The 231,844-nt window shown below is 50.4% G+C and overlaps 9 protein-coding genes across 12 annotated transcripts; 4 read left to right on the forward strand and 5 right to left on the reverse strand.

Annotated features, from left to right (window-relative positions):
* Nucleotides 1-3,640: 3,640 nt before the first annotated feature.
* NOS1 (nitric oxide synthase 1) lies at nt 3,641-52,864 on the forward strand. Its single transcript, XM_058816425.1, has 27 exons — nt 3,641-4,350; nt 16,233-16,350; nt 23,327-23,461; nt 24,566-24,711; nt 26,147-26,309; nt 27,382-27,473; nt 28,296-28,437; nt 30,797-30,936; nt 31,720-31,894; nt 33,097-33,198; nt 34,003-34,197; nt 36,241-36,326; nt 39,178-39,322; nt 39,602-39,706; nt 40,752-40,810; nt 43,394-43,510; nt 44,081-44,255; nt 44,607-44,745; nt 45,445-45,523; nt 46,657-46,850; nt 47,672-47,841; nt 48,042-48,252; nt 49,582-49,669; nt 49,938-50,059; nt 50,567-50,715; nt 51,832-52,026; nt 52,742-52,864. Exons 1-27 carry the CDS (start codon nt 3,641-3,643, stop codon nt 52,862-52,864), a joined length of 4,275 nt encoding a protein of 1,424 aa, XP_058672408.1.
* Nucleotides 52,865-64,400: 11,536 nt separating this feature from the next.
* FBXO21 (F-box protein 21) lies at nt 64,401-85,954 on the forward strand. Its single transcript, XM_058816648.1, has 12 exons — nt 64,401-64,618; nt 66,969-67,104; nt 69,754-69,848; nt 71,532-71,653; nt 73,253-73,399; nt 73,897-74,030; nt 74,256-74,392; nt 75,549-75,725; nt 76,387-76,519; nt 79,462-79,652; nt 80,535-80,692; nt 84,325-85,954. Exons 1-12 carry the CDS (start codon nt 64,401-64,403, stop codon nt 84,501-84,503), a joined length of 1,827 nt encoding a protein of 608 aa, XP_058672631.1. The 3' UTR covers nt 84,504-85,954.
* A 3,075-nt stretch (nt 85,955-89,029) lies between these two features.
* On the forward strand, nt 89,030-96,955 carry TESC (tescalcin). Of its 2 annotated transcripts, none has more exons than XM_058816833.1 (8): nt 89,030-89,197; nt 92,927-92,996; nt 94,222-94,302; nt 95,681-95,820; nt 95,915-95,976; nt 96,043-96,150; nt 96,539-96,586; nt 96,718-96,955. In XM_058816833.1, the coding sequence occupies exons 1-8, from the start codon at nt 89,068-89,070 to the stop codon at nt 96,793-96,795; spliced, it is 717 nt and encodes a 238-aa protein (XP_058672816.1). In that variant the 5' UTR covers nt 89,030-89,067; the 3' UTR covers nt 96,796-96,955. The 2 variants fall into 2 exon arrangements, with proteins under 2 accessions (XP_058672816.1, XP_058672817.1); XM_058816834.1 differs by lacking the exon at nt 89,030-89,197 and adding an exon at nt 89,575-89,679.
* Nucleotides 96,956-97,664: 709 nt separating this feature from the next.
* Nucleotides 97,665-98,677, reverse strand: LOC131565865 (uncharacterized; the record flags this gene model as incomplete). The annotated part of the gene is made up of 3 exons (XM_058816947.1): nt 97,665-97,713; nt 98,262-98,380; nt 98,606-98,677. Coding segments are annotated over 3 exons (240 nt in total), but the record flags the coding sequence as incomplete, so codon positions are not given.
* A 2,601-nt stretch (nt 98,678-101,278) lies between these two features.
* Nucleotides 101,279-162,746, reverse strand: FBXW8 (F-box and WD repeat domain containing 8). Its single transcript, XM_058816948.1, has 11 exons — nt 162,459-162,746; nt 158,706-158,810; nt 152,335-152,499; nt 152,022-152,110; nt 135,619-135,776; nt 127,997-128,193; nt 126,940-127,149; nt 115,001-115,128; nt 106,354-106,527; nt 103,807-103,923; nt 101,279-102,795 (listed from the first exon to the last, which is right to left on the reverse strand). The coding sequence occupies exons 1-11, from the start codon at nt 162,744-162,746 to the stop codon at nt 102,651-102,653; spliced, it is 1,776 nt and encodes a 591-aa protein (XP_058672931.1). The 3' UTR covers nt 101,279-102,650.
* Nucleotides 162,747-178,936: 16,190 nt separating this feature from the next.
* RNFT2 (ring finger protein, transmembrane 2) lies at nt 178,937-205,727 on the reverse strand. Its single transcript, XM_058816844.1, has 9 exons — nt 205,645-205,727; nt 201,102-201,580; nt 200,059-200,135; nt 197,936-198,036; nt 195,825-195,978; nt 185,326-185,475; nt 183,043-183,108; nt 181,667-181,768; nt 178,937-179,988 (listed from the first exon to the last, which is right to left on the reverse strand). The coding sequence occupies exons 1-9, from the start codon at nt 205,725-205,727 to the stop codon at nt 179,854-179,856; spliced, it is 1,347 nt and encodes a 448-aa protein (XP_058672827.1). The 3' UTR covers nt 178,937-179,853.
* A 2,453-nt stretch (nt 205,728-208,180) lies between these two features.
* SPRING1 (SREBF pathway regulator in golgi 1) lies at nt 208,181-214,251 on the forward strand. Of its 3 annotated transcripts, XM_058816754.1 has the most exons (6): nt 208,294-208,386; nt 208,907-209,017; nt 209,163-209,319; nt 211,085-211,236; nt 211,755-211,868; nt 212,821-214,251. In XM_058816754.1, exons 3-6 carry the CDS (start codon nt 209,172-209,174, stop codon nt 212,902-212,904), a joined length of 498 nt encoding a protein of 165 aa, XP_058672737.1. In that variant the 5' UTR covers nt 208,294-208,386; nt 208,907-209,017; nt 209,163-209,171; the 3' UTR covers nt 212,905-214,251. The 3 variants fall into 3 exon arrangements, with proteins under 3 accessions (XP_058672736.1, XP_058672739.1, XP_058672737.1); XM_058816753.1 differs by lacking the exon at nt 208,907-209,017 and having other exon boundaries at nt 208,181-208,386; XM_058816756.1 differs by lacking the exons at nt 208,907-209,017; nt 211,085-211,236 and having other exon boundaries at nt 208,181-208,386; nt 209,163-209,231.
* An 860-nt stretch (nt 214,252-215,111) lies between these two features.
* Nucleotides 215,112-216,592, reverse strand: VPREB3 (V-set pre-B cell surrogate light chain 3). Its single transcript, XM_058816905.1, has 2 exons — nt 216,479-216,592; nt 215,112-216,008 (listed from the first exon to the last, which is right to left on the reverse strand). The coding sequence occupies exons 1-2, from the start codon at nt 216,525-216,527 to the stop codon at nt 215,680-215,682; spliced, it is 378 nt and encodes a 125-aa protein (XP_058672888.1). The 5' UTR covers nt 216,528-216,592; the 3' UTR covers nt 215,112-215,679.
* Nucleotides 216,593-222,890: 6,298 nt separating this feature from the next.
* CHCHD10 (coiled-coil-helix-coiled-coil-helix domain containing 10) lies at nt 222,891-224,206 on the reverse strand. The gene is made up of 4 exons (XM_058816842.1): nt 224,125-224,206; nt 223,858-224,041; nt 223,534-223,678; nt 222,891-223,152 (listed from the first exon to the last, which is right to left on the reverse strand). The coding sequence occupies exons 1-4, from the start codon at nt 224,187-224,189 to the stop codon at nt 223,133-223,135; spliced, it is 414 nt and encodes a 137-aa protein (XP_058672825.1). The 5' UTR covers nt 224,190-224,206; the 3' UTR covers nt 222,891-223,132.
* Nucleotides 224,207-231,844: the final 7,638 nt, after the last annotated feature.

The raw sequence follows: 231,844 nt of genomic DNA on the forward strand, positions 1-231,844 counted from the left end.
GGAATCTGTGGGCTCACAGAGCACAGCACAGCTCAGCCATCCACAGGGCTGAGCTCTTTGGGTTCCATCCGAAGCGTGTCCCCTCTGGAATCAGAGCTATCCCACCCCAGAGTGGGACCTGACCCTCCTGGGGGAGTTTTCCAAGCCCTCCTGGTGTCTCCTGCCCCCCTGAACCTCTCCCTTCTCTCTGCACTCTGAGTTTGTGCAAGGTTTTTCAGCTGGAAAATAATCGAACTTGATGATCTTTAAGATTATTTTCCAACATCAATGATGCCATGATTCTGTGAAAATCCTTATCCAGCTATTCCCTAAAGGAGCAGGAGGATGAGGGGCTTAGGGCCTCTCTGTCCTCCCTCTCCTTGCCTGTTCCTCTCCTTTCTGGCTCTTTTCTGACCTTCCTGACTCTGAGGAGCAGCAGAAAAAAAGGATAAATCTCTGGATGGGTGTTGAGGTACCACTTAAAATCTATTTTTTTCTTTTCATCCCTTTTGTGAGGAATGCTGAGGTGTCAGTGGGTTTGGGGGCAGGCAGCAATGAGCACCTAGAAACGCCAGCATTCCACGGGATTGCTGAGCACACACAAGAAATGACAACCCTTTTCCATGGAAATAGCTGGAAATTATCCTGCTGGGAGAAGAGAGAGGGATTAAACACCGGGGGCTCCTCAGCTCTTTTCCAGCGAGCTCAGCAAGTCCCGCTGTGAGGTCAGTGGGGCTGAAGGACATCCACGGTCCCCTCCAGCTGTGCAACATCTGCCCATGTGAGCGGCTGGCAGCCCTGGCAGTGACTGTCCCATATTCCACCCAAATATTCCCATACTGTATTCCACCCAAATAAACCCCATATTCCCCCAAAATATACCCCATATTCCCCCCAAATATATCACATATTCCTCCCAAATATGTCCCATATTTCCTCCCAAATATACCCCATATTCCACCCAAATATGTTCCCATATTCCACCCAAATATATCCCATATTCCATCCAAATATATGGGGTATATGTCCCATATGTCCCATGTGTCTCCACTCAAGTATGTCCTATATTCCACCCAAATATATCCCATATTCCCCCCAAATATACACCATATTCCACCCAAATATATCCCATATTCCCCCCAAATATATCCCATATTCCCCCCAAGTATATCCCATATTCTCCCCAAATATACCCCATATTCCACCCAAATATGTCCCATATCCCACCCAAATATACCCCATATTCCATTCAAATAGACCCCATATTCCACCCAAATATATCCCATATTTCCCCAAATATACCCCATATTCCCTCCAAATATACCCCATATTCCGCTCAAATATACCCCATATTCCCTCCAAATATACCCCATATTCCTCTCAAATGTGCCCCATATTCCACCCAAATATATCCCATATTCCCAGGAGGTGCCCAGGGAGGTTGTGCCCACCGAGATGCACAAACACAGAGCTGGCCCGGGATGAGAGCCCCGAGGGCACGGCAGGGCTGGCCCCTCTCAGGACGGTCTTTTCCGTGCTCCCGGGACTCTGTGGCTGTTTCCGAAGCCACCTTTGTCCCCACGAGGCCCATGGGGATGAGTTTGGTGTGACCTAACCCTGCCTGGATAGTGATGGTCACCTTGTGGAGCAGAGGGGTCGGGAAATCAGAGCCCGGCAGGGAGAAGGAAGCGGCTCTTGTGAATCCCAAAGAGCTTGGGAAAATTAGGAAAACTCGTCTGGGAAAGTGAGGTGGGGATGGGGAAGGGATGGAGGGGTGGGAGGGAAGGAAAGGGACAGGACCTGTCGGGTAGAAGCGAATTCCTGCTTTCCTCCATCCTCCCCGAAACTGGAACCTTCCCTGCCCTGCTCTCCTGCCCGAGTCCCGCGAGGCAGCACAGCCCATCCCGGGGTCCCGATCCAGTGTCATTTGTAATTAGGGCATTAATTAGCCCTTGAGGATGTGACCCAGTGGTGTTTAACCCTTTGCAAGCTGCTGCTGCTGCTCTGCAGGGCCGAGTCACAGCAGGGGAAGGACCACAGGGGTTAAACCCATGGGTTTGGGTTATGGATCTTGAATTGTTTTATTCCTAATTCGCTGCTAAAAAGCCCAGCGTTCCTCACATGAGGATTAACGTTACCAAGTGGTGCTGGTGTCCCTGCCCTGCCCCTCAGATCCCTTTTGTCCCATCTGGGGCTGGAGGGAGCTCCTGGCAGAGAGCGGCAGGAGGTGCCAAAGCTGCCCTGAGCATGGGGAGAGAGAAGATTGCTCTCCTTGCCATGGCAGTGCCTCCAGCAGAACATGTGCCCTCTGTTCTGTGCCGAAAACTCCGATTTTAAAAAAGAAAAGAAGGCGCTGGCTCCATGTGAAGCATCGGGGCACAGTCCTGGAGAGAAACGTTCTCCAGAGCATCTGAGAAAAACGCGAGGGGAGCGCGGGGAGGCTTCGGGAGCAGAAGCGACAGAAGCCAAGCGTGCCTTGTAAGAACAAGGGTCCCATCAGGAGGCAATGGGCTGTGACTCCCCGAGCCCTGCGAGGGCTGTTCCAGCTCATCCTAAGGGTGGGATGAGCTCCGCGCTGCCCTCCCGGCAATGCTTCCCCAAAGGCGGGATGAGCTCCGAGGTTCCCTCCCGGCGATGTTTCCCCTCCGCCGGAGCGGGGCTGGGCTCGGGGGAGGGCGAGCGTCGCCTCCTTCTCCCCGTGCCAGGCTGGGAATCTGGGCAGAGGAGGAGCTGAGCGCTGATCCCTGCAGCCAGCCTTAAAAGCAGCAGTTGCCTTTGGAAGTGTTTTCCCAACTCGGGGGAAGGAAGGGGAGCCGAGCGGCCTCTTCTGTTCCCCGGCTGCCGCACCTGGAGTGACACCTCGGAGCCACAGCACCTCCGGAACAGGTTTCCTCCCGGGCAGGGCTGCCCGTTCCCTGTCGGGTTCTCACCCGGCAGGTTGTGGGATGCTCTGGAGAACACGCGGAGAGGGGATCCCGAGCTGGCAGAGCCTCCTGGGTGTGCCAGCCTTGCAGGGTGGGCAGAGCGGGCAGTGCCCGAGCCGGGCTGCCCTGCCCTGCCCTGCCCAGCGGCCCCTGCCAGGGCTGCCCGCTCCCCCCGCGCCCCCGCCGAACAGATGGTGCCGATTTTCGCAGGGGGAGGTGGAGGGAGCAAAGCCCGGAGCGCTGCGAGGCTGCAGCCTTGGGGGGGTGACATCTGTGGGGACGGGGCGCCCGTGGCGTGCCCAGCCCCGTGCTCAGCTCAGCGGGCACTTGCGCCTGCCCTGCCTCACTTATCTCCCTCCTTTGTTGGTTTTCCCCCTGCTTTGCAGATAGAGAAGCCCGCGCACCGTCGGCGGGGATGCCGGTGAAGCCAGCGCGCTGCCTCCCGCTCTGTGCCAGCGGCTGACTGGAAGCTGGAATGTTTCCCACCCCGGGCGATGCCCAGCCCTGCTCCTAGCCTGCCTTCCCAGGGGTGACATTCCCGCTTTCCTGCCGTTCGCAGAGCGGTGCCACCGAGCATGCCGCAGGGAGCCCCTCGGCAGCCCAAGCCCAGGGGAGTTTTCCAGTGAGTCCAGCTCCTCAAAAACCAGAGTTGCTCCTTCCCACCCTCGGACAGCGAATTCCCCTGCTCCCAGCAGGGTGTTGAGGTCCTGCAGAGCGGGCTGGAGGAGGGGGCTGCCATGGAAGAGAATGTGTTCAGCGTGCAGCAGATCCAGCCCAACGTCATCTCGGTGAGGCTCTTCAAGCGCAAGGTGGGCGGCCTCGGCTTCCTGGTGAAGGAGCGCGTCAGCAAACCGCCCGTCATCATCTCGGACCTGATCCGGGGCGGGGCTGCCGAGCAGAGTGGCCTCATCCAGGCTGGGGACATCATCCTGGCCGTCAATGGCAGGCCCCTGGTGGACATGAGCTATGAGACGGCGCTGGAGATCCTGAGAAGCATCGCCTCCGAGACCTACGTAGTGCTCATCCTGCGTGGCCCCGAGGGCTTCACCACTCACCTGGAGACCACCTTCACGGGCGACGGGACGCCCAAAACCGTCCGTGTCACCAGACCCCTGTGCCCAGCTCCCAAGGCGGTTGACTTGTCCAAACCAAGCAAAGAGCAGCCAGCAGCCATGGGATCACGGTGGAGCAGGGAAACGGGCAAGGAGGTGGAGCCCCATGTCCACGTTAACGGGCTCGTTCCCGGCAGCAAAGGGGCAAAGGACGGCGGCAGGGACAAGGACGGGGCTTGTGCTCACTCCTGCCTCAACGGCGGCGTGGAGGACAACGAGCTGCTCAAAGAGATCGAGCCCGTCCTGGACCTGCTGAAGAGCAGCAGCAGTAAGGACAGCGGTGGAGATGCGCCCTCCAAGGTAGAGACACGGGATATAGAAGTCCAGGTGGACTGGTAGGTCTCCCTAAATACGTTTTTTTACCTTTGGTGGAACGCGCTGGTTTTGGCTCGCCGAGGTGTCGGTGAGCGCCTCTCCACAGCTGGCTGCTGCCTGGCACAGGGGGGTGGAGATGGAGGGGAAGGGGTGGGGAAAAGAGGGAAGTGGTGGATGAAAAATTGGGAGAAGATTGTGGAAGGAAGATCTAAGCATGGGAAATTGGGGAGATCGGGAATAATGTCTCATGGAAAGCTGAGCTGTGTGATGTGGTGGATCGCGGGTTGGGCTGGGTTAAATCTCTGCTCCATGTTCTCAATTCCATTTAAGTTGAAGCAAAATCCTGTTTTGCCTCAGTTTCCTCACGTGGCAAATAAGGTCCAGGGTATTCCTGTCTTTGTGGTCCTGCTTTAGAGCTCTCCAGTTGAAATCTGCTTTAACTTTAATGGGAGAGGAAGGTCGGACCAGCAGGGCACGGTGCTTCCCAGGAGCTTCCAAACCTTTTGGGAGAGGGAAGGAGAGCCCCAGTCCAGCTCCATCTGAAGCCAAGACAGGGTGAGGGCAGTGGGACCAGCCTGGTGGGCAGGAGGGAGATGTTCCCTATCGAGAGCTCGGGATGGCCAATCCTTGTGGAAACGCCAGGATGGATCTGCCCCTGCTCCTCCTAGAGCCAGATCGCTTTTCAGGACTTGTGTGCGTGGGTGGGGAAGTGAACAACGCTTGTCCCACGTCCCGTTGAGGAGGGGGAAGTGGCACAGCTCCCGATTTTCCTCAGCGTTTCCCTGAGCCAGGGCAGCTCCCCGGGGCCCCTCCTGCCTTCCAGAGCTGTTGTTTGCAGCCGGGTTTGCTCGGTGCCAACTCCCTCTCTTCCTGACCGTTCATTAACACTGTTAGCTTGCCTTTTCCTGCTGCTTTTCCCCAAGTCCCCAAACACGTTTTAGCAGTGTCAAGTGCTGCAGCAGGGTTGTGGCTGCCCTCGCTTATTGACTGGCTGGAAAAGCCCCGAGGGTTTGCTGGAGCTGCAGATCCGTGCCTCGGCCACGGAAAGATCTGAAATGCCAAGTTCTCTGTAATTTCAGGTTCTCTTGCTGTAGACACTTCTTAGGAGCAGGAAAACACTGTGTTCATTTTTCTTTATCAGAAACAAGGGGGGAGAGCCACAGCGGGGTCCCCACCACGGGCTCCCAGCCAAGGCTGAGCTCCCGCTCGCTCCCATCCCAATCCCACCCACACCCTCTGTGTTTTCCACCTTCCTTGTTTTATTTTCAGTTGTTTTCATGTCGTTCCTGCTCTCCCAATTTATTCCTGCTTCCCGTGGAGGACACGGTACTCAAAGCTTGTTAGGGTGCTCACACTGAGTCAGAGGGAAAAAATATCTGCTGGGCTTGGTGCTGGTGTCTGGATGTCCTTCCTGCCACCCCCTTCCCACCACAGCTGCTCTCCAGGTTCACTTTTTGAACAAGAATTGTTCAATTGAATTGTTGAGATTTGGAAAATTCAGAAATCTGCTGTGCAATGGGAAGTGAGTTAACACTCCCCCCCCACTGCCCTGAGCTCAGGATGCTCTCCAAAAACCTGTCTGGATTTAATCCCATCCTGGGAGAGCCTGGTTTAAGGATTGAGACTTTGAAAGGGTCAGGACTGGGTACAAAATGTGCAGGGAGGCTCTAAAATCCCCTCTGGTTTGGCTCAGGGACCTGGGGTGGCAGCCCAGAGGACACAATCCCAAATATTGGGGTTGAACAGGGGCAGCCTCACCCATCAAACCATATCCCCCATCCCAGCAGTTGCAGGATCTCCAGGGAAATTCTGCTCCAGCCATGGGGAGGGATGAAAAACGTGATTCTACTCTGAGGAATCTCTTTTATTCAGCAATTAAACAGAAATGCTTTGATTTCACTTTGACTTCACTTAAACTGAAGGATCTTGAAGCAGCAAAGGGGGGACTTCACCAAAATCTCTTTTTTTGTTGTTTTCAATATCCTAATAATTTTTTTTTAAAGTCTTTATTATCTCTATACCTTGAGGATGAAAATCCACTTTTCAGTCAAATTCTCCTGCTTGATGAAAAGCTGCAGCCTGGCTCTTGTGGTGCGAGGGAGAGGACGCAGGCAGGAGCAGGGATGTGGGAAAGATTGACTGCAGGGAGAAGCTGTCAGGAGCTGCTGTGCAGGGCAAAGGGCATTTCTGTGGGATTGGGCTGGGGATTATTCATCTCCTCAGCTCGGCTCACACAGAGCCAGGGCATCCTCAAGGTCTCCTGCACTCTGAGTTTTTTAGGATGGCAGGAGGAGTGCAGAAAGGTCAGGGAACAATGGGGAGCGGGTAGCTGGGGAGAGTGTTGGTCAGTGCCAAGGAAATGCCAAAAAACCTTTGGTGAGGAATGTCAGATGGATGCAGCTCAGCCCTGACTCCTCCAGGCAGGAACAGTGCAGGAATTGAGCTCTGCCTACACCCAGGAGGGAGCAAAACCTCGCTCAAGGTTGAGCTGGACGCCTCCAGCCTGGCCTGGAAATGGTGGGATTGGGATGGATCCTGATCCAGTTCTGTCTCCTCTCTGCTGTTGATCCAGCTGGAGATGGTGGGATTGGGATGGATCCTGTTCTGTCTCCTCTCTGCCTGTTGATCCAGATGGAGATGGTGGGATTGGGATGGATCCTGTTCTGTCTCCTCTCTGCCTGTTGGTGCAGCTGGAGATGGTGGGATTGGGATGGATCCTGATCCTGTTCTGTCTCCTCTCTGCCATTGATCCAGCTGGAGCTGGTGGGGTTGGGATGGATCCTGATCCCGTTCTCTCTCCTCTCTGCTGTTGATCCAGCTGGAGCTGGTGGGGTTGGGATGGATCCTGATCCTGTTCTGTCTCCTCTCTGCTGTTGATCCAGATGGAGATGGTGGGATTGGGATGGATCCTGATCCTGTTCTGTCTCCTCTCTGCCTGGTGCTGACCACCCCAGCCCAGGGCACTTTGTTGGATCCAGTCTGGCTCAGGGAGCTGGGACAGCGTTCCCAGGGCAGGAAGGGATGGCACAAGGCTGAGCTTGTCCACAGGGAGACAAAAACTCCGTGCTCAAGATGGGCTGTGGTAAAACCAATTCAAACTACACCTGATGGTTTGGGCTTCCAACCCCTCTCTCCAGTGTTATTACTTACTGGAAGGGAGCCTACAAGAGAGATGGAGAGGGATTTCTTATGGGAGCATGGAGGGACAGGTTAAGGGGAATGGATTCAAAATGGGCAGGGTTAAGTGAGATTTGGGATGGAATTGTTCTCTGGCAGGGTGGGCAGGCCGTGGCACAGGGTGCCCAGAGCAGCTGTGGCTGCTCCTGGATCCCTGGCAGTGCCCAAGGCCAGGCTGGACACTGGGGCTGGACATTGGGGCTGGGAGCAGCCTGACTGGATGTTCTTTAAGATCCCTTCCAATCCATCATGTGACTGACTGAATGATTGATTGATTGATTGATTGATCCATAATTTGCTGTGGGGACACAATCAGTTCCTCTCCATCCCCTGCCCCCACGGCCTGCATTCCCCAGGGGAATTCTCCTTGCTGCCTTCTCCTCCCACCCCGTGCCCTCGGGGTGTGTCCATGGAGTGACCACAGCTGCTCCTCAGCTCAGGCCATCTGCCATCAGCAAAGGGAGCGCAGATGTGGGGCTCAAGGTATGATGAGAGCTGGCATTTGCGCCATGAGGCTCACCGTGGGCTAGGAGGCAAAAATAGAGTTTGATTCACTCGCTGCCAGCAAGCCCAGGTCTGTTTTTCCCTCAGAGCTCTGGGGAGATTGTCAGGTCCCATCTTCCCTCCTTCTCCCCCCCCTCCCCACTGAGTTGCCAGGGTTGATTTTCCTTCTACCAGGTCTCTTCCATGACATGAGCAGCATGATGGAAACATGGCAGTTTCAGTCCAAGCAGCAGCCCCGAGAGGGAGAAGTGTGCTCAGAGCAGGAATTCAGCTCACAAAAGGTTTCAAGGTTTCAGGCTCCAGCCTGCCTTGGAACAAAACCCATAATTTTGCAGTTCCCAAAGACAACTGCGAATTCCCAAATTCTCTTCCTCCCATCTTCCTCAGGACCACCAAAATCTCTTTGGGTTGCTCAAAGCATTTTGTTTGCATTTCTGGTCTGTCTTCATTCTTCTGCACTTGGACACAAAACTTTAAAACCTCAGAAAGGAGAAGGTTCCCTGGAATTTCCATGTTTGTGCCGTTCTGGAAATAGGTGCAGGGAGCTCTGGCAGGGAATAGCCTTCCCCTGCTCCCCTGGCCAAGGCTTCTTACTCATCACTCCACTCCATCACTGATGCAGAGAGGCATTTTGTGCCTGGAGACCACATATTCCCCCCAAATACACCCCATATTCCCCACAAATATATCCCATATTCTACCAAAATATATCTCATATTCCCCCCAAATATTTTCCATATTCCACCCAAATATACCCCATATTCTGCCCAAATACGCTCCATATTCCCCCCAACAGATCCCTTATTCCACCCAAATATATCCCACATTCCCCCAATATATCCTATATTTCTCCCAAATATATACCATATTCCACCCAAATATATCCCATATTTCCCCCCAATATATCCCACATTCCCCCCTAATATATCCCATATCTCCTCAATATATTCCATATTCCCCCCAAATATATCTCATATTTCACCCAAATAAACCCCATATTTTCTCCAAATATATTCCCATATTTCCCCCAAATATATCCGAAATTCCCCCAAATGAACCCCATATTCTCCCCAAATATACCCCATATTCCCTCCAAATATACCCCATATTTTCCCCAATATGTCCCATATTCCATCCAATATATCCCACATTTCCCCAAAATATACGCCATATTCCCCCCAGATATATCCCATATTCCTCCCAAATATTTTCCATATTCCACCCAAATATTTTCCATATTCCCCCCAAATATACCCCATATTCCTCCAAAATATTCCTCCCACATATATCCCATTTTCCACCCCAATATATCCCATATTCCCACCACATATACCCCATATTTCCCCCAAATATATCGCATATTCTCCCCAAATATATCCCATAGTCCCTCAAATACGTCCCCGTATTCCCACCCCAATATATCCCATATTCCACCCCAATACACCCCATATTTCCCCAAACCCATCAGCCCAGTTCCCAACCCACCCCTCACAGCTCAGCCTCCGTGCTGCTCCTTCATCCCCTGGATTCCCCTGCCCTTCTCTCCATGTGTGACCCCAGCAGCCAAAGCCCTGGGCCAGGTGTGACCCCACAGGAGACCCAGGTGTGGCCCACTGGAGATCCAGGTGTGACCCCCCCAGAGATCCAGGTGTGACCCCCCCCGAGATCCAGGTGTGACCCCACAGGAGATCCAGATGTGACCCACTGGAGATCCAGGTGTTATCCCACAGGACATCCAGGTGTTATCCCACAGGAGCCCCAGGTGTGACCCCCCAGGAGATCCAGGTGTGACCCCCCCAGAGATCCAGGTGTGACCCCTCAGGAGATCCAGGTGTGACCCACTGGAGATCCAGGTGTGACCCCTCAGGAGATCCAGGTGTGACCCCACAGGAGATCCAGGTGTGACCCCCCCAGAGATCCAGGTGTGACCCCCCCCGAGATCCAGGTGTGACCCCTCAGGAGACCCAGGTGTTATCCCACAGGAGATCCAGGTGTGACCCCCTCAGGAGATCCAGGTGTGACCCCTCAGGAGATCCAGGTGTTATCCCACAGGAGATCCAGGTGTGACCCCACAGGATGTTCAGGTGTGACCCCACAGGAGATCCAGGTGTGACCCCCACAGGAGGTCCAGGTGTGACCCCACAGGACATCCAGGTGTGACCCACCCCAGGGATCCAGGTGTGACCCCTCAGGAGACCCAGGTGTGACCCCACAGGACATCCAGGTGTGACCCACTGAAGATCTAGGTGTTATCCCACAGGAGCCCCAGGTGTGACCCCCACAGGAGATCCAGGTGTGACCCCACAGGAGATCCAGGTGTGACCCCACAGGATGTTCAGGTGTGACCCCACAGGAGATCCAGGTGTGGTTCCCATCACCCCTGAGCTGTTTTGCTCCCCTGGCCGGGCTGGGACCCTGCAGGAGCTCACTGTGGAGGGACAGGAGCCGTTGCAGCTCGGTGCTGGCTGAATTCTGAGCTGTTCTGGTGGGACTCTGGGACTGCCTGGATCTGTTCCCAGGTCTTTCCGTGTCAGCGCCTCCTCCAAGGCATTTGCCAGCCTCGTATTTCACAGCTCCCCGATGCTGCAGCTTGCTCAGCTCATTAGTCCCTGATCCCAGTGCTGGGCACATTCCTGATGTTCTGAGGCTGCGGGATCTTCTCCAGATCATTCCACAGGTTCTTCCTGAGGCTTTTCCTCCTCCTTCCATGCTGTCCCAGGTCTCCTCTCCCATTTGTTCCTTGCTTGGATCACCCTGCACTGTCCCTGCTGCCTCTCCAGGGAGTGCATCCCAGATTTTGGAGTTATTCCTTCCTCCAAATCCCCACCCTCCTTCCTGAGCTCTGCTCCATCCTCTGCACCCTGCAAATCCCTTCTGCTGCCCCATCCCTCTCCCTCTGCTCTTGTCCAGACCTTGCTGAACCCTCCAGGCTGCAGCCAGCACCTTTTCCAGAGAAGGAAGCATTTTAATTTTAATTTAATTAATTTAATTTAATTAGGGAATTTAAATCTCTGCCCCTCTGGAACGTGGTTTTCCATGGGGCAAAGGAAAGGCGAGGCAAGAGCTGCTTGTCCCACCTGAAGGTGGAGCCCTGCAAGCGCAGCCATGCCCGAGGAACAATCAGGGAATGAGGTAAAAGGAAGGAATTTCTCTCCTGAGCGTCCCACACAGCCCCAGGCTCAGGTTTGCCAGGAGAAGGAGAAGCTGATCCCCGGTCACAGCACAGGGTGATGTTATCAGTGTCACCAGAGCTGTCACCGCAGCGTGGGCACTGCCACCCTCATCATCCATCCCAAGGCTGGCTCTGCTCCCTGCCTGGGAAGCAGAGTGATCCTTCTGCCAAGGAAATTCAAAGGAGCCGAGTGACAAACTGACAAACTTCCCTTTCCATCTTTTTTTTTTTATTATTTTTTTCCCCCTTTAATTTCTTTTTTGGAAAAGCTTTGGAGAAATTTCTGAAAGGGCTGTCTCAGCAACTTCCCTTCTGCTTCATCACTTGGAGCACTGCAACATCATCAAATTAGTCAAAAGAAAACAGTGGTGCCTCTCATTTCTCCAAACAGCCAGATGCTCTTTCCAAGGGGAGGCAGCATCCCAGGCTCTGCCTGGCACCAGTGGGGGAGGGCAGGATTCCTCTTTCCTTTTTAAAGCATCAGATTTGGCTTTCAGATCACAAAACCCCCTCAAAGAGGAGTTTGGGTCTCTCTGGATCCAAGAGATCTGGCCAAGAGTGTGTGATGAGAGGGATCCTGGATCCTGGATCTGGCTTTTGGGAGTTAATCAAACCAATGGCTTCCACCTTCAGCATTGCCTCCAAAGACATCAAAATGGGGATTAAAAACATCTCATGGAATGGTTTGGGTTGGGAAAGACCTGAAAGCTCATCCAGTCCCAAGACACCTTCCAGTATCCCAGGCTGCTCCAAGCCCCAATGTCCAACCTGGCCTGGGGTTCTCCAAAAAGAGGAGCCAGCTCCTCTGTCCCTGTGGCTCTCCCAGGGCAGATCCCTGGGGATGTCCAGCCTGGCTCCCTCGAGGGAGCTGTGCCCCCCCAGTGCCCACCAGGATGGCTTTGGGGGCTCTCCTGTTGACAAAATCCCAGATTCCCAAAAGCGAACATTGCCCAGGGGCTGAGCTGTGGCTGCCCCTCAGCCTGCAGGAGCTGTGAGTGACATCCTCAGGTCACCCCGTGCCTCTGGGGGCTGCAGCAGCCACAACGAGAGAGGAAAACAACTCATCCCAAAAATCCTGTTCAGCCACGGCAAGAGAGGAAAACAACTCATCCCAAAAATCCTGTTCCCATCCCAGCTCGCAAACAAGGCCCTCAAAAGCGAGGGCCAGGAAATATTTGTAAAATGAAGCAATTGATGGTTTTTATTTTTATTCCCCCATCTGTGCTCGGGCTGGGCTGAGGCTCTGGCTGCTCTCAATGGGCTTTTCTCTGCCTGCCTGTCTCCAAAGGGACAGAGCCGGATCCTTGCGGGCAGCCCCATCCGGGGGAGGCTCAGGGCAGGCACAGCACCAGGGACAGCCCCAGGTCACTCTGGGGGCTCTGTCACAGCCACCCTCGGCTGTGCTTTCCCAGCAGGGCCAGGCCCTCTGTGCTGTGCTCGTGCAGCCATAAATCCATGGGGAAAAGCAGCAGGAATCTGCTCCTGCCACACCTGCAGGCACACAAACAAGGGATGTGGAGCACCCAGGTTGTCGGGATCTCCAGCTGGTCAGAGTGACCACGAGAAAAGTTCCAAAGTCTCTTTTCCCAGCCCGGCGCTTGAAGAAGGGGTCAGGGCTCTTCATTTCTCACTCTCAAGGTTGTTCATTGTTTCTTATCTATAGAAAATTTTCTCCTGCCCTGCTGAGGTCCATCCAGCAGGACAGTTCCAGGCACTCTGCCTGCCCCCAGGCTGTGTTATGTCTTTATACTAAAAACTACATGTACAATGTTTACAATTACTTCCCAATACCCATCACCTATGTTAGACAGTGAGCTTCTACTCTAAACCAATCTGTGAGTGCCACCATCACAGCAGGAGATGGAGGCCAAGAAGAAGAAGAAGGAGAAAGGCTGGACACACCCAGTTCCCTCCATCTTGCCTCCTGAACCCCCATACCAGAAACCCTAAAATCTACTTTTCCACCCCGTGATAACTTCACTATTATTCTACTCAAACTGTTGTGGCTTACTGATCTTCATCTAAGGTTGGTAATTTGTTCCATGGGTCATAATCAAACCCACAGGTGTTTTGGGCTCTGTGCCAGGGCTTCTGAGCCCCCTGGCAAGGGGTCCTGCCCATCCTGGACAGCCAGAGGATGCTGTAAATGCTTTTTAGCCAATCATCTAAAATTACCCCTCATAAGTCTTAATTCAATGCATCTTTCATAGTTCTATTTCTCTAAATTATCCAGTCTTATTTGCAAGGCCATCTTTTGAAACTTGTTTTTAGTTCCATTTTTCTCCCAGCAATGTCTGTCCCATTCCATGGCATTTCCAAGTCAGCATTTCTCATTTCCAGGTTTGCACACAGATGCACACACTGTGTGGCCCTTCTGTCAGGTTTGGAGAATTCTCCAATCCATTTCCCACACAGTCCCCTGGCAGGCTGGGATCAGGGCAGGAGGGCAGGGATGTGGGAATGAGAGGAGCTCTCCAGGAGATTGAACAGCTGGGCTGGCTCCGAGGGGACAGCCAGGCTGGCCGGGCTCTCATCCTGCTAATTCCCTGCTGCCTGCCTGCTGGGGATTACTGGGATGGAGGCAGCCTGGGCAGGAAACCCTGAGCTTGGCACAGGGGGATGCGTGGCTGTCCCTGTCCCTGTCCCCAGGATCTCTGTGCATCCCTGTGGATGCTGGGATTTGTGGATCACCAACCCCTGCAGCAGGGATTGAGATCTTGTCGCAGAAATCTTTGAATGAAAAATCCTTTCCTTAGGATTTTTCCTCCTGAGAAGCTGAGAAGCCTCAGGAACAAAATGTAAACAATGGTTATCTGCTTCTGTGGAATGCAACAGGTGCATCTGTGATTGGTCTCATGTGGTTGTTTGTAATTAATGGCCAATCACAGTCAGCTTGCTCAGACAGAGAGTCCAAGCCACAAGCCTTTGCTATCACTCCTTCTTTTTCTATTCTTAGCTACCCTTCTGATGAAATCCTTTCTTCTATTCTTTTAGTATAGTTTTAATATAATATATATCATAAAACAATAAATCAGCTTTCTGAACCATGGAGTCAGATCCTCACCTCTTCCCTCATCCAAGAACCCCTGTGAACACTGTCACAGGATCTCTGTTGCCTTTGGCTGAGGTGCTTGGGTGGGGTTTCTTAAAAGCTGTGTTTTATCTGATTGAAACCCTCTCACATCCTCCCAGGAGCCAGCTCACCAGGGAGCAGCTTCCATGGCCTGGAGGGGCACAGAAATCCCAGGGAAAACGGCCCTTGGGCCCCTGTGCCTCCTCACTCGCACCAAGGTGGCCACTTTCCAACGTTTGGAAGGTGGCCAGAGCCCAGGGAAATATTTTGGCAGCTGAGCATGGCTCTGTAAAAGCAGAAAAATGGCAGGAAAAGCACAGGATATGCTCTTTAAATGAAGTCTTTTCCTTAAGCTAAAGGAGTTCAAGGACTGTGAAACGGAATTTATTTGTATTTATTTGTCTTCCTGAAATTGAATCAGGAGCATGCTGTTGGTGTGATTTATGCCTTGGGTGCAAATGTCCTACTTTGGTCAGTGCCCAAACCCTGCCGCCGTTAATGAGAATTCTCATTATTGATTCAGCGGCACCTGGAAGGCTTTTAAGGACTGACAGCAGGAGCAGAACAATTCCAGAGGGCATTTCCTCAGTGCCTGTGCCCATCCTGACCCGTGGCCCTGCTCTGCCCAGCCCAGGAGCCCCTTTCCTGATGGCCTTGGTGACACAGGTGCCACCCCTTGCCTGTGTGAATGTTACCTCTCTAAGCACTGTTTGTTTTCTCCTTGATGAGGGCTCACCTGGCAGAGGCTTTGCACCAGCTCAGGTGGCATTTCAGAGCCTCTTCCACACCCCAAAAGGTGTGTGGTGCAGTGAGCTACACCTGAGCTACACCTGAGTTACATCTGAGTTTCACCTGAGCCACACCTGAGTTAATCCAGGGCAGCCAGCACTGAGATGTCCCCAGTGTCCAGCCCTCCCCACATCCCCAGCAACTCCCCCTAAATATATCCTATATTCCCATCAAATACGTCCCATATTGTCCCCAAATGCATCCCATATTCCCCCCAAATATACCCCATATTCCACTCAAATATACCCCATATTCCACCCAAATATATCCCATATTCCCACCAAATATGTCCCATTTTCAACCCAAATATGCCCCATACTCCTCCCAAATATACCCCATATTCTCCCCCAAAAATATCCCATATTCCACCCAAATATATCCCATATTCAACCCAAATATGCCCCATATTCCTCTCCAATATATCCCGTATTCAACCCAAATATGTCCCATATTCCATCCCAAATATATCCCATATTCAACCCAAATATATCCCATATTCCATCCCAAATATATCCCATATTCCCCCCAAATATATCCCACATATGTCCCATATTCTCCCCAAATACATCCCATATTTCACCCAATATACCCCATATTCCTCTCAAATATATCCCATATTCCACCCAAATATACCCCATATTCCCCCTAAATACACTACATATTCCCCCAAATATATCCCGTATTTATCTCAAATGTACCCCATATTCCACCCAAATACATCCCACCTATTCCTCAGTTTGCCAGGCTGAAATCCCTTCCATTCCAGCCTCTGGAAAGGTCAGGAAGAGCAGGGAGAGTCCCTGGGAGCTCAGCTGCCGTTTGTTCTGGGCTGGTTTTTCCTCTTCCCTGCTCACCATCACTGAGCTGCTCTGCAAGCTCCTTCTGCCACCAGCTCCTCCAGCCTCCCTTCCCCATCTCCCAGGGCTGTTTTCCCAGGTTCCAGCGGGATTTTGGGGTGCTGTAGGGGCTCTGCTGCAGGGCAGGTGTGGGCACTGCTGTGGCTCTGAGGTGGAGCTCCCGTGGTTGCTTGGGTTGTCCTCACCTCGGTGATTCACCGCCCTGGCTGAGGCTCTGCCTTTCCTCCCTTCCCGAGGAGCACTGGCCAAGTTTTGGCTCCTGTGGGAAGCAGCTGGAGCAGGACCCGTGGTGCCAGCACCCCAAAAAGGTTTTTAACCCTTCAGTTTCAGGGAAGGGGAGAACAATCCCCAGAAAGCTCGGATGGAGAACGATCGTGTGCCGGGGGACCTGTGGGGGAAGAGCAACGTCCCCGTGGTCCTGAACAACCCCTGCTCTGAAGGACAGCAGGTAAGAGGCCGAGGCTGGGGCTCCTTTGGTGGGAAAACCAGAATTCCCAGGGTTTGTGGGAATGTGACCCATCCTGGTGGGTTCTCACAGCACAGAGAACCTGCAGGGACAACGTGTGACCCCAAAAGCTGCAGGTGGTGGATCCCTGAGTCCCTTGGGGCCAGGAGCTGGAGTGGCCGTGGGTCAGGCAGGGAATGGAGGTCACTGGAGAATGCTGCTCCTCATCTGACGTGGGATGGGAGCCCAGCCAGGAGCAGGACGCCGAGGCCTCCCTGGGGAGTGTGATCCCTTCTGGTGGCACCAGGCCAAGCTGCATCATTAAAGTCCTTTGGATTCATCTGATGGTAATTCAATAGAGCACTTCAGATAATGCCTTCCACGGTGCCTTTTCATCTCTCACACTCCATGGCCATAAATTCTCAGGCTTCCCTGCCAAGAGGAGATTAACTCCACGTTTGTAGTGGAGCCAGAGACGTCAGGCAGCCCCTGCCAGGCCACCAAGAGCACCTCGGGGAAAACACGACGTGCGTGAGTTCTGCCAGGGCTGCTTGGGCAAAAGGATCTCCCTGATGGGATTATCCAGGCAGGACCTGGGGGACCAGACTGGAGATCACCTCCCTGCCATGGCCAGGGACACCTCCCACTGTCCCAGGCTGCTCCAAGCCCTGTCCAACCTGGCCTTGGACATTCCAGGGATCCAGGGGCAGCCACAGCTCCAGAGCAGAGGGGCTCCAGCCCTTGGAGGATCTCCATGGCCTCCTCTGGGCTCTCCCCAGCAGCTCCAGGTCCCTCCTGAGCTGGCCTCAGGGCTGGATGCATTTCTCCTGCATGCAGTGATGTTCCCATGCACTTTTGCAGCCTGGCAGTGCCAGGAACCCATGGGGGACGCACCAGACCCTCTGAGCTGGTGCTGATGCTCACACGGGGCACTGGGACAGCCCTGGCCAGGCTGCAGGGCTGTACCCAGCCTGGCTGGGATCCATTTCCACCCTCCCTCACCTCAGCACCATGGCCAGGTGTCCCAGCAGCACAGCCACCCTTGGGCTGGGTGTCACCCCACACTGGTGGCAGCCACTGGGGGATGGCCCTGGGCAGCCCCACGTCCCAGCACATGGGATTCTGAGCCCAGGGACAGGTCAGGGCTGCTCCCTTTGCCCCAGCTCTGCAGAGTCTTCCTGCTCCTTTGCTAAGCCCCGTGCGTGTCCGTGTCTGTTACTATAAGCACTTTATAACCTTCTGTGTGCAGAGCTTAATTTCTCTCTGTGCTGGGGCTGCCAAAACCGCCAGTCTTAAGCTGCTATTAAACTCTTTATTATTTTTTTTTTCACTGGATGCACAGCTTTCTTTTTATCCTTCTTATCCCCGAATCCTTACGCCTGCTTTTCTGGAAGCAGTCTGGTTTTTCCCCCAGCTATTCCCCAGGGCTGTGTGCAGTCAAGGCAGCTGAACTTCTTTCAAGCAGCAATAAATACTATTAACACTGGGGAAAGTCAAGCCAAGTGGGAACTTTCCTTGGGTTTTTTTGAAGCAGGATTGGGTGGATTCACTTGGCCAGGTGGCGAATGCTCACTGAGGCTCGTAATAAGGTGCTGAAAGCCCCGCTGGGCATCGATCCCCATCCCTCTGTTATTTTTTACAAAACCACAGCGCATTTTTCACTGGTTTTCCAGCAGCCTGATCCCACTGGCCCTAAACCTGAGGATGCTGAGGTTGTGCCAGGTCCTGTTCCAGCCTGCAGGGACTGATTCAGGAGCAGCCCGAGGGCAACCAGGAGCTCTGTGCCCGTGTGGCTCTCTGGGGAAGCGACTCAGAGCAGCTTGTGGGGGTGATTTACAGCTGAGCAGAGGCGCAGGACATGCTCTGAGCCGAGCGGGGCTGATGCAGTCTGGACGGAAATGTCAGCACGGAGATAAATCCACAGCCCGGCTGCTGCTGCTCTCACCCCGCTGGGACTCAGCCGAGCAGGGTGAGCACCTGCAGAGCCCAGGACAGAGCTGTCCACTGTCACTGTGTCCCCAAGGAGCCCCCAGGGCTCCTCCTGTGGGAGCATATTGGAATTAAATCCCAATATAGCCAGATGGAACGTGCCTGGGCTGGTCTGGCCCTTGCTGCTTGACCAAGGGCGGCCGCTGTGGTGGTTTCACCCCACAGACACCTTTGGCTGGCTGGATGCTGCTGCTGGGCACTTGGGACAAGTGCAGGCTTGCAGGAGCTCAGGTTTCCCTCTGGCAGAGAAGCTTTAAGGCGATGGTGAAAGAAAGGAGTCGGTTCTGCTGGAGGGTTTGGATGCAGAGCTTTATTCTGGCCCTCAGGCCTCTGAATGCAGCAGCAGCTCCAACATAACAGGGAAAACTGCGTGGTTGCTGTGACTTGTAACCCCAGGGAGAGGGGCAGGGAAGGGGTAGGGAGCCACCAACCAGGCACAGGACGGGAAAGTCTCAGGGGACAAAGGACACCTGGATGGCCCAATGTCCCCCCAGGGGTAGAGGGCATCTTTTGAACTCTGCCAATCACACAATGCCCTTGCTGGAATGCCAAGATTGATGGACAGCACTTAGCAGGCGCAAGGGAGGGGAAAGGAAGGGTTATTTGCACACCTGGGTGAAGAAGCGGGATACTGAGACAGGCTATTCCATCACACTGCAACAGGAGCAGACAGCCTGGGAGCCGCGGGTGCCGGCACGCTCCGGGTGGGAGCTGTTTGCATAGCGCGTGTGCCGCAGTTGTCTCTCGGCTTGTCCCTCTCCTGAGTCACCCAGATCCCAGCTGCCTCATTAAAACATGAAAAGATCTCACGCTGCCTCCCTGGCACAGCGGCGGGGAGTGTTTGGCTCCTGTTTCAGCACACACACACACACACACACACACACACACACACACACAGCAGCTCACACACAGCTCCTTCCCAGGCTCCCCTGGGTTCTCTCTCTCTCCTCCACAGCTGCTCCAGGATGGGGTGTCGGAGCTGACACCTCTGCTCCAGCCTGGCTGCTGTCCCAGGATTCAGCATCTCCGTGGGCCTCTCCCAGTGAGGGTTGTCAGGCACTGGAGGTCTTGGTTTAAAAGACAGGTGTCTGCTAAGGAAGGCAGGAGCCTCCCCTGAAATGGAAAATGGAAACCCCCTCCCTCTGAATTGTTATAAATTTTATATTAAGGAGCTCTCAGGCAAAAAATATGGGAGCAGGAATAACAGTTCTTTACTAGGGAAGAAAATAAAAATAAAATAAGCAATGCAGTAAACTAAACACTGACAGAGTCAGAACCCAACCTGACACCCTGTGGGTCAGGGTGTTGGTGGCAGTCCCATTGGAATTGTGGCTCAGCCCTCCTGCAGTGTCAGGGCTGGTTCTGCTGGAGCAGGGATCCTGTAGAGAAGGATGGATTCTTCCTCTGAAGATCCAGTGGGAGAAGAGGCAGCTGCTGTTCCTCTGGGAAATCCAGTGCAGAAGCTGTGCTGGTGTTCCAGAATCTCCAGATTATATCCAGGTAGCAATGCTTGGCTCCTCCCTCTGGGCTCACATCTCCCAGTGGGATGCTGTAGTTCTTATCAGCCATGCAGTGACACTCAATAGCCTCTTATCAGCAATGTCCCCTCCCGAGGGAGGAGTGAGTGTGGAAGAGATAATGAAAACTGCCCAATGAACAGAAGACAACTGCCATAGAGATGGCGAATAGAATACACAAATAGAATACACACCTCACCTTGCAATCTGGGACACTGGAACAGATTAATGGAGTCCCATTAACCCCTGGAAGTGTCCAAGGAATGACACTCAGTGCTCTGCTCCAGCTGGCAGCTTGGTGCTCACCCAGAGGTAGGGATCAACCACCTCAGAGACCTTTCCCAACCTGAACGACTCTGTGATTCCAGAATTCCAGCTTGCCCAGCTCCTGCAGGGAAAAGACAAATGGGGAAGGGGAGAAGCTTTGGGGGAGTTTGAGGCAGAGCAGAGAAGCCCCAACCCACAGTGAAATTCTGTCCCTTTGCCCTCCAGTGGTGGCAGTGTCCCCTGTCCCAGGAGCTGTGTCACCCCATGGTGGCAGCGTCCCCCTGGCCCCAGGGTAGGGAAGGGGCAGGAACTGAAGTTCTGAAGGCTCAGATTTGGCCAAATTTTTGAGTCCTGCATCCCCCCACTTGCTCCGAGGATGGGGACATTGCTACATCTGCATTCCCAGCACGTTTTGGGGCCCTACCTTCTCCAGCAAGAAGTATTTTAGCAGCACACCTTGTCAGGAGATCAAAACTCCCATTAAAAAGTGCAGGGTGCAATCAACACTCCCTGCCTGGTGCTCCCGGTTTCTGTCTGGCAGGTGAGGATTGGTTTTGGTTGCATTTCTGAGCTGTTTTCAGCACATTTTGCCCATCTCAGGGAGCTGCTCTGAGCAATCAGGCTCAGAGGGAAAGTGGCAGATTGTCCCCTTTGGTCTTTGGGGTGGGTCAGGGAGCACAGGAAGCTGTTGGTGACTAAAGAATGATTCAATTCTCTTGGAACAGTAAAACAAGCAGGGGGGAAAAAATGACCAGGAGCTGCCACTACCATGATTCAGGCTGGACTCCTCAAAATTGAAAAAAATGAGTTTAAAAATAGTGGTTTTGCAGGACTGCATCGAGGAGGTTCTTATTTACTGCTGGGTTTGAGCTCTGCATGAGGTTTTCTTATTTAGTTTCTGCAGCGTGCAAAGGGGAGGCTGAGATGTGGTCTGTGGACATTTGGCTTCAAGGGGCAGACTTTGACACACTCCTTGGAAAAATCATGGGATTTGTGACATGGGGAATGTCAGAGATCCGCAGCAGCACAGCCTGAGGGGTGCAGGGAGCAGCTTTTGGAAACTGCAGGGCTAAAGAAGGTCCTGCTGAGGATTCAGGCTGTAAATCTCTGCCTTCCCCTCCAGCCCCTGTCCCTTGCTCCCAGAATATGTTTTCAGAGTGTGGCATTATACCACGAGCCTCAGGCTGCTTGAAATCCCTGTTTTCCTGGGGGAAAAAGTCTGGACTTATTGTAAAAATGAGAACTGAGCAAAAAGTCTGGCCAGCAGTGCCAGCAAATGCAAAGGTGTCTGCTCAGCCTTGGAGTCAGCCAGGATTGATGTCTCAGAGCTTTGGAGCAGCAGAGCAATCCCCTGGTGAAGTGGGAACCAGTCAGAGCTGGAGCCTCAGCTGCTCTATCATCCCTGCTGCCTTCCCTCCTGAGCCAGCAGCTTCTCCCACCCTGTGCTGCTTCTTTGCTTCTTCAAATTTGTGCTGCCTGCTGCTGCTGGGGTGACAGGAGCCCAGGACCCCCAGAAAGGAGGTGACACTGCTGAAGGCAGCATCAGCTTCAAGAAAACCAGGTTAATCCAAAAGGGACACCAGCCCCAGGATTGCTGTAGGAAGGGACAGACCCAGTCCCAGCCCAGAGCTGCTGTGCAGAGCCTTGAAGTGGTGCCAAACAGCAGCAGCTTTGGCCAGGACACTCTCAGATGTCCCCTGGAGAGCTGCAGCAGCAGCAGCAGCATGGTTCCAGTGATGGAATTACATCCCTGTGTAAGATCTGGCTCTTGGGAGACAGAGCTCTGCTGCCCAGAGCCACTGCAGGCTCCCCTGTCCCCACTGGCACACACTGATGGCTCTTGAAGCCGCAAGTGCTTGGGGTGAGTAAGGGCCACAGCAGAAAATTGGTTTTATCTGTGAAAACGTGCAAAAAGGAGCACCTGTAACCAGTTCTGCTCCTCACCAGCTCTGTGCTGGCTGAGGCTCTCCCTGCGCTGGCACAGAACTCAAGGAGAGCTGGAAGAGCCCCTGCCAAGGCAGTGTCAGGGAGCTGAGGCTGGAAAAATCCAACTACTCATGATTCAGCAGCCCCCCCACTTGGATAATTCATCCATCCTCATTTCTACAAGCTTTCCAGCACTGGTATCAGAGGAGCTGTGCCTTTGGCTTGCTCAGATTGATGCTCAGCTCTTCATTCTTCCAGGCAGATTTGGCACCTGCAGAACCTGAACAGGTGATGCTCCTTGGGAACCTGAGCTTGCAGAACCTTGAGAAGAAACACCCCACAGATTTTGGAGGAGAGTCTTCCTCTGGGGAACTTGAACACAACATTCTCCGAGTCACTTCCACCTCTGTTTTTAACTCATTTCCCACAAATTTGGCTGTCCCATAACCAGATACCACCTCTTAATTCCATTGTGAGTCGGCAGCTCCGTTGTAGGATCCCAAATAACGCCAAATATTGGGATAATGCACCTTGTCTGGCCGTGTCACCCCCAGATTTTACTCACAGCCATCCAGCCATACACAATGCTGTGTTGTTGGGACCTCTTGGGGTTTCTGTGGTCGAGATGACCCCGAGGTGTTAGAAAGTCTCTTTTCCCCAGCTCTGAGAAGAAGGAGTCAGGATTCTTCAGCTGTAGTTTTTAATGTTGTTTATTCTCTCTTATCTATAACATTCTTTCCCTGACCTGCTGAGATCTGTCTAGCAAGTCAGTCCAAGTCACGCTGACCGCCTCAGAGGCAGTGTTATCTTTTATACTAAAAACTATGTGTATATTATTTACAATAATTTCCCAATACCTATCACCTATGTTAGACAGTGTGTTTTACTCTAAACCAATCCAAAAGTGCCACCATCACCCAGAAGATGGAGGCTAAAAAGAAGAAAGAAGAAGGACAAGGCACACCCAAATCCCTCCATCTTGGCTTCTGAACCCCCATTCTAAAAACCCAAAATTCTGCTTTTCTATCTTGCAACAATCTCACTATCATTCTACATAAAGTTTTGTGGCTTGTAATCTTCATATAAAGTTGGTAATTTTTTCTGTGGGTTAAAATCAAAGGCACAGGGGGCTTGGGCTCTGTGCCAAGGTCTCTGAGTCCCCTGGCAGGGGCTCGAGCCATCCAGGGCAGCCAGAGGGATTTCCTGGGTTCCAACAGGGACCTTTTCCTGCATTTTGCTGATGAGTTCTGACCTTGTGCTGGGTGTTTCCCCTTTTTCAGCCGCCGCCATCCGGGCGCCAGTCTCCAACCAAGAATGCCAACGGGAGCCCTTCCAAATGCCCCCGCTTTGTGAAAATCAAGAACTGGGAGACAGGATCCGTGCTCCACGACACCCTGCACCTCAAAACTGCCATGGTGAGTAGAGTTGCCCCAAATTCCCAGAGCATAGATGAGTGGATGGCACCATTTCCAAGATGGATTTACCCAGGAATGCAGAAGTGGAGGAATTCATGTCTTGGTTTGAACAGACAGGTGTCTGCTAAGGAAGGCAGGAACCTCCCTTGAAATGGAAAATGCATTTTCCCCTCCCTCTGAATTATTATAGTTTTGGAATTAGTGGCTCTCAGGTAAAGATAGGGGAGTAGGAATAACAGTTCTTTACTAGGAAAGAGTAAAACTAAAAATAAGAAAATGCAGTGATACAAAACAACACTGCCAGAGTCAGACGATGCCCTGCCCCCTGTGTGTCAGGGCGGTGTCCCAGCCCCATCCCATGGGGGCTCAGCCCTCCTGCAGTGCCAGCTGTGGCTCTGCTGCAGCAGGGATCCTGCACAAGGGGGGAGTTTTCCTCTGCAGCTCCAGGGCTGATGCAGATGGGCCTGGGCTCCCTCTGGCCATGCAGGGCAGCAGAAAGCTGCTCCTCTGGCAATGCAGGGGGCAAAGGCTGCTGTGCTGTGCCAGGCTCAGATTGGATCCAGGCAGGAATGCTTGGCTCCTCCCCTGGGCACAGCATCTCCCCATGGGATGCTGGGATTGGATCAGCCCTGCAGGGACACTCAGTGGCCATGGACAGCAGAGATCTCCTGGAGGGAGGGTTGGCTGTGGGAGAGAGAAAGAAAAAACTGCCCCATGAACAGCAGAGAACTGCCCCAGCTCTGACAGATGGGAACAGAACACACAGCCCCAGCTAAATGTTTCAGCCTGAGACACTCCAGTAGGGTTTGAATTTCACCTCTGGTGCAATAAGCAGAGAGAGGGAAATCCATCTGGGCTAAATAAGGAAAAGCATTTGACTTCATGCCAAGTTGGGGTGTGAACCCCATCTCTCCACTGTCTGATCAAGAGGGACAAGAGGTGACTGCACATGGCCTGGCTGTCGCCACTCAGTGTCCCCAACCAGCTGGGAATGTCCCTGTTTGTCAGCCACCCCCACCCTCTGTGTGCTCACTGATTGCCCCAGCCCAGGCCAGCAGTGCCCTGGTGGCTCCAGGACATCCCTGTTCCCTCCTGTCCCCTCAGTCCACGGCGTGCACCGAGCAGATCTGCATGGGCTCCGTGATGACCCCCAGCCCCCACATCCGCAAGGCAGAGGACACCAGGAGCAAGGAGGAGGTGCTGCTCCTGGCCAAGGACTTCATTGACCAGTACTACTCCTCCATAAAGAGGTGGGTGCTGCTGCTGCTGCCTGGCTAGCTCCGTGGTAGAACATAGGACTCAATCCCAGGGTCGTGGGTTCATGCCCCGCATTGGGCACCATTTGTTGCTGTTCATTTGTTTGTTGTGATTTGTTTGGGGATCCTTGGGGGGCCCCCAGGGTCCTGGGTTCATGCCCCACGTTGGGCGCCATTTGTTGCTGTTCATTTGTTTGTTGTGATTTGTTTGGGGGTCTCCGGGGGCCCCCTGAGCTGTACATTCACTGGTAGCAGCAGGCAAGCAAGGAGACACCACATGGATTCTGAGGGTGCTCATTGGATGAGGGTTTATGGGGGTCCCACCCCTGGGAGCAGCATGGTTTCTGAGGGGAAAGGGGGGAAGGAGGAGGGAGGGGGAGAGAGGGAGAGCCAAGCAAAGAAGGGCCAAGAGAGAGCTCTGGTCTGCATCCCACAGCCTAACAGGGAGATTCAAAATGGGTGTGGAATAAGCCTTGTTCAATGGGATTACTGATCCATGATACTTCAGGGGAGGATCACAGGCTTGGAATAAACCATACATTTTCGAGGGGTGGGACAGAGCATAGCATTTAACTAAAATGTAACACCACATGCTGCCTCAGCCCAAGGCTGCTGCTGGTGCCGAGATGTCACACGTGTCATCCAGAGCTGCCTCCACCCTGGGGCCAACACAGGAAGGAGCTGGAGCTGCTGGAGCCAGTCCAGAGGAGGCACCAGGATGATCAGAGGGATGGAGCAGCTCTGTTGGGAGGAAAGGCTGAGAGAGTTGGGGTTGTTCAGTCTGGAAAAGAGAAGCTTTGGGGTAACATCCTTGCTGCCTTCCAGTGCCTGAAGGAGGAAAAAAGAAACATGGGGAGAGACTTGAGGCAAGGGATGGAGGGACAGGGCACAGGGAATGGCTCCCAGTGCCAGAGGGCAGGGCTGGATGGGATATTGGGAATTGGGAATTGTTCCCTGGCAGGATGGGCAGGCCCTGGCACAGGGTGCCCAGAGCAGCTGTGGCTGCCCCTGGATCCCCGGCAGTGCCCAAGGCCAGGCTGGACAGGGATTGGAACAGCCTGGGACAGTGGAAGGTGTCCCTGTTCATGGCAGGGGATGGAATGGGATGAGTTTTGAGGTCCCTTCCAGCCCAGGCCATTCCATGATTCCATGATGTGATCCCCCACCCGTGCAAGTCACAGCAGAGGGAGGCTCTGGTGCTCCTTCAGCAGCTCCTTCTTGGGTAGAGTTTCTTTCCTGGTGTTTGTTGCATCTCTGCACAAGCCACTGCCCTCTCCCCCTGGTCCTTGTCCCCCTGTTATCCCAAATCTGGGATAGCCACCCCCACAATCCCTGTGGATGTGTAGGAACAAGGTGTTCCAAGTGGAGAGCAGCAGCATTCCCTGCCCTCCGCCTGACCCTCCACCTCCTCTGCTCCCAACCTTCCCAGATCCGGCTCCAAGGCCCACATGGAGAGGCTGGAGGAGGTGACCAAGGAGATTGAGGCCACTGACACGTACCAGCTGCGGGACACGGAGCTGATCTACGGAGCCAAGCACGCCTGGAGGAACGCGGCGCGCTGTGTGGGCAGGATCCAGTGGTCCAAGCTGCAGGTGAGCACCAATCCCACCACAAACACCCAGGAGATTCCTGCCAAAGGGTGTGCTGGGGTTCTGGAGAGGGAAATTCAAGCTCTCCAGCACCTGGGAAGCACAGCACAGGTCCAAGGGCAGGTGTTCAGCACACACAGCTCCTCTCATCAGCTGTGGGATGCTGGCAGGAGCTAGAAAAGCATCTGTGGGATGGAAGATGAGGTGGCTGTGTCTGAAAAGGAAGCTGGTGCTCCAGGGGATGTTTTCCAATATCAGATCCTGCTCCAACATCTTTCCTGCTGCTTCCAAACCTGTTGCTCCACCTGGAGAGAGGCAGCAGGACACATTTGTCCTCAGTACTGAGATCCAGCAGGGGAGGGTTTGGCTCAGTGCCCTTTTGGCAAGGGAATCACAGAACAGGATTGGAAATCAGTGATCCCTAGGGAATCCCCTGGTACAGAGCTGTCCTCTCCTCTTGTAACCTGGAACAAATCCAGTGCTGCTGAGCAGCTCCTGTGGCTGCTTCACACAGGGAATGGGCACAGTCACTCCTGTTAATCCCCCTTCCTGATTTCCCTGTGCTTTCATGGATGCCCCTGGATCCCTGGCAGTGTCCAAGGCCAGGCTGGATGGGGATTGGAGCTCCCTGGGGTAGTAGAAGGTGTCCCTGCCATGGGCAGGGGGTGGAATGAGATGCTCTTTAAAAGTCCCAATCCAAACCATTCCATGATTCCGTGATTCCCTGTCCCTCAGCCCTGGCTGGCACCTGTCCTGCTCCAGCTTTGAGTGCTGATCTACAAGAGAAGCAGAGCAGACTCTGTAATTGTTGGGGGATGAAGCAGGAACAGCAGCAGGTTGGGAGCATGGGAATGAGGAGGTTTTTTGCCTGAGCAGCAGATGAGTCACCTCTCCAAAGCAAAAGGGGCAGCTGGATTAGACATCCACGTGTTCCAAAGGCAGGGAACACATAATTACGGAGCTTTTGATCCCTGAGAAGCCACAGTGGTGCCTGGAGTTCTCCATGTGCTGTGTTTCCTCTGGCTGGCTCTGCCCTAGGAGCTGGAACGTCCCCACAACTGCTTCCCTGTTCCAGGTGTTCGATGCCCGGGACTGCACCACGGCCCATGGGATGTTCAATTACATCTGCAACCACATCAAGTACGCCACCAACAAGGGGAACCTCAGGTGAGCCACCAGGGAGTCACCAGGCTTTGAATCCGAGGGCGTCTGGATGAGTGGAGACCCAGCTGGAGCTGGGTCTGGGCACTGCACAGCCAGCAGCAGTTGGGAAGGGTTTGAGGGATCTGATCTGGGGGGAAGGAGTCCTGCTGGTCCAAGTGTCTCTCTTCTTGCTGCCTGTGGAACCTCAGAGGGAAGTTTTTCCTGTTATTTCCCCTTTCCTATCCAGCACAGAGCTCAGAGTGCTCTCCAGATCTGAAACCCCCTGTGAGCAGCCAGGAGAATTGTGACCGTGTTCACAGGGGTTTTCATGTGAGGGAAGAGACGAGAAGGTTGACTCCATGTTCAGAAGGCTTGATTTATTATTTTATGATATACATTACATTAAAACTATACTAAAAAGCATAGAAGGAGAAGCTTCATCTCAGAAGGCTAGCTAAGCTAAGAATAGAAAGAAAAAGAATGATAACAAAGGCAGCTGCCTCAGACTCTCTGTCCGAGTCAACTCTGCTGTGATTGGCCATTAATTAAAAAAAACACACAAGACCAATCACAGATGGACCTGTTGCATTCACAGCAGCAGATAACCATTGTTTACATTTTGTTCCTGAAGCCTCTCAGCTTCTTAGGAAGAAAAAAATCCCAAGAGAAGGATTTTCACAAAAAGATGTCTGCGACAGGGAACACCCCAAATTCCAGATCCACCAGAGCCACCAACACTCAGGGACTCACTCAGGGCACACCCAGAGGTGGTGGCAGCGCTTTTCCTCCATCATTTCACCCCTCCTGCAGCTCCTGGCATTAACCAGCACTGCCTTTTTCCCCCAGGTCTGCCATCACCATCTTCCCGCAGCGCACGGACAGCAAGCACGACTTCCGCATCTGGAACGCGCAGCTGATCCGCTACGCCGGCTACAAACAGCCCGACGGCTCTGTGCTGGGCGACCCCGCCAACGTGGAGCTCACCGAGGTACCAGCCTGTAGCAAGCCCCGTGGAGCTTGGGAAAGCTCCATGGAGGATTGAGGCGTAACCGTAGGAGCTGCTGAGTCATGATGAGACAGCAGAATAAGATCCTGTCCCTGACCCCCTGCCCCATAGCTTATCTCTGTAACCTTATAGGCCACTATACCCAACCCTTACTATTGGACAAGTTTGGATGCCCCTACACCCTATAAAAAGGGGCTGTTTTAGCCCATCTGACAGAAGAAGAGCTGTCACTGGACCCTTCACAGACTCCCCAAGAAACCATCACTGTGGAACCGCCAGGACCTCTCCTTCTCGTCTCTCACATCTGCTGCAGCCTCAGCCAAGGGCTCCCTACCTAGCAAGCAAAGAACTGATATCCTAAGAGATCTTGCAATCACTACAGAGCTGACAATCACCAAGCTTGCTAAAGGGTAGCCTGTGGAAATGGCCACCAGCTAACTGGGCTTTCGGGCACTCTGTCTCTCTGAGGGACTGGGCTCCCAGGTCATCCTGCGCCACTCAATAATAAGGCCAAGATCGAGGTTTTATTATACCAGCCTGTCTGACTCTGCCCTTCCTGAGCCTTCTCCACCTGTCCTGCTTTAGGGCAAATTTGGGAGAAAACCTCCAAAGGGGGCCCCTCCAGAAAGCAAACCTACACAGCCCCTCTTCCCTTACCATTTTGGGAAGAATTCCTCGGAAAGTAAGAACCTGTTTATTTAACAGGCACAGCACCCCCAGCACACAGAACCTGTTTATTTAACAGGCACAGCACCCCCAGCACACAGAACCTGTTTATTTAACAGGCACAGCACCCCCAGCACACAAAAGGAACAATACCAGCTGACACCACTCTGTCACTGCTCTGACAAAGATGACAAATTCAGAAAGTCTCTCTTGGGAGTAGTTGCTCTGTTATCAGTCCCTCCTGTGCTGGGGCAGCTGCTGCAGCCACAAGGTGCAAACTCTCAGTGTTCCCAGGGCCCAGTCCAGAGCAGGTTGAGTGGTTCCAAAAAAGGGAAAGGAGAAACAGTCCAGGGAAAATTTGGACTGCTTAGCTAAACTAACTAATGAGCAGGAGCAAGAGCAAAGCAAAAAGCAAAAGCAGCACCATGCACTGCCCTGTCTGTGTGTCCTGCCAGCCATGGGGGAGCGGCTGAGAGCAAAACCAAAACAAAACATCCACTCTTCAGAGCCAGTCTTGAAGGCACAGAACATGATATCCAGCATAAACAGAGCACACAAATGGGGATACAAGCATCATAACGTCACCCTAGGACAGGGCTTCACCCAAAACCCTCTCCCAGGTCTTCCCTCCAGTGAAGCTGGCAGAGCTGGCAGGGAGGTTGTGTCCATGTCTCAGGGCTTTCCCATGTTTCCAGATGGATTTTCTTGGAAAGTTTCCTTTTCCTTGAAGTCTCCCAGGGCTTACACCACTCCATAATCACCTTGTCGCCATAAATGAGAGATGTGGCAAATGAGAGGTGTTTAAAAAACTTTTATTCCATTTTCACTCTCATGAAGAGGGTGAGGCAATACAAATGTTATAATTCACACCATCACAATCAGAAACTAATTATTTCCTAATTACAATACACTATAAGCATTTCTTGGCTTATCAGCTTTTTGCCACACCGTGCTGTAAATGCCTTAAAGCCAATCATCTAAAACTACCTCTCGTGGGTCCCACCACAATGCATCTTTCATAGTTTTATTTCTCTAAACTATCCAGTCTTATTTGTGAGGCCATCCTTTGAAACTTGTTTATAGCTCCATTTCTCTCCCAACAATGTCTGTCCTATTCCATGGTGCTTCTAAGTCAGCATTTCTTATCTCCAGGTTTGCATACAGATGCACACTGTGTGGGCCTTCTGTCAGGCTTTGAGAATTCTCTACAAATTCATTTCCCACATTAAACCCACCCTTCCCACGCCTGCTGGGAACACATGGGAATTCTGAGCACTCCCAGAGGGAGGAGAGGCTGGGTCAAGCAAGTTGGGATTGTCCAGCGCAGCCCCACCAGAGGAGGCTGGGTTTGTGCCACCCTCAGGTTTTTTTCCCAGGAGTAAAGGCTGGGTTTTGTCACTTTTCTGCTTTTCTCACCTATTTTCTCCTTCACCACTACAGGCACAAGCCATGATCCTACTGGGGATCGATTCCAGGCTCAGTTGCAGCCCAAATTCCCCTGACTTGGCCATGGGTGGGCTGGGACAGTCCATCCTCTGTTGTAGCTCCCTTTGCTCAACCACAAGGACACAAATCCTGCCAGAAGCTGTTCCCAGGACCACACAATTCCCTGCCCACAGTGTCTGAAGAGCAGTGACCTGCTATGACACCAACCCTGCCTTTATTTTCCCCACAGATCTGCATCCAGCAAGGCTGGAAGGCTCCGTACGGGCGCTTCGATATCCTGCCCTTGCTCCTCCAAGCCAACGGCAACGACCCCGAGCTCTTCGAAATCCCACCAGAGCTTGTGCTGGAAGTGCCCATCCGGCACCCCAAGTGAGTCAGGGGCAGCCCCAAAACTGCTCCAGCGTATCATCAGCTCCTCTGGTTCCACCCTTGCCATGGCCTGGGGCCTTCACTGAAGGCCCTCTCCCAGATCTTCCCTCCAGTGAAGTTGGCAGGGAGGTTGTGCCCAGGTCTTAGTGCTTTCCCTCATATCCAGATTGTTTTCCTTGGAAAATTCCCTTTTCCTTGAAGCTTCCCAAGGCTTACACCCCTCCATAATCACCTTGTCCCCATGAACAGCCCCAAAGGGAGGTACTGATGGAAATGTTCTGCTCAAGTGTGTGACGGTGTTCACAGGGATCTCAGGTTGAGGGAAGAGATGAGGATCTGACTCCATGTTTCAGAAAGCTTGATTTATTATTTTATAATATATATGACATTAAAACTGTACTAAAAGAATAGAAGAAAAGGTTTCATCAGAAGGCTAGCTAAGAATAGAATAGAAAGGAAAGAATGATAACAAAGGTTTGTGGCTCGGACTCTCTGTCTGAGCCAGCTGACTGTGATTGGCCATTAATTACAAACAACCACATGAGACCAATCACAGATGCACTTGTTGCATTCCACAGCAGCAGATAATCAATGTTTACATTTTGTTCCTGAGGCCTCTCAGCTTCTCAGGAAGAAAAAATCCCAAGGAAAGGACTTCTCATTAAAAGATGTCTGCGACACAAGTCCTTCACCCTGGTGGCAAAGTGACCTGCCCCATACCCCTGCATGGATTGGGAAGGGAATTCCTGGCTGGTTGCCTAATCCTGACCTTTTCCCTGGCAGGTTTGAGTGGTTTAAGGACCTGGGCCTGAAGTGGTATGGGCTGCCAGCTGTTTCCAACATGCTCCTGGAGATCGGGGGCTTGGAGTTCTCGGCCTGCCCCTTCAGCGGCTGGTACATGGGCACGGAGATCGGCGTCCGTGACTACTGCGACAACTCTCGCTACAACATCCTGGAGGTACCTCCTGCTGCTGCTCCTGCTGGGCCTCTGGGAGCACTGGGGAGCAGGCAGGACACTGGGAGAGCACAGGATGTCCCTTCTGGGTCCAGCTCTGGGTCCCTCAGTTTGGGAAGGACGTTGAGATGTTCGAGCGCGTCCAGAGGCAACAAGGCTGGAGAGGGGCTGGGAACACAAATCCTGCAAGGAAACCTGAGGGACCTGGGGGTGCTCAGCCTGGAGAAAAGGAGACTCGGGGGTGACCTTATCACTTACTACAGCTCCTGAAAGGTGGCTGTGCTCAGGTGGGGTTGGGCTTTTCTCTGACAGAACCAGAGGACACAACCTCAGGCTGCATCAGGGGAGATACAGGCTGAATATTTGGAAAAATTTTTTCATGGAAAGAGTGATAAAGTTCTGGAATAGTCTGGCTGGGGAGGTGGCAGAGTCACCATCCCTGGATGTGTTTAACAAAGCCAGGGTTTAGCTGAGGTGTTGGGGCAGGGTAGGACTCAGTGATCTCAAAGGTCTCTTCCAGCCTGGTCACTCTGTGAATCTGTGAATTCTCCTGGAGCCACATGGCTGAGGTTGGCAAGGTCTCTGTGTCCTGTGGGGCCAGCAGGTGTCTGACACAGCCAGTGTGATCCCTGTGGAGCTTCCCACAGGCTTCCCAAAGAATCTTAGGGTCAGCAGGCACCTGGTTGTGTGCTCAGATGAGGCCAAGTGCTGAAACATTAAAGGGTGCAGAGACCCTTGGTGGCTCCTCAGGGATGCGTGTGTCCTTGGGGATCCTCCAGCTGGTTCCATGGCTCAGGGAATGCCCACACTGGGAGAGACAAAGCCAAGCCATGGGAAGGTGCCCGTGCAGGGGTCTGGATCCATCAAAACCTCCCAGGGGATGTTGTGTTATTAGAGGGGCTCCATCCCTCCCCAGTCTCCTGAAAACCAGAGCAGTGTGAGTGTCCAGCTGCTCCTGGTGGCCTCCTCAGCAGCATTTGGCCACCTGATTCTGTTCAGGGAGGAGGAAAAGCCGTGGTCCTGCCATGGAGAGGAAAAGGCAGGATTTCTTCCCAGAGGAAGGCACAACATCAGCCCTTCCCTCCCCTGTGGGTGCCTTGTGCCAGCCTGGGCCTCTCCTCTGGGTTCCACTCCCCAAGCAGAGCTCTCCAATCTTTGTTTCTTGGCCATTTAAATCCTTCCCCTCCTGCCATGTGTTGTTACAGCAAGTGGCCAAGAAAATGAACCTGGATATGAGGAAAACATCCTCGCTGTGGAAGGACCAGGCCCTGGTGGAGATCAACATCGCTGTGCTCTACAGCTTCCAGGTACCCCACTCAGACCCTGCTGTGCCTGGGCCAGCTGGAGGAACACAGGGACAGGTGGGACAAGAGTGGAGACATCCACCCAAGCACAACGGCTGGAACTGGGCTGTGCTCCAAATTTGGGCTGCTGCGGTGAGATTTAATAATCTCCACACTCTGGATGTTGTAAAACAACACCGCCAGCACCTGAGTCCTGCTGGTCCAGAAGGAATATCCCAACAGGGGGAAAATCCAGCCCTTCTGACCCATCCATGAGGCAAGAACTGGCCCAGGCTCTCTCCCAGCCACAAAACCAGTCCTTGGCAAGCCAGCTTCAAAGGGGGAGAGTACTTCCCAGAGCTGGGCTGGAGCTGCCCTGCTGGAAGAGCCTCCCAAGGTTCTGAGCAGAGGATGCTCCATCCCATCCATCCATCATCCATCCATCCATCCATCCATCCATCCATCCATCCATCCATCCATCCCATCCATCCCATCCATCCATCCATCCATCCATCCATCCATCCATCCATCATCCATCCATCCATCCATCCATCCATCCATCCATCCATCCATCCCATCCATCCCATTCATCCCATCTTTGCTTGGCCCAGGACAATTAGCAGGGGGAACAGGGCTCCCATAGCACATCTATTTTCAAAGCACTTTAGAGCCCTTGGAAGACCAAGATCAGCAGCCACCTTGGATCATCCCCAAACACCATGGGGAGTAAGGAGTATTTGTGACAAACAGCTCCAAATCTAGAATTTTGGCTTTTTCCCTCTGGGTTATGTTGACAGCTGCTGTCTCTGCTCTCTTGTCCCCCTGCAGAGTGACAAGGTGACCATCGTGGATCACCACTCGGCCACCGAGTCCTTCATCAAGCACATGGAGAACGAGTACCGCTGCCGGGGGGGCTGTCCCGCCGACTGGGTGTGGATCGTGCCGCCCATGTCGGGCAGCATCACCCCCGTCTTCCACCAGGAGATGCTCAACTACCGCCTGACGCCCTCCTTTGAGTACCAGGTGCGGTCCCCACCCTCCACCGTGCCTCTGGCCAAGGGCGGGGTGGGAGAGGGAGCTCAGGAGGTGCAGGAAGGGCAGGGACACCATCCAATTCCTGCACAATGGATATTTCACCCCAGCATAGTGTAATGATGGGGGTTTGCCCCTCCGTGGGGATGTGGGACACCTGAGCTCCCAGTTTTTAATAACACTTTGGAAGTGCCTACTGAGTGGGTGAGGAAATGGCTGGAAGGCTCCTGCATCCCATTCCAGCCTGCAGGTTTGAGAGGATGGCTTCTGGATCCCACATCCCAAATCCCATATCCCATATCCCATATCCCATATCCCATATCCCATATCCCATATCCCATATCCCATTCCAGCCTGCAGGTTTGAGAGGATGGCTTCTGGATCCCAAATCCCATATCCCATATCCCATATCCCATATCCCATATCCCATATCCCAAATCCTCTCCAGCCTGCAGATTTGAGTGGATGGCTCCTGTATTCTACATCCCATTCCAGCCTGCAGGTTTGAGAGGCTGGCTCCTGTATCCCATATCCCATATCTCATATCCCATATCCCATATCCCATATCCCATGTCCCATTCCAGACTGCAGGTTTGAGTGGATATAGCTCTTGGATCCCATATCCCATATCCCAAATTCCATATCTCATATCCCATATCCCAAATCCCATATCCCATCCCAGCCTGCAGGTTTGAGGGGATATAGCTCTTGGATCCCATATCCCACATCCCAAATCTCAAACCCCAAATCCCATATCTCATAAACGATATCCCAAATCCCAAATCTCAAATCCCATATCCCATTCCAGCCTGCAGGTTTGAGAGGCTGGCTCCTGTATCCCATATCCCATATCCCATATCCCATATCCCATATCCCATATCCCATATCCCATATCCCATATCCCATATCCCATATCCCATTCTAGCCTGCAGGTTTGAGAGGCTGGCTCCTGGATCCATACCCCAAATCCCATATCTCATTTCCTGTTCCACTCTGCAGGTTTGAGAGGATGGCTCCTGTATCCCATATCCCATATCTCATGTTCCATATCCCATATCCCATTCCAGACTGCAGGTTTGAGTGGATATAGCTCTTGGATCCCATATCCCATATCCCAAATCCCATATCCCATCCCAGCCTGCAGGTTTGAGAGGCTGGCTCCTGTATCCCAAATTCTGTATCCCATATTGCATATCCCATTCCAGCCTGAAGGTTTGACTGGATATAGCTCCTGTATCCCAAATCCCATATCCCAAATCCCGGATCCCAAATCCCATATCCCATTTCAGCCTGCAGGTATGAGAGGATGCTCCTGCACCCAGGGGCTCCAGCAGTGGGACAGGGGCTGCAGCCCAGCAGCCCCAGCAGGGGCTCAAACGCTGCTGCTGGGCTGTTTAACCCTGTAACCCAGGAGGAGAATCCCCTCAGCAAACACTCCCTCATTATCCAGCCTTCCCTGCTCCGGTGCTTTCCACACAAAGTGACCTTTAGTCAAGAGCCCTTAAGGAATAACCACAGAGCAGGAGCAGTCTGTTCACTCCTTCCCAGCCCACCAGGCCCCCCGATGCTTCCTGGCTCTGCCTGCAGCCTGCAAGGGCACGGAATGAGCTTCTGTGTGCCTGCTCTGCCTTCAGCTGCCTCCCCTTCCCAAAGGGCCTCTTAGGGAAAAAAACCTGTGGCCAGAGCAGGGGAAAGGATCTGTTTCCATCACCTCTCCCCTTCTGGCGCCGTCTCCTTTTTGGCTGTGGCCTATTAACGCTGCTCTCGAGAGGTGACAGAGCAATTGGCCAGATGCTGCTACAAGCCAGGAGGGTTTATTAGATTGCAATTTTCCTGGGCATGTTCCATAGCCTAAACAAACCCCCACAAGGCTCCAAGGATCAGAGACACAGAGAGGAGAGGCAGAGCTGTGCTGTAGCAGCTATTCCTCCCCTTCCTCACTGGAAGAATTTAACTCTCAGTGCTGTGGGTGCTGCATTTCTCCAAGCTCTGAGCACTCCCCACCCTCTCTGATCCTGCTTTTCCCTCTCCTAGCCGGACCCCTGGAACACCCACGTCTGGAAAGGGGTCAATGGGACACCCACCAAGAAGAGGGCCATTGGCTTTAAGAAGCTGGCAAAGTGAGTACCAGCAGGCTCTGGAAAGGCCTGGAATGTTTGGGGCTGGATTTAAGCACCCTGTGGGTGTGTATATCACCCTACAGATGATGGGCTCTGATCTGGGCTTTGGGCCACTGAAGGCTTTACCTGCCCTGAGGGACATTTGGGGACACAGGCAGTTCTTTGAGCACCCCTCAGACCACCAAAAGGGGTGTGACCAGGTAAATCCCAGATCCTGGGTATTGTTTATTCTCCCAAGCTGTTCATTCTCTGGTTAGGAGGTTTTGATGCTCAGATATGGCTTTCCCACTTTTGGAGGGTGTTTTGCCCGTTTTTTCCTTTCCTTGGGGCAGAAAGATCCCCCCTCCCTCTTCAGGGCTGTGCTGGCACTGAGGACATCAAACTCCTGTCCATATTCCTCCTTTTTCCTACATGAGGAGAACCTGCCCCCAGTGTGTGCCCAACCCTCCAAACACCTGCTTTGGAAGGAAGGGGGGAGATGAGAATGAGGAATCCCCCTGCAGGCAGCAGATGGATCAGGGCTGAGCTGAGATTTGCACTTCATGGTCAGTTGACCCCTGGCAAGGGGCCACCCCAGCCCCCTCCTCCCTGCCAAGGCTCCTCAGCAGCAGCAGGGATGCAGGAATGAAGCACAATTTGGCTGATTCTGGCCCAAATTCCTCCCCTGGGGGCCATTGGCAGGCAGGAGCAGGGCTGGGTGTGCCCTGGGGACGGTGGCCAGGCTGCCAGGTGGCCCTGGCTCGTCACAGCATCTCCCCACGCTTCAGTTTCCCCAAATCCCTGCCATCAATTTGCTCCCACTCTTCAGCTGTCACCTCCTGCGAGCTGCTCTCCGTGGTGCATCCATAAACAGGAGCAGCAGCTGAGGAATGTGACACTGGGGCCGGGGGAAGAGCAGGAGGATTCATGGAGCTTGGAGGAAAAAATGCTTTTATTGCTCCCCTCTGCCCCATTGAGGGATGGTTTTATAAAAATGTGAGCGTGGCAGGTCATTTAAAACAAAATCTCCATTGTTCCTGGTGTAGGGAAAGGAATTGTTTTTGTAATTCACCATTAATCCTGTCTGGATCTGAGCTTATCAGCTGAAGAAGAGGCAGAGCCTTGAGCATGATTTGGTGCCTGCTCAGACTCAAAAATCTGACTAAATCTGTCCAAATCTGAGGCTTCAGACCTGCAGTCCCTGCCCTGGGGACAGGGGATACTGCCACCATGGGCAGAACTGCAGCAGCAAACAGAAATATTCCTGAGGCTGACCCTGCTAGGGGCAGGCAGGATAAACCAGCCTGCAGGAGTTTCTACCTCTCCTTTCCTCTTTTTGTCCTCCCTAAATGATTCCCCAGAGTGGGCAGGAGGAGCAGGGGCAAGCTGGGCTCCTCCTGCCCAGTGTGACCACTCCAGTATCACAGACATCTTTTTATGAAAAATCTTTTCTTTAGGATTTTTCCTCCTGAGAAGCTGAGAAGCCTCAGGAACAAAATGTAAACATTGATTATCTGCTGCTGTGGAATGCAGCAGGTGCATCTGTGATTGGTCTCATGTGGTTGTTTCTAATTAATGGCCAATCACAGCCCAGCTGGCTCAGGCTCTTTGTCTGAGCCACAAACTTTTGTTATTCTTTTCTCTTCTTAGCTTAGCTAGCTTTCTGATGAAACTTTTTTTTCTATTCTTTTAGTATAGTTTTAATGTAATATATCATAAAATAATAAATCAAGCTTTCTGAAACATGGAGTCAGATCTTAGTCTCTTCCCTCAACATAAACCCCTGTGAACACCATCACACTCCAGCTGCAGTCTCAGCTCCCCACAGCTCTTCTGAAGGGGTTGCAGGAGCCCTGCTGAACTCAAAAACCTGGGGCAAGGGCTGTCAGAGTGAATCAGGCAGCCCTTCCTCTTGCAGAGGCCACAGAGAGGCTTTGTGCTCCCTCAGCCTCCCAAAAATCACCTTTCCCTGTTGCAACAGCAGCCTAAATCCAGACCTGATGGATTTCTGCCCTTCTGGTGGCCCCATGTAAAAGCTTGGTGGTCCACTTAGAAAATAAATGTTTGGAATGTAGGAAGAACAGTGTTGATGTGATATGAATGTCCCTAAAATGACAAACCCACAACCCCTGTTCTGGTGCTCCCAGTGGTGCCACAGATAAGGAATCAGCATTCCTGGTGCTGCATCACCTGGGCCAGGGTTGGAGAGAAACTGGGGGCCCCCAGGGCCCCTCTGTGCACCCTGAGCCAGGGGGAAAACTGGAGGAAAAGCCCCCAGGCATGGCTGAGGCACAGGAAAGAGCCAGCTGGGCACCAGGCTGGGATAAATGTGCCACCCTCCCCAGCCTGCTCCTCCCAGGGGAGGGCTGGGTGTCACCAGAGTGCAAATCACAGGCACTGGGACAGCTGGGTGTGACCTGGGTGTCCCCAGGCTCTGTGTGGAGCAGGGCTGGGTTGGATTTAAGGGATGGAGGAGCTGCTGTTCCTCCTGTAGCTCCAGCTCTGGTTGGTTCTAGATCTTCTCTTATTTTTCTTTTCTCTTTTCTTTTCTTTTTCCTTTTTCCTTTTTCCTTTTCCTTTTTCCTTTTCCTTTTTCCTTTCCCCTGATTCTTCTGTTTCTGCATCCCCCATGCCTGGTTTAGCATTTTCCTCCTTCATGCCATCCAGGTTTTTGAGCTCTGTCCAAGCTTCCCCATCTCCTTTTCCTCTCTGACAACTCAAGCTCTTCCAGACTTCCCTGTTTGCCATGTGAGAACCAAAAAATTGATGCTGCAGCTTTGTAAGGCTTTTCATTTAATAGGAAATTAAAAGGTCTGGGCTAGAAGGACAGGTCAGGTCCAAGCTCTGACTGGGATTTATTCCTGCTTCCCAGGGCTGTGAAGTTCTCAGCCAAGCTGATGGGCCAAGCCATGGCCAAGAGGGTCAAGGCCACCATCCTGTATGCCACGGAGACGGGGAAGTCCCAGGTCTATGCAAAAACCCTCTGTGAGATCTTCAAACACGCCTTTGACGCCAAGGTATTGCTCCTGACACGTGCTGGGTGTGAGATCATGGTGTGGAAACAGCTGCCAACAGCCTTCAGGGTGTGCCCTTGTGGGTCTGGGGTGGAGAAAATCCCTGATTTCCTGCACTGATTGCAGCTGTGGCCCCTCTGGAGGCAGCCCCACGGCTGGCCCTGTCCCTCCAGGCTCCTGTTCCCACCCTGCCCATGCAGAGATCCCAGCAGGGACGTGCTGTCCCCCTCCCCAGCCTGCCCAGGAGGCTCCCAGCTCTCTGTGCCCTCTCTGTGCCCCCAGGTGATGGCCATGGATGAGTATGATGTGGTGCACCTGGAGCACGAGACAATGGTCCTGGTGGTCACCAGCACCTTTGGCAACGGGGACCCGCCTGAGAACGGAGAGGTAGGACAGCAGGGACAGCAGGGGATAGCAGGGGTGTCTTGGTTTGGAAAGACAGGAGTCTGTTAAGGAAGGCAGGAGCCTCCCATGAAATGGAGAATTTAAACCCTCCCCACCCCTCTGAATTGCTATAAATTTTAAATTAAGGGGCTCTTAGGCAAAAATATGGGAGCAGAAAATAACAGTTCTTTAATAGGGAAAAGAAAAAAAACCAAAAGGACAAAATAAACAATGCAGTACACTAGAACAACAGTGACAGAGTCAGAACCCAGCCTGGCACCCTGTGGGTCAGGGTGTTGGTGGCAGTGCCATTGGAATTGTGGCTCAGCCCTCCTGCAGTGTCAGGGGTGGCTCTGCTGGAGCAGGGATCCTGTAGAGAAGGATGGATTCTTCCTCTGAAGATCCAGTGGAAGGAGAGGCAGCTGCTGTTCCTCTGGGGAATCCAGTGCAGAAGCCGTGCTGGTGTCTCAGAACCTCTGGATTATATCTGGGTAGGAATGCTTGGCTCCTCCCTCTGGGCTCACATCTCCCAATGGGATGCTGTAGTTCTTATCAGTCATGCAGTGACACTCAATAGCTGTTATCAGCAATGTCCCCTCCCAGGGAGGTGTGAATGTGGTCACTCAAAGAGAGAGATAAGGCAAACTGCCCACTTGACAAAGATAATCTGCCATACAGATGGTAATGGAAAACATCTTGTATTGCAATCTTCAACAAGGGGACAGCAGGGACAGGGCCAGGAATGTCCTTGCTTGGCTCAGACTGAGCTGGAAGGACCCCAAACAGGTCCAGGTGCTGCAGCTGCCTCCAGGCTGCTCTGGAGCAGGGACATCTCCTGGTTCCCTCCATGACACAGCCACTGATCCGATGTTAAATTCATCCTTTGTGACCCCTAGCAGTGTCACACAGAAGGTGACAGTGCCCTGGCTGGGGGGCTGTGACCTGGGCAGTGAGCAGGGAGCAGAGCCACAGCCCAGGCTGTGCTCAGGGCTGGGTTTCCTGCAAAACCTGGCAAAACTGATGGCCTTTTTTCGTTCTTTTTCTGTAGAAATTTGGCTGTGCATTAATGGAGATGAAGAATCCCAACTCCAACCTGGAGGAGAGGAAGTAAGAGCACTCCAACCCCTTCCCTTCCCGGTCCAAGCCCCAGCATGCAGGACAGGTTCACTGCCTCCATCCTCTCACAGGAGAGTGGGAAACCCTCGGGCAGATCTCACATTTGCAAATATCCAGGAATGGGACCAGCCTGGACATCCAGGAAATGGACAGACTGGAGGTCCCAGGGAGGATAAAAACACAGATTCAGGGGTGCCTGTGGGTCCCAGCTTGTAATTCCCTGGGGTGACACTTCAAAGCTTCTCTCTTCATTTTGAAGAGGCAGAAATCTGTGAAAAAAACAGATAAAAATAGGAATTTCCCCAAAATCATCGATTCTGAGAGCCGGAGCCTGTCCAGGAGGCACTGAAATAGTAAGAGTTGGAGGTAGAAGGGAGTTCCCAGGCTTGCAGATGTAGGTGGGGGAGGGCTGGAGAACCAGATTTAGCTCCATGCATGGTGTGAAAAGATTTCTAGGGAAAATAAGAGCTGTGATAATCCTGTGATGTTTTAACGGGTACCTAGGAGACAGAACGTGGGATTGTAGAAAATCCCCCTTCAGGGGAGGATGAGCTTTGTGCAGATCCCAGGGGGGGAAAGGAAGGGAGGGCTCTGACAATGATCATTTGGGGTCTCCTCTAATTTTAGCTGCGAAGAATAAAATATTTCCCTGAACTGGGTCACTGCTGTGCCCTGGAATATCTCCTGAGCTGACAACTGGCACAGGGCTGCTCCTTAATTCAGGAGGGATCCAGGGCAATTCCAGCACCCTGGCTCAGGGCAGTGTCCCCAGGGTGGTGACAAACACACAGGGACCAGTTTGTCTGTGATGGCCCTGACTCCAGGGTGGTGACAGGGACCAGTTTGTGGCTCTCCAGAGCTGGTCCTGCTGATGGATCCCTGCTGAAAACCCAGCAGGCTCCTCATGGCCTGGTGCCTCAATGGGGACAGTGACAGAGCAGGCTGCCCTGGAGGGCTGAGGATGGAGAAGGGATGTTCCACACATGGTTCTCGCCCCAAGGATCTTCTCCTTGGGGGCAGATGCGCTGCCCATGGCTGGTCGGGCAGATTTGAGGAGGTTAAAAGCCCCTCAGCTCGGTGCTTGCTGTCCCAGACACCTCCAAGTGTGATTTAAGGACTGGTATGAGCTTCTCAGAACCAGGCAGAGACACCCTGCACTGTCCCAGCTGTTCCAAGGCCTGTCCAGCCTGGCTGTGGACACTTCCAGGGATCCACAGTTTCTCTTTTTGGCATTGCCCCAGCCAATATCCAGGACCTTGCTAACATCAAGCACTCAAAAAAACCTTTTGCAATGAGAAAAGGAGAACTGGAGGAGGCAGTGGGGGGAAGAGGGACAGTGTCAGCCTGGTTAAAGACACCTGGAGAGAGCAGCCCATGGAGTCCCAGCTCCCCCAGGGAATGCTGAGACCCTCAGGGCAGGGTGGCCTTAGCGTGATAGTGTCACAGAAGCCTGTCAGGGCTCTCTGCCCACAGCCCTGAGGCTGTGCTGGGCTTGGTATTTGGCTCCTCATGTCTTACAGCAAGGGTTTCCCAAGGGTTTTCCAAGGGTTTTCTAAAGCATTCCTATTCCAAGCCTGCTGTTGAAGTGCAGCCCATCCATCCCACACCACAGGGACCTCCTCAGTCCAGCTGCTGTCCCAACCTTGGGCCAGCACCCACCTGGGCAATTTGGGCTTTGTGTCCCTCGAATCCAGAGGATTCTGCTGCCCTGAACAGAGCCTGGATTGCAGAAAATCCCCCACACTGCAAGATGAGCTTGGAGCACCTCAGAGGTTGGGGAGGGAGGCCAGCTAACATGGGATAACCCAGGGGAGGCCATGGCCAGGGCCAGCTGAGTGGAGGAGCAGGAAGGCGTGGAGGTCTGGGGAGAGGGGGGAGGCTGAGGGGCAGAGGTGTCCCTGGAGCTCTGTGACCCAGCTGTCACTGGCAGAGGTGGCCCTGGGGCTCTGTGACCCGGCTGTCCCTGGATCAGGCCATGCTCTCCTGTGCTGTGCCAGGCCATGCCATGCTCTCCCGTGCCGTGCCGGCTGCAGGAGCTGTGCCATGACTCATGCACACAGCGCTGCTCACTGCTCACTGCTCTGCCTGTAAATTTAGAAACTCTTGTGCGGAGCAATTTTGGGAGATGGCTCAATTCAGAAATACTTCTGCTGTTGTCAGATTTTATTTTTTTTTCCTCGGTTCCCCTTCCCCCTCCTCACCCCTTCTTCTCTCACTCTGTTTTTTGGGGTTTTTTTAATTTCCCACTTCCTATGAATGAAAGAACCCTCAGAATATCTCTTCAGACACACACCTGACCTTGTGTGCTGCCAGGGAAGGGCAGGTAGAGACCAAGGTCCTGGCAGCTCTGTGTCACTGTAGGAGGTGACCAGGACTTCATGGAGCATCCCTGCTCCAGCTGAGGATGCACAGGGGTTGCTATGGCCTTACCCCCGGAGGGAGCACATTCCTCTCCTCTTCCACACTGCCTGCTGGTGGAGTTGTGAGCCCTCAGCTGTGCTTTGGAGCCCCACCGTGAGCTCCAAAGCCAGGGGGTGCCCCCAGTGTGAGCCTGGCTGCTGTTGTTGCCCACAGGAGCTACAAGGTCCGGTTCAACAGCGTCTCCTCTTACTCGGATGCACGGAAATCCTCCAGTGATGGCCCTGACCCCAGGGACAACTTCGAGAGCACGGGGCCCCTGGCAAACGTCAGGTAAAGGGTCAGGGCAGGAGCTGGTGCTGCACAGACCCCACCTCACCCCGAGGTGTTTGGGTGATGTGCAGACCCCTCCAGGCTGCTGTGCGTGGTGGTGGAACAGGAGGGGCCAGCTGTGCTCTGGCCTATCTAAAAGATCCCTTTTCCTGTCATGTTTCTATGAGACCTGGCTCTGAACTGAAATAATCCAGATCAATAGCTGCGATTTTTAAAGCTTAATAGCTATATCTGGATGAAGCTTTTGAACTTGACCTGTCATTTGCTGACTTGCTACCCAGACATGTGGTCTCCAGTGCAGCACAAACTGCAAATTTTCACCAAAGCCACACATCAAATGAATTCTCAGAATAAATTGTTCATATAGCAAGTGAAAACAGCTGCATTGTGGTGAGTCACCCAGCTGCACACTGGGGTTAAAAACAGCTCATCACCTCATGTGTGTGAGAGAGTTGTGAGCCCTACAATTTAGGGACCACATTAATAAACTCTGGTGTCTTCTGGTGGGATTACCTTCCCCCTCAGGGTCCCTCCCAGCTGAGCAGCCACAGCTGAGCCATCTTTGCACAGGTTCTCCGTGTTTGGGCTGGGCTCCAGGGCTTACCCCCACTTCTGCGCCTTCGCCCGCGCCGTGGACACGCTGCTGGAGGAGCTGGGGGGAGAGAGGATCCTCCGCATGGGAGAGGGGGATGAGCTCTGTGGCCAGGAGGAATCCTTCAGGACCTGGGCCAAGAAGGTCTTCAAGGTAACCTTGAGGGGCTGCAGGGTGGAGCAGGGGGGAGAAGGACAGAGCTTGGAGCTGGATCTGAACCCAGCCTCCCCTTCCTGGCACCGGGAGGCTCCAGCACCGCCCCAGCCCACAGCAAAGAGGGTGGAGCTGATGCTCTGCTTTGTGCTGACTACCCAAAGGTCACCGATGTGTTGAATCCCTGCATCATCCCAGATATGTGGGAAGGAGAGCAGCACGAGCAATGTCCATGGCCACTAGTCCAGCCCCACACTGCTAGGGGCTCCTTGTCCATGTGGGCTGGGATGAGGGGGTCATTTGGGCTGGGCTGGGCTGAGGGGGTGCCTGAGGGCCTGGTGGGTGCTGCAGGCAGCGTGTGACGTGTTCTGCGTGGGGGACGACGTGAACATCGAGAAAGCCAACAACTCCCTGATCAGCAACGACCGCAGCTGGAAGAGGAGCAAGTTCCGCCTGACCTACGTGGCTGAGGCCCCGGAGCTCACACAAGGTACAGGCCTGGAGGGCTCTGCCTGTGGGGAACATGGGCAACACACAGGGGTAGAGGGGTCAAACCCCTTTTTTTGTCTCTGTTAAATTCCCAGTGTTTCAGCCCTGCCTTTCCCTTCATCTCATCCCCAAGGAGCAGCCCCAGGCCCCTCAGGCCATTTCAGCCCTGCCTTTGCCCCCATCCCAGGCCCAAAGAGCAGCCCCATGCCCCTCAGGCCGGTCCTGTCTGTGCCTGTAACAGAGATGTTTGGACCTGATCTGCTCTCCCTCCTTCTGACCCCCTTTTTTGAAGCAAGGAACTGGAAAATTGGGATCTTTCCAGGCTTATTTTTTCCAAGGCTGCTCCATGGAGTGTTGTGGAGCAAAGGCAGGTCAGCCCATGGACACCTGGCCCCTGCAGCTCCTGCAGCACCAGCTCAGCTCTGCCCAAACCCAGGTGCTCTCCTGCCAGCCAGGCAGCAAGAGGAGCTGTGGGCATTGTGAGGGCACTGCCCTGAGTGTCACAGGGGTGGTTTTGGAATCCTCTGTCACTAAAAAAACATGCTTGGGTCACCCCTGGGGCTCCTGATCCCTTGGGCTCACAGGAGGGACGTCAAACCCCTGTGGTCAGCTCTGGTCTGAGGGGATGAACCCACAGTGGTCCTACAGAAGCCTTGGCCATGCTCTGCTGAATCCCTTCCCTGGCTCTTATCCTCCTCAGGACTGTACAGCATCCACAAAAAACGTGTCTATGCAGCCCGGCTCCTCACACGGCAGAACCTGCAGAGCCCCAAGTCCAGGTAGGAGATGCAGCTATCCTAAACACACACCTGGGGCACCCAGAACAGTGCTACAAACAGCCCTTGAGCCCTGGAGGTCTGTGGAATCCACCTTTGTGCAGGCCATGAGTCAGCCTGGAAGGCAGAGGGAGTGTTCCTGGCCTCCATGCACGGTGGAATTCCTGCTGGTCCCTCCCTCAGCCCATGGGATGGGGAGCTGGCTGGAGGGGTGTGGGAAACCAAGACATCCCTCTGGCTGTCCAGGATGGGCAGGACCCCTTGCCAGGGGGCTCAGAAGCCCTGGCACAGACCCCAAAACACCTGTGGGTTTGATTATGACCCATGGAAAAAATTACCAACCTTGTATGAAGATCAGCAAGCCACAACAGTTTAGGTAGAATAATAGTGAAGTTATCACTGTGTGGAAAAGTAGATTTTAGGGTTTTGGTATGGGGGTTCAGGAGGCAAGATGGAGGGAACTGGGTGTGTCCAGCCTTTCTCCTCCTTCTTCTTGGCCTCCATCTTCTGCTGTGATGTTGGCACTTACAGATTGGTTTAGAGAAGAAGCTCACTGTCTAACAGAGGTGATAGGTACTGGAAAGTAATTGTAAACATTGTACATGTAGTTTTTAGTATAAAGACATAACACTGCCCTGGGGCAGGCAGAGTGCCTGGAACTGTCCTGCTGGATGGACCTCAGCAAGGCAGGAGAAAATTTTTTATAGATAAGAAACAATGAACAACCTTGAGAGTGAGAAATTAAGAGCTCTGACTCCTTCTTCAAGCGCCGGGCTGGGAAAAGAGACTTTTGAACTTTTCTCGTGGTCACTCTGACCAGCTAGAGATCCTGACAAAGAAGCAGGATAAAATTGCTGAGCAAGAGGTTCAATTGGTTTTCCCCTTTTAAAAAGTCCCTGAGGGTGAGTCAGGGCGTGTTGCAGTGTCCCTTCTCCCTGCTGTAACCTTGTTGACATGGCCACCACAGCTTGGATATGTCACCACCCCTGCCCAGCTCACCAGCAGCTCCTGAGGCCAGGGCTCAGCCTCTCCCTGAAGGATCTTTGTGGGCGTCCCCAAAGACCATCCCAAAGTCAGTGATTTTGGGGAAGGAACCCCCAAACCACTTTTTCCTGCTCTTCCTCCTTCCCCTGCAGCCGCCTGACGATTTTCCTGCGCCTGCACACCAACGGGCACCAGGAGCTGCAGTACCAGCCTGGGGACCACCTGGGCGTCTTCCCGGGCAACCACGAGGACTTGGTCAATGCCCTCATCGACAGGCTTGAGGATGCCCCTCCAACCAACCAGCTGGTGAAGGTGGAGCTGCTGGAGGAGAGAAGCACAGCTCTAGGTAACCAGGGAGTACAGGTGGCCTCTCTCCTCCTTTCCCTGAAGTTCTTGTAGCTCCTCAGGGAGGTGGGTGGCCCCAGGAGAATTATTTTCATCTGTCTGCTGTGTTTGTGTGGATTGGGAGCTCCTCCTTCGTCCCTGCCCTGCCCAGAGCCATTGCTTGTCTGCACTTGAGATGTGGAGCAAGGGGTTGAAGGGTGTGACTGTTCTCAGGGGTCCAAGGATGAGGGAAGAGATGAGGATCTGACTCCATGTTTCAGAAGGCTTGATTTATTATTTTATCATATATATTATATTAAAACTATGCTAAAAGAATAGAAGAAAGGATTTCATCAGAAGGCTAGCTAAGAATAGTAAGGAAGGAATGAAAAACAAAGGCTTGACTGTGATTGGCCATTAATTAGAAACGACCACATGAGACCAATCACAGATGCCCCTGTTGCATTCCACAGCAGCAGATAATCATTGTTTACATTTTGTTCCTGAGGCCTCTCAGCTTCTCAGCAGGAAAAATCCTAAGGAAAGGATTTTTCATAAAAGATGTCTGTGACAGAAGGATGGGCGTGGCCTTGGGGAAGATTTTCCATGGAAAAGCTAAAGGTATTTATGTTCCCTTAGAAAGAGTAAGGTCTAGGACTGGGAAGAAGAGTTACAGGATGTGGAGGGGGCATCCCAACACCAGATTTCAGGGATTTCCTGAATCCCTGCTGGAGATAGAAAACCCTAATCCAGTGTCTCAGAGGGGGATGAAAACCAGGATTTGCCCACCTGGTCTCTGCTGCTCAGCTGATCCCAGGCTCGTGCTGGATTCCCTCCTGGCAGGTGTCATCAGTAACTGGACAGATGAGAACCGTGTCCCACCCTGCACCATCTTCCAGGCCTTCAAGTACTACCTGGACATCACCACCCCTCCCACCCCGCTGCTGCTGCAGCAGTTCGCTCTGCTGGCCACCAGTGACAAGGAGAAGAAACGTCTGCAGGTCCTCAGCAAGGTAAAGAGCCCAAGCCTCAGGTTCTGCAAGCCCTGGGGGCAATCACAGCCCAGCCAGGGCATTTCCATCCCACACTGTGCTTAGGCTGAGTCTCCTGAGCTCTGCTCAGGGTGCCTTCACTGCCCCTCACTCCAGCTTTGCCATGGACCTCCTGGGAAAAGGTGGATCCTGCAGCTCTCTCCTCCTTCCCTCTTTCCCAGGGCTTGCAGGAGTACGAGGAGTGGAAGTGGTCCAAGAACCCCACGATCGTGGAGGTGCTGGAGGAGTTCCCCTCGGTGCAGATGCCCTCCACGCTGCTGCTGACCCAGCTGCCCCTCCTGCAGCCTCGCTACTACTCCATCAGCTCGTCCCCAGAGATGTACCCAGGGGAGGTGCACCTCACCGTGGCTGTGGTGTCCTACCGCACCCGAGGTACAGCCCCAGGGCTGGGCTCTGGGGGAAACAGCGCAGGGGCAGCCACACCAAACCTCTGGCAGGGAGATGTGCCTTTAAAGAAAAGGATTGCTGCAAGATTCCCCCAAACCATGGCATTGCTGTCCCATGTCATGGAGAGTGGCAGTGACACAGAGGTGACACTTCTCAGCCAGTATCTTGGTTTAAAAGCCAGGTGTCTGCTAAGGAAGGCAACAGCCTCCCCTGAAATGGAAAATGCAAACCCCCTCTGCCTGAATTATTATAAATTTGAAATTAAGGGGCTCTCAGGCAAAGATATGGGAGTAGGAATAACAGTTCTTTACTAGGAAAATTAAAAATACAAATGCAATACAAAAAACAAAAAAAAACCACTGCCAGAGTCAGAATAGGAGCTGACTCCTGTGTGTCAGGGTGGTGTCCCAGCCCCATCCCATGGGGGCTCAGCCCTCCTGCAGTGCCAGCTGTGGCTCTGCTGCAGCAGGGATCCTGCACAAGGGGGGAGTTTTCCTCTGCAGCTCCAGGGCTGCTGCAGATGGGCCTGGGCTCCCTCTGGCCATGCAGGGCAGCAGAAAGCTGCTCCTCTGGCAATGCAGGGGGCAAAGGCTGCTGTGCTGTGCCAGGCTCAGATTGGATCCAGGTAGGAATGCTTGGCTCCTCCCCTGGGCACAGCATCTCCCCATGGGATGCTGGGACTGGATCAGCCCTGCAGGGACACTCAGTGGCCATGGACAGCAGAGATCTCCTGGAGGGAGGGTTGGCTGTGGAAGAGATAAAGAAAAAACTGCCCCATGAACAGCAGAGAACTGCCCCAGCTCTGACAGATGGGGATAGAACACACAGCCCCAGCTACACCTTTTAGCTTGAAACAGACAGGTCCATAACCCAAGCTCCATGTAGGATTGTGTTTGCCCACCACAAATCCACATTCCCAGTAGCCAAACTTGTGTAGCAGTGACACTGATGTGTCCAAGCATGGTCATGGTGTGGATGGACACAGCCCTGGTGCTCTGCAGGACACAAAGAGGACACAGTAGAGCTGCCATTGAGGGTTTCTGTTTGGGAGCATCAGAATGCTGCCAAAAAGGTCAAAAGGAGAGCTGGGTACTCCCTAAGGATTGTGGAGGTCCAGCTCTGCCAGGTCAGGGTCCTGGGTAGCTCCACAGAGGGATCCAAGTGCCAAACTCTGCCAAGTTCATGGAGAAATGGAGAATGGATGCTGAGGTATGAAATGTTTCAGGGAAGTGTTCATGCAGGATGTAGCAGGGAGGGTTTGAGGAAAGAAAACAGTGATGTGCCAGGTACAGACCTCCTCTTCTCCCTTCCCAGATGGAGAGGGACCCATCCACCATGGAGTGTGCTCCTCGTGGCTCAGTCGGATCCAGACGGATGAAGTGGTTCCCTGCTTTGTACGAGGGTGAGTGACCCACAGAGGCCAGGCCTGAGGAGGAGGGGGTGAGACCCCTCACAGGATGAGCTCTCTGCCCTCAGTTGCTGTCACAGTGGGAAAAAACAGGACTGGGTTTGTGAGCAAATGGTTCCCCTTTGAGGGAAATTCTGCACAAAATGTCACATCCTGGGGTTTCACCTCATTTCCTACCCCTCATTCTCTGGGAGGTGTCTCAGCTGGCTGTGGGCAGAGGGAACACCCTGCTGGTGTTTAACTGGAGCTTTGCTGTGTGCAGTGCCCCCGGGTTCCACCTGCCCCAGGACCCCCAGGTGCCCTGCATCCTCATCGGCCCCGGCACCGGCATCGCCCCCTTCCGCAGCTTCTGGCAGCAGCGGCTCTTCGACATCCAGCACAAAGGTGGGGCCGTCCTCTTCCTCACCTCACAGAGCTTGGGTGGGGCCATCCTCTTCCTCACCTGACGCAGATTTTGGACAGGGCTGTCCCCTGCTTCTTCCTCACACAGATTTTGGGTGGGGCCATCCTGTTCCTCACCTCACACAGATTTTGGACTGAGCTGTCCCCTGTTTCACCTCACACAGAGTTTGGGTTGGGCTGTCCTTCCTCACCTCACAGATTTTGGGTGGGGCCATCCTTCCTCACCTCACACAGATTTTGGGCAAGGCCGTTTTGGGTAGGGTTGTCCTTCCTCACCTCACACAGGTTTTTGGAACCCTTGGTTGGGGTGTTGGGATGGGGATCCCACCCTGCTGGGGGTGTCCCGGCAGATGTGGTGGCAGTCTGGAGGGAGGTGGCTGGTGGGAACTGGAGGTGGCTGGTGGGAATTGGAGATGGCTCATGGGAACTGGTGGCCCCTCAGGGGAATTGGTGTCCCCAGGCTGTGAGCTGTCCCCACACTGTCCCCAGGGCTGAAGCCGTGCCCCATGGTGCTGGTGTTTGGCTGCCGGCAGTCCAGGATCGACCACATCTACAAGGAGGAGACGCTGTTTGCCAAGAGCCAGGGTGTCTTCAGAGAGCTGTACACGGCCTATTCCCGGGAACCCGACAGACCAAAGGTGGGCACAGCCCTGGGAATGCTGCCCAGCCTGGGCTGGGTCCCTGGGCAGTGGTGGCTCATCCCTGGGGCACAGAAATGGGCAGGGTTGTCCCTTCTCTGTGGGCACCATTCCCAGGGTGTGTCACCATCCCAGTGCCAGCTGGAATGTGTGCCCAGGCTGCTCCTGCTGCCATCCACATGGGAGAGGAGGAGGGGAAAGGGGGAATGGGAAAGGGGAAAGGAGAGGAGAAGGGGGAAGGAAAAAGGGGGAAAGGAAAGGAAAGGAAAGGAAAGGAAAGGAAAGGAAAGGAAAGGAAAGGAAAGGAAAGGAAAGGAAAGGAAAGGAAAGGAAAGGAAAGGAAAGGAAAGGAAAGGAAAGGAAAGGAAAGGAAAGGAAAGGAAAGGAAAGGAAAGGAGAAAGGAAAGGAGAAAGGAAAGGAGAAAGGAAAGGAGAAAGGAAAGGAGAAAGGAAAGGAGAAAGGAAAGGAGAAAGGAAAGGAGAAAGGAAAGGAGAAAGGAAAGGAGAAAGGAAAGGAGAAAGGAAAGGAGAAAGGAAAGGAGAAAGGAAAGGAGAAAGGAAAGGAGAAAGGAAAGGAGAAAGGAAAGGAGAAAGGAAAGGAGAAAGGAAAGGAGAAAGGAAAGGAGAAAGGAAAGGAGAAAGGAAAGGAGAAAGGAAAGGAGAAAGGAAAGGAGAAAGGAAAGGAGAAAGGAAAGGAGAAAGGAAAGGAGAAAGGAAAGGAGAAAGGAAAGGAGAAAGGAAAGGAGAAAGGAAAGGAGAAAGGAAAGGAGAAAGGAAAGGAGAAAGGAAAGGAGAAAGGAAAGGAGAAAGGAAAGGAGAAAGGAAAGGAGAAAGGAAAGGAGAAAGGAAAGGAGAAAGGAAAGGAGAAAGGAAAGGAAAAGGAAAAAGGATGTCACCCAGTGAAGTGACCCACAGCCACTGCAAATACCTGCTCCAAATTCTCACTGGGCCTGGCAATGGCAGAGATGGTGCAGGTGTGCCCATGCAAGAGCAGAAGGATGCTTTGCTGCTTTTTTGTCACTGTGGGTGCTGCAAGGCACATCTGTAGCCCCCAAAGAGGGGTGACCCCTCAGTGCTCTCCCCAGGGTTAATCCCAGCTCCCTCCTCATCCCTCAGAAATACGTGCAGGACGTGTTACAGGAGCAGCTGGCCCAGACCGTGTTCAAAGCTCTGAAGGAGCAGGGAGGCCACATCTATGTCTGTGGGGATGTCACCATGGCCGGGGACGTCCTCAAGGCCGTGCAGCTCATCATGAGGCAGCAGGGCCAGCTGTCAGCAGAGGAGGCAGGAGCCTTCCTCAGCAAGCTGCGGGTGAGTGCTGTGTGCCACCACCGCCACCCCTGCGTGCCACCACTGCCACTCCTGCCGGGGGCACTGCACCTGCTGCCTGCCCCCTGTGCCCAGGGAGGGTCAGCAGAGGGACATGCCAAAGGTGTCTGTGTGCAGGGAGGTCACCTGGCTCCTCTGGGCAGCGGGTTGAGCACTGGTGCCAGCGCTTTTGGGTGCTTCTGGCAGGGCTTGTTGGCCATCCATCACAAAATGGATTTATCAGGGCGTTTTGTGGGTCCCTGCTGCAAATCTCCCTGTCTGTGTGCCCTGTGCCAGACATAAATGATGAAGCTGAAGCTTAAGTGAGCTCAGTTTGGGACGCAGACCCATGGATGGATGCTGGAACAGCTCTGCTTCTCCCCAGGAGGATAACTCAGCATGATTCCTGTGGGATTTCCCCTTCTGAACCATCTCCCCTCCTCCATCCAGGCCCCATCCAAGGGAACACAGAGCCTCTGCCTGTGCACAGACTGTGCCCCTGCCAGCCAGGAATTTCCAGCTGCTGAGGGGGTCTAAAGCACAGAACAGCCCCACTGTGCCCAGGGTGGGGTGTGACCTTGGAAGGTCACTCTGTCCCTCATGACGAAGCCCAAACCCTCTCCTGCACTTCTGCTGCCTCCCCACCACGCAGGGTTTTGCTGGGGCTGACCCTGAGTGCTCAACAATGCCCTTTTTCCCTCTGCCACCTCCCTCCCAGGATGACAGCCGGTACCACGAGGATATTTTTGGAGTCACCCTGCGCACGTATGAGGTGACAAACCGCCTTAGATCTGAGTCCATCGCCTTCATCGAGGAGAGCAAAAAAGACACGGATGAGTGAGTCCACACCTTTGTTTTAACCCCTGCAGCCACCTCAGGGGCTGGGAAAGGATGGGAAAGGAAGCTTTGGCTTTTGTGCACGCCTTGAAGCAGAGGCTGAGGAAGGCACACTGATTTTTGCTCTGGAATAGCTGTCACTTCTCTAGGATAAATCCCAATTTATTGCACTGGTGTGCTCAGATCTGACAATCCCATCCAAAGGAAAATGGTCCTGCCTGCTGCCTGCTTCCAGGCTGGCAAAACCCACAGGCAGGGGTGGCTCTCTCCAGCTGCTGGGTCCAGATGTTCAGCTCTCCATGCCCCTTCAGGAAAGATCCAGAGATTTTCTCCCTGCTGTTGCAAAAACAGCCAGAAGTTAAAAAAAAAAAAAAAAAAAAAAAAAAAGAAATTTTGACATTTGCCGTGTTTGTTTCTGCTCTACCAAGTCTTGCCATTTGCTCAGCTTGGTCGTGGTGGGATTTTCCCTGGCTGAGCAGAAGGATTATTTAGGATAAAGGCTGGGCAGCTGCATGGATCACGCTCCTTGCGCTGGCCCTTGGCAGCTTGGGGTGAAACCCCTTCCCTGTGTAGTGCCTGGAGTAGGTTTCCCCACATCTCTGAGGTTTGGCAGGATTTTTTCTCCAAGGAATCACATCCTCTGGGGTCTGGACTCTACCAGAGTGCCTCAGTTTCCCACCTGTGGATAGGGCTAAAGGTCACCTTGCTGCCCAGCCCACCCAGCTCTGTAAACTCCTGCCCACAGCACAGAAAGGCCAGGTCGGGGTGATCCCTCTGCTCCTCACTGCTCCCTCTAAGGCCAGCCTTTCTTCCCTTTCCCTTGCAGGGTTTTCTGCTCCTAACTGGACCCTTCGCCCCCAGGGGATGCCAAACCAGTCCCAGCACCTGCTGCCCCCTCCAGCTGGAGGGCACTGGGTTTTGTATTTCACGGACACGGTGGCTCCTTTCCCAGGGGAACTGCCCATGGAAAGCGCTCTGTCTCTCGTCCTGTTCTTGTGTCCTGATGATGATGATGATGATAATGATGATGACTTTTATTTCCTTTCCTTCCTCCTTCTCTCGCTCTTGTCCTGTGGCCATTTCTTTTCACCTCCTTCCCCTTTCCCTGGATTTCCCCACTGGAGTTGGATGGCTTTATAACCTGCAGTGGCTCTTCTCAGAATTCCACACTTCCCCTCCTTCCCGTGAGGGCATTTTGCAGCTGCATGAAATCACCACCTTTGTGATCATTTGTGGGAGTTCCTGGGGGTGAGCAGAGCTGGCAGGGGCTGGGCAATGTTGCTTGTCCAGAGCTGGGGGTGGTTCCTGCCAGGCTCCCTCTTTCCCCATCTTGGGGCTTGGCTGAATCCTTGTGTTTTCATGGCTTTTCTCTGGATTTGGGCAAATCTGGGCATATGCCTGAGGCTGGGGGCAGTTGATGTGCAATTCCCTTGAATTTTATTTATCCCCAAGCAGCCTGGGTACAGCTGTGTGGTTTTTGATCTGATTTATGTGTCACAATTGCTCTTAAACGGGCCCTGCTCTGTCTCTCTTCTCCTGCTCTCTTTTCCTGCTCCCTGTGAGCCTCTCCTTTTGCTCACTCCCAACTTTTGCTGCCGTGGAAGTTCTCCCACAAGCTCTGAACACACAGGCTGAGGAAAAGCTCCTGGCAGTGACTTCTCCAGGGGGTTTTCCACTGAATATTTGATCTGCACCCAGAGCTCTGCATGCCCTGATCCCTCTCCCAGGTGAGCCTGGAAAGCCACGAGGATGGGACAGAAGCAGCTCCCAGAGGGAACAAAGGCAGCTCTTGGAGGGAGATAGAGGCTCCAGGTCTTTGCTGAGGACGTGCCACCAGAGGAATCATGAAATGCCAGAGCCAGCAGCTCTTAGCACATCTCATGACCACTTCTGGGACAGCAAACCTCAGCCCTTTCCACATTTCAGGGAGCAGAAAGTGCCACTGTGGAGCCACCTGCTTGCCAAGAGAGATGTGTGTGGCATTTTGGGGTGAGGCCCCTCTGTGCCACCTGCCAGTGGCACGAGCTGTCCTGGGAGAAGGGAGGTGAGATCAGCTGCAAAGGTGCCGGGCTCTGACACGCTCACACCTCAGCCCTGCTGCAAGAGCCTGGCCCCAAAAGCAATTTAACACAACCACAGAAAGGCTGGAGGAAGCAGAAAGGCTTTAACAGAGAAAAGCTGTCTGCAAGGGAAAGCAAATGTGACCTTGTGTGTCCTTCCTGCTGCTGCAGCCTGGAGAATCACAGAGCATTCTGAACTTGAAGGGACCCACAGGGATCCAGCCCAGCTCCTGATGAATGGCCCATCCAGGGATTGAACCTCAGCGTTTTTTGGCTCTGCCCATCCCAGGTTTGTCCTCCCTCAGTGTCACCACAAGGACAGCAGGACGTGGCTGCAGCTCTTGCTGGAGGCAGGGATGCAGGCTTGGCATCTTGAGGTGGCAGCTGCTGCTCCTCCCCTCTGCCCTGCTGTGCCCAGCTGTGCATGGATATCCTGGATGGAGCTGAGCTCTTGAGCTGCTGACAGCACAGGGATTGCCCAGGAGCTTTCACAGGGCTCAGATCACCTGCCCTGAGCTAAAGGCAGCACAGAAAGGGCTGCAGGAGCTCTGCTGCTCTCCCAGCCCATGGAACAAGCCCCACCATCCCAGGCTGTGCTGTCATTCCCACCCTCAGCCAGGATCTCCTGCCACATCTCCGTGGGCTGTGACACCTTCTGCAACTGCGACTCCCTGAAGCATCTCCAGCCCAAAATCCAGGGGCAAAAGGCCTCCAGGCACCGGGAGAATTTGAGAATCCAGATCTGCTGGTGCCAGCTGAGCATCCAACACGGGATAAAACGAATAAATGCTGCCACGGTGTGGCCAGAGCTCGGCAGGGCTGGGGCACACGGCCGGCTCTGTGGCACTGCCTCGGCTCTTGGTGACCTGCAGGGGAAAGCCGGAGAGCACGGAGGAAAGGACAGCCCACCCCAATCCCAGGGCAGGCAGAGGGACGGGGCCCTTGGCTTGGGATGTGTGAGTTTGGGAGAGATCCTGAATGGGAGAAAACTCCCTGGGCTCCAGAGCTGGGGACTTGCTGCAAGCTTGGCCTTGATTCCCATCCTGGGGCTGCAGAAACAAAGCTAAAATCAGAAAGAAAATCAGAAAGAAAATCAGACTCATCCTCTTCTTCTGGGAAATTTTGGCTCCTGCTTTATGTTTTGGTTCTCCTTTAGAAGAAGAAGGGAAGATGCAACCTGATGATGAGGAGGAGGAGGAGGAGGCAATGCCCAAAGAAACATCTCTTTGTCCTCTTCCCAGCTCCCACCGTGGTGCTGGCAAGGTTTCCCTCCTGCCCTGCCTCCTGCCTGCCCTGCTGTACCACCTCCCACTGGATTATTTTGCTTTTTGTGCATCCCAAAGCTCATCAGCTCCATCTCCCTCCCAGGGGAGCCAGCAGGGCAGAACAACCTTCCTGCCATGGGTCTGCAGAGGGTCTGGGCCAGGCAGAGAGCTCAGCAAACACCTGGAGAGGAAATGCTGGTTTAAGGCTCCTTACCTGGACCTGGAGCAGAAACCCCTCCCTGCCATGAAGGTCCATGAGGTTAAACCCCCCCAGGGCCCTGAGCTGCCTCTGCTCCTGCTGGCTCCTCACCAGCTGCACCACTGGGAATTTTGATTCACTCTTTGCTGTTGAGTCAGTCTCAGACGTCTGAACTGCTCCCCTTCATCCCCTCCACCTGCAGGGGCTTCACACTCCCCTCGAGCTCCATTTTCTCCCTTAGCAACAGGGGAAAGAAACTTGTGGATGTGCTTCATTATTCCCGAGATGTGGCTCTTCCAGCCTGGCCTCTGCTCACCTCCCTGTGGCCTTTCTGACGTGCAGGTGAAACCACAAAATCTCTGCTATGAACACAGAGGGAGGTGGGTCTGCCCCAGGCTGGGCCCTGAGCTGTTCCAGGGGTCACACACATAGGGGTGTGACAAATCTGGGGCACTCAGGTGACAAATCTGTCCCTTCTGGGTGCCTGCTGCCCACCCCTTCTGTGCTGGACCTGAGGGACCCAGCCTGGCTCTCCTGAGGATCTCCACCACCACCACCACCCCAATTTGGAGCAGCTCTGCTCCTTTTCACTCTCCAGGTGTTAAAGAGTCTCTTCTCTGAGCAGGAGGTTTGATTTTCAAGACACTACAAAGTGGGGTTTTCTTCAAAGATTTCACTTCCTAATTCTTTCAAGTGTCCACAGAGAGTCATTATATGGATTTGAGATCCCAGGGGGAAAGGTTCTGTGTTTTCCCACCCTGCTGTGCCCACCAGCAGGGAAAAACCACTCAGTGCATGGGTACCCAGTGCTGTGCTCTTGGTGATTTCTGAGGTTTCATCTCCTGGGAAGGGCTGCCTGGGAGTTTGTTGCTCTTCTGTTTATGAGAGACAAGGGTAAAACAATGAGAAAAGGGTAAAACAATGAGACAGGGGTAAAACAGTGAGACAGGGGCAAAACAATGAGACAGGGGCAAAACAATGAGACAGGGGCAAAACAATGAGGCAAGGGTAAAACAATGAGACAAGGGTAAAACAGTGAGACAGGGGTAAAACAGTGAGACAGGGGTAAAACAATGAGACAAGGGTAAAACAATGAGACAAGGGGAAAACAATGAGACAAGGGGAAAACAATGAGACAGGGGGAAAACAATGAGACAAGGGGAAAACAATGAGACAAGGGGAAAACAATGAGACATAGGCCACCAGGAGTGGCCTCACAGAGCTGTCACCTCCACATCGTGGCCTGAGCTTGTTGCTCAAGAGGAGCTGAGCCAAACTGGCCAGAGGATGGGATGTGTCTCTGTGCTGTCCCTGTCCCCTGTGTGTCCCCAGGGGGAGCAGGGACTGTGTGCACCCCCTGGGCACGGGGATCTGAGGGATCTGAGGGATCTGAGAGATCTGAGGTGTCTGTGCACAGCCAGCAGTCCTGCAGCTGTGTCCTGGCCAGGAGCCACACCCTGCAGGGAGGCTGTGGGGACAGAGGGGACAGTGCCCGGTGTCCAGCCTGTGGCTGTTTCCCTGGGATCCCTCCCTTGGCAGCCCTGCTGGGGGCACAGGGATCCCAGTGCCTTGTGCTGGGCAGGGAGCACAGCACTGCTGCTGCCTCGGGCTCCCTGTTCCCCTGGGATAACTGGGAGCAGACCCAGCCCCATCTCCCTGGGGGATGGAGCTGGGGGAGGTCACAGTGTGGGTGCAGACTGGGCTGGGAGATCTCCCACACCCTGGAGACCCCCTTCTGGTCAAACTGAGGGGAGAGGTTGTGGTTGTGCTCACAACCTCATGGACCAAGCCCAAGATAAAGCTGCTGCCTCCTGACTTCTGACCACTGAAGCCATTCCACTGCCCCCCTAAGGGTTCCCACCATTTTTTGGAAGGATGATTTTATGCTCAGAACTCGATTCTGTTCCTGGTTTCACCAGGGACTCGTTCTCAGCTTCAGAACTGCTCTGATAACTCTGCAATTGCATTGACAGTTCCAGAGGGGAGCACAGTCCCTTCACACAACAGATGGAGACACATTTGCAGGACCATTCAACTTTGCTGTAACTCCTTGTTTGTTAGAACAATTCCTTCTGCTGTAACGGGGAGAGCAAAATTTGGCCAGTGCTCTTGAAAAACCTGCAATCCTAAACTTGGATAAAATCAGCCTGGAATCCAAGTCCTCCCAGATCCAAAATGCCTTCCACACCTGCTGGCTTCAGTGGCACTGGGGATTTTGGCAGCTTGCACAGCAGCAGCAGCAGCAGCAGCAGCAGCAGCAATTTCAGAATATTTTTGCGTGTGTCAATCTGCGCTTGCACGTGCCTGCAATGCATGGCTCCAGCAATCCCTGGGAAATCTCCCCCTTCCCAGGAAAATCCCAGCTCCAGCTTCTCCCATGTGGCCATGTGTGCTCAGCAGGGAGTCGGGGGAGAGGGAGAAAGCTGCTGCTTTAAAGCACTTGGTTCCAGAGGTGAAACAGAATTTAAGAGAGGTGAAAATCACCTTGGGAAACTCGTGGCACATCCAAGCATTCCCATGCAGATCCACCTTTTTTATTTTTTCCTGCTGGGAAAATGAAGCAGACTGGCAATTCCTGGCCTCCACCCCTGCAGATGTTTGGCTGTGATGGAACTTTGAGCCCTGGAATCACAGGAATGAAACCCCAAGAGGTTGTGAGCTCAGAGCTGAGCAGTGGCAGCACCTCACTGCCAGGGCTGCTGCTCTCCTGCCTCACTCATCCACGCCCTACCTGGCCAGATTTTGGGGAGGAAGAGCCTCAAAGTGAGCAAATCAAACCTGTGATGCTGGCCCTGAGAATTCCTGGTTTATCAGGAGCCTGAAGTTTTGCAGCTATTCCTCATTGCAGTAGAGAGGAATTGGGCGAGACTCCTGTATCCAAAGCTTTCAGAGCTGTTCTGGAGCTGTGGAAAAGCAAGAACTGGGATGCAGGGCAGCTCTCTGCAGAAATCTGGGAGGGAAAAACACCAGGCAAGATATTTTCCTTCCAGGGGCATCCTTAATACCTGGAAAATTGAAAGGCTAAATACTGGAAAAGATGGTTTAAGAGAGAAGCTAATTCAGGGCTCCTTTTTGCTGCTTTGTTTTCATGTGTTGGTTTTGGGGTGAGGAAAGCAAACAGAGAGCAAACAGCCAGTGTGTCAAATTTGGATTAAATCAAACTTTTTGTTCCTACAATAACTGCTGGCGGAGATTTTTCAAATGTATCAAGGGCAACAAAACCAGCCTTAATTAACTGAGACATTAATGCTCCTTGCTTCTGAGCCTGCTTTTGTGTTCTCCTCTCTGTGTGATCGTGGCATGGAATCCTGTCTTAACAAAAGCCACTTCCCAGCAGCCCAGAGGATGCTCAGGAACAGGGATGGGGTAGGAGAATCTCCCTGTGAGTGAGATTCAGTGCTAAACCCCTGCTTTGCTAAAACCCTGCAAGATAGGCAAATCCTCACAATTCCCAAGGTTGAATTCCCATGCTCTACTGCCTCGAAATGCCTTTAAAAACCCCAGGCTGTGTGTGCTTTGTGAGCAGTGTGCAGCTTTTCCAGAGTGCACACACAATTCCCCAGGCAGAGGATGAGCAGAGCACGGTGACTTTCAGCCGGGACTCGTCGCTTTTTTCCATTGCACAGAGTTAAAAACACCACTTCTGCCAGCTGCCCGGGGAATTTGATGTTCAGTGCCAATTAATTTTTGTAATAGGAGCAGGGATTTATCCCCTTGGCTCCCCCAGGCACCTTCAGTCTCAGACTCAAAGGCTGGGTTGGAGTCTTTCATTTTCCAGTGGCCTTTTCCTGAAGAGCAGCGGTGCCACGGTGAGGACGGGGACTGGGCTGGGGAAGGTGGCAGCTTTGGGGCAGGCAACTCCCAAATTTTCCATTGTAAACCCTTCAGAAGTGGGTTCTGCAAGCCCTGGCTGCTCCCTGCTCCCCTCACACCCTCAGGTCACTGTGCCTTCATCCGCTCGAGGAAACCATGCCAAGATCTGAGCCTGGCACTCTCACTTTGCATCCCATCCCCAGATGTGTGGGGCAGGGGGAGCTCCCTGTGTAGCTGCTTTTTGTGTGATCCCAGGGTAGGTTTGTGCAGGGGTGGGGTGACCTGAGCTGTGTGTGATCCTACCAGTGCTTTAAGCAGCCAGAAACGTGGTTCTTCCCCTACCTCCAAGCTCTCAATGCTGCTAAAAATCTCTGCCATTCGTCCCCCGTGCTCCAGCCCCTCTCTCAGACTGACTCTGGCTCTGTTTGCAAGATATCCACGTTGTTCTGAAGCATGCACCTCTCTCTGTATAGTCCCAATCTTCTGATTTTATGGAATACTTATGCCTGTTTGCATTACGGTCCAAATAAAAAAGTGAACTAAAAGCTGGCAGCTCTTCTCTCCTCTCTGGGTTTTTAACACCAGAAGGTGCTCGAGGTCTCTGCCGGTGCCTTGGCCTCGCTCTGCTCTGCCACCTGCAATGCCAGGGTGCCACAAATAGCAGTGACAATCGGCAGCACCCCTTCACCTGCCAGACACACACAGAGCCTCGTGAGGTGGCCTGAGTCACAGCACTCGTGTGTGAAAAACACCTTCACGCTCCTGGGAACAGCCAAAAAGTTTAATAAAGGACAGTAGGGGACAATGAACACAGAGCAAAGGTTATCTTGGCACTAAACCAAGAGCACCCTGTTATCGTCAGGGTACCCCTTAAATACCTTTTAATTACATCAGACTGTTGCATATTCATAAACAATTATGCCTAGTAAACTTTTCCCATATCAATTCATATGTTCCAAGAATTGTTTAGCCTGGCTCCTCCTTGGATCTGCCTTTTTAGAGCATACACATTCCTTGATTGTGGTTTTAGCCCTTTTTTATCACCACCACTTTGTGGCACCTCCTCAGTTCCACCTTTTCAGAGCGTGGGTATTCTTTGGGTGTGGTTTTAGTCCTTTTTTATCACCACCAGTTTTTGGGCTTTGCTCCACACTGCCTTCAGACAGTGAGAGCTGATAACTGGAATATCAATAGCAGGGTCCTCATCCTGTGCTCAGTGGATGTTATCCCATCCCAGCAGGCATTTCAACACAAGCACACTGATATCAGCTATTTCACTGAGCTTAACTAACAACAGAAATAAAAACTATATCTTTATTAAAAAGTTACTTTAGCACCACATATATAAAATCCATTTTATTATTTGCAAAAAGCCAATATAATGTGTATATATAACACACAGATCCTGTCATTTATCCTCTGTCCTTGGGGGAAATGTCACAGGGTGCAATCCAGAGTGAATTTTGGAGCCTTGGGAACACAGAAAAAGCAGTCCAGGCAGGATTTGAGAGGCCTGGAAATGAGAAAGAAATAAGAAAGAAAAGAGACAGTGGCCAGGGTAATGAGGCAGAAACATGGACATGGCTTTTTCCATGGGAAAATTATTTTCCCACATAAAGGAAAAGGGGACTTATTAGAAAAGAGATTTTTACATGGGCAGGAGTGGCTTCCCACTGGCAGAGAGCAGGGTTAGGTGGGACAGGGGGAAGGAATTGCTCCCTGGGAGGGTGGGGCAGGCCCTGGCACAGGATATTGATACTCATTGATCCACTTCAGGTACTCCTACCTATTGATGAGGTCCCCTCTGTGCACCCCTTTAGGTACTGATACACATTGATAAATCCCCTTTTGGTACCTCTTCTGAGATATTTTTACACATTGATATATTCCCTCTGTGCACCCCTTTAGGTACTGGTATGTTAGAGCCTTAGCTACTGAGAATTTTAGATTTTCTGTGCTGACAGGCACTGACCCTCAAGAGAACACTTCATTTACCTGAGGCCATGGAGAAGGCTTCCAAAATGAAATAATAAAACTAAGATTATGAGTGTGGAGTTTGAATAGAAGTGTGAAATATTACATAGTAGAAAACTTAGAGTTTAAGGTTTTAGAATATAGTAATATATAAAAATTACATATATATATATATATATATATATATATATATATATATATATATATAAAATTACATTATAATATACAATGTATATAATATTTATAATAATATCCATTTTATTTATATATATATACATATATATATATATATATAAACAAGATAAAGGTTTTAAGGTGGAAGCTAGTCCTTCTTGTTTACCTTCTTCACAAATTTAAGTAGTATTGTGCAATTAGATAAAAAAGTCCACATTACAGAACACAGGTAATTAGTTATTCAGTTAAAAATAATTTAAGTGTCATTTCTTAATTAGACAGTTTATCCTTAAGAGACCTTATACACATTGATAAGTCTCCTTTTGGTATATTTTGAGATATTTTTACACATTGATATGTTTCCTGTGTGCACTCCCTTTTAGGTATTGATACACATTGATAAGGTCTCCTTTGTGCTCCCCCTTTCAGATATTGATACCCACTGATAAGATCCTCCTTTTGGCACCCCCTTTTCCATATTGATACATTTTGTAAGTCCCCTTTGGGCACCACCTCCGAAGTATTGATACACATTGGGTATTGATTAGATAAGGTCCCCTTTGGGCACCCCCTTTTCATCATTGATACACACTGATGAGGCCCCTTTTTGGCATCCTTTTTTTGCTATTGATACACATTGATAGGTGTCCTTTTTGGAATCTCCTTTCTGATATTGATACACCTTGATAGGTCCCCCCTGTGCGCCCTATTTTCACTATTGGTACGCATCGATGAGGTCCCCTTTCCAATATTGATCACATTGATGAGGCCCCTTTTGGGCAACCCCTTTCTGATATTGATCACACTGATTGGTTCCCTTTTTGGCCCCCATTTCCAATATTGATCATACTGATACAGTCCCTTTTTGGCACTCTGTTCCCAATACTGATACACATTTATGAGATCCCTTTTTGGCACCCTGTTTCTGATATTGATCACACTGATTCGGTCCCTTTTTGGCACTCCGTGTCCAATATTGATCACATTGATGCGGTCCCTTTCTGGCCACTGTTTCCAATATTGATCACATCGATGTATTGGCTCTTTCTGGCCGCCTTTCCCAATACTGATTGCACTCATGTGGTCCCTTTTTGGCACCCCCTTTCCAGTATTGATCACTTTGATGAGGTCCCTTTTTAGCACTCCATTTCCAATATTGATCACATTTATCCCTTTCTGGGTGCTGTTTCCAATACTGATCACACCAATGTGGTCCCTTTTTGGCACTCTCTTTCCAATACTGATCACATCGATGAGGTCCCTTTTTGGCACTCTCTTTCCAATATTGATTACACTGGTCCCTTTCTGGCAGCCATTTCCAATATAAATCACACTGACCCCCTTCTGGCCCCTGTTTCTGATATTGATCCACATTGATGTATCAGCCGTTTCTGGCCGCCATGTCAAATATTGATCACACCGATGTGGTCCCTTTTTGGCACTCTATGTCTAATATTGATACGCATTGATGAGGTCCCTTTTTGGCACTCCTTTCCCAATACTGATCACACTGATGCGGTCCCTTTCTGGCTGCCGTATCCAGTATTGATCACACCCATACGATCCCTTTTTGGCACTCCGTGTCCAATATTGATACACATTGATCCCTCTTTGACACTCCGTGTCTAATATTGATACACATTGATCCCTTTTTGGCACTCCGTGTCCAATACTGATCACACTGATGCGGTACCTTTTTGGCACCCCCTTTCCAGTACTGATCACACTGATTCGGTCCCTCTTTGGCGCTCCGTTTCCAATATTGATCACATTGATCCGTTTTTGGCACTCCGTGTCCAATACTGATCACACCAATGCGATCCTTTTTTGGCACTCCGTGTCCAATATAGATCACGGCGATGCGGTCCCTCTGTGCCCGCCGTTCCCGGTCCCTCTGTGCCCCCCGTGCCCTTTCCGTCCCCGCCGTTCCCGTCACTTGTCAGACGCTCCCTTGCCCGCTCTGCGCTCGCCGCCGCGGCCGCACTTGGCGGACGCTCCCCGGGCCGCCCCTCCCCGGAAGCGCCGGCGGCCCCGGAGCGCAGGTAAACAGCCAAGATGGCGGCGGAGGCCGCGGGCCCGGCGGGGCCCGGCACCGGTAGCGGCAGTGGCGGCGGGACGGGCCTGACGGATCTGCCGGGCGAGCTGCTGGAGCTCATCCTCTGCTGCGACGTGCTGGGCGCCGCCGACATCGGCCGCGTGTCCTGCACCTGCCGCCGGCTGCGCGAGGCGTGCCAGCCCCGCGGCAAAGTGTGGCGGGAGCGCTTCCGCCTCAGGTGGGCAGCGCCGCTCGGCCCGGCCCGCCCGGGCTCGGACGGGAGGGACCGGGAGGGAACGGGCAACGCCGATGGCCGGGCCGGCCTGGGAGGGTCGCGTGGGGCGGTGGAAGCGGCGCCGTCAGGGCTCGATCCCTTCGCGGTGAGCTCCGGCCGGGCCGGCGGTGGCACCGTGCGGGCACCGGGCGGTGCGGTGGGAGCTGTAAAGCCAACATTCCACCCCGTGCCACGGGCAGGGACACCGAGCACTGTGCCAGGCTGCTCCAGGTTTATCCAGCCTGGCCTGGAGCACCTGCGGGGATGGAGAGGCCACGGCTGGGCTGCTCCGAGGGTCCTGCAGGGCTCCCTGCCCTTCCAAATCCCCTGGGAGGGACCAGACTGAGCCTGCTGCTCTCAGGGGATCCTGCTTGGCCCGAGATCAGGTTTGTGGCCCTTTCCACACCAGAGCCCGTGGATCCCCCGCACTGCCAGGGCCAGCACGGATTGGCCTCCCTGAGCCCTCCAAAACTCCCAAAGCAGCAACCAAAACCCATCTCAGGCCTGATGCTGGACAGCAGAGAGGGGTTTCTGCCTGAGGGTTTGGGGAGAGCTGTTCTCACAGATCCCCAGTCCTTGGGATGGGGTTTTGCTGCTGTTCTGTTCCCCCAGGGGCTGTGCTCAGTGGAGCTGTGAATATTTTGGGATCAAGGGTGAGTGTGACACTGTGGTGCTGTGCTGGTCTCAGCAGTCCTGGGGGCAGCTCCCCTCATTCCTGAGGCTGTCCAGGCTCATGTCTTACCTGCTTTTGTCTGTGCTGGCACAGGAAAAGCAGCAGAATTGCTTTCCCTTGCTGCCAGTTGGCTCCTGAAATTCAGCTCAGCCCAAATGTGGGGATTGTTCTCTTTTCCCCCCCTTTTCACAGGGGTGAAAAAGCTGCTGAGGAATCACAGCTTCCCCCCTGCACCAAGCCATGGCTCTGGGGCTGACTTTCAGCAGTTGAGTGGCTGCAGTTCCTGCAAGTGTCAGCCTGGTTGGGATCCAGCAGCTGGAATGGGATGTGGTGGGTGATTGGCACACATTTCTCCCCTCCTCTCTCCTTGATAATGGAATTTTTGGCAGGAGGCTTCACCCTGACCTTGCCATCCTGGCTGGATTCCGTTGTGAGCAGTGGCAATTTCGTCTTTCCAGAATTCCCACCGTCCTTCCAAGCCATGAAATTCTCCTTTCTCACCCCAAAATAAAGGACTGTGATGGTTATTGTGAGGTGGCTGCATTTCAGCAGTAGCTGAAAGGCCAGGAATTCATCAGGAGAGAGGTTGTTATGTAATGTGAGGTTATTTGACTTTATTTTGTGGAGACAACTGCAGGGGAGTTTTATTATTAACCAGCAGTGAATACCTTCCAGGTGTGGTTTGGACACTGGTAATGATTATTATACAGGAGGAGTGATTTCTATATTTGGCAAATTAAATATATAAATATATATATATAACCTGAAAAGAGCCTAAGACAAAGGAAAATGTTTTGTATAAACCAGTAATAATGAACAGCATTTCAAAATGTGGAATAAATCCCCCAGCAAATGAAAAGAAACCCCTTTCTCTCAGCTTCATTTCCAAAATATTTCCATCTGTGCTGATTCTTGTTCATGTTTCTCACACAAGTGATCCTGGTGTCTTCACAGCAGCAGGAATTGCAGTGCTGGCACCTATTTTATGGCACAAAGCTGTGTTGTGCCAGCACACACCCACTTTATTCAGAAAGGTGCTGCTAACAGCCCCCAAAGCATGCCCTGAAGTTGGATTTTCAGCTGAACCTTGAAATTTTGAATAAGCTGTGAAATGTGTGGTCTTTGAGGCTCAGTAAAGGAGGTGTGAGGTGTTGTTTTTTTCAAACAATTATTTCTTGTCTCTTTTCAAACTGCAGAAGCATTTAGCTGTCACAATTTGACTCCAGGTTGTGTTTTCCTCCCCTAGATGTTGCCACCAGCAAGGGCAGTGGAGGGAGCTGTGTTTTTAATGAGCTCCCCGAGGTGGTAGGAAGAACACAGGACAGAGAATTCCCCTTCTGTTCAGTGCCAGGTTGGCTTCCTTCTTTGTGGTAAACTCTTTTAATTATAAAACTGAAGCATTTAGGATGTTTAGGCATTGAAATCCTGCAGTGGGAGCCTCCGAAGGCTTCAGGAGAGCTTGCTTTTAAATAATCATTAATGCACAGCTGCAGATGGGGAGTTGTGCTTTGATGTCTGAGGTAATTTAATCCAGTTGGAAGCTGGGCAGTGTCTGGGCTCTGTCTCAGCTCCTCAAATCGTTCTGGAGGTTCTCAGGGAGGTGAAATATTAATGCTGCTGTTGTTTTGTGTGTGTGTGCAGGTGGCCATCCCTGCTGAAGTACTACAGCCACAGTGACAGTGTCAGCTGGCTGGAGGAGTACAAGGCACGGCACAACGCGGGCCTGGAGGCACAGAGGATTGTGGCCTCCTTCTCCAAAAGGTTCTTCTCAGAACATGTAAGTCTTCCTCTCTTTGTGTGTGTGTGCAGCAGCACTGCCACCTGTCCAATAGAATCATTAATAAAATCATTAATTGGATCATTAAGTTGGAAAAGACCTCCAGGATCAAGTCCTGAACTGCGTTCCTCAGCACCACATCTTTGCATTTTCTGAACCCTTCAATGAACCTTTGAAAAGCCAGAGCTGACATTCCTAAATCCCCTCAGGAAAACAATTCCTGCCCCTCTGCAAGGAGAAGCTGAGAGCAGCACAGTGCAGGTGTCTGTAGGGCTGCTTGTGTTGGTCCCACAGCTTTATATGGACAGAAACCAGAGCTCAGAGAGGCTGAGGTTTCTCACAGCACCCTGGGATGCCATCTCAAGGACACAAAGAACATTACTACTATTATTGTTATTGTTATTATTCTTTCTGAAATGTTGGGGCTTGCAAATGATGCAGCCACAAGAGCCCATGTTCTACTTGTGTTGCTCTCACAGCTTTATCTGCTGGACAGAAACCAGAGCTCAGAGGGGCTGAGATTTCTCACAGCACCCTGGGATGCCATCTCAAGGACAGAGAGAACATCATCATCATCATTATTATTATTATTTCAGAAATGTTGGGGCTTGCAAATGATGCAGCCACAAGAGCCCATGTTCTACCCTTGATCTGCTGCCAGAAGGATTTGGGCTAAGCCCAGCACTGGTCCTTGCCCCAACCCAACAGCAGCTGCTGCCAGGAGATTTTCCTTCCAAGGGTCCAGAAAACTGAACTCCTTCAAAGGACAGCAATGGCACCACTTCCCTAAGCAGCTTGACACCCCTTTCAATTAATCAATTTTTCCTAATAACCCACCTAAACCTCCCCAGGAGCACCTTGAGGCTGTTTCCTCAGCACTGCCTGAGCATTCACATCACCAGGGTGTATTCTTCTCTAAAAATCCTTAAACCATTCAAAAGTTGTTTATTTCCCTTTTAAAAAATGTTTTTATCTAGTATTTATTATTATTTTTATTAGGAAAAGGTTCTTCTTCCCCCAGAGAGTGCTGAGCACTGCAAAGGCTCCCCAGGGCAGTGGGGACAGTCAGAGGCTGCCAGAGCTCCAGGAGTGTTTGTACAGCACTGCCAAGGATGTGATGGGATTTTGGGATGTCTGTACAGGGTCAGGAGATGAATTGAATGATTCTTGATAGCTTGGAACATTCCATGATTCCATAATAATTCAAATATTCACCATCATTGATTGTGATCAGTTCTTTTCATTAGTTTATCCTGCCCCTCTCTCCACATCACCTCAACTGTGCACTCAGAGATTTTTATATTTCCTGACTTTGTGTAAAAAGCTGAAACACAGCCAGAAGGGGAGAGAGTTCCAAATCCAGAGGTGTGTGGAGTGCACACACCCTGGGGTTGCATTCAGCCCTGAAAGCTCTTTGCTTTGTGCTGGGAGCTCAGCCCTGGCTCTGGGAATTGTGAAGGCCACAGGGTTTTGTTGACACAAAGCACAGCTGCTGTTCTCACTGCAGACCTTGTGCAAGGACAAGTTCTGAGAGCTGTCACAAGCCCTTTGAGCTCAGGAGCAAAGCACAACAGGGCCTCTCAGTTGCAAAGTGTGTTTTTGAAGTTCTCCAGCCAGCCATGACCCTGAAATGCTTCTGTGTTCAGTGGGGAGAAGGTGAAAATGTGGTGTCTCACTCTGATGTGCACATGAGGCAGGAGTTACTTGGCTCTTTGTGGGTTTTGGCAAGCTGTACAGCTGGGTCAGCCTGGAACTGTGTGAAATCAATATAAATACTGCCTGTGACTTTGGCTGAATTCAAAATCCCACACAGGAGCCACTAAACAGCCTCCCTTTTATGGCTGCTATGCAGAAGGAAGGCAGCAGGGCCAGGTGGGTGTTTGGTGTCTCCTGGCTGCTCTGTTCTGCAGCTGCCAGACATTTATCCATGGAGAATTGTCACAGCATGAACTGGGAGAAGTAGCTCCTGGATTCCTCCTGTTTTGATCACATATGCAAAGACCATGGAGAGACCATTAAGAAATACCCAAAGGCCTCATGATGAGAACCATCTCCTGTGGGGCCAGAAACTGCAGCTTGATTCCCTGCTCAGAGCTGAGAGGAGAAGGCTTTCAACCCATGCATGAGCCCATATCCTGTAGTGAAAAACTTGAAAGCCTATTTTTTTTTACAGTTCAGCCAAAGTTTAAAAAGTAATTCTGAATTCTGGAAGAAAATAGCAATTCTGAATATAGATGCAGAAGTGGTTGTTGCAAAAAATAAAGGCTCCTGTTCTTCATTCCTCCACCCAGGATGAATCTCCTGCACAGGGGGGTGTATGGAGGGGTTCAGTCAACCACAAGCAGTTGATTCTACCTTAAAATCACTTGCAGCTTGTGCCCATCCTGCATAAATGTGATTTTGCTGGTGCTGAACTCAGAATCACAGACTTAAATGCTGTAGAATTGGCCTGAAATTGCTAAGAATGTTCCTGGGGTTCTCAGTGGATTCATAAATCCATGAGTACAGACTGGGAGTATTTGGGGAGCATGAGGTTTTTAAGATCTTTAATAAATTGGGAGAAAAATGGATTAATTTGGTTTTGAGACTTTTTCTGAAGTTATGGGAGAATCTGTTGTGCTGTGCATGACTCCTTATCTGCTTTGGCAGGTGCCCTGTGATGGATTCAGTGACATTGAGACCCTGGGCTGCCCCAGCCATTTCTTTGAGGATGAGCTGATGTGTATCCTCAACATGGAAGGAAGGTAAGAGAGGGCTGAGAAATTGCAGAGATTTCCCTCTTTCCCCAGTTCCAGGAGAAAAATATCCTGGTTAGTGCCTGACCTCAGCTTCTGCCCTTGGTCACTCATTTAACAACACCCCAGCTTGCTGAGGCCTGATTTCACAGCAGATTGAGTATTTCCAGAGAAAACCATGGAAACTTTGTCCCACAAGAGGAGATCCTCTGGCTTTGTGGTGCTTTTTGTTGTTTGACAGCTCGAGGCATCTCTTGGGACATATCCCATGCACCCTCAGCTCTGCCTAAGCTGTTCCCATCCTCTTGTTCCTTTTTGATTTAAGCCTGGATCAGTTTGCTGAACTGATTTGCAGGATTAGGTCAGAGCACCAGAAGAAAGTAGAAATCCCTCAGGAATGCCACCATGAATCCCTGTACCCTGAAATTCCAGCTTTTTCTTTCCTTTTCTGAGCTGGGGTAGGTTGGTCCAATTTTTTGTCCCCAGAGAAGCAACTGAGTTGAATTCAGCCACTGCAAAATTTGCAGTTCTGTAAATTATTCAGCCAGGTGGTAAATAAAACTCGTGGGTTTTATCTGCCTGGGTAATGTCATCACCTTGATTAATACTGGGCAAGATGAGTATGTTTATTTGGAGGTTTTATTTGCTTTATTTGAAGGTTTTTCTGCTGGTACCTCCTACCCAGGCTGGTAGGTGTGGATTGATGTGATACAAAGCTGGATAAATGTCCTTAATGGGGCCTAATGGCCTTGATTAGAGGGACTGTTAATAGGGCTTGAAAAAACCCAACTGGAATGGCAATCATCTCATTTTTGCCTTTTCCCATCCATTTTATTGCCTTTTCTATTTGAGCTGGGCCTGAGCATCTCTCATTTGACAACTGGTTAAAAAGCTTTTGAGGCTTTGCACTGGCCAAATGCCTCCCCATAAAGCAGAATTGATGCTAATTACACCCTGATTAAGCTGTAGCCAGTGCCATTCAGGACCATTAGGCTAAATCATCTCCCTGGAAGATATCCCAATAAAGCAGTTGTCCCTATTGAGGATCCCAATTTATTGGAAGAAGATAAAATATGATGAGTTTTGATTGCCCTGCTGTCCAGGAGGATGGAGAGGCTTTAGAAAGTGATGGGGTTTTGCTGTAAAAAGTTTTGGAATTGTGTCATCTACAGAGCAACTGTTGATCTCCTCCTGCCTTTTCAGAGCTACAGAGTTGCTTTTCCTCTGGGGAATTTTGGTTTTCTTCTGAATACTATTGGACTGACATTCATGTCCCTCATCAATCCATTTTTAATGCTGAGAGGTTGCTTTAGGAGTGGCTCTGGAGAGATGCAGTCAGACAGAGGGTAATGTTTTATGAATAAAGTACAGGATTTTAATCAGATATTCCTGAGCTCCTTTAATTAGGATCTGTGTTGTTTCCCATGATAATGTATCTCCTCAAAAGGATGTATTGGTGATGGGAGATGATAGGAGCAATGTTTTGCAAGTTGTGTGTGGCTTTTTTGTGATAAATTCCTCTCAGCATTCCCCTTCTGGTTTGACTTTCAGTGACAGTGCTTGTTGAGAAAAACAATAACCCAAACTGTAATCTTGTATTAAAACTTAAACCACGTTTTCCAACTTAAACCAACTGTTCACCCTTCAAATACCTATTTAGAGCAATGCTTCCTCTTGTGTTTAACTGTGCAGGAAAGGTCTCACCTGGAAGTACTATGCAAAGAAAATTCTCTATTTCCTACGGCAGCAGAACATACTGAAGAACCTGAAGGAGTATCTGCAGCGCCCCACAGAGCGACAGTCCTTCCTGGAGGGTGAGTGCTTGGCACAGAGCCCCTAATGCCAGCTCTCCTTCCTGCTTTGACTTGTAAGGAGCCTGCCTTGCTCAGATCCAGCAAGCCCTTGCTTAATGACTCAGAGTTCAGGCTGGATTTTGGATGTGTCTGGAATCCTTCCCATCCCCGTTGCATCAAAATGTCAGGATGGCATCAGGTGCTGTCAGTGCTGTGTGCTTGAAAAATCACCCCTGGACAGCTGGGCTGAAGGCATAAAATGGTAAAACACTGGAATCTTGAACAAGGTGCTGAGAAAATGAGCTGGAGCTCGGCATCCTCATTACTGACATTGCTGCTGTGGCCCCTGGGCTGATTCCCAGTCAGTTCCCTGCTCTCCCCCTTCCCAGGAGCTCCTCAGATAAGGGCAGGGAGCAAGCAGAGGGAATTGTTGTAGCCTGAGCACTGGGAGTGTCTCAAGAATTGAGTGCTGGACTTTGGTGGGAAACAAATCCAAGTCACATGGTGGGAAGGCACTTACACCTGCTAAGAAAGAAAAAGCTCTTTCTTCTGCTTCTTCTGCTCTTCATGTCATCAGTCTGGTGGATTATTCTTTTTCTGTTTTCTGAATGGCTCAGAAGTTGCCTGGGGCTGTAGAAGAGTCCCTTCCTCTTGGTCCACACTCCAAAATATCCCTGAAAAAGGATAAAAGAGGCTGTAACACCAAAGCTGGTTCTTGTTAATGCAATAGGCATTGAAGAAGGGGCTGTTAGGGAAAGAAGGGAAAGCAAATTTGGCATTTTCTACAAAAAAACAAATTAATTATGAGACTTAGTCATGTGGGTCACAAATATGTGTGGTTTGTCTGCCATGAACGTGCCTTTGAAGCACCAGCAGGAAGTGTTTTGGGAATTTCAGCACAGGGAACACTTTGGGGGGACAAGAAGGAGACACAGGGCCCTGCTGAATTCCTTGATTTACAGACCAGTCATGGACATGCTGACAAAGCCATGTAGGAGGCTGGAAGAGGTATGGTCCATGCAAAATCCTTGCAGCTGATTCAAAAGATTGAAAAGAGGAGACTTTGGAAAGAGCAGTGATGCCAAGGAGAAGGTTCTGTGAAAAGGAAATATTTTCCTGGAGGGGCTTGGGCAGGAGGAATACAAAAGCTTCTCCTGTTCTGTGTTGTGTTAGGAAGATGGAGAGCAGGTGTGAAAGAGAAAAATGAATGTAGCTGATAAGGAAATGATGAACAAGGATGATATGGAGGATGTGACAGGGAGCAATCAGAAGTGAGGCAGGTTGAGTGAAGCTGGGATTGTTTCAGGCTCTGAATAAAAATCTCTGTACGTTGGGGCTGTGGTGTGAGCACAAAGCTGGTCAAGCCTGACCCAGCTGCACTCCTGCTCAAGGTACAGAAGCTTTTCAGCATGGTGGAGAGGGCAGTACTGAGTTCAGCTGGTAATTTCTCATGTCAGCTCACTCTGTGCATTTTGTGTATCCAGGAGATGACTGCAGGTTCACACACAGAGCTCTGCTGTTCTGCTGCAACCGCTCGCTGCATGCCTGGAATGCAGAGCAGGCTAAACCAAGCCAAGAAAAAACTCAAGTCCTGTTTCTTATGCAGTTTGTTTTTTCCAGGTGCTGTTTTGATTGATCAATACTGTAACCCCCTGTCAGACATCTGCCTGAAGAGTGTCCAGGCTCAGGTGGACGATATCACGGACAAAGTGCGCAAAGTGCTGCGGACCAAGAACCCCAGGCACCCCAGCTTGGCTTCCAAGGCAGGTACTGTACAGAAATGTGCCTTCCTGCAGAGCCTTCCTGCCCCTCTGCACAGCTGGAACAGCTGGGGAGTTGTGGCAGCTTAAAGAGCTGTTGTTTTTATCCCCTGGCAAACAAACTTGTGACATTTACTGAAGCCATCATTCAAGAAACAGCTGTTCAATAGCCCAGGGTTCAGTCCATCTGATGCTGAAAGAATTGGGAGGGGAATTCTATTTTTTTCCCATTTGTCTCTGGGAATCTTATTAGTCCTGTTATCTACAGCTGAGCTGTGGGACTGGGAAACAACCTCTTTACTGCCAATCTCAGAAAATAATCAGTAGAAAGGTGCATGTTTATCATCTCCAAAGGTCAGGCAGCATCTTGCTCCATGGTTTTACAAACACTGAGTAATTTCTGGCTTCCAAGGAGAGACTGAGCCTGCCCATGTGAAGATTTCATTGCATAAAGGTTGAGTGCTCTTGTTTTCTCAGTCTTTGTTTCACTGCATGTGTTTGCAGGAGAGGTTCTCATTCCAGAAGTGGAGCTTCAGAGGCAGGTGCTTGATGCCATGAACTGTGTCCTGTATGAGCAGCTGAAATACAAAGGAAATGAGCTGGATTACTACAATTCCCTGAATTCCTACATTCACCAGGTATGTGTGTGTCAGGCAAAAACTGGGAGGCTGCAAGGCTTGAAACACTTTATTTGTCTGAATGTAGCCAGACAAGTCATTCTCTGTGAAGAACAACTCTTAAATAAATATGTTACCCTTCAGTGCATATTCTGTCAAGTTGCATTTTCAGTTGTGAGATCAACCCTTGAAATTCGTGTTTTTCTTAAATCCTGCCTGTGTTTTTGTCACATTTTTCTCCCCCAGGTTTTGATCCGCAGGACAGGAATTCCCATCAGTTTGTCTGTGCTTTATTTAACAATTGCCAGGCAGCTGGGAGTCAAACTGGAGCCTGTCAACTTTCCCAGCCATTTCCTACTGCGGTGGTGTCAGGGGAAAGAAGGGTGAGTGACCTGCTGAACTCTGAAATTGTGCCCACAGTGACAAAAACCAGAACTTATTTACAGCTCCAGACCTGTGTGAGAGTGTTTAATTGTGTTCCATCTGCCTGTACAGAGGGAAAAATCAGATGTTTAGGAAAGTTTTCCTAGAACTCAGCTGCTGTGGCTGAATAATAACAGATTTCCTGCTCTAGACCTAGAGGAGAGTGTTAAATTATTTTGCACATGGAATTGTAACCTATACAGAGGGAAAAACCAGATCTTTAGGAAGGTTTTTCTAGAACTCAGCTGCTGCTGAATGGTAGCAGATTTCCTGCTCTAGATCTAGAGGAGAATGTTTCATCATTTTCCACATGGAATTATAACCTACACAGAGGGAAAAAACATGTTTAGGAAAGTTGTCCTAGAACTCAGTTCTTCTGCTGCTGAATGGTAACAGATTTCCTGAAATAATAGTACCCATGAGGTGATGGAAAAAAGGAAAGGTACCAGGTAGTCTCTGTTTAGGAGGGAGCTGAGAAATGAAGATTTTCCTAGAATTCAGTTCTGCTGCTGCTGAATAATAACAGATTTCTTGCTCTAGACCTAGAGGAGAATGTTTAATTATTTTCCACATGGAATTATAACCTATACAGAGGGAAAAAAAACATGTTTAGGAAAGTTTTCCTAGGACTCTGTTCTGCTGCTGCTGGATAATAACAGATTTCCTGAAATAACAATACCCTTGAGGTGATGTGAGAATTATGGAAAAGAGAGAAGGTACCAGATAGTCTCTGTTTAGGAAGGAGCTGAGAAATGAAGATTTTCCTAGAACTCAATTATGTTGCTGCTGAATGTTAACAAATTTCTTGCTCTAGACCTAGAGGAGAACATTTAATTATTTCCCACGTGGAATTATAACCTATACAGAGGGAAAAAACAGATCTTTAGGAAAGTTTTCCTAGAACTGCTGGATAATAACAGATCTCCTGAAATAATAATACCCCTGAGGTGATGTGGGAATTATGGAAAAGAGGAAAGGTACCAGGTAGTTTCAGTTCAGGAGGGAGCTGAGGAATGAAGGACACAGGTTGGAAGTGTTGAGGGAAGAACAGAAACGGCAAACCCTGCTTTACCACGAGACCCTGCTCACAGTTTGTGCTCTGTGTTACCTCCTCAGGAGCACAGATATTTTTGACTACACCTACATTGATGCCTTTGGGAAGGGGAAGCAGCTGACAGTGAAGGAGTGCGAGTACCTGATCGGGCACCACGTGACAGAGGAGTTCTATGGGGTGGTGACCTCCAAGGAGGTCCTGCAGCGCATGGTGGGGAACCTGCTGAACCTTGGCAAGAGGTGAGCTGAGGATCCAAACCCTGGGGAAAAGGAGCTGGGGTGCATTATCTGCATGTCCTTCCAAAAGGAGTCACTCATCTCATGAGGTCCTGAAAATTCCACGTGTCACAGGGCATTTTAATCACCTGCATCTGGGTGGAAACAAAAATATTTAGTGAAACAAGCTCCTCTCAAGAAAATAGACAAGATGTTTTATTTTCTCTGTGAAAAGCTGATAGGGACTGTCCACCTTGAAAACAGAACCTTTTTCTGTCATGTGGTAAGCACAACCCCCATATTCAAATGAGCATTTTCAGAGATCCTGTTGGTGTGTAGAACATCAAGTTTTGATTCCAAATCCTCCTGATAATCCCTTTCCTGAATATCCACAAACAGACTCCCAGGAGTGAAAGGATTGTTGTAGGTGTCAGGGGAACAAAAGGCTTGGAGAGTGAATTCTCTGACCCGGGAGAAGAGCAGTGGGTGGGAGGGCAGAGTTCAGTGATCAGGTGTGGAGTGCTTTTCCTTGCAGCAGGCTGATGTGGTGGGTGACAATCCCTGCTGGAATCACTGCTGTGAGCATGCTGGACCTGCAGCACCATTGTGGGAACTCCCCCTGTCCCTGGGAGTTCTGGGGACAGGGTTGCAGAGCCTCACAGGTGAATTTCCTTTCTGCTGGCAGAGAGAGCACTGACCAGTCCTACCAGCTCCTGAGGGACTCCTTGGACCTGTACCTGGCCATGTATCCAGACAATGTGCAGCACCTCATGCTCCAGGCCAGGTTGTACTTCCACCTGGGAATCTGGCCAGAAAAGGTACCTGGGCACTCAGGGGAATGCTCTGGGGAAGGCTGAGCACTATCAACACTGGGTTATTGATTTCTGGGCTATGTCAGCCTGCATTACAGTCTGCCACGATTTGTTTCTGTAATAAATGCAGTTGGAGGAGTTCTCACATTGCAGGGAATCAATTTGAAGCAGGGAGAGTGGATGATTCTTGGCTGTTTGTCCTGGGGGAGGCTTTGGAGCAGCTTTGAGTCATAATTTATGATTTACAGCTTGTCTTGTAACCAACACCGTGGACTGTGAGTTCTTAGAGCATCCTGTGCCTAAATTGTGGTAAAACTCCTGCTGGGCTGCTAGAAAAAGAACAATTACCTTCTCAGAAAACTTTAGAAAGTTATCTTTTATAAATAAAACCAAAGCTGTGCTCCCAACTTTGGCCACACAGTCTGTGGAAAAGCAGCTTGATATTCCTGTCCTTGGAATTCCTTTTACTTCAGGATAACAATTCCTGTTATCTTGGTAATGTGGGAAGGAAGGTGCTGAGATTTACAGGTTGTCTGGATCGTCCAAGGCTTTCACTGAATCAGGGAAGAGCCTGTAACTCAAAAAAATCTGATTTTTTTAGTGTGTCACTGCAACACAGAGGTTTTTCCTACTCAGAATTCCCTGTGCTGGTTCAGTGGAGCCTGTACCGATTCCATCTGTGAGGTTTGGGAAGGGGACAGGAATATTGGCTGGACAGCTGAGCAGAAGCAAAGCTCTTCCCACCAAATCAACTGGAACAGGATGCTGGAGAAGCTCCCTCCTTCCCTTTGAAGAGCAAACTTTGCTAAGCTTGGCCTTCCTTTCTTAAGGCAGCAAATTTTAGGACCAGCACCAAAAAATTGTGTATGAGAGGGACTCAGTGAGCTGGACATAAATAGGGAACACTGAAAGATCTTCCTGGCACTCAGGGCAGTTTGGAGAGCACCAGATTTGGATTTGCAGCCCCCCAGAACACAGAACCAACACCAGGGCTGAGTTTTACTGAGTTTTCCTGAGCTCTCTGCACCAGCTGCAATGGAAATGAGCAAATTTGGATTTTTCAGGACTGTATCCAGTTGTTCCAGGCTGTCAGGCAGGATTGCAGCTAAGCAGAGAGAATGCTGTGTCTGACAGGACACAATGTACCAGCTTTGACAGGAGCTGCCAGATTTATGGATGGCTTGGAAATCTAAAAAGTCCTGCAGAGCTACACTTCATGTTGCCCCAAATATTTGTAAATAACAGTAAATAAAACTCCCAAAAATCTCTGGCAGCTGGGGTTACTTCTTCCTATAGGATTTTTCAGGATTTTCACATCCTTCTTAATTCTTAATAGAATTAAAGTGGCCAAGAAGCCTGAGCTGTGTTTCTTCTCATGAATTACTCACTTGTCCTTTATTTAAATTGATTTTCCTCGATTTTTGGCTGCTGTTCATGCTGAACAGCCTGAGATTTCCATTCCTCTTCTGCTGCTGCTCTGAACTTAATGACCAAACCTATCATCAAGGAGACAATCCTTTTGCCATGTGCCAAAGTGTGACAGATTTTGGGACTTGAAGTATTTGATGTTGAGACAGATATCTGTCTTTTCTCATCATGTTTACATAACAGATTGGGGTTTTTTCCTTGCTTTTACCAAAAAATTTAAATTTGCTTTGCCTGCATCTCACAAACTCAGCAGCAGGTGCTCTGATGTTGTGCCAGAGGGTGTTGGGAGGCTGGAATTGTGGATGTGCAGACCTTGCTTTGTGTTTTTAGTCATCCTGAGACAAGCAGCTTTTCTGTCTTGTTCCATGGGGAAGCATCATGGAGGTTATTTCCATTTCTTCCTGTGCTGCCCTATTTTTGCTCCTCACAGACATGCTGAGAAGCTCTTTTAAGTTAAAATATTAGTTCTCAGGAGCACCAGAAGTCACATGGAATCACTTCCCAGCAGCATTTTTGGGACATTGGGAACTCATGACCAGAAACTTTGAGAGGTGCTCTGTGGGCACTAAAGAGGATATGATGAACTTGTGGGGCTGAGTTTTAAGGAGCTGCTGAGCTCTCCAGTGCCTTTCCTGAAGCTGGGAGCTTTACAAAGAGAAAAGGAGTAAGAACAGGCTGTGTGCAGGCTGAGCATGAAGCTGTGGCAGAGAACAGTGTGGAAGAGGTTGTGGCAGCTCTCAGGGCACTCACATGCAGCAGTACATCTGTATGTGTTTATGTCTGGGTCTGAAAAGAGAGCTGTCTGCTGAGGAAGGCAGGAGCCTCCCCTGAAATGGAAAATGCAAACCTGCTGCCTCCAAACTGTTGTAATTTTGAAATTAAGGGGCTCTCAAGCAAAGGTATGGGAATAGGTTCTTTACTAGGAAAATTAAAAATACAAATGCAATAGTACAAACAAAAAAACAACAGTGACAGAGTCAGAATAGGAGCTGACCCCCTGTGTGTCAGGGAGGTGTCCCAGCCCCATCCCATGGGGGCTCAGCCCTCCTGCAGTGCCAGCTGTGGCTCTGCTGCAGCAGGGATCCTGCACAAGGGGGGAGTTTTCCTCTGCAGCTCCAGGGCTGCTGCAGATGGGCCTGGGCTCCCTCTGGCCATGCAGGGCAGCAGAAAGCTGCTCCTCTGGCAATGCAGGGGGCAAAGGCTGCTGTGCTGTGCCAGGCTCAGATTGGATCCAGGCAGGAATGCTTGGCTCCTCCCCTGGGCACAGCATCTCCCCATGGGATGCTGGGATTGGATCAGCCCTGCAGGGACACTCAGTGGCCATGGACAGCAGAGATCTCCTGGAGGGAGGGTTGGCTGTGGGAGAGATAAAGAAAAAACTGCCCATGAACAGCAGAGACCTGCCCCAGCTCTGACAGATGGCAGTGGAATACACAGTTACATCTTCTAACCTAACACAGTTTATAAGTTGTGCTGCTGCAGGGAGATGTCCTGACCCTGTTTTTGCTGTGGTTTGGAAGGTCCTGGACATCCTGCAGCACATCCAGGCCCTGGACCCATCCCAGCATGGAGCTGTGGGGTACCTGGTGCAGCACACCCTGGAACACATCGAGCGGCGCAAGGAGGAGCTGGGCCCCGAGGTCAAGCACCGCTCGGATGAGAAGCACAAGGAGGTTTGCTTCTCCATTGGGCTCATCATGAAACACAAGAGGTGAGCTGGGAGCATTCCCCAGAGTCAGCTCTGTAGCAGCAGAGCAGAAGGGTTTGAGCTGACAGCACTGGGATGTGGTTAATGCCAAGGAGGAGTGGGAAATGCCAGGCACGTGCGTCTGTCCCATGCAGGAAAATGGGGGAGGCTCTGGGAGTGCCTGGGGAGAGCAAATGTTTGCACTGCAGAGAGCCTGACTTGTCTGAGTCATCCTCTGTCACACGGGTAACATCCCACAGCACAGAGCTCTCCAGGAAACAGCAGCTTAATGAGGGACTGTGCCACGGAGTCAACTTCAGAATCTATTCTGATATTCCCAGGACAGTTTGTGGATGTTTCCCTGCACTCTCATTCCCTGTTCTGCCTGCACTGTGTTGCTTTGGCCACGCCTCTGACTCCTCAAGACATCCAGAGCATATTTGAGGGGTATCAGCAGTGATAGTTACAGCACCTCACACTTAACCCCATGAATATTCTGTAAATAGTGATGGCTTTGTTCTCAGTGTTGAGGTTGCCATGTCTGTGTGATGAGCACAGAAGTAGTTGCACAGCCCAGCAGGGTGGTTGATCCTTCCTTATTTCTTCCTTCCTCTTCTGGCTGCTGACTTCCAGGCTCTTTGCCATTCTCTTTTCTTGCTCACATTTGGTTTTCCTTTGTCTTCAGCTGTTTATTCCTGTCTGTTTATCCAGCCATTCAAAGTCACTTCCCTCCACCTCAGAACACAAACACAAAGTCTTTCTGAATTGTTTTTTTCTCCCTCTTGCTCCTCTCCTCCTTGTGCCAGCTCTCAGGAGGTTCCTATCCTGTTTGTGCTCTGTTAATCTCGAGGAAAAAGAGCTGGCTCTGGAGTCCCCACAGCCTTTGTGTGCAATTTCTTGACTCAGGTATGGCTACAACTGTGTGATTTATGGCTGGGACCCTGCCTGCATGATGGGCCACGAGTGGATCCGGAACATGAACGTGCACAGCCTCCCCCACGGCCCCCACCAGCCCTTCTACAACGTCCTGGTGGAGGATGGCTCCTGCAGATATGCTGCCCAAGGTGAGCAGGGGCTCCTGTGGGCACTCTCTGCCCACATCAGGACAAAAGGATGCTTCAGTGATTAATTAAGTGTGGTTAATGAAGCTTGTAAAGGTGGAGGTAGGAAGGAAATGATCCTGAGTCATGGCCTGCTCTGTTTGCTCTCCATGAAGTCAGCACTGCTGGGCTGGCCATGAAAACTCACTCTGGTGTGGTCTCCTCTTGCCCCACGAGGGTTTTGGACACTCTAATGGTGTGAACCTTGATTACTGCTTTGGGAGAAATAATTCAGCTTCTGCTGGAGGCTGAAGGTCAGTCAGCAGCTCCTGACAGCTGTGCCTTGCACAGGACCTGGAAATGGATTTAGTGAGGGGTTGTGGCCAGGACATGGTTCTGGCCACTGTCACATGCCAGGATCCCAGGGGACACAGGTAACCTGGCTGTGAGTGCCAGCTTTAACCAGAACAAAAATGAATGTCTCTTCACAAGTGCAGGGAGGTGTAGAAATCTCAATGTCACATGTGTTTTATGCAACAAACCATAAGAGGAAGCTCTTGTCTGGTGGTCAGAGTGTGTGGTTGGGACACAGGAAGAACTGTTGAACTGAGCTTCTGAAGAAAATTACAAAAGAGAAGCACATATGTGACTCTGTACATTGGAAAAATGTTCATTTGCCTCATGTTTGTGTTCCCCCTGTGACAGGGAGGTCCCATCCAGGCAGGGCAGCTGCACAGCCAGAGTGTGTTTGGCTAAGGGAAGATGTGGAAGCTGCTGGAGGGACAATGCTGACCAAAATGCCCTTTCCCTGGGTGCTCCTCATGTTCTGTCCCCTGAGTGTGACAGGAGGTGTGACAAGAGGTGCTTTTACAGGCAGGGACACTCCTCCCTCTGTAGATCTAAAGTGCAGGTGTTTCCCACTGTCCTGAAATTGGCTTTTTTATATTCAGAAGTCCAGAAAGATGAAGTGGCAAATTCTGATGGCTCAGATCAGGCAGGGCTTGGCCTCAGAGAGTCTTAAACTCATGTGCCATGAGTTGATATTAAAATGTGCATCTTGGTAATTACCTAATCAGGTAATTGTCCCCAGTGCTGCTGGGGCTGAGTCATCACTTATCTTGTGTCTAATGATGTTTAAACAAACAGAACCCTGTCTGGTCCCACAGTTCTTGCAGGGTAGGCTGTCACTGTTATCTCTGTGTAGGAGACACTGCTATCACTGCATCTCTGTGGCCTGCAAGAGTTCTGATACTGCTGGGGAGAAGTGAAGGGTTTGTTCTTGCTGCTATTGATATCCCTTCTAAAACATCCTCAGATCATTTGGGAAGGATTATTTCATATCCTCCTGACCTGACTCTGGGGAGGGAGGAGAGATTTTGCTGAAAGAATCCTAAACAAATCCTCATGTGGAGTTTAATTTAACCAGCTCAGAAATAACCCCAAGCTTATTATAGATAAATGTACCTCAGTTTGAGGCCTTCCTGTAAATCTGTGGGTTGAGTGCAGTTAATTCCAAACTGCTGTGTTCTTCAGGGAGTTTGGTACCTGTCCACTCTTGTCTATGTTTTGTTTGCTTTGTGACAGCACAAGAGGGAGATCTGTGGCTCAAAACTGCTTGTCAGCACCTTTGGGAGGCTCCCACCTTGTGCTGAACTCGCCTGTGTCAGCCTGTTCCCCTGCCAGCTGCTGTTTTACCCCTGCAGCCTCATCCCTGCAGCCCCCATCCCTGCAGCTCCTGAGCACAGCTCCATCCCTGCAGCTCCCCATCCCTGCAGCAGCTCCATCCTTCCAGCTCCCCATCCCTGCAGCTCCATCCCTGCAGTTCCTGAGCACAACTCCATCCCTGCAGCCCCATCCCTGCAGCCTCATCCCTGCAGCTCCATCCCTGCAGCAGCTCCATCCCTGCAGCTCCTGAGCACAGCTCCATCCCTGCAGCCCCATCCCTGCAGCTCTCCATCCCTGCAGCCTCATCCCTGCAGCTCCATCCCTGCAGCTCCATCCCTGCAGCTCTCCATCCCTGCAGCTCCATCCCTGCAGCTCTCCATCCCTGCAGCTCTCCATCCCTGCAGCTCTCCATCCCTGCAGCTCTCCATCCCTGCAGCTCCATCCCTGCAGCTCTCCATCCCTGCAGCTCCATCCCTGCAGCCTCATCCCTGCAGCTCCATCCCTGCAGCTCCATCCCTGCAGCTCCCAGCTCAGCTCCCAGCTCAGCCATGCTGCTGCAGAGCACTCAGCAGTGCAAATTGTTTTTCCGCAGTGGTGCAGTATCCAGAAAGGTCCTTTGCAAGCCTCTAGGACTGCACCAAGCTGCTGAGGCATGGAAAGCTCTGGTGCTGCTGGCTGCACACCCTGGTGTGCAGCAGCTTCAAAGAGCCTGCATGGATTAATAGGAATTTTCTGTTCCCACTAATGAACTGGATTTCAGAGACAGATTATTCCTGAATGACGTTCCCTGCACCCCAGCTCGTTCTGCCCTGCCCAAAGTCAGTCTTTGATCCTGATGCAGCTTTTTTTTTCCCTAGCTAATACTACCTGTTTTATCTGGCACTGTGCTGGAAAAAAATGACATCATTTGGGGAGTGCTGCAGGCCTCCAGCCTGTGGGATTTACTCCCAGTCCCTGCTCTGCACTGACACTGCAGAGCAGAGCAGCCCTTGGGGTTCAGTGTTCAGGGGACACCTTTGGGGTTCAGGGAGCACCTTTTGGGGTTCAGCATTCATGGGTCACCTTTGGGGTTCAGGGGGCACCTTTGGGGTTCAGCGTTCAGGGGACACCTTTGGGGTTCAGGGGGCACCTTTGGGGTTCAGTGTTCAGGGGACACCTTTGGGGTTCAGTGTTCACAGATCACCTTTGGGGTTCATGTTCAGGGTTAACCTTTGGGGTTCAGGGGGCACCTTTGGGGTTCAGCATTCAGGGGTCACCTTTGGGGTTCAGGGGCACCTTTGGGGTTCAGTGTTCAGGGGACACCTTTGGGGTTCAGTGTTCACAGATCACCTTTGGGGTTCATGTTCAGGGTTAACCTTTGGGGTTCAGGGGTCACCTTTGGGGTTCATGTTCAGGGGTCACCTTTGGGGTTCAGTGTTGTTTAACTCTTGTGCCTAATCAGGTTTTCTGGAGGAAAGAAGCTACTGTGGGAAATATTAAATGTGTCCTTCTTAGGGTTTATCACTGGGGAACTTTGGATTTAGGGAAGTTTGTTTTGCTGGAGGCACAGGCTGGGCTTTGGCATGGTGGAAACACGAGCTGAGGGAGGAAGGTGGGCTCACCTTGGAGCATTTGAGGGGGATCTCTCCTCAAACAGATCCCCCCAGGGCTGTGAGGGATTGAGGGTGCAGAGCTCACTGCAGCAGCTTCTCCCCATGCTTACAGCTGAGTCCTGTGACCAGCAGAGTGGGAGCAGCACCCTGCTCCTCCAGCCCAATGCCAGGCAATCCAGGCACAAACCAGTTGCCATGTCCCTGGTGAGTGGGGCCATCAGGAGTGAGGCTCTGTGAGCGCTCACACTGACCTGCTCTGCCCATTTTCCTGCATTAGGGTATTTTTTCCTTTCACGCACCAGATTTGGTGTTTCTAGAGACACAAACAAAGCCTGAGAGATGCCCAGGGTTGTGCCCTGCTGTTCTGTGGGGGTAACTGCTGCTTCCCTTCCCTGGCAGAGAACCTGGAGCACAACTCTGAGCCTCGGGAGATCCCTCACCCCGACATCGGCCGCTACTTCTCCGAGTTCACCGGCCTGCACTACCTGGCCAACACCGAGCTGGAGATCCGCTACCCCGAGGATCTGGAGCTCACCCGAGCCACGGTGCAGAAGATTTACAGCTCAGGGAAGGAGTGAGTGCCAAAGGCAGCCTGGGGACAGAAGCAGCTGGAGTGTAGCTTTACCCTCTCTGCAGAACTTGCGTGGGAAGCAAGTTTGGTGACAATCCTTTGGCTTAATGCATTGAAAACTGCACTGAACTTGGAAACTGGTGCTACAGCATCTTCCCGTTGTCTGCCTGGCCCAGGGGCACGGGGACACTTTGGGACTTGAGGCCCAGCAGGAGGATCTTGCAGGGACAGCTGTGCCAGGAGCGTTGTCCTTGGGAAGGATCTGCACATTCTGCTCCTTCTGTGGTGGCCTTAGGGTCAGCACAGCATGATCCTGGTGTGGAATATGGAGGAATCTCCTCTTCCAGAGAAGGAAGTGGCTTGTCCTGGCAGTATTTTTGTTTGGCTGTGTCTGTCTGGTTTGGTTTGAGTGTGTATCCCATGCAGGCAATAGTTTTTAAAGTCTCTCACGTTTTGTCGTTGTCTTCTCCGGTCTGAATTTCTGGGTCGGGTATTGCTTCACCTCTGTAGTCTGATTGTTTCTAGAGCTACTGTTCCAATCCTGAATATCCTCCTGGGCCTGGCAATATCCTCATGGGCCTGGGAAGGAGCTCCAGCCACAAAACCAGCAGCAGTGAGGCTGGTGAGCAGTGCTGACCCCGGGGCCAGGTGGCCACCTCACCAACAGCAGAGACTCCAACAGCAGAGGAGGAGCTCCTGGCCCTTTCCATGCCTGCTGAACACACCCAGCCCATGTCCTGACCTTGTTCTTCACTCTGTCCATCCTGTGTGTCCAAGGTGGGATCTGTGGCACAGCCATGAGTGCTCCCAGAGGAGTTGGAGCCTCTGCTGGGACCTTGAGTGACTTGGATGGATGCGGAGCTGCCGCTCGCTGCCATCCCCAATTTTTTTTTTCCAATAGGTATTTATGCAATACATGGAATGATGACTGGAACCTGGCCATCCCTGGAGTCAGCCAAAGCACTATGGAAGCAAGATGTTAATTGCTGCAGCTTGAGGCCTTCTACCTTCTTGCCAAAAGAAAACTGATTCTAGGGGGGTGCAGGCTTGGCTGCCTACAAGGGAAGAGCTTTAGCAGCTCGAGGCACATGACTTTTAACCTTGACTGAAAGGCCCAGACAGAACCACTGCAGAAGAGGTTTTCCTCTGGGCTCAGGGGCTGTGGGGTGCAGAGTGACACAGTGTTTGTGCATATCTTTGTGGTTTCTGAAGCAATGTGTGTAGAGTAGCTGCAGCTCGTGTCTCCTGTCACTGTCCACTTGCAACACAGTAATTCTTCTCTCTGAGCTGACAATTAGGGCCCTGTAGAGGTAGGTGGATGCTCTTTAGTCTCTTATGCACTACAGGTATCTCCATGTGGAATCACAGCCCTCCTCTCCAGCAATGCCTGCCCTGCATGTCACCTCCTGCAACTCTGAGCACTGGTTTGCTGTGGAAATAAATGCTGAGAGCCCAGCACTTTGGTGGTGGTGGTCTGCAGGGATCTGGGGCTCCAGGAGGAGCAGCCTGTGGGGAGAGAGTGAGGAATGCTGAGGGGGCTCTGCTCCAAGCAGAACTCTGTCTTCAGAGAGTCAGAATCCAGAATGGTTTGGGCTGGAAAGGACCTTAAAGCTCCTCTTGTTCCATGGGCAGGGACACCTTCACTATCCCAGGAACCTGGAGGGGGAGGAGTTCCCATGGTGAAGCAGGGTAGGGAATCCTCAGGCAAAAAACCTGAAATTCCATCTCTTGTTCTTGAGGGTTGGAGCAGGCCCCAAACCTCCAACCCACTGTGAAAGCAGATCCCAAAAGATTCCTGGCAGGGATGCAGGGTTGGGAGTGGGGCTGGTGAGTCCCAAGGTGGCTGAGAAGGGGCAGAGCAGGGCTTGGGCTCCCCATTCCCATTCCCAGCAATATCCTGGGGGTTTGTGCTCCTTTCTGTTGCCACCTGGGCCTCTCTGCAGTGCTCCCAGGGAATTGCAGAGCTCACAGGAGCCAGACAGTTTCCCTGGGAGCTGGCCAGTGCCTGCCAACCCGCCTGGGGAGCTGCTGGGTGCTTCAGGGTCCCAGAGCAGCCAGCAGAGCCCTTTCTGTCCCTCTTTTGGGTCACTCTGTGCTCATACCCTGGCCCAGGAGGAAGTGTGGGAGCTGTTGCTCACCACAGACTGGGCTGCAGAGGGGTTGGGTACTCAGGGACAAACCCTGGAACTAAATCCTCATCCTCTGGCAGGAGTTTTTGGAGGGGCTGTGACCTCAGGCAGCTCTGCCTGCTCTGGGTGCTGCCCACATCCACACCTGGGCTGTGGGTGTTGTGTCACCCAGAGCACCAACCCGGCCTTGGAGGTGCCAAATTTGGAAAGATTGGGCTGAAAATTTGGAAATACTGATTCAATGTGTTTTCCACACAGCCAAGTCAGATTTTGGGGTTTGACACAAACCCAAAGGGAATGCTGAGTTCCCTTGGTCTCCCATTTGGTACAGGTGCACCCACTGCCTCCAGTGCTGCTTGCCCTGGGTGGAATCTGGTCCTGGGGAGGAGAAACTCCCCTGTGAGCTCCTGCTGCTGCGGGAGGCCTCAGCCCAGCATCCAGGGTGGCCAGGAGAGCTGGAATCCTCCAGGATACATCCAGGGAAAGCTGGAAACCCCCAGGATACATCCAGGGAAACCTGGAAACCCTCAGGATACATCCAGAGTGACCAGGGAGAGCTGGAATCCACCAGGACACATCCAGGGTGGCCAGGGAGAGCTGGAATCTCCCAGGACACATCCAGGGTGACCAGGGAAACTTGAAAAACCCCAGGATACATCCAGGGTGACCAGGGAAAGATGGAAACCCCCAGGATAGCTCTGTGTCCATGCTGGAACAGCCTGGGTTCCCACAGGCTGCACATCCAGGGCCCAGCACTGTGGGAACACCTCTGTGGGATGCTGGGGTGGCATTTGGGGTTTGCCTGTGCCCCTCCCCTCCTGGCAGGGCAGGCACTGTCACCTTTTCCCCAGGGGGACAGCAGTGGATCCCAACAGCTCCTTGTGTCTGTGGTGATGTCTGGCTCCGTGGTGTCCATGTTAAAGGTGGTGCTGATGCTGTCCGTGGGGATCTGTCTGTCCTGTCTGTGTGGAGCTCTCCTGTGTGGCTTTCTGGAGAAGGTGGAATTGCCTCTCCTCTGTCCCACAAGGTGCAAAGCCAGGCCACGTCTCTCCTGTCCTTGGGAGCAGGGGCTGAATTCCCTGCAGTTCATGCCCTTCCCTTCTTCCCTTCATGTCACAGCCACCCATCCTGGGGACAGAGCAGCCCCGGTGCTGGCATGTGACAATCCAGGGGGTGAAGGGAAAAATCCAGACTGGGGCAAGAGGAGGCTGGGAAGGGGCAGAAGCCAGGAGTGCTCCCTGTCTGGGTGGTGAGGGAAAGCCAGGGCTGGGTCCGGGCTTTGCCACTGGGTGCTGGCACTCAGGGGTGTGCCCAGGCAGTGCCAATCCCAGGTAATGGCATTCCTGAGCAGTGCCAACCCAGGACAGTGGAATTACCAGGTAATGGCATTCCAGGGCAGTTCCATTCCCATCCAGTGCCATTCCCAGGTAATGGCATTCCCAGGGATCAGTGCCATTCCTGGGCAGTGCCATTCCCAGGGGCAGTGCCATTCCCAGGGGCAGTGCCATTCCCGGGCACTCTCCTGGGCGCAGCAGCATCCCCGGGAGGTTTCTCCACCCTTGGAGGCCAAGCTCTGGCTGTGCTGCTTCTCCATGCCAGGCTGAGGAGCTGCCGGTGCCCTCCAGCAGCCAAGGGACAGGGAGGGGACAGCTCCTGGATCCTCTGGGGAAACTTTTCCAACGCCTTTGGAGCCATCCTGGCATGCAGGGACACTGAGAGCAGCCTGGCACAGCCGAGGGCAGGCACTGAGGCCTCTGACAAACCATGGCAGTTTGTCTCCAGTCTTTGCAGGAAAACCCAGCCCCAGGAGTGTCCAGACCAGCCGGCCCTGCCTGGGCCAGGGAGAGCTGTGGGGGCAGGAGGATGAGAAGGAAAGGGCTGTTCTGGGCTGGAGAAGGATCTCTGGGATCTCCTGGTCCCTTCCAGGCCACCTCCACCTGCACCCCAGCTGGCTGCAGGTGCTGTCCTGGCCCGTTCTGGGCATCTCAGGGATATCCCAGGGATATCCCAGCTCTGAGGGCCCTGCCTGGCTCTTCCCCCACGGGGGACACGGGGACTGTTGGCAGGGACAGAGTGCTGCATTTATTTCCCACCTCCTGCCTGGAAGTGCCTGGGCTGGGCAAAATTCCACATTGGATGGAAAAGTGCTGGCCCAGGAATGGAGGGTGAGGAGCCCTGAGCCCCAGGGCCCCTGACACTGACAGCTGAGGTTGCAAGATGGGGGCATCTCTCCTTTCTCCCATTTTTATTTATAAACAGGTATTTTCCTGGACAGCTGGAGGCTGGAAATGATTTCATTCCTTTCCTGTTTATATTTGGCTTTCAACAAAATAAACAACACTGACTTGCTACCTACTGCCGGTGTGCTGTGCTCTTTGAGCTGCTCCCCAACCTCTGCCTGCCCAGAGGCTCTGGTGGCTGTCCCCAAGTGCTGCTCCTGGCATGGCCCTGTGCCCGGGGCAGGGTGACACGTCCCTGCCAGGGCCGGGCGGGCACCGGGGACATGCCGGGAACCCCCAGGATACAGCCAGGGTGAGCGGGGAAAGCTGGAAACCCCCAGGATACAGCCAGGGTGAGCGGGGAAAGCTGGAAACCCCCAGGATACAGCCAGGGTGTATCCCAGGGTGCCTCCTGGGGAAGCCCCCCGTCATGGGGGGTCACCTCTGGGTGTCCCCGGGCAGTGCCAAGGCTGGGGCAGCCGGGGGTCTCCATGGGGAGCTCCCGGCCCGGTTCCCGCACAGGGACACCGGGGCATCCCCGCGCCCTTCTCGGGGGCGCAGCCGGTGTTCCCGGTGCCCGCAGCCGCTGCCGGGGCTGTCCCCGCTCCCCAGGCTCCCTCCCCCGGGCCCGGCGCTGCTCTGGGCGGGGGCGCGCAGGGACCCGGGGCCGCCGCGCCGCCGCCGCCGCCGCCGCCTCCCCCGCCGCGCCCGCCCGCCCTTAAAAGCGGCGGCGGCTCCGGTGCAGCGCCCGCGGCGGCGCTCCCGGCACGGCCCGGGATGGGCTCCGCGCACTCCGTGCCCGCCGAGATGCGGGAGCTGGCGGACCGGACGGGCTGTGAGTACCGGGGAGCCGCGGGCACCGCCCCGGATCATCCCACCCGCACCGAGCCCCCGGGGCCGCCGCCCGAGGGGACACCGGGGTCCGGCAGGGGACGCATCACCCGGGGAGGGGGGGCTGAGCGGGACGTGTCACCCTGCCCCGGGCACCCTCGATGGGGGCTGCAGGAGGTGCCAGCCGGGAAGGGACGGAGGGGGGGGCGCACGGGAAATGTCGGGAATGTCACCTGTGTGGCCGGGGGGCTGCGGGAGGTGACGCTGGAGCAGCGCAGGGAATGTCACTGGGGAGGTGCAGAGGTGTCACCTGGGCTGGGGGAGAGCAGGATGTGACAGCGGCGATGGAGCGGGGGAGAGGATGGGAGGGGAGGAAGTAGCACTGTCACCAGAGGGTGCCAGCGGGTCACCCTGGTCCCTGCTGCCACCAGCCCGCGAGCCGCGGCGTCGAGCGGCCACACGTGCGAGCCCCAGCCGGGCTCTGCCACCGCGCCACCGGGCATTGTCCCCGCAGCGCTGCTGATCGAGGGACCGGCAGGGAACGGGACGGGGTGGCCGTGTCCGTCCTGGAAGTGTCACCAGTGTCACCGCGGCAGGATCCAGCGGGAGCTCCCGGTCCCCGTGCTGCGGTGGAGGGAGGGCTCAGGGGGGGCTCTGCCCACGGCCAGAGGGTCTGTGGGGACCGAGAGGGTCTGGGGACTGTCCCCAGTGCTGCTGCTGCCCCTGGGGTCACAGCTCCCTTCATCTCCCTTCTCCTCTCCTCTCCTCGGGCTGAGCCCCCCACACTGAGCCCCTCAGGGCAGACTCAGGACCTCGGGGCGCCCGCGGGGTGCCAGCCTGGCAGCCCAGGGTGCGAGGAGGATTTTGGGGAGCCCCCTGGTCCGGGGACCCTGCAGCAGCATCTCGGGCACAGGTGGCACCTGCCATGGGAGGCTCCTCCCCGGTGCCCCGGGGATCAACGCCAGGGCAGGGTTTGTGAGGGCAACACCCAAAAATCTCATGGAAAGCAGAGGAGGGAGGGCAGGGGGAGCCCACAACTCCAGGCCATGTCTGGGGTGCCCATCCTGTGCCCCCCGTGGGTATTCACAGAGCTCCCCCCGTGCTGTGGCTGCTGCCAAAAAGGGGATTTAGGGATTCACAGCCTCGCTGCTGGGCTCCGAGCTCACACAGGGCACTGCGGCCACCCTCGGTCCCCTGGGAGGGGCAGGGACAGGGCAGAGCCACCCGGAGTGCCCCAGGCTCGTTCCTTTGCCTTCTCCTGCATGGAGGGACACCCTGAGGGGCTGCTCGGGGCTGCTTCCCCTCCATCCCTCCGTGTGCTCCATCCCAAAGCTGCTGCAGCATCTCCTTAGGATGAAGCAGCTCTTCCCGGGATGCTGTGACCACCCCTGCAGCCAGGCTGGGCCCCCCCAGTGCCCCTGAGCCCCCCCTGAGCCCCCCCAGTGCCCCTTTCCCTCTGCTCAAGCAGCAGAACCCACGCAAGGCCGGGAAGAGCAAGCCCGGCTCCCTTTGGTTGAAATCCCATTTTTTCCCCTGTTAGCAGAGCCTGCCATGCTTGGACACGGGCCTGCAGCATCAGGATGCTTCTCAGGGACACCAGCAGCCTGTGCCGCCCTTGAGCCAGCCCTCCTTCCAGCAAAGCTTTTGCCTTTCCTGCAGATTTTCCTTTTTTTTTTTTTTTCTGGAGAGCAGCCGAGCTCTGCCACCTTTACAGGGACGGTGATGCTGGGAGAGTTGCCCTGAGAGAAGCACCTGGGATGGGGAAAGAGGCAGGAAAGGCTCCCCCAGCCCTCCAGGGCCAGCCCCACCATGAGCACCCAGCCACGGAGCCCAGCTCTTTGTGCTCTGGGTGCCTGGGACGTTTTTCTGAGAGTTCAAAGCTTTTTGGTGATGCTCAGGGCTTGGTGGCCCAGCTGCTCCCATGGTGACAGCGGTGGCGTCACGGCACGGAGTTAAAGGTCAATTCTGCAGGGCCAAAATTGGAAAGCAAAGTCCAGGGAAAGTTTCCATGGGACAGCAGCAGAGCAGCAGCCAGGAGGGACTGGGGGGAAACATCCAGTGGGGTCTGGGCATCACCACCTGGGAGCTGGGGGCTCAGGGGGGATAAAGGGGGGATAAAGGGGATCCTGCAGGGATCCAGGCAGGCTCAGGGCTCCCCTGGCCCATCCCAGATGGGATTTCCAGGCTCTTACAGAGAGCTCTGAAGGCCCAGCCCCGCTGATCAATGCAGCTGCTATTTCCAGGCTGTGAAGCAGCAGTGGGCAAAGCAAAGGACATTATTTAAACATCATAAAAGGCAGCGAGGGAGGCAGCTCAGCCCAGCTCTGACCCTGCTGGCTTGCTGCAATTAACCCTTTGCAACCCCTTAAGGTGGTTTTATGTGTCTCCCTGGTGCCAGGAGTGGCTGATTTGCAGCTGCTGGGGCTGCAGGAGCCTGGGGGTGCCCAGACAGACCCCCAGCCCACAGAGACACAGCTCCAGAGCTTCCCTGGCTCCTGGGAATGGCTCTGTCAATGTTGGCACAGGAGTCATGTTCTAGGGGGTCAGAGCTTGGTTACAGCCCCAGGAGAGCAGCAGGAGGAGATAAACTCACCTGTGCTGGGGGTCAGGGCAGTGGGGAGGTGCTGCTGAGCCCCAGCACTCAGGGGGCTCGCAGGGAGCTGCAGGTCCCCCCTTCCAGCCCTGCCCTGGGATGGGGTTGGTGCCCCCATGGGTTGTGGCTCACCCTGAGCAGTGGCAGCGATCCCAAAGCCAGGAGTTGATTTTGGGGGCTGCTGTGCCTCCTCTGTGTCCTTTCCCCCTTCCCTGGCTGCTGTCAGGGTTTCTGATCCCAGAGTTACCTCCTGCAGCAGCCGTGGCTGTGCAGGACGTGGAGGAACCTCCTGGCTCCAGGCAGAGCTGGGGCAGGGGGAGAGGAGGAGCTGCCTGGGCACAGCTCTGCCCACGGTGCCAACAAGCCCAAAAATGCCAATCCTGCTCCAGAGGGCTGGCACCAGGATCCTGAGCTGGGGAGGGATCCCACTGTGCCATTCCCTGCCGTGCTGGGCCAGGGAATTCCCTGCAGACGGGACAGGGAACAGCCCAGCCCTTGGCACGGGGCACAGGGACACAGAGGGACCTGCAGGGTGGCACCACAGGGAATGGGGGTGGCACAGCTGTGCCCAGGACCCTGCCCTGCTGCTGGGGGGTGGGACAGGCACAGAGGGGTCCCCCAGGGTCCCCCCCTGTCACCTCTCTCCTCTCCCTGGCAGTCACCTCGGAGCAGATCGAGCACCTGCACCGGCGCTTCAAGCAGCTGAGCCAGGACCAGCTGACCATCCGGTAGGGAAGGGGCAATGCCAGCCCCAATTAAATCCCAGTCCCACTTCAATCCCAGCCCCAGGACAATGCCAGCCCCACCACTGAAATCCCAGCCCCAGGGCAATTCCCATCCCATTTAAATCCCAGCCCCAGGACAATCTCAGCCCCACTGCAATCACAGCCCCACAGCAATCCCAGCCCCATTACAATTCCCATCCTGTGGCAATTCCAGTCTCACTGCAATTCCCATCCTGTGGCAAATCCAGCCCCGGGGCAATTCCAGTCTCGCTGCAATCCTCGCCCCATTACAATTCCCATCCCGTTGCAGTTCCAGCCCCACAGCAATTCCAGCCCAATTACAATTCCAACCCTGCTGCAATCCCAGCCCCAGGGTGATCCCGGCCCTTCTGCAATTCCAGCCCCACCGAAATTCCCATCCTATGGCAATCCCAGCCCTGCTGCAATTCCAGTCCCATTACAATTCCATTCCCACTTCAATCCCAGCCCCAGGGCAATTCCAGCCCCACTGAATTCCAGCCCCAGGGCAATTCCAGCCCCACTGCCAGGGCCACCCCCAGTATCTCCCCCTTCCCTGAGCTGCCCAAGGTGCTGGTCCAGGGCTGGAATTCTGTGTCCTTCCCTGAGCCATCCCTGAGCCAGCTCCTGCAGCACAGCCTTGCAAATATTCCAAGGAAACCACACAATAACCCATTGGCCTGGGAGCAGGGGCATTCTGACAAACATCTCATCACCCCCCAGCTTTAAAACCAGTTCTGGGCAGGGAAGAGGGGTTCGCAGGTGCTCCTGTCCCTCTCCTTGGTGGCTGCACAGGGAATTGGGAGAGCTCTGAGCTCCTCCTGCTCCCCAGGGTTATTTCTTGGCTCTTGGTTTGCTTTATAAATCCCAGAGATCAAAGCCCAGCACGAAGCTGAGGGGAGGGTGGACAGCAGGATCTCCTGGGTGAGCCCTGCTTGAGGCCTTTTCCTGGGAAAACTCCAAAACCCACAGCAGGTGGAGCCATGCAAAGAGCCCTGGGGTCATCCCAAGAGCTTCCCCAAGACCCATCCTGGCGGGACAAAATCCCTGAGCGCAGACTTGCTGTCAGTCTGAACGGAAGAAAGAAGGGTTTTATCCAAAATCCCTTTATTTTTCCTGCTTTGGAAGGGAGGGTTGGGTCTCTCGGGGCTTCCCTTCTCCCTCCTCCCCATCTCCCTCACACCCTGGGCTCTCTCTGTGCCCTTTGCAGCAAGGAGAACTTTGACAGCATCCCCGACCTGGAGTTCAACCCCATCCGAGGGAAAATCGTCCACGCCTTTTTTGACAAGCGGTGAGAGCCCCCAGCATGCAGGGAAGGAGGATTTATCCTCTGGGAATGGGGAGGGGCTGGGCAGGGACCTTCCCCCTAAAGGCTGGGGTGGAGCTGGGTGGAAAATAAGACATTTAAGCAGGATTTTAGGGATAAACCAGTCCTAGGGCTTTGCTGGGGGTGTGATGATGCTGGGGCAGGTTCCCCGTTGTCACCTCTGTAGCAGGAGAGACACCAGAGACATCAGTAGAAGATAAAGGGCCGACTCTTAGGGCTTAATCCAAGGTTTTATTCCAGGAGTCCCAAAGGAGCCCCCACACCTCAGGGGGCTCCAGCTGAGAGCCCTGGGAGAGGTGCCAAGGTTACATTGAAAGGGAGGTGGAAACCCAAAGTTGAGAACATTTGCTGACCAATGAGTGACCCTGAGGGATGGATACTGGGAAATTGCCTTGGTTTGGACAGACAGGAGTCTGCTGAGGAAGGCAGGAACCTCCCTTGAAATGGAGAATGTAAACCCTCCCCACCCCTCTGAATTGCTACAAATTTTAAATTTAGGGGCTCTTAGGCAAAAATATAGGAGCAGGAAATAACAGTTCTTTATTAGGGAAGCAAAAAAAAAAAAAAAAAGATAAAATAAACAATGCAGTGCAGTAGAACAACAGTGACAGAGTCAGAACCCAACCTGACACCCTGTGGGTCAGGGTGTTGGTGGCAGTGCCATTGGAATTGTGGCTCAGCCCTCCTGCAGTGTCAGGGGTGGTTCTGCTGGAGCAGGGATCCTGTAGAGAAGGATGGATTCTTCCTCTGAAGATCCAGTGGGAGAAGAGGCAGCTGCTGTTCCTCTGGGGAATCCCGTGGAGAAGCTGGGCTGGTGTTCCAGGATCTCAGATTATATCCAGTTAGGAATGCTTGGCTCCTCCCTCTGGGCTCACATCTCCCAATGGGATGCTGTAGTTCTTATCAGCCATGCAGGGACATTCAATAGCTGTTATCAGCAATGTCCCCTCCCAGGGAGGTGTGAATGTGGTCACTCAAAGAGAGAGATAAGGCAAACTGCCCACTTGACAAAGGTAATCTGCCATACAGATGGTAATGGAAAACATCTTGCATTGCAATCTGGAACAGAAATGGACATTTAGGACAGAGTGTGGGGTAACACTTGTGGGGCTGCCCCCTGGCCTCTGGCTGATTACTCGATGTCCTGGACAGAAAGTTCTGGCTGGAGGGGATGGGATGGTGAGTGACTGACAGAGAGCCAGGGTGGGGATTTGGGGATGATCCCAGCAAAGGAGAGGGATTATACAGGTACAGGGGCCAATCTGGTATAAATCATTTGGGATACAAAACCAAACCTATTGCAAAGTATAAAACCACACCACAACACCCAATCACCCCCCAGGAACCTGCGGCAGGAGTCGGACGGGCTGGCAGAGGAGATCAACTTCGAGGACTTCCTGACCATCATGTCCTACTTCAGACCCATCGAGATGAACATGGACGAGGAGCAGCTCGACCGCTTCCGCAAGGAGAAGCTGAAATGTGAGGCTGCCCCGGGGCCAGCCTGGGCTTGGGGCTGCTGGCCAGGGGCTGCCCTGACCCTGCTGTCCCCTCCTGTCCCCTGCTGTCCCCCCAGTCCTGTTCCACATGTACGACTCGGACCACGACGGGAAGATCACGCTGCAGGAGTACAGAAATGTAAAGTTGGGTCCCCCCTGCCCCATTCCCCATCCCCAGGCCTGGCCTGAGCCTCTGCCCTTGCAGGTGGTGGAGGAGCTGCTGTCGGGGAACCCTCACCTGGAGAAGGAGTCGGCTCGGTCCATCGCCGACGGGGCCATGATGGAGGCAGCCAGCATCTGTGTGGGACAAATGGTGGGAGCCTCTGCTGGGGCCTCCTCTTGCTCTCAGGGGCTCTGCTGGCATCACAATGGGGCTGGGGGTGTCCCTGCTTCCCAGGGCACCCACCTGTGCCACAGCAGCTTTGGCTGGAGGTGTTTTTTGCAGGTAGCAACTCCCAGGGTGATGTTTGCTCATGAGAGAGGGATCAGCAAACAGCATCCCATAAACCCCCATCCATCCTCACTGCCTATGGAAAGGGCTGCTCCTGGCAGCTGAGGGGGTTTGGGAACCACTCTGGGGCTGGCCATGGGGCACAAGGCAGGAACCCGTGGGGGATGTGTCCCTCAGCCCCAGGGGACATCCCTGGGCCACCACTCCCCATCACCCTGGGGCAGCTGCGATGTTTCCTCTCACTGAGCAGGGCCCGGACCAGGTGTACGAGGGCATCACCTTCGAGGACTTCCTGAAGGTCGGTGACACCCCGGGAGGAGGGGCTGGGGCAGGAACAGGAACAGGGACAGGGGCGGGCACAGGAGGGACCGGGATGGGCACAGCAGGGCCGAGGTGTGTCCCTGGTCCCCTCACCCTGTCCCCTGGCAGATGTGGCAGGGCATCGACATCGAGACCAAGATGCACGTCCGCTTCCTCAACGTGGACACCATCGCCCACTGCTACTGAGAGGGGAGCAGGAGGAGGAGGAGGAGGAAGAGCAGCACCCAGCAGCAGCTCCATGTCCTGGCACTCAGCTCTGCCCCACCCGTGTGCCTGTTCCAGGCTGGGGCTGCCCTCTAGAAACATCAGAGGCTTTTATCTGTAATAAAAGATATTTCTCTTTTTAGTTCTTGCTGAGAAATCTTCCATTCATCCATCCATCCATCCATCCATCCATCCATCCATCCATCATCCATCCATCATCCATCCATCCATCCATCCATCCATCCATCCATCATCCATCCATCCATCCATCCATCCATCCATCCATCATCCATCCATCCATCCATCCATCCATCCATCATCCATCCATCCATCCATCCATCCATCCATCCATCCATCATCCATCCATCCATCATCCATCCATCCATCATCCATCCATCCATCATCCATCCATCCATCCATCATCCATCCATCCATCATCCATCCATCCATCCATCCATCCATCACTCCGTGTTTCCCTGAGCAGAAACCCTCCACAAATCCTGGCTGCCCCACAAATTTGGGATTTTAGCCTCTGCCAGCTACTGCTGTGGGGAAGGAGCTGCCCAGCTCGGGCTGATCTCAGGCCATGGGAGGGGCAGGGATGGGGATGCTGGGGACAGGAGGTGACAGCAGCACCTGCAGGGACAGCCCCGTCCCACTCTGCATCCTGCAGGGGATGTGGAGGCAGCGACACAAGGAACATTCCCGGTTTAATCCCAAAGCAGAGCAGGCGGGAGGAGCCCAGCAGGCAGCAGGGACGTGGGGACACGGGCTCCTGGCAACCAGGTGGCTTCTGCCCCCTCATGTTCCCGCAGGAACAAGGCTCGGGAGCCGGGGGTTGTTTACTGCCGTTAATGACTCGATGGCTCCAGGCGGGTTCTGTCTCTAAGGCAGCCCGGGCTGGGGAGGGAGGGAGGCAGGGAAAAAAGGGCAACGGCTATTTTTAGGAGAGCAGGGAAAATTTATTTGTTTTATCAAAAAAAAAAAAACAGCTTCCCCTGGTGACAGGGGCAGCACAGCCGGCAGGTGAGGGGCTGGGCAGGGATGGGTGTGGGGCCACCGGCCCTGTGTCACCTCTCTGTCCCTCCCTGAGTCACTCCTGTGTCCCTCTGTCATCCCTCCGTCCATTCCAGTGTCATCTCTCTGTCCATCCCTCTGTCACCCCTCTGTCCCTGTGTCACCCCTGTGTCCCTCCCTGTGTGCCCCCTGGCTCAGGGCAACATTTCCTCCTTCTTTTTCTCATTGTTGGGGTCTCTGCTCAGCACCCCCACACTGAGGGCATATTTAGGGTTTCTGTCCCCTCCCAAGTCCCCGTGTCCCGCCGGAGCTGAGCCTGAGCAGCTCCTGGGGCCCAGGGAAGGACAAGGACAGCGCTGCCCTGCCCCAGGGACCGGCCCGGGGCTGCCCTGGGGATGGAGCTGATCCCAGGTCCCCTGGGAATGTCTCACCTGGGAATGTCCTCCTGGGAATGTCCCACAGGGCGATGGGACAGTGCTGCTGGTGGAGCTGGGCTGGGCTGGGCCGGGCTGGGCTGGGTGGGGATGGAGCTGGCACGGTGGGATGGAGCTGGGATGGAGCTGGGATGGAGCTGGCACGGTGGGATGGAGCTGGGATGGAGCTGGGATGGAGCTGGCATGGAGCTGGCACGGTGGCATGGAGCTGGCACGGTGGGATGGAGCTGGGATGGAGCTGGCACGGTGGGATGGAGCTGGGCACGGTGGGATGGAGCTGGCATGGAGCTGGCACGGTGGGATGGAGCTGGGATGGAGCTGGGATGGAGCTGGCATGGAGCTGGCACGGTGGGATGGAGCTGGGATGGAGCTGGCACGGTGGGATGGAGCTGGGCACGGTGGGATGGAGCTGGGATGGAGCTGGCACGGTGGGATGGAGCTGGGCACGGTGGGATGGAGCTGGCATGGAGCTGGCACGGTGGGATGGAGCTGGGCACGGTGGGATGGAGCTGGCATGGAGCTGGCACGGTGGGGCTGGGAGGGCACGGTGCGGACGCAGCTCCCAGCTCTCCTGGCGGAGCCATTCGGGCCCTGCAGGGCTCCTGGTGCTGCCTCCCAGCCTGGGCTGCGTTTGCAGAGCTCCGGGATTCCGTCCTTGGGCCCCTCTGGGCAGCCCCATGACCACCACATCCTCCTCCTCCTCCTCTTCCTCCTCCTCCTCCTCCTCCTCTTCCTCCTCCTCCTCCTCCCCCTCCTCCTCTCCTGTAGCAAACCCCCAGTGCTCCCTCCTCACCCCATGCATACAAAGCCCCGACCCCCAGCTCCTCCCCAAATCCAGGATTCCGCAGCCAACCCAGGCTCCTTTCCCTGTTTTCCCACTGAAATTCCCACCCAGACACTGCGGGACCACTCCAGTCCCTGATCCAGCTGCAAGCCCCGAGCTCCCATCGCAGCCCCGGGGTCCTGCAGGGTCCTGTTCTGCCCCAAATCCCCGGCTGGGGCTGCAGGGGTCAACACGAGCTCAGGGTCCCTCTCCCCATCCACACCCCGATTCCCTCGAGGGATCTTCCCAGAGGATCCCAGCAAGGGCAGGGAGGTGGAGGCCAGGAGGGGTGAAGAGGATGGATGAGAGGGTAATTATTATCCCTTGAGTTAATTAGTCATTATAATTAGCCAATTATAATATATTAATAATATACATAATATCGACTATAAAATATATATTATATATATTATAATATATATAACCATTATAATATAATTAGCTGCCCCTGATATTCTAAGGGGCAAGGAAAGCAAAGGAGGTTGGGAGACAGAGGCAGGACCCAAAACCAACTGGCTGCAGCGTTTTCCATTTGCGAAAAACGCCAATCACTTGGTTTTAAAATTTTAAAAGTTTAATAGTAATAAAATGGTTATAAAAATAGTAATATAATTAGAGTGATAATAATTTGGACAATTAGGATTAGGACAATACGAGACAATAAGAAGAAAGAGTTAGGGACAGTCCAGGTACCTCTTTCTGGGCAAAATAAGCCCAAAAAAGGGCCCACCTTAACAGGGGATTAACCCTTAAAAGCAACAGCTTGTTGCATATTCATACACCTCATCCATGATACATAAATTCCATTCAAACACAGGATTCTGTCTGGTCATGGTCAGCTTCTTCCTCTGAATCCTGACAGCTCTTCAGGGCTGAGTAAGGTGAGAATAAGTTCATTTCTTCTGATAATGGAGCAATAAATTCTTTTTCTCTGAAAGATTTTGGTGTCCTGTGGCTGCTATCTCAGTGCAAGTACTCTCTTTAAAAAAATATCTCACATATACAGTTTCTATTTTAACATTATGTTACAACCTAAAACTATATTTAACACACTACTTAAGAAAATTAACACGGCACAACTTTCTTTCACTATTACATGTGTTGTGTTAGAAAGTAATGCTGTATTAATTCTCTTAAGTAGTGTGGTAAATATAATTTTAGGTTATAAATATAGAAACTATGCTATATAGGATACTTTTTTTAAAGAAAGGACTCTCGCTGAGATAGCAGCCACAGGACACCTGAATCTTTCAGAGAAAGAGAGTTTATTGCTCTCTTATCAGAAGAAACTAACTTTGTTAGGATTCGAAGAAGTTGACACTGCCCAGACAGAATCCTGTGTTTGAATGGAATTTCTGCATCATGTATGAGGTGTATGAATATGCAACAGGCTGTTGCTTTTAAGGGTTAATCCTCTGTTAACGTGGGTCCTTTTTCGGGCTCCTGCTGCCCAGAAAAGGTATCTGGACTGTCTGTAACTCTTTGTATTTGTTGTCTCATATTGTCCTCATTCAAACTGTCCAAATTGTTATTACTCTAACTGTATCACTGTTTTTATAACCATTTTATTACTATTAAACTTTTACAATTTTAAAAACAACTGATTGGCGTTTTTCACACCCTCCAACAGCCCCAGACACCCACATGAGCAGAGTGAGTCAAACACGCACACAACCGCCCTCTGCTGAGGTACAACCTTCCTCAATTAACTGCATTAATTAACAAGGAGAACCCCAAAGGAGCACCCCCATGGGGACAGAGGGACACTGGAGCTGCCCAGAAAGGGAACAGGGGCTGCAGTGCCCATCCCGGGACAGCCTGGCACGGCACAGCCTGGCACGGCACAGCCTGGCACGGGCAGGAGGAGAAGGAGACCCTGGGAAAAGGAAAAGGGCACTGCACAAACTTATCGGCTCCTTGCAGCAGCCAGAGTCGGGAGAACAAAGCTGCTCCCAGATAATGAGCAGAGATAAGGGGAAGGGAGAACAATGAGCAACCCCCAAAGAGAACAATGAGAACATCGGAGCAACCCCCAAAGTCACCCGTGCTACAGAAACCATGATTTATTTGCCAGGTTTCAGCTGAACTCTTGTCCAAACTCTGCATCCATGACACTTCTGCTCTTCCAGGAATGGAGGGAGGGAGCTGGCTTCCCAGAAGGGTAAAGAAATAAAAAATAAAAGACCAAAGCTTTATGAAAGATTAAATTTATTGGTCAGACAGAATGGTTTTGCCCCTTGCACTTTTTGTGTATCTAACACACGGAAAAAGGTAACTTAAATGCCTAAACTGTGATATTTTGGCCTAGGGGTCATGGGAAAGCACCCCAAGGCAAAGAAGGAAAGCAGTGAAACCCATCTGTCTGCAGGGCCAGCCCAGCCCCTCTCCTGCAGGTCTGGGCACATTCCTGCACCCCTCCCTCAGCTCACTCTGATTCCATTAACCCAGGATAAAAGGTGCTGTAAGTTAAAACTTAATCTCAATTTAAACAGAACTGACACAGCTTTGGTTTGCACCAGTCACTTTACAAGGGCAAATCACAATAAAATCATTTCAAATCAGCAAAAAGATCCATGCAAGGCTGGAGCCTTTGTTCCCCAAACTGGTTTTACCTGTCATTGGTTTTACCTGTCTGTCAGTGCCACCTGGACTCAAGGTAAAGCCTCACTCCTCATTTCCACCTGAGCAGCACCTCCTGCCCCTCAGCTGCTGCTTCCCCCCAGCTCTGGGGCTCAGCACCCAGGAGGGCACTGGGGCCACCTCATCCCCTCTGCCCCATGACCAATTCCCAGCTTGGAAGCAGGGACAGCACTGCAAACCCTCCAGGTGCTGTGCAAGGACATGATCCAGCCAGGAACACCCCTGAGTAGCTGAGCCAGCCCTGTGTCCCAGTGAGCAGGGCTCAGCTCACCCTAAAAGGCTCAGGAACAAATTTCCACTGACAGATGTACACAATTAGAAAACAGCTGATCCAGGATTTTAAAGAATTAAAAAAATAAATTGTTCTAAAATAACTTTGATGTGTGTGTGTGCCCTGCTGAGTTCCCAAGCATCCAGCCTGGCCTAGGGAACCTTCCCCTCCCTCTCTCCATGCCAAGCCCTCTCCCAGCCTCTGTAACCTTTTGTGCCTGCTGTTCCCAGGCACATCCCAATGCTCTCCAAGGAAAACAAGAACCAGCAGCTCAATACCAGGACAGACATTTCAAACATGTGCCTCAGCACATGCTTTTTTCCAATCCTTGGTGATTTTTTTTCCCTCTTGGGGTAGGCAAGAACTCCTCACTCAGAGATCTCCCACCCCTTCAGAGTCCCACTCTGGCTTCCTGAGCAGGATGGGCCCTGCAGCATCTTTCCCACAAGCAGCAGGAATATTTTTGCTCACCCTGCAGCGCTCCCTTTCCTTTCTCAGCCTCTCCACTCGCCCAGGCTGGAGTTCTGGACATGTCCAGAGTGACACACTGCAGGGGCAGCCCTGCCCTGTTGGGGTTCACACCCCAGGGCTTTCTGCAGCCCACCCCAGCTCTCGGGTGCGTGTCCCACAGGGGTTTTGCCGTGCCCTGGCCCTAGATGCTGTCGTAGGGCACTGCCAGGCCGATGTTGTAGCTGTAACCTGACACCTCGTCGTAGGAGGAGCGGCAGATGGGGAGGACGCTGTCCACGGCCAGCTGGTCCACGGAGAAATCGTAGGAATAAATCACCCCTCGGTACCTGCGTGCAAAACAGCCAGGACACAGCAAATCACCTCAGTGGGAAAGGGTCACAGATATCTTTTATGAAAAATCCTTTCCTTAGGATTTTTCCTGCTGAGAAGCTGAGAAGCCTCAGGAACAAAATGTGAACATTGATTATCTGCTGCTGTGGAATGCAACAGGTGCATCTGGGATTGGTCTCACGTGGTTGTTTCTAATCAATGGCCAATCACAGTGAGCTGGCTTGGACTCTCTGTCCCAGCCACAAACCTTTGTTATCATTCTTTGCTATTCTATTCTTAGCCAGCCTTCTGATGAAATCCTTTCTTCTATTCTTTTAGTATAGTTTTAATGTAATGCGTATCATAAAATAATAAATCAGCCTTCTGAAACATGGAGTCACATCCTCATCTCTTCCAGAATTCAAGAACCCCTGTGAACACCATCACAGGACAGCAAACAGAGGAATCACCATAAAAACCATGGGAATGGGAAGAGCTGGATAAACCCCCGTCCCCTGTGCTGAGCCCTTTGAGCAGGGAAAGCTCCCCCAGCCTCCTCCCAGGGCTGGTGAATCATCCCCCAGCCCTGCAGAGACGTGACTGTCATCTGCTGAAACATCTCCGGGCCCTCCAGCACGGGGGAAGATAAATACATTTGATAGTTCAATTAGCACTAACAGCCATTTGAGATGCAAATACCAAAACCTGCAGCTTAAATGCCAGTAGTTTTCCTTCAGGAGGAGACAGCATTACTAATATTTCGAGTATGGAGAGGGCTGCATTCCCTGCCTGGCTTCAGTGGACTTTATGTTCCCCTGCTGAGAAAAAAAAAAAAAAGCTTTTTTTTGTGCTCAATCAAATCAAGAGCCAATTCATTGCTTGTTTTATAAACCTTACCCTTAAAGTTTTTTAATTTTAGTTTTTTGCTGCTTTTTTAATTTTAGTTTTTATACCCTCTCTGGGTGATGACTCAGGTGCTCAGGGTGCTATTTAAGAACAAAGCACGTTGCTGAGGGCTGGTTTCTCACTTTCGGTGCAAGCTGGGGTCGTCCTCGGTGATGCTGGAGCCTCGGGGGTTCTTCTCCTCGGGGATGTTGGCAGTGATCAGGATGTGGGAGTCGAACCACACGTGGCGCACTGGGTGTCTGCAACACAACCCAGAGCCCGGCGTGAGCGGCCACCGGCGCTGGGCTCCCAAAATCCCAGAGCTGGGCTGGGACCGGCTTGGGAATAAACCCGGAGTGACTGAAACCAGCAGCCAGAGGCGGGGAACCCGCCCTGCCGGCTCCTCCATCCCGCATCTTCTATCCCCATCTAGTGGGCTCTTCCCAGAACGCACGGGGAGGCCGGGAATGCTGCTGGAAAGGAGAGCAGAGCCTGGGAGGGATGGATGGATGCAGGCTGGGCTGGGCTGGCTGCCCTAACATCTGCAGCAGCCCCAGGAAGGGCAGGATGCTTCCCAAAAAAAGGGGAAGGCCACCCCACACACCCTGCACCGAGCTGGTTTACAAATGCACAAGCTGAGAGCCATGGAGTGGGGAGGGACCCCCAGGGATCACTGATCCAGCCCCTGTCCCTGCCCAGACCCCCAACAACCCCACCCTGTCCATCCCTGGCAGTGCTGCCCAAAGGCCCCTGGAGCTCTGGCAGCCTCGGGGCCGTGCCCATTCCCTGGGCAGCCTGGGCAGTGCCAGCACCCTCTGGGGGAAGAACCTTGCCCTGAGCTCAGCCTGAGCTGCCCTGGCCCAGCTCCAGCCATGCCCTGGGTGCTGTCCCTGTCCTAGAGCAGAGATTGGAACTGTCCCTGTCCCTGTCCCTGAGCAGAGATTAGAGCTGCCCTCAGCAGCTGCAGCCCTGCTGAGCTCTGAGCTCAGGCTCCTCTCCTCCAGCTGAGCAATCCCAGTGCCCTCAGCTGCTCCTCCAGACCCTTCCCCATCCCCATGTCCCTCCCTTGGACACTCCAGTCAGGTCCTCACTCCTTTCCCTCCCACTGGGGAATAACTGAGCCCAAACCCAGCAGCAGCACTGTGTGTTCAAGCAGGACTCACTGCTCTCCCCAGCTGAGCATGGCTCATCTCCACACCCCAAATGTGTCTCCTGTCACCTCCCTCAGCTCCTGCTCCTGTGCTCCATTGCTGGCAGGGGGCCACAGGCAGGGAGAACAGCACACACCTCATCTAGGAAAGCCTTTTGATTGAAGTGATGCCTTCTGATTGCTCTATAGATTAAACACTGTTTTCTACCTGTTTAATCTAATGGTTTCACTTGGAGCACATCCCTGAGCTCAGCCCTGCCCTGCCTGCCCTGCTCCTGGGGCAGCACTAATGAACATGCCAAGGAGACAATCAATGGAATATTGTCCTTAATGCATCAGCCACATCACAACAGGCTTTATCATCCCCAGGGTCAGCACACAAAGTGATACCTGCTATTAATCAATGACAACTCCAGCTTGAACTTCCCTGCCTGTAAATACCTCATCTAGCTCCTCTTTGGGGAAGATGCATTAAAACTAATTTAGGAAAAACGAAATCAGGATTTATCTGTTCATTTTATGGATATCACTCAGACTTACAAGGGGCTAAACCCTCGAGTCTTTATCCAGACAAAGCCTGGGAATTGTGCTTTGATCAGGAAATTTCACTTAGCTGTACAAAGTGTCAGCTCCAGGATGCTGATCTCTGCTTGTACTTTCAGTACTGTGCTCCTTGTGCTCAGAACAAACTGGTATTTCAATATTTAAATGAGTTTAAATGCTTTGATCCTCACCATTAAGGGAATGTGTGGGTGAGGTGAACAGAGGCACAGGGATTGTGATGAATGCACTGGATGGGGACAGCCAGAACCAGTTCCTCTCCAAACGGCCAGTCCAGCATCTCAAACCCAAGGTTCCACAACTAAACAGAGCTTGGGGATGGGGAAGAAAATCCAGAGGAAAAAACTTCCCTGCTCCCCAACACCAACTGGAACACTCAGCTAATGAGTAAAAAGGCCATGACAGTGATACCTCAGGTTTGAGCTTTTCTGTTTTTCAGATTCTGTGCTGCTTTAGTGTGTGGGTCTGAGTTTCATATGTGAGGATGGTGAGCTCTCTGCACAGAGCAGGGAAACAAAACAATTCCTGCTCTAGCTGGGCACCAAGGACAAATGATCCAAATCTCAGGCCCAAGAGCACAAAAAACGTGGGCTGGAGAGAGAAAAACAAGAAGGACGGGACTTGATGGGCTGGAGTTGTTATTGGACAATTAAATCCAATATGCAAATGGAGCAGAACGGATCAAAGTGAGAGATCCCGTGAGTGGTCAAGGATTTTGTGACCATTTTGGGTTCATCCTGGGTGTAGCCCTGGCTGGGCTCTTGTGCTGCCCAAGGTAGATCTATTGAGGCGATCCTTTTAAAATCCCTACTTTATTCTTTAACTCTGTCTAGTCTCTGTTCTAGGCCAGCCTTCACAAGGCACCAACAGCTAAAGAACCCCTCAGAAACACACAGGGAGGAGACAACCCATCCCCAAATCACCCAGAACTCTCCCAAAACTCTCCCAGTGCCACATCCCCCTCTCAGCCCTGGCTTACCTGGCGTGCATCTCCCAGAGCTTGGTGGCCATGCGCTGGTCCCAGACGCAGAGCAGCCCCTCCTCTCCTCCACTGACCACCTTCCACTCGTCCATCTGCACGGAGCACACGCCCAGCTGGTGCCCCTGCACGCAGCACACGGCCTCGCCACGCCGCAGGTCAAACACCCTCACCCTGGGGAACAGGCACAGTGAGGCACAGACACACAAATCTTCACTAATTAACCCACAACTGATGTGGTGTGGTTTTATACTTTGTAACAGTTTTGCTGTGTATTTTTCCCAAATGGTTTGTACCCCCCTCACTCTACCTGTGTAATCCCTCTCCTTTGCTGGGATCATCCCCAAATCCCCACCCTGGCTCTCTGTCAGTCACTCACCATCCCATCCCCTCCAGCCAGAACTTTCTGTTCAGGACATCGAGTAATCAGCCAGAGGCCAGGGGTCAGCCCCACAAGTGTTACCCCACACTCTGTCCTAAATGTCCATTTCTGTTCCAGATTGCAATGCAAGATGTTTTCTATTACCATCTGTATGGCAGATTATCTTTGTCAAGTGGGCAGTTTGCCTTATCTCTCTCTTTGAGTGACCACATTCACACCTCCCTGGGAGGGGACATTGCTGATAACAGCTATTGAGTGTCACTGCATGACTGATAAGAACTACAGCATCCCATTGGGAGATGTGAGCCCAGAGGGAGGAGCCAAGCATTCCTACCCAGATATAATCCAGAGGTTCTGAGACACCAGCACGGCTTCTCCACTGGATTCCCCAGAGGAACAGCAGCTGCCTCTTCTCCCACTGGATCTCCAGAGGAAGAATCCATCCTTCTCTACAGGATCCCTGCTCCAGCAGAACCACCCCTGACACTGCAGGAGGGCTGAGCCACAATTCCAATGGCACTGCCACCAACACCCTGACCAACAGGGTGCCAGGCTGGGTTCTGACTCTGTCACTGTTGTTCTACTGCACTGCATTGTTTATTTTATCCTTTTATTTTTTTTCTTCCCTATTAAAGAACTGTTATTTCCTGCTCCTATATTTTTGCCTGAGAGCCCCTTAATTTAAAATTTGTAGCAATTCAGAGGGGTGGGGAGGGTTTACATTCTCCATTTCAGGGGAGGTTCCTGCCTTCCTCAGCAGACTCCTGTCTGTCCAAACCAAGGCAATTTCCCAGTATCCATCCCTCAGGGTCACTCATTGGTCAGTAAATGTTATCTATTTTAAATTTCCACCTCCCCTTCAATGTAACCTTGGCACCTCTCCCAGGGCTCTCAGCAGGAGCTCCCTGAGGTGTGGGGGCTCCTTGGGGACTCCTGGAATAAAACCTTGGATTAACCCCTGCTAAGAGTTGGCCCTTAGTACCCTCTGGGTATGAGAGAGTGTCCCCTGCTGCCTGCTGACCCAGGGCTGTCCGGGGTTCCTGAGAGGCTCCCAGAGACACATAGCTCTTCAGCTAATTAATCCAGAACTCTTCAGCTAATTAATCCACAACTGGCTGGGTGGCTGTAAGTCTCTGTCCGAAGTTTCCCTCATCTGCCTCACGATTGTCATTAAAGGGACAGAGACTGGGGACCACTGACGAAAAGGATCCTTGTCTGAAATTCTGGCCCTGTTGGAGAAAGTCGCTTGCCAAGGACCCCGAGGCCAGAGCACAGCTGCTGGCATTGCTAAGCTGTTGTTCACAGGTGTGTTTGCTGTATGCCAAACTGGGCCCAGTGAAAGGAAAAGAGAGGCACTTTGCCCTTTTTGCGACAATAGCCCTGGAATTTTTCCTCCCCTCTCAGCCTAGCTGGACTTCTCCTGAGGTTTTTGGTGGTCCCCACAGAAGACCCTCACCTGTTTTACAACCACTGTGACAGACAGACTGAGATGGAAGAAGCCTCTCCCTCAAGGACTGAGACATGAAACCCCTATGTGAAAAGGGCCCCCCACTCTTTCCAAGGACTGGGACTGAAACCCCCAACCCAGGGAAGGTGTGTGGGGGGAGGCAAGCTGACCAAAGCAGGATGGATGTTGCAGGTGCAAGCAGTGCACCAAGAAGACAATGGTTCTCACCACTGCTGAACATGGACTGTGTGCACCCTTCTTCAAATACCATTTTCCCCCCAAAAATACAACAGACTACTTTTGATTCGATTTCAAGATTCATCTGTTGTTATAGGACATGAAACAACATGAGCGCACACACCGCTGCTCTCAAGGTGAAGAAAAGGGAGGTTTATTTTTTGACTCCAACATTTATAGATTTCTAAAAGTGACAGTGGATTGGAGGGTGACAGTGCCACCTCTGCAATGACACTGGACAAACCAACAGTCTATCAAATTTCTCCTCCCCCATAAAGGAATGCAAAACCATTTACATAAAGTGCGTGAGAAAGTTTGCTACAAGAACATAAACATCAGAAGGCTTAGAAAATCTTAGAAAATCAGGGCAACAACTCATCCTCTTCCTCCATCAAAAAAGAGTATAATAAGGGTTTGAATGAACTGGAACCATGAGATATCCCTGGATGTGACCTGGTGAACTCCATCAGCTGGACATTGAAGGACTTCACCGTTCTATATTTGGTAGCTATAGACCTCCCTTTCTCTTCCTCCCTCTTTTTCTTATTCTTCCCTTTTCCCCCAATTCCTCCCCAACACATTTTGCTGTAGTCATTCAATAAAGGTACATTGATTTTTGATTAATACTGCAAGATGGTTTCCAGGATGGTTTCTACAATTCTTTTTACATAAACATCAGCTCTTGCCTGTCACCATTGAGTCAGAGATGACAGCAGCAGGATCAGAAGGCAAAGTGGCAAAAAGCCTCATTTATTTCATCCTCTCTTCTTTTATAGTTTTTTTACAGGTGGACCTGATTGGTCATTTAATCAATACATTTCACATGACTGGCTAATTAACAAGATACCCATTTGTAAACAATCTCATGAGGAAAACAAAAACAGATTATTAGAAAAACACCACCTGCAGGTTGTTTTAATATTTGGCTATCATTGTTTATCTCCAGCTCCCTAATGCTTTCCAGGCTCATTCTGGGAAAACTTATCCAGCTTTCTCTGATCAGGCTGTCACATCCACACTCACCTCTTATTATAATTAGCTGAATGTCCTCTATGGCTGTGCAATTGTCCCCTTTAACTGGGTTGATGGGCTTCTGAAGAGGAAGTAAGATCTCTTCCTCATGCTAAAACTCTTCACCTGTGTCAGGCTGGCAGGGCTCCTTGGCCTGCTGGTCACAGTCCTCCTCTCATTCTTAGAAGCCAGTGGTATTTATGGTTTCTGCACTCTTAGAATACTTCACCTGTTATTCCCAATCTTGTTTCAGTTATTCAATTAATTTCCTTGCTAAGCTCTATATGATCTTTGCTAACTGCATTTCTAACTTAGCCCCTAAATTCATTTAAGCTCTAAATTAAAATATATATCTATTTTTCACTATTTTAGTTGCATTCCTAGCTCAATCCCTTGACTCACAGAGACAGCTCTGGACATGCAGCCCATGTGTTCTCCCGGAAGGGGCTGACAGCTGCTGGGTGAGCCAGGGAGAGTCACTTGGAGAAGAGGTGCTAAGAGTCCCTAAAAGGAATTCTATCAAGGTGGTTGATATGGAAACTGAAAAGAAGAAAAGATAAATGAGGGGGGCTGCAGTTGGACATGGCTGAAAACAGCAGCAGAGACCACTCTGTGCCAGCGAGCACTGTGTGGATTTGTTGTGACCAATGAATAAATGTAAGCTTTCTGAGAAGGTCTAACAGACAGCATGCTGCTAGAATAAACAGAGAGAAGCCTTCTGAAATGCATGGTGCTATTCTCTGGGTTGTGACTGTCTCAACAGTGACAGGTTCTGACAGCACAAGGATTTGAGGTTATGGAAACACACCTGGGACAGCAGCAGAGCCACTGCTGCCCCATGGCTGGAAAACCAGTGAGGCACATCCTCCTCACCACTAAATTTCCACCCTAATTTCTGCTGTCAAAGATCTTCTCCAGGCAGACTTCTCCCACCACACCCAAAGGACCTCTGTGAGTCTTTGCAGGTTTTAGAACCTAAAGAGGGCTCTGGAGTCTCAGCACAGGAGGGACCTGGAGCTGCTGGAGAGAGTCCAGAGGAGGAGATACTGCAAGGGCTGGAGCCCCTCTGCTCTGAAGCCAGCCTGGGAGAGCTGGGGGTGCTCACCTGGAGAGGAGAAGGCTCCAGGGAGAGCTCAGAGCCCCTTGCAGGGCCTGAAGGGGCTCCAGGAGAGCTGCAGAGGGACTGGGGACAAGGGATGGAGGGACAGGACACAGGAAATGGCTCCCAGTGCCAGAGGGCAGGGCTGGATGGGATATTGGGAATTGGGAATTGTTCCCTGGCAGGGTGGGCAGGCCCTGGCACAGGGTGCCCAGAGCAGCTGTGGCTGCCCCTGGATCCCTGGCAGTGCCCAAGGCCAGGCTGGACACTGGGGCTGGGACACCCTGGGACAGTGGGAGGTGTCCCTGCCATGGCAGGGGTGGCACTGGATGGGCTTTAAGGTCCCTCCCCAAGCATTCCGTGATTCTATGAGTTATGATATAAAATAAAAGTGAAATTTGGAGAAAGCTCCTCTCTCTGTGCCTCCCAAATCATCAGCAATGCCATGAGCCATGACATACCCATGTTGGACACCCTGCTAACCCATCCCTGCCCTGCTACATGCCCACATCCACTATGGACCAGGGGTGATGATATTACCAGGATCAAGGAAAGGATTATTACTGCAAAGATTTCAGAGGAGATTTCATGTGTGGCAATTCCAAAAAAGACAGGGAATTACAGGTTCATACCCTTGACTTAATCACCAATATTCAAAGCAAGCACCCAGCAACCAGGATCTGCTTTACTTCAAAAATGCAACTATGTGGCTTGTTTTTAGGTACATCTGGTTTTTGGACATTACTGACCACCCAGACAAAGCATTTTGAAGAGAAATAAATTGAAGACTCAGCCAGAAGCAGAACTACAGACAAAGACCTTAGGATTGCCACAAGGCCATAATACCAGTCAGAGCTGATGGTGTTAAGTTTTAAACCCGGTTCATATCACAAAGGAGTGTGGGGTTTGATCCTTATTTCTCAAGATTAAGAGATAAAGCAAAGTACATGAATAAACAAAAAAATGCAGCAAGTGAAAACAGAAGGAAAGGGAAAGACTGATCTCAGGTTTGAGAAGAAGCCAGAGCAAGTTCCTCCCAGCTGATGGCCATCAGGAACAAACCCATCAGGTACACATTAATCCCAGAAAAAGCCAAAACACACTTGTTCCAACACATTAACTGTACCTCATTCCATACCCCTGCTAGGATCCTAATGGTGCTGCAAGTCCTTCCTCTCCCCTTCTCCAGCAGAGATTGCATCATCTGATTTTACAAACAACACATTGCAGGGACTCAGAGACAAGGCAGCAGAGCAGGCCAGGGCTCCAGCAGAGCAGCATCCATCTGACAGGGAGGAGAACACGCTCTGTGTGCAACAGCCCGGCCCACAGCACGAGGGGCAAGGATTCCTCAGTGCCCAGCTCCAGCAGAGAGGAGCTCTGGCTCCAGCCTGGGACAGGATGGGGTGTTTGGAAGGGCTCATTCTCCTGTGTGTGTTCTCCCAGCAGGCAAAGCTGCTCCTGTTTGGAAAGCACAGCTGGAAGCTGGGATCTGAGCGAGCCCTGCTATCCCATGAGGGAGCACCCAGCTTTAGGCAGGTGAAAATGCCTCTCCCATGCTGGCCCACCCCTGGGAGAAGCAGAGGCACACTTGGCTGCTCAGATGGGCCTTAAGGAAGAAGAGGAACCATGTTTTGCCAATCTCATGTGATGCTGCAGCACAGAGCTGGCCCAGCACGGACAGCTGGGCTCAGTGGGAGCGCTCCAGACTCATCCCAGCTCCAGGGAGCTGTTCTGGAGGCCAGGCCTGGCCCCTCCTGCCACACTGCCCTGGGAGTGAGCTCCTGGCCTTCAGGAGAGCCTGGGACATGTTTGGATCCACACCTTTCTGGGTTTGCCATATGTTTGCTTTCCCAAGCTCCCAGCAAGGCAGAGCAGGATCAGCACACGCTCCCTGCTAGGAGAGGAGGCCTCTTGCCAGAGCAAAGCACAGCTCAGGAATCAAATCAATCAGCAGGAATTTCAGATGGAAAGATGGATTTTACACATCCTACCAAAACCATTTTGTGAGCATTACTTTTCAAAATCATGGTTTTGATAAAAGAAAGGCAAATTCAGGTGAAATTGGGAAATGGCTGTATTTAATTCAAGCAGTAAGTGCTCCCTCTGGCCAGCAGCAGCCTGAGCTCCCATGGCAAGGACCCTTGTTGGGGAAGATGAAACAGGAAAGCCTTATAAATGTGATTGTCTGGCAAAAGATTTTGAGAATATGGAAACTATAAGTGAGATTGAAATGAAAGCAAGCTTTGAGATACCTCAGTTACTGAACAACTGGAAAACAATGGCATGGCCAGCTGAAGGTGATCCCCTTCTGATGGAACAACACCCTCTGCTTGCAGACAGGCCCAAGGGTCAGAGCAGACCCTGCAGCTTGGCAGAAGGGCCCAAAGAGGAGTTTTTAGGGTTTAAAATGTAACACAGTATGGTAATGTAATGATTCTTATAGGCTGTATGTAAATGCTGTAGGATTTGTATCTTGTACTAGATTGGTTAGTGAGAATCAGAATATTCAACAAAGAAGATTCATTGTATTGGAACAGGAACCTCACTCTCTTACCCTTTTACTCTCTCTTACCCTTTTACTCTCTCACCCTCTCATCCTCTCTGCCCCTCTCTTCTCTCAGCCCTGCCCCAGCTGTGTTTGGCAGCTCCCAGCAGGGCCCTGCACCCAGGCCCTTTGCAATGAACCCCAAGTTCCTGACCTGGCTCAGAGATCTCTGCTCTCTGTCCATCCCCACCATCCTACCCCCCAATACTCCAACAGTCCCTGTTCCAGAATAATGTGCCCATGCAGATTCCAGCCTCATTCCACCTGTGGATGCCCAGCACCTTCCTGCAGCACCACAGGAGGATGTGCCCTCTGAGATGCTCTGCTCCTGCCCCCTGGATGCCAAATTTATCTTCCCAACTGTGAAAAATCTTTTATGAAAAATCTTTTCTTTAGGATTTTTCTTCCTGAGAAGCTGAGAAGCCTCAGGAATAAAATGTAAACAATGATTATCTGCTGCTGTGGAATGCAACAGGTGCATCTGTGATTGGCCCATGTTGGTTGTTTCTAATTAATGGCGAGAGTGAGCTGGCTCGGACTCTCTGTGTGAGCCACAAGCCTTTGTTATCATTCCTTCTTTTTCTATTCTTAGCCAGCCTTCTGATGAAATCCTTTCTTCTATTCTTTTAGTATAGTTTTAATATAATATATATCATAAAATAATAAATCAAGCCTTCTGAAACATGGAGTCAGATCCTCATGTCTTCCCTCAACCTGAGACCCCTGTGAACACAATCACAGTGCATCACTAACTCCTTGCTGTTCTAGTGACATCCAAGCCCCTGAACTCAGCCAGTGCTAAAGCTGAGAACCCCTAAAGCTTTCTGGAGGGGAAGGGCACAAAACACTCACTCTGATATAAAGGGGAGGGATAGCAACTCCAGCTCCTCTCCTGTCATTGTGCAGGACATCAAAACTGGAGGTAACTTTACTGGGGTGCTTTGGAAAATCAATTATCTGCTTTTAGAGGGTTAAAAACCTCCCAGGGATTCAATTCCACTTGTCAAACTTCAGCTATTTCCTTTATGCTCCTTGCTGAGAAAGTGTGAGGTTTGCTCACACTCCCTATTCTCCAGGAATAAAAAAAAAAAAGCTGTTTGACAAAATAATCATTTTTGCAAGCTGCTGCACTGGCGGGACAGAGGTCTGGGATTTGGCAGAGGGAAGTGCCCGCCTTCCAATCTGATCCCAGCACCAGAGCAGAGCACCACCTGCAGCCTGGTGCCCAGTGTGGAAAGGAGGAGGGAAGGAAGCAGGAGCCATTAGAGACTGGCTCCTGGCCATCCCACATCTCCTTTGGTGCACTGGATCAGACCCCACAAACGACTGGCCAAAAAAAGGAAATCTAAAAATTGGACTCAAAGGGTCTTTTTAAGCACTTTAATCCTTTTGCACTGCCTGTTCCCAGAGCGGCCATTCCTGGCAGCAGACACTGAGCTGGGAAAATCCTACTCCCCAAGCCAAGGAGTTAAAGAGAAAGCTGCTAATCAGCTAAATAGAAGCTGGAATCTGTTCATATGAAAGTCTCTTTTTTTCTCTGTCACCTGAGGGACATCACAGTGTTCCCAAATACACTTTTGACATCATTTGGCAGCAGGGCCCATCTCATCCTCCATGATTCATCCCTTAGGTTATTTTTTTAATATCGGAAAGTGAGCTTTTAAATGCCAAACTCATTTTGCGGGTGGCGGTGGGGAAGTGGAAGAGATTCCAAGTGGTCTCGCTGGGCTGTGCACCAACTGCCTCCACCAAATGGCTCAGAAAGCTCCTCTTCCCATGGAGCTTCCCAGACAAAGCACACTGACAGCCACATCCAACTATTACCTAATAGTTTGTTCCTCAACTTGATGGAAACACGAGACGAGAGAGCGATTCCAGCAGGGCCAGATGTAGGACAGGGAGCTGGAGGTGGGGATCACTCACCTTCTGTCCTTGTTGCCTGCCACCAGCATGTTGGGGGGGCTGCTGTGGAGGTTGACACATGAGAAGGCACCCATGGAGTTGCCCACCTTGGTCACACACTGGTTTGTTTCCAGGTTGTAAAGGAGGATCTGGCAGAGAGGGAATAAAACACCACATAATTCAGCAGGAGCACCACGACAAGGTTTTGCTGCCCCACAAAGCAGAGCTGTGACCACCTGAGGGGTTCTGCAGAACTTGTTCCTTGATGTGTAAAACAGCACCAAGAGACAGATCTACCCCTGTGAAGAAAGGCAATGACACCTGTAGCCACGATATTTTCTGAAAAATCCTTTCCTCAGGATTTTTTCTCCTGAGAAGCTGAGAAGCCTCAGGAACAAAATGTAAACATTGATTATCTGCTGCTGTGAATGCAACAGGTGCATCTGTGATTGGTCTCATGTACTTGTCAATCACAGACCAGTGGTTTCAGACTCACTGGTCAGTCACAAGCCATTATTATTCATTCCTTCTTTTTCTATTCTTAGCTAACCTACTGATGAAATCCTTTCTTCTATTCCTTTAGTATAGTTTTAATATAATATATATAATAAAATAATAAATCAGCCTTCTGAAACATGGAGTCAGATCCTCATCTCTTCCCTCATGCTGGGACCCCTGTGAACACCACCACAGACACCCTCAGAAATCAGGAATTCAGGTTTCCCAGTGGGATCCAGCCACAAGCAGGGATGCACCCCCAGAATGGCCAGGCACAGCTCTCAGGGAAACCACAGGTGACATCTTTGGGGTTACAGGAAAAAAAAAAAGGGTTTCCTCATCAATTTTAGTGCTTGAGAGAGCAGCAAAAGCAAACAGCAGCAGCCCTGAGGAGGTCTGGACAGATGGACAGTGAGAGGCAGATCTGGTCAAGTGCAGCAGGAACTGCAGGGTAGAGCTGAGCACACACTGAGAGCCTGGTTGCCCTCACACACACACACAGAAATGTCACATCTGAAGTGGCAGCTCAGATGGGAAAGACAGAAAAACAACTCTGATTTTAGGCAGCATCTGAGATGATTCAAGCAGAGCCTGGATGAGAAGCACGAGTTGTTCCCTGCCCGTTCCCACTCCTCTCCTCCATCAGTTTAATCACGTTTGCTGTCCTTCCTGTGGGGCCACATCTGATCTGTCTGCTTGGGCCTTTCAATTTAGGAGAACAAATATTTTTAGAAACAGAAAAATGCACTGGTCAAAGCCCAGTGGAGCTCAGTGCTGCACCTGGCCTTATATAACTTCATAAACATGATTCAATTTCATGGTATTGCTTGTTGAAATGAAAAGAGACCTTGTGACCATGAGAAGAGTTAATGGTATTTGAAACACCAGAAAAACCCCACAGCTTCCATGGCAACATCAGCATGGCCATGTCATCGTCACATCAATATTATTTACTTCTAATTTGCTGATTATAGCCACGTGCAGCTCAATAAACATTGCACTATCTGGATGGATTATTTCAACATTTGCCAGAACAGCAGCGCTGATGCTGCCTGGCCTTTTATTTCCTATCTGTGCCATTTCAGAGATCTGAAAGGTGAATTAAGAGAGAAGGAGAGGAGCATTCTGTGATGGAGGCCTCTGGGCAACCAAAGTGAAGCTTTGAAGATCTCAAGGAACAGGGCAAAGAGAGACAGAGAATTTGGAGGTTTCCTCCACCTGCCATTCTCTCAGGCAAATTCAGTTCCCTATTAGGATCAACACATCCAACTTCCTTAGGAGTTCGTAAGATTTATAATCTCCCAATTAGTTCTTTGTGAAGCTGTCTCAAAAAACATGGCATTTTTCATCCTTAAGACCCAAAAAACCAAAGCAAGGATGACCTTTGTTGGAAAACCTAGGACATAAAAGTTAAATTTAAATAAAAATTAATTTAAACTTCCACCCCAAGGAAAAAAGCTGCTACAAACTGCATGGCAATGTTAGTGTTTGAGGTAAAAACCAGTTTACAGCCTGTTCTCACTTCAGCCCAGCTCCCAACAGCTCAGTAACCAAACCCACAGATAATGATGTTCTGGCAAAGGCACCTCGAAGGGTTCTCAGTGCTAAGGAAATTAATATCTGTGCCTGGCAACTCAAACTTCTCCTTGAAAAGTTTGGAACAAAAGACAAAGGCAATAAAGTGCTGAATTCAGCTGAAGAAAGAACTGACAGGGTCAGGAGCAATGCATTCCAGCTCCCAGTTGGGCCCTTCCCAGCTGGATGTTAAAACTCCAGAGGGGAGAGGGCCAAAAGCTGCTTTCTTAAAAGTCCCCTGGGGCTGATACTTGCAGTGAACATCCATAAACTATTAATTTATCTAAATGACCAGAGCTCCCATCTCTGCTATAAACATAGGATACATATTTGAACATCCAGCCACGGCCATGAAAGGCTGGAATGAAAAACTGCACCGAAAGATTCCCATGGAATGTTTTCCATGTTGCATTTGCTCTGCCTGTAGGCCCATAGCAAAGCTCACAGGTAAAAGCAGCTGGGAAAAAAATTTATTTCTCCTCACATAACTTGAGGGTGGCCTGTAATTTAAAGGGATTGCATCTAAGGATCTGTAAAAAAAAAAGGGTTCACACCCACAAAAATGGAAGAAAAGCTTGTATCATCTTCTGCTACCCCCTTCAACTCCTTCTCATGCCTATCTCTATTCTTTTAAAGATTGTTTATTTTAACCAGCAATCTGGTTACTGATTTAAATTTATTTTAAATTTTATCATGCACAAATGTCTTTCTAACCAATTAGTCCCATCACTGGAAGAGTCTCTGTGATTTTCAGTATCCAGGTTTTGCCTATCTCGAAATTCAACCTGTCTTGAGCAGTTCCATGACCTGCAAATGAATTTCAAACCCTTATCCTGACCAATTGATAAGTAAAGAAGCTAAAAGCACTCAGAATGCTTAAGTCTGAATAATAATTTCCTGGAGACAGGGATTTAAGAGCACACTGATGACAATTCTGAAGTTGCTGGAACACCTCTGATGAGCTCTCCTGTAATATCCCAAGGCAAGAAGGATTTTCCTTACAAAGGCCAAGGAGAGAGAATGGAAATACCTGGTCAATAGGGACTTGAAATAAGGGCCTGTGTGTTAAAGGGCAGATAAAGCATAAGATCTCTGGGAGGTTTATAATCCTATAATGCACACTGCAAAGGGATTACCCTTTTAAAGGTATTTATAATCCTATAATGGACACCCAAGCCCAGTGACCTAATAGGTACCGAAGTGAGGGAAGTGAACCAAGAGCATTTGGGTGTGAAATGAAGAACCCTGGGATAACACACTAATGAGCAGCCCTGGCCCCTCTGGGACCTCAGGGAGGAAAAGCATTAAAGACCCCGTGCAGGCAGCACCGGGATCCAACGCCCCAAATAAAAAGTGTCACCTATTAACATTGGCCAAATGAAAAGTCCAAGTTGTTGGCCAAGAGCCAGGCAATCTCCCTGAATGCTTAATAATTCAACAAGCCAGGAATAGCCAGAGCACCTCCAGCATTCTGTTTAGTTAAAGACCACAGAGATTAGCAAACACATTATCCATCTCCGAGGCGATCCCTTCCCTGTTACAAGTCCCTTAACGACCTTTACCATCCCTCCCTCTCTCTCTCTCTCTTTTAATAAGGCTGAGCAAATGGGACTTCATTTCAGCCCACTGCCACAGACTGGGGGTATTAATAATTCATGCTCATAGTCTCCCCTTTGTTAAGGCAGTGCATTAGACTAATTCCCCTCTTTGCTGGGTGACTTGGGCACAGCTCAGCCTGTGGCTGCTCCTCTGGGAGGGACACACCAGGAACCCAGCCCAGGCACGGGAAAAAAGGCAAAGTTACTGTTCTGCACAGAACTGCAGAGTGCTAGGGACAGGGAGCTCACTTTAAATGCTGTCCAAGAACTCATGAAAGATGCCTGAAATGAATTCCCAAAGAATTAAAGGCTCTGGAGCCAGAAGAGCTGAGCTGTGAGCTTTGTTACATCTCGCTGCTAAGTGAGGTCAAGCGTGGTCGATGCACTCTGCTTGAGACACTTCCAAGAAAAACCAAGGAACTGTAGGAAATGCTGCTGATGGAACTCTTCCATGCGTGGCCAAAACCCCAGCAGGTGTTTTGGGATGCTGTTCTGTTGGAGATGTCTTTTTTGGACAGAACATTAAAACAACAAATCCCTGAGCACTTGTTATCAAAGAGCCTGTGGTACTTTCAACAAGAGCTGGGGTGTCCATCCCACTGTCCTGGATGGCAGCCAGCACATGCCTGCTCTGGGATGAGCTGATTTCCCTTTCCCTTTCCCTTTTCCTCTCCCTCCCCATTCCTGCCTCCCTTTCCCTTTCCCTTCCCTTTTCCTCTCCCTTTCCCTTCTTTCCCTTTTCCTTTCCCACCTCCTGTCCACAGGAACAGCGTGGGGCAGCTGGAGGCTGAGCTGTGTCTCAGAACTGGGTGAATCCCTCTGTGTGTTTGTTCTTCTTCTTCTTATTCTCTGAATTTGGTTCTTATTTAGATGCAGTATTGGAGGGAGGATCATAAATATCAGCAAAAAGCACGTTGTGAAACCACACTCAAACCCTACATCCTTCTCCTCGCTGAACAACACACAGGATCCATTACAGAAGCACTTTTTCAGAAAGAACCATCCAGGATTGAGGTTTCTGTCATTTCAAGTAAAATAAAACCACTCTGAGTTGCTCAGAGGGGCAGAGGATCAAGCAGCAAGCCTGAGGACAGAATTTACATTTATTTTCAGATTATATTTCTCCCCTTTGCTTCTGTCCAGCCCTCTGCCAATTGGAAAAAACATTGCCTGAATACACAAAAATATTGCCAATGAAAAAGGGGCTGTGAAATTCCAAGTCCACCACAAACAAAAAAGGGATCTGGTTTCTGCTCAGGTCAAACCCATCCAATCCAGAGGGTACCTACAAAAGCAGGAATATGCATTTGTGGGGGAACTCATCAAATTAAACACAACATATGGTACACACTGCTGCAAGTTTGGGTTTTATATCTGAAGTGATGTGGAAAACAAGAATATTTTTAAAGTTTACAAGCCCCAGGGGCACAGTTTCCCTGTGCAAATGTATTGGATTGCCTACTGTAAATATGGCACATAACACTGCAACAACAACAAAAACAATCTGACTGTTAACAAATGCAAGGTCAGCACGCTGATACTTGTGCACACAGATAAGTGTTCTGGCTCCATAAATTTCAAGATGAGCTAAGATTTAAAAGGAGCAGCTGAAGGAGACAGACAGACAATCAGAGAAGAAGAAAAAGAGTAAATCAAACACAAAACAGCCAGTTAAAAAAATAAATAAATAAAAAAGCAGTTAATATCCATGAATAATGGATGTTTGATTTAAAAGCAGTTTACTCCAATATGATGTAATTTTTGACAATCAGCCAGAGAGACTATTTTTCAAGTTCTTGCCAGATAGAAGTCATTGTGGGGAGCTGGGAACACAAGTGCTTCTCTGAGCATGTGGAAAATTGACTTTCATGCCATCCTAAAGGTGACTTTTGCTGGCAGACGCACGTGCCGGGCGATGCCTGAAAACCCAAAAGCAGCAGCACAGCTCCCAGCAAATCCAGCAGGAAAAGCAGCTCCCTGCTCCTCCCCATCCAACACCTGCTGCACAAGTCACACACAGAGCTAAAGACAAGTGCAGTTTGCTTTTCCCTTTGAAGTTTCCCCGTGCCTGGAGTTGCAGAGCGAGGCTGCAGGCTGGTGGCAAGCAGGGGAGCCAAGCTCCGCGCTGGGCGCTGCCAACGCACCTGCAGCCCTGGGCACTGCCAGCCCCCGGGGCTCTGCCAGCCTGGGATGGGCTGGGATGTGGGCAGATGTCTGCTAGGACTGCAATGGGGTCACCAGGCTCCTTTGACTCGTGCCTGGTGGAGCTAAGAGCTCCATGGCCCGTGGGGAGGATGTTGTGTTTACCCACCGAACCACCCACACACTCAGAAATCCCTCTAGCCCAGGGACAGGTGCTCCCTAACCTGAGGGAAACCTTCTGAGGCAAGGTGAACCTTAAAAACTGAATTCAATCCCTTGGTTTCATCACCTGGAATATTCATGGCACATCCTAGCAGCTGTATTTTCCAAACCTGAGACACCCACCTCAGCCACTGTGCCATTTTTGAGGCACTCACACTGTAGCACACACAGGGGGAAAAAGCAGAATGTCCTTAATGTCAGCCAATATCAGCCAATAGAAAAGGGTTGATTTATTTATTAGTTATTATTTATTTAGTATTTTATTTATTTCAACTTTCAAAATATTATTATTATTATTATTATTACTACTACTACTACTACTACTACTACTATTACTATTATTATTCCTGGTAACTTAGAGTGTTTGATCAAGAAATCATGCAAAATTAGACAAGGAAAAGTTCTGGACTCATCAAACACTCATGATCAAAATTTAGACAAGGAAAAGCTCTGGACTCTCTGCTGGTGTCTTTTCCTTGCAATAGTTCAGTTCCTCAGAGAGTTCTGTCTCTCTTACATGGTACCAAAGAGCTTATAAATAAAAAGGTATTTAAAACACCTTTCAACACCTCCAAAGATCTGCTAACACCCTGCAGCCCTGCAGCTCCTCAAAGAGAGACATTTGGGCAAGTTCCATCTGTTCAAACACCAGCAAGCCCTGCCCTTCTACTGGTATGAAAACAAGAGTTCATAAAGATGAATTTGTTGAAAACTGGGCTCTTTACAAGGGTCACAGAAGCCACCAGAAGTGAAAAGCCCCACATTTTTTAAACAAAAAAACCTAAGTTTAAAAAAATTGAAGTCTTTGGAACTCCATGAGAACTGCAGACATTCAACACCAGAAAAGACAATGCAGCTTCTCAGTTAGGAGGACTTTAGTTAAAATAAGGTGTAAGTAAGGTGTAAAAGCTCATATAAAGCAGTCATGAACTAATTATATCACCCAAAAATGACTGTAAAGTATGAAACTCAATTTCAAGGAGTATTTACTGCTGTCCAGAGCAGCTTTGGCAGTGTCCAAGACCAGGTTGGACACTGGGGCTTGGAGCAGCCTGGGACAGTGGGAGGTGTCCCTGCCATGGCAGGGGTGGCACTGGATGGGCTTTAATGTCCCTTCCAACCCAAACCACTCAAGGATTCTATAATTTCAAATTTGTTTTCACTCACTATCACCGGTTAATTCTACTGGACACACTCACATTTCCAAGCAGCTGAAGAATTCCATGGAAACACGAAATCCAGGAGCAAACCCAGGCAGTGTTTCAATGGCTGCTGAGAGGAGCCAGGTGAGGTTGAACACCTTTCCTCAAGCCAATCAGCAGCTCCAGAGAGCTGCAAAAGCAGCAGCATGAACAAGCAGCACCCCAGAGAGCTGATCTCAGCACATCCAGCTTCTGACTGAGCTGGAAGCTGTGAAATCATCCCTTCCCTCCTCTCCTCCCCAGCCCTGGAATCAGGTTCACATTTGTGCACAAGCAACCAAAACCACACCTGAACTGTGCCTGACAATATCTGTAATGAAAATCCTCACCTGAACTGTGCCTGACAATATTTGCAACAAAGATCCTCACCTGAGCTGTGCCTGACAATACAACAAAAATCCTCACCTGAACTGTGCCTGACAATATCTGCAACAAAAATCCTCACCTGATATGTGCCTGACAATACTTGTAACAAAAATCCTCATGCATGTTGTGTGAAGCTTCTTTGGTAGAAAAACCCCCAAATCCTCCTTTGTTCATTGTCTCATATCCACAAGAACTGCTGAAAATGTTAAAAATTTTGAACAGAATTTGAAATACAGGAGAACGTTGTGTTTTAGGATATTTCCCCTCATCTCAGGAGAACAAACACCTCTAAATTTCATAGAAATAATCCACAAAGCTCACCTGAGCTGTAGTAGGAGACCAGGCTTACCTGACAGCAGATTCAGGGAAGGTTATAAAGACACCAGCTATGAGAAAAGCTCCAGACTGCATCAGAAACCAGATGAACTCAAGCCTAACATTTATCCTGCTGCCTCCTTTTGAGGTTTAGATCCTGACATGAAGAGGACCAAAGCCAATCTGTGGATTTAATCTCCTCCATGGTGTTTAAACCCAAAATCCCCACAGGTGAATGCCCAGCCTTGTGGTGCTGCAGCAGCTCTGTGACCAGGGGGCTCCCAGCTGCCTGACACAGGGGATGTGTCACTAGCCTGACATCATCCCTCAAGGAATGTCCCCTGGATGCCCTGGGAATAAGGATTTCCCCCTTGGGTCATTATCTGGGGTATTTAATTAGCCCTAGACAAGCCTAGATGGGAACACAGATATCAGAATTTGGGACTTGAAGGGATTTCATGTTGAGTTAACAGAGCTGAAACAACAAAATCTTTCATTGCCTAACTTCAAAAAAGAGTTCCAGGAGCACTAGAGCAGAAGAACTTTCAAGAAACAGCATCATATTTGGGTTGTCTGGTGCTACTAAAGCGCAAGCTGAACTTGTCAGGGATGAAGCATTTCTGTTTTCTCCTCCCTCCTGCACGGGTGTCTCTCATCTGACAGGAGCCAAGTCTAGGCCACAGATTTGATGTTTTCCTCCTCTCCAACATAAAAGTTCCCAGTAAATTTATGCCTCAGATCTCAGCTCTGCTGTCAAACGTGGCTAAAATTAGAAAATGATTTTATAAAAAGAGAGAGGGAGGAAAAAGACGGTTTCCCTAAGTGTTTTGATCAGGAAGCAGGTTACCAGGCAGGGATTGCCAGAAGGAAAACAACAACCAGGAGGAAAACAAAGAAAACCCCGAAGTGGGGAGGAACACAGGCAGCAGCCAGGGGGGCTGGAATCCTCCAGGATGGCATTTCCAGGCTGGGGAGCTGTCCCAAAGCCAGGCTGTCCCCGTGGGCTCAGTGTAATCAGGCACTGCAGAGTCCCTTCACGTCTGCGCGGGGCCGCTCGTTAGCACAAGAGCCAGCAGTAATTAATTTCCGGCGTGATGTCAGCTGGAGCAGCAGTGCCAAGGCAGTGTCCTTGTCACACCCCCTGGCTGGCTGCGCCCATCTCCCTGATTAGGATGCACCAGGTTTAATGCAATCTGCCAGCAAGAGCAGGGAGCTCAGGACTAAATGAGGAAAGATGTCCTGTGGTGGTGTTCAGGGGTTTCGGGATGAGGGAAGAGAAGAGGATCTGACTCCATGTTTCAGAAGGCTGATTTATTATTTTATTATATATATTATATTAAAACTATACTAAAAGAACAGAAGAAAGGATTTCATCAGAAGGCTTGCAAAGAAGCAAAAGGAATGATAACAAAAGCTTGTGTCTGACCAAGAGTCTGAGACAGCTGGACTGTGATTGGCCATTAATTAGAAACAACCAATCCCAGATGCACCTGTTGCATTGCACAGCAGCAGATAACCATTGGTTACATTTTGTTCCTGAGGCCTCTCAGCTTCTCAGGAGAAAAAATCCTAAGGAAAGGATTTTTCATAAAATGTCTGTGACAATGTCTGGCTTTGCTGAGCAGCACTCGGGGCTGGGGGAGTTCGTTTTGGAACCCAGGACATTGCTCTGGCTGCCCTGGGTGATTCAAGACCCTGGCAGGGGGCTCAGAGACCTTGGCACAGAGTCACAAACACCTGCACCTTTGATTTTAGTCCATGGAAACAATTACCAACTTTGTGTGAAGATTTACAAGTCACAAGAGCTTGAGTAGAATTATACTGAATTTATCACAGGGTGAAAATGTAGAATTTTGGGGACTTAGAATGGGGGTTCAAGAAGCAAGATGGGGGAATCTGGGTGTGTCCTGTCCTTCTCCTTCTTCTTGTCCTCCATCTTCTGCTGTGATGGTGACACTTCATGATTGGTTTAGAGTAGAGACAGACTGTCTAACATAGGTGATGGGTATTGGAAAATTATTGTAAATAAAGTACAGGTAGTTCTTAGTATAAAAAGCCAACACCACCCCAAGGGCAGGGACTGTGCCACAAACTGACCTGCTGGACAGATCTCAGCGGGTCAGAGAAGGAATGTAACAAATAAGAGAAAATAAACAGCCTTGAAAAGCAGAACCGAGGAATCTCGACTTCTTCTTCAGTCACGGGGCTGGGGAAAAAGAGACTTTCTAACACCTCAGGGTCATCTCAACCACAGAAAACCAAGAGTTTCTCTGTTCTTTACGAGGCACAAAAGTGATCACTGGGGTAATGCCCCCAAATGAGGCAATTTCACCTCCTGCCCTCCCACCTCTGGAGGGAAAAGAGCTGGGTTAGGACAGCATAGGAATGAATGACGTCAGCACAGCTCGCAGCATCTCAGCCCTCCAGGTATTTATGGGGGTTTTAAGGGGAATGAGATGCAGCTGAACATGTTCATCCCTTACAGAGGAAGCCCTAAATAAAGCTTTCCCATTCCAGTCCCTTGCCAAGGAAAACCCTGCATTTTTACACTCCAGACCACAGAGGTCTGCAGTGGGTGCTCCACTCCTGCTCCTTCCCTCGCTGCTGACAGCCTCAGTGTTACACAAAAATGGAATTAAACAGGGACTGGAAAAGGGAGGCAAGGTGCAGGAAAGGGACAGGAACTCTTCCCAAGGCATCTGGAAACACCCAAATCCTCTCACAGTTTGGCCAAATACTCAAAAGCACAGCAAAAAAAGCAGTCTCCTCCTAAGGGTGCTCATTTGCCTGACACTGCTCAGGATGAGGAGTGAGGCTGAGGGATGGTTTGGGATTTGGGGTTGTTTCCTGGGGTTTTTAGGTGGGATTTTTGAGATGAGTTCCCCCTGATGCCATTGATGCAGCACAGACTGAGCTAGGCCCTGCTGAGGAGCAGAGGGTGCACAGGGAACCCAGCTGGCTGAATGTCAGATTATGCTTTTATCTGACCTAGAGATGGGAAAACTGAGAGGTGTTTTAAAAGCTCCTATTCTATTTTTAGTCTTTTGTGAAGGATGAGACAATACAGATATTATAATTTATACTACCACAATTAGAAGCTAATTATTTCTTAATTACACTATAGTATAAGTGGTTTTTGACTTATTAATTTTTACCACACTATGCTGTAAATGTCTTAAACTAATAATCTAAAATTACTCTTCATAAATCTTACTACAATATATTTTTCATAATTCTATTTCCCTAAAGTATCTAATCTTATTTATAAAGCCATCCTTTGAAAGTTGTTTCTGGTTCTATTTCTCAACAATATCTATCTTATCCCATAGTATTTCTAAGTCACTATTTCCTATCTCAAAGTTTACATACAGATACATACTGTGTAAACCTTGTGTCAAACTTTAAAAATTCTCTACAAATTCATTTCCCACAGCTGAACAATAATCCCTCACTTCAGCCCACAGAAAAACACAAAGCAGCATCAGATTATTGCATTGAATTGTTTTCTCTCTACTCTCAAAAGCTGGAGAGCAGGGAAAGAAGTCCTCAGCATGAATTCTTTTTTCCTTAATTACAAAGGTGTAAAAATCTTCTCAGAAAATAATGACAGTACCTGGTTGGGCTCTAAAATTACTCTTCATAAGTCTTAATACAATATATTTTTCATAATTCTATTTCCTCAAAGTATCTAATCTTATTTATAAAACCATCCTTTGAAACTTGTTTCTCGTTCTTTCTCTCTCAACAATATTTCTTATTCCATAGTATTTCTAAGTCAGTATTTCCTATCTCAAAGTTTACATAGATACATACTATGTAAACCTTATGTCAAACTTTAAAAATTCTCTACAAATTCATTTCCACAGCTGAACAATAATCCCTCACTTCAGCCCAAGAAGAACACAAAGCAGCATCAGATTATTGCACTGAATTTTCTCTCTACTCTCCAAAGCTGGAGAGCAGGGAAAGAAGTCCTCAGCATGAACTCTTTTCTCCTTAATTACAAAGGTGTAAAAATCTTCTCAGAAAATAATGCCAGTACCTGGTTGGGCTCATTCAATAGCCAGCCAAAGGTTTTGATGCCAAAGGCAGCCTCGTGAGCAGCCACATCAAGGCAGGTGACAGGCTGGCCATAGACTGAGTGCAGAATCCTGCCAGGAGCTTCAGCTTTCAGCAGATACACAATGTCCTCTGCAGCTGCCACTGCCACCGGGCTCCCCCTCACATCTGGAACCAGATTAAGGAAGTTGACCTAAAAAGAGCAGACTTTTTATTTTATTTTTTTTTACTTTAATTTATTCAAATACAGTCAAAACTTCTTTTGCATGTGCTGAACTGAACAAACTACTCATGTGTGTCCTGAATCATCTCAGCTATGGATTAATTCCACACAAAGACCAAGCATCAAGCTTACTACTGAACTGTAAGACTGACTGAGCTTTGGAGGGGGGATTAATCAGGAGTGGTTTAAATCACTTCACACCCTTTAACTGCACAGCTTCCTCCTACAGGAGAGAGGCTGCAAGACTCAATTATTCCTACACACTTCCTTCCCCTTTCAAACAAATGCTGATACTCTGAGACAAAACAAAACTTCAGAAAAACGAGTTTTAATTACAACTCTCAAAACTTCAGTGACAGAAGGTGCAACCTAAAGAAGCTGCATGAGTAGTTACAGCTTCACAAGTGACACTATTAGGCTGCCTGCAATATCCTGCCTCAGAATTAATCAGATAGTGTGGATCTGGAATGAGACCTGGAGTTTCAGCTCCAATTCTATGCGAGAAAACTGATTTACAAAATGAGCCAGCTTAGTTTACTGTTGACAAAAAAAAAAAAAAAAATTAAAAGAAACCTAAAATACCCAGCCAACCTCCTGCACCATATGGACTTGTGTTCATTTTCACTCCTAGCTCAAGCCAGCAGTTCACCCTTGCTCTTCAGGGATGGAAGACTCACCCTGAACTTGCTCCAAAGTCAGAGCCTCGAGCTGATCTAGCTCAGGCTGTAAGACTTTCATAAGAACCATCCCAACCCTTCCAACAACAATTAGCGGATCAGGAGCTCCTGTAAGGAAGCAGAGCAGCCTGGAGACTCACCAGTTTCTGGATTTCAAAGGTCCCTGGGGTTTGCCAGAATCCTCTGTCGTCGGGGCTCTCCAGCCTGACCTGGAAGCCGGAGGCCGTGGCCACGGCGGCGCCGCCCGGGGCCAGCGCCAGCGCCTGGAGGTGCTGGTTGTGCTGGAAGTGATGGATGGGCTCCTGGCCCAGCAGCAGGCTCCAAACACTGACAGTGCCTGCACAGGGGAAATGGGGTTAGCTCAGCTCTGACACAACCTTCAATGAGGCTTTGAACAGCTGCAAGTGGAGCTGGTGGAACAAAGGAACACACGGGGAAGAGATGGGGTAGGACGGCTGGAATTCAGGGTGCTCTGGTTCCTCTGGCCATGGGTCACAGGAGAATTGATGTGCTCTGGCCTGCAGCTGAAGGAGGGGAGGCATAGATGGGATATTGGGAAGGGATTCCTCCCTGGGAGGGTGCCCAGAGCAGCTGGGGCTGCCCCTGCATCCCTGGCAGTGCCCAAGGCCAGGCTGGACACTGGGGCTGGGAGCACCTGGGACAGTGGGAGGTGTCCCTGCCGTGGCAGAGGTGAAATGGGATGTGCTTTAAGGTCCCTTCCAACCCAAACCCATCTGTGATTCTGTGATTCCAGGCTCTATTGCTCTGTACCATTTCCTAATTTCTGATTGTCCAATAACATTAGCAGCTACCTTGAGGAAGACACTGACTTCTCTCAATTTCCATGTTTGGAGATCAGGTGTAAACAGACACCTGAAATTTTGTTCTATTATAGAGAGGTTCTCAATTACCCCAAAACCAGTGAGGAAGAGCCCACGCTCCGATTTTAAGTCACTTTGCTGCATAGTCACAGAATCACAGAATATCCTGAGTGGGAAGGGACCCCCAGGATCATCCAATCCCACTCCTGTCCCTGCCCAGACCCCCAACAACCCCACCCTGCCCATCCCTGGCAGTGCTGCCCAAAGGCTCCTGAGCCAGAGGCTTTCCCCACTGCCCTGGGCAGCCTGGGCAGTGCCAGCACCCTCTGGGAGAAGAACCTTTCCCTGATCTCCACCTAAACCTCCCAACACAGCTCCATTCCCTGGGTCCTGTCTCTGGTCACCACAGAGAAAAGCTAAAGAATACAAATCCTAAAGAATAAAGGAGTGTAAGTGAAAAGAAAACATATTTATAATTGCATTTTTGCCAGCCTGGCTCCCCAGTTCTCTATTTAAAAGCATCATAATCTGAGTAAGAGCAACCTGAGGCAATCAGGAGGGAACCAGAAGGGAATTGGAGCCTTCTGGGCCACCTTTGCACTGAATTGAGAAGCAATCTTCCAGCATGACAGGCAGGGCTGGAGAAGGCTCCCTTGCAGAGGAGCACGTTAATGATGAAATGATTAATGGCAGCTCTTCCTTCAGAAGGAGACATAAAAGCCCTGACAGACAGCTGTGGATGGGCACCACTGCCAGTTTGCAAACACTCCTCCCCAGTCCCAGAGGAGGTGAAGCAAGAGTGTGGTAATGAAACTGCACATAGTGAAATGGTAGCTAAATGAGTTTAAATTGATTTATGGTAGCTTTTGTAAAGATTATTTGGTATCTGGAAAGTGCTACCCATGTGAAATAATGCAGATAATCCTTAAGATCCCTGTCTAATGGCACTCCCACTGAATATTTATATTCCTCACCATGGGAATGAGTACCATAATGGGGACCATTTTTGTTTTATTAGGGATGAATATTTAAATTAATCTGCTATTTGCCTAAACAATTAGCCGCCTCTGTTTGTTTACACAAAGCCAAAACTGCAATTAGGCTTCCATCAGAAAGATCAGTCCCGACTAAAACTGTCCCGACGGAGCCGTAAGGGCTCCGAGCAGAACTTCCCAAAATGACTTCTTAGCATAATGGTAATTATGTTAATTGCTTGAAAGGTAAATAACTGCTGAACTGGGTTTGCAAAACAGACTGGTTGCACACAGCTTCAAACCAGTTAACAAATCCAAGTGGGCAGCACAGGCTGCACCCCCAGAGCAAAGGGATGGAGAGGTTTCACCTCCAGGAGATCACTCAGCCAGGAAAAACCCCATCAGTGATAAAGTGATATCAGATACAGGGAGTCAGAACTGGACTTTTGTGTCAGACCATGGGTTTGGCTGCCAGGCTCCTCCAAGCAGGAGGATTTTCAATTTTTGTTCAGCAGAAAATGTATCTCAATTAAATATCAGGTTCATGAAGAGGAAGAACAAGGGTGATTTGCTTTCAGTGAAACCTTTTGTTTACACATCTCTGTGATGAACATTCCACTGGGTTTAACAGTGTCTAAATGGACGAAAGTTCTGGGAAAAAAAATAAAATATTCTGACCACAGGAGCAAACTGAGAAACCCAGAGCTCAGGGTTCTGCTCTCCAATTTTGGGCAACAAGCCACAAATTAGTATTATTACTATTATTACTACTACTACTACTATTATTACTATTATTACTGTTATTATTGTTATTGCATCTCGAACATGTCAAAATCTGTCCAAAAGAAAATATTATAATCAGGCAAACACAGAGTGTACAAACACAGATAGGTGCAATGTCTTGCCCATATAATGATACATTATATGGGCAAAACATTCCTGGTAATCTAAAAAAAAAAGTGACTTGTAAGGTCACAAATTCACATGTGATGAAGAAGCAGAAAGTAAAGAGTAACTTGGAGAGTTCAAAGAATATCCTGAATTGGAAGGGACCCACAAGGATCAGGACAGAAGGAAAACAGAAAAAGCAAACACTCCACTGGATTTATAAATAGGTAAAGCTGCTACGAGGGCTAAAAGTGCTGCTCAGAATATTCTGAATTTCACTGCAGAAACAACAAAAGGTATTTATGGGTGTGCAAGTCCTTGCAGCAGTCAATCATGTTTGGGTAAGAGCAAAAAATCCCACACATTCCAGTTCAGGTTATTAGTGTGGCACTAAAAAAAATCAGGCAAAGATTTAGCAGTGCAGATGAGATGATGAGATCACTGCTCTCCACAGTCTGTCTTCCTGCCTCCAGCACTGCCCAGCACCTCATTTCCACAGCAATTCCTCTGCTGAGGTGAAGTTAAGGTTGCAGCCATATGTTATCTTTTTTATTTTTTATAATACTGAAATCTTACCAAGTGTTAGAAGGTCACGAAATGAAAATTATAAGCAGCGGTTTCACAGCACGCTAAAATCTGCACCATAATTGTGATTATTCCAACTGAACTCCAACAGTAACTCCCCAAAATTATTTAGAATTATGAGCAAGCTGGAAAGTCATCATGGCTCATGAAAAGAAGTGCAAGAAGCTGCTGCTGCTGGTGTAATGCTGACATTCAATGTGACAATCACTGCACCAGCCTCGTTTATCACTTTGCCCCAGATTTAACAAAAAATTCAACTCCTAACCCATATATTTCTGAATTGTGGCCTGATGAAAGGTCCATTTATTGCCATTGACTCCAGACTGGAAAGTCCTTGGATAGAACATTGAGCAGGAGGTGCTGTGCCTCAGAGTGCAGTGCTGGTCCTGACTGAACCCCAGATTTTGGGAGCATCACCAGCCCTGCACAGCTCGTGCTGTGTCAAAGGTGGGAGGCTGGAGCTCCTCTCTCTCCACCAGCAGTGCTGGCAGCACAAAAGACATCCTGCAAAAGCAGCTGTTACATCTGTTTCCACACAGGTTTTTCTCTGCTATTACAGGCAATGCATTTGTTACAAAATTAAACAAACCCAAGTATCTTTTTTTCCTTTAAAATCCCCTAATCCTCCGACAGGGCAAGGCAGCACAACCACAGAGCAAACAGCGCTCAATCTCATTTGTAAATATTATGCTGGCTGTGTCTGGCAGTGTCACAGAGCCTGTCTGAGCCCCTCCTGAGCTGGGCACAGCTGGCACTGCCCACCTGAGCTGCCTGCTTGGGGAGCTTGGATGTGGGTGTGGAAGAACCCAGCTCAGATCCTAAAGACCCTTTGCATCAGCTCTTCCACATTAAAACCAGCATTTGCTGTCAGCTGGTGGCTGCTGCCAGCTTTGGAAGAGGTGTAAAGCAATCTACATGTGCATTATCTGAAAAAAAAAAATATTTAAAACCCCAGAATTTTGTCTGTGCTGGAGCAGGGAATCCAAATGTGCTCATGGTTTACAAGTTAATTCCCTTCAGCTTCTAAACACAAGGGAAGGCCAGAAGGTGCTGAATTCACATCATCTCCATGGTGCTTGTCCTGTTTCAGAGCTGTGGTCTTGCCACCTTGATTTAAATAAAATAAAACTCTATTTCACCTTTTGAAAACCCTTGGAATTGATGATCCTTGTGGGTCCCTTCCAACTCAGGCTATTCTGTGATTCTATGGCTCCATACAGGTGGGTTTTTTTTTGCTCCAAAGTGGGAATATGAATTTACTTCCTTATAATTTTCAGCTATATCATATCTCTATGAAGTACAACCAATATAAGAAAAGCATGGGTGGAAATGAGCACCAGCTTGGAGGATCAAAACTTGTTGCTGTGAATTTTTGAGTTTTTCCCAAAAACATTTCTAGTTGTGTTTTGGTAAACACTAATTTAACCTTAGTAGATACTTGAAGTTCATTAACCAACATTTTACATTTAATTTTCACTTCCAGCAGGTCCTGAGGGTACAAATAGTGAGATCAGACCTCAGTGACAAGGGCCTTTTACTCACACTACCATTACCACACCAGCTCCCACCAAATGTTCCCAGATTTTACCCCCACCACCCTTCTTCCAGGGATTTCCACACAACACCATCCCTCAGAGAAGGCACAGACCCTGTTTCATTCCCAGTGTGGGGAATGGGATGACTGGGATGGGAAATCACACTCCACTCACCCAAACCAAGAGATCTGCACCCAATGGGAATAAACATCCCAGCCCCTCTCCTGCAGCTTTCTTCTGACATTTTTTCCTTCACTCCAGCCAGCCTGGAATGCTCCTGCTCTCTTGGAGCACATCCTGGCACTCAGGGACACGAAACCCATCACTCTGCAAAGAGGGTACAGAAGGGACAACACCCCCAGGCAGCTTTAGGGGCACCAGAAAGGACAAGAGCACAGAAATTCAAAAAGCAGCACTGCCGAAATTCCCCTCCTGGAGGCTGCAGCAGGCAGGAGCACCTCTGATCCTTGCAGCAAGCACCCTCCTGTGCTTCCCCTGCAGCTCGGGAAGCCACCAGCTCCTCACGGTGGGCCTGAGGGGGTACAAGCAGGGCAGCAGGGCCGTGTTCCCCACCGTGCCTGCAGCAGGGTGGCTGTGGCATTTAAAGGACAGCAGGAAAAAGTTCTGTTCTCCTGTTGCTGCACACTGTTTGCCAGTCAAACCATGCAACTCCAGAGCGCAGGGGGGAGAGGGATGGCTGAGGCAGACTGCTGTTTCCCAAAAGCTGTGGCTCCCAGCCAAAGGCAGGCAAGCATGGAGCAGATGGAGTCCTGGCAAGGCCTCTCCTGTGCCTGCATTAGCAGCATCTGCTCATTACCCAGAACCCTCGCCTGCTTTATCTAATGCTCCAGGAAAAGCATTTTGATTTGATTCATTTCAGTTCGGTAACGTGCAACACAATTAGTGGTAAAATCAAACTGGAGCACTGCCAGTGCTGACAATAGGAAACAAGGCAGAAGAAATATGAGGCCAGTGGGTTGGAATTCAAAAATCACAACTGTGGCTCGAGTTGCCAAGTCCCGTTGCCCCAGGTGTACATCCAGTGCCCCCACTGAGCGCTGGCACGGGCACAGGGAACTTCATTTGCTCCTCATCCATTCCTCCCTCCTCTCCCCGTCCCTGCAGCTCAAGGCTGGCACCATCAGCAATCACAATCCCATTTTCCTCCAGGGCCACCAAGGAGTGACAACCCACTTTGGCCAGGGCATCCCAGGAGGACATCCCTGTGTCCTTGGTGTGCCTGGGGAAGGAGCTGAGGGGCAGAGCAGGGCAGGCAGTGCCTGCCAGCCCTTCCCTGGGATGGGGAAGCAGGGCCAGCACCGCGGGAGCCCTGCGGGACCGGGAGCAGCCAGGGATGGTGTCGGGGCCAGCCAGGGAAGTCTAGACTGCCTGACAGCACCACCTCCAACACGAGCAGATGGCTCCTCTGGGTTAGTCAAACTTACAAACAAAGAGGAAAGGGAGCTGGAAAAGTACAACAAAGAACAATCAAACACATTATCTTCAAAGCCGTCCGCTCCCTCCCCAAAATTTAAAATAACTCTCTCCAGCAAACTGTAAATATGTGCTTTCGGCTTGCAGTTAGTAAACACTGCTAAAATGGGTCTTTTTATTTCCCTATTCCCATAGAAACTAATCTATTCTGACCAAGGCTTCTCAAATCAGAGTAACTGCCATATCACAGAGCCTATTAAAATCTCTACCCAAAAGAATAAAAGACGCCGAGCTTTATGCAAACTAGTTCAGTCACAGCACTGACAGCAAGGGATATGACAGGCAAAAAAACCCAGACAAATTATTAGATTAGTCAGTGGGAAACTAGAAAACAAACAAAAGACCCTCTGCTAGTCGTTGTTTGGAACACTGGAAAAAAAGCCAGCACTTAAACCTGTGTTATAATTTATATAATAATATTATTAACATCAGATTTGCTGTTGTCAGAAAATGTTGCCTATTTACAATTTTTACCCACAGAAAACCATCCTGGCATGATCCAAGCTAGAAAACCAGCTAAAGATGCTGAGAATCTTAAAACACATAAAGCATTTAATTTACTTCTAAAATAAAAGTGGAGATTAGGGATTTTGTTTGGATTATCCACCTTCTGTTTTGTTTTCACCTGTAGACACACCAGGATCAAAGACAGTGTGTGTACAAAGCTCTCTAAACTTACAAATATTCTTTATTTGTACCCAAGAGACATTTTAAGTATCAAATTTTATATTTTAAAGATGATGGGAGTTGAGATCTGCCCGAGCCCCTCAGTTTAGGATCCCAGTCGGCCGGTACTGTCCAAACCTGACTTTTTTAATTGCTGTTCCCACATCCAGAAGACGTTGGTCTCTGGCTCTTGTTGTCCATTACAGAAACCCTCTAAGGATATTTAAAACAATGCACACAACCAGGATTTTATGAGGGTTTCACTAAATACTAGGTGAAAGCTTTCATTTCTTTAAATCCAAGTATATAACAACAACCCAGCACTGCAAACCAACACTTCAGTGCATCCACACACCACGCCAAGAGCGAGAGGGATGGGGATTAATCAGCCATCCAAGTTTACCACCATCCCCATAACAAAGCTCCACAGCACCCCAAGGGAGTTTTGGCCAGAGGAGAAGGCTGGTGGAAGAATATTTAATATTTTTATAGCAAAACAAGTTATTTGCTTAAGATAGCTTGGCTGGACTACAGCCTGGCACTCAAGCTTTGTGCAGCAGCTCCAGTAGGAATTAAAGCTCAGCTTTAATGGGTGCTATGTTCCAATGCCTCCTAATGCATTTAGGGTTATTGGCCAACTTTCTCACATAAAAGCAAGTGTGTGTGTGTGTGTGGATACACAGGATTACAGACACACAAAAAGCTGAGCACAGCTGCTTCATTTTTGTGAAGCCTTTTTTTTTTTTTTTTTTTTTTTTTCCCTGTTGTTTTAATAGGGAGGAGAGTTGTGCTTGCTCACCGTCCTCGTGGGCAGCCACGGCCAGGGAGCTGTTGATCCTCACAAAGGAGACGTGTGGCAGGGCTCCAGCCCCTCCAGGGCCTGCCACTGCTGCCAGCACAGGGGCTCTGTAGTCCCAGGTGCGGGTGTCCCACAGCTTCACCTCCCCTGAGCTGTACCTGCAAAACAAGGGAGCCATCACCCACCTGAGAAATTAATAACAGAGAATTTTTATAACTTGATGGAAAGCTTACATAGAGAGATAAGAATTGTTTTCTCTTTTTCTCTCTGTGCTTCTCCAGGAAAAATCCTGTGAGAGAAAATGAAGTCTCTCTGTTCAGAGAATGTGAATGCCACAGCACAGTATGGATCTGTATGCAAACTGTGCACATAACCATAGTTATAAAGAATCTGAAGGATTGCGTTGTATAAATTTATCTGACCGTTCAGAGTCCATCCACAAACCAACAGGATAAATCCTGGGAGAGAAAATGATGTCTCTCTCACATTCTCTATGTTCAGAGAATGTGAATGCCACAGCATAGTATGGATCTGTATGCAAACTGTGCACATAATCATAAAGAATCTGAAGGATTGTGTTGTGTAAATTTATCTGACCGTTCAGAGTCCATCCACAAAGCAACAGGATAAATCCTGGGAGAGAAAATGAAGTCTCTCTCTGTTCAGAGAATGTGAATGCCACAGCATAGTATGGATCTGTATGCAAACTGCATATAATCATAGTTATAAAGATCTGACCATTCAGAGTTCATCCATAAACAATTTCAAAAACTAAATCATTTGACAAATCAAATTAAAACAGAGGATAGATCATAGTTAGATGACTTGTTTAAAACATAGTTTTACACCTTAACTAAAAAACCTTTACAAAATAAGTTTACATGTATTGATTGTTATAGTGACAATGTTAGTGACAGTGCCATATTGATTGTTATAGTTTGTACTGATTGTTATAGTGACAATGTGACAGTGCCTTCTACACCTCACTGTGCACAGCAAACAATAAACAAAGCCATCAAAGAAGGTTTTTCTCTTCAAGAGAGAGGGGGAAATGTGGGAAATGAATTTGTAGAGAATTCTCAAAGCCTGACAGAAGGCCCACACAGTGTGCATCTGCATGCAAACCTTGAGACAAGAAATGCTGAGTTAGAAATGCCATGGAATGGGACAGATATTGTTGGGAGAGAAATGGAGCTAGAAACAAGTTTCAAAGGATGGGCTCACAAATAAGACTGGATACTTTGGAGAAACAGAACTATGAAAGATGCATTGTGTTGGGACCCATGAGGGGCAGTTTTAGATGATTGGCTTTAAGGCATTTACAGCATGGTGTGGCAAAAGCTGATAGGCCAAGAAATGCTTATAGTGTATTGTAATTAGGAAATAATTAGCTTCTGATTGTGATGGTGTGAATTATAATATCTGTATTGCCTCATCCTTCTCATGAGACTGAAAATGGAATAGAAGTTTTTCAAACACTTCCCAGTTGTCCCATCTCTGGGTCAGAAAATCCATAATCCAACATCAACAACCCCAGAGCACCTGCAAGGAGGTGGCTGCAGTAGAAGGAACAAGGATGGGTTCAAACAGCTCCCACACTGATCCTCCCCAGCCCCCTGCACAAAACCATCAGCTTGGCCCATTTTAGCCCCATTTATTGAATGTGGCACAAAGTCTACCAGGGCAGGCAGGTAAATGAAATTGGAGCTACAAGGAATGGTGTGGCCAGCAGGAGCAGGGCAGTTATCCTGTCCCTGTGCTTAGCACTGGTCAGGCTGCAGAGTGCTGTGTCCAGTGACAGGGTCCTCAGTTTGGGAAGGACATTTAGGGCTGGGGTGTGTCCAGAGAAGGGAAAAAAGGCTGGTGAGGGGCTTGGAACACAAGTCCTGTGAGGAACTCTGAGTCCTGTGAGCTCCTGAGGGAGCTGGGGTTGTTTAGCATGGAAAAAGAAGGGTCAGGGGTGACCTCATAGGACCCCCTGACAGGAAGCTGCAGCCAGGGAGGATTGGCCTCTTCTCCCAGGTAACAACTGACAGAATGAGAGGACACAAGCTGAGCCATGGGAAGTTTAGACTGAACATCAGAAAAGAATTCTTCACTGAAAGAGAGACTGTGCCAAGGGAGGTGGTGTATCATTGTCACAGCTTTTAATGAAGGGATGGCACCACAGCTGGGCTAAGAAGGATTTATTGCTCAGATAAACATCAGTCTCAGAGGCTGTGAGATTTAGAGGAGCAAGCAATCAGTCATAACTCAAAATGGTCACAAGTTCCTTGTTACAAGACAATATAGAACTTTCTAACCCAATGAATAGATGCCACAAGGTTTATTTTGCTTTTCTAACCTATCACCTTTACTTACTTCTGCTGCACTGAGGGTACTTTTGTCCAATAGACTTCTGTCTCACAGACACACAGATGCTTCTATTATAAGCTCAGAGTTTAGAAGTTATTCCACACAACCCCACCCCTACATTATAAACCCTTCACCACTCTATCAATGCAGTTTCTCACTTACTTAAGGCACATTCTTACAACTATAGAAACGCAAGTTTATGATTTTTCTGCTTAATGTCTCTGTGTTGTATTTTTACATCAATCCAGCCTTTTTCTAAGGCTGCAGATCAGACCCTTCAGAGTCTGTGGAAGTTTCTGTTTGTCTGATTCCCACAGGGGTGGAGTCACTGTCCTGGATGTGGCACTCAGTGCCATGGTTCAGCTGATGAGGAACTGCTGGGTCACATCACAGGTTGGACTTGATGTTCTCAAAGGTCTTTTCCAACCCAGTTCACTCTGTGATTCTGTGACACACAACTGAGCCACCACAATCAGTATCCACTTTGCAACTAACACACAGGAAGAGCCAGGCTCAGGAGAAAAAAGGAAATCAGGAACAAGCCTAAATTACATCGTGGCAAAACTTCAAACTGGTTCTTTTCAGTCTTTCAAGATTCCTGATTGTGTTCAACCAGAGCATTTATCTATGACCACACCAGCACCCACCCAATCTGCTGCTCTTTATAGGAAGAAATTTCTTTCTATAGAAGAAATTTCTTGATGTCTCATCAACAGATCAATTTACCTACATCTCTGAAGACTAATTAATTAATTGATTAATTCAACTAAGTGTTGTCTTTAGAATTAAGGTTCCTTTTTTGCAGGAGGCTCATTAAAATATCACAAAAACAATAATTTAGCATCAGCTTGTCAATGAGGAAATAAAGAAACAGAACTAAACTTTTCAGATAATATTGAGTATATCTGAATGAAAGAAGGTTGTTACACAGCAAGCATGGATAAACTGCTCTGGGCCATCTATGACCACACAAAAGACTTTTAAAGGGGGAAAAATCACAGAAAAAGTAGAGAAGCTTCTACAACTAGTCAAAGACCACAGTTCTATAATTATTTAAGGCCAGTTTTGACAAAACTGTGATAAGTAACATTGTCAGATGTCTTCCTCTGGCATAGCTGACACTTGGTATTCTTTTGGAAAATCAAAGGTGCTTCCTGTTCTGTCACCTTTGTTGTTACATGCTGACTTTTGGGGGAAAAGTATCATGGAAAAGTGATTCTTACCAGCCTCAGAGGTCTGGTGGTTGGGAATCTGGCTGTGCTTATGAGGAAAAAACCAGTTAATTACAAGAAAAATAAGGAAAGGAAGGTTTAGGGGGCATGAGAGTTGCACTCAGGTTTCCCATTCTCTGGGCAGTGCCATGCCCAGGGCTCCTGGTACTGGGAGCAGATCCCTCCCCACCTCCTGGTGGAAAGGCTCCAATTTACAGAAGGAATTAAAGTGCCCAGGGGGGTGGTGAAATCTGTCAGGCAGAGAGAGATGCACATTAATTGATCAGGAAGAGAGGGAAGCCTGTCCTTGTCACTGCCTCCTCTGCTGTGCCTGACAGGGGAGCACCCAGGGAAATGAGAACAGGGTGGGACACTTCTCCCTTTCTCTTTCTCTGCAAAAAAGGCCCAAACCTCTCTGAATCCTGCTTTCATTTCCAATTTACAGCAGCACAATCTAACAAGAACAGGCCAAGAAAGAAACTTCCCCAAAGCAAAATGTTTCATGATGGATTGGACACGGAGCACAGATCAGATCACAACAAATCTCCTCAGTTTGCAAAACTGCAAAGGGCTCATTTTGCTTCAAAATCTGGATATAAACCACAACAGGACAGGTGATTGCAGGCCCCTTCAACAAGAGGCACACAATGTTTTGGAAGCATTTTAATTCTGAAGTGATTTTTTGTTTCCTTATGTTAGGGTTGGTTGGGGTCGTGTTTTTGAGCTTCTCCTGACTGCCAAGAGCAGCAGATTCCTCCCAAGGGAAGCCAAAATTCTCTTGTCACTGAAAAGTGAGTTCCAGGGGAGACATAAAACACTAGTAGACTGGACAGAACTCAGGGACAGAATATTTGTTTTCATCTCTAAATAAACAAGGAAGAACAGCATCTCCTCCTAGTGTAGCTCTCACACAGTCCAGGCTTGAGATGTAAAAACAAAGACTGAGAGAAGGAAAAAATGGCAGGAGAAGAGGAGAGACCCAGGGCTGGATAATTCTCAGGGTACACTGCACCTGGTTTCCCTACACAGCCTGGAACACAAGGGATCCACCAAAAATAACAATGCATTGACTGCAATCCTGGAATTAGAGAAACAACATCACAGCACCACAGTAAATCCTTAAATTAATTTTATCTCAAAATTCAACCAAGTCAAAATTTAGTTTGAACTGTTCTCTGCTCATGAAGAACCACCTGAACCACCTCTGAGCCAAGCTCAAACTGGAGCAGCATCACCAAACACTTCTGGCCATTGGTTTGAAATCAATTTGATGATGAAATAAATTCTGATGTGGTGTTGCTGGGACCTGTTTGGCAGGGTCTGCACCAGCTCACCCTGCAGCTTTTTTCTCCTCCCTCCTCCACTCCCTGGTGGATCAGCTCATGCTGGAGACTCCCATTCCTGTGCCATGAAGCCACAGCCCCTGCCAGGACCTGCAGGACACCAGAGTTTGTCCCCAGAGAGCTCTGACACTGCCCAGCAATCCCTGAGAGCACCCTGTGCTCCTCCAGGGACACAGACCAGGGAGACTCCAGGAGAACCCTGCAAGAGCCCACCAAAGCTCCCCCCATGGCTGTCCAGAAATCCCAACAGTGCCAGCACAGGAGAAATTCCTCAGGAAGGTTCCCAAGGCTTCCTGTATCCCTCCTCCGCCATTTCTCACCATTCCCATCCTTCCCAGGGCACTCCCACGTAGCAGAGCTGAAGGATTGGGAGAAATGTTCCACAAGACCATGGTGGGATCATGAGTGGAGCTGCAGGGAAGCAGCCTGGGGAAATGGGAGATAGAAACCAGCTCCTCCACTGCCCATTTCCAGTGAGCACTGGGCCTGCACCAGGACTGAACTGGAAAAATTTCAAACACAGATGAATCCAATTCAGAAAGCAAAAAAAAAATAAATTTAATGCTGTTGTAAAGAGCACCATACTTTCAATTTGTAACCACAACAAAAGGCTTTTAAACTATTAAAGCACTGCCTTGCTGTAAAAAAAATAAAAAGGCTGCTTTATTGCAGATAATTGGCAAATCTGCCCTATCAACAGAGCTGGCTGGAGAGAGGAACACACTGCACTATTTCTAGATAATTTCAAGATTTCTATTCATTTCCCACCACAACTTTTACATTTTGCCCTGAAATTTTCATTTGGATCACTCAATGAAATAACCCCAGATGCAAGTCCTGCCCAAGAACAAGCCCAGCACTCCAAACCCTCTCAGTTACTGAATTTTCTACCAAGATGGCAATGAAATGCCCACTTAGCTTCCTGCTGGAGTGAAAAAAAACCCAAATCAACTCAAAATTCCCTTCCTGTTTAATACAGCAATGATCCCATCCTGGTTGCTCTGACACCAAGAGCCTTCAGCTGCTTTCCCTGATGGGTGCCATGAGCTGATGAGTGCAGTGCAGTAAATCCTCCAACACCTGACACCACTGAGCAAACCCAACAATCCAAACCCTAAAACAACCCACATTACAGACCACACCTGCTTCATTTCATTTAGAAAAGTTGTCCAAAGTCTTGCTCTCCTGAGCACAACAGGGACCAACAAGAAGCCTGTTGCTCACAAGGCCAATTTCCCCCTCTCCTGATACCTTCCACCACACCACACCTGGCTCCCAGCTCTTTCTACTCACACGTTTTTCCTTCTCAGATGTTCAACAGAGCCTCTCCACACAAATAACTCAGCTTCTTTGATGGACTCACATTCCACTTTGCCCTTTGGAATATTTCAGTATAGACACATGAGAAGCAGCAGCAGAGAATGGACAAGCTGTATTTTTCTAAATATACTTCTCAACAAGCCCATTCTGTAATTCTGGCCAGATATGGATCTAGCTGTAAAAATTAGCCTGGATATTCAGGAATGATGCATCAAAACCTTGCTGAAATGGAGCAACAATAGGTAGAATGCATATGGCATAGAAAAACTGTGAGAAATTAAATTAATGTACAATAAAAATAACTATTCACTAACCAAAAGCATTGTGACTGCTTTTTAGTGGCAGTAATGAGAGGGACATTTTGCTGTGCTCTCCCACATGAGTGAAAGCAGAAGGAGCTGGGGTTAAAAGCTGCTGCTGCCCCACGATGAATGTCTGGGAAGCAGGTGGTGGAGTGCAGAGCACATGTGGGAGGAAGCAGAGCTGGAGGCTGGCACAGCTCTAATGAAGTGGTGCTGAAGAGGCAGACGATTTCATAAGGAGAAAAACATCAGGAAACTGGTCAAAACACAGAATCTCATCTGAAAAAGCTCCACTGTGCTGGATAGCAATAGCCAGAACAAATTTGGGGAAGAGGAGGAGGGGGAGGCTGATCCCTCTCCAGAGCCCCAGATGTCTTTATGGTTGCCTAATGACAATTATACCCAACCAATTAAGACACTGCTATCACAGTTGCATTGTTAGTAAGGCTTTGGCCCTGAGTGTTGATGGCTGTCTAATTAGTGTTTGTGCAAAGTACAACTGCAACTAATATATAAACTGACAAATACACAAAAGAAAAACTGTTAACAGGAACATTTTCCAAACATTCGAGACTCCGCTCATTCAGTCCATGGCAGCAGCAAAGACAAACTGCTTTCCTTCATGGCTGGGGGACTGCTGGCACTGCAGAATTTCACTTCAAACCACAGGGTCAACAGGGCCCTTGCTGGGTTTCTGTTCAGACAGAATGCTGGTGCCACTCACTTTTGGTGCTGCCTCGAGCACACCCCTCCAGGGCAAGGCTCGCTGCACTAAATTGGGCTGGTCACCAAAGACTTCTGATAAAACCCACCAGAAACCAGTTTACATTTTCCATATTTTCTCTAAAGAGTCTGTAGCAAGGAAAAGGAAGGAGAAAGAACCCCCTTTGTTTCACAGTCAGGTCTGATTTCCAGAAGGCAAAGTCTGTTCGGTTTCCAGATACCTGCAGTGATCAACAAACCAAAAAAAAAACCCAACAACTTTGTTTCAGGCAGTCAGGGACCATCTGTTAATACTCAAAAGATCTTATTATGAAGTCCTTACAATGTCAGTGCATTTTATTGAAGTCAGTAGGAATTTTGCTGCAGTAACAGTCTCTGTTTAAGCAGATGCCTGTTGATAAGCAAGTAAAATAATGAGTATTTTGCATTGTCTTGCTCCAACAAGCACCTCAGAGCTTTCATCCTTATTCCACCACAAGCAACTCTCCAGTCCTTCCTGTGTTTAATTAAGGTATCAGCCAGTGTCCCCCTCAGCAGGCTCAGGAATAAGGCCCAATTAAAGATGCAAACCCAAGCCCAAACACCTTCAAATTGGTTCAGATTGACCCTGAGCTCCATCTTCTCTGCCAGCTCAAGTGAGACAGTGACAACTCAATGTCCAATTTCAAAACACCTCCCCTTCAGAACCATGGCATGTTGGGAGGTACCTCAATCACAACTAAAAACACTGGAATTCAAGGGATTCTAGCACCTTCTTTGTATTCCTCTGAAGTGAGGGATGAGTGAGGGACACTCAGAAACATCTACCACAGGATGAGGAGCCTCAAAGACTGAAAAAGGTAAAAGTTTCCCATTCTCACTCTCAGGTATTTGGATTTTGCCAACTCTAACCAACAGGTAGCTTGACTGAAGGATTCCTTAAGGAAAGGATTCTGGAAAAACTAACAGTAGCAGAAAAGAGCTACTTGACATGGCAGAAAGGAATATAAATAGAACACAATGGCCAAAAATAAAACACAAATGGAACAGGGAAGAGAAAATTTTCTATTACATAGCAGAAAGCTACACCATAAAGCACAAGGAAAAACAGATGGGGGTAAACCAAAACCAGAGTCTGAAACAATCCTAATGCTGGTAGAAGAATGCAGAGTAGAAAATTAATCGCCCTGATTTCATCCAAATGTACTTTTGGGCTGCTTGATATATGAGTGCAGCCATGAAAAATGTGACTAATGTGTCCCAAAATGGGTCTGGAAGCACTTTCAGATTTAGCATGTAGGAAATCCATTCTGAGCATCCTTGTGATCAGTTCCCAAACTCTTCTGCTGGGAACCCAACTTTCCAATTTACCAACCCACGCCCATCTGTGGAACCCTCACAAATATGGAGCTGCAGAGAGCTTCTACCTTATTTTTTAGGGCTTTATTTAGGAAATTATCCCTCAAGAAAGTGGGTTAAACTGCTGCAGTGTGTAGTTCTGCAGCTTAGCACAGTTATCTGTAACAAAATTAACATTTCACCATCCTCACTGCTTCTGCCTCACCTTCTATATTAAGTGCATGCAAATGTCATACCAAGGGAACAGAAACAAGCCAAAGGGTTGTACTGTAAGGAAAACATTTTAATGAACATTTATAAAAGCAGCAATTAGAAAAAGCCACACTGTTTCTAATAATTTGATTTTTAGGGCAAAAAAACTCCCATCCCCTAGCTCAAGGTTCCAGTGGCTTGCATCAGCCCAGGCCCATTAATTAAAGCAGCTCCTCTACCAAGGAAACAAATTACTGTGGGTACAGGAGAAAAAAAAATTATCTTTTCCATAAGAATTCAGGAGGCATTATGATGCAATCTGGGAAGGTACTGCTCCATCAGCCCTATATGTCACAAAGGACAAAGAACAGATAAAAACAGTGGCTCCAGTTGCAGACAGAGGTGAGAAGACACCACTGGAGCATGCTGGAAATTGATCTGTTTGCTCTGGAAGGAACACAAACTGCAACAGGCTGCAAGCAGCAGAGAGGAGGGGCAGCACCTGAGCTCCAGGCACTGATAGTGACAGCCCAAAGAGTAAAAATGGAATCTTCAAGAAGTTTAGTAGAAAGAAGGATGGGTTTGTCTGGCCCTACTGGAAAACCAGGACTTACAAGCTCAAAATTATTGCTTGTGCCCGCAAAACCCAGAGGCAAACCAAGAGCTCCAGGCAGGTTGCAAAAGCAGCTTCCAGAGAGTCAGATCAGGCTTCATAAATGAAAAAAAAACCAAATCAACTCAAAACTCCCTCCCTGTTTAATACAACAATGATCCCATCCTGTTTGCTCTGACACCAAGAGCCTTCAGCTGCTTTCCCCGATGGGTGCCATGAGCTGATGAGTGCAGGGCAGGTAAATCCTCAACACCTGACACCACTGAGCACACCCAACAACCCAACCCCACTCTGGGTTTCACCTGAAAGGTTTTTTTCAGGAGCTGGCAGAAAAGGCAGCCTGGCTGTCACTAACACCACCTTACCTAAGCCCCTGCTCATCTGTCACCCTCTGAACTCATGATGTCATTGCCCTGCTCAGGGTGGAAAGAGGAGCCCTAACACTGCCCCTTAACAATGAGTGAAGAGAGCACAAAAGGTCTGGGGAAGGTTGAAGGAAAAAGCAATTATTTTCACCTTCTGCTTTGTTTGACATCTTGGCTCGCAGTCACTGGGAGGGGAGGGAGAAACTATGAAAGTTGTGGCATCCTGGAAGTGAAATTTAGGCAATTAAACAAGGCAGGGGTTTATCCAGGCTGTTGGAAGTCTTCAGTTTGTTAACTTTGATTCATTTTCATTACTAATTAATATTTTGGTTTCCTCAGGTCTGCACACTGAATTAAGATGCAAGAGCTAATAATAAATACCTTGAGAATAACCCACAAGCCCTATAGCAAAAAATCCAAATTAGATGAGAGTTGACATGAAGTTTTTAAAAGTGCGGGAAAGCTTTTTCAAGCCTTTCGGGCTAGTTTCACACATCATTATGAAACTAAAGAGAGTGGCAAGCCCAGCTTCTAAAAAGTCATTTGCAGGTCACCTTTGAGCAGGAGCAAAGTGGAGTGGAAGGTGATGGAAGAGAACAAAGGAACTCACCATAAAGAAGCAGCTACTTGTGTGCAGATGTTGCTCAAAATGAGTTAAACTGAAAGGCCCAAATTGTTTGTGAGTGCTCCCAGAATGAAGAACTGTATAAAATCATGTCAGCATGAGAAATAAATGTCCAGATTCCCCTAAGAAACCACACAGGATATTTAGGAAGCTTTTCCTTAGCTTCTCATTGCCTTTATCAAGCATCACCTGGGGAAGCACCACCTGTGCCAGGTGTGCCCCACCCTGAAAAGGGAGAAATGTGAATCTGTTGGTTTATCAAGGCAATCAGCAGAGGAATATCACCAGTCCTAACTCCTCAAATCTCAAGGAAAGCTGGCAGTACTTAGGGGGGAAGGAGGAAAACATCTGAAATTAAAATTTCAAGAGCAGCCAGGGCTGATTTCCCAGTCTGTAAGAGGTGCAGGGACTCCTCACAGCATCTGCTAAATCAGTTTGTGGCCAAGCTCTTCACTACCAGGCCACCACTCAGTCATGCAAAACTGAAGAAAAAGAAGATGATAGTTTACAGTTCTGGGTCTTGGGAAGGGTGCTCTGACTCTGGTCTGACTCTTTTGTTTTATTTGCAGAGCCATCACCAGGAGAAGTGAAGCCACAGTGCCTTTTCTGTAAGCATTAAAACATTAACAGATACCCCTCAAAGCCCAGCTGGTGTGGTTTCAGGGGTGAGCTGTGAGGTGAGATGGGCACCAGCAGCACAAGGCAAGCTCACCCCAGGGCTCAAGAACAGCCACAGGTGAGTATTTCAGAGCCAGTCAGGAGCAACAGGCACAGGACATGCCATGGCATCCTCTGGAATGGCAAGGCCAAACAAGGACCAGATGCATGTTCTGAGATCACATTGTCCAGGAGGACCCAACCTCTGAGAAAAAGGTAGCAAAAGAAAAAAAGGTAGCAAAAAAGTAGCAATTTTACTGCCTGAACAAGCATTTGCTTTAAAAAGCCCCATATAAATCAAGATTTTAGTAAGAGAAAGTGAAGCAATGCAGGCATTCTGCACAGTAAGTGACAGCATCAGGCTCAGGGAGCCTCATCACCAGCAGGAGTTTCTAAAAGCCAAGCAAGCAGCTATATAATTGCTTTAAGTAAGCTCTGACTTCGGGCTGAAACTCCATTTGAATGGGGGATGAGGGGGAGAACATCATCCCTTTAGAGAAGATCCTTCGAGACGTGTAACTGTAGAAAGGCTGGCGAATCCAGCATTGATTGGGAGTGAGGTAACCACAAACACCGCTGGCTCAAATGAAAAGGGACTCAGGGGCTGACCCAGAAAACAAGCCTGGTAACCACCGGGATGAAATTTTAATGACAAACACAAGAAGCTCTGCGTGCAGGCCAGATTGAATTATCTGATGGCAGGCAGCACAAAGGGGAGCTGCTCGCTGCCACCTCGGCTCCCAGCTCAGGTTGCACTCAATCAATCCCTGAAATTCTGCCATCTCCTGGCCTCAGCCTGGCCAGCAGCGTGGGGACAAGGGAGAGTGCATGGAATAGGAGCGTTTCTCTGGGTATTTCTGTGCCTTTGCTTCCTTCACAGGTTAATAAAGAGCTGCTCCTGAACCACCTCAAACTGTGCCTCTATAAATCACAGCTGCTGGTTTAAGTCACTCTGCCCAAAACCTGTATCAATTCCCTTTCAGAAAGGTTAAAAAGCTCTACAGCAACTAAAATAAAAATGATTCTACTTTGCAGCAGTTTGAAGCAGGACAGTGAAGATGACAAGATCATGCCCAGCACATTTTGTTCCTGAGGGCTCTCACCTTCTCAGGAAGAAAAATCCTAAGGAAAGGATTTTTCATAAAAGATGTCTGTGACGAACTACCTGTTGTTGATGGTTGGGAATCCCCCTTTTGTCAGTGACACCCTGCTGCTTCCTGGAGGATGCCACCTGGATGGTGAAGAGGGGACATCGGAGCTGGCATGCAAATAAAGAAACCCCTCACCAAACCTAGCCAAAAACCCCTAAAAAATATGAGCCAACATGGAATTGGCATATCAAAGTGATGTCTAGACGTGAGGAACAGAATCCAGAGTCTCCAAAGACCCTTTTTACACCTCACCCTAACCTAAAAAGATGTTGGCTGGACAGAGGACCTCGAATGTGGAACTGAAAAACTGGGAACCTCCTGATGCTCTCATGGGGATGGAAGCTCCAGCTCTGCCCACAGACCAGTGGACAAAGCTGCACTTTTCCTCCTCCTCTGTGCCATTCCTGGAGCAGCAGCAGCAGTATGAGTGCAAGCCCTCGGTTCTTCCCACCCGCGCTGATTTTAAATAAAGGCATTAAAAAGGAGAAAGATCTGCTGCCCTGTTTATTTCACTGCCCTGTCAGCCTGACCTCAGTGCCAGGCAAAGTTCTGGCACAGAACATCAGCAGGGCCAAGTGCAGGGTCCTACCTTGGGCCATCACCACCCCAGGGAATGCTGGAGGCTGCACAGGGTGGACAAAGCCCTGGAGGTGCTGGTGACAGCAGCTGGGCACCAGCCCAGCCCAGGTGTGCCCAGGTGTGCAAGGGGCCAAGGGCACCTGGGCTGTCCCAGGGCAAAGCACTGGGCACTCCTGGGGCACCTCCAATCCTCTGCCCAGTTCTGGGCCCCTCAGGACAAAAAGGACCTGGAGGGGCTGGAGCGTGCCCAGGGAATGGGCTGGAGCACCAGGAGTGGAATTATGATCCAAAAACCTGCTACAAACTGAGCAGCCTGAGCAGAAATAGAACATATTTGGAATAGAAAACATTCAGAATAGAAAATCCTTGGGAAATGCCCCACAATTCTGGATTAGCAGCACCAGGCCCTGCAAACTCACACATTCAGACACACAGGCCCCTCTGTAATCACTGATTATTCCCATGCAAAGCTGAGCACAGTGTTTGTGAAACAGGAGAGAGAATCATTAAATGCAACAGATAATTGATATTTATACTGAGAGGAGAATTGACTTTGTAAACCTCAGCTATTAAATTACTTCTTCAGCACTGAAAGAACACAACAGTTTGTTATTGATCACCAGATTCATTACACTTTTATGACAAATTTGAAAGCACAATGCCATTAAGTTCAATTTTATAAGCTGGGAGAGACAGGGGAGGGTTAGGGTTGGATTTAAAAAATAAAAACACAGCAAACAACAAAACCCCAACAAATTCCTCAATATCCTAAATACTTACCAAATGCACATAAAGTATTTCTATGCACAATTTGCTGATGCCCTCTGAAGTTTTAGTTATAAACTGAAGTCTTCCTTGTTTGATATTTACCATTTACCAATTTAAGAGACCAAGCAGAGTGAAGGACAAGCAGTAAACAGCAAAGGACATAACATAACTTTTGTGTTCTAATGCTCTAAACTCTTCATTTACTAACTAGGTAAATTCAAACAGCTGAATTTTAATTTCTTCACGTTGTTTTATCAAACACATGCTGACAGCTTCATAAAGAGATAATTCAATTTTCAGAGAAATTACTGGAAAGTCATTTAAGTGGACATCTTTTTTCCTAAAGGATACACACATGCAGAGTTCCCTCAGCGGTCTCTTACCTGCTCACCTGTTTTCAGGTATCTGAATTATTTAATTGTATCACACCCCTGATGTAAATTCACCAAGAGAATCAGGAGATACTGGAGGAACTGGAGAAGCAACATGAAAAGAGTGTATGCAACTGTCAGGACCCAACTTCTCTGATACACCAAGCCAAAATATGGACTATTTGATTTAATATGCAGGATTCATAACCTTTGTTTATTAATACTTCAGAAATGTAATTTAATCTGCGTAACTATTTACTGCACGTTTGGATATAAATACAAAGAAGAAAATGAAAGAAAAGAAGAGCTGGAGGTTTTGGCAGCAGCATGAAGACAACTGGGTTTGCTGTCTGATAGTTTAGAGTCCTGCTCTCAGCTGTCCAAGAGCATTCAAAAGGATTTCCATGAATTAGAGTTTTCCAGGCATCTTTCTTATAACTAGTCTGTTAATTTTGAAGTATTTTAGAAGCAGTTTCCTCAGTCCCACACCATTAACATGAAGTGCTACCATTACACATTTAACTCTGGTATGTCAAGGACAATGTAATAATTTTATTTATATCATAATTTTTATTTACTCATGTAATTTCTGGAGGGTTACTAATTACTGAACCTGTGAAATTCAAATAGAACACAGGAAAGCCTCACACTTCCTGGGAGAATCACTGTAACCTCTTCTAAAAATTTGTGAGACTCTTAAAATTGTATTTAAGAGTATAAACCACATGAGTAGATAACATTAAACCAAGGTCCAGAAAACTTCTATATTAGGAAAAGAGAAGTTTGAGTTTATCTATTCTGAGTGGGTTATTTTCCCCCCAGGTTGTCTTTTAAGTAAGAATGGAGAAAAGTAACAGTCCTTCTAAAGTTATTTTTGTGCTGTGACAAGATATCTTTGTGATTAAGAGATTTTTAGGAAAAAACATTAAAAAGGGGTTTTTTTCAGTAGATGTATAAAATGTTTAATACATTCTGGGTCCTTCCACAGCAAAACAATAGATGCAGTTCATCAAAAAGCACCTGAGTTTTTACAGGGACTACTTGTACATGAGATAACTTTTGAATAGTTCCATAAAAAATTGAACTGCTGAGGTAAATTGTAGATAAACATCCTCATCAGTCACTAAAGGACAGCCTGTCTCAGGAACTGCAGCTGAATCCATTCTTAACAGAATTAAGTTAATTAAGCAACAAACAGGTGCTGCTTTTGAATTTATTAAAGGAAGCACCTGAGATTTCAGATGGTGAAGGTGGAGTGAGCCCTACACAGACTGGTAAAGATGGAGTGGGCATTACACAGCTTAGTAGAGGTGGAGGGAGTATTACACAGCCTGGTAAGGATGGAGCAAGATTTACACACTCTGTTAAAGGTGGAGTGAGCATTAGACACTCTGGTGAAGATAAAATAAGCATTACACACTCTGTAGAAGGTGGAGTGGGCATTACACAGCCTGGTAAAGGTAGAGGGGGAATTACACACACTATGAAAGATGGAGTGGGCATTAAACACTCCGGTAAACGTGGAGTGAATATTACACACTTCAAAAAGGTGGAGTGGGAATTGCACACTGGTAAGGATGGAGTAGGCACTACACACTGTTGCAGTTGCAATGGACATTACACATTCTATAACACATGGAGTGAACATTACACACTATAAAAGGTGGAGTGGGCATTACACACTCTATTAGATGGAGTGGGCACTGCTGACCGTAGCAGGTGCAGTGGGCATTACACACTCTATAGAAGATGGAGCAACCTTTACACACTCTGTAGAGGATGGAGGGGGCCTTACACACTACAGAAGATGGAGCAAGCTTTACACATTCTATGGAGGATGGAAGGAGCATTACACACTCTATAGAAGGTGGACTGGACATCACATACTCCATAGATGTTGGAGTGGGCATTGCACAGTCTATAAAAGGTGAAGTGGCACTACACACCCTACCAAAGATGGAGTGGACATTACACACTCTAGAGAGGATGGAGGAAGCATTACACACTCTGTAGAAGGTGGAGTGGGCATTACACACTCTATGGAAGGTGCAGTGGGCAGTGCACACTCTATGGAAGATGGAGTGGGCATTACACACCCTATAGAAGATGGAGTGGGCATTACACACTCTATAGGAGGTGGAGTGGGCATTACACACTCTATGGAAGGTGCAGTGGGCAGTGCACACTCTATGGAAGGTGCAGTGGGCAGTGCAGACCCTGCTGCAGCTGCAGTGAGCAATGCAGACTCTTTGGAAGGTGCAGTGGGCATTACACAGTCTATGGAAGGTGCAGTGGGCATTACACAGTCTATGGAAGGTGCAGTGGGCAGTGCACACTCTGTGGAAGGTGCAGTGGGCAGTGCAGACCCTGCTGCAGTGGGCATTACCCACTCTGTGGAAGGTGCAGTGGGCAGTGCACACTCTGTGGAAGGTGCAGTGGGCAGTGCCAGCCCCGTGCAGCCACAGAGGGCAGTGCCAGCCCCGTGCTCACCCTGCCATCACCACGCCGTCGCAGCAGTGGACGTCGCACAGGACGCGGCCGGGCTCGTAGTGCAGCTGGCTCACGGCACCCACACGGTTCTGCAGAGAGACACAGGGCTGGTGATCCCATTCCTTTATCCAGCAAAACCTGCTGCTGGCAAACTCCCAGCTTTGCTACTGCTACCCCAAAACCCCCCAGCAGCTTTCAGCTGGGAAAGAGGAGCTGCAGAACACAACACTAACCCTCGTCTCCCACTTGCTCTAAGCAGGTTCCCATTTTTCCCCATTCCAATTTTTCCCCAATTCCTTAATTTCCCTCTCACCTTCCAGTTGGTTTTCAGCATGTGCTCTCTGGCTCTGCAGTTTTTGAGGGCAAGCTTCCAGCAGGAATGGTCAGAGATGCTCATGTCCAACAGGTATCCCTCCTCCTGGCACAGCCGGTACCACAACACTTCGTCTTCTGCAAGGATTTTCCATGTCCTGCTGACCTAGAAATCGATGTTTATATATGGATCTCTCATAAATGGATAAGGAAAAATGAGATTTTATATTTCAGATACTATTTAATATTTCATATTAAGATATAAATTAATACAGGTCTGTATTAAGATAAAAGTCTTACTTTAACAAATATATTTGTTCAGTCTTTATACACCTGAGTGTATAAAAACCCCAGACTTTTAACAAAAGGCTTGTTTTCTGTGGTTTCTTCAGGAAATAAATGAGTTTATACTCCACTGAAACTCCACATAACATAGACACCAGTTTAGTGGCCACACTGTCAACCTGAAATATCAGTGACTGGAAAATTTTGACAGGAAAAGCAGCAAGAAAACAATTAAGAGAGAATTGTGAGCTTAGAGCAAAAATATGAATATATTTTTATATTTGTAGCTAAGAAACCCTCTCAGATCACAGCACCATACCTCTGAAGTCTCACTGACAATGCCTGATTAGGGGTATGACATTAGTGATTTATAACCTATTGTATTACAGTATGCATAAATATGAATGAATTATTAAGTTTTTCAAGCAGCCTCAAGTTGCTGCCCATTCCAGAGAGAACAGCTTCATCACAATCAATTGTGGGCTCAGAATTAAAGATTCAAGAGGTAAGAGCCAACTTAAGTAGCTTTTTTTTTTTTCCTCTGTAATTCTTAATTTAAAAAAACAGATGTAACCAATGAAAGCCACGACTGGTGAAAGCAGCAATCAATTGTGCTCTGGTTCTAAAAAGATTAAAAGAACCTTCTGAGACTGACATCATTTTTAGTAAGTTACAATTAAGCATCTAATGTTCATTTCAGTCCCCAGATTATGCCAAGAATCCAAGCCTCCCATGGACACAAACTCCCCCAGGACCATCTCTTTATATTTATTTGCCATTTTTTCCATAGTGACACACACACAGAAAATGTTTAATATGATGAAAGAAGGGGCGATCTGAGTAACCTGCAAGTGTTTTCAAGGTTTGAGACTTACAGAGAAAAGCAGTGCTCAAATAGGAATATCCAAAGGCAGCAAAATGAACATTCTGGATCACCCAGAGCCCTCAGAGCAAAGTGGCAGAGGGAGACAATCCCCCTCCATCCTCTAACAAAGGAAACAACCTGCACAGGGCAAGAATAATGCCCTGAAATGACAGAACCAGCACTGAGGCTGCTCCAGCAACACACAGCACCCTGGAACCAAAGTGCTGAGCGCTCCTGTCCCTGGAGGGACACACTCAGCAACTTCAAAAGCACCAAACAGAGGCAATCCCAAATCCAAACCACTAGGAATTTGCTCTCAATTTGATTTAAAAGTAGGATAAATATCTGTGTTATTGCTCCAAGAATACAAAAAAAAAAAAAAAAAAAACCAAAACCCCAAAGCAGCTTTCTGCTGACACACCAAAAGAGCAGCTGTGGTGCAGGAGTGGAGCTCCCCAGGCAGAACCTCTGCCCCCTCCCCAAACAGCAGCAACATTTTCCTGACAGGGACAGGCTGAGCACACGCACAGGGAAGCACAGCCAAACCTGGCCAGCTCTTGCCTTGCTTTCCAAAAGAAAAATCAAAAATAAACACACACCTTTCAGCCTGCCAAAACAGACAATATTGCACAGACCTTTCAAGTTTCAAGGTCTTAAAAGCATTTTATAAAGACAGTAAAACAAAAGAAAGGGGGGGGAGCTACATAAAATTTTGACTGCCTTTTCAACTTTCAGGGGGAATAAAGATCCTATCCTATCCTGATTTTTTTCAATCAAATTACAGTGAACCCTGCTGCTTTACAAGCCTGAATTTCCAAAGGGTCCCTAACCCAGCCTTTCCTTACAGCCCCAAACTCACATGCCAATCCCTTGTAAAACCCCACTGAGCGAGGCTCAGCTGCACGAAATCACTAATAAAGAGTCTCAAGCATTTCACTTTACAGCACCACTGTGAGCTGCAGCATTAAAACCAGCCATTGGCTTCAAGTCAGCTTTATTAGATCTGCTTGACTTGGAGTTTCAGGTGAGGCCCCAAAAGCCAGGGCATTATGGCTTTATTTACATGCACCCAAAAGCTGGGTGCTGGAGAGGAGCTGAGATGTGCAAAGCTCTTGTTAAAACTGTTTCCAAATCTAAACTGCACAGAAACTGCAGCAAGGATCAATGACAACATCTTACAGACTTGTTTATAGATTTGGAGTCCTGAATTTAATTTTGTCTTCAGTGTTCCTATTATCTTTTTACAACTGTTCTAAGCAAAGAAAGTTTGGGTTCCCCTGAGCTCCACAGAGGGACAGTTTTATATTTTATAGTTCAGCAAGTAATAATGTTCTGAAGGACTTCAAAAGCTTTTGCTGACACAGGCTTTGCTATTTGGTTTTGCCTCTGGGGGATATTTTTCCCCCTAAAAAACCCCACCTCTTCCATCAAATCCAAAATTTCTTCTAATCCCATCTAAATCAACTGGCTCAAATCCTAATGAAGGTTTATTCATCCCTCTGCATCTGATAATGGTTTTTATTTCACTAGGTTTATTTTCTTCCCCAGACACACAAAGGCAGAGTCAAGGCTCATTTGCTGGGACCAGGGGCCTCAATTAGAACTCGCTGGACTTTGAGCTCAGTACAAAAAACAGTGCCAAGTGTTTAATCCAAAGCCATTCTGATGGAAGCTGCTCATCTTTTCTGCTCACAGCCCTGAGCACAAAATGGTTTGGCCTGGAAGGGACCTTGAAGACCACCCAGTGCCACCCCTGCCATGGCAGGGACACCTCCCACTGTCCCAGGCTGCTCCAAGCCCTGTCCAACCTGGCCTGGAACATTTCCAGGGATCCAGAGGCAGCCACAGCTGCTCTGGGAGCTCCATCCAAGCCTCTCCCCACCCTCACAGGGAACAATTCCCAATATCCCATCCATCCCTGCCCTCTGGCACTGGGAGCCATTCCCTGTGTCCTGTCCCTCCATCCCTTGTCCCCAGTCCCTCTCCAGCTCTCCTGGAGCCCCTTCAGGCCCTGCAAGGGGCTCTGAGCTCTCCCTGGAGCCTTCTCCTCTCCAGGTGAGCACCCCCAGCTCTCCCACCTGGCTCCAGCCCTTGCAGCATCTCCTCCTCTGGTCTCACTCCAGCAGCTCCAGGTCCTCCTGATGTTGGGGACCCCAGGGCTGGGCAGCTCTGCAGGTGGGGTCTCACCTGAGCAGGGCAGAGGGGCAGAATCCCCCCCTCTTTCCTGCTGCCCCTGCTGGGGGCTCAGCCCAGGGCAGGGATATCCTTCCCCATCCATTTCTCTGCACTCTCTGGGAATCACAAGGAGATTGGATGATGGCTTTTACCCATAAACAACCCTGATGCAAAACCATGCTCAAAAAAACACATTCAATTTTCTTTTTATAAATGTATAAACATTAAAGCCTCAACAGTTTGACAATCCCAGAAGCCCTGGAAGCAAGCAGCTGAAATTCTTGATTTATGCATGACAATTCATTCCTAAATTCCTAGAAACAGTCTCCCTTGCCCTAGATACATACACAATTCCTGTGTTGGTAAACACTTCTAAACCTTCTCTAAGATGAAAAGCAAACAGGTCAAGGGAATTTCCCATTAACAGGTCAAGGGAATTTCCCATTGATCTGTTCAGAAACAAAACTGCCAAAATTCAGTGTTGCTGAACTCAAACACATCCCCTCATCACCAAGCTGAACCATAAAGGCCATGGGTAAATTAAATGTATTTACAGTGGGTAAAATAAATGTATTTACAGTATCAGCCCTAAATCACACAAGGACATTTCAGTTTGTGACATTTGTGGTGTTGGGATTGTTTTCCTTTCCCTCTACACCCTGACCAGGAGGAAGGAGTGACTGCTTGCTCCCAAACCTGCTCACAGCCACAGGAGAGTCATTCATGGTACAGATATTTCTGCCAATGGTCAGAACACCATCAGAAAGTGCTCACAGGGCATAATTCTGCCTTACCCTGGCCTGTTCTGTGCTACATGAAGCCCTGGATACTTTTCTCCTTGAATTCAAAGGAGATATCAAGGAGAATCTGGGGGATTCAACAGGGACTGGTCTGGTGGATGCTGCTGAATGTCACCCCCCTACTGCAGACCCAGCAGAGCTCAGGACATTTATTTACAGACTTCTGTACTTCCAGTGCCACACAGACAGGCTGTGGTTTACACTACTAATTCCAAAAATCAAAGAAAAGCTGCGGGGGAGCAAGGGAGAGGGAAATATCAAGGTGAAATTCAAGTTCTCCAGACAGTCTGTGGTGTGATTAAATCTCAGAGAGGCTCTGCAGTCAGGCTCCTTTCCTGTTAGCTGGTTACCAATTTGGCATAAAGAACCAAGCAAACAGGTTTTCTCCAAAAGCACTCACAAGGATCATGATGCCAATTCCACCAACTGGCCCAATTTCACTGAAATCCCAAGGCACCTTAATAAAAAAAACCTTTCTAGGATAACACCATAAAGCAGCAGGGTTTTCCATGGAACAGAAGAGGGCTCCCCCCCTTCTAAAACAAAACCACCAGGAGAAAAATGAAAATGCTATTTATTTTTATGGCTCTGCTTTTTATTTGAACAGTTAAAAAGAAGCCAGCTCTGCACTGGATATTCATCTGATTGGGAAAGCCCTGTGAAACACTGGGCACTTGCTCAGCTGCCACAAAGGAACAGTGACTTGGGAACAGGAGAATGAGAAATGTGGAAAATTGTCTCTGTTAAAACACATCTTATGAGAACAGGTTCAAGCTAAAAGGCAAAGTGAATGGCAGAGAAATCCAGTCCAGCCCTAAGCACAGGGAAAAGGAGCAGCCTTAGCAGCCAATCTTTTTACTATGCCATGAGGTAAAGTGATCATGCCTAAGGAGGGGGGAAAAGAGAGTGAAAGAAAAACCTTAAACTAATCCACTTCAAAAATGCAACCCTGTTCCATGTCATGGGCTGTGGCCTTTACTGATGGCATATCTCAACCCCAAGGGACAGAAACTTGAGTACATCTGAAAGCTTCCCTGTCCTGGACAGCACCAAAAAATAATCCTAGAGAATTTTCCCCTCTGCAAGAGCAGTCCTGCACAAGGAATTCATTTTCTTTAAACAGCCCCTGTTTCTAAAAGGCATTAGCAACTCAAAGATTTAAGCAATAACCACTTGTAGCTATTTAACACTACAACACACTCACACTGAACATTAAAAGCCCAATTTCCTTTCAATGCCTGGACCATCTGCAGAATATTTAAGTTCAGCCATCCTCAACACACCCTGTCTGTCACTTCTCAGTTTTCACATATTAACATTTTTCTCTTCCACTCAAACCATGCCCTAGACTGTTTGTAACACAGAGAATGGTTTTGGTTGGATTTTGTGAGGTTGCAAGATGAGCTCTGTATGTGAAAGTTAATGACCACCAGCCTGGAACCCTAAACAGTGGCCACAGGAGAAGCTGGAATTATATCCACAATATTCTGCTTGATTCCACTGGGTAATCAGCACTTGCCAATTAAGCTGGCTTTGAAGACTCATTGAGAGAGGATCTTCATCAGTGTGTGAAGAAAGGAAATAAAGAGGCCCAGCAGTGTGGGCTGAACAATCCTGAGTAGAATGAGGTGAGAGTGAGTGTTTCAGTAAAGTTCTGGAAGAGACTGGGAGTTTACAACTACACGTAAATTAAGGACCATGCCTGAGTTCAGACTGCTGAGAGCATTATCTGAAAGTATCAGAAAAGAAAAATATAAACCCCTTGCAGGGCTGGGGAGAGGAAATCAGGGTCATTTAAGAATTTAGCCTCACATGGAAATACTACAGATAAAAAGTTGCTACTCCAATGTCTGTGGTTCAATTCCATGCTGGAAACTGGGAGGAGCAGCTCTTGCCATGCCCTCAGCACTGCCAAGTGCTGAGTCCTAAACACTGCAAGACACTGACCTGAATCAAAAATGCTTCAAAACACTCACTCAAATCAAAATATCTCTGCACTATTTATTTTCAATTCTAAGGCCTTGCTGCTGCCCAAGCCACAGATGTTTTATTTAACTCTGCTCAAGTGCAGCTGTAAATCCAGCTCATGTACCATCACATTTCCAATATCCAGCTTTGGAACTGCCTCCTGTGAGTGAAAGCACAACCAGCCGAGTTCCTTGGTGAAGAAGGTCAAGGTGCCTGGTTTTTCACTATTTCTGCCAGTTTTTACTGGAATCAGAGCAGCAAACTGCCAGCAGCACTCACCTGAGCACACCTGCCCAGCTCAGCCTTGCCCAGGTACTGGAATATCTTCAGTGCCAGCTCGTAAGGCAGCTGCACGTCGAAAAAAGGAACCTCATTGATTTCATTCTGGGAAGGAAAAAGGAGAAAATAATTGGTGAGGCTGGTTGAACACACAGCTTGACAGCAGGAGAAGTTACCATGGTATGGAGGAGGAATGGTGTGTCCTCAGGGCCACCACAGCTCCATGAAAATATCAGCTTTTCTGCCTCTCCCCCATTTCATGGCCCTTTAAAGGGCAGAGAAAGGCAGGACACAAGTTCTAGTGAAACAGTTTGGCTAAAGTGCCAAAAACACCCAATCAATGATCACTTTGAAGACATATGCCCATTGTTAACTTCACCAGCAAGATTTCAATCTATTTCAATGTATTTTCCACCTATGATGGAAAAATGAACAAATATTTTAAATAAAACTGAATGGAGATAATATTGGCTTCTTTCATTACTAATATAAAAATGTTATTTTAATAAGAAATGTTCCTCCTTTAACTAATTGATCACCTCAATCTAAAAAGTGAAGCCAAATCCATCAATTTAAGCTAACAGCTAAATGCAGCACATAGATTTTTCCTAGATGTACTCTGTTTGGTTTAATTACATAATTATTGCATCTTCTTTATGCAGTTATCACAACAAGATTTATCTTTGCTGTTATCCTGTCTAGATATTCACAATTTTTATACTCTATAATAGAGAAAGAGCTTAATCATCCGATTCTATTTCTATAATATATTAATTTCTATAATATATATATATATTTCTATAATATATAACTATTTCTACGTCACCAGTTTTGTTCTGCAGCGTTCTCTCTGGTTTCTGTCCCCCCACAGGTGCTCCTGATCATTGTCCATCAATCCTCATGCACAAAATCAGCTGCTCAGTGTAAACCCACCTGCACTGTTTGCCTTCAGAAGCTCAAGATCATCTCCTGGGGCCTTTGGTCTTTGTTTCTTTGAAGGTCTGGTACCTTTGCTTCTTTGCAGGTCTCTCCTACAGCTTCTCATTCAATTCTGGACCATTTGCAGCACCAAAGTAGAATAGAAGGGATATTCTGGGTTTATTTAAAGCAGTTCCTCAGGGAAATCCCAATATAATGTGGTGGTGTGGTTTTTAAAGGATAAGACACACTCAGGACAAGACAACCTAAACACAGGCAAGTGTTTAGGGCATGGGCAATGCTCCCATCAGGTCTTTTATCAACAAAACCTCATTTCACACACACTGGAACCTCCCACTTGATCTAAAGTTCCTTAGAGCAGGAGCTGCAGCCAGCCCTGCTGCTGCCCTCCCTCCTCACCCCCAATTTCCCTGCACAAGCAGCTCCTTGTCCCTGCCCCGTGCTGGGGCCGTGGCTCCGCAGGCTCTGCTTTGCTTTGGAGTGCTGTAAATCCCAGCCGTGCCCAGCGGGGACACCCAAGGAAAGCACAAAGGGAGGCTCTCCTTGGCTCCGAGCTGGCCAGGTGTGATCCTGCTCCGGAGCCGCTGGGCAAGGGCTGTTAGCTCCGGGCTTATAGCTCAGGCACGGCAGCACCACGGGTGAGCTCCTTCCAAACTGGGCTTGACTCGTGTGCAAGAGCAGATCTGGGCTGGCTGGGGCACACCGGGGTCTCACTGCAAGGAATCAGGGCTGCAGGCACAGCAGTGCTCACACAAGGCTCAGCACCAACGGAGGAAAGGAGGGGAAAAGAGCAAAAAACTTCCAGGGATCCAGGGCCTGCCCACCCTGCCAGGGAACAATTCCCAATTCCCAATATCCCATCCAGCCCTGCCCTCTGGCACTGGGAGCCATTCCCTGTGTCCTGTCCCTCCATCCCTTGTCCCCAGTCCCTCTCCAGCTCTCCTGGAGCCCCCTCAGGCCCTGCAAGGGGCTCTGAGCTCTCCCTGGAGCCTTCTCCTCTCCAGGTGAGCACCCCCAGCTCTCCCAACCTGCACAGGCTTTTTATAAATTGAGCTGCACAAGGATTTATACCCTGCTTCAAATAAACCCAAAAGTGCCTTTTTTTCTGCTTTGGTGCTGCAAAGGGTCCAAGTTTAAATGAAGAGTAGCTGTAGAAGAAACCTACAAAGAAGCAAAGGAATGGGGGTTAGGAAGTGCCAAGAGGGGATGATCCTGATTTAGGATCTGAGGTTCTGGAGGCACAGCACAAACTCCTACTGATTCCATTCTGTGAAAAACGCCAATCACTTGTTTTTAAAATTTTAGAAGTTTAATACTAATAAAATAGTTATAAAACAGTTAATGTTATAAAATAGTTACAAAAATAGTATTATAATTAGAGTAATAATAACTTGGACAATTTGAATTAGGACAATATGAGACAATAGAGGCAAAGAGTTACAGACAGTCCAGGTACCTCTTTCTGGGCAGCAATAGCCCGAAAAAGGACCCCCCATTAACAGAGGATTAACCCTTAAAAGCAACAGCCTGTTGCATATTCATACACCTCATACATGATGCATAAATTCCATTCAAACACAGGATTCTGTCTGGGCAGTGTCAACTTCTTCCTCTGAATCCTGACAGCACCTTCGAGGCGGGAAGAAGTTAATTTCTCCTGATAATGGGCAATAAATTCTTTTTCTCTGAAAGACTGAGGTGTCCTGGGGCTGCTATCTCACTGCAAGTCCTTTCTTTAAAAAAAGTACCCTACATAGCATAGTTTCTATTTTAACATTTTTTTTTATAACCCAAAACTATATTTACCACACTACTTAAGACAATTAATACAGCATTACTTTCTAACACAACACATATAACATTCATTTTAATATTTGTGAAAAGCCAACCATAAAATACGCATTTTTCACACATTCTAATGCAATCCTAACATTAGGGGCACAGCCAGGTCTTCCCACACCCCAAAAATTCCTGCAGCCTGTCCTCAGCATAAGGAAGCAGGGATGTTAAGTCAGCACCAGTCTGTCTAAAAGTCTACTGGAATGAGTCCAAAACTCAAATACAACCAGCCCCTCTGAGACAGATTCGGGCTCCTGTGTGCTAATGGAGCACTAATTCTGTAAAATGGATTAATTTGTGCCTTGCAGACAGAAATTTAATCTGTTCCTTTTAATTTTTTTAAGCAAAGAGTAATTAGTCATAGTGAGGTTAGTGAGAACCAAGAAAATTGGTTTCCCCCTTAGTTTTCCTATACTGTAAATAACATCTCTATGGCATTTAGAGGATTTACCAAAGTAACTTTTATCTGGTTCAGAAAGGTATTTAAGACTATTTCCAAATTACCCCCTTTATTTAAAGAATTAAACTTGTTTTCTTACTACGCTGCTGTGTCACAAGGCAGGATATCCTTAATTCCTGCACTCACATCAAATGCCTGAGTAAACAACAAAAAATCTTAAAAGAAAAAAGATATTATTTCATAGAACCATGTCATATCTCGAGTTAGAAGGGACCCTCGAGGATCACCGAGCCCCGCATAGGACACCCCAACAATCCCACCCCGTGCCATTCATTACAGAGGACAGGCGGATTCTGAAGGGTTAAAACTTTGTAAACGGATGTATATTCAGAAGATGAGGTTATAAACAAGCACACAGGAACACAAATTCAATGTCCCCGTTTGCTCGCCGCTCCCAGCGGCCCCTCAGCCGAGCCCTCTCCGTGCTCCGGTGCCGGCCCCACCGCGACCCCGCCCGGGGCCCGGCCCGTCCCCGCCGCAGCCCCAGGGCCGCCCCCGGCCCCGCGCAGCCCTACCAGGTCTCGGATCAGCTGTCCCAGCAGATCGTCCCCATCTCCGGCTTCCCCATCCGCGGGTTCCCCGGCGGGCCGGGCGGGCGCCGGGCTGCGGCGGGCCGGGGCGCTGCCGGCCAGCAGCCCGCGGGCCAGCGCCAGGTACCCGGGCTCGGCCGGGGGCTCCCGCGGGCTCTCTCCCGGCCTCTCCGGCGGCTCCTGAGGGGGCTCATCCCGCCGCCGCCGCTTCGCGCCCCTGGCCCGCTCCTCTCGCCGCCGGGGCCGCTCCCGCTCCGCCGGCACCGCAGCCATGGCGGCGGGGCCCGGCCCGGCGCGGCACGGAAACCGCGCCCCGCGCCCGCGCGTTCCGCCGCCACAAGGTTCCGCCGCCGCTGCCGGGACCGGGACGGTGCCTGGGAATGGAGCCGTTGTTCGGGCCGGGGCCGTCGTTTTGTGGTCCCCACACGAGGGCCCAGCCTGGCTCTGGAGAGCCGCAGGCGGTCTAGCGGGGCCGCGGGGACGGCAGGGTCGGTCTGGGCTCCGGGCGCCGCTGGGCGCCCTCAGCCCCTTCACAGCCATGGCCGGGGACCGCGTAGGGTCCCGCTAGCAGCCCTCAGCCCCTCACAGCCATGGCCGGGGACAGGGCAGGGTCCCGCTAGGAGCCCTCAGCCCCTCACAGCCATGGCCGGGGACAGGGCAGGGTCCCGCTGGGAGCCCTCAGCCCCTCACAGCCATGACCAGGGACAGGACAGGGTCCCGCTGGACACCCTGAGCCCCGCTGGGAGCCCTCAGCCCCCTCACAGCCATGGCCGGTCCCTCAGGGAGAAGCCTTTCCCACGGGACGGTTGTTGCCCATGGAAGTGGCCGCTCTGAGTGACCAATATGCCGCTCTGAGTGACTAATGCACCCCTCTGAGGCCATTTTTCCCTTTCTCTTGGCCATGTCTGAAGCCCAGTGGGTGGGCAGGGATGGCCCCACTGCTGCCGCGCCCACCACACCTGCTGGGAAGGGGTTTTGCTGTTTTTATCACACCCATCTCCTGCGGTCACCACAGCCTGAGAGCTGCCATTTAGATGGTATTTTGGAGAGGACACGAAGCTGGCTCAGTTCCTCTCCACTATCAACACACCTTGGTGCTCCAGGGCTGGGTTCAAATGATGCTGAACCGCAGCTGCGAAGCCTCTGCACCTTCAGCCAGTCCAGCTGCCCAGAGAAGCCATGAATAGTCAAGTCTTCAGATGATTCCTTGAGGAGCCCTCAGGAATCAGAGGAAACAGAGCAGGTAAGGGATGTGCTGGTGTCAGTCAAACGGTTGGTCCTTCTAGAACAGAGTGTAAAGCACAGCCCATGGTCTCAGCAGCAGCTTGTGCAGTTACCCCCACCCTGGTGTCGAGCTCTGCCTTCCCCACTGACCACTTGCTGGTTTCTCTCCTCTACAGCTTGCCTGTGGTGTTTATAAAACCCAACTTCACGAACAGGTGTCCAGAAAGAACCCTACCTCGTTTAGGGGAGGAACTCCTGTATGTAGAAACCCTGCAACAGACAGGTGGGTGAATGCTGGCCATGCCTGGCCTGTGTGCTGGAGCCCAAAACCCCCTGCCCTGGGCTGAGCCCCCAGCGTGGGCAGCAGGAAAGGAGGGGGGGATTCTGCCCCTCTGCCCCACTCAGGTGAGACCCCATCTGCAGAGCTGCCCCTGGCTGTGGTGTCCCCAGCATCAGGAAGGACCTGGAGCTGCTGGAGTGAGACCAGAGGAGGCCATGGAGGTGCTCCAAGGGCTGGAGCCAGGCTGGGAGAGAGAGCTGGGGGTGCTCACCTGGAGAGGAGAAGGCTCCAGGGAGAGCTCAGAGCCCCTGGCAGGGCCTGAAGGGGCTCCAGGAGAGCTGGAGAGGGACTGGGGACAAGGGATGGAGGGACAGGACACAGGGAATGGCTCCCAGTGCCCAAGGGCAGGGATGGATGGGATATTGGGAATTGGGAATTGTTCCCTGGCAGGGTGGGCAGGCCCTGGCACAGGGTGCCCAGAGCAGCTGTGGCTGCCCCTGGATCCCTGGCAGTGCCCAAGGCCAGGCTGGACATTGGGGCTGGGAGCAGCCTGGGACAGTGGGAGGTGTCCCTGCCCATAGCAGGGGGTGGAATGGGATGATATTTAAGGTTCTTTCCAGCCCAAACCAGTCTGCCATTCTCTGATTTGTTTTCCCTACAAAGCAATCACTTGCAGGAACTTAGGGGAGGGGTCTCCCTGGGGTGCACAGGCTGGTGAGCCCTGCCAGAGGTGGGACTGCAGTCCAGAACCTGCCCCTGCAGCAGGACATGGGGCAGCTCCAGGGAGGGTGCATGGGCTGGGGAGATTTGCCAGGAGGTTCACAGCAGCTTCTCTGCAAAGCAGGGTGGGGACGGGGCCAGTTTGGGGTGATTGCTGGCCCAGAGCGAGCCCCCCATCCCATCCCAGGGCTGGTGTGTGCAGGGAGCCCTGCCCGGGGTGCCAGCCCTGTTCCCGTGCCCTGCCCGGGGTGCCAGCCCTGTTCCCAATGCCCTGCCCGGGGTGCCAGCCCTGTTCCCGTGCCCTGCCCGGGGTGCCAGCCCTGTTCCCAATGCCCTGCCCGGGGTGCCAGCCCTGTTCCCGTGCCCTGCCCGGGGTGCCAGCCCTGTTCCCATGCCCTGGCAGCCGGGGAGGCCCCGCGGGCCCCGGGTCAGTGCCGGGGGCTGCGCGCTCCTGCCTCGGCCACCCGAAATGTGATCCGAATCCGTAATGCTGTGGGTGATGAAATCGGCTCCAGCTCTGTGTAATCCCCTCACTGCCCCCCTGCATCTCCTCGCTGTCCCCTCCTCCAGCCCACAGGCATCTGCAGCCTCACGCTGTCTCTCTATCCCCACGCCATCCCCTCTGTCCCACAGTCCCCTGTATCCCCACATTGTCCCCATACTGTCCCCTCTATGCCCAGTGTCCCCTCTATCCCCACAGTGTCCTCTCCATCCCCATGCTATCCCCTCTATGCCACACTGTCCCACCTTCCTCACACATCCCCTCTATCCCCAAACTGTTCCTCTGTCCCCACACTGTCCCCTCTATTCCACAGTGTCCTCTCTGTCCCCAAATTGTTCCTCCATCCCCACACTGATCCCTCTGTCCCAAGTTCCCCACTGTCCTCTCTATCCCACATTGTCCCCTCCATCCCCACGCTATCCCCCCATTCCCACACTGTTGTTTTGCTGTCCCATCAAAATCCCACTCTCGATACCAGAATCTTCCACCACACAAGCACTGTCCCCTCTACTCCCAGTCCCACACTGTCATTCCATCCCCAGTGTCCCTGCATCCCCATGCTGTCCCATCCATCCCAGCACTATCCATCCATCCATCCATCCATCCATCCATCCATCCATCCATCCATCCATCCATCCATCCATCCCGGGCTGTCCCACCGAACTCCCACCCACCCTTGGATACCAGAATGTCCCACCACACAAGCACCGTTCCCCCCAGTCCCTCCATGTCCTTCTATCCCCACACCATCACCCGCATCCCTGTCTGTCCCACCCAACTCCCCCACCACCGCTGGACCCCGGACCGTCCCACCGCCCCTCCGCTGTCCCCCTGCCCCCCACCCACCCCCGCGCCGTCTCCGGCTCCCCCCTCTCCGCCCGCGGCCGAGCACCGCCCCGCGGGGGATGATGTAACCCCCGGTCCCCCCCGTGTCCCGCCCGCGTCCCGCCCGCCGCACACTCGGCGGGCTCGGCGGCGAGCGGACGCAGCCATGTGCCCGTGCGCGCTGCGCGGCCCCCCCGCGCCCTGCAGCCCCTGCGGCCCCGGCCGCGCCGCCCGGCCCGAGGCCGCCGCCCGCCGGGTGGCCGCCCGCCTGCGCCGCCTGGGCGATGAGCTGGAGCAGCGGCGCAAGGCGCGGGGCCGCGGCCCCTCGGCCGCCCGCCGCCTGGCCGCCGTGGCGGGGCTGCTCTGCGCGCTCACGCCCGCGGCCGCGCTGGCCTGGCTGATCCGCAGGAGGAGCCTCTAGGGAGACGGGCGCTGGACGGAGCGGGGAGCAGGCGGGACGCGCAACAGGTGGGCGCGGGACGGGGCGGCCGGCGGGGCTGGGCTCGGCACGGGAGCGGGGGCTTGGCTCGGCTCGGTCCGGCCCAGGGAGCGCGCTGTCCGCGGTACCCGCGCCTCGCCGGGCTGCGGGGACTGACCGCGGCAGCGCACCGAGCCACGGGCTGCTCGTGCTGCCGGGGCGCACCGACCGCTCTCCTTTCCCTACCCCTCTTCCCCTGGACTGCCTGTGCCAGGTCACACCGACCTGTCGCTCTCACTTCTCCTCTTGTCCCCTCCATCCCCACTTTCCCTCTCTCCCCTTTTCCCAGGACTCCTCAAACGCCCCCTTTCCCCTTCCCCAAACTTTTCACGGCTTCCACCCCCGTGGCTCCCCTCCGCCCGCTCCACCCGTGCTCCTGTGGGGCAGTTTGAGCTCAGGGGGAGCCGAGCAGGTCCCGTGTTGCCCCGGCTGCCGGTGCCCCACACACCCGTGCCTGCCAAACCTCCAGCCCTTTTTTGCGTGGAGGAACTTTCCCTGTGTCCTGTCATTCCCTGGTGGGCTTTAGAGCCACGGGTGCTGTGGGGCACTGGGTGGTGGAATGTCCCCACTGGACTTTCCAGTGGGGCACCTGGGACAGTGGCTCTGTGTTTTGGATAATGCCTTGCCCAGTGTTGGGGGTCCCAAGCTACTGGCCAGGAAAAGCACCCAAGCCCGGTTACTGCTGGTTCTGTGCTCCAGAGCCACTGAGCAAACGAGCAGCAGGGAACCGGGACATGCCCGGTCCTGTAACCTTCCTTGTTGCCATCCTGGTGCCAGCTCCGGGGCGTGTGGGGACAGCTCTGCACCCTCAGCCCTGGGAGCACTCAGGGATACTGAGCATATGTGGGATCACCTCAGGGATTTTGGGTGCTCTGCGCTGTTCTTTGGGTCGTGGATTTGTCACCACAGACCTAAGGAGCACGGGCTCCTCTTTTGGGTGCTGTAAATTGCATCATAAACACCCCCCAGTGTCTGTCTGTGTCCAGGGCACAATTTCAGTGCGTGTCTAACTTTCAGCGTGCACTGGTATCCCACCAGCTTGGACAGGGCAGTGTGGAAGGAAAGTCTGGTTATCAGAGAGTTTCAGAATGAGGTTTTGCAGCAGGTCTGTGTGTTTGCACTGTGTGTGTGCACTCTGTGGGGGGACATTGTTGTCATCCATCCGAGCCACAACTGCTGTGTCTGGCGGGAGGCTCCGCTGGTCACCTCTGGAAAGCTTTCTTTGAAACAAAAGCAGAGGAGAACTGTGGGCTTTTGGTGAATTGAAGCCTCAATTTCTATAAAAGCAGGCACTGGATGGTGCCTCAGAGGTGGTGTCAGTGGTGTGGGACTGTGGTCGGGAGCAGAGCAAACACATCTCTCCCTCCTCGTCAGTTTGTGGCAAGTTTGATTCCAGTGTTTGGAAGCAAACCCACCCGTCTGCCTTGCTGGCCTCTCTGAGCACAAACAGAGCTGAAATCCAAGGGGGAACGGCGGTGATCTCCCTTATCTAGTGTCTCAAATGTCTATTTCTTTCTGACAAGCCAGGGAAATTCCTCCCTGCCCAGTCTGGGACTGTGTCCCAGGCAGAGGAGGTGGCAGGTGAGCGGGGCTGGCACAGGGAGCCTGTCAGCTGGCCCCGGTGATCCATGCACAGACTTGCTGGCAATCCCACGAGGCCAAAGCTGGTTGGGGTATTAATTTTTGTGCAGGTTTATCGGGCAGACACTATTCTTTTCCCCCCAATCTCTTGTGCTGTTGATCCTGGAGTGCTCACTTCCATTTCTGCCCACCAGTTGCTTTTAAATGGCTTTGATGAGAGGCTGTGGAAAAGCCAACATTATCCCGGGCGCCTCTGAGGCGAATTCCATGGGCAGCACCGTCCTGCCCCTGGCTTCAAAGGCTGCCACAGACAGTGCTGAGCTGCCTCCAAATGCTCCTGGACACAAATACACATGTAAGGCTGAAAAGGAGCTCCTGGTGTGTGATGGGAAGCGGTTTCAGGGATAAAGGCACAGATGAACAGGCTGGTGACGCTCCTGGCTGTCCCTGTGTGCAACCTGTCCCACTCCTGCCACGCTTCTGAGGCACAAGTGACCAAGCTGCAGATGAAAATACAATGCAAGGCCAGAATAATTAACTGTGTCATCTGCACCTCAGTTCCTCGGTTATTCTGGCCATTAATAATCTCTTCATCCTGAGCAGTAATTTGCTTTCACCAGTGGAGGTTTCTGACAGTCTACAGTGTCTCGGAGCCCCAGTGACAGTGCAGTGAGCTGGGTTAGCCTTGGAGATGAGGTAAGACAGTGTTTGATTACCTCAGCAGAGTATTTCTGAACAAAACAGGCGTTTTTATGCCATCCTCAGAGAAGTCTGCAGTGACAATAACATTGTCCTGCAACAAGCTGGGAAGTCCAGCCTCTAACCACTTGTGATCTTTGGATTTTATGGAAAGGCTGGTAAGAGGAGAGTAACTTGTACAGTTAATGAGTGCCCTGCAGAGTCAGCCTTTGTCTTGTGATCTGGTGCTTGCAGAAGGAATGGAGAGAAGAGGAAAAGGCCAGTTTCAGCTTGGGTTATTCCTCGAGTTCCCCTCCTGCTTTTCCAAGAGGCTCTGAGCGTTCTGAGGCAGGAGGTTGGTGCTTGTTCCCTGAGCTCCGTGTGGCCTCTCACAGCAGCACAGCTCAGGGAATAATCCCGTGCTCTAGGGACCCCCTCCTGCTCCCTCAGCCCTGGCTGATGGCGGTGGAGCAGGACTGGGGCTGTGACCAGCTTGCATCTGCAGACCCTGCCTGGGATTTGGGATGGATGCTTTGCAACTGGTAGTTGTAATATGTAATCTGACATCACCTTGAAACATCCAACCAGGGCATGAAGTATAGTTGTCAGGTGCCAGTTTGGCATACAGTGTCACTTGTATTTCGCTCTGTTAGTTCAGGAGTGGCAGTGTATTAAAATCAAACCCTGCTTGTCCCTGCCAGCTCCACCATCCTGGTTCCGTGCCCACTGTGTTGCCAGGAATTCCCCCCACTGTTTGCTGCGAGGTTCATGCAGAGCCACTCTGTCCAAAGTCTCGGTGCAGTTAATTATCTGCATTAAAACTGGCTTGATAAGATTTCTGGAGGTGTCCCACTGAGCTGTGCAGGAGAGCAGAGCAAACGAAGGACCAGAGGCAGTGGAGATGCAGAGAGCTGGTTCTGCACCAGGACAAACATCCAGCCTTGTGCACCCCGTGTGTGTCCCTCACACAGAGAGGCAGGCTCTGTTGTTTATCCTCCTGGATCAGGAAAAAGCCAGCCCTTCCCAGCGGCAAGCATCCTGCTCCAGAAAGCCAAAGGTCCCTGCCACCCTCGCCCCAGCCTCGCAGTTAAATTGAAGAAAGAAAACCTTCAGCATTAATTCTCCCGACAAACAAACATCAGAGTTTGCACAAACAAACAGCAGCCCAGGAACGGCTCATTCCACGGGTGGACTGAGGCCAAGCAGGACAGTCTTTGTGGGAGGATTGGAGCCCAAATGTATTTTTTTACTGTCTGGGTTCTCTACTCTTCCTATACAAAGATCTCCCGGACAGACTATTCTTCCCAGTTCGTTTCTAGCGCTCCTGAACCCCCTCGTAATTGTTTTTTGGTGTTCCAAGTTGCCCTTGCAGCTCCCGCGGAGATGCTAATGAAGTGTGAGTGTACACGGATGGGGCTGCTGGGGAATTTGACAGGGCTGGTGCCCAGCCCTTGTTCCCTCATTAAGCTGCTGCTGCGCGGGGACGGCAGCGACTGTGCCTGTTTTAGTCCCTGCCTCCAGCGCGCCCTCAGCCATCCAAGCCCTTGGATATATTTTTCCCTTTCAATATATCAATAACTGTTATTTTGTTTATTAGCAGTGGGACGTGTGCCAAGCCAGCGGCCCCTGTAATCCCTTTAAATGGAGCGGTTCCAGGCTGACACAGTAGCCGTGAGCAGAACTCCTTTTTCCAGCTGCAGCTCAAACTCTGCTCTGGCTTCGTGCAGGTGCTGCCCAAAGGTGGCTTCTCCTCCCCTCCCTGAATAAAAATCACTCAGAGAAGTGCTAAGAGACACAGGACCCCCTACCCGAGTCGTTTCATGCCCATCCCATTCAGCATCCATGAGAAAAGCAGCTTGGTTTTTTTGGGAAAGCTCTGGGATAAGGCTGGAGAATTCCAGATAATCGAGTAGTGTTAAAGCACCGGGATGTGGCCAGGTTGGCTGAGGTGTTTTTGTAACCAAAGCCATTTGTTGTCTCATAACCTCATTGCTTCCTTTGTGCAATGGTTGAGAGCAACTTTCTGAGCAAAATCTGCCTCTCCCTAAATGCCCAGGCACAGAGGGATACATCACCAAAGGGAATGTCAGTTCCCATGAATAAATTTTAGTGGAAGCGAATTTTTCCTTATCGTTCCCATCCATGTTTCCAATAGACACTGCACTTTTCATACAGGCACTCAGCCATAATTCCTTTTATTTTATAAGGAAATGAAAATGTTGATAGTTGTGGACAGTTTTCCCCCAAAGTTTCAGCTTTTAAAGAATGGCACATAAAATAATCCATTTTTCAGCAGCTCTGCAGAAGGGATATGCTGGTTCTCTTTCCAACTTACTATCCACCCCAGTACAAATGGGAGGTAGTTTGGCTTTCCTCAGCCTTTTTCAGACCCAAAGTACCAAATTTTGCTCTGTCTGCTGAGTGCCTATTGTGGGAAATTTGGAGTAACTCCACTGGAGTCAATTGGGTTGCCCTGGATTTACGGTGCTATAAATGAGATCAGAATTGGCTCAAAGTATATTCCATTAATGAGTCAGATACTGGCAATGCAGCCAATATGCACCCAGAAATGGCTTTAACACAGCCTAGGATATTCAAAATTGGTTTATTGACAGATGGGCTCAGGGCCAGAATTCTGGGGTTCTCTTTTATTCTTTCCATGAAATTCACCTTCCTGCAGAAGGCCAGCGCGAGGCTGATGCAAAACTTAAGAGCCATTTAAGCCCTTAGAATGGGGCTTGTGAGATGCATAAACATTGTGCTGAGCTCTTTGCCTGCCCTGGAGCAGATTTATCGCTTGGAGTTCAAGATGTTCTAGGATTTATCAACTTTTACAGGTTTTTATAGATTTTCTATATGTTAAGTGACACAGAGAGACAGTTTGTAAAATACAGTGACACCACGGATGATCTGTTGCCAGCCACGGGTGGCACAGCAGGACAAGGGTTCAGAGCTTGGCAGCTGGGAGTGCTGCTACAGGAGAAATAATAAATAAGGATTAAATGGTTTTGCTGTGGAGGAAATCCTTTAATCAACTCCTGGACTCTTTATTCCAGTGTAACTTGAGTAAATATCTCACCTCTTGGAGTGGAGGCAGCCACATTGCTTTGTACAGTGCCACACTCACAGCCCAGCTGTGCCCTGCTCTGGGGGATTCTGGCATTTCTGTGGGCAGTGAGGTACCAAATCCCCTCCTGGTGATGTTTCCCAGTCTGGAGGAGCCCGTGGTGCTGTGTGCCTGTCCCTGAGCACACAGGGAAGCAGGAAAGCTGAGCAGGGGCCGTTCCAAGCCAGGGGCTATCCCTGGAGCTCTGCATTGACTCCCTGTGCCCAGCTGCTGGTTTTGTGTAGCTGTGTTTGTCCCTCCCCACACAGCAAACACCTCTCCTATTTACCTTGTGCCAAAAGAGGCAAACAGCTCTGCTAAAGCACTCTGGGACACTCCAGCACTTCCAGAGGGCAGCTGGGATGTGGGAGATGGAGCCTGGAGGAGCAGCAGCCCTGGGATGGGGCTGGCTGGCAGCCTTGGTCACAGCCATGCTGGAAATGTGCTTCACCTCTGGAGGTTCATCCTGGCCTTCCTCCTTCCTGCCATTCCCAGTGGTGCCTCAGATTCCCTGAAACTGGAAAGCAGGGTTGGAATGAGGGGCTGGAATTGCCACATCCTGTGGGCAGCTGGGATAAAGCAGACGTGGTTCAGGAGCCAGAGACATTCCAGGGATAGGGAAAGGTCACAGCCCCAAGGCTGTGCTTGCTCTCAGGCCCAGGGGGAATCCCTGGAGTCAGGAGTTGGACTGATGATCCCTGTGGGTCCCTTCCCACTCTGTGATTCTGCTCAGAGTCCGTGGCAGCACCACAATTCACCTCAGTCCCTGGAGCCCATCCCATCCCAGGCTGTCTCCTTCCCGCTGGCACGGCCAGGGCGGGACAGAGCAAGGGGAGGGGTTCCGGAGCAGGGCAGCTCAGGATGTGCCCCGGAGCCCTTGGCCGGCCCTAATTCGCTGTGACTTCATTGCTGCTGCACTCGCACCGTCAGCGACTCCCCCGTGTCCCCGCGGTGAAATCACCTCATCCCGGCTGCGGTGGAGATTTCTCCGTGCAAGATCTCTCACTGTCATCTGCACACGAGATATCCACGGCATCTGCCCCAGCCAGGGCTGCCATCAACAAACTGAGGGACGAACGCTGGGAAATGGGGATTTCATCGCAGATGCCCCTTGGGCACCTCTCCTGCTAATTTGCACTTAGATGGGTGCCTTTCTCTGAGCACTTTATTAATTAAGGCTCGCAGCCCACCTGTGAGGCAAGGAAGTTATTAGTGCCCTCATTTTCCAGCAGAACTGAAAGCAGTGGTTTGCCCCAGGCCACAAATCTAATCAGTGGCAGAGGCAGGGATGAGTGAGTTCTTGCAGTCTCCTGTGATACTCCGTGCACCCCACTGCCTACCTGGAACGAATTTAATGGCTTCCCTAAAAGTTCACATTTTTGTTAAAGTGATGTAAATGAAGATGGAGCACCCAAAAGGAGCCTTGCAAGGGGGAGAGCTCCCAAAAATCTGCAGTAAAAGGCATCATCTTCTGACTGAGCCACAAACCCTCCTCCCCATAAACTCCACACTTCTTGTCTGTAAATTTAGTAGGAGGGTTCAAGCATAAATTTAAAAGAAGCTTTTATTGTACCCAATGCATCAACATAATTAACACCCATCCCCATTCTTTTGCTTTCTTAGGCTGGAACAAACCCTGTGCCCTTGGAGAAAATTGTTTCCCCTTTTCCTCCAGGGAATCCAGAGGCTGAGCAGCAGCTGTGAAGAGTGGAGAGAAAGAAAGAAGTGGGAGATGCTGGAAGTGCTTTGGGCGACGTGAGAAGGAGGATTTGCCCGGAAGGAGCTGTTCAAGGGCCCAGCAGCAAACCAGAGACACAAAACCTGCTTATATATAGAAGAATGTAACCCCTGTGTATGCAGACGTGGACGCGTGCATGCCTTGTCGAGAGCGTAAGCGACATTCCCTGTAGATCAGATCGCTGCTGTGAGCAGCCCTGCTCCCGCAGGCCGAGCCTGGCACTGCTGCTGGCCCTGCTGGACACCACCCCCTGCCCTGCTGGCCCATTTCTGCAGCGGGATGAGGAGGAATCTCTACACCCACATTTGGTGATCCTGAGAATCCCAAACGTGCTGCCCAGGCGTGGCGGGAGCGGGTGCGGAGCGGCTCGGACAGCGGTTTGTGTGTGTAAATATTCATGCTCTGGCACCAGGGGAGAGCAGCTTTCCTATGACTTTAGTTTCTCTGGTGCTACATTTAATATTTGTCTGGGGCTAAACTGCCTCTCTGTGGTGCTACAGTTTCCCCAAGAGGATGTTCTGAAACGTGGGACAAGGAAAGATCTATTTTGGTTATTGATATTTATACACAAGATAGCAAAAAAATAAGACTTGTTGAGAAGGTGCTATTTTTTTTTTCTTTCTTTCAATCTCTGCAGAAACTAAGACAAAACAAATAATCTACCCCAGAACTTTATAAAACTCCTTTTCTTTGGAGCAGTTCTTTTTTTCTTTTTGACAGTGTGGAGCTTGGGAAGCAGCAGGCACTGAGGTGGAAAGGACACAAGGCCCTTTCCACTGCAGTGTGCACATCAAAGTCTGCTAGAGCAGCACTTTCTGCAGCTCCAGATCTGGGAATTCTCCTGCATGGTGATTTATTCAGTCCCACACCCCCTGAACCAGGGAAGAGAACTCTTATCCAGACTGATCACTAGAGCAGGGGATAACAGGAGAACTTGGCCTTAGAAGTCAAAGGGCTTTTTTCAGTCTAGTACTGAGCACTTTTTTCCTTGCAGCCAAAACTACCTGACAGATTTCGGGTACCTTCCACGTACAGCAACCTGTGCACAGTTTTTTAGAAACATTTTTCCTACCTTCAGATATTTGCACCAGAAAATTGACCCTGCCATGGCAGGGAGGGCATTTTCAAAGGCATAAAGGAATGTTAGAACCCGATTTCTGAAGGAAATTTGGCTCTTTTAAAAATACTTCCCACCCCTCACCCAGCCCAGGAAGAACCCGAGTGGCCTCTGTGTTCAGTCAGACCCTGCATATTCTATTGCTGCAGGAGAAATGTTTCTAAGCAATCTGAAAGCTAAATTCTCCCTTTATCAAATATTCACTGCAGTGTTTTGGGCCCCTGCACACATTTTCCTGGCTGATATTGATCCAAGTCAATGGTTCCTAATGAGGAGCCTTGCCCTGCCTTGGTGATGTGCAGTGTTGGGAGGGGTGGTGTAGCTCTGTGTAGTCTGTCTGTCCATACCCTTGGGGTGGTCTCAGAGCCACAGGGACCAGTGAAACATTTTCCTGCCATTTCTGCCCTGATGCTCAGTAATCCTCAGCATCCTGAACCCCTTCCCAGCTCAGTCTCATACAGTAACAAAAGGAGGAGCCTCAGCTGATTCCAGCAGTGCTGGGCAGAGCCTTAAAAATACCAATTTCTGGAAACCCCTGGAATGTGGGAGTGAAATTGTGCCTGTGGAATTGCACAATCCCACTTGAACAGGAACCATGGATGTGCCACTTGGCTTAGGGCACATCCTCCCCGGGCCTGGCTCACATCCCTCAGAGGCTCTCCCACACATCCCTCACCTTTATCAGCTCTGAATGTAATAAATTTCTCACCTGGAAGAGGCATTATTCCATTTCCCTGTGCACACAGCTGGCACTGCCCTTTCTCTCTGCTGCCCTGGCTGTTGGGTGCTGCTCCCAGTGTTCCAATTCCCTTGGAGCAGCACAGCCAAGGAAAAGGAAGGGAAATTCTGTCCTCCCCACCTCGGGAGAGCCCCCAGATCTGTGATCAGCCCCAGTGCAGGGATTGGCTGATCTCCCTCAGTCCCAACCCTCCCTGGACAGGCTTGGCTGTGAAAATCCCCAAAACCTCAGAGCTCCTCAGGGGCTCCAAACAGGCAGCAAAAAATGTTAAAGGACTTGTCCTGCCCAGCCTGGAGCAGCCACATGGATGGTGCTTCCCAAGAGCAAACCAGTCTGGTACCCCAAACTCTGCCTTGGTCCTGGTTTGCTTCACTTCTGTAGTTCCAAACTGGATGTTTTGCGTGAACTGAGGGTGAAGTTTTGGAGTTTTGTAGCCAGAATTCCCTGTACAGAACTGGAATTTCTTGTTGAGGGTATGGATTTGTCAAAGCCTTACATTTTGTGGTGTAATTGCTATCCTTGAACGCCTCCATTTTTTGACAAGGAGTGTTTTTATCCTTTCTACAAGATCTGCTTTCCCCCTGGTTGGTGTTTGCACGGAAAGGGGAGGGTGCTGTGAGCTCCCTGGAAATTCCCAGTCCCCTCCTGAGGGCAGGAAACCGGCACAGTTCCCCTCTGGCCCTTTTGTTTTCTCCCAGCAGCCGAGCAGTCCCGGGCTGGGTCAGCTGGGAGGGCCCTCTCGGGTTTCAGAGCTCACTGATGAGCTCATGGTGTGTGCAGCACGGCTGGGAGGGAGCTCTGCATCAATCTTTAAAGCAGTTCTCTGCCAGGGCAGCTCCCTGCACAACCTGGAATTCCATATTCCAAGGGAAAAGAGCAGCCTGGTGTGGGCTGCTGCCACCTGCTCCAACTGCAGCTCTGGGCAGTGAACTCACAGCAATGCTGGGTTATCCCAGGGCAGGGCTTGGCCCAGGAGCTCCACATTCCTCCCCTTTCTCCTTTTCCAGCAGGTAAAAAAGCTGGGATGGGCCCAGGCCTCCTGTGCCACAGCCTGGAGTGCCCAGGAGGGGCAGAACCAGAGCAGGGAGCTGGCAGTGCCCAGGGTGATCCCATCTGCTCCTGCTTCAGAGACAGAGGCAGGAATTCCTCTGAGCCAAGGACATTGCTAAAGCAATTCCCTTAAATCCTCCTTAAACACTTCTTGAATCAGCTCCATCTGATCTGTGAGTCTGTTTTGTTTCTGTAGCACAGGAAAAGTTACAAAGGTCTCTTAAACCCTCAGCGTGAGCAGAAGCAGTTCCTGCTGTTGAAATCCATCACAAACTGAACTGGTTAAACTGGTGCAGTCTGTCCAGAGAGCCTGGAATGAGGCATTCCCAGCTGGAAAACTGCACTGCCCTGTGAAAAATGTCCTGAGGACAGAACAGCCCATAATACTCAATTCTCCTACACCACATCTGTCCCTGATCTCCACAGCAGCCTGGTGTGTACAGAACAGACTGAGACTGAACCCTGGACACACTGTCCGTGTCCAACCCTCCTGGCTGGATCCCAGCTCCCCAGCAGGTGCACAACTTTCCCTGCAGCCACTTTGCTCCCAGCAAAATCGATTTTCAATCCAGGCTTCAAACTCAGCCTGGTTCTTGTGTAACTTTGCTGTGTGTGAGCTGAACTTTCCATCTCATCACAACAGTGAGGAGACTCTGGCCATGCCAGTTCCAGATCCAGGGGCTGAGGGAATTGGGAATTCCATGGGAATTGGGATTCCCTAGGACCAGCAAATCTGGAAGGAGGAGAGGGATCCTCACCTGCTGCTCCTGCCCTGGGTTTTTACACCACAAAATACAATTTATTTATTTTTTTCTAATATTTATTTGAGTACAGGAGTGAATTTTGATGTGACTTCAGTGTCCACTCCGAGGGAATTACTGAAGTGCTTGAATTTCCCAAGGTTTTTAATATTTACAGGAAGAGACTTTGGAGCTTGATAAATATTCACTGAAAGCATCTGAGGATTAAATAGCCATTAATTAGTTACACCATTATTAATTACACCTTTATTAGTTACTCCATCAGCAGTTACAGGTGGCAGCAAGCAGAGCAAACCCAGCTGCAGTGGGATTTTATTCCCTGGGTTTTTACAGCATCCCTTTTCCAGTCATCCACCAGTTTATCCCAAAACCCTCCCATCCTCCTTAATCCTGAGGCCACTGGGAATTCCCCAGTCTCTGCCAGGGGCACTGCCCGGGGAATGCCAGGCAGGGAATGCCCAATTCCTGGCATTTTGCTGATCCAGAACCATTGGGATGAAATCCAGCAGGGTCACTGTGCAGGTTTCCCCTCACCAAAGCAAGGGCAGGGCCTGTGCTCGGAGTTCCTGGAGCTCCAGGAGGCTCCTGGTCCTGGCTGGATGGGGCTTCTCTCTTTTGTAAAAGGAATTTCATATGCTGAGACTCTTTGTACATATTTATAAGGAATTTATTAAAAAAAAAAAAAAAAAAGAAAAATAACTGTTCAATGGCAAAAAAAAAAAAAAAAAAAGGCTCTGAGTTTTATTTCCTCTCTCTGGGGAATTTCCTTCTGCAGTCTTCCCTGTTTTCCCATGGAAATCAACAATCATTGGAACTGAAGTTTCCCCTGGATGCTTTTTGTCATGTTCTAGGAGAAGGTAGGACCATCCTCCCAAAAAAAAAAACAAACCCAAAATTTAAGAATGCAAACCCACACTTTGCCTTTGATTTCCTGCCTTGCCACCAATAAAAACTGAATTTTGAAGCAGTGTATCCCACACTTTCCTACTGAGCTTTTCCTACACTCCTCCAAACACATTTTCCAGGAGCATTTAGGGAAAAAAATTCAGAATGAGAAGCAGCTTTTCAAACAGTTTGAAAGCAGAAACACCAAGCCTTGGGTTCCCTAGCACTGCAGTGACACTGAGGCCTTTGAGAACCTCCCTGCCCATGGAATCCCTGATTTCCCTTTTCCTGGTCAATATTCCAGACTATCACACACCACATTTGTTATGCCAAATGAAAAATTGCTCCCTGCCATTCTGAGCTCTCCCATCCCAAAGACAGGGAGCTATTCCCATTGCAGGGAGCAAAGGGATTCCTTGGCTCAGTTCTCCACTTTCACAGGGTCCATTAGACAAGAATTTGACATCACTTTGGTTTGGAAATTAAAGCTTTTCCTGCTCTGCTTCCCTGGAGCTCCCAAGCCAGGTTTGGACTCTGCCCAGCTTTCAACACTCCTCAGCCACTCTGAGCTTATTTCCACAGAAATGTGGAGCTTCACTCCTGCTCCCATCAGCTCCTGTTGGCTTTAATTCCTCCCCGTGGAGTCTCCAGCAGCACAGCCAGAACCTCCTTCCCTCAGGAGCCTCCTCCTGCTGATGCTCAGGTGGGGCTGTCACCTTCAGCCATTTCCATGGCAATGAGCTGGGGATGCTGCTGCTCCTCAGGGTGGTTTGGGGACAGGGAAAGCTCCAGAACAAACAGCAACTCCTCCCTCTGAGGGCTTGTGCTGCTGGAGAAGCTCAGCAGAGAACTCAGCCACAGGGATTGGGTAATTCCTGTTAATTCCTGCCAGGGATCTCCTCCCTCAGGAGCTCCTGCTGAAGCTCAAGGCTCTGGTTTGCCCTGCTGGAGGAGCACAGGGCAGGGACACTGAGTTTGTGAGATGCTCTTAGACAGGTGCTGCATTTCCATCCAGACAAACCCAACTCAACTTCAACCTCCCTCTGCTCTCCCCAGAGACTGGGAAATCAGAAAGTTTCAACATGAAAATGAAAGAGGAAGAACATTTCCAGGGAAAGGAGGTGTCATTTCCAGCTCCACTGGCAGGGTCCTTCCCAAGTTCCCTGTGATTCTCCTAAGGTGACAGCACGTGACATTTGTGACATCAACTGGGAAATGACATTTCTGCAACTGCAGATGTGGACATGAGTTCTTGGGAAGAGTTCTCAGAGAGAGATGCTGTGTAATTCTGTAAAGTGATGGATTCAGGGAATGCAGGGCCAGGGGATGTGGAGCTCCTGAGCCAGAGCACAGCTTTGTTCAGCACTCACAGCTCCCCCGCCCTGGCCACTGTGTTTGTCCATACTGAAAGGAAAACAGGAAACATCCCAAATATTTTATAACCCTGTAAGCTCCAGGAACACCCTGGAGTTTGCCACAACATAACCCACACCTCTCCTTCCTTCCAGGGTACAGTTTGTGGCCAGTCACAATTGTTCTGTTGGCTGGAAGAAGGAATGACAGAACTGAGCAGGGATCCTGGGACTGTCCTGCTCTGTGCCTGCTGAGCTGCCCTGCTGTCAGTAGACCTGCAGGTGGGCAGGGCTGCCCTGTCAGTACACCTGCAGGTGGGCAGAGGTGCCCTGCTGTCTGTCTGTCAGTACACCTGCAGGTGGGCAGAGGTGGTGCCATCCTTCCAGCAGCGCAGCGTCTCCACGGTCACCGAGCGGCACAGGGGACACGTCTTCTCCCGGTCGAACCACAGGCACAGGCACTCCTCACAGAACACGTGCTGGGGACACAGGGGCTGTCACAGACTGCCACAGGGACTGTCACCAGCTCTCACATTGGAAATGGGGCTGTGTGTTCTGTCCCCATCTGTCAGAGCTGGGGCAGGTCTCTGCTGTTCATGGGGCAGTTTTTTCTTTATCTCTCCCACAGCCAACCCTCCCTCCAGCAGATCTCTGCTGTCCATGGCCACTGAGTGTCCCTGCAGGGCTGATCCAATCCCAGCATCCCATGGGGAGATGCTGTGCCCAGGGGAGGAGCCAAGCATTCCTGCCTGGATCCAATCTGAGCCTGGCACAGCACAGCAGCCTTTGCCCCCTGCATTGCCAGAGGAGCAGCTTTCTGCTGCCCTGCATGGCCAGAGGGAGCCCAGGCCCATCTGCAGCAGCCCTGGAGCTGCAGAGGAAAACTCCCCCCTTGTGCAGGATCCCTGCTGCAGCAGAGCCACAGCTGGCACTGCAGGAGGGCTGAGCCCCCATGGGATGGGGCTGGGACACCGCCCTGACACACAGGGGGCAGGGACTGCTCTGACTCTGTCAATGTTGTTTTGTATTACTGCATTTTTATTTCATTTTTATTTTCTTCCCTAATATAGAACTGTTATTCCTACTCCCATATCTTTGCCTGAGAGCCCCTTAATTTCAACATTATAATAATTTAGAGGAGGGGGTTTGCATTCTCCTGCCTTCCTTAGCAGACACCTGTCTGTTCAAGCCAAGACACACCACCAGCAGGGAGGCAGCAGGTACAGGTGGCACTCACAGGGTTTGGAAAACAAACCCCAGTTTGCCAAAGCTCTGGTTACTAACAACAGCACTAGAAACAAACATTCCAAAGGCCTACAGCACCTGGGCTGAGAGGGTTTTCCTCTACCATATTTCCCTCCTCAGCTCCCTAAGTTATCTAAGTCCTTACTGAGCTCCCATGACCTCTTTCTTTCCCCTGCTCCTTGCATCTGCTTTATTCTGCAGTCCCAGTTTCCCCTTTTCAGTTTTCATCCCTTATCTCCATCTCTGATTTCTGCACTGACCCTCCCTGGGTTCTCCCCATCCAATCCCAGACTGGGAGAGCAGGAAAAGGGCAAGGAGGGAGCACGAGGAGCTGTGAGGAGCTGGGAACTCCTCCACACATGAGGACTCAGCAGAAATGTCACTCCTCAAATCTCAGCCCTGCCAAGCAGGTCCAAAAGCAGCTCCTCAGGGGCTTCCAGCTTGGAAACATCTGCACAGATGTTCACAGCAAGGCTGAGAGGCACCTTTGGTGCACAGGATGGCTTTAATTTGATAACCCTGTTATCAAAAGGGAGTTTTAATCTACCCAGCCTTCTCAAGGGGCAGGTAAAGCTCTGCTCACTGCAGCCCCAGGGTCTGCACTGCCCCACAAGGCTGTGCCCACCCCACCAGTGGTTACCCAGGGCAATTTCCTCCCCTGGAATGGAAAATGGAAAGCCCCTCCCTCTGAATTGTTATAATCTTGGAAATTTAGGGGCTCTCAGGCAAAGATATGGGAGTAGGAATAACAGTTCTTTAGTAGGGAAAAAATAAAAATAAAATAAAAATGCAGTAATACAACAGCCACCAGGAGCTGGATCAGGAGCATGCAGGAGTTCCCAGGCTGGCTGTGCCTCTCCCCACTGCAGGAGCTCACTGAGGGAATGGCAGCAGGGGAGTTTGGGGCCTTACCTGGCACAGAAGGATCAGAGGTTCCCTGAACTCTGCCTGGCAGATGGCACAGATGTCTCCTGCCTCACTGCACTGCTGGCTCGTGGCACGGACCCCATAGGTCTGCCAGGGACAGGGGGGAAAAAACAAACCCCAGGTTAAAGGATTGGGAGGGTAAATGTGCACAAAGGGGGTAAAACAAACCCCAGGTTAAAGGATTGGGAAGTTAAATGTGCACAAAGGGGGGAAAAACAAACCCCAGGTCAAAGGATTGGAGGGTAAATGTGCACAAAGGGGGTAAAACAAACCCCAGGTCAAAGGATTGCAAGGGTAAATGTGCACAAAGGGGTAAAAACAAACCCCAGGTTAAAGGATTGGGAAGTTAAATGTGCACAAAGGGGGGAAAAACAAACCCCAGGTGAAAGGATTTGAGGGTAAATGTGCACAAAATGGGGAAAACAAACCCCAGGTCAAAGGATTGGAGGGGTAAATGTGCACAAAATGGGGAAAACAAACCCCAGGTTAAAGGATTTGAGGGTAAATGTGCACAAAGGGGGAAAACAAACCCCAGGTGAAAGGACTGCAAGGGTAAATGTGCACAAAAGTTGCTTTTCACCCCCAGATTCCCCACAGGGACAGCAGGGTGGGGAAGGGGGGATCTCTGCTCCCTGTCTGCCTTTCCCCTGCAGCTGACTCCATCTTTTAGGGCCTCCACTTGTGCAGCAAGGATAATGGAATTTAATGAGCTCAACAGGGAGCTGAGAGGATTAATTCAGCATCATTTGCAGGGGTGTTTAGATGGAAGGAGGGATTGTTATTATTATTATTAACAAGCAGGAGACAATGGAAGAAAGAGAAACAGCAGCAGCACCCACAGGCTGCCCACTTCCCCTTCAGATACAGGGAAGGGAAATGTTGCTGTTCCACTGTAAGAGATTTAGGGCAAACAGAAACCTGCTGAGGGAAAATGACCAGCCCAAGCCCAGGGAATAAGCAAGATAAGTCCTAACAAACTTTGATGAGGTTCTTTTCCTCTACAGCCTTTGATTTTACCCTTTTAAAATGGAAGTGACTGCAGCAGATCTAAATATCAGCCCTGTGGAATGCAGTGCCTGGGATAATTCCTGGGTCTCTTTGAGTGCCACTGCACTTCAGGCACCACAAAATCCTCAAAGTCCTTCCCACACTCTGCACTACAAAGTTTTGCAGCTCCTTGCAGTTGGATTAATCCACATAGATGTCAGAAAAGGTCCCTGACATCCCTGACAGGAGCCCCCAGCTTGCCCAGCCATGGGCTAACATTGTTTTATTCTGTGATCCTGAGCAATTTTCAGTTTTATCATTCAGCAGGAACAAGGTTCCACCTCTGGGACTGCTCCTCCACACTGAATCCTTACCTGGGGGGTGCAAAGGACCTTCAGTGCCTTCCTGACACTTCCCACACGGCCACAGATGTCAAAAGACTGCAAAAAACACATCTCATTTTAGATAATTTTCACAAAATCCCTCTGTGTGTGTGTGTTAGAGTCCAGAAACTCGGCAAACATTCTCCAAATGGATACTCAAGAGGGGAAAAAGTAACAATGGTGCCAAAAAAGATTTCATGGTGATCATGAAATATGTAATAAATGGGAATTGACAGTGGGGAAGGGTGGCCAGAAAAGCTTTGGGAGCAGCTGAGTGCAAAGTGGGGACTTTAGAGGACACAGAGGGGGTGGCACCAGGCTGGGTTGGGGACAATTGTCCATCCCATTAAGGAGGAAAGGAAAGGAAAGGAAAGGAAAGGAAAGGAAAGGAAAGGAAAGGAAAGGAAAGGAAAGGAAAGGAAAGGAAAGGAAAGGAAAGGAAAGGAAAGGAAAGGAAAGGAAAGGAAAGGAAAGGAAAGGAAAGGAAAGGAAAGGAAAGGAAAGGAAAGGAAAGGAAAGGAAAGGAAAGGAAAGGAAAGGAAAGGAAAGGAAAGGAAAGGAAAGGAAAAAGGGGGAAAAGGAAAGGGGAAAAAGGAAAGGGGGAAAAAGGAAAGGGGGAAAGGGAAAAGGGGAGAAGGGAAAGGGGAAAAGGGAAAGGGGGAAAGGGAAAAAGGAAAAGGGGAAAAAGGAGGAAGAAGGAAGAAGCCTGAAAACTTAACCCAGCCCATGTTTCTCCTCCCTGCCTGCAGGCAGAGCACAGGGAAAGCCCTCTGAACTAAAGCAGATGTGAGCAGGTGGCAGTGCAAGGAGCAGCTGGGGCTGGTGGCCCAGCAGGAGCTGTCACCTGGGTCACCTGCAGCTGTGGGGCACAGGGCTGGAGCAGCAGGGCACAGGCACAGGCAGGAGCTGATGGAGTGGGCTCACTGCAGGGAATGCCAGTGAGCTCATCCTGCAGGGCAAGGGGAAGCAAAGCAGCACCAAGAACGATTCCAGGCAGCACCCAGAGGGCTCAGGGCTCCTTCCAGTAGTGCTTCCACTGGGGCTGCCCCTGCCTCACTCAACATCCCCTCTCCTGCTGAGGGTGGGCTCAGCCCTTTCTCTCCCAGTGCAATTCCCAGCTTTTCCTGCCTGCTTTGCTGACAGCACAACTCCAGTGCCTTTGCTCTGATGTCTACTCTCTCCCAGCCCATATTCCTCCTTTCTTCCCCTCTGGAGCTCCCTGCACACCCAAAAGCTGCCTGTTTCAGAGGGCAAACACCCATTTCTCACCCATTTTTTGTTGTTCTAGCCATCACCTCACAGCTGGGTCACACACAGGGAGTGCTGCTGCTCAGGACAGGCAAAAAATCCAACCTGGGTGTGTGAACACCTGGGATTTCTCCACCAAAGGCAGAGGCTCCTGGCTCCACAGGGCAGACAGAGGCACCAGCCCAGCTCCCAGCAGCTCCAAGCAGCCTCTGGAAGTGCTCCTGCCCTTTGTGCAGGGAAGGGGACACAGCCCCAGCCCAACCTGGGATTCTGCCAGGAGCACAGGAGCTCTCAGTGCCAAATTGGCTGCTGTGGTTCTTCTAATGTGGTTTGTGGCTTTGCTAATGTGGACTCCTCTGGGGATATTCTCAGTGTCTCAGGCAAGGAGCTGGACCTGCAGCCCTGGGGACTGGAAATGGGATGGGCACAGCCAGGGCTCTGTGCCCTGCACTGGCAGAGGAGCTTTCCCTTCCCTTCCCTTCCCTTCCCTTCCCTTCCCTTCCCTTCCCTTCCCTTCCCTTCCCTTCCCTTCCCTTCCCTTCCCTTCCCTTCCCTTCCCTTCCCTTCCCTTCCCTTCCCTTCCCTTCCCTTCCCTTCCCTTCCCTTCCCCTCCCAGGCAAAGGCTTGGTGTGCACAGGGCTGGCCCTGACCTGCACACCAACTCCCCAAAATGAAGCTGCTGCTTTCCCTCCCTGCTGCTCTCAGAGCTGTGAGTGGCAGAGGAAAGCTCAGAGACAGCCAGGAGTGTGTGCAGCCTGGTTTGTGTGACACCTGGAGGCGTGCAGCTCCCCCAGGACCAGCTCCCCTCCTCCTGCAGCCTCTGCAGAGAGGGATGAGCAGAGCAGCAATGACTTCATGAGTCTGATGCAACCCTGGGAGCAGGCTCAGATCCTCCCCCAGCCCAGCAGTGCCCACATGCCGGGCAGCTGAAGCAGGCACAGCCACAAGCAAAAGGAGCATTTGTCCCTTCAGCTGTGCTGCTGCCCTGGCCCTGCTGCCAGGGAAGGTTCAGGAGGTGCTGCTCACCTTGCAGAGGCTGTACATGATGATGAGGATGCCACCCAGGAAGTAGCTGCTGGAGGGATCATCCCCCATGATGTATTTGTACCACAGCTGGATGGGCACCAGCGAGCGGAACAGCTGGCTCAGCTCCTCAATGATCAGATAAAACTTTCCCTGCAAGACAACCAGGCAAGTGAGACAGGATCATTATCAGGAAGTCAAAAGAAGAACATTTAATTTGTGCAGGGTTGGTGTTCAGTGATCACTGCACTGTTAAATGGTGCAGAGACCACGCTCATGAGATGCAGCTTTCCCTGCAGCCCCTCAGCTCTGTGCCCAGACAGGAAAAACATCCCTTCATTCCTCCACAGGGCTCAGCTGAACACCAGCAAAACAAATCACTAAAATATTCACTTGGTTTTCTACTGAAATTTGAAATCAATGAAATCTGCTCTGCAGTATTTTGGAATTATAAACTTTAGAGCAGGCAATAAATTGTGTGTCTGGACAATGCTGCAGAAAAACAAAGGTTAATATGGGATTAATATGATGTAAACTGTAGATAGTATTATTAGTGAGAAAAGGAAAGCAAGTTTATCTCTGACCTTACACCCTTCTGAAAGTACAGGGATTAAATGTAAAGTGACCCCAGACTTCCTGACAACTTTTTAGGTTTAAGAATCAAATTAATTATGTTTGCCAGCATCCTTTCCCTCCCCCTCAGGCGGGTGTTGGCTCTTGGGCAGTGCATAGATAAAAAAAATGGAAATTAAACCCTCAGGGCATTTAAAACTCAAAGGGACCAAACCTTCCTGAAGAGCTCAAGGAAGGAAAGGTGGGGAGGGGCAATGTGCTGCTTGAAATGCTTCTGTCTCAAAAAAGACTCAAAGAATGGGCAGCATCCTTTGTCACCCTTCACCAAAGCCTGAATAAGTGTCTAATTTAGGGCCACCCCCAGCTTGTTTTGTCCCGTTCTGTTTACAGGGACAGCTGGTGGCAAACGAGCCCAGAAGGATGCTTAATGCAGACATTATCTGGACTGAAAGATGTGGGTTTGTCCCGTCAAAATCCTTTTATCTGCTAAGCTCCTGGAGAAGGGGAAATTCCCCTGGAATGTTGCTGTGCTGTCCCAGTTAGCTCTGTCATCAGTGATGTCATCGCAGGCCAATCACTAATTGCTGAGGTGGGGATGGAGTCCTGCAGCCGGGCTGGCAGCAGCCAGCGCCCTTCCCCGGGGGCTGGATGAGATCACTCGCAGGCCATCCTGCTGCTCGACAATCCAACCCTCCTCCCCACAGCTCTGCTCATGAGCTCATGTCCCCCGGGACGCCACTGAGGTCACACCAGCGGCTGCTGGCTGCTGTCGGGCCCGGCTGCTTCCCTGCCCTCCCCATCACATCCCATCCCCATTCCTCTTCCCTGCCCTCCCCATCCCATCCCCATCCCCATTCCTCTTCCCTGCCCTCCCCATCCCATCCCCATCCCATTCCTCTTCCCTGCCCTCCCCATCCCATTCCCATCCCCATTCCTCTTCCCTGCCCTCCCCATCCCATCCCCATCCGAATCCTATCTCCACCCCCCCTCCAGCGCCATCCTACCTCTATCCCCATCCCCACCCCATCCCATCCTCATCCCTCTTCTACCCCCACCTCACCCCCACCCCCCACCCCATCCCCTCTGCCCTCCTCATCCCTCTCCATCCCCATCCCACCCCCATTCCCATCCTAATTCCCCTCCCCATCCCATCCCCATCCCCATTCTATCTCTATCCCCATTCCCATCCCTTCCCCTACCCCATCCCCATTCCATCCCACCCCATCCCATCCCCTCTCCCCTCCCCATTCCCACTCCATCCCATCCTCATGCCCCCTCCAGCCCCATCCCCATCCTATCCCCATCCTCCCTCCATCTCCATTCTATCTCTATCCCCATCCTCATCCCTATCCCTTCCCCTTCCCCATCCCTATTTCCCTTCCATCCCATCCCAATCCCCATTCTCATTCCCATTCCATCCCCTCCCCATCCCCCTTCTATCCTCATCTCATCCCATCCCATCCCACCCCATCCCATCCCATCCCACCCCCACCCCATCCCATCCCATCCCATCCCATCCCATCCCATCCCATCCCACCCCATCCCATCCCATCCCATCCCATCCCATCCCACCCCACCCCACCCCACCCCACCCCATCCCATCCCACCCCATCCCATCCCATCCCATCCCATCCCATCCCATCCCATCCCATCCCATCCCATCCCACCCCACCCCACCCCATCCCATCCCATCCCATCCCATCCCATCCCATCCCATCCCATCCCATCCCATCCCATCCCATCCCATCTCATCCCATCCCATCCCACCCCACCCCACCCCCACCCCATCCCATCCCATCCCATCCCATCCCATCCCATCCCATCCCATCCCATCCCATCCCATCCCATCCCATCCCATCCCATCTCATCTTCATCCCCATCCTTCCTCCAGTCCCATCTCCATCACCATCCCCATCCCCACTCCATCCCCATTCCCCCTCCATCCCATCTTCATCCCCATTCCATCCTACCCCATCCTAACCCCCTTCCATCCCCACCTCATCCCGATCCTCACCCCATCCCTTCCCCATCCCATCACCATCACCTCTCCCCTCCTCATCCCCCCTCCATCCCCTCATCCCCATCCCATCCCCATCCCCATCCCCATCCCCATCCCCTCCCCATCCCCATCCCCATCCCCTCCCCATCCCCATCCCCATCCCCATCCCCATCCCCATCCCCATCCCCATCCCCTCCCCATCCCATCCCCATCCCCATCCCCATCCCCATCCCCATCCCCATCCCCATCCCCATCCCCATCCCCATCCCCATCCCCTCCCCATCCCCATCCCCATCCCCATCCCCATCCCCATCCCCATCCCATCCCCATCCCCTCCCCATCCCCATCCCCATCCCCATCCCCTCCCCATCCCCATCCCCATCCCCATCCCCATCCCCTCCCCATCCCCATCCCCATCCCCATCCCCTCCCCATCCCCATCCCCTCCCCTCCCCTCCCCTCCCCTCCCCTCCCCCTCCCCTCCCCTCCCGGCACAGCCCCCGCAGCACTCCGGGCTCGGCAACCGCCCCGGTTTATGCAATCAGCACCGCGGCCTCTCCCAGCCCTGCCGCGATGCCATCACGGTTTATTTTGGGCGTTGCTGGGGCAAAAATGACAACGCTGTCACCGTGGCCCTCCACAGGGCTCTGATGACAGCTCCCAGCAAGGTAAAGGCAGCGAATTTTGCTTTCTGCTCTCATCCCTCCCACCCTCCATCCATCCCTGCTGCTGGCTGGGACAGGTCACTGCTTGCTGTCCCATTGCATCAGCCAGAGCTGCTGCATCCTGCTGCATCCTTCATCCTGCTGGAACTCTGAGCACCAAAACCCCTGAGTGCACATCTGTGAGCACAGCTGGGCACAGCCCCGGGCACAGCCAGCCTCTGGAGGTGGCAGTGGCATCGAGTGACAAACTTCAGCATCCAACCACAACTTCAGCATCCAACCACAACTCCTGCACCCTCCCCAGAGCTGCCAGAACTCCCTTATCTCCAGTTTCCAGTGCTAACTGCAGGGTAGCAGGATTTTTTTAGCAGCTAGAAACTTGGTGACAGCCTCCCAAGAGTGATGTTTTAAGGGATGCATCCCTCCCTGCAGCCCCTTAGCAGCACCCACCTGACCATAAATACATGTTGGTAGGTCTAGAGTGATTCCAGCAGGGCAGCTGAGAATCACTTAAAGAGAACCAAAAAAACTAAAAACTTCAGGCATCTCAGTGCACACCTCCAGCCCTTTCTTTAAACTAGGAAAAGTGCCAGAAAATCAGAAATGATTCTACAATTAGTGAGGCCCTCCTTCTGAGCCAGAAGCTTGGAAAATGAGGATTGTTCCCTACAGTTTCAGCAGTGAAATTCAGATTTCTGATAGCAGGAATTTACTGCAGACAGCACCCATCAGTGGGAGCACACTCAACACACCTGTCTGCCACTGCTCAGCTCTTGGCTATCTAGGTTACACTTTTCAAAGTCAAATCTTTGTCTCAGCTGAATTTTGTCTGAAAAATTCTGCTAAAATACATCAGCTTTTTTTTTTTTTCCCTTCAAGATGAGAACTGTGCGTTATATGAAGCACAAACACAATTATTTCTCCTGTGCATCTGATTTGGTACTACAGCTTGAAATCAAGCAAGGTCTGTTTCTGTCAGGTGAGTCTTTCTATGTCAGAAAAACCTGTGTAAATATGGGAATTTTCTCTGGAATGCACTGTAGAGAGGTTGAAGAGCTCTCTGAGATCAGCAGAATCTTTTTGGTGGGCCTGTAAGCCAGCACTGTGCAGGACTGGAGTGTGGGAGCTGAACTGTAGAGATTAAATATGACCTGGAATTATGGCTGCTGATGAGGATGGGGGTAGGATGAGCAGGAAGGCTCTGCTCCCATCAAGGGTTAATTCAGCCTGCCCAAGAAGTGAGGAGGGCACTGCTGGCCCTGCTCCCTCTGAGGGAGCTGCTGCTGCTGCTGCTATCAAACACTTCATTAGCACACGTGGGGAAGGGCTGTGCTGGGATCTAATTTTAGCAGCTCTGCTGATGAGCCTCAGATACCACATGGTGAAATTCTGATTCCTTTTTTTTTTTTTTCAGTGCTCAGTTAAAAACACAAGTCAATGACTGGGGTATAATCCTCCCATTTTTCTGAACCTCCTTCACCACACATAAATACAATTTCTATGCTCTAAACCAAGCATTTCCTTTGAAAGAGGGGAATTCAGCATTTTCACACAACTGCACTTTCCCTCCTGTACATGCAGAGTTTCAGCACTGGCTGTTTTTGCATGGAATTTCTGGGTATTTTGTTACATCCTCACTACCTGATGGCAGATCAGCATTGGATCCCTTCCTGCCATTTGAGCTCTGCCCAGAGGAGCACATTCCTGGAATTTCTTCAGTCCCTTTACAACAGCAGCACTACAGAAAACACTTTTAAAACCCCTTTATTTTCATGCTGCTGCCTGACCTCAGGGACAGCTTTTCTCTGTATTTTCTAAATGAGAACCTGAGACACACAAAAGTCAAGGCAAGGTTGTTTTGGTGTCCAAGCTGAGGTGCTGGGATTAGATTTTTTATAAAGCACTTCATTTTCTAGATCACATTACCATTAAAAGCTGAACCCCTGACTTCAGTTTGCAGCTCTACCTGACTTCTCCAGACTCACACAGGAATTACTTGGCAAAGTAAAGGACAGCATTTAATTCTCCAGTGTAGCAACTCAGCTTGAACTTGTAGAATATTCTTCTCTTTGTTTCCTGTGAACTTTCCAGTTGCTGCAACAGCTTCCTCCAATCCCTCACCTTCATCCTTGGGGCGTGGTGATGGAGGGGAGAAGTCTCACAGAAAAATAAGATGGAACAGTGGAATTAAAAACTGAATCCCAAGCTGGACACAGCACAGGGGGCAGGCTGCAGCAGCAGAGGGAATGCAAACTCCCCCAGGGCTCTTGTGCAGCTCCTTGGCCATAAGGCTGTGCCTCCCACAAGGAACAGAGGCACAGCAAGGACTGACACGGTGCAATCAGAGTGGGGCAGGCAGCAGGAGTGAGAGAAGTTGCAATGAGGCAACTGCAAGGTGTGATTAGCACTCGAGGGAAGCTCCAAGTCTCACTTGCTCTGCTGCCAGCAGCAGCATTAGGGCATATTCTGAAACATGCTTGAAAAAGCTTTGGAGTCCTGCTGACAATTTGGATCAGAGGAGAGCAGGCTCTGCTGAGATTCCAGGTCATGGTGCCAACAGATCAAGTGCTGGGTAGGAGCAGTAAAACAGAGAAAATTCCCAGATTTACACAGCAAACAGCATTGTGACATGGAGGATGCTGGTGAAAATCCATGCAGGACTAATGAGGAGTAATGTCAAGGTGGGCTAGAGGGGAAATTGAGAATTTTAGTCAGTGCACAATGCTTCTGAAAACCACATCTTTTGTGTCTTAAACTGGAAAGTTAAACTGGGAAAGCACTGAAAAGCAATGATTTTTAGAAAGTTCAGTAGCAGTGACTTGCAAAGCAAGTTAGGGAGGGGGACAGAGGAGTCCCCACTCCTCAGTACCTGCTCTTGTGCTTCAGTTAGTTTTTAATTTTGTAAATATTGAATCCCACACTCCTGACTCTGGGACAGCACATCAGTCCCAGCTGCAGCAGGGAAATGTCCCTGCAGAACATCCTGGATGGCTCAAGAGGAACCAAGCTCAGCTGCTCCATGAAGAGTCAATCTGTTGGGAGTGAGCTCCCCCAAAGAGGACCAAGGCCAGAGAGGAGAGAGGATGAGAGGTTGGGCTGTCACCTGCCTGGGAACACCTCCTCAGCCACAATAAATTCCATATTGCACAGACAAGGACCAGGAACATCTTTGCCTGGGTATTTTTTATTCAGCATCATCTATGACCGAGCTCCCAGTGAGTTTCTATTGATTCTGTATTTTTTAGAGGACTCAAATGCTCCAAGAGCCTTTTTTTCCCCTTAGGACAAAAGAAAGGTGCAGTTTCAGAAGGAATATGGAAATTAATGTGCCAGGTTCCCTGGCAGAGCTGTACCCATCTATGGCAGGAAATAGGATGTGCACCTGACAAAGGTTTTTTGTCCAAGTGCAGAATTTGCAATTGCTGCCAAATCCAAGCCAAGTTTTCTCTGACCAGACTTGATGAGATGGTACTTTAAAAATAAAAAGCACTAATAAAACAATCAAAACTGGAAAAAAACACCAAGCAAGTATGTTCAAAGCTGCAGTGAGGGGGCAATTTTAGTGTTCTCCTTCTGCATTTTCACTCTCCTGGAAATGCAGTCCCCTGTAACTTGGCTCTGCACTGACCATGCAGAGAAAATCCTTATTTAGGGCCTTTCTGATGTATAAAATGTCCACGGTATCTTTGTAGGGACACACAGATGCAAGAACTTGGGCTAACAGTTACTTACAGTCCCTTACATTTGGTTTGATTTTCTTTCTCCCTCCCCCATGTTTCACTCACTTCTCCAGCTCAGATTGCTGACAACATGAGGAGGGGATGGGAGGCTTGCAGGCACCTTGGGATTTTCTAAGTGAAATCTTTGGCAAGTGTGTCCTTTTATTATTTATTTCCTGATTTTGAATTCCACCCCCCTCAAGCTGTCATTCCTTAGCAGTGCAAATGAAAAGCTGCCCTTGATGTGTGCACAACAATGGAAGCCCCTGCAGGCCACATGGCTCCTGCAGTTTAATTTACTTTAATTCATTTTATATTGAACCAAATGATCTTATTTGCCTTTTTTAATGGAGAGCCTTCAAGCCAAGCCCTCCCTTCCAAAGGAATGATGAGCTCAGCTGTTCCTGAAACCTGTACCCAGCTCAGGGTCCCTGTCACAGCCTGGGGGCAGGGAGGGGACACCTCCAGCACAGGTGGGATCCTCTGGAAACTCCCCAGAGCTCTGGGATCAGTCTGATGCTGGGGTGACATCCCTTTTCCTGCTTTTCTCTCCAATCCACAAGCTCTTCTTTCCCTCCATTCCAGACTGGAGTCCCACAGCCTCCCCTGGTGCCTCTGTTTTCCAGGTTGGTTTTGTCAGAATTTCAATCTTCCCTCATTCTTTGGAGGAGTTGCTCTGAATTTCTGAGTTACTCAGGCTTGGGCAACTCTGGTTGGTTGTACCTTCATAATAAAGCAGCTCTCATGCTTCACACTTCCAGCACCCACTGTGCAAAGACAAACTTTTTCTGCCCCTCAATTTGAGTTCACTTTCTCTCAGTTAAAGCATAAACTGATGCCACAAATCAGAGAAGTTTCCAACAAAAATTGTCATTCCTGTGATGGGCCACACTAGGAAAACATGACCCAGGTACTTTGGATGGGGGAACTGAGTGTTCTAATCCAGATTTTTCATGTCTTTTCTTTCAAAATGAAAAGATGCATCCAACTGATGAAAGCAGAGTTTGGTGCTGTTGTCATTGATGATCCTGATGGAACAAAGTAATGTACAGCTGACACTAAAGTGTAAGCACAATTGGAAAGAAGGATTATATTCCAAATTTGTCTTGACAGACTGGAGAAATGATCTGGAAAATAAGGAGGGAATGAAGACAGTCCAGAAGAGAATAAAGAGATCTGGAATGAACAATCTCTGAGAAAAAATTCAAAAAATTGTTGGAGTTCAGTCTACAGACAAGAGTGAGGGGAGATACAGAGAGTGATAAATAAAAGCAAAAACCACACAGTATGCAGAGAAGAGCAGGATCCCAAGGAGCAGCAGGAAAAGCCAGACTAGCTTTGCAAGTGCCTCTGAACTTCCAAAATGAGGAAAATCTGAAAAGCCAGCTCAGAGGCTGAGTGCAGGATGATTAAAGTTCCCCACATCCCATACAAGGGCAAGTTTAAGGATCTCCTGCTGACTGCCAGCAGCTGAGGATTAAATCCCTGGGTGCTGAACTCCCTGAGAGTGCAGCAACCTCCACCTCAGGCTCTCTACCAGGGGAGCATGAGGCTGCTGTTCTCAGTGGTTAAATTGGCATTAAAACTTCTCACTATATAGCAATACCCATCTTGAAAAAATGGAGCTCTACTGAGTTAAATTCATATTTCTCCAGCAGCCTGTTACCATTAAGTGACAGCTACCCAGAAGTTCATAAACTCCAAGCTGGGCTTCAGGCAGAAATCCTGCTTGGAGGACATTGGGAGGAAGAGAATAACTTTGTATCTGGCAAGTATTCAGAGAAAAAACTTGATAAAAATTTTGGTCAAAGTTAATGTGCATAAATTGCACCAGAAGTGTTCAAAATGAGGAAAAGGTTCCATTTAAATCCTCACCTGTGAGGGGGGTCAGCTATGTGATCACCAATTACCATTTCCATGGTGTCCTGTGGTTCTCCTGGAGCCCTCCCACCCCAGTTTGATCTTCCTCAATTTGTTCCATCTCATCCTTGGCTGGCTTAAAGGCTGCAGAGTGGGGGAGAGAACCCCCAAACCAAACCCAGCTCTGGTGCTGGGTGCCAGCAGTGCCAGGGGACAGTGAGACCATCCCCAACATCCTCAGACAAAAAGAGGCTTAAAAAAAGTGAGACACATTGCTCTTCAGAAAAAAGGTATTAAAAATGAAGCATCTGTGCTCTGAGTCATTACAGGCCCTTGACAGATGTGATCCTACCAGCCTCTCACTGGAGCTGCAAATAAAGACCCCTTCTCTTTCTTCTCTCCAGACAAGGATTAATGAGTACTTGGGATGGCTCTCAGACAAGCAAGCAAAGGCTGTGAACCTTTTCCAACACTGCCATTTATCTTGGGAGGACTATTCACATCACTTCTCCCTCCCTCCCCAGCCTGGATTATGCTCTGACCCAGCACATTAATCTCCCAAAATATAATAATAATAATAGAAGGAGGGTAAAAAAAAAAAAAGCTGGACAATTGCCAGAATTAAATTAATAACCATCTCAGATAGCCCTGCTGTGCAGGAACAAACTGCTCAACTCCCCTGCCACCCCTGTCATTTCTGAGTAAAACTATTCCCAGTTTGGATACCCCCTGAAGTGCCCTGCCTGAGACTTTCAGCAATTCCTGCTGGTACCTGGCACCTGCAGGTGCCTTCCATCCTCACAGCTGCCAGGGGGTTCTTTACTGAATGCAAATAACACACATTGCCACATCTGCCCCCAGAATGGGGACACTGTGTCAGGAGAATGGGGACACTGTGTCAGGACACTGTGTCCCTCCAGTGAGTGCAGGGAGAGGCAGAATGAGAGAGATGCAAAATAAAAACATATCAAAAGGTGTTTGGAATGAGAGAGAGAAACTTTTACAAGTTAGGCTTAGTCTACATGTGGTTTCATAAGCATTTAAATATGTGAAGCATTTAATTTTTTTTTTCTCCCATGGTAAGAACTGGTGCTGCCTTTTGTGGCTTTAGTTAAACCCAGTTATTTCTTTGACCCAAGTAGAAAGCCAAAGAGACAAATATTTGCAATTTCTTCCCAGGAAATGAGGAGGTTCCTGCTTCAGAAATATGAATTTACAGAGATTACTCAGAAAACAAGACTTAAAGTCAATGAGAAAAGCAATTATCTGGCTGCTAGCACTGATTCCTCCTCAAGCACTGCTCACTTCACCTCCCCGGGCTTTAATCACTGCTGGTAGCACCAAACCCTTGCTCAGGTGTGTGATGGCTCGAAAAACACCCCTCAATCCCAAAGTTTTAGCAACAGATTTTAATGTTTTTATTCTTCCATCCATATTTGGCACTGGCACAGTGTGCCCAGAGCAGCTGTGGCTGCCCCTGGATCCCTGGAGGTGTCCCAGGCCAGGCTGGATGGGGCTTGGAGCAGCCTGGGACAGTGGGAGGTGTCCCTGCCATGGAACTGGGTGGGATTTAAGGTCCCTTCCCATCCAAACCATTCCCTGATTCTCTGATTCCATGCTGCAAACATGTGGTGAAGGGATGAGATTATCAAAACTAAAAGTTTGTGCCTCAAGAAGAGTCTCCTACCTTGGACTTGACAGCGAGGATGATCTTGGGCAGGGCCACCACGAGGCATTTCAGGGCAATGGTGAGGTACTTCAGCACAAAGTCTGCAATGCCCACAATCCACATCAGGTCAAAGAAGTCCAGCCTGTCCAGGTTGGGTTTCAGGAATATTAGGCTGAAAGAGACACCAAGGCTCAAACACCACTGAGGAGAAGCTTGCTCAAGCTCCTTGTAGACACTGCTGGCTGGAGAGAGCCCAGAAAGGGCCTTGAACTTCAGGGAAGTCCTCAAGGGCAAGAAAAACACAAATCAGGTCTGGGCTTCCTCTGGGCCTCCTGACTTTGCTCTTGCCATCTCCTACAGGGGTCAGCAGGCTTGCCCAGTGTCACAAAACAGGACCCAGGCACTCAAAAAGTCTGTTTGGAATCCAGCAGTGTCCATAACCTGGGGTGCTGACAGTGCCCTCAGTGCAGAGTGAGGGATCTGAGTGTCACAGCTTGTCCTGGCAGTCCTGCTCAGAACAGCCCTGCTTCCCTGGGCAAGGAAGCAGCCCCTCAGCCCCTCAGGCTGCCCTGCCACAGGGGCACAGTCCCCAAACCCAGTGGGCACATCTAACAAAGGGGTGACACAGGAAACCCTGCACCAGCCACGGCAGAAAGGGGAGAACTTTGTGTCCTCTCTGACAGTGCCACTGCCTGAAGCACAGCAAGAGCTGTTAATACTCTTACCTGAACCAAAGATCCAAAAATTAATGCCCCTTACATAATGCCATTTACTGGGCTGAACATTTGCTGTTTGAAAAAGTGGAGTCTGGGACAGCAGAATTTCACCCAGCGATGGGCAGGAGCTACTGGCCTGAGCAATAATGAGAACTAGACTCTAGTCAGGTTGAAAAAACAGGATTCACCTTCAGGGTTTTACCTGCTAAAGCCTCATGGTAGAAAGTTTTAATAGGAAAAAAAAAACCAAACAAAATTAAAAAAAAAAAAAAGCAAAGTAAAGTAACCAACCCAAAACAAAAAGCCTGAACATGAAATTAAAATACTCACAACACTGGCACAGCACAACAGGTAAAATTACACCCTAAAAACAGAAACAGAATCAGAAACTTTACTACTATTCATGCACTAGAAACAAGAAAAAAAAAATCAGGAAATGAAAAATGAGAGAAAGAAACAGAACCGAAGCAGACATTTCTAATTTGACAAGGCTGGCTTGTGAATAGTCCCAGGTCTGGCAAGCAAGAGATGCAGCAGCCTGAGCATGACAGCACTGCAGCACTCACAGGAACAGGGCTCTCCCTGGAGCTGTGGTCCAGCCTGGCCAACGGTAATAAACCACACTCTAAACTGTCTGTAGGATGGCCCCAAATTGCTAAAATCCCTATATTTTACATGATTTAGCCTTTATTTTGAACTAGTCCCATTCATGCTTTTAACCTTGGCCATCCTCTTAGAGACACCCTGTGTGCAAACATTTCACTTCCAGACCTTTCTGCCACTCCTCTCCCTCCTCTCCCACTCCCTCCAGACAATCCCATGGCTTGGCCTCTCCCCTTCAGCCCCACATTCAAACCTTTGCAGCTCTCCCCCTTTTTCTGCCTCCTACCTGTGATTATTCCTGTCTGATTTATATTAAGTTGTGATTCAAATCTATGAGCAGAAACCTTGCTGTATTTGAGAACTAACTAATTCAGGATTTGAAAGGCAAGGCTATTTCAATTATCTCAGATCCTAGAGTCCTGAGAACACTGGGGTAAAACTATTTCATCTCCTGTGCTGCACTCCAATCTGGATGAAGAGGAAAATCAGTGGGTCAGTTCCTCAACTGCCCTTGATGTTCAGCTGCAGTGGTCACAATGGGAATTCAGAGGGCATTTTTGGAAAGGATTCACCCTGCTTTGACACCATCACATTCACACACTGCTCATGTCCTTTACTGACAGGAGCATGGTAGGGTGACACACACCTCCTTTTCCTGCTCTGGAGGGTATTACAAAGATGTAACAAACACAGCAGATGCTTTAGGGGCACACAGTTCCTCCCACAGTGTGGGGGACAAGTGGGATTCCCTCTTTTCCCCCCTGGCAATGATCCCCTGCTCCCACCCTGCACAATGCAGGTTTTGCTCACCTGTTGTACAGCTGCTGGGAGCTGAATGTGTACAGCAAGTACAGGGTGTTCCCAGTGAGGAAGGCCAGGATCCAGAAGACAACCAGCACTGATCTCTTCTCCTGAGCAAGGAAAAGCAGCAGAGTTATTGCAGCTCAAAATCTCAAGACTTGAGCTGAGCCTTGCTGAAAAATCCAACGAATATGTAACAAAGTGCTCAGTAATTAGTTATTTACACAGGACTAAGAAGTAGTTTGCAAGGTAAAGATACCTATAAACACAAGCAGAAATGCTTCTCACTCCTGCAACCTTTTCAATGGAAATTAATTGAAATAAGCTGGTGAAAATGACAGAATTACTTGCAGAATGCATCTTCAAAGATGGGATCTTTCTTGGGACACCTAAAATCTCCTGAGATTTAAAATGCAGATTAAAAAAAGTCCATTCCATGTATTGTCCTAAATTCTGAGCTGTCACCTGGCTGGAGTGACAATTCATGGTGTTTTATAGGGGTGTTTTATAAAAAGACCCAAAGCCACTCAGTGGAAGGCTCAGCTAAATCAAATACACCCCACCACCACATGCAGCACATCTGGGTGCTATCCTAAAGCATGGTGCTTCTGGAACATTCATTTGTGATTGAACAAATAATTAAAGGTCAAAAGAAGTGGAAATTTTGCATTTCAACATATATGGAAAGTTACACACAAGCTGGATGGCAGAAGACACTGTCCTGGGTCTTGGCCCTTGGTAACTTTGGGGAGTAAATTTTATTCCTGAGAGGAAAACACCCACCATCTTTCATGTGAGCTGATTTATTAAGAAAGGAGGTCTCTGTAGCTGTCCAGCAGCCAGGCCTGCTGTGCTGAGATTTAAGGCAGGCAGATCAAGGGGCACAGTGCTGGAAGGGCAGAGGTGCAGAGTGCAAGGCAGCAGCAATCTGTTACTGGGCTGTGCCACTGCTCTGCTCACTCAGGGCTGGATCTCACTGATTCCACTGCTCCTGGCACATACAGGCATGCACTTGTGTGGACAAAAAAGCAATTCTAGCCTTGTGCTTTTAGTGCTGTTGAATTTTCTCCTGACACAGATCAGAAAACCTTGAAAAGATCTGCTGGTTTCTTTACATTCTAAGCATATTAATGCCCAGAGCATTATAAAGCTACTAGCAAGCAACACATCTATGAAATCTTTCAGCTGAACATCTCAAAGCATTATCTAAATGCTAATTAGCAAAACCTCATCATTAATAAGTCAAATAGGTTTCAACATCTCTGCTGTACATGATGGGAAAACCAAGGTGCAGAGAAGTGCTGGAACAGGCACAGCCAGGCAGAGGGAGATGAAGATTACAACATCACTGACTTGTCCTTTTTGTTTTATTACACCACATTTCACAAAAAAGCAGGACAGAGACTTTGGGAGAGGCAGGAAGAAGAAGACAGATCTGTGCACAAATAAATGCATTCAGCCCTACACTGCAATCAAAGGTTCAACACAGATGCTATTTTGTGCATGGAAAATGATGTTTGCTGGGAACAGGAGTGTTGGAATCCAAATTGCAGGGAGTTCTCAGAACTTTGGGCCTGTAAGCCAAAGCTTAGAATTAAAGACAGGATTTGTTCTGAGACCTTGGAAAAGGCTTTCAAATTTAGGTGCTAGAATGAGAATGTGGATTTATAGTTTGAAGCAGAGACACATTAAGTGGAGGAAAGTTTGGAGTTTTATAGTTTAAATTATAGAAAAAATAAAAGTAGTTACAAAGGTAAACAAGGAGTTTAGAATGTAGCACTGTAAGTCTGTGTGTCATAACATGATCAGCTAAGAAAGCTTACACGGTAGCGTGGGTCCATAAGATGGAAGTCCATAAGGATTGAGTCAAAAACATAAATATCCTTGTTAGCAGTGTTTTATTAGTCAATAAATCATTAAAAGGTCCTGTAACCAGGGGTCTTGTGACCCTCTGAACCACCTTCTGACCTTCTCACATCCTGTAAAGATGTGAGCTGAACTCAGCCTTCCTATCTATGCAGAAAATAAGAAAATAAATGGCATCATCTAAAAACCTCAGAGGCCCTGTCTCTAACTCATTGAAAACTCCTCCAAAAATTCCCACACAGAAAAAAGTAAAATGCCAGACTCACCTTCAGAGCCACCTGCTCTCGGAGCGTGGAGTTGGCGTAGGCAAAGGTGCTGGCCATGCCAATGCACACAGCAATTCCTGCAGGGAAAGGCTCTGTCAGACACAAACTGCTCATGCTGTTGGACTGGATTTCACACCCAGCACCCTCCCTGCAAGACAGGAGTCTCTGAACCCTTCTGTGCCACACAGAAAGCTTTGCTGTCATCAGGGTAAGGTCTGCCCATCTCTCCTAGAGAGAGGAGCCTTGGTAACATCCTGAGGAATGTCAGGGAGGAATCAGGGAAAGGAACAGCCCTGGTTAGGACAGGAAACAGATCTGACCCAGATGAACACAGCTTGGACTGAAGGTAGGGGGAATTTATCACATGCATTATCCCATGCATTTGAGTATGTTCCTTTCATGCTAGACTCCACCTGGACACTGCCACGTGGATAAATCTATCAGACATCAGAGCCTGATAAAACCTCCCAACCTTTCTATAATCACAGCTCAAAAAGGATGGATGCATCAGATATCAGAACCTGATAAAGCCTCCCAACCTTTCTACAATCACAGCTCAAAAAGGATGGATGCATCTGTGACTGTGTTCACAAGGGTATGAGGATGAGGGAAGAGACGAGGATCTGACTCCACGTTTCAGAAGGCTTGATTTATTATTTTATGATATATATTATATTAAAACTACACTAAAAGAATAGAAAAAAAATATTTTATCAGAAGGCTAGCTCAAAATAAATAAAAAAAAAAGATAACAAAAACTTGGGGCTCAGACAAAGAGTTTGAGCCAGCTGACTGTGATTGGCCATTAATTAGGAACAACCACATGAGACCAATCCCAAATGCACCTGTTGCATTCCACAGCAGCAGATCATCATTGTCTACATTTTGTTCCTGAGGCCTCTCAGATTCTCAGGAGGAAAAAAATCCTAAAAAAAAATGATTTTTCATAAAAGATATCTGTGACATGCATCAGATATCACAGCCTGAAAAATCCCCCCAATCACCCTCTAACGACAGCTCAAAAAGCTTTGACGAATACTCACCAAGCTTGTGCTGGAAACAGACTTTAGCCAGGAGGATCAAGATGAAGGGAAGCCCCTTCTGCAGCCACCCAACGACAGCTTTGAGCTCGGAGAGAGCCGGGGCCGGCGTCCCGGCCTGTTCCTCGGAGCCCTCCTCGCCGTGCCCGTGCCGCTCGCCGCCCGCCATGTGCAGCAGCGAGGAGCCGCGGTGGTGCCCGTGCTGGAAGGGATGCGCCGGGGCCCGGTGGTGGAACGGAGCCCCCTCAGCCCGGCCGGCACCCTCATCCCTCGGGGCCGGCATCTGGATGAAGACTTCTCCCCCTCCGGCCGCCGAGCCCAGCACTAGACCGGCCGGGAAGGGCGCGGCGGCGATGGAGGCGGCGGGCAGGCCGGCCAGCCCCGAGAAGAGCTGCTGAGGGGAGGCGGCCTCGGCCTTGAGGCTCTCGAACACTCCGCTCTCGTCCACGCTGGCCTCAGAGCTCAGCGTCTGGCTCCGGCTCCTGCAAAGGGCACAGACACGGGATGCAGTCAAAATGGGGGTACAGACCCCACGATTCAGCCAAAATGGGGGTACAGACACCAGGGATTCAGCCAAAACAGGAGGACAGACAAAACGGGGGCACAGACCCCAGGATTCAGACAAAACAGGGGGTAGAGACACCAGGGATTCAGTCAAAATGGGGTACGGACCCAGGGATTCAGCCAACATGAATCCCTCAGGGACTCGGTCAAAACAGGGGCACAGACAAAACGGGGGCACAGACCCAGGGATTCAGTCAAAATGGGGGCACAGCCACAATGGGGACACAGACCCAAGGATTAACCCAAAATGGGGTACAGGCCCCAGGGATTCACCCAAAATGGGGTACAGGCCCCAGGGATTCAGCCAACATGGGGTACAGACCTCAGGGACTCAGTCAAAACAGGGGCACAGACAAAACGGGCGCACACACCCTGGAGATTCAGCCAAAATGGGGTGCAGACTCCAGGATTCAGAAAACAAGGGCATAGACCCCAGGGATTCACCCAGAATGGGGTGCATACCCCAGGGATTCAGTCAAAACAGGGTACAGTCCCCAGGGATTGAGCCAAAATGGGGTACAGACCCCAGGGATTCAGTCAAAACGGGGGCACAGTCCCCAAGGATTGATCCAAAACAGGGGCACAGTCCCCAAGCATTGATCCAAAACAGGGGCACAGACAAAACGGGGGCACACACCCTGGAGATTCAGCCAAAACGGGGCGCAGACTCCAGGATTCAGACAAAACAAGGGCATAGACCCCAGGGATTCACCCAAAATGGGGTGCATACCCCAGGGATTCTGTCAAAACAGGGGTACAGACCCCAGGATTCAGCCAAAATGGGGTACAGAACTGGGTGCTGGTTTAGGCCAGCCCTCAGTGCAGTGATTTCTCACACCCTCTATTGTTGGTTGGGGGTTTATGCACAAAATCCTGAATGGGATGGGACTGCTGGGGAATGTCTTGAATTGTTTATTCTCCAGCATCAGTCTCATTACAAGGTGATAACAATGGGAAGATGCCAGCAGCTCATGTTCTTGGCAGTAGCCAAAGAACTCAATGTTACAACTCACTTTAAAAGTGTTTTGACCAATCACACAAAGCAAAAGCACATTGACAGTAGTTCTACCCAACCACTATAAGCACAGGTACCTTTGGTTAAACAATGCTTGCTTATTTCAAATACAATACCTGCTTGTAAGCCTTAAAACACAATGCACAGAGCTCCATTATTAAGCTTAGAACTTCCTAATATCTCACTAGATATACTTTTTCTGAAGCTTAGGGAGTTATTCTAGCCAAGCATTAATACACAGATCATTGCTCTATTTGTCCTTACTTTCTTCATCTCATATAACTTTTCTGCTGACAAGCCTTATGGCTACTGCTTAGCTCTAATCACTGTTCTGCTGTCTCTGAGGCCTGCCTTTTGCAGCTTTCCCCAAACTCTCTGATTTTAAGGATTCCCACTCAGAACACCAAGGCATCCAGATGCTTTTCCCTGTATTTTCTGTAGAGAAGTCACAGCTGCAAAACTGGAGGTCAGTAACCAGATCAGAGAGCCTCTCCAGACCTGACCAGAACACATCAGCTCCCTCACCAAGGAATGAAGCTCCCAAACACCCTGCTTGCTTTTGGAAAAACAAAGAAATAATACATCCAGTACCAAATCCAGCATCTTCTATAATGGTTTGGGTACTTAAAGAAAAACATACAAAACTTCATGGAAACTGACACAGCACCACCAAGTCCAGTCATACTATAAACAAACAAACTAACCAGGCTAACTCAAAGCAATGACCTATCCTTAAATCCTCTGTATTTTGGGACAATCACTACCTGCCCACTGATTAACAGCACCAGAAGAGACACAGTCACCAGGGGAAAAGAAGTGTGGAGAGCTGCTTTGTGTGTCCCTGACCTGACACAAAAATGAAGGATGTGCTCATGAATCCAGATAAATTCTTTATTTTTATATTTTTGGTGAATTGGGCATGGATGTGCCCAAATTACTGTGCAGAACTAGTTCTGGTATTGATTCTTTCCTAAGCATGTTGGAATACAGCCAGATTCCAAAAAGAAAGTCTAAATACCTTTATCCTGACATCAAAAGACAACAGGCTTTTTTTCCTTCACTAGAAATCAATACAAAGAAAGTTGAGTTGAGAGGGAACAATGCAGGTAACAAATAGAATGATCACCAGGCAGTAAATACCTGACAACAAACACTTCTCTAACCTGCAAAAGCAGAGTAAACAACAAACAAACCCCAGCAAGAGGCAAAGCTCATAAGCAGGGCATGGTGCAGAGCTTTGCTCCCTCCTGGTTTGAACCCTGGGAGATCTCTAACTTTAGGAACAGTGGTTACAAGTTGAGACAGCACACCCAGGGCCCTCAACCCTCTCTCCCCCATGGGTTCCAAAGCCTCCCTAGGGCACAGAGCTCTGCCTTCCACCTCCCTCTGGGGACACCCTCAAACCTCTCCGGCCAAACCTTCCCACTAAGCAAACTCCTAATAAGGCTTTTTTTATAGCTGCACCCCATTCCCACTGCATCTCCACAGGCTCCTGCAGGGAATCAAGTCAACAAGACATTGCACACCTTGTTCTGGTCCAAAATATTCATCAGCCAGGCCTTTAAATTCACACCTAACATTGCAACTCAGGGATGTACACACAGCTTGGGGCTGGGAATGTAACAAACGGCCTGGGAGGAACCCAGGGCTACAAATACACAACTATCCTTTGGAATAATATTGGAGTGTGCTTTCAGCAGGAAGGAATTCATCTGTGACATATTTATAAACAAACAAGGGTTGTTTGTTGAAATTGTGAGGCTGCTGAAGTTAACAGGAGCAAAGACCAGTGGCAACAGCATTTCCTTCTACAGTTAGAAAAATTTCAGCCTCTGTTCCTGACTATGTATCTACCATCGGAAGCATCATGCAGAAAAAACCTGAAGATGGCTTTCTTTCTCCCTGAAATTAGAAATGGTACCATGCTAGCAATGGCCATGACATAAAGCTTCAACTCTAATTGCAAAACCACTATAGAAAATAAAATATTTACTAATGATCTTTCACTTTTAATCTCAGCTCGAACAGAGCAATTAAATATATTAGTTCCATCTTTGTCTTGCGGTAATTAGATTAGTTTCTTCTCTAGGAATAAAAATAAAAAAGTCCTACTCTAACTCTGGGAAAGCACCAGGGAATATTTAGTATCAGAACAACAACTGTGGCAAGGCTCCCTTGCTGATGGTATAATTACAGAAACAAATTAGGGGTATTCTAAATACTCACATACATGTAGATAGATACAGACTCTGGGAAGATGCAAAGGGTCACCCAAATTCTTCATAAAACACTAAGTCAGAGTAGTTGAGAGCTTCAGATCAGCAGATTTTTTTTTAAACACCTCAGTAAGAGAAGTGTGAATGGCTCCTGTTCACACAGGTCCATCCTTGCACACTGACAGTGCTCAGGTGCCATGAATCCATCCCTTCCTCCAGAGCTCCACAATCCTGGCCATGCTCAGCCAGCTGTCTGCCAGCTGTGCCATCCTGGGTCACCCTGAAACACTGTGGCTGGCAGCAATCAGTGAGTGACAGCAAGGAAAAAAGTAAACTTGTCTCTAGAATCCCCAGACTCAAGCAGAGAGCTTGGCCACACCACACACACAGGAATTTGACTTTCTCAATTTTGAGTTTTCATCTTCTAAAACACCCCCCATGTTGGATTAAGCCTTTTCCTGACCCAGAGATGGGGCAACTGAGAGGAGTTTTAAAAACTTTTATTCCATTTTCTCGGTCTCATGAGAAGGGTGGGACAATACAGGTGCTATAATTCACACCATCACAATCAGAAGCCAATTATTTCCTAATTACAATACACTGTGTTTCTTGGCCTATCAGCTTTTGCCAGAGGAAAAATGTGGAGAATGTGTCTGGGTCAGAAAAAGGCTTAATCTGACAGCCCTACTGTTAAACCAGAACCCTCCTCTTGGGGAGGAGCCTGGAGGGAAGAAGAAGGGGAAGCATTTACCTTTCAGGAGGCACGCTGTCCGTGTTGCTGCTGTGCCGCCTCTGCATTTTCCTCAAAACCCTAAAACACAGCACGCTCAACATGAACCCTGCGGCTCAGCAAATCCCAGAGTGGCTACTGGCACAGGCCCTGGGGGCAGAGGGCACTGGGACCCGCTCAGCTGGGCACATGGCTGGCAGCAAGCATTGGTTTCTGTGACAGAGCACCTCCAGCTCCCATTTGTTTCTCAGCACGCTTGCAGGGACAGCTTTGGATGGCAAAGGGGGGCACACAGGTGTCCAGGCCGGGCAGGAGTCGCTCAGAAAGTAGCAGTCACCAGGAGGGATGGCATGTCCTGGCAAGGAACATGGGGACACCTAACAGTGGCTTTTGAGGTGACACGTGACTCAACAGCCTCTGGGGAAACCAGATCCAGTCTTGTTTATGTGCAGGAACTTGCTCTGCAAAGCAAAACTGAGAGGGAAGAAGAAAAAGAAAATGTGTAAACACTTCTAATGAAAAAAAAATACTATTAGCTCATGACAATAAGCAACTCATTCATTTTAATCTACAGAAATACCATTTGCAAAGTCTGGACAATAGGCCCAGAGTAAAATAGCTACTTAATAAAATGTACAGACTAAGATGTAAATACTCTTGAATATAAAAACTTATAATATTATTCATAACACATGTCAATATATACATAGATGTGCAGCCCATGTGTAAAGGCACAGTGGCTCTGGGAAGGTTTGCCAGCTGTCTCCAAGCACAGTACCTGAAGAACAGCTTTATGCAGAGGTGAAAGGTGCCACTGGCAGAGATGGAAGCCCAGGAGTGTGCAGACATTCACAGATGGAGTGCTTCAGGACAGTCCAGATTCCAAACTCATCCCAGGTCCTCCCAGCCAGTGACTGTCAGCACCTGGCCCCGGTGCTCACGCAGGGACACCTGAAGGAAGCACACACAGAGAGCAATTTTCAGCACAGCACAAAGAGTTTTACCTCCACATGTCCCTGGGAAAGGCAGAGAGGTGCAGGAACTCTCAGTGCTGGAAGCCCTGCCCTCATGCATGGCCCAGCAAAGCTGTTTTCCTCGGGGACTGGCACCTGCAGCCCTGCTGCCCACACAGGCACTCCCTGGGAGTGCTCCCAGAGCTGTGCTCTGCCTTCAGTGTGTCCATACACACACCTCTGTGTGTGTGTGTGTGTGTCTGAAATAAAAACAGACATCAATGTATTTATATATACATGCACTTGTATTGCAGAACATGTAACACACACATATCACAATATATACTTTATATATCCATCTATTCATACACATATGTACAAATGCATGCGTATATACATATATACGTATGTGTATACACATCTATATATACATATTTACATAGATGTATACGTATAGATCTATGTAGTTAATGTATACCTACATAGCCATCTATTAACAATCCTATACATACATATATGTGTATATATACATATATATACAGACATATCTTTTAATACAGTTCTATATATATACACACATATACATAGTATACATATGTAGATATACATACATATACATACACAAAAATATATATACATATAGGTTTGTATACATATAGATACACATATATATAGTATCTAGATAAGATATATAAATATACATAAATATACTATTCATATATAGATATATAAACATAAATGTATAGGTATACATACCTGCATATACAGATATATACAGACATATCTATTAATACAGTTCTATACATATACATATATATACATCTATATATACATATCTACATATAGTATACATATATAGATATACATACATATATATACAGAAATACCTATTAATACGGTTCTATATATATACATACAAATACACATCTCTATATACACACCCTATACATATATAGGTATGCATACATGTATATATATCTATATACAGACATATCTATTAATATGATTCTATACACACACATACGTATATACATCTATATATATAAACAGTATACATGTACGTATATATGGAGAAATATCTATTAATACGGTTATATACCTATACCTACATCTATATATGTGCATACATATATACATGGTATACATCTATAGATATATACATATATACACACAGAGATACATATATATATGTATATAAATTAAAACCATACGACTCTATACGTACACACACATACAGACATAAGCCAGGCCTTTTTTCCGGTTAGGAGGTTCCCGCTGGAATCTGTGGCGCGGTGCCGCGTACCCAGAGGCGAGGCTCGGCCGGCCCGGTGCCGGTGCGGGTAATGCCGGTGGTGGTACCGGCGGTGCTGCCGGTGCGGGTGGTAATGCCGGTGGTGGTACAGGCGGTGCTGCCGGTGCGGGTGGTAATGCCGGTGGTGGTACAGGCGGTGGTGCCGGTGCTGGTGCCGGTGGTAATGCCGGTGGTGGTACCGGCGGTGGCGGTGGTGCCGGTGCCGGTTGGTGGTACAGGCGGTGCTGCCGGTGCCGCCCCGCGCACGCCCGGCCGCGGTTTCCGCCCGGCCGCCCCGCCCGCCGGCGGAAGCGCTCGGGCCGCGCTGGGGCCGCGCTGGGGCCGCCCGGGGCTCGCTGCGCCCGCCGGTGATGCCGGCCCCGGGCCCGCGCTGCCCCGAGCCCGGCCATGGTGCCCTGCGGGGCCGTGCTCTGGCGGAGGCTGCTCCGGAAGCGCTGGGTGCTCGGCGTCGTGTTCGGGCTCTCGCTCGTCTACTTCATCAGCAGCACCTTCAAGCAGGTCAGTGCCGGCCGGGCCCCGCAGCCGCGGCTGGGTTAGAACTGCCCGTATGGCACGGGCCTCTCGTTCTCCAGGTGCTGTCACCGCACCCTGGGTGATGCTGCCCTAAGAATGGCGTTATAAATATTTCATGGATGCAAGAGTTTAAAATTGGAATGCCTGATTCTGTGTTTGGCAGCAACAGCGGTTTGAACCGAAACTGGGAAAGGAAAGTCTCCACTGGGTTTGATGGGTGTTGTTGAGTCTCTTGGGAGTGGTGGTTCCACTGGCAAAGGGCTCATGAAAGAGAAATTTGTTCAGCTATTATATTTAATATAAAATATACTTAATATATTTATATATGAAGTATTAAGACATATTATATTATCGTATATTAATATTATATCAATATAGTACATATTATTTAATATATACAAAATATGTATAAAATATATTTAATATAACATGTACTTTACTATAAAATATACATATAAAATATGTTCAGCTATTATATTTAATATAAAATATACTACTTTTGTAGTTGTAGTGACCAAGTTCAGCTGTGTTAGCTGATCCATGGTGAACTGGAATACCCTGACTTTACTGGAATGTGTATCTTCCTGTTGAACTATGAAGTAAAATACTACAAGTAGTAAGTTGTTTGCAATATTGATGGTGGAATTTCCTGTGCTGGGGAGTTTACAAGTACTAGGTATCTTTAATGCTGGGAGAGGCACGTGGATTGAAGTGGCAGGAGGAGCTGGCATGTTTGGTTGCATTCCTGTTTTTCCTTGCAGGAAGAGAGGATGGTGAGAGATCGGACTCTCCTCCAAGTGCAGGAGCATGAGCAGCCCATCATGTGGAAGGTGAAGTTCAGCTCGGGGAACAGCAGTCAGCTGAGCAACCAGTGCAGGAACTCTGTGCAGGGGAAGCTCCTCATTACAGATGAACTGGGTACAGTTGATATTTAGTTGAATTTATTCTGCATATGGCAGTGCTGAATGCTGCTTTGCCTCTGTGACTACTGATGACACTTTGATGGAACAGCTGCTCTTTATTAAGGCATTTTCACTCAGCCCTTGGCCTGTTCTCCTGGCTGCCTGAATTTCACTGTGGCTGCAGGTGCTGCTGCTGTGGTTGTGTGCACACCACACTCAGGCTCAGGGCTGTGTGAGTGTGACTGTGACCACCTAAAATTCAAAGAATTACAGTTACCTTTGCACAGAACCCAGACATTGAGTGCTGCTCAGTTTGCTGTGGCTGCTTGCAGAGCTCTCTGTGTCTCCCTCTGCTGCTGTCAGGGGGGTTAGGGAGAGCAACTGAGGAAACCCTGGCCTTGCATGGAGGCAGCTCAGGGCTGGTGGTGTAATTAGTGCTCAGTCACAGTTAACGAGCTTGTCTGACCCTTGTAAACCCAAGGTTATTAACCACTTGTTCCAAGCAGTAGAAGTTAAAGACACTGTGCTTGTTGCTTAGACCTGGCTCTTTCTTGGCCACAAACCAAGGCTGCAGAGAACCCACCACATCTTTTGTGATTTGCATCAGTGTTAAATTTGGCACTGCCTGACTTAGGCTTAGTGACAGTTCATAAGAGCTCTAAAAATTACAGCTCTCTCACTGTCTAACACTGTGGTAGCACCGTTTTCTATATATATTTAATATGGTATATTCTGTAATATACACCATATTTCTATACTGTTAAGGATTCCACTCAGCAATGAATATTACACTGTCCTGCATGGCTAAATCTAAGTCTTTTCATACTGAACTGTAAGACAATTATCCAGACACAGACCTGTTGCAAAAACGTTTATCATGGTTTTTTTTCCAATATAATCAATGCCAATCCCATTTCCCCTTTCACAACAAGGAACTGTGCCCCAAAAAAGTCAAAACTGAAATAATCTGCATTTAAATACTCGTGGTGTATGTAGAGCACATATTAGAGTAGGATGTGATAGCTGTGCAGATATAACCAGGCTGTAATCTACTAAATAACAAACAAACCTGTTCTTAAGGATTGTGATTCTTGCTTAGACCTGGCTCTTTCTTGGCCACAAATCAGGCTACAGAGAACCCACCACATCTTTTGTGATTTGCATCAATGTTACATTTGGCACTGCCTGACTTAGGCTTAGTGACAGTTCATAAGAGCTCTAAAAATTACAGCTCTCTCACTGTCTTAACACTGTGTTAGTACCATTTCTATATATATTTAATATGGTGTATATTCTGTAATATACACCATATTTCTATACTGTTAAGGATTCCACTCAGCAATGAATATTACACTGTCCCGCATGGCTAAATCTAAGTCTCTTCTTACTGAACTGTAAGACAATTATCCAGACACAGGCCTGTTGCAAAAACGTGTATCATGGTTTTTTTCCAATATAATCAATGCCAATCCCACTTCCCCTTTCACAATAAGGACCTGTACCCAAAAAAAAAGTCAGAAGTTAAATAATGTGCATTTAAATTCTCTTGGTGTATATAGAGCATACATTAGAGTAGGATGTGATGGCTGTGCAGATAACACCAGGCTGTCTGAACCACTGCTCTCCATTTCAAAGAGTGGCTGCACAGGACTGAGGGGGATCACAACCCACTAAATAACAAACAAACCTGCTCTTTGGGAATGTGATCCTTACTGCAGATTTCCACAGGACATACAGAGGGGTGTGCCTTGCCAGTTGTCACTCCTGTTGCTGTTTTCCAGGCTACATCTGTGAGAGGAAGGACCTGCTGGTGAATGGCTGCTGCAATGTGCACGTGCCCAGCACCAAGCTGTACAGCTGTGACAGCTGCCTGCCCAACGGCTGCTGCAGCATCTACGAGTTCTGCGTGTCCTGCTGCCTGCAGCCCAGCAAGGTGATGGATTCCCTCCTGCTTTCCAGGGGTTCTCAGCTGCTGGGGTCCCTCTGTGGCTAAAAGAGCTTCTTTGTGAGGAGCTTTATTAGAGAGACAGATCCTTTTCTTGGAATGATGAGGAAAGCCTCCAAGGAGTGTATGGCAAGCTATAAATAAAGCTGTAACAAAATTCATCCTTCCCACTTTTGGGAAGAATTGAAACACTTTTGGGAAGAATTGAAAAGTGTTTCAGCTTCAGGAGAATTGCATTTGCTGAAGAGAAATGATTGCAGAAGAGTTACTGCAGCCAGTATTAGTTTTTTAATTGTAATTTCCCCTTTTTCTATGAGCTTCTCTTAGATTCTAGTCCTGCTGCTGTGGTTCTGAGGCATTAGCTCTCAGTGCTTGCTAGAAATCCTAAGTGGAGTTCCTTACTGTTCCTCTGATACCTGAGCTTTGCAGGCTGGGGTGGGCTTTGATTGCTCCTTGCTGGAGCAGTGTGTTTCTGATTTTTGCCTTCTCTTTGCTGACCACTTCAGCAACACCTCCTGGAGCGGTTCTTGAACCGGGCGGCGATGGCGTTCCAGAACCTCTTCATGGCTGTGGAGGATCACTTTGAGCTGTGTCTGGCCAAGTGCAGGACTTCATCACAGGTGAGGCACCAGCACATGTCCAGAAATGCCCTTGGGAAATGGGCTCAGTGCTGTGAATTGAACAGGTGTGTTGTGTTTGTGTTTTCATAAAAGCTGAAGCTCTGTCACAGCCTGAAGGGAAAGCACTTTATATAGAGCAGGATGAGTTGCACATTCTCTGTAGAAAATAAGAGCTTAACCAAAAAGAGACTGAGTTCAGTGACCAGTGGAGATCTCAGATGAGTTCTGGGGAAGATCTCATGAGGATGAAGACAATGAGAGCTGTTCCCAGTAGCCTCAGAATGCTCTTTATTTTATGGTACAGCTGGAGACTCACCCTGTGCTGACAATCACCCGCATGGTAACTCCAAAACTGTGCTGTAATTTCTCTGCTAATTATTAAGGTGAACCTCTGTTACCCATGTGATTTTATTAGAAGTTTTGCTCTAAGCAAGCAGTGGCCCTTTCAGAAAGTGCTGTTGGGTATGTCCTGCAGCTTCAGTATTTCAGGTAGCAATAGGGATGGACTGCAAACAAAGGATAGAGTTCCAAATGTCTGCAAAGTTACTGGGATTTTTTAAACATAAAATCATAAAATCTGAACTCTACCTTTTGTCTAGAAAAATGCAGACATTTCAAGGTGCAACTTTATTGGGCTTTGCTTGCTTACAGCATTTGGTGATACTGCCTAAACAGATCTAAGTTGTTGTTTTTTTTATGAAATCTTTTCCCACCTACTTGGGTACTCTCTTGAAAAGGAGGTTCTGGTTCAACATTGCAGTGCTGTAATGCAGCAGCTGGCTCTTGTGTGCTGGCAGTGCAGAATTCTTTGATCCAAAGGCACTCTGATGTCTAGAATAATTTGGGAATTTTTTTTGCCTGTGCATAACCTCTGTGCAATTTGTCCCTCGGTGAAGGGATGCCTTGTTTCACTGTGTGTATTTTGTTAAAGCTTCTTCTCCTTTCCTGGCAGAGTGTGCAGCATGAAAACACCTACAGAGACCCAATTGCCAAACACTGCTATGGGGAGTATCCCCCAGAGCTGCTGCCTGTCTGAGAGCTGCACATCTGAGCAGCAGAGGAAGGAACTGCAGCCTTGAATCCAGAAGGACCAGACAGCAGCTGTTGCTTTACCAAAGCCTCCGTGTAAAAAACTTGCCTTGTGTGTGGGGGCAAACCCAGAGGTGAAGAGAGGAAGTAATGAACTTTTGGGACTGAATCCTGCTTTCTTCAAATTATTGTGCACCTGCTTTGGAGTGCTGGCACTGTGCTGCTGTGCCAGTGCATTCTTTGAGTAATTCCTCTGAATTTCAGGAATCATGGAGTCAATCTAGGCTATAGAACATCATGGGGAAAATATCTAATATGGCTTTGCAGCTGTAAATGGAGGTTTAGTTGGGTCTCAGAGACTTTCCAGGGTGACAGAAGTAACTGGAGGACTTTTCCTTTCAGAGGGCAAAGTATGCCCACTGTGCTTCTCTCTCTGGAGCCCTTCTTGGCATGCATGGTGTACACTACATATGTAATTATGAATTATTTATTCATTTTATATGGGTCACTGGCTGAAAGTACGGATGCTTTGCATAGCTAGTTGTGGATGCCTTTCAGTCCCTGCTCTGCTGTGTCAGCTAGAAGGGATATTTTAGATCCTGACTAAAGTTGGTAGGGGCTTTTTTCCTCCTTAGTCTAAAGGAATTTTATTGGGATTTGTCACTATAGTCCTTATGTTCCTCTTAGTGAGTTTAACCATTCAGAACTCCAATGGAGTTGTTCTGCCACAGTCCCATAGCACAAGAGAAGAGCAGGGATCTGCCCAGGATGGGATGTTTATTGTCTCTAAACACTTTCCTTGTTACTCTGCAGCAGTTTCCTCAAAGAGGAGTCCAGTTTTGTGAGCAGCTCTCTGCTGCCCACTTGCTGACAGGGAGCTGGGAAGATTTGTTTGCTTGAACTTGTTCAGGCCTCAGTATTTCAAATTCACTCCTGGTTGTGCAGGAGGCCAAAGGGTGGAGCTGAGCTCTCCCCAGCACCTTTCCCAGAGCTGCCTGTGCCTTTCCAGCCTGCTCCAGATCCTGAAATGTTTGACATCCGCATCTCAGGCAGCAAACAGCAGCTTCCTTTTAGCCCTTGGAACCTCTTGCACCAAATTCGAGCTGATCTTCATCTTTGACAGACATAATAAATAGGACTCAGTTAAGAAGACAAGAATTCATTATCCCCTGCTTGCTTTACACAACCCAGTGCCCAGCTCCTGCCGCTGTACCTCAGGCAATGAGGAAAGGAAGACAGCAACCTGCGCCCGGGAGTTTAGGATAAAAGGAGGCTGCGTGCTCCGAAATCTCGACAGAGACCCCACGGGGGTATGGCGTAGTAGACTGTCTCCCTTTATTCGAATAAAGTTGCAGGACTCCTCTATCTCCTTTGTGGACTTTTCATAGCGCGGCTTTTCGCACATGCTGAGCGCAGGGCAGCGGCCCGGCCCGACCCGACCGCCGCGGGGCCCTGATGCACACTGAGGTAACCCGGAAGTGGCGCGCCGCATTTGCCTTCCCTTGAGCCAATAGTAGCGCCGGCTGCCCCTCACGTGACATCCACACCGCCCTTGGGTCGTAACTCCCGCCGCCGGGGGCGCGCCGAGCTGAGCATGCGCAGTGCGGCCATCCCGGCATTTTCCCCAATTATGTGCGAATTTTGTGGGAATTTTGTGGGAAAATCCTTCATCCCTCTGCGAGAAAACGTCCCCACAGCGTCCCCGCGGGGCCACACGTGTCCCTGTCCCCTCGGGAGCTGTGCTGGGGCACCAGGGGCTGCTCCAGGGGTGGGTGAGGGCTTCTCCCGACCCACACACCCCGCCAGGCCCGCAGCCCCTTACGGCTCAGGCACACACCACACGAGCCGCGGCTCAGGATTAGCCTTTATTAACTTCATTAACTTCATTAAACTCTGCGGAAGCCCCAGGCAGGTGGAGGCCGTCTTGTGCCAGGCGCTGGAAGAGCCCAGGACAGCCAGGCCGAGGCCGAGCCCTCATCCTCCCGCTCTGCGGCCGTGCCCGGCTGATGCCCCGTGAGGGACACTTGGGGACAAAGAGGAGCTTGCAGCACTGCCGGGCCTGCTCAAGCATGCTGATTTATTAAAAATATGGATATCGATCTAGTACCAATATCCAACTGTGGCGGACAAAGACTCTCTAACTGTTTAAAGTTAGAAAGTATATGTTTATTGTGGGATAGTTCCCAAATACACATCACAATTTACAGGTGATTACAGAGTGCTTTTATCTGTACAAGTATTGAATACCCAAAATACAAATGGCATATTCATAACTTTGTTACATCCCAGTCCCCGCTTTGTAAGGTAATTAGTTACAAAGCTTTTAAGCATGCACAGTTTGTTCCTTGAAATGGGTCGGTGGTCCCTTTCATGGGGAGAGGTCCCAAAATGAGGAAGTAAATGAAGTCTTCCTCGTTCTGACCTTTCTACCTTTTCAATGCAAATATGACAAATGAACCCATTGGTAAAACTCCCATTCCAGTCTTCAATTGGTTTCAGAACAGATGAGGCCACAATTGTCTTATATTCTTAAAAGCTATTTATCAATTTCTATATTCTTCATTATAAACCCAGCTACCCAAACATTATATTGACAAGCAATCAATTATTAAACTACTAACTCTTAACTTCATCAAGGCCTACCTATTTACTTTGATAAACTCTAATATTAAAGGCTTAACTTTAACTAAAACCTCAGCTCCTCTAAAATCCCGAAATTCTTTCAAGTTTATGTCTCAATGCAGAGGTGGATTTTAACCATCCCTCCCAGGGCTGCCGCTCTCTAGAGCCACCTGAGGGCGGGTGACAGGGCACAGTAGTAGGTGCCACTGTCGTCCTGGCAGGCAGCAGCGATGGTGAGGATGCAGGCGTTGCTCGCCAGGTCCTTGGTGGCCGAGAAGCGCTCGGGAGTCCTGGCAGGCTTGTGCTTGTCTCTCTCGGAGTTGTAGTAGAGCAGGTACGTGAGGGAGTGCCCCGGGCGCTGCTGGTACCAGGAGATGCCGAAGTGGCTGATGTTGTACTGCGGGCTCAGCGTGCACGAGAGCCGAGCGCTCTGCCCGGGCTGCACGAACACCGAGTGGGGCTGGCTCAGCACGGGCTGAGCCCTGGCAGCTGCACACACCAGGGAGGCAGTTAGTGATGGGCTGAGCCGTGTCCTCCATCACAGCCCACAAAACATTCCCCAGCCACCACCCTGCTCATCACATCACAAACACCCTACTCAAACCAACCCTCCTTGGAGAGCCCAGCCTGCCCTCCACCTGCAGTGCCCCCAGGCAGAGCTGCCTCACACCCTCACCTGTGCCCAGCCACGAACACCGAGTGGGGCTGGCTCAGCACGGGCTGAGCCCTGGCAGCTGCACACACCAGGGAGGCAGTTAGTGATGGGCTGAGCCGTGTCCCCCATCACCCTCAGCCCCCAAATGTGATGGGGGACACTACCAGCCCATCACTAGCTCCACAAAACATTCCCCAGCCACCACCCTGCATCACAAGCCCCCTACTCAAACCAACCCCCTTGGAGAGCCCAGCCTGCCCTCCATGCTGCAGTGCCCCCAGGCAGAGCTGCCTCCCCCCCTTACCTGTGCCCAGCGTCCCCAGCAGGAGCAGGGCTGTGACTCCCAGGGCCATGGCAGGAGGCAGAGGCAGGGAGGCTGTTTCAGAGCAGCTCTGGGTGCTGCACAAGCCCGGGTGCTGTGCCGTGGCCACTGGTGGGGTGTATGTAAATGACACGGGGGGCTCAGGGACTCTGCTCCCCGGGGCTGCTCGCTCTGCTGCAGCTGGGCTTCAGGGAGGGGTGAGAGCCACCCACCTTCACCTCAAGCCATTTCCTTCAGCTGCACAGCACACCTGCAGCTCACCCCATGGCCTGGGCATCGCTGACCATCTCTCTTTGCTGATGGGAGGAGCAGAGAGGTTTCCCTGCAGCCCCACACACTCTGCTGCCAGGCATGCAGGAGGCCAGGAGCCACACTGTGCCAGGGATGCCCTGGTGGGGCAGCAGCCTGGGGGCCACCAGGGAGAAGGGAGCTGTCCCATCACAGAAACAACAGGAGGAAAGCTGCTGCTGCCTTCATGCAGCTCCATCACTGTGGCAGGAATGACAGGGCAGGGTCTCAGCAGAACTTGCAGCAGGGCAAGCTGGGGGTGCTGCCTCTTGGCCAGGGCCCCTCAGGAGCAGCAGCGTGGGCAGCCCTGCTGGGTGGGTGGGTGGCTGCTGATGCCAGCGGGCAGGAGGCGCGGTGTCCCCAGGGAGAGCTGGTGTCCCCAGGGAGGGGTGGCTGCAGCACAGCTGCTGCGGAAGGACAGCAGACTGTCACAGCAACGGCCACCAGCTCAGCGGGCGTGAAGCCACTCCCGCCTGTGACACCTGCCACGGGGCCACTGTGTCACATGGCCACCAGCCCGGGCTGGCTGCAGCCGTGAGGGCAGCGGGCACCTCTCATGTGCCCTCCCCAGGCGGGCTCAGCCCCTGCCTGTGCCACCTCATCGCCACCCAGGGACAGCCACTCCCTCCCTCTGCAGCACCCACAGAGGCCCCAGACAAAGACATCTGCAAGTTTGCCCCTGCATTTTATCAGCAGTTTGTGTTTGATGAGCTCTGGCAGGTATCAGCACCCGGCAGGTGCAGCTGCTGCCCACCAGCACTCCCCACATTCTGTCAAGTGGTGCCAAGACACAAGTCTCCCTGCACAGGTCCTAGGGGAGCAGTGTCACACACACACCTTGTCCCAAGCTCTGAGCAGGTCAAGTCCATGGATTGGATTGACTGTGAAATGAAACCTGGCAAGACAGAGGGAAATCCCCTCCTCATGCAAAGAGGGGCATTCCAGAGAAAGGGAATTTGTCCTCAGAGCAGTGAGCACTGGATAATGCAGCACGTCAGTGTTGTTACTGGTTCCCTCCATTCCTGCCTCCCCATCTGCTGAGCAGCCCAGGGACATGATTCCATCCATGTTTTCCAGAGGAAAAGGGGATGATGCTACAGGGCCCTGGCTGCAGGAACACTTGCACAGCAACATTTGGGCACCAAACAGAAGATGCAGGCAGCACATGACCATGTCCACCACGGGGCTGCAAAACCCCATGCCACCGAGCAGGTTTTGAGCAGGGTCCTCAGGGGGATTTCTCCAGTGGCATCAGCCATGTCACACAGCAGGCCAGGCTGGCCTTGCAGCAGTGCTGGCCTCAGCTAGGAGCAGGGTGAGCAGATGTGGCACCACCACAGCCCAGATGAGCTGCAGGACAAATGGGGGGACAGGAAACACCACGAGACTACAGAAAATCTGAAATTCCGAGCACCTGGGACCACATGGAGCAGGCAGCCTTCCCACAGGCTGCTGTTTAGCTCTGCCTCCCCTCTCCCCCCGCAGGAGGCTCGGCAATCTGCAGGGGCCATTCATTCCCTGTTGCTGGGCAATCTGGCTACTGAAACCACAACAGGATCCACGGGGATGGAGTCCGTCTGTCCTGGGCTCTGCCGCAGCTCCCAGCACTGCCTGCAGGGAGGGACCCGGCAGCTCCACCATGTTCGCCACGGTGAGATTCGGAGGTACGTGGGGGCAGCTGGGCACCTGGGCCACCCTGTCACCCCCGCCAGGGGCAGGGACACAGCGCCCGGCGCTCAGCAGTGCCCAGGGCTGAGGGGACGGGCAGGAGAGCTCTGCCAGGCACGGCAGCATCCTGCACATCACTGCTTTCATTTATCTACTACCCCTACTCCAAATCATGGAGGGAAAGCACGCCAGCAGAGCTGAGCTAAGCACAGGGAGGGAGGCTGGGGGTGAGTGTGACAGTGTTCACAGGGGTCTGAGGATGAGGGAAGACATGAGGATCTGACTCCATGTTTCAGAAGACTGATTTATTATTTTATGATATATATTATATTAAAACTATACTAAAAGAATAGAAGAAAGGATCTCATCAGAAGGCTAGCTAAGAATAGAAAAAGAAAGAATGATAACAAAAGCTTGTGGCTTGGACTGTCTGTCCAAGCCAGCTGACTGTGATTGGCCATTAATTAATAACAACCACATGAGACCAATCCCAGATGCACCTGTTGCATTCACAGCAGCAGATAACCATTGTTTACATTTTGTTCCTGAGGCCTCCAGCTTCTCAGGAGGAAAAAATCCCAAGGAAAGGATTTTTCATAAAAGATGTCTGTGATAGCTCAGGAGGAGTTCCCAGCCTGGCAGCTCTGGGAAAGCACCAGAGGGGGCCCTGCTTATCGAGACACAACCAGAAGAGCCGAGGGGCACCAGTGGCAGCTGCCAGCAGAGCTCCTGTGTTCTGGGCTGTGTGGGAAGGGTTCCCTGGCTGCAATCCTGGCTCTCAGTGTCACAGAGCAGGCATTTGTGGGAAGGAACGAGCAGCCCCTCTGCTGACCTTACCCAGCTGGCTGAAAGCCTTGGCCTTGCCCCAGACACTCGTGGCTGAGCCATCACACACGCACAGTCTCAAGCCTTTGCTCCCTCTGCTATTTGAATTGGATCCCCAGCCCTGAGTGCTGACGTGTGTCAGCCCTGGGGGATTTCTCAATTGTGACAAACTCGGTCAGAGTTCGTGGCCAAAATATCCTGGGTGACTCAGCCACAATCTGCAGCTCCTTCCCTGTGTGACTGGGACCAGCTCGTAGGAGGGCACTGGCACGGACTCATGCTTGATGAAACAAATTGAAGGGCAGAGACACTTCATCAATCAGAACCATTCTCCCCAAATGAAAGTGCTCATCTTCTCCCCTTGCCCTGGGGCACTCTCAGCACCCCCTACAGCACCAATGGCTGTAATGCAGGTGCCCAAAGCCCTGCTGGTGCCACCTGGGGGTCCTGCCTCTGCTGGCCACAGTGGGCACCTCGGAGCCACCTGCCATGCCCATGTGGTCCCTGGGTTTGGGGTGACCATGCTCCTATCTCAGGTCTCATTCTCTGTTTGCAGCCAACTGCCAAGAGATGGTGAACCTGCTCTGCTGTGTCCAGACCCTCACAGGCCACCTGAAGTGGAAGTGCCAGTGCAGGCCTGAAGGTAGGAGTGCTCTGTGGTTAGCAAGAGACTGCCACTTGCCCATAGAGGAACAGCACAGGGTAACAAATGGGTCACATGGGAGTCACAGAACATCCCAAAACACAGGGGAAGGGACAGCAAACCTCCCACTCCCCAGATCTCAGCAGATTCTCTTCTATGTGTAACTTGCCAAGGAAAATGCCTCTAAACCCCTCAGGCTCACGTTGGCCCCACAGGGGCAGCCTGGGCTCCCTTCACCATCTCTCTCTCCAGACTGCATTGATCTGATGGATGAAAAGGGCACCCTGATGAACCTGAGCAAGGTGGAGGATCCTGCATCTGAATACGCCAGTAAACACCTGCAGGGACGGCAGCGCTACATCCTGGTCAGAGCTGTCCGTGAGTCCTGTGCAGCCAGCCCTGCTCTGGGGCAGCTCTGGGGAGGGCTCTGCTCTGCAGCCACTGGGACACGGCCCAGGAGCTCTGAGGAAGCAGAAGCCAGCTCAGATGAACAGCTAGGGCTGAGCTTTTGTTTGTCCAAGGGCTGCTCCAGGGGAAAAGGAACTTTTCCTGGGCAGAACCAGCTGCCCCAGTTATATGCCTTCAGTTTACAGCTAGGAGAGCGACTAATCCCTTTCTCCCACTCTGCTGCCAGGAGAAGAAAACTCTGAAGCCATCTGCTACGAATCCTTGCTTGAGGACCTGGGGAAACACTACCCTGAGCTCCCAGGTAAGAGGCAGGCACCCACCTCACCTCCACAGAGGAGTTAGGGGTGCAGGCATCACTCCTGTTCCCTCTCAGCCCTCACACAGCACCTGTGGGACTCTCCTCTGATCCCTGTGGTCCCTCAGGGCTCCTGGGGGCAGTGAGGGCATTCAGGCACCAAGGGAGGGACAAGCAGGGCTGCTGTGCAGGTCCCCTCCCAGTTAGGAGTGACACCCCACAGCAGGCAGAGCCCTGCCCAGCTTGTCCCCCTGACAATGAGACTCACCTCCTTGGAATAACCAGGGAGGGGAGGACGTCAGGAGAAATGGGGAAACCCTCAAGTGTTTCTCCAGGATGTAGTCTGACAGGTTGGCAGGGCCTTGCTCAACACGTAATGGGCAACTGACCAACACAGCAGGAAAACAGCTCTGGAGGGGCTTGGTCACCCCACAGATCGGCTGCAGCAGCTCTCAGCAAAGACCCAGAGGACAGAGCAGAGGAAGAAGGGCTCCTTGCAGAGGGCTCAGCCTCACACCAGCACCCGAGCCAGGAACAGGAGCACCTCACAGAGCAAGAGGAGCCTGGAGCACAAGAGCACCCCTAAATGAGGGACAGACCCATCACTGGTCAGCACAGCCTCCACCAGGGCCCCAAGCCCTGCCCAGGATCTTATTCCAGCACAGCAGAGTCACCTGTACAGAGCCCCTCTCCCTGGGATCCCCTGTCCCCCCAGAGATTCACACACCCCAAGCTGTGTCAACCTGTTTTTTTAAGATTTTCTAAGCCTTCTGATGTTGACATTGTTGTAGCAAACTTTCTCACATTTTCTGTAAATAACTCATTGCTTTGTATTCCTTTATGGAGGAGGAGAGAGTTGATAAGACTGTTGTGTTGTCCAGTGTGATTGGAGAGGTGGCACTGTCACCCTCCAATCCAGTCACTCTTGGAAAACTATAAATGTTAGAGTCAGAAAATAAACTTCCCTTTTCCTTCACCTTGAGAACAGCGGTGTGAGCTTGAGTTCTTTTGTGTCCTATAGTGACAAGGCTGCACCCTGACACACCCAGCATCACAGCCAGGCACAGGCTCCACCCTCCTGCCCCCTGGCATGGCCTGCAGCCCCAGGGACAAGAACCTGCACCTCCTCCCCACCCAGCTGCACTCCCAGCACTGCTGGGGCTGTTTCCCACTCAGCACCCTGGAGTGGCCCTGCAATGTCCAGGGAAAGCTGCTCCAGAGACAGCACAGCTGCAGGAGCAGCTCTTTGCCAAGATGGGGAAAGGCAGAACACACCTGCTGCAGGTGCTGCTGCTGCTTTTCCACCCAGAGCAAGACACCAGCAGCCTAATACACTTATTTCTTAAAGGGAGTTAAACAGCTTTGGAGTGGTTCCTCCCTCTCACAGGACAGTGCAGCACATGCAGCACTTGCTTTTAATCTCTGCCATCTACTTTTTCCCTTGGCTGTCTCTAAGCAGAACACCAGACACCCCTGCTAAGGCCAGGCACAGCTCAGGATGTCTCTGCCAAGAATTTAAGACTGTGACATTTAGAAGGGGCAGGATTTTCAACACCAGCCCCCAGTACCTGCTAACAGCATTTACCACCCAGATTTGGATTTCCTCACACATCCCCAGCAAGGGGCTGAGAACTTGCCCTTTATTCAACAGTCAGATCAAAGGTTAAAAGACTCATTCTGGCATGAAAAATGCATCAGTTAAACACCTGAAAGTGTCCTGGCTTCACCGCTGTGCCACTAAAACTCCAGCTGAAACCTCAGAATTCCCTGTCAGACCAACATGAGGAACAGGATGTCCTGCTGGAAGCCAGTCAGGGCAGCAATCACGAGGCTGTGCTGCCAAGGTGACTGCAAGAGCAAAACAGTTCCAAACTTCACCTGCTGCCAGCGACCTTGAGAACATTGCATAACCTGCTAAAGCCTCAGAGTCACATCAGCCAACTGTACCCCAGTGCCACAGCCAGACAGGTCACACTCTCAGCTCTGAGGGCAGGACAGGTACTCAGGAAGAGGATATCTGTAGGAAAGTGATTTGTCACTGAAAATCCCATGAGACACGTGTTGGCATAGCTCATTCAGCCTCTCCTTGGCCTGGAGGGCAGCCAGTGTCTGGATCCCCTTGTGCCAAGTCATGCAGGCCCAGTCCCTGCTAGGCTGCACCCCCCGTTTCCAGGAATTCACACTTGTGCCTTGTCCTTTGGCTGACAATGTTCATGCTTTGGTAGGTTGATTTTAGCTTGAGAATTAAATAAAGAACATGCACAGGGGATAGGTCCAAATAAATTCTTTTATTTCTCTGTAATAAATACAGTGCTATCTGAACACTGAAGACCCTTGGGTCCAATCATTCTCTTCCTTCCCTACTAGTTCAGAAGTGAATTACCACTAGAATACTCCTGGCTGGTCACTCTGCTCCCTCCAGCTCACTCCTTGTCTGTCTGTCCTGGCACTCCCTGGGGAAAGCAGGGCTCTACACCACAATCCTCTTCCCTACGAGGGGGCAAGTTCTTCACAGGAGAGAAGAAACACCTGCAGGGAGGAAGCAGAGGGTCAGCATTAGGAACATGTTCCACCAGCTGGATTTAAAGCTCTCTCACCCAGTGTAACCAGACCACAACCTCACTAAGGACAGCAGCTTGTCCCAAATACGGCAGGAATTAGAAAGTCAGCCAGGGAGGGCAGCAGGAGTGGATCTTTTAAGAAGGTACCTACAGCCTCCCAGCCCTCACAGAGACATGGTGAAAATCGTTTATCCTTCCCTTTCCAGCTGCCTTCCTGACTAAAGACACAAGTGCGTCTTACTAAAGCCCTAAAGGGCGCCATATCCCCAGCAGGTGGTTTCTGCCACCCTCACGCCCTCTGCGGCGCCGTGCTGTCACAGCTCCCTCCCTCAGACCCAGGCTCGCTCACCGTTGCTGTACTTGCACTGCTTCAGCGCCTCGTTGAAGCCCTCGCACAGGGTCAGGTCCCGCTGGTTGGTGGCGCACTCCAGGAACTGCTTCATCTCATAGTGGCACGGTCCGTACGGCGACTGCTGCAGCACGGCCGGCGGCTCCTGCGCCCACGGGCCCGGTCAGGCCGGCGGGGGCAGCGGCGCCGGTTCCAGCGCGCTCCCGTCCCCTCCAGCGGGGGCGGCTGCCGGTCCGTCCGTCCCTCCCGCCCAGCCCCGCTCCCCTCTCCCGCCGCCCTCCCATCCAAGGGCGGCCCAAGGGCACGGCCCGGCCCCGCTCGCACCTGGGCGGGCGCCGCCGCCTTGGCGGGCTCGGAGGAGCCGCCGCTGAAGGCGCCGGTGATGGCGCTGCCCACGACGTGTCCCACGGCGGAACCCACGGCCACGCCGGCCGCCGTGCTCGCCATCTGCGCCATCAGCCCGGGCTGCGCCGGCTGCGCCGCGGGCATCGGGGCCGCTGGGGCCGGGCTGCGGAGAGAAGGGAGTCATGAGGGGCGGCGCGGGGCGGCGAGCGGCGGTGCGCCCGCCTGAGCCCGGCCGTGCCGCGGTACCTGGCGGGCGCGGGGTGCGCGGGGGCCTTGGCGGGCCGGGACACGCTCCTGCTGCCGCGCGCCATGGCTGTGAGCGCGCCCCGCCCCGCGCCCGCCTTTAAACGGCACGCGCCCACACGTGACGTAGCGCGCACGCGCACACGGCGGCAGGAGCCAGGCCACGCCCCGCTGGGGATGGAGCTGCGCCTGCAGGGCGCATGCGCAGTAAGCGCTGGGGAGCCTGCGCACCGCCCGCCCGCCCCCGGCAGAGGGCGCGCGAGAACCGCGCGGGACCGGGAACCGGGAACGGGATCGAACACGGGATCGGTAATGGAACCAATCACGGGATCGATCATGGGGTCAATAATAGAACCGGTCACGGGATCGATAATGGAACAGGGCACGGGATTGATCATGGAACCAGTGACGGGATCGAACAGGGATTCGATCATGGAATCGGACACGGGATCAGTAATAGAACCGGTGACGGGATCGATCATGGGATCGATCATGGAACAAATCACGGGATCGATCATGGTATCGATAATAGAACCCGTGACGGGATCAATCACGGGATTGATCATGGAACCAATCACGGGATCAGTAACAGAACTGGTCACGAGATCGATCACGGGATTAATAATGGAACAGGTGACGGGATCGGTCATGGGGTCAGTAATGGAACCAGTCACGGCATTGATCACAGGATCAATAATAGAACCGGTCACAGGATCACTCTTGTAACCGGTCACGGGATCGATCACGGGGTCAATAATGGAACCGATCATGGGATTGATCATGGAACCGGGCACGGGATCGATCATGGACTCAATAACGGATCTGGTCTGGTCACAACATCAATCATGGGATCGATCATAGAACCGATCACGGCATCAATCACAGAACTGATAACGGGATCAATCACAGGATCAATCATGGAACTGGTCACGGGATCAGTAATGGAACCGACCACAGGATAATAATGGAATTGATACAGGATCAATCACAGGACCGACCACCGAAACACCGAGACACCCGAACACCGAAACAACCACCGAGTGCAGGCTCTCAGCCAAGGCCGCCAGTGCCCGGTGTCCCCGGTGCCCGCTGTCCCCAGTGCCCGGTGTCCCCAGTGCCCGGTGTCCCCGGTGCCCGCTGTCCCCAGTGCCCGGTGTCCCCGGTGCCCGCTGTCCCCGGTGCCCGCTGTCCCCAGTGCCCGGTGTCCCCAGTGCCCGGTGTCCCCGGTGCCCGGTGTCCCCGGTGCCCGCTGTCCCCGGTGCCCGGTGTCCCCAGTGCCCGGTGTCCCCGGTGCCCGCTGTCCCCGGTGCCCGCTGTCCCCGGTGCCCGGTGTCCCCAGTGCCCGGTGTCCCCGGTGCCCGCTGTCCCCAGTGCCCGGTGTCCCCAGTGCCCGCTGTCCCCGGTGCCCGCTGTCCCCGCTGCCCGCTGTCCCCGGTGCCCGGTGTCCCCAGTGCCCGGTGTCCCCGGTGCCCGCTGTCCCCAGTGCCCGGTGTCCCCAGTGCCCGGTGTCCCCGCTGCCCGCTGTCCCCGGTGCCCGCTGTCCCCGGTGCCCGCTGTCCCCGGTGCCGCACCGCGCGGCTTCCGAGCAGCCCCAGCCGGTGACCCCGTGCGGGGCTGGGCACCCCCTTCAGTGCACAAATCTGTCCCTGCTGTCCAAGGCGAACATTCCCAGGGCACGGCTTGAGGCCGTTCCCTCTTGTGCCCCCTGCGGGAACAGAACGATCCCCGGGAGCGCAGGGCCAGCGGCCCCGGGACAGGGCCCCGGTTCGGCGCTGCAGGGCGGGACACGGCACCGCTCCCCGGGCAGGGCTTTGCGGAGCTCGGAGCTGCTCTGCCGGGTGTGGGGCAGGCCCGGAGAGCGTGAAGGGGCCCGTACCGGGCAATGAAGGCGGCAGGAGAGGCGGAGTGAGGGAATGCGAGCGCTCCGCAATTGGGGCAGGGCAAGGAGCTGCCGGCGAGGAGGGAAGGCAGGAATGATGTGGTCTGAACCAGTGACCAGCAGAACAATTTTTGCAGCAGCCCTCTGGATACAAACCAGGAGATCAAGGAGCGCTGTGCAAGGCGTGGACATTGTTGGGCAGGAGGAATCCATGAAAAGATGATGATGAGACCTCAAATCACGAAGAGACAGGCTGGACGACGCCAGCTTTACCTCCAGACCAATTTCCTGACAATTATCTCTTCCCTGGCACCCCCACTTGTCTGCAGGGCCCCTCAGTGTCTCCCTGGAACGGGCCTCGTTGCCACCTCTATCTTTGGGCGTTCCTTTGCCCAATGGAGAGAAAGAAATTCCCAAAATTGAGAAGGATCCAGAAGCTGTCCAGGAAAAAGAAATATCCCAGCTGTGTCGTGTCTCTCGGGCTGTGTTCGTGTACTCAGCAAGTTGTGAAAAGCAGCTCTTTGGGCTGGTTCATTGACTGGCAGGAATTAGAGAGCTCAGCCGCTGCAGGGCTGGCAATTAGCTGCCGTGGAAGTGTTTGTGTAGAGTCAAATTTCCAGCACGAGGAGAAAGAGAAAAGCGTTTGGAAAAGCAAGCCGCCCCTCGGTGCGGGAGCCGGGCGGGCAGGGGGAGCTGCAGCTCCGGGGGGAAGGAAAGGCTCAAGGATGGTTCCCAAACAAACCCCACTGCGAGGGGAACAGCCCCGAATCCTTCCCCTGCAGTGCCCGGGGGGCTGTGCAGTGCTGCTCTCGGCATTTCACACCCGGCATTTCTTTCCCTGCCTCAACTCTCCCACCGACAGAGGGGCCGAGCAGCTGGGAATGCTGGAATGGGGCTGGAGAGTTCCCACCTCAGCAGCACCTGCACTTTCCCCTTTTCCCAGCTCCTGGGCATGTGTGGCTCCTTTCCTTGAGGGGAAGAGCGTGTCCCTGTCCTGAGGAGCCATGAGAGCAGAGAGGAGGGAGAGACAGGACAGAGGAAGGGGAGATGAGGATGGGTGAGCTCAGGGAGGGCCTGGCTGTGAGGAGCATGGGCTGGAGGGAGGAGAACACGGACTCTCGGGGGCACAGGGAGTGCCAGGGCCCCAGCTGTAAGAAATCACCATTCATTATTTCAGCACGCCCACAAGAACTTGCTGAAGGATCCCGGGCTCCCAGCTGAGCGCGCCCCTCCTTGGGACGCTTGGATTTGCTTAATTAGACACAAAGTTGTTCTGTGCGGTGGGAGGCCGGCTCTGCGCTGAGGAGAGCAGCTACTCCGGCTTTACTAATGGGATAATTGGGTGTGTACACAGCTCCGCCCCGCACACCCCACCGGGAGAGGCCCTGCAGGAGCAGTTGCGGTGTCAGATCTCCCTGCCTTTCCCCATTTTCCATGTTTTTGCCCCATTTTTGCAGCTCTCAAGGAGGATGAGTCCCTGATCATTTCCCAATCTTCCCCCATTTTTTCCTCATTTTTCCCCCATTTTTTCACCATTTTCCCCATTTTCTCTGTTTTTTGCCCCAGTTCCCAAGGAGGACAAGTCACCGATCATTTCCCGATCTTTCCCCCCATTTCCCCCCCATATTTTCCCATTTTTCTCCTTTTTTCCCATTTTCCCCCATTTTTTCCCGTTATTTTCCCCATTTTCCCTGTTTTTTGCCCCAGTTCCTGAGGAGGACGAGTCAAGGATCATTGGGGGCTGGCCCTGCTCTGTGGCCCAGCGCCTGTTCCAGGACATTGCCCCCCATTTTCCCCCATTTCCTCACTGTTTTTTCCCCATTTTTCATCATTTTTCCCCCATTTTCCACCATTTTTCACGTTTTTGCCCCATTTTTGCAGTTCTCAAGGAGAACGAGTTGCTGATTTTTCCCCCATTTTTCCCCATTTTTTCCCCATTGTTTTCCCCATTTTTCCCCATTTTCCCCCCATTTTTCCCCATTTTCCCCATTTCCCCCCATATTTTCCCCATTTATTCCCCATTTTTTCACTGTTTTTTCCCATTTTTCCAGTTTTTTCACCATTTTTCCCATTTTCCCATGTTTTTGCCCCAGTTCTCAAGGGACCGTCCTCCCACTGCAGGAGGGCCTCATTTAAATCCAAATACCCTCTCAACAATTTTCAGTTTGACCGGCCCAACTTCCTAATTCCGCTATTTTTCGCCCTAATTTTGCCCTTTGATTCAATGTAGCAACTTCATTTTGTCTTTTTCTTTTTCCCTGCCCTAGATCTCTCCTTGCACAGTTCAGCTGTTGGGGCTTGCCTACACTTGAAGGTTTTGCCTCTGGATTAAGGGACATATAAATCTGAAAGATGATAACTAATTCTTGAATACTTCTGGAAGGATTTACTCAAAAATCAGTAATTTCTGAGTAACTTGGTGCCCTGGCTCCCAGTTCACGTTCCTTTTAGCAGCAGGAGCAGGTGAGGCAAGGTTTGTAAAAGGCACGTGTTGCTATAGGACATGAAACAACTCAAGCTCACACCGCTGCTCTCAAGGTGAAGAAAAGGGAAGTTTATTTTCTGACTCTAACATTTATAGTTTTCCAAGAGTGACTGGATTGGAGGGTGACAGTGCCACCTCTGCAATGACACTGGTCAAACCAACAGTCCATCAGCTTTCTCCTCCTCCATAAAGGAATGCAAAGCAATGAGTTATTTACAGAAAGCGTGTGAGAAAGTTCGCTACAAGAATGTCAACATCAGAATGCTTAGAAAATCTTAAAAAACCAGGTTGACAGTCAAGTCTGTGTTTTCTCAACTGCTTTCTCTCCATTGCTCTAAAATGAACTTAACAACCTCCCCGTTTGGAGTCTGCCTCGCTCAAACCCTCGCTGTGTCACAGCTGAAATGTGGTACAAAGGGATCCAGGAATTCCCCGGGCCTTTGGCTCTCCCGGGCTTGTTTCTCAGGTGAGGAATGCGGCGTCTCCCGTCTGTCTGCCCCGGCTGGCAGTGCCCAGGCTCTGCTCGGGGCACGGTGTCCCCCCGGTGTCCCCCCGGTGTCCCCCGGTCCCGCTGGGCACAGCCCGGCCGGTCCCTGGCGCTGCCCCGGAGCCTCTGGAGCTGCAGGGAAGCGCTTGGAGAGCCCCGTGAGAGCGTGCAGGGGCACATCTGGGCACATCTGGGCACTGCTGGGCTCTGCAGTTATTTGGGTTACAGCAAATTGCGCGGCGTGATCGCTCGGGGAGCCGGGCAAGCTATTCAAAGCAGCACAAAGCGTCTGATGGGTTTGCCAATATTTTTGTTTGTGGAAAACCCCCCCCCCCAAAAAAAAAGACAGAAGAGAACCCTCCAGTTCTTACCAATGTGTTGTTTGCTACTCAAAATTACTCCGTGAATCATTTGTGACTGGGTGTATGCAGGCAGTGGTTTCTCATGCCCTCCTTTTATTTTGCACTTTGAGCTCCAGCTCATCTTAATGTGCTTGTGCCAAGGGGCTGATTTCAGTCCCCAAGTTCACACAGCAGAGCACTCAGGTGGAAATATTCTCAGGTGGAAATATGCAAGAACGAACTTTGTATCCTATACAGTTTTTAGCAAGTAGAGTTGCAGCCAACAAATAAGAATTTTAAAACAAACAAACAAAAAACCAAAAAACCAAAACAAAACCAAAATAAACCCCCCAAAAAACCAGGCAAGTTGCTACCATTAAACAGAATTCACAGATTTTTCAAGAGCAAATGGCTCATTTCCACTGCTCCCCCAGGGATAACAAGGAGCAGTGTCACAGGCAGGTGATGTTCCCTGGTGGCACACAGGGCTGTGTGCCACTCCCCACGCCCCAGCCTGCTGTCTGCATCCTTGCTCCGCTGCTCTTTAGCCAAAATGCAACCCCTGACACCAAGTGCCGGTGGTGCAGGAGGGAGAGGAGCGATGGGAGGAGGAGCAGCCCGCGGTGAGTGACTGAGGAGCTGCAGATGGGGCTGCGAGGGGAGGGAGGCAGCGCCCAGAGCCCGGTTCAGCTTTCAGGCCCCGTGCTCCGGGATCTCTACATGCCATTTCTTGGATGTGGTTTGCCCCCAGGGCAATCTCAACAGCTGTGAAGTTTCAACAGATGAACGATGTAGTTTTCAATAAGTTTCACCAGGCAGAGGGAAGGATTTTAACTCGTTCGTGCTAGCCCACTTTTGGGCTGAAGGATCTTCTGGACCCGAATCCATTCAGGCCAGGAGTGTTTGCTGTTTGAGCCCCAGGCACAGCTGAGCTGCACTGAGGTTTTCCCCATCACAAGAGGTTTCTCTCAGCCCTGCCCTCGGCTTCTGGGAGGTGCAGGAACGCCCCTGCCTTCACCCGAGCCACTTGAACCCACCCTGGTGAGGAAGGCACCCAATGTGGATGCCCTCAGCTCCTGGTGGGGAAAAGAGACATGGCAGAAAGACAATATTCCAAATCTCCTTGTGGCAACTGCATCTTGGGAGTTCCATTTCCTTTGTGCTCTCTCATCCAGAAGCGGGGCTCGTGCCCCTGGAGTCGTGTTCTCATCCCAGCTGAAGGCTGATGCCATTCATTGTGACTGCAGGAGGGGCTTTGTGTTCCTGAATTCTTCAGTCAGAGAAGTCAAGAAATTCCAGAACACATCAGGTGTATCCTCAGATCAGGAGGAGGAATTCACCTGCTGTACAGAGGGCAGGACAGCAAGGCTGAGTCCTGAGGTGAGAAGCCAGCACAGGATTTTGGTGCATGTCTGAGCAGTGGGGCTGTGGCCTTTGCTGCCTCTCCTGTGGCTGGGGTCCATCAGGAGCCCAAAGCAGCAGAGAGCTCACAGAGATGTCAGTGCTGGGTGAGCCTGGAGGGTCTCACACCTGCTCAGGCTTTCTCTGCCCTGCCTCACCTTCAGTGTCCAGGCCCAGGGCTCAGCGTTTCCTCCAAACCCAAATGTCTGCCCAGAGGCCATTCCCTGCTGCTCCTGCTGCTCCCTGGCCAGCCTGGCTCCCCCTCTCTCTGCAGACAGACAGACAGACAGACAGCAAACATCTCCAGGAGCTGCCCCAGTGGTACTGATGGAGTTTCCCTGTAGTGAAACAACACAGGATCAGCTACAAGCTCAAGGATGGGTCTGTGTGTGAGGAAGGGATGCCCATAACCTTCAGAAGTTCTTAGCACCAACCCTTGAGCAGCTTCTGCTCTGAGCTAGAGCACTGCAGTGAGAGCCTCCCCACCTCTGCCCCTTCAAGCAAAGGCGCAGCTCATACGGCACCCCAAGAGATCTTGTGGGTTCTGCAGCCTCTACACAACACTGCACAGACACAGATTTGGGGCCTTTTGTCCCAGCTCTCCAAAATGTTTCATGAGGTTTAGTCACCACATTGCTCTCCCTGTCCTACTGAGGGTCCCCAGCCATCAGCTTCCAACAGAGACGTCTCAAAACTAAATATCAGGTCCCATCTTTTCCTTCCTGTAAAAGAAGCCAGTGGTATCTCCTTTTCACATGGACAGTCAATAACCCTGTAAGTGCACAGGGCAGCCTGGTTGTGCACTCTGATTTCTCATGATTTCTGCTGAAATGCTTTCCTTTCAGCTGGCATCTCTGCCAGAGCCACCCATGGGCTCCTCCACAGGATCACTGCAAACATCCCCTGACCTTTTGAAAAACCAGTGATCTGAGCAATCCCCTGAGCTCTCTGGGAAGGCTGGGCACTGTGGGTGCTGTGCTGAGTTCATTCCCAGCCTTGGGCAAGCTCTCTGGTGCCCTTTCCAGATGGATCTCCAGAGGGGTTTCTGGGTGCTCCCCTGCATCTGAGGCTGCCACAGGGAGTTTGTGACAATGCAGTCTCAGAGTTCAGCAACTGCAGCCTGAGAGAAA

This window comes from Ammospiza caudacuta, chromosome 18, assembly GCF_027887145.1.
Source record: "Ammospiza caudacuta isolate bAmmCau1 chromosome 18, bAmmCau1.pri, whole genome shotgun sequence".
NCBI lineage: Eukaryota > Metazoa > Chordata > Aves > Passeriformes > Passerellidae > Ammospiza > Ammospiza caudacuta.

Coding starts and splice junctions, on each gene's coding strand:
- NOS1 (XM_058816425.1), top strand. CDS start 3,641: ATGGAAGAGAATGTGTTCAGCGTGCAGCAGATCCAGCCCAACGTCATC. Junction 16,351..23,326: donor CCTGCTCTGAAGGACAGCAG/GTAAGAGGCCGA, acceptor CCCCTTTTTCAG/CCGCCGCCATCCGGGCGCCA. Junction 46,851..47,671: donor GGAGAGAAGCACAGCTCTAG/GTAACCAGGGAG, acceptor CCCTCCTGGCAG/GTGTCATCAGTAACTGGACA.
- FBXO21 (XM_058816648.1), top strand. CDS start 64,401: ATGGCGGCGGAGGCCGCGGGCCCGGCGGGGCCCGGCACCGGTAGCGGC. Junction 71,654..73,252: donor GCGACAGTCCTTCCTGGAGG/GTGAGTGCTTGG, acceptor TGTTTTTTCCAG/GTGCTGTTTTGATTGATCAA. Junction 74,031..74,255: donor TGAATTCCTACATTCACCAG/GTATGTGTGTGT, acceptor TTTCTCCCCCAG/GTTTTGATCCGCAGGACAGG.
- TESC (XM_058816833.1), top strand. CDS start 89,068: ATGGCCCTGTGCCCGGGGCAGGGTGACACGTCCCTGCCAGGGCCGGGC. Junction 94,303..95,680: donor CACGCCTTTTTTGACAAGCG/GTGAGAGCCCCC, acceptor ATCACCCCCCAG/GAACCTGCGGCAGGAGTCGG. Junction 95,977..96,042: donor CGCTGCAGGAGTACAGAAAT/GTAAAGTTGGGT, acceptor CTGCCCTTGCAG/GTGGTGGAGGAGCTGCTGTC.
- FBXW8 (XM_058816948.1), bottom strand. CDS start 162,746: ATGGCTGCGGTGCCGGCGGAGCGGGAGCGGCCCCGGCGGCGAGAGGAG. Junction 135,777..152,021: donor GACGGCGTGGTGATGGCAGG/GTGAGCACGGGG, acceptor CTTGTTTTGCAG/GTACAGCTCAGGGGAGGTGA. Junction 103,924..106,353: donor CTCTGGGAGATGCACGCCAG/GTAAGCCAGGGC, acceptor GTTGTGTTGCAG/ACACCCAGTGCGCCACGTGT.
- RNFT2 (XM_058816844.1), bottom strand. CDS start 205,727: ATGTTGAGCGTGCTGTGTTTTAGGGTTTTGAGGAAAATGCAGAGGCGG. Junction 195,979..197,935: donor TCCCAGCAGCTGTACAACAG/GTGAGCAAAACC, acceptor TGTCTCTTTCAG/CCTAATATTCCTGAAACCCA. Junction 179,989..181,666: donor CTCTGATCCTTCTGTGCCAG/GTAAGGCCCCAA, acceptor CTGTGTCCCCAG/CACGTGTTCTGTGAGGAGTG.
- SPRING1 (XM_058816753.1), top strand. CDS start 208,276: ATGGTGCCCTGCGGGGCCGTGCTCTGGCGGAGGCTGCTCCGGAAGCGC. Junction 208,387..209,162: donor TCAGCAGCACCTTCAAGCAG/GTCAGTGCCGGC, acceptor TTTTCCTTGCAG/GAAGAGAGGATGGTGAGAGA. Junction 209,320..211,084: donor CCTCATTACAGATGAACTGG/GTACAGTTGATA, acceptor GCTGTTTTCCAG/GCTACATCTGTGAGAGGAAG.
- VPREB3 (XM_058816905.1), bottom strand. CDS start 216,527: ATGGCCCTGGGAGTCACAGCCCTGCTCCTGCTGGGGACGCTGGGCACA. Junction 216,009..216,478: donor GCTGGGGACGCTGGGCACAG/GTAAGGGGGGGA, acceptor TGGTGTGTGCAG/CTGCCAGGGCTCAGCCCGTG.
- CHCHD10 (XM_058816842.1), bottom strand. CDS start 224,189: ATGGCGCGCGGCAGCAGGAGCGTGTCCCGGCCCGCCAAGGCCCCCGCG. Junction 224,042..224,124: donor GCGCACCCCGCGCCCGCCAG/GTACCGCGGCAC, acceptor TTCTCTCCGCAG/CCCGGCCCCAGCGGCCCCGA. Junction 223,679..223,857: donor AGGCGGCGGCGCCCGCCCAG/GTGCGAGCGGGG, acceptor CCGTGGGCGCAG/GAGCCGCCGGCCGTGCTGCA.